The following is a 288,358-nucleotide window of genomic DNA, read 5'->3' as shown; positions in this document are numbered from 1 at the left end:
TTTCCTCAATAATGGTCTCAATTGGTGTAGACAATTTATTCCAATAAATACATACCAATAGAAGAATAATAGGGGGATCCAAATCATCTTTCATAATGATTGCTAAAATGGAATCTGAACTACTAATCTTATCCAAAGAACATTGAAGGGCAGAATTGACCAATATGGCCAGGCCGCCAGAAGGGCGACCTTCACTGCCTCGTTTAGCAGGCTGAATATATGCTGAGTATCCATCTATAAAGAAGGAAGATTGATTCATGGTCTCTTGAATAAAGATAAGATCAGGTCGATTGAACTGATTTAAGTGATACCATTTTTTAAAATTATTTATACCACAAGAATTCCACGAAATAATGTGGAGTCGAAGTGGGCTACGAGTGTTTCATTGCCTTTGGTTGGTGTGCTTGGATGGGGTTAATGGGGTCCCTCCAAGACATCTCCTTTAAAGCAGACATGAATGACATGAATTGTTTCATAGTATTGGCATCAATATTTACGGGAGTACCCTGGATTAGATTATCAGTGACACTTTCGACGCTCAAGGGAGTAGTTTCTAGATAACTTTCTGCATCGTCAAAAGATGAAAAGAAAGATGCAGTTAAACCGATAAATGCCAAATCATCAGAGTGGTCCCATAACATCTTCATAATAAGAGGAGACATAAATTTACAAATCATTCGATTGTTATTAATATCAGCCAATTTCACCCAATCTATGTCGTCAGATCTAATGTTTCGTAGAGCAGGGATATCCTGAAGAACAGTCATCATAAAGGTGCGGTTCAAGCGAGCCTTTCCATAGCGAGCTTCATCACTTTCCCAGCCCATAATTATAGCAGATTTTAGGTCGCCATAATTATGGTTAGTCAGGGATTCCTGATTGTCCGTAGTGGGTTTCAGATTGGTCAATTTGGAGCGCTCATTGGCTTGTGTACATTGCAGACTCATGGTTGATAACTTTGGGCTAGTGTTTAGATGAACTAGGCTCTCCGTTTCATGGATAATTAATTGTTTACGAGAGTCAACATTATTATCTGAGGTTGTTTCATCCGGCTCGCTTGAACTTACACCCTCCAAATTTTTTTTTTGGGATTCAATTGGATGATTAGGACAAGTAGGTATTTTATTTTCACTTTGTCCATTGGCTTTACCCAAAATCACTTTCGCAGTTTTTTTGATTTTCAACATTGGATAAAATTTGGAGAGGTCAGTTTGAACACAGTGTGGGGGTCCATCGATTTGGTTAGCCACCACCCCGAGGTCAATATGTCCTTTCTCCCCTTTATCCTTTCCTTTATTTACATTAGATCGTGATTTGTTAGATTCTTGCCAAGCTGGTTCATTAATTAAGTCCTCATTTTCTTTAATTTTTTTGTTTTTTAGTGGAGATTTGCAGGGGACTTTGGTAGTTACAGTATTCAAGTCTGGCTCTGGAAGATTCAACAGGGCCTTAGATTCCTCGCTCAGCTGATTTAAGTCGATGATATTATCTCCCGCTGAAAGATTACAGATATCTTTAATATGTGTATTATGAGTATCGTTTTTATCACGTGATTGGTTCTTTGTTTTTTTTTCCTGTTTTCCCTTTTGTAGTTTGGCAAGAAGATTTCTCTTTTGAGCTCGTGCCAAGGCCCTTCTTTGTTTTCTAGTAAGGGCAATGGGAGGGGTTTGATATTGCTCCTCATCAGTAACATGTATTTCTATTGCTTCCTGAGGGATATGATCTATTTCAGTGAGATCAATAATATCAGTTAAAGCTGAAGGACTGTCTGGAGGAACTCTTTCTTCTGCACGTGGAATCATCAGCGGATCCTTGTTAATTGACTTGGAAAGTATGGCAAAATTATTTGCCATTTCCTTTACAAGGGTAGTCAAGACAGCAAGGTTAGGTTCACTGGTGTTTTCCAAATTCATCAGCTTTGGGTTCACAACCTTACTGTTTTCTAATTTAATGGATGGTTCTTCTGTCACTACTTCAGAAAACAATTTCGTTTGAGTGCCTATAGTTTGAACATGGGCCATCGAATCTTTTTTGTCTATGATGGAAGAAAACATATGGCAGGCAAATAACAAGCCCTCTATTTTGCCAAGAGAACTCGTGAGGTCAGATATTTGTATCTGTAGGAATTTTATTGCCTCATGAGTCTGCTCGTGGCCTTTATCAAGTAAATTAAGAATTCTGGTCATAACCGGAAAAGATTTGATGGAGTGCTGCAGTTCGGCATTCCATTTTTCTTGTTCAGCGGTAGGACAGTTAGGCAGTGTATGAGTCTTACAATGAGTAGACTCGTTGGAATCAAGACTGGGTGCTCTATTTCCTTCATGTCTATAAGGATATTGGCAAGTAGGGATCGTTGGTTGTTCCAGGATCGGGGAGCTATTTACCATCACGGGGGGTCCTCCTATGTTGTTATTGCTTGGAGTATTAATTCCACCAAGGATACGTGCTTCCTTCTGTGCACTAAAGTGTGAAGGTACAGAGTAGGCGTATGCTTGGGGATTATTAAATAGGAATACATTCTCAATCCCATACTTACTTCTATTAACTGGAGTTGAGGGTTCGTTGGATAGACGAATCCGTTTGCCTAATTCTATCTCAATTGCCGGGGCTAATATAGAGACATCTGTAGTGTACATATCAAATTGCTCAATTCCCTTTATTTTTTTTGTTTCATCTCTGTCAAGACTCTGATTAAAATTACAATCAACGATTTCCCAATCCTTTGGGGAACATTCGTTCACTTCTTTGACCGACATGTATACTGGTTTAATTTTGGAATCCATGTTTTTTCCGGCCAAAGTAGTTTTGGGAGTCACACTGTCGATGTGCACCGACCATTTTTCCAAGGGAATTTGTTCCTCATGGACTTCAGGGGTGACAACGACAGGGGCATCCTTATTAGAATTCTGTAAATCATCACATTGGAAATTCTCTATCATGTATTTCGTTGGGACAGAAGCAGATTTCTTAGCATCCGATCTATTTTTCCATTCCTGATTTGTGTTATATTCAAAAGAGGCAGGAGTGAGAATAGCTTTGTTCTCAGCATTGCTTTCTGATTTTAGAGCCATTATAGGATTTTCGAACGGCAATGTACTGCTATAATTGGAGTCAAGTAGAGGTTTATATTCTTCGTCCATCTCTTTTTCAGGCAGAATTGAAGGCATTGCAGCAGACAATTTTACTACATTAAAGTCCTCCTCTGTTTTTTTAGGATTAGTTTGGGACTCTTTTCTTTTTATGCTGCGAAGCCCCTCTGCCATGACCAAAACAGCACTAATTTCAATTGTAGGCTGGGAGATAAAGGGCAATGCAAAACACCCCGCTTTTGCTCACTTTAACCCCCTCCCGGCGATTATTTGATATTCTGTATGAGGGCCACAAAGAGTAATACTACCACCAAGCCACCTTACCGCCTAACAGCCCAACAGCCGCACTTCACAAGCACTTCCGGATGCGCGCGCCGGATGCGCGGGTCCGAGTGCAGATAAGGAAGTGATCGGCGAGTTTGTGGGCGGGCAAGCGGGCGGGTTCAAGGGGGGCGTGGCTAAAGGGGGAAAGAGAAAAGAGAGACATCAACGGGTTGCCCAGCTTACAAAACCCGCGGGAAACCCGCGGACACTAAAGTAATGGGTGCAGAGTCCACAGCAAATACCCAATATCAATGTCCACTTCAATCCGATCAGGTGCGCGTTACGCGCAAAATTCCAGTCGAGTCCTTCCTCTTGCCGACGGCACTGCGGCAAAAGAATCCAGGGGCAACGAAGCAGCGAACCCAGCCCAACAGCCGCACTTCACAAGCACTTCCGGATGCGCGCGCCGGATGCGCGGGTCCGAGTGCAGATAAGGAAGTGAATTCATGTTTGCATTACGAATACAAGATCGATGTTCACCCCACCTTAACTTGGCTGTACGGGTTGACTGTCCCACATAAAATTTCCCACATGGGCATTTAATGCCATAAATGATATTACTGCTGTCACATGTGGCAAAAGTCTTAAGCATAATTTTCTGTCCCGTCCTTGGATGGTTAATGGAGTTTCCTTTCATAACAAAATTACAGATGACACACTGCAAACAAGGAAATGTCCCAGTTCGCTGCGTCATAGGTTCCCTGGCTGTAGGTTTCGTCTGCACCAGTTCATCCCTTAGGTTCCTACTGCGTTGGTATGCAAAGATTGGTTTTTCACTAAAGATATCTTGAACTCGAATGTCATTCTTGAAAATCTCCCAATATTTCATAATAGTTTTCTTGATTTTGTTGCTTTGCGTAGAGAACTTGGATACAAATACCGGTGACTTCAATTCTCTCTTACTTTTGGGATTCTGTTCTGATAATAGAGTTTCTCGTGAGATGGCATCGACTCTGTCAGATGCTAGATCGAGTTCACCCTGTTTATATCCCCGAGCCAGACATTTTTCTTTCATTTCAATCTGTTGCATTTTATAGTCTTCAGGATCACTCACTATTTTCTTGCCCCTAAGTAACTGACTGTATGGTAGATTCCTCAGTAGGCTCGGCTGAGTCGGTGCAGGAGATTATTCTGATCCGTCACTTTCCGAAACAATGAAGTGCTATAGCTATTGAGTTGCTTTCTGACCTGTACATCAAGGAATGTTATGATTTCATACGAGATCTCTCTAGTAAACTGTACCCTCTGGTCGATGCTGTTAAGGTACACAAAAAATGTTTCAAAAGACTCTCTAGTTCCTTTCCAAATTCCAAAGATATCGTCTATATATCTCGTCCAGATCCGGATGTCCTTATTCCATTCCTGTTTATTCAATACATGGTCTGTTTCAAATTTATGCATGAAACTGTTGGAGTATGAGGGTGCCATGGTGGCTCCCATTGAAGTCCCTGCAGTTTGTAGAATGAATTGGTTGCCATATTGAAAATAGGAGTTCTCAGCAATGAATTGTAACAATGCCAGTATGAATTCCTTCTGAGCACGTATCTCAGGTGCTTTCAGTAACAGCCATTCAACAGCCTCTATCCCCAGGGTATGGGGTATGGAGGTGTATAAACTTTTCACGTCTATAGTAAACATCAGATCTTCAGGCAAAGGTGTTAATGAGCTAAGTTTTTGTAGGAAGTGGGTGGTATCCCTTGTGTAGGTGTTGGTCCCTTGTATTAATGGCTGTAGGAAGAAATCTATGCAGATCCCTAAAGGTTGGTTGATGCTATCTATCCCTGCAACAATTGGTCTACCTGGTGGTTTGATGGCATCTTTATGGATCTTTGGTAGCGTATAGAAATTAGGTATTCTAGGATGGACCACAAATTAGGTATTTTGATCTCATTTAAGTCTATTGACCAGTTCTTGGACACAGGTCGCGGCTCGTGTTCATGGAGCCGTGATCACGTGTCTTACACAACTGAGTTGCTCGGCTACGCACCGATGCAAAGAAGACATTTTGCTTTCAATCACGTGTCTTATAAAACTAGGTTGCTCGGCAACGCGCCGATGCAACGAAGACAGTCTGCTTTGAGCAGACGTAGAGAGAACTTCTCCGCTTCGTTCTCTACATATGGTGAGTTACAATTCACGTTTGTTCATTTCTATTAGTGATTAGCTAAACTTTGGATAGGTCCTTCATATAAATTCACTTTACCATTCACAGCACCTGCTCGCCGTACACGGTGGAGCAGCCTGATCTCTGAAACATAGATTTCGCCATTACTCACCTACATCAGGTAATGGACCCGATTCCCTCCATTTTGTTATAGGAGATCTTTACTTACATTTGTACTGATTTGTTTCTTATTTTATATCTTTTTGACCTGCCTTCTGATCCAGCTCATTACATTGTCGGGTATGTGTTTACCTTCATATTTTTTCAAATATTTGGATGATGACTGTTTATATTGATATTTGTATACTTATGTTGTTTTAAATATGGGAATTATTCTGTATTTATATTGGAATGTTATGTGTTTATTGTTTTAGACTTGCCCTGATGAAGGAATTTAATGTATTCCGAAATGCATTGGCACAATATAAGTCTACGGATAGAGTGATTTATGGCAATCTCTTCCTCGCGAAGAACACTATTAGTGGCTACTTGTCACTTTTTTCTATATAATAATCTTCTACTTGATAGATAAACCAACATTGAAAAATCACTTTATATTTGACTTTTTGTATTTTTTCCAAGAGTTGGATCTAAGAACTATACATAGCGAAAATACAACTAATACAGAACCCAACATGGGATTCCAGAGAGCGGCTGTATGATTGGGTTGTTACCTAATCTTTGTTTTTTACAGGAAGAAATGAAAACAATTAGAAATGAAGGCGCACTTACTGAAGGCAATTATTGCCAGGGGATGATTGCTCCGAAACTGCCCTTGTGGAAGGAACTAAAAAGCTACAGAGTGTAGGAAAACGACTTCTGACAGCCGCCAACAATCCAGGAAACGTTCCGAGTCGTAACAGCGTGTAGAGCCAAAGTCAACTGGGCAATCTGTAAGCAGTCCGAGTGGAAGGCAAAGTCAAAAACCAGGGAAAATACGTTGGAAGGTTTGAAGAAGGAAATTAGCTCGGGGGCTAAACACGTAAGGGTATGTGTAGACTACAATTAGCAGCACCGAGCCCCGAGAGGAACCGGGTTAAGAAGGCAAGGGGCAGAGCATCGGTGTACGCGTTGTGCATAATGCGCGTGTCAGATGACACGGCCGATACCGATGCCGGCGTCCATACAGTCTCCATGGAAACCGATAACGCTGCCACACCGATGTCTTTCCCCGGACTGTGTGAGCCGGTATAAATGCCGAGGGAGACTGGCGAGAGCAGCGCTGCCAGAGCATAACACGGACTCTGGACCAAGTTGGAACATCCGATTACTGCTTGTCCTAATGGCCATCAGGTCCACGCCGTTTTCTGCAACCAAAATGTCTCTGAGCTCAGGACTTGACGGAAAATGGTGCTACCTCAGCATCTGCTCTACTGAACTCAAGAGCAGACCCTGATTAATGCATCCACAACCCATGAGCACATTTACAATGAAAATTTACAGAAACACCTTCAGCACGCTTTTGCTTATGCTCAGTGCAATTTAGAAAAGGTCGGCAGAGCGAATGAAAGCCGACTATGACTTAAAAACTACCAAGAAGAAGTGTGAAGTAGGAGACAGGGTCTACCTGTACAATTTCCAAAGGAACCAGACCAAGGAGCGGAAGTTCCTCCCCTCTTGGTACGGTGCCTTTGAAATTGTCGATAAAATCGGACCTGTCGCCTATAAAATCTGCATCCCTAGAGGAGAACATACGAAAGAGAAATGGGTCCATATCAATCAGTTGAAGAACTGTCAACCCAGACAGACTTTATGACTGATTGAAGAACCCAGTGAGGGTACAGCCCAGGAACCCTCTGAAAAAGAAAAGGAAAGAAGGGAAACCCGGATTGAGAATATCACATATTTACAGGGAGTAAAACAATTAATACTTATAAGGAATGTACCAAAATTAGAGAAAGATAATGTTGTTGAATTGTGTATGTCAAGTGAAATCAATGTTAACATTTGGTTATAATGTATAAACTGGGAAAAGAAGTACTCCTAACTTCACAGGGGGAGGCTGGAGTTACCGGAAAGGGAGGGGTCCAGGACCGAAATCCCCAAATCCGAAAAGAGTGGAGTGCAGACCAGAGCGCCTCTCCCTCAGGACAGGGAAAAGAGTGGACGTGCTCCGACGAGGAAATTCATGGAATGAACCAAAGGCAAAAGGAAGCAAAAACCCAACTGTCTCCATGCTCTTTTCTCTGAGTCACCTGAATCAAAGATCCAGGGGGTGGGGTTTGTGGGATAAAAAGACAGACCCAGAGCGACAGAGATGGAGAGGCCATGCTAGGCCCCATTGTGAGAGTGAAGGTGGCTCAGTGTGGAGTTCCTTTGAAATATAAAAACCAGTACAAAACAGTGATTTCAACATGAGGCCTACTGAATGAGCGATAATGGGCCTCCCTCCATTTTTGTTAAAATGTACAGGTACTCAGCGGAAGAAAGTGCAACTTAGAACTGGAATATTGTTAACTGCGTCGAATGGGTTCCAAAAGACATGAGGCACTTCCGATGATGACTTTATGTAAATGCCCACTTTGACAGATTCAAAACTGCAACAGTGCACATGGAAAGAAAAAGTACAGTTGAAATAGTGTGCATTTGGAAGCTAAAAGGGAGGAAGGATGCCTTACATTTGAAAAGTAAAGTCGAATGACAAATTGCCTTCATGAGGAATAGAGACTTCATTTCAGCACATTAAATGGCAACATTGATAAGGAAAGGCCTATTTAGTTTTTGCATAAATGAACACTGGCTTCTTATGTAACTGTGGCATATTTTGTGAAGAGGATCAAGAGTGAACTTATTTCTGTTTATACAGTATATAAAGAAAGATTATATTGTGAACAACAGGCCTTGGCGCAGTATTGAAAGTTACATGTACACGGTGGGTAAATACAATATGGAAGCCTTTCAGAATTGTGAACTTCAACTTGTTTTTCTCTCTGAGCGGAAACTTTGACCCCAAGACCTTTGGGGCTGGGCCCACCAAGGAAACAGGTCTGGCTGTCAATTTAAATGCTAAGATATACAAAGATGTAGATTGAAATGATGGGATTTACAGATAACATGAGCAACAGAAATGATCTTTAAGGTCAGGTTTCATATAAAATGTGCATTAGCTCTGGACAAAGACCCTTTGAGGCTCAACAGAGGAGGATGGAATCAACATTGGGCCAAGCAGATGGCTGGTCACGAGCTTCGGGAGAAATTTAAACTTGGAGGAGAAATTAAACTACCTCTCATAGCCTGCAGTGCCATTGATTAAACATTTAACACATTTTCCAAAATTAAAAGAGCATTGTGTTTCCTATCAGGCCCACACCGGGTTCATTTTAAAGTGGATAAAAAAGCCAGTTGGGACCCGGTAAAAACGCAATTTCTGTCATAAACATAACTTAAGTTATGATCAAAATTATTTTTCTGGCATTTTCATAAATCTGAGGAATTGGAGATATTGATAGACTAATAGACGGTGAAATTAATGTTGGAAGTACGTAGTGTCAGAGTTGTAACTATTTTGGCACAGCAGCAAAATTTGTAAACGGTGGCTCCGCCCAGGAAGGGCAGGATGAAATAAAATGAGTATTGTCCGACTCACCATTAAATATAGAACTCAAAAATGTATATATTCATGTGTTTATCTGAAAGATTAAGGTTTTGCCACATTGTGAGATTTTTCAGAATACAAAATGTAAAACCCACATGCCACTTTGAGAGGACGAATAATTTTCCTCCCTCACCCTACATCATACGTATCTTGCAACTTTTGGAGTGTCATCAGCCCTATAAGAGGACATGTTTGCATCAGAAAAAGGTTTTTTTCACTTTATTCCTGGACATAGCCTGCTGACGGACTCTTGCGAGCAACAACTAGCAGAGAGGCCTCATTCCTTGCATTGGAGACAGTGACAGGGAAACCTAGAAGCTAGCTGGGACCCCATCAGCAGAGCAAAGGGAGTCTGGGTGCAGGAGAAAATCCTTGAATGAAAGCTCTTTACCAGATCTGCGCTGTCCTCCAAGGAGCCCTGCTGTTTTACCTGACCAAAGACTCCCATGTAAGTCGACCAATCCAAAAGCCATCAATTGTGTGGGGAGATACCTGACTTATCCCTTTCCATTAGTGGGTAGGGGGGTGAAACTGGGTAGGCCCTTGGATAGGCCTATAAAATCCAATTCAAATGAATTTCATTATAGAAAATCACCCTATCCATTTAAATTGCATTGTGTTGGGAACAGCGCACCTTAATCCTTTCCATTAAATTGTGGGGAGGGGGATAGCTGTGTAGATCCTTAGCGCATTGAATTGAAGTTAAATCAATGAATTCCCATATAGCAAATCACGGGATGAATGTTGTTAGAATTTGAAACTAGCAAAGTTCATGCCCAGTGTGTTAGAGCCGGTATAGACCATAAAGACTTGGGTGACTGTCCTTTTGGAACCCCTGACTCCTGTCCCAAAGGGGGGTGTCCAACATCAGTAATCCTAAATGCTACCTTTCAAGTGAATGTAGAGGGTACAAAACAAAATTTCCCATTTATTCCCCTGTATCCCAAACCAGAATTACCAAGCATTTCTTCTCATTTGAATGCGCGTTGAAAAACGATTTCCCTTTGAGTTCCTTTTCCCAACCTTGCCTTTTAAATGAACGTTGAAAAACAATTTCCCTGTTTGAGTTCCTTTCATCCACTGTGCCTTTCAAATGAAAGCCTAAAAACAAAATTTCTCATTGATTCCTTTGCCTTCCAAACCAGAATCCCAAAACACTGCCTGTCCTTTGATTGTGTGTTGCAAAACAATTTTTCCATTGTATTGGCTACCCGAGTGGCATCAACATTGTCGACCGCCGGGTCAGCATCAATGCAAAAGGCTGCATCGACATCCTCTATGAAGGAACTGTCAAAGTCGAAGGGTCGTCGACCTCTAAGTAGACGTCAAGCTACAAACCACAAAGACTGAATTCTTCAAATCTTTCGGTTCCCTTTTTGAAGAGGATGAAGAAGAGGAAGACACAGATCCCTTAGGGTATAAGCTTTTTGGGACTCCGAATGTCCCCGAAGAATTTATTTCAGAGGACTCACGGATGGAAGACCTAGTCTTCTGCCTAGAAGATGCCAGTGGACTCTGTTGGGATGAACGTACAGCTTCCCAGCAAGACAAAAGACTTCAGCTTGAGGAAAACCTCTTAGAATGCAACATCGGAGGAGCTGAGTGAGGTTTGCGTCACATACAGTGCATATGTTGTTTTAATTAGGTTTGAAACATATTACATACACACATATAGCAACACAGAAAGAGCAACAAATGTGTTAATGTTGTGGTTGCAGAGGTCACGGATAGGGCAGCATTATAGGTCGGGTGTTTAGTTAATGCAACTGTAGTGACGTAGCTGCCTTAAAACACCATTTGCTGTATAGGCGCTTTATAAATACCCAATAAATAAACAGCATAATGTGTGGGAAGGATTGAACTAAGTGAAGATGGAGTCAGCAAGGCAGCATGCTAGAAGCAAGTTTGGTGTGTTAACCTGGCAGAAGTGTTGCCACTTTGATGTTAAGGCCTAGCCCACAATGAACACAAGAGAATGCAGGCCTTGTAGAGCTGTGGCTCTGGTAGTTCCGCTCTAAAAACAAATCCCCTTTTTTCCGTTCCCCAAGAGAGAAGCCAAGGTCGGAGGCACACATGGTGTGCAGATAAGCACTAACTGTATGCAGCTGCAGGTCCTGAACATGGTGGAAGTGGAAGGTTAGTTGGTAAAGGAGCAGGAAGGGATGCACACTTTGAAGGACAAATTCATGAGAATAAGGCACAAGGCGTTGTGATGCCAATGAGCCAGGCAAAGATTTTGAACACTAGAGCCCTGCGCTTCGGGCAGACACCCCATATGAATTACACCTAGACACACAACTTAAGCAAACAAATCATTGAAATTGAGACTCGAGAGTGGTGCCATGGTCTCGTCATCCCTGAGCACCTGGGGTTGGGACAGGAGGAGTGGAGGTGATGCCAATACATTTAGTACAAGGTTGGGGTGCAGCTTCTGTGCGCCATGGTGTCTGGGTTAATGAGGAAGCCCATTGTCTTATCAATGCAGAGTTGGCCTCACCAAGTTACTTTGATCGCATCTGCAACAGGAGGGTGCACATCACGTGATGGTCCCAAATTTACTGAAGCCCAGAATAAAAGTTGTTTTTTTTTGCTTAAGGACACCATCATTCATTTAAACTCCCCTTTGTTTGAGAATAAATATTGAGGGGTGTTTTTTTCCAGAGGGCATCATATGTGATGCTTGTGACTCAAAAGCGATTTTGCTGATGATAGATGGAAAATCATTCAAACATCTGGCCCAAAGCCAAGCAGAGCATAAAAACAAAGTCTGGTACAAAAAATAAATCATGTAAACTCACTTTTTTACACAAAAACTCACAATTTTTCACTTTTATCAGTGGAAATAAATATTTGCAGTACATTCATCCATTTGACAATTTTTACAAAAAAGGTCTTGTTTAAAATGCTAGGCTTTAGGCCTGAGAAACAAAAAATATTTCATGAATATCTGTTTTATTCACTCATTTATAGGAGATTAAAATTGTACAGTTAATTTCGGCATCACGTATGATGCACTCTTTATAATGAGAGCTGAGAATGTCTACAATACTATATATTTCTGTGATTGTTGCTGAGGAATATTTTGCACAACTTAAATACTCACATTTGAAGGAACGTCGAGCTCAAAAAATTATCCAGATAGCATGTAAACTCAATGAATTATACCGCAGTTCCATTTCCTATTTAATTTCTCGCACTGCTCCTAGGCGATTTTCTCAAATTGTTTGACCTTGACTCAATGTTTTAAGATACTCTATTTATTTGAACCGAACTTTCATTGGAAAAAAAATTGGTGGGTGTATTTTTTTCAGAGAGCATCATATGTGCTACTTGCGCCCCCAGAGTTGGCTTTGTCGGGCCTGCAACTTGACCTCGGGGAATTACCTGACCCGGTAATGCCCCGCTCATCAGTGTTTCTTGCTTAAATATATGTAGCATCTGCGAATTTATGAAGGAGATTTGACAACCAAGGTAGCTTATTCAAAATAGTGACTTCCTGGCAATTGGGTTATACGTGGCACATTTGCCAAGATGTCACTAATTCTCATGTCAAGGCTAAATATAGTGTTTGTGTTTCTGATGGTGTTGTATATCAAAGAATCCAATTGCACATGCCTGACAACCAAGCACAAATTGGCTCACTCCATTCTTCTCCCCACACCCACCACCAGCCCCATTGGCTGCTCATTACACACATCGGTAGGCAGGGCTTCCCCGTGCGCATGCGCACAAGGGAACCCAGTCGTCACTATCAATACGCAGTATACTACTCCTCTGCACATGCGCACGGACTCCCAGTCTGTCAATCAGCACCCGCATGCGCACAGGATATAATCCTGCCATCCACAAGAGAAACGCCATGACCAGGAGCATATGCGCCGACCAGACACCAGGTAAGAGCCAGCCCCCCACCAGGCTGCTGAGCCCACTCCTGGCCCAGGACCTGCCCCCCACCCCCTTCTCCATAGATCTGCCGGCACACCCATTTGGGCTACAGATGGGCTCCCACCATCGCGCACAACAGCGCTTTTATTAATTCACTTCCCACCCGGTTTCGTATTAGACGCATTGCCGCCGGCAGCCACAATGCTCCAATCCGGTGCATCAGGCACATTACAATCGAAATACTAGAGGCAGCCAGGCGGCCCACCACCGCACCCAATGGCGCACACCAATTACTTCCCAATAGGTCTCCATAGGAAACGCCCTGCACCTGCAGCACTCTGGCAACTCCATGCCCACTAGGCACCTCCATTCTCCCCTACACAGGGCCGACCAGCACATGGCCCACTGGCCACTAGCCAGAGCTGGTCACACAAATTCTCCCACCGCACCAGTGCTTTATCCAGATTCTGTATGCCAGACCGATGCAAAGACACCCCTACCAGGGACAGACCCCAACTCGCCAGTCCCGACGGGGGCCCCACCTCTCCCAGGGCACAATCACCTTTCTATTCAGGTTTACCCAGATCCAAACCTTCTCAACCTTCCCTTGCAGGGCCCAACAGGAGCCACTGTATCCACAGGACACCCACAACAATGTACCAGGACCCCACAGGGGGCACCAAACCTGAAACCAATAGGTAAGGGGCCACATTCCTCACACTTGACTTACTTGGAACAAACCAAACCAATTGCTAAACCTTTTCTCTCTTCCTTCCTTCTCCCTCTGCTAATATTGGCTGCCATTGCATTGAAATTTGTGCCATAATCAACATGTATCTCTTAACCTTTTAACTTTTTTAATTTAACCACCTCACTCCAAAAGACCACTCACTGTACACTAATGGAACACTGTATGTCACATTCATGTCACAAATTGCTCACCTCACATGGTTATGAATACGCATCAGCCTTGATAAAGACCCACCGGTCGAAACATGTGTCGGCTGACAACAAGGGGATGTAAGAGCCCCAGATGTACTACATGTATACCTATAAATTGAAGAGAAAACTACCACTTGCACAAATAAAAGCGAGATTGTATCGCAACAACCAGTGTGGAAGAACAATTTCTTTAAATTACAAAAGCAAGATAGCCAGGAGAACACCCCTCTTCCTCTACTCAACAATTTGGGTTTTGGCTAAACCTCAACCGCTCCTGTGATCTTGCAACTCATGAATTCTACCCCAATGCACAAGGAATAATAGAGCTCAGCAAGGTCAATTCCAAATGTAGAGCTAACCACGTTTCTACCACTAACACTAGGGAGACGACCACTGCTCAAGGTCTTGGGAATATACCACTGTCTTGATATGGGCAAAATCTTCCTCGGGGCCAGCCCTTTGAGAGCAAAAATACCCAATTCAGCCCAAAATACAGGTTCTATTGTGCTGAGCAGTGATCTCATGCTAGTGACAAATGACACCCTCAAAGTTTTAGCATATTTATTCTAAGCAGTGAATTTCATATACATTTGGGATTCAAGTTAAAGAATATTACAAAGCATAAACTTAGAACAATGCAAAATATAGTGAAACATGGAACTTAGATAAACATAGAGAAACATAGAGAAATATAGAGAAACATAGAGAAACACAGTCTTACGTCCCTTTAATCAGCACTGGGAGACCTTGGCTTTTCATAAGCTAGCTGTAAAAACAAGCCCCGCTCAGAAAAACAATGCTGGAGGACACCGTGAGAGCCAATTCCGGGCACTTGACCGTGCATGAATCAAGTCCACAGGACGATCTCCCACCGAGTCATGTGTGCATGGATATTTTATAATCTCGTGCTGTCAGTCACCATGACGCATAGTTCCAGAACTTTCCCTGTGCAAAGTATAGGCTGGTTCATGGAAAAAACCCAGCTCTGTTAATTTCCACTGCTCCGTCTGAGCCCCTCCCTGGCCCCATCTGCGAACACTGGAATGTCTTATCAGTGCCTTCCCAGAGAAAAGGAAGATTAGCTTGGAGCCAGTGCTACCGTTAGTGAGGCTGAATATTCTAAGGGAAGCAGGGATGTATTAACCCCATCTGCAAGCTCTAAAAGGCATGCACTCATAGCTTAGTGTTTATAGTGCTTAAGACTGGCTATCTAAGCGCTATATAGGTGCCATGATGTTCCAAACACTCCAAAAACCTATTAGCTACAGAGCTAGGGACCCTCTCCCTGCCTGTCTATCAACAATGCATAATGTGACCTATTTCATACTAGGCCTGCATATTCCTTGTAGCTCACTACTGCATAATGGAAGTGCTACAACAGACTACTGTCAGCATTTTTAGCACATACTTTGAATACACTATTGGCTTTCAGCGGCTAATGCTGTCATCTAAAGCCCTGATTGGCAAGGTTGCAATTTCGTGTATCACTACATTCCACCCCTATTCAACGTGTGTGCGACAAATGCGGACTAATACCTATCAATATAGTATTTAGTGCAGTGATAAAGACCTTGGGGCTTTGCAAGAGGTTTAAGCAAACTATCTTCTAGCGGTTAGTTAGCGTGGCATGCAAGGTAAAACACTACCTAAACAAAAATGTACACAAAGTGAACAGTGACATATACCCTTGCCAAAACCTGGCCTACACAAAAATACCTACACAAAGTGAACATGGACATTTACTCTAGCCAAAACCTGGCCTACACAAAAATACCTAAATCAATTTTGTATAACTGATTGTCAGTTAAAAAGCAGCATGCAGTTAAAATGTCAAGGCAATCCAGTGTAGTCTAATCTACAATGCACTATTGCATTTATTTATGGTTACCAATTCTAAAACCTGGCAGCCTTTTCACTCTAAGGGCCTACCTCCCCCTGATCCCAGGGCATTCAAGCGTGACTATGGGCTGTGTGACTAGACACTTCCCCCATGTATGTGGAACCCAACCAGAAACCACCTAATTTCGTGAACAAGGTGAACCCATGGGCACCAGGTTATCTAAATAAAAACAATTCTACTAATTTACATCAAAGCATGGCATGTGTTATTCATGCAATCAAAAGCAAGCAATTCAATCCATATGTATGCTGGTAACTGTAGCTCTGCGTGCCAGTGTGTGGAGGATGGTCGCCCCCACCCAGTAAAAAGCCAACACCTGCTGATCAAACAATGTTTGCCATACAATGCATCGTGTGTATTTAGCAGTCTTGTTGACCTGCCCTATGGCAGAAAAAATGTCTTCATACCTAAAATTCTGCATCTTCAGAGGTTGCCAATACTTGTAGCAGTGTTGGGCGTATCAATGGGCCCCACTAGGCTAGAAGTTCTATAGCAGAGCTGGCATCAGAACCCATAGTGGCTAGCTTATTGTGCACAGTTTCTATGTCACAAGCATATAAAGCACCTGCAATTAATGAATCTAGCTCCCTAGCTACGCGCACTCTAGTGATGGGCCATAGAAATGGACTCCATTTGTAGCAGCTTGGTAGTACTAAGGAAACATTGCCTCATGATAAATCTATGTCTAAGTGTATCACTGTAATTATGAAGGTGTGCATTACCAGCCTACAATTTACATGTTGCCTTACTACTGGAAAATCTAACATGCAGTGTCTACCTATGGTGACTTGGAGAATACTCTTCTTCAAGTGGGATATCTACCATATACAATATTAACTTTAGCCACAAACACCATACTACTATCCGGCAGTGGCTGTTTCATCACATTAAACAAATTCATTTAGTCAAGTTATAGTCCATAAAATCTTGGCGAGAACACTCGCTGCAGTTCTTGGTCAGAAAAACATCACATTAGACAAATTAAACAAATGGTATCCATTCAGTGATAAAAGATGCCTGACAATGTGCCTGGCCAGTACACTAGCAATTCCATGTGGATACTCATTTGTAGCGCTTTTCCAAAGAATTATTCCAAATGTCTACAATCAAAAGGTGACTCTGCATTAGTGTGCTGGAGACAGCTGTCCCCACAAAAACATGAAACTGGTTGGTTTAACAAAAACCGTGTCACACTCTGTGTCATAAAATCAAACATCAAGTCAGTCATGGTTTCATTTACCTGCCTTAAGCTGGCTGTAAAAGTATCCAGTGTTTCAAAGATTACCATTTCAAATTATAGCTCACACACTTGGCAGCATTACTTCAATTAAGAATCTTAACCTACGCACAGGTGACTTTGATGTGCGCATTCATCTTATCTCAAAATAAATTACGCTCCTGCTTGCATAATCCTGCTGCCCCAACAATTCATAAATCATTTTCCTGCCTACGTGCAATGTAGAATATTTTTTTTTCAAAAAACAAAACATCTCTGGTTAAAGCAATTCAGTTGGAAGAGTAAAACCATTTCGTTTTTTCAGATTCATCTCAACAGTGCATTAAAAACCATTTTTCAATGTGTTAGCATTCAATTGCTGTGTCACACATCTGTTTGTGGTGCCTGATGTTACAGTCCACAACTCATTGTCCATAATCCTTTAAACAAGAAAGGGCAAACCATGTCATTTAAGTTATTTCCAGCAACTGAGTCATTTGAATGTGTAGCATCAAATACTTGGTAATTAGCCAAGTCTGCATCGTGCCAGTTCAGCAAGAGTTATTACTCTGTTGGACACTTTTCGCAGGTTGCAGCAGCGTTGAGTGCGGTGCAGGGCACGTTAAAGTTGACTCGCATATCAGTAACTCGCATACTCTATGAGATCAGTGTCACCCACAAACTGCACACATCTATTTCTGATATTGTGAAATGCCTTGTCTTTTTTGCCTAGGCAAAATACAAACAGAAATGTTAGGATTTCATCAAAAGTTCAATATCATTATTCTTCATGTTAGGATGTCATCAAAACTTCAATATCAGCGTTATCCACCCCTTCCCATAATACCACCCCCATCTTTAAAAAGTCTCATCAGGTAACTACACACTTTATCATTGCTACTGCAATTATTTATCACCCTGCTGCATGTTTCTGGGGGCTTATTTACACTCAACCATACGGGGTGTAACTGCCTAATCACAAACTCATTTGTGCAATGCAATCATAGTTGGTCAATGGTACCTCAGACTGATCTGTGCTTTTACAAAAGCCATATAATAAGTACCCAGGTCGCACAATGCTTTTCTTTTTCACCAAAGCGATCACAAATGCCAGGCGCCAACTTGCTTCCAGTGTCTCATGATCTTGATTTAGTTTGCACTGCTGGCATCACTCCATTTTTCAAAGGTAAAGTCTTTCAGTCCAATACCGCTTACAGTTGCACAAGCAGCTGTTTATTTTTCTTTTCCATACAGGCAGTGTCTTTCAAGCCTCTGGTTTTTTCACTTGTCATTTTTTCAAAGGGGGTTTGCTGTTTCTTGGACTACCCCTTTGAGTGCAACAGTCTAAGTCAGTTTCTTTTGTTGCTTCAACAAATCATTCATTCTTGCACTAAGCCGTGTGGCTTCTGGATCATGGCTAATGTGCAGTGTTCATGTTGTCCTTCAAAGCCCCGCTCTGCATGTTGTCTCTTGCAAAACGGCTAAGCACTTTTGTCAGTTTTGCTTCCATCTGGAATGCCATAATGTCTCTGTCAGTTACTCCATCCCCTGGCAATGTAGCTTGCAGTTTGCCAGATGTGTATTTTCTCTTCTCAAAGCGCCTAGAGGTCTCTTCTCCAGTGCACAGCGCTTTACTTCAGTTCACATCACATGGAGCACTGGAATGCAGCTTGCACAGCAATAGCGTTTCACTTCACATCACATCACATGGGAATGCGGTTTGCACAGTAATGTCTGTTGGAATGGGCAGCTGTCTTTTCTTGGCCCATTCACAGATGCATAGGTAAATGTTCAGATGTGATGTGCCCGTCTGCCATCCTGCATGAAGCCTTTGTTTCCCTACCACAGTTTACTGGGCAAATTCTTTACTTCTGAACAGCTCTCTGTCTTTGCTCCCCCTTCCTCAGGAATGCAGGCATGTTTATCTTTCGTGTGCACCTGGGAGCGCCATGAGCACGCAGCATGCTTATCTCTTTTGACTATAACTCTTACACTGTGGCGGCTTCAATGGGAAGCACTCGTTTTAGACAGTTCATCCAGATTAACTCTTTCTTGTACTGTTTCTGCTTTTGTTTGCCTTCACGCACCTCGCCCAAGACAGCTTCAAGGCACAAGCTCTGCACACACAGCAAGACTCTTATTTTCAAAAGAGGCACTTTTCTTGTCATCAGATTCTACTCCATGTAATTTTGCAAAATGTTAAAGCGTCTTTTTGCCTGTTTTAACCTGATTAATGTCCCATTTAAAAGCATACGTTTTCTTTTCTTGTAATGTGCGATCTTTCAAGAGAACTCACAACCCACTAAATCTTTGTGCTATCTTATCACACACAGATGTTTCATTCTGTTGTACCATTGCCAAACTATAACCACTCATTTCAGTGCATTTAAAAAATAAAAAATGCCAATGTTTAGTGCAGCTCCCTGCACGTTTTCCTGCAAGAACAACCCACACTCTATATTACTTGTGGGCTGTTTAATGTGTCAACAACATTTTTTTCACCATGTATCACAGTCAACAGGTTACTATTTCTAAATCATACATCACTTATAAGGCAACAGCACAAATCCATGGCATAGCATGGGAACAAAAATACTCCAGGGGCAATTTAGAAAAATATAAATTGTTTTTTCCCCAAACCATTGCAAACTGATTCTGCAAATTCAAATCAATACACAAAAATCGAAAGTCCAAATAACATTCACTCACTTTCTTTTTAAGTGAGTCTCTCACCCATTAAAAGCATGGCACAGCTTAAAATGCAATATAATCATTTTAGTGTGTTTCCTTTAAAACAGAATTCGCCACCACCAGCACATGGAATTTTACAGTTGCCAAAAGAAAAAAAAAACTCTTTAGGCTCTCAGCACAGATGTTACTCATTCTCCTAAGCATGGCTCCTCATTATTCAGGAATGCCAACATTCAAAAGCATACATCAAAAAAGCGAACCTTCGCCTCCGAACATTACAGCCCCCACTCGCTAGCACACTGGGGCTGAGTCAATGGTTAAATCACTATTCACAATTTGCATGTCAAATCCTTGCAATTATTTTTCCCTGCCCTCATGACAGAATAGAGATGAGAACTCCGTCTCACTATGCATTCCAAATTACAACTTTAAACTGGGGAAACCGCATGATAAAATTCTTTTCTAATTGAGCATACATCTTTCTTGACCATTCATCGGAGTGCTTTAAACAAAGCCATTTCCCGCTCGTTTATCGCCTTGTACTCCCTGGCACCAGTCCCATGCAATAAGTCAGTCACGACTGATTTACTGAAGGGAGTCTTAACCACACAAGCTATCGGCCACGGCAAGCCGACACAACATTGCTGCCTTTTGAAGTCTCAGAGCTGCAGTGAGACCATCAAGGAAATGTGACAGCCTGCTCCCCACTCTACACTGTGTTCTCTCACACACTTTGTCATGTCATAGCATGGCACTGCTCTTCACAAATCCCACAAAGCTGCCACCAAATGTCTTGATATGGGCAAAATCTTCCTCGGGGCCAGCCCTTTGAGAGCAAAAATACCCAATTCAGCCCAAAATACAGGTTCTATTGTGCTGAGCAGTGATCTCATGCTAGTGACAAATGACACCCTCAAAGTTTTAGCATATTTATTCTAAGCAGTGAATTTCATATACATTTGGGATTCAAGTTAAAGAATATTACAAAGCATAAACTTAGAACAATGCAAAATATAGTGAAACATGGAACTTAGATAAACATAGAGAAACATAGAGAAATATAGAGAAACATAGAGAAACACAGTCTTACGTCCCTTTAATCAGCACTGGGAGACCTTGGCTTTTCATAAGCTAGCTGTAAAAACAAGCCCCGCTCAGAAAAACAATGCTGGAGGACACCGTGAGAGCCAATTCCGGGCACTTGACCGTGCATGAATCAAGTCCACAGGACGATCTCCCACCGAGTCATGTGTGCATGGATATTTTATAATCTCGTGCTGTCAGTCACCATGACGCATAGTTCCAGAACTTTCCCTGTGCAAAGTATAGGCTGGTTCATGGAAAAAACCCAGCTCTGTTAATTTCCACTGCTCCGTCTGAGCCCCTCCCTGGCCCCATCTGCGAACACTGGAATGTCTTATCAGTGCCTTCCCAGAGAAAAGGAAGATTAGCTTGGAGCCAGTGCTACCGTTAGTGAGGCTGAATATTCTAAGGGAAGCAGGGATGTATTAACCCCATCTGCAAGCTCTAAAAGGCATGCACTCATAGCTTAGTGTTTATAGTGCTTAAGACTGGCTATCTAAGCGCTATATAGGTGCCATGATGTTCCAAACACTCCAAAAACCTATTAGCTACAGAGCTAGGGACCCTCTCCCTGCCTGTCTATCAACAATGCATAATGTGACCTATTTCATACTAGGCCTGCATATTCCTTGTAGCTCACTACTGCATAATGGAAGTGCTACAACAGACTACTGTCAGCATTTTTAGCACATACTTTGAATACACTATTGGCTTTCAGCGGCTAATGCTGTCATCTAAAGCCCTGATTGGCAAGGTTGCAATTTCGTGTATCACTACATTCCACCCCTATTCAACGTGTGTGCGACAAATGCGGACTAATACCTATCAATATAGTATTTAGTGCAGTGATAAAGACCTTGGGGCTTTGCAAGAGGTTTAAGCAAACTATCTTCTAGCGGTTAGTTAGCGTGGCATGCAAGGTAAAACACTACCTAAACAAAAATGTACACAAAGTGAACAGTGACATATACCCTTGCCAAAACCTGGCCTACACAAAAATACCTACACAAAGTGAACATGGACATTTACTCTAGCCAAAACCTGGCCTACACAAAAATACCTAAATCAATTTTGTATAACTGATTGTCAGTTAAAAAGCAGCATGCAGTTAAAATGTCAAGGCAATCCAGTGTAGTCTAATCTACAATGCACTATTGCATTTATTTATGGTTACCAATTCTAAAACCTGGCAGCCTTTTCACTCTAAGGGCCTACCTCCCCCTGATCCCAGGGCATTCAAGCGTGACTATGGGCTGTGTGACTAGACACTTCCCCCATGTATGTGGAACCCAACCAGAAACCACCTAATTTCGTGAACAAGGTGAACCCATGGGCACCAGGTTATCTAAATAAAAACAATTCTACTAATTTACATCAAAGCATGGCATGTGTTATTCATGCAATCAAAAGCAAGCAATTCAATCCATATGTATGCTGGTAACTGTAGCTCTGCGTGCCAGTGTGTGGAGGATGGTCGCCCCCACCCAGTAAAAAGCCAACACCTGCTGATCAAACAATGTTTGCCATACAATGCATCGTGTGTATTTAGCAGTCTTGTTGACCTGCCCTATGGCAGAAAAAATGTCTTCATACCTAAAATTCTGCATCTTCAGAGGTTGCCAATACTTGTAGCAGTGTTGGGCGTATCAATGGGCCCCACTAGGCTAGAAGTTCTATAGCAGAGCTGGCATCAGAACCCATAGTGGCTAGCTTATTGTGCACAGTTTCTATGTCACAAGCATATAAAGCACCTGCAATTAATGAATCTAGCTCCCTAGCTACGCGCACTCTAGTGATGGGCCATAGAAATGGACTCCATTTGTAGCAGCTTGGTAGTACTAAGGAAACATTGCCTCATGATAAATCTATGTCTAAGTGTATCACTGTAATTATGAAGGTGTGCATTACCAGCCTACAATTTACATGTTGCCTTACTACTGGAAAATCTAACATGCAGTGTCTACCTATGGTGACTTGGAGAATACTCTTCTTCAAGTGGGATATCTACCATATACAATATTAACTTTAGCCACAAACACCATACTACTATCCGGCAGTGGCTGTTTCATCACATTAAACAAATTCATTTAGTCAAGTTATAGTCCATAAAATCTTGGCGAGAACACTCGCTGCAGTTCTTGGTCAGAAAAACATCACATTAGACAAATTAAACAAATGGTATCCATTCAGTGATAAAAGATGCCTGACAATGTGCCTGGCCAGTACACTAGCAATTCCATGTGGATACTCATTTGTAGCGCTTTTCCAAAGAATTATTCCAAATGTCTACAATCAAAAGGTGACTCTTTGCATTAGTGTGCTGGAGACAGCTGTCCCCACAAAAACATGAAACTGGTTGGTTTAACAAAAACCGTGTCACACTCTGTGTCATAAAATCAAACATCAAGTCAGTCATGGTTTCATTTACCTGCCTTAAGCTGGCTGTAAAAGTATCCAGTGTTTCGAAGATTACCATTTCAAATTATAGCTCACACACTTGGCAGCATTACTTCAATTAAGAATCTTAACCTACGCACAGGTGACTTTGATGTGCGCATTCATCTTATCTCAAAATAAATTACGCTCCTGCTTGCATAATCCTGCTGCCCCAACAATTCATAAATCATTTTCCTGCCTACGTGCAATGTAGAATATTTTTTTTTCAAAAAACAAAACATCTCTGGTTAAAGCAATTCAGTTGGAAGAGTAAAACCATTTCGTTTTTTCAGATTCATCTCAACAGTGCATTAAAAACCATTTTTCAATGTGTTAGCATTCAATTGCTGTGTCACACATCTGTTTGTGGTGCCTGATGTTACAGTCCACAACTCATTGTCCATAATCCTTTAAACAAGAAAGGGCAAACCATGTCATTTAAGTTATTTCCAGCAACTGAGTCATTTGAATGTGTAGCATCAAATACTTGGTAATTAGCCAAGTCTGCATCGTGCCAGTTCAGCAAGAGTTATTACTCTGTTGGACACTTTTCGCAGGTTGCAGCAGCGTTGAGTGCGGTGCAGGGCACGTTAAAGTTGACTCGCATATCAGTAACTCGCATACTCTATGAGATCAGTGTCTCCCACAAACTGCACACATCTATTTCTGATATTGTGAAATGCCTTGTCTTTTTTGCCTAGGCAAAATACAAACAGAAATGTTAGGATTTCATCAAAAGTTCAATATCATTATTCTTCATGTTAGGATGTCATCAAAACTTCAATATCAGCGTTATCCACCCCTTCCCATAATACCACCCCCATCTTTAAAAAGTCTCATCAGGTAACTACACACTTTATCATTGCTACTGCAATTATTTATCACCCTGCTGCATGTTTCTGGGGGCTTATTTACACTCAACCATACGGGGTGTAACTGCCTAATCACAAACTCATTTGTGCAATGCAATCATAGTTGGTCAATGGTACCTCAGACTGATCTGTGCTTTTACAAAAGCCATATAATAAGTACCCAGGTCGCACAATGCTTTTCTTTTTCACCAAAGCGATCACAAATGCCAGGCGCCAACTTGCTTCCAGTGTCTCATGATCTTGATTTAGTTTGCACTGCTGGCATCACTCCATTTTTCAAAGGTAAAGTCTTTCAGTCCAATACCGCTTACAGTTGCACAAGCAGCTGTTTATTTTTCTTTTCCATACAGGCAGTGTCTTTCAAGCCTCTGGTTTTTTCACTTGTCATTTTTTCAAAGGGGGTTTGCTGTTTCTTGGACTACCCCTTTGAGTGCAACAGTCTAAGTCAGTTTCTTTTGTTGCTTCAACAAATCATTCATTCTTGCACTAAGCCGTGTGGCTTCTGGATCATGGCTAATGTGCAGTGTTCATGTTGTCCTTCAAAGCCCCGCTCTGCATGTTGTCTCTTGCAAAACGGCTAAGCACTTTTGTCAGTTTTGCTTCCATCTGGAATGCCATAATGTCTCTGTCAGTTACTCCATCCCCTGGCAATGTAGCTTGCAGTTTGCCAGATGTGTATTTTCTCTTCTCAAAGCGCCTAGAGGTCTCTTCTCCAGTGCACAGCGCTTTACTTCAGTTCACATCACATGGAGCACTGGAATGCAGCTTGCACAGCAATAGCGTTTCACTTCACATCACATCACATGGGAATGCGGTTTGCACAGTAATGTCTGTTGGAATGGGCAGCTGTCTTTTCTTGGCCCATTCACAGATGCATAGGTAAATGTTCAGATGTGATGTGCCCGTCTGCCATCCTGCATGAAGCCTTTGTTTCCCTACCACAGTTTACTGGGCAAATTCTTTACTTCTGAACAGCTCTCTGTCTTTGCTCCCCCTTCCTCAGGAATGCAGGCATGTTTATCTTTCGTGTGCACCTGGGAGCGCCATGAGCACGCAGCATGCTTATCTCTTTTGACTATAACTCTTACACTGTGGCGGCTTCAATGGGAAGCACTCGTTTTAGACAGTTCATCCAGATTAACTCTTTCTTGTACTGTTTCTGCTTTTGTTTGCCTTCACGCACCTCGCCCAAGACAGCTTCAAGGCACAAGCTCTGCACACACAGCAAGACTCTTATTTTCAAAAGAGGCACTTTTCTTGTCATCAGATTCTACTCCATGTAATTTTGCAAAATGTTAAAGCGTCTTTTTGCCTGTTTTAACCTGATTAATGTCCCATTTAAAAGCATACGTTTTCTTTTCTTGTAATGTGCGATCTTTCAAGAGAACTCACAACCCACTAAATCTTTGTGCTATCTTATCACACACAGATGTTTCATTCTGTTGTACCATTGCCAAACTATAACCACTCATTTCAGTGCATTTAAAAAATAAAAAATGCCAATGTTTAGTGCAGCTCCCTGCACGTTTTCCTGCAAGAACAACCCACACTCTATATTACTTGTGGGCTGTTTAATGTGTCAACAACATTTTTTTCACCATGTATCACAGTCAACAGGTTACTATTTCTAAATCATACATCACTTATAAGGCAACAGCACAAATCCATGGCATAGCATGGGAACAAAAATACTCCAGGGGCAATTTAGAAAAATATAAATTGTTTTTTCCCCAAACCATTGCAAACTGATTCTGCAAATTCAAATCAATACACAAAAATCGAAAGTCCAAATAACATTCACTCACTTTCTTTTTAAGTGAGTCTCTCACCCATTAAAAGCATGGCACAGCTTAAAATGCAATATAATCATTTTAGTGTGTTTCCTTTAAAACAGAATTCGCCACCACCAGCACATGGAATTTTACAGTTGCCAAAAGAAAAAAAAAACTCTTTAGGCTCTCAGCACAGATGTTACTCATTCTCCTAAGCATGGCTCCTCATTATTCAGGAATGCCAACATTCAAAAGCATACATCAAAAAAGCGAACCTTCGCCTCCGAACATTACAGCCCCCACTCGCTAGCACACTGGGGCTGAGTCAATGGTTAAATCACTATTCACAATTTGCATGTCAAATCCTTGCAATTATTTTTCCCTGCCCTCATGACAGAATAGAGATGAGAACTCCGTCTCACTATGCATTCCAAATTACAACTTTAAACTGGGGAAACCGCATGATAAAATTCTTTTCTAATTGAGCATACATCTTTCTTGACCATTCATCGGAGTGCTTTAAACAAAGCCATTTCCCGCTCGTTTATCGCCTTGTACTCCCTGGCACCAGTCCCATGCAATAAGTCAGTCACGACTGATTTACTGAAGGGAGTCTTAACCACACAAGCTATCGGCCACGGCAAGCCGACACAACATTGCTGCCTTTTGAAGTCTCAGAGCTGCAGTGAGACCATCAAGGAAATGTGACAGCCTGCTCCCCACTCTACACTGTGTTCTCTCACACACTTTGTCATGTCATAGCATGGCACTGCTCTTCACAAATCCCACAAAGCTGCCACCAAATGTCTTGATATGGGCAAAATCTTCCTCGGGGCCAGCCCTTTGAGAGCAAAAATACCCAATTCAGCCCAAAATACAGGTTCTATTGTGCTGAGCAGTGATCTCATGCTAGTGACAAATGACACCCTCAAAGTTTTAGCATATTTATTCTAAGCAGTGAATTTCATATACATTTGGGATTCAAGTTAAAGAATATTACAAAGCATAAACTTAGAACAATGCAAAATATAGTGAAACATGGAACTTAGATAAACATAGAGAAACATAGAGAAATATAGAGAAACATAGAGAAACACAGTCTTACGTCCCTTTAATCAGCACTGGGAGACCTTGGCTTTTCATAAGCTAGCTGTAAAAACAAGCCCCGCTCAGAAAAACAATGCTGGAGGACACCGTGAGAGCCAATTCCGGGCACTTGACCGTGCATGAATCAAGTCCACAGGACGATCTCCCACCGAGTCATGTGTGCATGGATATTTTATAATCTCGTGCTGTCAGTCACCATGACGCATAGTTCCAGAACTTTCCCTGTGCAAAGTATAGGCTGGTTCATGGAAAAAACCCAGCTCTGTTAATTTCCACTGCTCCGTCTGAGCCCCTCCCTGGCCCCATCTGCGAACACTGGAATGTCTTATCAGTGCCTTCCCAGAGAAAAGGAAGATTAGCTTGGAGCCAGTGTTACCGTTAGTGAGGCTGAATATTCTAAGGGAAGCAGGGATGTATTAACCCCATCTGCAAGCTCTAAAAGGCATGCACTCATAGCTTAGTGTTTATAGCGCTTAAGACTGGCTATCTAAGCGCTATATAGGTGCCATGATGTTCCAAACACTCCAAAAACCTATTAGCTACAGAGCTAGGGACCCTCTCCCTGCCTGTCTATCAACAATGCATAATGTGACCTATTTCATACTAGGCCTGCATATTCCTTGTAGCTCACTACTGCATAATGGAAGTGCTACAACAGACTACTGTCAGCATTTTTAGCACATACTTTGAATACACTATTGGCTTTCAGCGGCTAATGCTGTCATCTAAAGCCCTGATTGGCAAGGTTGCAATTTCGTGTATCACTACATTCCACCCCTATTCAACGTGTGTGCGACAAATGCGGACTAATACCTATCAATATAGTATTTAGTGCAGTGATAAAGACCTTGGGGCTTTGCAAGAGGTTTAAGCAAACTATCTTCTAGCGGTTAGTTAGCGTGGCATGCAAGGTAAAACACTACCTAAACAAAAATGTACACAAAGTGAACAGTGACATATACCCTTGCCAAAACCTGGCCTACACAAAAATACCTACACAAAGTGAACATGGACATTTACTCTAGCCAAAACCTGGCCTACACAAAAATACCTAAATCAATTTTGTATAACTGATTGTCAGTTAAAAAGCAGCATGCAGTTAAAATGTCAAGGCAATCCAGTGTAGTCTAATCTACAATGCACTATTGCATTTATTTATGGTTACCAATTCTAAAACCTGGCAGCCTTTTCACTCTAAGGGCCTACTTCCCCCTGATCCCAGGGCATTCAAGCGTGACTATGGGCTGTGTGACTAGACACTTCCCCCATGTATGTGGAACCCAACCAGAAACCACCTAATTTCGTGAACAAGGTGAACCCATGGGCACCAGGTTATCTAAATAAAAACAATTCTACTAATTTACATCAAAGCATGGCATGTGTTATTCATGCAATCAAAAGCAAGCAATTCAATCCATATGTATGCTGGTAACTGTAGCTCTGCGTGCCAGTGTGTGGAGGATGGTCGCCCCCACCCAGTAAAAAGCCAACACCTGCTGATCAAACAATGTTTGCCATACAATGCATCGTGTGTATTTAGCAGTCTTGTTGACCTGCCCTATGGCAGAAAAAATGTCTTCATACCTAAAATTCTGCATCTTCAGAGGTTGCCAATACTTGTAGCAGTGTTGGGCGTATCAATGGGCCCCACTAGGCTAGAAGTTCTATAGCAGAGCTGGCATCAGAACCCATAGTGGCTAGCTTATTGTGCACAGTTTCTATGTCACAAGCATATAAAGCACCTGCAATTAATGAATCTAGCTCCCTAGCTACGCGCACTCTAGTGATGGGCCATAGAAATGGACTCCATTTGTAGCAGCTTGGTAGTACTAAGGAAACATTGCCTCATGATAAATCTATGTCTAAGTGTATCACTGTAATTATGAAGGTGTGCATTACCAGCCTACAATTTACATGTTGCCTTACTACTGGAAAATCTAACATGCAGTGTCTACCTATGGTGACTTGGAGAATACTCTTCTTCAAGTGGGATATCTACCATATACAATATTAACTTTAGCCACAAACACCATACTACTATCCGGCAGTGGCTGTTTCATCACATTAAACAAATTCATTTAGTCAAGTTATAGTCCATAAAATCTTGGCGAGAACACTCGCTGCAGTTCTTGGTCAGAAAAACATCACATTAGACAAATTAAACAAATGGTATCCATTCAGTGATAAAAGATGCCTGACAATGTGCCTGGCCAGTACACTAGCAATTCCATGTGGATACTCATTTGTAGCGCTTTTCCAAAGAATTATTCCAAATGTCTACAATCAAAAGGTGACTCTTTGCATTAGTGTGCTGGAGACAGCTGTCCCCACAAAAACATGAAACTGGTTGGTTTAACAAAAACCGTGTCACACTCTGTGTCATAAAATCAAACATCAAGTCAGTCATGGTTTCATTTACCTGCCTTAAGCTGGCTGTAAAAGTATCCAGTGTTTCGAAGATTACCATTTCAAATTATAGCTCACACACTTGGCAGCATTACTTCAATTAAGAATCTTAACCTACGCACAGGTGACTTTGATGTGCGCATTCATCTTATCTCAAAATAAATTACGCTCCTGCTTGCATAATCCTGCTGCCCCAACAATTCATAAATCATTTTCCTGCCTACGTGCAATGTAGAATATTTTTTTTTCAAAAAACAAAACATCTCTGGTTAAAGCAATTCAGTTGGAAGAGTAAAACCATTTCGTTTTTTCAGATTCATCTCAACAGTGCATTAAAAACCATTTTTCAATGTGTTAGCATTCAATTGCTGTGTCACACATCTGTTTGTGGTGCCTGATGTTACAGTCCACAACTCATTGTCCATAATCCTTTAAACAAGAAAGGGCAAACCATGTCATTTAAGTTATTTCCAGCAACTGAGTCATTTGAATGTGTAGCATCAAATACTTGGTAATTAGCCAAGTCTGCATCGTGCCAGTTCAGCAAGAGTTATTACTCTGTTGGACACTTTTCGCAGGTTGCAGCAGCGTTGAGTGCGGTGCAGGGCACGTTAAAGTTGACTCGCATATCAGTAACTCGCATACTCTATGAGATCAGTGTCACCCACAAACTGCACACATCTATTTCTGATATTGTGAAATGCCTTGTCTTTTTTGCCTAGGCAAAATACAAACAGAAATGTTAGGATTTCATCAAAAGTTCAATATCATTATTCTTCATGTTAGGATGTCATCAAAACTTCAATATCAGCGTTATCCACCCCTTCCCATAATACCACCCCCATCTTTAAAAAGTCTCATCAGGTAACTACACACTTTATCATTGCTACTGCAATTATTTATCACCCTGCTGCATGTTTCTGGGGGCTTATTTACACTCAACCATACGGGGTGTAACTGCCTAATCACAAACTCATTTGTGCAATGCAATCATAGTTGGTCAATGGTACCTCAGACTGATCTGTGCTTTTACAAAAGCCATATAATAAGTACCCAGGTCGCACAATGCTTTTCTTTTTCACCAAAGCGATCACAAATGCCAGGCGCCAACTTGCTTCCAGTGTCTCATGATCTTGATTTAGTTTGCACTGCTGGCATCACTCCATTTTTCAAAGGTAAAGTCTTTCAGTCCAATACCGCTTACAGTTGCACAAGCAGCTGTTTATTTTTCTTTTCCATACAGGCAGTGTCTTTCAAGCCTCTGGTTTTTTCACTTGTCATTTTTTCAAAGGGGGTTTGCTGTTTCTTGGACTACCCCTTTGAGTGCAACAGTCTAAGTCAGTTTCTTTTGTTGCTTCAACAAATCATTCATTCTTGCACTAAGCCGTGTGGCTTCTGGATCATGGCTAATGTGCAGTGTTCATGTTGTCCTTCAAAGCCCCGCTCTGCATGTTGTCTCTTGCAAAACGGCTAAGCACTTTTGTCAGTTTTGCTTCCATCTGGAATGCCATAATGTCTCTGTCAGTTACTCCATCCCCTGGCAATGTAGCTTGCAGTTTGCCAGATGTGTATTTTCTCTTCTCAAAGCGCCTAGAGGTCTCTTCTCCAGTGCACAGCGCTTTACTTCAGTTCACATCACATGGAGCACTGGAATGCAGCTTGCACAGCAATAGCGTTTCACTTCACATCACATCACATGGGAATGCGGTTTGCACAGTAATGTCTGTTGGAATGGGCAGCTGTCTTTTCTTGGCCCATTCACAGATGCATAGGTAAATGTTCAGATGTGATGTGCCCGTCTGCCATCCTGCATGAAGCCTTTGTTTCCCTACCACAGTTTACTGGGCAAATTCTTTACTTCTGAACAGCTCTCTGTCTTTGCTCCCCCTTCCTCAGGAATGCAGGCATGTTTATCTTTCGTGTGCACCTGGGAGCGCCATGAGCACGCAGCATGCTTATCTCTTTTGACTATAACTCTTACACTGTGGCGGCTTCAATGGGAAGCACTCGTTTTAGACAGTTCATCCAGATTAACTCTTTCTTGTACTGTTTCTGCTTTTGTTTGCCTTCACGCACCTCGCCCAAGACAGCTTCAAGGCACAAGCTCTGCACACACAGCAAGACTCTTATTTTCAAAAGAGGCACTTTTCTTGTCATCAGATTCTACTCCATGTAATTTTGCAAAATGTTAAAGCGTCTTTTTGCCTGTTTTAACCTGATTAATGTCCCATTTAAAAGCATACGTTTTCTTTTCTTGTAATGTGCGATCTTTCAAGAGAACTCACAACCCACTAAATCTTTGTGCTATCTTATCACACACAGATGTTTCATTCTGTTGTACCATTGCCAAACTATAACCACTCATTTCAGTGCATTTAAAAAATAAAAAATGCCAATGTTTAGTGCAGCTCCCTGCACGTTTTCCTGCAAGAACAACCCACACTCTATATTACTTGTGGGCTGTTTAATGTGTCAACAACATTTTTTTCACCATGTATCACAGTCAACAGGTTACTATTTCTAAATCATACATCACTTATAAGGCAACAGCACAAATCCATGGCATAGCATGGGAACAAAAATACTCCAGGGGCAATTTAGAAAAATATAAATTGTTTTTTCCCCAAACCATTGCAAACTGATTCTGCAAATTCAAATCAATACACAAAAATCGAAAGTCCAAATAACATTCACTCACTTTCTTTTTAAGTGAGTCTCTCACCCATTAAAAGCATGGCACAGCTTAAAATGCAATATAATCATTTTAGTGTGTTTCCTTTAAAACAGAATTCGCCACCACCAGCACATGGAATTTTACAGTTGCCAAAAGAAAAAAAAAACTCTTTAGGCTCTCAGCACAGATGTTACTCATTCTCCTAAGCATGGCTCCTCATTATTCAGGAATGCCAACATTCAAAAGCATACATCAAAAAAGCGAACCTTCGCCTCCGAACATTACAGCCCCCACTCGCTAGCACACTGGGGCTGAGTCAATGGTTAAATCACTATTCACAATTTGCATGTCAAATCCTTGCAATTATTTTTCCCTGCCCTCATGACAGAATAGAGATGAGAACTCCGTCTCACTATGCATTCCAAATTACAACTTTAAACTGGGGAAACCGCATGATAAAATTCTTTTCTAATTGAGCATACATCTTTCTTGACCATTCATCGGAGTGCTTTAAACAAAGCCATTTCCCGCTCGTTTATCGCCTTGTACTCCCTGGCACCAGTCCCATGCAATAAGTCAGTCACGACTGATTTACTGAAGGGAGTCTTAACCACACAAGCTATCGGCCACGGCAAGCCGACACAACATTGCTGCCTTTTGAAGTCTCAGAGCTGCAGTGAGACCATCAAGGAAATGTGACAGCCTGCTCCCCACTCTACACTGTGTTCTCTCACACACTTTGTCATGTCATAGCATGGCACTGCTCTTCACAAATCCCACAAAGCTGCCACCAAATGTCTTGATATGGGCAAAATCTTCCTCGGGGCCAGCCCTTTGAGAGCAAAAATACCCAATTCAGCCCAAAATACAGGTTCTATTGTGCTGAGCAGTGATCTCATGCTAGTGACAAATGACACCCTCAAAGTTTTAGCATATTTATTCTAAGCAGTGAATTTCATATACATTTGGGATTCAAGTTAAAGAATATTACAAAGCATAAACTTAGAACAATGCAAAATATAGTGAAACATGGAACTTAGATAAACATAGAGAAACATAGAGAAATATAGAGAAACATAGAGAAACACAGTCTTACGTCCCTTTAATCAGCACTGGGAGACCTTGGCTTTTCATAAGCTAGCTGTAAAAACAAGCCCCGCTCAGAAAAACAATGCTGGAGGACACCGTGAGAGCCAATTCCGGGCACTTGACCGTGCATGAATCAAGTCCACAGGACGATCTCCCACCGAGTCATGTGTGCATGGATATTTTATAATCTCGTGCTGTCAGTCACCATGACGCATAGTTCCAGAACTTTCCCTGTGCAAAGTATAGGCTGGTTCATGGAAAAAACCCAGCTCTGTTAATTTCCACTGCTCCGTCTGAGCCCCTCCCTGGCCCCATCTGCGAACACTGGAATGTCTTATCAGTGCCTTCCCAGAGAAAAGGAAGATTAGCTTGGAGCCAGTGTTACCGTTAGTGAGGCTGAATATTCTAAGGGAAGCAGGGATGTATTAACCCCATCTGCAAGCTCTAAAAGGCATGCACTCATAGCTTAGTGTTTATAGCGCTTAAGACTGGCTATCTAAGCGCTATATAGGTGCCATGATGTTCCAAACACTCCAAAAACCTATTAGCTACAGAGCTAGGGACCCTCTCCCTGCCTGTCTATCAACAATGCATAATGTGACCTATTTCATACTAGGCCTGCATATTCCTTGTAGCTCACTACTGCATAATGGAAGTGCTACAACAGACTACTGTCAGCATTTTTAGCACATACTTTGAATACACTATTGGCTTTCAGCGGCTAATGCTGTCATCTAAAGCCCTGATTGGCAAGGTTGCAATTTCGTGTATCACTACAACCACTGAACGGAACAATTTAGAAACAGAATGGCGGAATATATGATGTCAAGGAATGAAGACATCAGAGCACTGTTTGCCCCAAGAGGATCCACAGACAATGCCTTTAGGGATTCTAACCCACAAGAAGACCTCAAACAAAAGTCCATGAGACTAGAAAAAATATCTAGAAAAGAAATAAACACATTTTGGGAAAAAAAAACACAATGCAAGAATATGCAGAACAAAAGAAAATACCAAGAGGCCTGAGAATACTTATCTTCCCTGACTTTGATGATCCGCAAGACTCTAATCTAGCCGATGAATGGGAACAGAACCTCGTACAAGGTTCAACAACAAACATGCAAGAGTTGTTATTCTCATTGAAGAATTAAAGAAAGAAATAGAAGACTATGATGCCCCGAAATCTACCAAAGAGAAAAACTTCAAAGCAATGTACAGAATTCTCAAAACCTAGCAGGCTGAAGTAAAAATTAGGAAACTACATAAATTCTTCAGAGATGACAAAGACTACAGAGAAGATAGAGTATTTACCTACCAAACAAAATATGACCAAGACAAACCGAAGTCGAAAGAAAGCACACCCAACAACTCACCTGCCAGCTCTGAAGTAGACAGTGAACAAGATGAAACAACGGAACCCAATGAACACGCAACAGATAAACAACCAACTAAACTATCCTTTTAGAGCAAATAAAATGACACAAGAAAGCAAGCCGTCTCAAACCGCAAACAAAGAAAACTGTGTCCTTCGCATTGCCACTAACAAATACAAGAACCCAACAAGAAGAGAGAGAGAAGGAAGACCAGACAAAAGACGCAAGAGATTTGGAGGAAGAAATAGAGCAAAGACAAACAAGGTCACACTCCCAGAAAACAATGGGACAAAAGAACGACAAAATGTAATTTTGAACTTGTCATGCAAGGAACTAACATCTGTAGAGATGGAAGTACTCAACAAAGCACTATCCTATTCACCATCAAGCAACAACAACTTCGTAGACATTCAATCGATCTTTTCAAATTCACACAATGTCTCAAGTTGACCAAATTCTTTGCTACAAAAGCAACAGTATACAAACCCAGAGAAGAGACACCAGAACCCAGTGCAATCACTATACATGATCTAGAGGACATCCATCTCCTCAGCACACTAGAAGAAGACCTCAGAAGCAAAAAGGATTGCATGCAAGAACTTGGGATCCATAATGTAGCCATGAGTATCCCAGAGCTCAGAAGCAAATCCAAATTCACTCCTCAACTTTTCGCAGAGAATTACATAGATACATTCCAACAAGCTGTCACCAACGACCTACATAGATTGGAGGATCAACGGAATCAGAAGAAAAACAACAAAGACAATCTCTCGAAATAAGAACAAACCGTACTTAAGAACTTACGGGAAGAAAGGAATATTATAATAAAAGAGGCTGACAAAGAGGGCAACACTGTAATAATGGACAAAGCTGATTACTTAAAGATGGCAGAAAACCACCTCAAAATACCGGGCAACTATGAAAAACCGGATACCAATCCACAAGCAATAATCCTGCAAGAACACCAAGAACTACTCAAACACTACCAAGCAGAAGGACTCATAACAGATGATGAACATGATTACCTCACAACAGATCACCCGATCATGCCAACCCTCTACATCCTGCCAAAAATCCATAAAACCTTTGACAAAATTCCAGAAGGTAGACCGATCATGAGTGGAATGGGAGGAATTACTGAAACACTAGCAAGATACATCGACAATGTGATACAATCGCTAGTCACCAAGATACCAACATATCTCAGAGATACCATGTACACCTTGGCAATGCTCTCACAGATTGATTGGGAACCCAACTTTATAATGGCCATACTAGACGTTAAGGCCTTGTACACATCCATCAACCATGAACTGGCCATAATCAGTCTGGGTTACCTTCTGAAATATGAATCAGCATCACACCTGGAACAAGTGGAGATGACAAAAGAATTTCTCAAATTCTCATTGACTAACAATACATTCATCTTCAATGGAGAATACTATAAAGAAACAAAGGGGATTGCTATGGGAGCCAGCTATGCTCCAGCACTAGCTAACGGCTTCATGCATTCATTTGAACAAAAACGTGCTATGCGAGAAACAAAATTCACCACCCTTATTGTCAACTGGGCACGCTATATAGACAATGTGATCCTCACATGGAGAGGAACACAAGAAGAACTGAACCTATATGTGGACTACCTTAACCAAAACAGCTATAGTATTGAGCTAACCAGCCACATCAGTACAGAACACATAGATTTTCTGGACCTAAGGATTTCAATCAAAGACAACTAAATAATAACCAAAACCTTCCGCAAACCGACGGAAGTAAATTCAGTGCTACATGCAAAAAGCTGTCACAAGAGAAGCGTCATCCAGAACATCCCACAAGGAGAATACATTCGAGCCAAGAGAAATTGCAACACCTAGAAACACTTCTCAGATGAATGTGATCTTCTGGACCAAAGATTCAAATGCTGAGGGCTACTCTGACAAAAACCTCACGGAAGCTAGGAAGCAAGCCACTACCATCAAAAGGGAAACATTACTTACACCCAAACCAAAGAAGATGGACACAGAATCTACAATCAGATTTGTAACCAGATACAATATGGACAGTCATGAAATCCAAAACATTTTAGTCAAACACTAGGACCTTCTACTAATGGATGAACACATTAGACCTAGTCTAAAAACATACCCAAGCAGGTCATTCAGCAGAACGCCCACACTCAGAAGCTTACTAAACCCATCTTTTCTATCTGAGAAGAACATCTCGGCTAAAGACTGGCTAAGCAGTCAAACACCAATTGGTTTCCCCAAATGTGGAACCTGCTCAATGTGCAAATACGCCACCCAAAACCAAATGTGCAAAATGTACAGGCTGCCCACCATTCAAAATCATGGAACACTTAAATTGTAAAACTAAATATGTAATCTATGCACTTATTGTGATATAATCCTGCCATCCACAAGAGAAACGCCATGACCAGGAACGAATGCCCCAACCAGACACCAGGTAAGAGCCAGCCCCCCACCAGGCTGCTGAGCCCACTCCTAGCCCAGACCTTGGCCCCCAGCCCCCTTCTCCATGGATCTGTTGGCACACCCATTTGGGCCACGGCTGGGCTCCCACCACCGCGCACAACAGCGCTTTTATTAATTCATTTCCCACCCGGTTTCGTATTAGACGCATTGCTGCCGGCAGCCACAATAATCCAATCTGGTGCATCAGGCACATTACAATCGAAATACTAGAGGCAGCCAAGCGGCCCACCACCGCGTCCAACGGCGCACACCAATTACTTCCCACTACGTCTCCATAGGAGACGCCCTGCACCTGCAGCACTGCGTCAACTCCATGCCCACTAGGCACCTCCATTCTCCCCTACACAGGGCCGACCAGCACATGGCCTACTGGCCACTAGCCAGAGCTGGTCACACAAATTCTCCCACCGCACCAGTGCTTTATCCAGATTCTGCACGCCAGACTGATCCAAAGACACCCCTACCAGGGACAGACCCCCAACTCGCCAGTCCCTACGGGGCTGCCCCACCTCTCCCAGAGCCCAACAGGAGCCACTGTATCCACAGGACACCCACAACAATGTACCAGGACCCCACTGGGGGCACCAGACCTGAAACCAATAGGTAAGAGGCCACATTCCTCACACTTGACTTACTTGGAACAAACCAATCCTTCCTAGCCAACCATACGATGAGAGTGTTCTCCCCCTCAGCATCAGCAGACCCAATTCAAATCACTTGTGGTGTCCCACAAGGTTCATGTGTCTTTCCCACTATGTACAACATCTTCACTAAGCCACTCTTCGACAAACTTGACAGACTGGGGATAACCTATACCAATTATGCGGATGACACGCAGATCCTCATACCACTTTCTGGCAACTTTGTCGAAGACTCAGCTCTAGTAAACAAGATCTACCTCCTCAATCAGGCATGGATGGCCTCCCACGGCCTCTTCCTGAATGACGACAAAACAGAGATACTGATCCTGGGCTCCAACTCCAACCTCAAAAAATGTAATCCTAACTACCGTGCCTTCAACATAGATGGCAACATAATTAAAGTAGCAACTGAGGTAAAAACACTAGGTTTCTACCTCGATTCTACTCTATCCCTTGAAAAACAAGCTAATGCCCTTGCCTCCTCCACAGCTTACACCTGTAAATGAATTAGATCCTGCAGACCCTACCTCTCCTCAACTAATTGTATCACACTAGCCAATGCCCTAGTAATGTCCAAATTGGACTACTGCAGCGCCCTCTATGCGGGTGCCAGCAAAACAGTCGTAAACAAATTGCAAATACTCCAGAAGAATGCTCTGAGAGGAGCCCTGGGCATACCCCGCAGAGCCCATATTTCTAACATCAGGAAAGACTACCACTGGTTAAAAATTAGCGACAGAGTCCTCCTCAAGACGATATCCCTCACCTACAAAGGCCTGAACAACACTGCACCCCCCTACATCGCGGCCAGATGGACTAGAAAATCCTCTACTTACCATACCAGAGCTCCCTGTTAAAGCTGCCCATGCCTGGAACGCACTGCCCTCTGCACTGAGAGCCAATCTATCTTACACCAGATTTAGGCACAATGTGAAAAGTGGGCTCTGGTCTAATGATGACTCACACTCAGCGCTGAGGCGCTAGGCCCGCTGCTACTACCACCTCAACTGCCTTGATACTCGATAACAGTCTTTCTCATACATGGGACTTGTACTCTTTTTGTATTTTTGTATCCTGTATCCATAATTTGTACACCCTGCATACTTGTATCGCTGTGCACGTTCTGTATGTATCCTATGCATGTAACTTAAGCTTAAGCATTCTTGTATCTGCTGCGCCCGGCTACCCCTGGGTTTGGAGCGCATTATCAAATAATAAACTAAACTAAACCAAACCTATTGCTAAACCTTTTCTCTCTTCCTTCTCCCTCTGCTAATATTGGCTGCCATTGCATTGAATTCTGTGCCATAATCAACATGTATCTCTTAACCTTTTAACTTTTTAATTTAACACACCACCTCACTCCAAAAGACCACTCACTGTACACTAATGGAACACTGTATGTCACATTCATGTCACAAATTGCTCACCTCACATGGTTTTGAATACATATCAGCCTTGATAAAGACCCACGGGTCGAAACACGTGTCGGCTGACGACAAGGGGATGTAAGAGCCCTAGATGTACTGAGACCCACACTGCGTGCCCACACTGAGACCCAGCCCTTACTCCTCTACAATACTTCAGAAACAAGAAGCAAAAGAGCCATTGTACCTCATTTGAGTGGCTGATGTTGCAGCCATTTTATACTTGTTTCCAAAAACGTAAGCTGTCAAAATGAGCATGTATAGTTCATGGTTCCTAACATTTTAATGTTAGGTGGAGTGTTGTGAACCGTGATGTGAGCACCAAGCCATACATCAGTTATGAATTTAGAGATTCACACATACAATCCTTTAATCACAGACTTGTCTATCAAATGTAGTGATCTCTGATCACTAGTATAGTCCTGAAATGCTCTGTGATTTAATGCAAAGCATACAGGAATCCTCGCTGGTGCTATTTGTCCCCTTTCCCACTCTCAGGGAGGTATTTTGAAAGAGTACAGTAAGAGTGTACCAGATTGTCCATCTTGGAATGTAACCTTCTATCATATGGTTAGTCTATTGCCCTTTGCAAAATACAAGTGAGGTGGTACGAACAGAACATCTGCAACACAGGGCCAGGCCAGTGGGCCCTCAGACCCGGATAGGCTGTTCACACCACAGTGTGCCAGTACAGACAGTTTGAAACTGCATACAGACAAGGCCTTCCCTAAGAGCAGGTAACAGGAAAAACATTTACTTGGGCAGCAACCGCTATATTTTCACATTAGCATTCTTCTGTAAAGTACTTGAATTACAATGTAATGAAACCCGCTTAATTTATATAGCAATTATTTATTCATATTGAGGAGGGGTTTTGTCACACGACAGAGGTGTTATTTGGGAGTGGCGTGTGCCATTCGGGTCTATTTTTCATGAATCCCCAAAAAGTCCCGGCATCTGTACTTAGGCCGACAGGGGCCGGGCCTTTGTGGGGCCTCAGACTTCCTTAAGAGTCTATTCATGAAGACAAAGGAAAAAGCACACACCTTATTTTGCTGCAATGACCATCATCACAGCAAAAGAAGGTGTGCACTTTTTTCTTTTGTCTTCATAAACAGGCTCTTAATGGAGCCTGAGGCCCCACAAAGGCCCGGCCCCTGTCGCACTAAGCATGTGTGGCTGTCGATCAGGCTGGTGCTTGTTGATGAAGCAACAGCCTGATCCTTTTGTAATGTATCTTGTTGGTTTTTTTTCTTTTCAGGCTGTGGGTGTGTAACCCCTGGGCATGAGTCTGCGGCCCACCAGTGGGGCACGGCCCACCAGTGGGGAACGCCCCACAGTTTGAATACTGCTGCTCTAGGGCATCTCCTGAGGTAAGCACACATCAGCTGTTCCCTCGCAAATCGGACTACTATCAAAAGTCCCTTACCTCAAAATTCTCAGAGATCGCAGGAGACAAGTATGCACATCTCCCATCTCATAAACTGGTTGAGCCTTTCACATCCGAAGATCACAATAAACAACTTATTCTCACAGCAACCAAAGACACATCTGTAAGAAGAGTATCTCACAAGCCTAAATTAGCTTCCTCACAACCTGCCAAAGAAAAACCTCCAGATTTGGAAAGCTCTCATCAACCATGACAAACGTTGCAGAAAGCTGCTTATTGGAATACTAGAGGCTTTTCCCATCTTCCCAACAATGATAATCTGTTCTCAGGAGCCTTTCAAATTATCTGCCTACATGAAACTTGGCTCCTATCTAAGCCGTTGCACGACAGACAGACGTTGATATTGAATCCGGCCTATATAGGACTATTGAGCCGTCCAGCAGCCGGACTGCTGACGCTGATCAAAAATGCTAATATCATTGACACCTTTGACAGTTCAAATCATTTCCTACAGGCTACAGGAATAACATTCAATCACATACAAATGATCAGCCTCAACGCTACCTGGTTCTGAATGCCTACTGTTACCCTGCGGCAATATCAAACGGCAAATTTATCTCCGCTCTAACAACAGCGATTGATGAAGAACTGCAATTTCTCAATCCTCATTTCATTATCGTTGGGGGTGATTTCAACTGCCCATGTATTAACACAGATTCTCGAATCCAGAATTCCAAACAGGCTAAGTGAGCTGCCGACCTGATAGAAATTTTGACAGCCCAAGACCTACATATGATGAACGGCTACCCAAATGGAGACCGCCCCTATAAACCAACTTGGTCCAGCGCTACCTCCAATAGGGTACTTGACTACATCTTTATTTCCAGTGGTCTTTTTCCCAATGTCAAAACATTTGAAGTCATACAGAAAACAGTAAGTGACCATGATCCTCTACAACTTACTTGGCGTGGCAAACTGTCTGAAACTTCTCAACATTGGCCAGTGTCCATCGAACTCAATCAGACATGTAATCGCCTATGGCTCTACAGCAGTGATATCAAGTTTTGAGGGAGAACTTTATCCACCACTTTCAAACCGGTGGTGACGGTAACTATATTCCACTATTGCTGCTGTTTCAATTCTACCCTCATGATATTAATCATATTAAGTCAACCCACAAACAGGCCGCAGACAAGAATGTCACCGAAGCAAAGAAAGCCCTTAACAAAGATTTGAAATTGCTCAAATACCTACATGACGATCCGAAAGGGCTGAAGGAAAGCAAAAGAGACAACAATATAAGAACTGGCTTAAGAGATAAAGAGCTGTGCTGATCCAAAATGACACCGAACTGATGTTTCACTTGATCGAGAATAAGGATTCAAGAACTACCTGGCAATGACTTAATGGTGCCGGAGCCCTCCAGAACTCACATTTAGCAAATACAATTTCTGGTGAAACCTGGGCCGAATATTATCGGAACTTCTTCGATACTAAGAGTGAAACAATCCCTTACCAACCCTTCATTTGATGACGGGTTGGCAACTGCAGATCGACATTGATGATATAGTATTACTTATCAAGAAAGCAAACAACTCAAGAGCACCGGGGCCAGGCGGCTTGACGAATTCAATGATCAAGGCGCACCTGATGCATGGGCACCCTTGATTCTCAACCTATTTACTCACATCTTGGCGACCAAATCGATCCCTACCTCCTGGACGTCTGCTATTATCATACCAATCTACAAGAAAGGACACACAGAGAATCAAGCAAACTACAGCCCCATTGCTCTGTTGGACGCCCTAGGTAAACATTTTGCTTAATTCTTTCTACAACACCTCCCATCTTGGATCTCAAAAAATGACCGGGAAGACCCACGTCTGTCTGGTTTTACCATAGGAGTTGATACAGAGTTAAACATATTTTTTATAAATATACCCAAGCTGAAAGACACATCACAGGAACAGAAAAAAATATTTGGCCTTCATCAATATCAAGAAGGCATTTGATAGTGTGAATCCTCAATAGCTATGGGCTAAGACCGAGGCATAGAACTGCCCCACTGACTTACTCACCGCCATTTGAGCCTTGTATGATAACACCCATCGGAGTTGGTCGGCAAGTTGGGCTACAGTCTGCACAGAGACTGCACAGAGCGGAGAGTCTTTCCACCCTGCTTACTATTGAAGAAGGAGGAGCCCTTATTTAACCTCTTTCTCCCGCGGAGCTTGCTGCAGAGTTGGTCGGCGAGTTGATCTGCAGTCTGCATAGTACACGCAGGAAGTAAAGGAAACAGAAGGTACTTTGTTTGAGGGCTTAATATTGTCTTAAGCTCTTTTGTGTCCACCACATTAGGCTCATTCCCTTCATCATTTTTTAAATGAACAGCAGGATTGCTTTTGCCTACTCGCTACTGTTTCCCGGTGTCTATACTGACTGAAGGCTCTTGGGGCTGGAAAAGTGAATTAAAGTGTACGAGACTGACTGCAGGCACACCCTCCCCGCCCTTTCTTTGAGCTCCCTTAAGTCTTATCCGCCCGCTGCTGTCTGGCCAACCAGAATTTCTACAGAGTATCAGCGGACCAATCTCTGAATCCCTCCCGTATCTCAGCTCTGCGTATGCGGTCTTCTGAGATCTCTGCGGAGAGAAAACAGGGAGACAGCCTCTGCAGCCCGTATAAGACTGGGCGGGCTTTGGGCATGGCCCTTTTTCTCCCTGAAAGGAGAACTGAATGTCACTTTGGCAAGGAGCCAAGGTGCTTAGCAGTAGACCACTGTGGACGCCTGCTTACTTGACAGAAGTGTGGAATATTGTTACCAGCGATCCAAAGCCCCCGTCAGCTGCTAGCCACCACGAAGCACCCATAGAGGGAGGTGACTGCGGGCCCTCGAGCCTTTGAACCCTCTCATTAACAGAAGAAGAAAAGGACGTCTGGAACTGAACTCGATCTGCGCCCAGCCATATATCACCTTTGGCAAATATGGGAGGTGAATGCAGGCCTCAGTGCCTTTGTGCCTCCATAGTCCAGATAATCCTCCCTCCCCCCTTTGCCTTCCCCTCTCCTTCCTCCCAAAGAGTGGCGGTTGAGTGGTGAATCGTGGTTGACCGGGGTTGGTCTTGGTGTTCCGTGGCTCATTCTCTTCACAAGCAACAAGTTGCGGTGAGTAAAAACGCAGAACAGTCTAACAGCTTGTAAGAGGGGGACATTTCCCTGCTGTAATGAAACCCATATTGCACAGTGCGATAACACATGTGGGGAAACGTGACCGCAGCCTCCCCTTAGGCCCAATTACCTATTATAACTCTAGATGTTGTAAAAACAATAGCAAATGGACCGCCCCACTCTGAAAACCCAGTGAACTCCTCGGATCTAAATACGGTTATGCTTATACAGCCCATTTTAACACCAGGTGCAACGACTACCCGATCAGCGGAGGAAGACCAGGCACTATCACCCAGTATTGATAATAATCACTCTTTACTGAATGTATGCAAGGACTTTAGAAGGAACTCATTGGAACAAGAAAGGAAAATCGCACATTTTTCAATGCTCCTAAATGATACTGCTGAATCTGAACTGTCTAATACGCCGGATTTCAAACACATTTTGTTCTATTCAAGTTCGAATGGGTCGCTGTTTAGCGAAGAGTCAGAACAAGACACAGATAGCGAAACCACCACATCTGGCTTCTCTACGAAACGGAGCACTATGAAGGAGGTAAATCCCCTTCCTAGGCCTACATTGAATGCTGTACTCTCCTCTTTGGAGGCGCTCTTCGTGCTTTGTACCAACATGGCAACCGAGCAGCTGGAACTCAAACATAGCATGAGAAAAGTTGAGGATGCGGTCGTACTTGTATATGAGGGTCAGCAGAGTTCAATAACGAGACCTGAAATAGAAGCTACAGTCAAGCTGCCTAATGCTGAGGTGAACCGGGCTTTATCCAATATGCCATCTACGATTGATCTGGTATCACAGCCTGTTATCGATCTGGTATCACAGCCCATGTACACAAACCAAGAGATTACTAACTCAGCGAACTCTGGAGAAATTAGCTCAACTGCCTCACAAAACCTATCATTTGCCATTGCTAATAATATGGTCTTAAAGACGGGTCATAATGACAATGCAAATCTGCCACGGTAAATAATTAGAAGACAAAAGAGCGGACTAAAACAGAAAATGCTTGCCAAAAAGAAGCTGCGCCCTAACACAAAGAAATTACTTTCACCATCTAACAACGTAAAGTTGACTCCAAATAAGCCACTTGAAGTTGCTTCTACCATTCAATCAGAAGCTGTCCGAATTGGTAACACCACATTATCAAGCGACTTGACCAACAATGCCCAGTGTACAGTAAAAACTCACACTGGTGTCCCTCCTGTTCACGAAGCAGACCATCAGAGAGTAGACCAATCACTCGGTCCCCTTGGCAGATGGCTGCAAGTACATGACCCTAAAAAAAAAACTTCACAGCATTAACTAAAGCACTGAGAGAGAAAACAAGTATTATCAGGAATCAGCTGCACACAAGAAGATGGATCGCTGAGAGAAGTGAACCTACGTGGCCCTCTTGCTAGGCGGCTGGAAATGAATGGCCCTGCAAAAACAAGTACATTGGAAACCCATTCGCCCAGCTCCGACGGGTCTGCAAAATATGTTACACTTTCTCATGGCCCGTTTGTAAACACAGGTGTAACCCCAACACCCCTGGAATTAAATGTCCTAGTGGCCCAGAGGGTCTGAACCCCATAAAATAATCACAATAGACAAATATATTTATCCCTTTGGCCGAAATAATCAATTGCCCTTCCATGAACATCAAACGACGCAAAGGCATACTACTCATGGGAACTCAATAACCGATTGGGATATCAATACACAGATAGGAGTTCAAGAGGAGAGATCTACATTGAATTGAAATGCTTATGCAACTCTCCCATTAGGGACATGAATAAACATAGAAGACCTGTGTTCTAGTGCACAGAGCCCTTTTATGAACCGTGGCTTTGTCATGAATTTACTTCATACCATCCTGGAACTTATAAACATTGAAAGAGAGGACATTGTGCAGCTGGAACTCCCTAAAATGGATACCCCAATGAATTGGGCTATCATTGAAAGAGAGGACATTGTGCACCTGGAACTCCCTAAAATTGATACCCCAATGAATTGGGCTATCATTGAATTTGTTGCGTCAGCTGGGATAACCCTATTGAGCACCCATCGCTCAGCCATCCAAAGAATTGGATTCCAGCTCACTGTGTGCAGGGAACAGACTACATATGTAGATAATGAGGAGTGAGGAGTTAAAATCGACCCGCCATGGTGGTAACCAACTGAACAAATTTAAGTCTAATCCATCAAATGAAAGGTCCAGTTTACTGGCCACAATGTCGACGAGAAGCCTAAGATTACCTCTTGTAGAGCCATAGATAAATGGATTCATGAAACATTGCTGTGACCTGTTACTAAGGGTACCTCTCAAAGTACCAAATGGGTGTTGTGGAACACCCGTGGCTTTAACTCTTTTTTGCCTAATCCGGCTTTTGTCACGCAACGTTTTCTTGTTACAAGAGACCCGGCTACATGATGGTTTTGTCATTCACAGTTACAGTGTTCTGTGTATGCCTGCTACTAGTGGATTGAGGGGCGGCCAAAGGGAGGTTTAGCAATTGGAGCAAGATCAGCGTTTGTGTTGACTCCTTTCCTTACAGGTATCACTTGTAGCTACATACAGCCAATCAGTATACATATCCCTGTATGTGAGAGTATAAGAATATGCATTATAAACGTATACGATCCCCTTGGGAATGAGAGCACACAGACACTGAGGAGGAAAATAGACACCATTTTACATCAGTCTTTCGAACTATACCCGATGGCCAAATTATTGTGGCTGGGGATCTAAATAAAAGTATTGATTGCAAAATAGATCACGAGGGACAGATTGCCCATGAACTACATACAAACTAAAATCCATGAAACAGCGGGCTGGGGTAGAAGAAAGTGAGAGGTGGTGCACCCTTATCTCCTACCTGGTCAAACGGGAAAACGTAATCTTGCTTGGATTATGTGTATTATGAGTTATGATCTCTGGCACTCATGTAGTGTCGTCTCTTATGTCTCCAATACACCTAGCGACCATAGTTTATTGAGCTGGTTTTATAACCTAGAAACTGGTAACCCTAGGAAAATTCTTGTATGCCAGGGTATTTGCGTTAACCGCCAAGGTCATAGACTCTTATGGTCCAATGCAAACATGGATAGATTGGAGTCATGTGTGTTACTGGGCTACGAATGGATGGTACATTTACTGGCATACTATGATTGGGACATGAACAGAGTCATGACACTCGTGCTGGCCTCAGAGAAGTCACGGTGTAGGACGATGCCGAGGAATCACCCTACAAGAGGCCCTTTTGATGTGGCCATTTATGATGAGAAAAAAACAATTAGATAGAGATCGGACCACTATAAAGAGAAACTCAAATCTGTTGAATATTGAACAGAGAGTTGCCTTAACTCTGCTCATGACCAAGTATAAAAATTGGATGCGCCAGCATAAGACTAGCATACATGGTGCAAATTGGAAAAACATGTTTAAATTACTGCATGCTAATGATAATGGTACATTTTGGATGCATTACCATAGAGGTATGGATGATCGGGGGATGAAATAACTAAATCCCATTACTGAAATGACATGGCTAATATATATCAAATCCCTCTTCTATGATGATCATTTGCAGGTAGAGCCGCTGATCAAACCGTTGGATGGTACACTGAAATTGACATTTGATACTCTGGACATAAAGCTCGTCATTAAGCGTATGCAATCATCCAGAGCCCACGGTCCTGACGGCGTTCCCACCACTGTATATAAAACCAACCTGGATTATTGGTCCCAAGTCTTGGATGCGTTGTCAAAGAAATTATACTCACCTGAACCTTCCCCAAAAGCTGGACAAAGTCTGTATTGATACCTCTCCACAAAAAAGGTGATCGGCTTGAACCCTCTAATTCCAGGTGGCTAGCGATGCTAGATTCCTGCTCAAAGATATCCACCTCACTATTATTGAGGAGACTACAGTCTTGGGCAGATCACAGAATGAACACGTTTCAGACAGGATTTAGGAAATCCCATAGCACAGTACTAAGTGCGTGCGTTCTGCAATACTTTGCATCCAAAATGACCGTGACGAAGAGGAATTTGTATCTGTGCTATGTGGATTTCTCTAGAGCCTTTGACACGATTACTCGGCCCTTGCTCTGGGAAAATCTCAGAAAATGGGGCCTTGATCCATCTGTGTTATGGTTTATCATGGCACTATACCATGACACTAGTGCGTCTATTCGGTAAATCAAGAGGGGGACACCTCAGACGAATTAAAAGTAAATATTTTGGTTTAAACAAGGCTGCAGACTAGCGCCAATATTATACAATCTCTACGTGTCTGATCTGGATGAAGCCCTTAGAGCGATTTGCAATTTCCCACCGAGAATCGGAAGCTTGACGGTTCTGTGGCTGGTGTATGCGGACGATATAGTCCCCGTGGATAAAAATGCAAATTGGGCTTCAATGACTCATCGTTGCCAACCACCTCGCCATGAATGCCGGCAAGACCAAAGTAGTGGTATGGGGAGAAGAATTATGAGGAAATTGCCTTTCGTATGGAAATTGGGTGACACTTAACTTGAGGTAGTGGACAAATACATATATTTGGGTTTCCCATATACATAGCTCGCACCCAAATGGCTTATAGGGAACATATTAGCGGGAAAGTCTTGAAGAAATGGGGGGGGGCATTAAAAGATACCTAGCCATATATGGAGGGAATAACATTAAAGTGCTACTTACCATTTATACCACCTGTATAATAGCAGGCTTTCTATATGGGCTGGAACTCCGTGCAGGACATCATATAGGATGGCTGGAGAAATTGGAAGGTAAAATACTTAGACCAATATTGGGAGTACCCAGGTCGGTTCCAGTGGAGGCACTTCGCCTAGAACAGGGAGTGCAGTCATTAAGAGCAAATTGGTATGTAAAATGTTATAGACTATCCTTAACCCTGATCACCGCCCCCAATACTGGCCTCACCCTGCAAGCCGGCCTTTTTGATGGAGGTTTACAATCTTCAAATCCAAATTTTTTCTAGGTGCTTTAAGGAAAACGGTATATAGTCATCTTGATAACATCAATCTAGAGATTGAGGCCAGCATAGACTCACCCTCAAACAAAATTGGCCTGGACATATACATTAAACTAAAAACCAAAAAACAAGTTTGGGACCGGGCCAACTCGATCGCTCAGCTCAGTAGTAAAAATAGATATTCTGAGTATACTAGGCAGGGTTTTTTACACAATAAACCCTGTACGTATGTTGTTAAGCTTTGTAACAAAGAATTACGCAGATTTGTGAGTTACCTTCGCTTAAACATACTACCCACACATGAATATACAGGGGCTTGGCGGGGAATTCCTAGAGACATGAGGTTATGCCGATTGTGCAAGATAAAGCAAGAATCTGCCAGACACATCCTAGAGCAGTGTACTCAGCTCTCTGAGCAATACCATGAAGGATATAATTTAGAAGACCAATTTTGGAGCTTACTTGTGGGAGCTAGGTCTTTGGTAATGTCCAATGCAGCCTCAGTGTGTGGAAAAAGGCACGGAACAAGATAGAGATTTTTTTTTTTAAATGTTTGAATTATGTATTATTTAAATGATTCCTTATTATGAAAAGCCTGTATCAATTGGACAAACTTAATAATTAGAGATCAGCGTATTGTTATAGCTGTTTCCCAATTTTAATGTTTTCCTTTCTTTTTCTTTTAAATTATGAATGGTGATTTTATTAAGGATAAAGTGATTGGTTATTGTAACGTAACTTTTGATAGTGCTTAAGGTGGTAATTGATTAACCAAATGCACAATAAAAAAAAAGATAACACACATAGCAGATTACGCCTCCATGCCCAAGGTCTCCTGTCCACCAAAATCAACACTGACAATGGCCTAATGCAAGGCTGTCCGCTCGCAGCAACTTTATTCAGTCTTTTTCTGACCGATATGAAGGATCAAATGAGCAAGACTCGTTCTTTTCCGCCGAACATTGGTGCCCGTCACCTCCCGTGCATGCTGTATGCAGATGATCTTGTATTGATCGACAATACGCCTATCGGTCGGCAACGAGCTCGGAATCGTCTACAGGAATATATGTCTGAAACGGTCTGGAAATGAATCCAACACACACTAATATCATGATCCTCGGTCCACGTGACTGCCGGCGTGGCCCCGCAATCAAATTCTACCTCCGCAACCAACCTCTCACTATCATTAGTGAGGTTTGTTATCTAGGAGTTCTGATTACCAATAGCAGAGTAAATCGGGGCCGGCTGACAAACCTAAAAGAAAAACTGAGGCCTCAACTTACGCAAGGGCGAATTATACACAGAAGGTTTGGTACATTTTCTCTACGCCCTATTCTCACTTTGTATACAGCGAAAGTCTCCCCAGTTCTTCTGCGCGGGTCAGAAGGTTGTATATCTGCGCCCCGGGAACTTTGGTCAACTCTGGAAGACACCCTTTTGGAGGAAACTCCTCAGACTTCCAAATATGATACGAACGGTGGTCATATGTTACGAACTTGGATTAACCTTGCTACTCGACAGGTCACTTTGGAAATCCTTGTCCCTCTACCGTAAGTGCATCCTTTCGTCTGGAGCCAAGTCCTATCGTATCCTAAACTTAACCCTGAAAAATGACACCAGGTTTTTGCTAAGTGGTTGTTTTAAAAGATGCCACGCTCTACTGTCGCAACTGGATTGCGATCCAGACGAATTAGTTTATAATCCGGTAAAAGTCAGGTAGAAACTGTGCACAGACGATTGGATCAAAACCCAAGCAGAGAAGGGTGCGTTCAAGCTACCGACTGCGGTAAAAAGAAGCGAACAAACCCAGAAATCAGTTGCCAAGATACCTCATTCAATTTCCCAAACCTTGGTACAGGAATTACTTCTTGCGTTTCAGGCGGAACCTCTCACCAACCAATCAACTGCTCAACATCTATAAACAGTCAACCGCTTCTGATGCCGCTTTTGCAAGAACGCAGTAGAACCTGAAACCCTGAAACAAAATCTATTTTGCTGGGCTGATTCACAGACATTTTACTTTGGATAATGGATCACTGCAGCTTACAGGCCGGATGCAGAATTAATTTGGGCCTCATACGGGGAAATCATTTTTCGATCATCTTTTGCCTAATTCAATTCCTAACTAAGGCCTTCAGTGATCCGGAAAAGTCTCCTGCACAAAACTGAATCTTGATACATATTCATGTCATGTTTTTTCGCTAATTGCTCACCTGAGAATGTTTTTGTTGTTGTAACAAAGGTTTGTAATAAACCATACGTTTCAATACAACATTTTTAAAAAATCATTACAATTAAATTTAGAAAGTCTGTGTGCATGAAAGGAAAGACTTTTGACTATACAACAGCCACAGCTATTGGCCTGGCCAATGCCTGCTGTTTTTTAGGTAGCCGAGTCGCCTCTGGGCCTCACTGTGGTCTGTGTCTGCCCTGGTGGAGTCCTGCGAATTTCGCAATGGCGTGCAGTGTCGTGTTGTGACACGTTTTTCTGTGAAGACGTTTTCTTGTAGGAAACAAAGGCTAATTGTATCAGTTACAATTATTTCTATAAAAGGGATTATTCAATAGATATATTGCACTATTGCTCCCTCTGGTGGTTCAACGTGGAATGTGAGCTTCTTGGTTATTTCTGAGCTGGATGTGTGAAGTTTATTTTTGGAAAGGGATGTGATTATAGTTCTCTTTGTCAAGCTAAGAGGTGTTTTACTTTACAAGCTTTTAGGATAGTCTAGGACTCTTATTCTCGCGATTCTACGTGTACACAATATGTGAATTCTAATAGCTATTTCTCCGTAAAATAGAGTACACGTGTGCGATACAGAACTTTTGTTCCTGGGTTCTTGCAGTGTGTGACAGCCTCCGCACTCAACAAGAAGGAGGCTACCTGTTCCTGTGGTGGCTTGGGTGTTTGTTTCTGGAGGGCAAATGTTGAGTCTTTTGGTGAGAACCGGTTTCTGGTAATGTTTTGCCACTATATAAAAGGTTTCTTTTTGTTTTGTTTGATTAATTTAAAATGTTTGCAATTTTTTTTACTGTAGACCCCCAAAGAAAAGACGCACACGTCCTCCATACTCCATCCAAGTTTGTTTTGGTGGATGAGGTCACAGGCTTCCTTTGAGAGCAGAGAAAACCACCGGCGTTGGAAGATCGTTTAAAAACAAGGCGTTGTCCTCATAGCCTTATCAATTGAGTATCATGCTATTTGAACCGCCGTCGCCTGAGGAAGATGGCACAGCTGAGCTGTATCTCCCTCTGCATCCATAGGCGCACCTGTGCCACCACAGCCAGCTACTATGAGCTGGGCAAGGTCTTTTCTCAACAGGGCCCTGGCCACAGAGTGGGAGGTCCAAGGAGCGCCAACCACACGTGGCCCCAGGAGGAACAGGTGGAGTGTAAGGAGATGGGCGAGGTGGCAAAGAGGTCCATGCGGATCTCCTCCTCTGGTCTCTCCCACCACCTCTTTGCAGATGGCACACACATCTTCTACTATTGCCCAGTCACGCTCCCGGCCTACCAACACACCTCTATTGTCTTATGCTCAACTCATTTGACACCAGAGTGTTTTACCTTCTGGGTCACTGCACTCCCATCTCTTTTCCAGCTGACTTACTGCTCCCAAAGGCAGGCGACATCAGAAAGATGGCCTGGATTGTGTAACAAGCGGGGCCTGGAGCTAATGCAGCAGGGTCAAGCCTAAGGGGAGCCCGCAGAGGGAAGGGACTTGTTCTGCCCCCGGCCGAATGCACACTAGTGACCGACCGTAGCCCAATCAAGGAGAATTCTTTAAATTATGGGTTAAAATGGTGCAATTTGCAGTACACTTTCTTTGATAAATGAGGCAAAAAGCCACACAGTTTACAATTGGTTTTGTAGGGTAGGGCATGAAAAAAGCCCACTAGAGGCCAAGCCACCAACAATGCACAGGAGCACTTTCATAATGCCTGTGCCGACTATATGCCCGTACTCTGCAAGTGTAAAAGCATGTTCATACTGATTGTGCCCACACATGTCCATTCTGGTGCACCTACATATGCCACTATGCCCACATAAGAAAATACTCATGTTTGCTGTGTCCATAATGCCAGTAAGGATACTATAAGAAAGCATGTTTGTGCTGGCCAATATATGCCGTATCCCCACATAAGAACCTGCTCGTGTTGGCCTTGCCTTAATGCTAGTAAAAAAAAGCTATGCTACAGTAAGAAAACATGCTCTTGTTGTCTTCACAAATTCCTCGCCTATAAAATCACTCAACATGTTGTAATTGCCCCCTAATGTCTGTAAAAAATGCCACAGTAAGAAATAATTGCCTTCAGGCTGCATAAATGCAAACCTCATATAAGAACATTTATTATGTTGCCTTTGACCTTACCAACAGTAAAACAAAGCCATCTCCTCCTGCATATAACAACACTCATGTTGGCTTTGCTCTTAATGTGAGTACAAAATGTCATGCCGCAGTAGTACCCAGCCAGTCCCATTGTAATACCCACCCTCCACCCAAAACCCTCTTTCACATAATAACACTTAAGTTGGCTTTGCTTTGCCCAAACACACTAGTTAAATATCCAATGTCCCGGTGCTAAACTGTTCATACTCCAATGCCCCTCCCAGAGCCTAAGCCTTGCATGCACAGTTACAAAGGAGTGTGGGAGCCACTCTACTGAGAACGGGCATGGGTCAAATACCCTGTTCTATGGAATGTCTACCACTCAGACGGGCCTACAACCACGTTTAAGCTCCCTGCATCCTTAACAGAGGAGAAATATCAATTTGCTTATCAGTCTTTGTTCCACCCACAAGAGCAATCCAGCACTGAAATGCCAGGCAAATCTCCTCTGAACAAGAGTCCCATCAGCAACCAGAGACACGTGTTTCGGCCTAGTCGAGCCTCATCAGTGAGGTGAAGCTGAGCCTCTCTAAGTTCTTCCGGATCTTCTTTTGCAATTATGCAGATGATTTTCAATTGGTTCTTGACATCACTGGTAATCATGATACTGACCAAAATCTGGTGGACATGGTGTATCAACTAATAGAAAAGCGGATGTCCACTAATTGGCTCTGCCTAAATGCATCTAAGACTGAGCTTATGCTTTTTGGACCCCGCCAAGCACTAACTAAACTGGACCAAGCGGACTCAGGTTTTAGAATTGATGGCAGTGACATAAAAGTTGTGCAGAAAGTTAAAACGCTAGGTACGTACATGGAGAGTAGTTTAGATTGTGATGCCCACGTTACAGCTATCTCAAAGAGCACCAACTACCATCTCAAAGTGCTCAGACAGATTGCCCCACTTGTTTCCATCGAAAATCGTACCAAACTTGTGAGAGCTGTTATTTTACCATGTGTGGATTATTGTAATGCACTCCTATGTGGGGCAAGTAAAGTTGATCTCCATGAACTCCAGAAAGTACAAAATAAAGCCATCCGCATCATCTTTCAGATGAAAAGTTCTGAACCGATTACTGCTGCCAGGAAAAAACTACACTGGCTTCCTGTTGAGGCTCGCATTCGGTTTAAATGACTTACCATTTGACATAAATGTATTTATGGGACTGCACCAAGCTATCTGAAAGATGTTGTAAATGTCTACTAACCCTCAAGAAGACTTAGATCAGCGGAAGATCTCTTACTAGCCCATCACCGTGTGAAACGAACCCGCGGGCTTGGCAGAGCATTTCATATCCAAGGCGCCAAGGCCTGAAATGCCTTGCCAGCTACCCTGCGCAAACCGGGGACTTACTTATGTTTCGGAAACTCTTGAAGACTTACCTCTTCTATTAGTATACTCCTCCTTACTGGTAGCCGCCGCTCTCTGTCTCTCAGCGCCTGGATGCCTACGGGCTTTGGCGCGGTATAAGAAAAATAACATAACATAACAGTGAGCAAGGGGTCCACGTCTGTTTTACCCTGGGTTACTTAGGGTGAAACCCCACATTTTACCAAGTTACAAAGGAGTGTTGGAGCCCCTCTACTGAGAACTTAGGTCATACACGTACAGACACTCACACACAGATACACAGAGATACACATACACCGAGATATATACACATTGATACTCATGTACACCGAGATGCACAGATTTGCAGGCACACAGTTACACATATACACAGAGAGATACACACAGGTGATATACACACAGAGATAAGGACATAGATGCACACAGATACATACACAGATATATAGAAATGTATACACACACACACACACACAGCTATGACACACACACAGATAAACACACATGCATACACAGAGACATACAGAGAGATACACATACACCTATATATATATATATACACGCACACACAGATATACACATATATACACACATACACACACACACAGATACACACACACATATTTACACATGCAGAGAAACATACTCAGAGATACACACACAGAGATACACATGCACACATCCATGCACATTCACCCACCAGTCATGCACCCATACCCACCAGTTATGCACCCATACACCTTCTCTGTCATTCATACGAGCACCCAGAACATTCACACAGCATTGAAATTCGCGCTCATACCCATGTACACCATTCGCGCTGCATTCAATTATATGCATGCACTTACAGACACACACTAGCATACACACACGCACTTAAACACACCCATGCGCGCATGCAGACAATCGTCGCACACACCACACAAGCATACACAAAGAAAAATGCTTTTCCCCTTTACCTGCTGTTTCCCTCCAGACTCGCTGCCGCCTCATCAGCTGCTCCATAGGGCTCCAGCTAACGTGCTCCATACAGACAGGAAGCAGGGGAAGCCTCGAGGTTCCTGACATGCACTGAGGACGGAATCCGGGGAGCGACCCCTGCCGCTCAATCTGCAGGGTGAAATCTGTATATGCCCACACAGTGCTGCATGCTGAGTTGGCATTTACAGATGTTGGGTGGGTCTGGGCTACCTACCCTATCTACACTTCTGCACAACTAAAGGATACTATTTGCGGCCACAACCTCCATCGTTTAATCACTGCCACCTCTGCGGAGGCCTGGGTTAACCTTCTCAACGTCAGCACATTCTTCTAAAAATGCTGCTAAAGCCCATACACTAGGACTTGGTTGCCACGACTAATGTGTCAGCTTCCTCCTGGGTCTCCTCCTCTACACCTTCTCACCCCTCAACAAAGTCCTAAACTCCCCCTCACCTATCCCACCTCCAAACACTGCATCCTGTCTGGCTGGGATTTCCATGACATATCTATATAGAGCTATAATGAAGACCAATAGTCCAAAACAGAGCTAGACACACGTTCATTTAGGTCACAGAAAATATGTAATCTCTTTTTTATTCAGTTAATATAACGCTACAGCAATTCATAATGTTAATATCCAAAACCTACAAATACAGACACCTCTCTTTATTCTAATGAATACATGCATACCAAACGATTCATACACATTCATTCACTATCACACAGGAAAAGGAAACATCAAATCTAATACCTCACCCGGTCAACATGCCGGGGATACAGACTAACAACATAGATACAATACTCAGAGACACCTAAAACAAATAACAATAGGTGTCTATTTCTTCAACTAGCCATCGACACGTGTTTCAGCCGGTTCTTGTTAACCATTCAATGGGGCTAAATACTGCTCCGGCCTTCATCAGGACAGGAATGGAATATAAATGGTACACCACTCCTACTAAAATGTTCTATTCATGGGTGTCTACAATAGAAACAAATTACTCGGGGTTACAAGCTCTGTCTGTACTTAGTTATTTCTAATGGCTAAATCATATTAAACAATTTCACTCTGAATAAATGAAAGCACACTAGAGCGTACCTCTATTTGTCGTACTACCTTCCTTTGTTTCTCCTCTACCGGCCCTCTGAAGGTGCCTGACCTTCTTTGATATGTGCTCTCCTATATGTGCACGATACAGGGGAAGAACTATCAGCACCTGTGGATGGCCCCTATCACCTGCCTTACCTGTAGCCCATATGCTGGCGTGTGCAGCCTCTTCTTGATAGTTGCAATGGGCATTCGATGCACTTTCTACCTCACTCTTTGCAAGATGTCAAACTTTCAGCCCCACCTCTGATTCCGATACACAATGGGGCCAAGGTATACCACTTAACATGTCTGCTGGCCACATATATGCCTCTACTTGTCTACATCTCCTCATGTACTTACTTGCTCACATTGGGAATCCTTTCAACCGTCCGATTCCACCACTCTGGGCTGCGGGTGAGGTGCCGCTGATCACCTTTTTCTCTACAGCCACAGTAGCTTCTGTGGCCATCCGGACCTGAAGAAATCTACAAGAGACAAGAGGCACCCATCATAATGGCCTTTCCTACCTGGTGTAAAAGACTGATCTACAGAGGTGGTCCTGGGCAAGACTAGTCACTTAGCCACATGGCCACCCCTCCAAGTGCGGTGGACTGCACGGACATTGCCCAAGACTAGCACACATATAGCACATGCTCCCTGTCACCTCTCGAGTGTGAGCCCTATCCTGCTGGCCCTATTATAAGAGGCCATAAGACTCTACATAATTAGACCATACGAGGGATAACTGTTTGTCTCCCCCTCGTCTATAACGCCACTCACTCGGGTGAATTCACATGCCCACCCCTGATGATCCACCATCATTAAACATCCCCATATGTATGCAGGCTACATCTGGCCAGAGCAATTTACTCCCAATCTCAGAGACAGATACACAGCGCTTGCTGCCATTTCAACTTAACTACAAGCCCAATTAATTGCACCTGTGGGTCAACCTGGGAGCATTGTTTACTTATCACACATACTCCCCATTTCAGCACTGGTGTCATTATGCCTACACATCATCATATCCAAGTAACAGACTTACCTGTGTATGGCAAACGCTTTCCCGCTAAATGACTGCTCCATGGAAAACGGGTCCTGCACTGGTCCGCCCCTTTCTACCTGCTCTATTCATAGACAGCAACAATAGACTGCAGCTACTTCTAATCTACAGGGGACTCAAAGACATACTTCCGCTTGGCCTCAAGTGCCTGATGGCCGGGAGAAAGAATACATATGGCTTCACCCCCTGGTGTGGAATAACGCATACCCCCATAAAGACTATATAATAGAGAGGGGGGCAAAACTAAAGGTGCAGCAAAGCCTCATTATAGTGAGCGCCACTACAATTGCAGCTGCTCACTATGTTCACTAAGGAATAGTCAATATCCTCTAAGTGCCAAATTGTCACCAGATGCCCAGACACCCTGTCTCACCATGTCACCGAGACCAAGGGCAAAGGAAAGATATTTATAAGAGAGCTCAGAACAAAACCACATGTGGGCCATTAGTTGCTATGGCAGATAAGGCCATAGGGTACCTTTGTCCCTGATGGTGACCCATCGCTCATCTACTGCCCAACCACCACAGGAAATATCCCTGTTGGGGCTCAGATCGCAAGTAGAGGCAAACATGTGGCCGGCAGACATGTTCAGGGGTGTGTTTTGGTCCCATTGTTGATCGGAATCAGACATGGGGTTGAATTTTTGATATCCTGCTTCCGAGCCTCATTACGACATCTGGAGATGTTGTAATGTTATTTAGTCTTGTTCTGTATCACTGGCCAGGAGTGCATGTTGATGGAATGTTGGTGTATGTATGATAGACAGCTCAGGGGAATGTTGAGTGAGTGTTGTGTGTGAGTGTTCCATGAATGTCAGTTGGGGGCCTGAGCTGGAAGTGAGGGGATGGCCAGTGGTTCTGCTGTGGTTCGTCCCTTATATGTGTACTGATACTGATGTCTACCTGTTGCTCTTATCTACATACCTGCAAATAACTGGAGTTGCACATATGTGACTATGTATAATTGGAGGTGTAGTCTACTAGGCAGATGATGAAGACTCTATAGTTTCCCAAGGTCACAAATTGGCCAGTGATGTCCATTGCAGGTTTGCACCACACCTTGTCGGGAATTTCTATAGGTATTAAAGGTGAGGTGCATGTTTTCTTTGACTTATCACTATTTTCACATGGTTGACATGTTTTTACATTTTCCTCTGCTTCTCTCACCATACTCGGCCACCAGTACTTCTCCATTAGATGCCTTTTCGTTAACTCTCTCCCTAGATGTCCTTCATGTGCTAGTTGCAGTATTCTCCCACGGAGACACTGAGGAGGAGTCAGGCGCTCGCCTCTATATGGATATCCTTGTTCAATACATATTTCAGCATTCAATTGAGAGTATCCTTGAAGTGTATCTCTGTTATCTTTCCATCCTTCACGGACCATGCATTTTAACCATTTCATTTCCTCATCTTCATTTACCGCTGTTTCCCATTCTTCTTTGGAAATTGCTCCTTGGATGTTTGCTATGACGCATTCTTCTTCTCATTCTCCATATCCTTTGTCTGGGTCATCCCAGGGTAAACTGGAAAGGCAATCTGCTACCACGTTTTCGTGTCCTGGTATATACGTCACTTTGATGTTATTTTGCATTATGTCTACTAACTATCTGTTTATCTTCGGCGATACTGAGAGGGACTTAGATGATGATATAATGTGAACAAGGGGCCTATGATCTGTTTTGATCATCACTGGTAAGCCCCATAATAATGTCCTGAAGTGTCGAAGTGCCCAATGTATTCCTAGGGCTTCTCTCTCTATCGCGGAATAGTTCCTTTCTGTTTGCGTTAAGACATGCGAGGCAAATGCTATTGTTACATCATCTCCATCTTGGATTCGTTTTAGCATACATCCCAAGCCAATTCCACTCACATCGACCGTTAGTATGTTGGTGGCCGACAGTGAGAACATTTTTAAAGTAGGAGCTTCTCTTACTCTCTCTTCAATTTCAGAAAATTAACTCTGGCACTTTTCAGTCCATTCAAATGCAACATTTTTTTTCATAAGTGTTCTCATATTTTCTGCCTTGTCAGCAAAACCTGGGACAAATTTCGGATAGTATTCAGCCATCCCTAAAAATGAACGTAGTTGATCTTTGTTTGTTGGTGGGGAAATTTTTTATATGGTTTCGACTAGTTTGTTCTTTGGTTTTATCCCGTCTTGAGTGATGACGTGCCCCAAGTACGTCACTTCCTCCACTTTGATTTACCATTTTTCTCAACTTGACTGTTAGACAGATGTTTTGTAGTACTCCCAACAGTTTTGCATCATGCTTTTCTTTGGTGGTTTCCACTATTAATATATTGTCTTGGAAATAGTACACTCTTTCCAGTCCTCCGAACAACTGTTGCATCAGTCTCTGAAACACAGCAGCGGCTGACACCAAACCAAAAGGCATGCGTTTGAATCTGAATACTCCTAGAGGGGTCACAAAAGAGGTGAGATGTCATAAACCTTCCTACCAATCTGATGGTATGCTGACGATAAATCATGAGTTGTAAATATCTTAGCCGGTTTCATGGTCAGCATCATTTCATTAATGTTGGGAAGTGGATGTCGGTCAATCCATATACTGGAGTTGAGCGCCCTCAAATCTACGCACATTCTGATACTATTATCCGGCTTCCTCACTATGACAATAGGGGCCAACCATTCTGAGCATTCGATGGGTTCGGTGATCTGTTCCTTGCACAACCTCTTTAACTCTTCTCGCAAGGCATCCTTTGTGCCAATTGGAATGTTGCACACTTTGTGCACACTCGGTTTGGCCTCCCACTTCAACACTATGCAATGTTGAAATCCTTTGAGTTCACCAATGGTATTGGTGAATATTTTTGGAAACAATTCCACTAGGTTTTCTTTGGTGAGTGTAACTTGTTAATTGGCGTTCATTATAGTTTGGGACTCTGCCCGGGTGTATTTTCATTCGTAGGGTCGATTGTTCATCCCACCCAACGATGGAGGATCCATTCCTTGCTACATGTAATTTACAATGGCCCTCATTACGACCCTGGCGGAAAGGGGTTTACGCCGGCGTAAACCATGGCGTACCTTTCCGCCCGACTACGAGTTCCCGTAGCGCCATGGTGATTTTTACGCCTGCTTTTTGCAGGCGGAAAAATCCATGGCGCTACGGGACTTGTCGTTAATTACGCCACCGTAATTTACGGTGGCGTAATTAACGCCTTCCCCACTCCCATTATACCCTATGGGGCAAAAATGGGAATGGGGAAGGGTAAATGGGCATTGGGGACTTACCGCCCCGCCAAGGTCGGAATGGGGCGGTAAGTCCGCCAACCCCCATGGCGGAGTTGGCAGCTTTGCGCCATGGACCATGGTGCAAATTGCACCATGGTTCTCTGCCAGGGTCGTAATGAGGCCCAATATGTTCTTGAACTTGAGGTGAATCCATTTGTATCCCAGCACACATATGGGGTTTTTGCGATATCCCACTGCTCTGATGGTTACATCCTTTAACTCTTTTAACTCTCCACCCAGTTTATTTGCATATACTTCACAGTCTATCATGGTATAGGGGGAGCCTGTGTCAATCATCATTTGTAACGTATGACCATTTATCATTAATTGTTCCCATGATCCTTTCTTTGTGTTGCTGTTGATTGAGAGTATGATTGTGGGCATCTCACCTTCGTCTACTATGATGAGGAAACTACTCGGTCAGCCTATTTCTTCTAAGGCTCTGATTTTGCTCCTTTTCGTGTTTCTTCCATGTGGTTTTCTACAGGCTCTTCCATGGTGCTCTATTAAGCCGCATTTGAAACACTCTGCAGTGGTGGCCGGCCATTCTTTTGTGCCATTTGCATGTCTAAAACAGCCACAGCGATAACATCTGGAGTTTGGATAGTTTACTGTCCTGTTGCCATTTTAAGACCAGTTGTTTCTTGTTTTACTGGCATTTGTTCCCCTTTTTATCATGGTCTCTTCAGTATTCTCGTTTTCTTGCTCTTCTGTCACCAGTTGTATTTCTTCTGTGGTTGTTACTTTTCTCTGTTGAATTGCTTTTATGCATTTGTTTCCCAGTTCTATTGTCCTTGCAATTTCTATTGTTTGTTCCAGGGTGTGGTCTTTGCTTGCCACAAACAATGTTTGGTGTGTAGGTCTTATGTGCGTAGTACCAATTGGTCCCTGATATATTTGTCAGCCACTCCTGTGAACGTACATGTTGCTATTAATCCTCTGAGAGCTGCTATATAATTATCTACTGTCTCCCCTTTGTTTTATTTTCTTGAGACGTAGTAATAGTGTTCTAGGGCCACATTTGTTTTTTTGCTGAAGTGTCGCTCCAATTTTGCCATTGCTGAGTTATACTTCTTGGATGAGGTGTCTCCCCCGCCTTCACATGGTGTTATGTCTGGTGGAGTGCGATAGATGCGCAGTCCTGCACTTCCCAGCCAATTGAGTAGTGAGGCTTCTTTGAGGTCATCATTGAATTTTGCCACACCAATTGCTCTTAGGTACACATGGAATGAGTCAGTCCATTGTTCCCAGGATATCGGGGGCTCTCCCGGGGTGGCAAGGGACGAACAAGGTGGTGTGACGTTCTGCGTGGTGTGTGCTGGTGTTTTCTTTATTTTATTTTATTTATTTGTTTTGTGGGTTTTCTTTTCCTGTTGTTTTCACTTTGTGTGTGCTGTATGTTTCTTCTCCTGTTTTGTTTCCTTTATTTCCTGCTTTTAAAGTGTTTCTGTTTTATTTATTTGTTGTGCAATGTTGTACACTGGGAATCTGTTCCCTCCTTAATAGGCTTGTCATTGTCCTTATTGCTCCTAGCTGCGTATGGGGGATGTGTTACTGGGAAACGCTTTTGTATACATTGGAACGTGGGTGTGTCTATTTTCTGCCGGTATCAGAGAGCGTATAGGTATTGTGTGCGCACACAACTCTTCTTGGCTAGTTGCAAGGAAGTCACGCGCGTGGTGGCTGGTGGGTAGGGTGGAGATCCTTTTCTTTTTTTGTGGTTGTTGTAGCTTGTGAGGGTAGGGACTGCTAGGTGGGGGCGCGGCAGTTGCTGCAGAAGGTCTCTCCTACCTTGCAGTCGTACCGTTACTCTCCACTGATCCGCATCATTTTCACCGCGGTCCCCATCCCATCCTTGTTGCCAATGTCGTAATGAGACTCGGAAGCAGGATATCAAGTGAAGATACGTTTATTAATGGGGACCGCGGTGGAGCTCCTCGGAGAATGCTCCCTCCTTCAGTTCCCAACCGTCTGACGTTCCATGAGCTCTGGAGTCTCCTGCTGTAAAAACTCTACAGTTCTCAGGACTGACAGGACGGCATACGTTTATAACATAACCATAACAATATGGTCAATTAATACTTAATGAAATGCAGGATTGTTTCGCCTTTCAAGGAAATAGACCGCTGTAACCAGTTTGCAATCTCCCTCCACCTTAACACTGAGGGGGTGGCCATCACTCTTGATATACGCCAGAAAATATGGTCTAAATGGTTGCAGAGACCTGATGTTCTTACCCTCATGCACACCTCCTCTCACACGTGTGATGCCCTCTGCAGATAGAAATAATTGTAAATGAATGGCTCCCACCACAGTGTCAGATGCATCACCCTGAACTATAATTGCTCAATGAAGCAAGGGGCTTTTGAGACAGAAGCTGCTTATAAAGCACGTTTGCCAACTTGAGATGCCCTCTGGCAGACAACAATCTAATGATCCACAACCTTGGATTCTTTCCTTCAAGTCAACTGGTTGGAGAGTTTGATCTTGACTAAACACATAGTACCCAGGGTGGCGCTGTTGAGCAGCCCAAGATGGCTGCTTAGTTCCCGAGCTCCGTGTGGCTCCGGCTGAAATCCGCCATCAACTGCGGTTCCCTTTGCCTTACAACATATTTTTTTGGTGGAGCTGTTTTCACATCCCTCCTGACTGCTTCGCTGCAGTCCCGGCCCGAATCGGCCTCGGGAAGCCCACGAACGGGACTCTTGGGCCGGCTGTCTGTTGGCATCCCGGGCCCCAGCGGGCGCCCGGCTCCCGCCTCCTCCTTCCTTCCCTCTTTCATCTGCGGCGGGCGGAGACCACGGTGCACTGTGTCTGTGTGCCTGCCCCCCCCTAAGGGGCCCCCGCTACACGGCCGCGTCTGCCCATCTGAAGCGGGTCTCTGTCTTCAAACCTGTGCTGGTGCGCGCCCCCATTTCTTCTCCTGCTAACAGCGCCGGAGCGCTCAACCCAGCACGGCGGCTGGGCTGGAGCCTGGCCGCCACGACAACACGCGGCCCAGGTTCCTGGGCTGCAGGGAGACTGCTGCGGGGGCCTGCACTGGAGCACTCCCCCACTCCTCCGCCTGCAAACAGCACCGGAGCGCTCACCTCGGCACGGCAGCTGGGCTGGAACCTGGCTGCCCTGACAACACGCGGACCACGTTCCTGGGCTGAGGGGAGGCCACCTCTTCCCCTGCAACAGCGTCGGAGCACTCCTCTCAGCACGGTGGCTAGGCTGGAGCCTGGCTGCCCTGACAACACGCGGCCCATGTTTCTGGGCTGAAGACTTTATTACCGAGGTGAGGAGCGGGGGGGTGGCCTGTGCTGCGGCGCTCGTGGTGCACCGGGCTGGCCCTCATCTCCCTGTCTGGCTTCTCTTGGGAGGCCTGAACCTCTCACTCTACTCTGCAGTGGGGCACCACACCTTGACTGCCTGCCCCTTTGAGGACCCTGGGCCCCTAGGCACTGATTGCTGCGCCACCTCTCATTACTGGAACCCCGGACCGCAGTGGGTTCCCCCCACATTACGCTGGCGGCCCGAGGCTGTCACTAGTGGGGTATTAGCCTTGAACCTTCCCCCCCACTCTACTGGGGGCACCTGGCAAACTGAATCTGCTCAGAATTCTCTGATCTAACTGGAAGGGAACCTCTACACAACAACAGCTCGAGTTTTTTGTCAGGAAACCACTTGCTCCCTGGGGCTGGATACCTCCCCCTAATGGCTCCTGCATGGTCCCATGCTCCCTAGTTTGGCTGCAGCCTGGCCGACTCCACTGCCACCATAATCTGCCCATACCACCACCACGGGTGCAGTGCTCGACGTCTGCCATCGCTTTGATCCTTTTGACCATTCACCTTCTTCTAATTGCTGCATCTATGCGCCCTACCACACGGAATCTGTTCTTCGGGCAGCCACTGGTGCGGCCCCCGTGGTTATCTGACATTTGAGTCCCTTGACTGCTCATTCTCCGTTGTCTGCCCTGGTGGCCCTCCGCCATCTCTGAGTCTCTACCCGCAGTGCCAAATAGATCCAAGGGGGCATCTGGGAGGGGAGCCATGGATAAATTTACCAAATCTGTCCCGAGAGTGGAGATGGGGCACACTTCGTCCTTGCAGGAGGACCCGGATAGTGATACACCCTCTGGAGCGAGAACCCCTGATCTGACTACACTCATGGAGTCCATGGCCAAGAATTTTGCCTCCTTCCACGAGAAATTAGACAACATTAACGCTAATGTTGCTTCCCTTAAAACTCGAGTGGACCAGGCAGGCACCAGAATTACTGAAGCCGAAGGTAGGATATCCACGAATGAAGATGAGATCCATGTGCTGCAGAGTACCGTTGCCTCCTTGTCGCGTGACATGAAGAGTGTGAGAGCTAAGTGCGATGACCTCGATTCGCGCTCTCGTAGAAATAACCTACGCATAATTGGGGTCCCTGAGAATGCTCTTAAGGGACGCATGGAGGACGCCGTTTGAGGCTGTACTCAAGGATCTACTAGATAATGCCACTCTCTCACCGTACTTTACCATTGAACGTGCACACAAGGCCCTGTCTCCGCGCCCCAAGCCGGGGGATATCCCAAGGCCCATCATCGCCAGGATTCTTAACTACCGGGACTGAGACCTTATCCTCCGCCTGACCCGAGAAAAGGGAGACCTACTCCTTGAGTCCCACACCGTTAGGATCTTCCCAGACCTTTCAGTAGCGGTACAACAGGAACTGCGCCAATTCCTTGGGGTTAAGAAACTGCTCAGAGAACGCAATGTCCCATACGCCATACTGTTTCCGGCACGTCTCAAAATTACTCACAACAACAAACTGTACTTCTTCACGGTCCCGGACGAAGCAGTAAAATTCATCGAAGCACACATACCACTTCATAATCCGGCACCTGATCACGCCAATGTTGACTAACAGCCTGTCATGGCTCCACCTGGTTGGTAATCCTCCATTACACATGGGACAATGGCAATACTCTTTCATTAACCATGCGGACTAGGCCCCCTCAACATGCTTCCGGACCGCGGTCCGGTTCAGGCGCTGGGGTCATTGCTCTCCTTCCCCCCCTTGTGGAGTGAAGCTGGTCTCTGGCGTTGGATACCTCTTCAGTCACACCTTGGTTCTGATAGCTTACTGGGTTTGAGGCCCTACAAAGACTCCGTACTATGCAGAAACCTGTTTCCGACAGCCCTTGCTGTCCTACATAATGTTCAAGTAGCCGTCCACACGGCAACAGCGCACCTCACTGCAATTGCAATGCTTATGTTCTGTTGGATGTTACTGTTTGTTGGCCCCAGTTGGGCCCTGGTTGGGGCATATCCCCGTTGGATTTTGCCCTCCGACCTCTACTTCCTATTGAGGGTCGGGTTAGTTGCTGGTACATGCGTCCGGGGGGCTGAGTTCCACTGCAAGTTGGGGGTGGGCAATGAGGGTGGGGGGTGGTATGGTTGGGGTAACAGTATTGTAAATGACAGGGGCAGTCTGGCAAAATGCACGACAGTGGGGCACCCCCATGGGGGCTTTCTTCATTCATCATGTAAGTTTCAACAACGATTGTGGCATGTACCCTAATCTGCTGAAATGTCCACAACAGTGATATCCTGGAATATCCGGGGTTTAAGTAACTACACCAATGCGCGCAAAATCATGGCCTACGCCAATAGGCAAGGCTGTAAGATATTGCTTTTGCAGGAAACACACTCTAAGGGCCGGCTGACTAGGTGCATGGCACCATCATGGGGTCCCCATAGATATTCCACTGTTTACTCGACCCGCGCCAGAGGGGTATTGACAATGATCCATAGGTCACTCAAGTTTGTACTCCATAAGAGCTACATTGACCCAGAGAGAAGGTATGTTATCCTACATTGCGCAATAGCTAACAGGGACTATTTACTCGTTAATACCTATGGCCCTAGTGTGGACTCTCCCGACTTTGTTGACCAGGTAGCATCCATATTGCTGGGATACGTGGGGGTGCAGATCACTTGGGGGGGGGCATGAACTTCATATTAGACGTCACACTGGACAGAATGGGCACAGCCCCCAGACTGCTCTGCAATGCGGCGCGCAGGCTCTTAGCACATAGTGCTACCCTTGACATTCGAGACGCATGGCGGGTAATGCACCCACAGGCGCGTGAATATACTCATTATTTATCTGTGCATGACAGCTCCTCCAGAATTGACATGTTCTTTCTCTCTGGTACTTTGCTGGGGAGGGTGGTGGAAATTCAAATATTGGCACGTACCCTGTCAGACCATTCACCGATCCACTTGTCCCTAGAATTAGGTGTGCCCGTCCCTACAATTAACACATGGCGTTTCAAGTCCTTGGCCTTACAGGACATAGTATTCAAGGCTGATATTTTGTCCGACATCCAGTCCTATTTTGAGCTTAATACACCCCAGTCCACTTCTTTCGGGGTACGGTGGAAGGCTTTCAAAGTCTTCATCAGGGGAATGTCCATATCTAGGGAGGCGGGAGTCCTCAAAGCCATAAGAGCTGCCCTTGCCCGCTCTGAGGCCAAATTACGCAAACTTGAGAGTGCTCATCCTACATCCATTGACCCTGCCACCCTCTCCCGGATCATTGAGGAACTCCAATTCTTTAATGAACAGGCCACCAGGGAAGTTCAGCACTTCAGTCGTCCACAGGTGGCTCGTAAATACGGGAAGAGGGACAGGCCCGGCAGGATGCTGGCGGCATTGGCTAGGGGTGAGTGGGGCCAAGCGCAGATCACTAGCGTCAGGGACAGCCTGGGGGCGGAAGGGTGGTCTGACCAACAAATTTTGGAAGTCTTCACATACTTCTACCCAGAGCTGTACTCCCAAACCCCCGAGCACAGTGAGTCCCAAATGCGCGACCTCCTCGAGCAGATCCCAACGACCATCGTCTCCCCCGCAACCAGAGACCAATTGGATTCCCCCATCCTGCTGGATGAAATAGTCGAGGCTATATCCAAATTCCCCAAAGGAAAAGCACCTGGTCCTGACGAGCTGACAGCTGAGTTCTATCAGGAGCATGTGGCCATTCTGGCCCCCAAACTGCTGGAAGTTTGGAACAAGTCACTCCGACAGAGCACCCTTCCCCCAACACTGCGTGAAGCCGTCATCACAGTCTTGCTTAAATCTGGTAAACCCACTGATGAGTGCGGATCTTATAGGCCCCTCTCACTAATGAATTTGGACACCAAAATCTTTTCCAAAGTGATTGCTAGCTGCTTCCTCCCGGTCATGTCGTATATGGTGCACGACGATCAATCAGGCTTTGTACCTGGGAGATCAACGTCCCACAACATTAGAAGGCTGCTTAATGTCATGTCGCGCATTGACCAAGGTGCGAGTGCGGTTGCGGTCACGCTGGATGCCCAGAAGGCGTTTGACATGGTGTCTTGGAAATATATTTGGTTGGTTTTGGAAACTATGGGCATAGGGCCTAATATGATAGCATATATTAAGTTGCTGTACACTTTCCCGGTGGCCAGGGTTTGCGTTAACTCCCAGACGTCCGGTCTGTTCCCCCTCTTTAGAGGTACTCGGCAAGGATGCCCTTTTTCCCTGATATTGTTCACCTTGGCAATAGAGCCAATGGCCGACTACGTCAGGGAGCGGCACGCGCGCAAAGGGGTACGGCTGAAAGACTCCCCTGAGATTATCTCACTCTATGCAGACGATGTATTACTCTTCATAAGAGACCCAGCTGTTCATCTGGACCCAATCTTACGCGACATCACCCGCATAGGTACATACTTCGGGTTCACTATAAATTACACTAAATCGGAGATCTTCCCCCTTACTTGCTCCATGATACAACCCACCACCGAGTACCCGCTCCGTTGGTCCCCGAATGGGATCAAGTATTTGGGAGTCCAGGTGTCCCTGTCCAAAGGTTCGCTACTAGCAGACAACTACCGGGCTGCTGCAGAGCAGACAGAGGCCAAAATTACGCGCTGGCGTACACTTCCACTATCATTAGCCAGAAGACTCTCGCTGGTAAAAATGATCTTACTCCCCAAGATGCTGTACATTTTCGGTAATGTCCCCGTCTGGCCGGGTAGGAGATACTTCACGAACCTGCACAAATTGTTCGCTCAATTCCTATGGCACTCTGGCGCGGTGTGTAAAAGGTGGTCGGACATGTCACTACGCTATGATAGAGGGGGCTTCACATCCCCGGACTTGCTGCAATATTGGACTGCATCACAGGCATAGTTCGCATCTTACTTGTACCCTGGGCCCCCACCCCGTCCCCACATCAAACTGGAGGCTCTGGCTGCGGCAGACACTAATGTAATGTCCATGATTCTAAACTGGCAGTATGAACCAGACTCGCCCATTGACCCGGTCCAGACCACGGTGCAGGCTTGGGGCCAGATGTTCAAAACTTGTGACGAACAATACCTGTACTACAAATGGCTCCCTGCCTGGAACTTTCCCGGGCTGGAACCCACACATGACACCGCACTGGTGCAACACTGGGAGGCCCTGGGATACCGTGCCCTCACTGATTACTATCCAGAGGGGCAGTTCATAACACCGCAGATGTGGAGACCGGGGCACTCGGGTTCCATTCTGGAACTTCTGCAGTACTACAGACTCTGCGCTGCCTTTCAAAATGCATGGCCTGCCTTCCCCGATGAACCCCAGGACTCTCCTGGGATTGCCTACATCGCCAATTCGGGTGGCGCCCGTGGGGTGGTTTCTTTGTTATATAAACTCCTCTTGACTGCTGCTTCTCCTCTTCCGTCCAGGGCTCGTGATGATTGGGCCTCCGAGCTGGAGCTGGAACTCACTGATCAACAGTGGGAGAAAATGTGTTCTCATACTAGTAGGGTGTCCCTAAACTTCCGCTACCCACCATACAATACAAATTGCTCAACAGGCTGTATTACACTCCATGTAGAATCTCGAGGTTTGCTTGTTCTGATCCTCGGCTCTGCACCCGCTGCGGCGCGGAAGGTGCTGATCATCTGCACATGTTTTGGAACTGCCCGGAACTGGCCACATTCTCGAGTAAAGTCATAGAGACATTGTCTGCGATCACTGACACTGTTGTGGACCCCGATCCAATGGGGGTTCTGTTTGGGGTTTGGCAGCTGGGGGGGGGGGCTAAGGACATTGTTAAGTTCCTGAATGTGAGCTGTGTAGTAGCCAAGAAATGTGTCTTACAAAGCTGGAAGAGCCCTACTCCCCCTACATTCCAGAAATGGTTAAATGTACTCACGTGGTCCCGAAACTGCGAGGAGGAATTCCTGGCTATGCTCCCAGTACGTTCTCGTCCTCAAAACATATGGTCTGCCTTCAACAGCTACTTAAATAGCCTAAATGACACTTCTTCGGTAGATGAGTCCTCCTAGCTTCTCCATTAACTTTTTGGTAACTTGGTGCTCTGTGACATGTTGTTACTCAGCTGCTGTTGTTCTACTCCTGCCTATATGCTCTGGTGTTTATCTGCACATGTACCAAATTTGTGTTTAATGCTCTGATGTATGTGTATGCTGTATGCCTCTGTCAGCAAAAATAAAAGTAAAAAAAAAACATGTAGTACCCAATAGCATCCTAGCAGGCCGTGACCAGTGGACCTGCATGTAGGTCTGGAGAAAATGAATCACCTCTCTGCCTTAAGTCCTGTCCATGGAAGGTTGCACCTCCCTATCATCTCTCCGCCTATCTCCTGCCCATGGTAGCTTACACCTCCCTACCATCTTTCCGCCCAACTCATGGCCATGGAAGGTTACACCTCCCTACCATCTCTCTGCCTAACTCATGGCCATGGTAGGTTACAGCCCCTATCATCACGCCACCTAACTCCTGCCCATGGTTGCTTAAGCAAAGATGATATGGATGCACTACTAGGTAATTAATTGTTGTAAGATCGTTACATACGCTTTTTTAGTTTACGGTGCTCTGGGTAAATCCCGGGTTATGGGGTTATTGTGCAACTAGAGAGATGCTCTTCGAACAACGATGAGAAACCCAGGCACTCACAAGGGAATGTCCCAAATAATGATTTGTGTTCACAAATATACTGTAATAAGATACTAATAATTAGTGTGTAGTTTATTCCACTAAATCATCAAAAGAATGCAAATATTAATGCAACAAATACTTATACACACATAAATCTTGATCATATGAAATAGGGTTTCCGACAAAAAAATAGTACCCACCTAGTGTGTGTTTTTCACATCGACAAATTAATGGCAAGCTGTTGTTATAGGTTGTCACAATCATCTAAACAGTCTACTTTCCCCTGTGAATGCCTGGGTTTCTCAGCGTTGTTCGATGAGCACCTTTCTAGTTGCACAATAATCCCTTAGCTCAGGATTTACCCAGAACACCGTAAATTTAAATAACTTTATGTAACTATCTTACAACAATTAATTAACTAGTAGTGCATCTTGACCTTCTTTGTTTAGATTACTTTTGGGCTAAAACCTTTAGGGCCACACAGAGTATTACATTTTTTAGAAATGTAATTTTCAAAGATGGACTCACATACCACAAATAGAGCAGACACTCTAGGGTTTTCCAAAGAAGAAGCTTCTCAAATTCTTAATTTAATTAAAGTTACTGAGCGCGAAAACCTAGGAATTGGAAAAACCTTAAGAGTTGATTAATCAATTGGAGAAACTTATTAGGAGAGAGTTCAACCAGAAACTGCAGGCTACAACCCTAGCACAATTCTACAAGGCTCAGGGCATGCCTAGGGGCTTGCAGGTTAATCTGTAACCAACGTTATGTAAAGGGAACCCAACATCTATGAAATGTTGGAGACAGATCTTGAACAAGTGTTCCTGAGTTCTCATACTATTGACATATAGTTATCAAAATCTTTAAGTTCGATGGAAGCAGAGATAGTTAAAATCTTCATTAACTTAATTTCTAACAGGCGAACAAATTCAAGAAACTTTAGATGACATCAAGGCTATATTGGATGATTAGCGTAAAGCGATGGAGTCTATAAACTTGACATTGGGCATCATTACGAGTCTGACGTTACAAATATGGTGTTACTGTGATGGTGGTTCTACCGTGTCTGCCACCGTGTGGTGCAGGAAACAAGGTTGGATTACGGCTTGTTGGCTGCGCGCATCCCTTATCCACAGAACCGGTGACACCGTCATAATGGTAACACTGGTGTAGACGGGTGTACCGTCACCAATGTTGGCGGTGCATCCGCCTCCGACGCGTGCATGCCGGACATAGCGGCACTGCATATGTGGACCCGGAAACACCGGAATCGGAAATAACATGATCACCGGAAATGGAAAGAGGCCGATGGCTATTACAAAAATCACAATCCACTGCAATCTCCCTGTACCAGAAGCCATCCAGCCTAGTGAGTGGCCCAACACATACAGGGGCATGAAACAGCAAGGATTCCCCCAAACCCACCAACGGAAGCCACGCTTCAGTAAGGCAGAGCTCACCATTCTGGTGGAGAACATAGTGGCCAATGCAGGGGGCATTTTCTCTGCAGACCAGTGGCGCATGTAATGCTCACCTGGTATCCAAGGGGAAGTCACTCAGCCTGTTCTGACCTCTTATGACCTCAAACCCTTGCCTGGAGTCTACTCGACTGGAGACTGGGCCTGAAACACAGGATTGGTAGAGTTTAACTCTCTATTGTCTCTGTGTGCTTGAACCCCTTCTTCCCCGGGGTCCAACCCCTCCCTTTGATCCACAGCTCACCTTGATTTCTTGGAAAGTATGCTCTCCAGCCTGCTTTCAGCGCAGGGGTACGTTGATTGATGCAGGCTCGTTGCTGCCTAGTTACTTCACTGGCAAGAGTCTGACAGGTAAGTATAATGAGTCTTTTGAACAGTTCTCTAACTTCGTTCCTTTCCTTCCTTAGATGATGGCCGGCGTCCGGGGATGGCGACGTGCTGCTGAGATGAGTAGCGCTGAAGGTGAGTGAGAGCGCGATGCGACCCTTTCGTATTTGTATTGAAGTGAGTTTTTTTTCTGTGTCTTTTAGGTGCCGCAACGTTTTCAGCGTGGATGCCGGTTATGAAGAAGAAATTCGGTGAGTAAGCGCGGTATGCAGCGCCTCTAGATGTTTCCACGCTAACCTGGAGTGTATTTTCCCTCTTGCAGATGGATGAGAAGTTCCGGAGACAGAGTTCCCCCAGAGCGGCTGGGAGTCAGGTAAGCGTTTGAAGCTCGTACTGTCTTTAAAAAATAAACGAAGATTTGCTGAATGCTTACTAATGCCTTTTTTCTGTTCTTTTCCCTTTTCCTTAGGAAGCGGCGTGCCGGGATGGGAATGACACCGCCGAAGATGCCTGAAGAACAGAAGAAGCGATGAATGATGGGCAGAAGCGCCGCAAGGTAAGGCTGTTCCTAACAGTGTTCTTGTTCTTGCAGGAGCTGAGCGCAGAAGAAAGATGCAGGCCTACTAGAGACCGATCCAAACACGGTGAGTGTCACGCTGCAGGTGCAGAAAACACAAAGCATGTTTCTCAGTCTGGGCGTGGCTTAAATAGTCTCTGGGTATCCCAGGTGTCTCTGGGCTGAACCACACCCAAAAGACTAGACTGCACATGCAGTTCTGGTAACCGAAATATGTGGGGGCATCCATCTTGTTCCCATCAATGCACTACAAGTCCAATCCCCAATGTTATCCTATGGTAGTGAGTGAGTCTGGTGCCACAAGTGCCAAGTCTGACTCCAAGTGGGTCTTTGGAAGGATGGAGAGGCCGTTGAGAGCCATGTAGGTGATCGTGACCTGGCTTCAGCCTGACATCTTGGAGGGCTGGGGACATGAGGGGCAGGAATCATGACAGCACTCCCCCCCAAGGCCCCTCTCAAAGTGGCTCTTCTGTCTGGTCCTGGTTTATTTGGATGGTTTTGATGAAATCGTCTAAGCAAGCGAGGTGCATGGATGTACTCACAGGGCTCCCATTGTGGAAACAGAAAAATAATATGAGGCCGGGAAGCCCAAAAGGAAACACACCAACACAGGTTACAAAGAACATGCAAGTGCTTTATTCAAAAGCTACAACAGTTACCAAAGTCAATTGACAAACGGATAGCTATTCGGCTCTCAGAGTAACATAACGAACTTCAACGAGTGTTCAATGCGTTAGTGAGAGAGACCGTACATTGGAATACTTCGGTCTCTTATACTGTTTGTCCAGCCCTTGGCCAACCCTCTCGCGGGTTAACCATTCTACGAGCCGGGCCTATGGGTTCCTTGCCAGGTCAATCCTTTAATATATGCATTTCGATTAGTTTCACTGATATAGTTGTACATTTACATATAGGTCAACGGTAGGACAAGGTCTCAGTTCGCGACCCCGACAAGTAGCCTGCAGGCATATTAATTATTCATGTGTACGGAGGTCACAACGGCCAGAATCTCACTCAGAATGTCATTCGGCCTCCATTTTGATGTTCAGGGTGACTTCCATATAACAAGAGAACCTAAAATGGCGGCTAAATCCAAGATGGCGACTTACATTACTTTTCTCTAAGGTCAAGACCTTGCCGTGGAGTTTGTTCGCATATGATGTTTAGACAACTTGGCGTAGGCCAATACACATACAATTGTTGCGATAGGAGGCATAATATTGTTTCAATTCCGACACCATGTCCTGTCTTGTGGACCGTACCACTTCCAGTCTACTAGGTAGTATAATTTGGATCTGACGTACTTTGAATCCAGGATGTCCTTGACTTTGAATTCTGGCTCCCCGGCGACTACTACTGGCTGCGGTGGCGTTGCTACCCGGGTCCCAGGTTGAACAGGTTTAAGGAGAGACACATGGAACACAGGATGAATCTGCATGTTTGACGGCAAAGCTAGTCTGACCGCCACAGGATTTATCACAGAGGTGACGGTGAATGGACCCAGGCATCTTGGACGGAAAGTTCGGGTTCCTTTAATGGACACGTGTTTAGACGCCAGCCAGACTTTGTCTCCCACTTGGTAGTTGGGGGCCTTTGCTCGGTGTTGATCAGCTAACTTTTTTGGGCAATTCTTAGCTTGAAGTAGGTGTTCAGCTGCCCTTTTAAAGGTTTGAGAAATGGTCGTGTGCAAGGTTTTGACTGGTGGCATTTCCAGGGTTGTAGGAACGTGCAACTCTGAAGTAGGTGGGTGCCTGCCATTCATTGTATAAAAGGGTGTCTGCCCAGTGCTGGTGTGTAGGGAATTATTATAAACATATTCAGCTAGCCATAATAGGTTGAACCAGCTTCCTTCAGCTTGGTGTAACATGCAACTCAGATACTGCTCGAGCGTCTGATTTGTCCTCTCAGTTTGACCATCCGTTTGGGGATGGTGACTGGTGGATAGCCGGATGTCGATCTGGGCCATAGAGCAGCATTTTCTCCAGAAGTTAGATACGAATTGAGTACCTCGGTCTGAGACCAAAACTGAAGGAAACCCATGGAGCCGTACGATGCCTTCAAGAAATACCTTCGACAGAGTGGAAGCATTTGGGAGCCCCTTAAGAGGAATGAAATGTGTCATTTTTGAAAATAGGTCCACAACCACAAGAATAGTGTTAAACTCTTGACTGGGTGGTAAGTCAGTAATAAAATCGAGGGACAACGTGTGCCAGGGTGCTGGTGGGATTTCCAACGGTTGTAATAGCCCAGTCGGTTTCTGCTTGGATGACTTGTTTTGAGCACACACTCCACAAGATAGGATGAATTGGATAATGTCTTTACGCCACGTGGACCATCAATAATTTCATTTTACCTTGGCTAGGGTTTTAGCGATACCGGGGTGGCCCTCGATCAAGGAATCATCATAACCGGACATGACTTGTTCTCGTAGTTTTTGGTTTGGTAAGAATAAACGATTCCTGAAGTAGGGCAACTGATCATTTATCATGTAATGTTCTCCTTGTGCACTCCACGCTTGTAATTGCTCCAGCCTCATCAGGTTTTGGATTTCTTCATGTAATTCTTTCTGAGTTATGGTTGCTGTGATTCCTAGGAGCTTGTCACTCGGGATGATTGCTATTGGGTCAGGGGTCTGATACACTTGCTCTTCCACCCCCATACGGGAAAGGGCATCGGCCTTCCCATTTTTCACCCCTGGTCGAAATGTAATCACAGTCATATTCAGCAAAAATAAGAGCCCAACGTAGTTGTTGTGAGGATTGGGCCTTTGCCGTTTTTAGGTACTAGAGGTTCCGGTGGTCAGTTATTACGGTGATTGTGTGTCTGGTGCCCAAGAGGTAGTGCCGCCATGCCTTAAAGGCTGACTTAATGGCCAGGAGTTCTTTGTCTGTGATAGCGTAATTGAGTTCAGGGGGTGTGAATTTACGCGACCAGAAGGCAACAGGGTGTAACTGGCCCGTTTCGGGGTCTTTTTGTGAGAGGAACGCTCCCATAGCCATGCTTGAGGCGTCCGTTTCCACCAGGTATGGGAGATCAGGGCGAGGGTGGCGTAAGATTGGGGCAGATGTGAATCTTGCTTTGAGTTCCTGGAAAGCTTCCTCGGCTTCTGTTGTCCACTGGAACTTTTTGCTGCTTTTCCTTAGCAATGACATGATGGGATGCACGATTTGCGAAAATCCTGATATGAACCGGCGGTAGAAGTTTGCAAAACCCAGCATACTTTGAACCCCCTTGAATGAATTTGGGGATGGCCATTTCAGGATAGCATCTACCTTGTGTACATCCATTCGGATTCCATTCGGGCTGAGTATAAAGCCCAGGAATTCCACCTCGGAGACGTGGAATGAGCACTTTTAAAGCTTGGGGTAGAGCTGGTGTTGACAGAGTTTCTCCACTACGGATCAGACGTGTTTAACGTGGTCCTGCTTTGATGCGGAATATACTAGAATATCGTCGATGTACACTAGAGCACAGACATCAATCAATTCCCGTAGGACATCGTTCATGAAGTATTGAAATGCTGCAGGCGCGTTGCAAAGGCCAAAGGGCATTACTTGATATTCGTACAAGCTGTATTTGGTGCGAAAAGCAGTTTTCCATTTGTCCCCCTGTTTTACGCAAACAAGATGATATGCCCCCCTCAGGTATAGTTTTGTGTAGATTTGGGCATCTTTTATCTTGATCAAGCAATTCAGGGATCAGTGGCAGGGGGTAGCGTTTTTTTTACGGTAATCTGGTTCAGTGCGCGATAGTCGATGCTCGTTCTCAAGTCCCCCTCCTTTTTCGGTATGAAGAATAGAGGACTGGCTGCTGGAGACTTTGAGGGACGGATGAACCCGTTGGCCAGGTATTGATCAAGATAGGCCTTCAGGTGCTGGTTTTCTGGTTCCGTGAGTGCGTAAATTCGCCCACAAGGGATTTGTGCGCCGGGTATCAGGTCTATTTGGCAATCGTATGGTCTATGCGGTGGTAGGGTATTAGCCTGTTCTTTCTGAAAGACATCTTGAAAGTCCTGGTATTCATTTGGTAGGGTGCCAATTGCCACAGTCACAAGCATGGAGGTTCTGGTGTCTATTGGTTGTTTCTCTTGGCGATAACATGTGTGGGCGCAAGTCTCGGGAAAGGCCAATTCTTTTGCTCGCCAATCGATTCGAGGATTGTGAGCTACCAACCATAGCATTCCCAAAATCAACCGGAACTGTGGTGCCTTAATGAGGTCGAAAACTATCGATTCTTGGTGTCCATCCTGGCACAGAAGGGTTAAAGCTGCAGTGCATTGGGATACCGGACCAGAAGCTATTTCCGTGCCATCGACAGTGGTAACAGTGTCGGTGGTTGATTTAGTACGTAACGGAAGCCCCATCTTTGCTGCAAGATCCTGGTCGATGTAATTCCCAATAGCGCCACTGTCAATGTACGCTCCTACTGCATGCATCCGAGATGGTTGTTGGTGATTGATCAAGACCACAGATAGTGCAAAATGGGAGGTCTGTAGTTCACTTTCTTCGCTCGGCAAGCGGACCCCTACACTTGCTGGGCTGGGGAGTTTTCCGATTCCTTGATGGTATCTTCCTTGTCCGTGGCCCCTACCGTCCTCCTCGGTGGCTTCACAGGGCACTCTTAAAGGAAATGACCTGACCTTCCACAGTACAGACATAACTGCTGCTGTCTCCTTTTATTCCTTTCCGCTTTAGCAAGGGGGATCTGACCCCCCCCCCCGATTTGCATTGGTTCTCCTGAATCTTCCGTTGTGCGGGCAATATTGTCCTTTGAACGCACGTACATAGGGCGAGGGTCCGGTCTGGTTTGATCTGCTCTTTAGTCCAGTCCTGCAACCTATGATCCAGTTGAACAACAAGGTCAATGAATTCTGAGCAGTCTTTCTGGGGGTTCACTACTTGTGCGAGAACATCCTTGAGCTCCCCCCGCAACCCCCAATGAAATAACGTGGTTCTCTTCTCCACTGGCCATTCTGCTTCGACTACGAGTCTATTGAACGTGGCTATGTATGTTAATAGGTCTTGATTCCCTTGGCGTAGGGACAGATGTTCGTTGTCTAATGCCTGCCCAAGAGTACGACGGGCGAACAGCTTTTCCATCTCCTGCTGAAAGCCCCTGAAGTCATGCAGCAAAGGATCGTCTTGGGCCACCAAGGGTACAGACCAGTCCGTGGCGCTACCACTCAGGTAGGATAGCACAAAAGCGACCCGTGATTGGTAATTCGGAAAAGCCCCTGGTCTACAAAGGAAGTGCGGGCGGCCCTGGTTCATGAATGTTGCAAACCTCTTGGGATCCCCCGTAAATCGTTCGGGCGGGGCCAAGGGAACTGCCCCAGGAAGGGTTATCTGAATGGGATTGGCTGATGGTGCGGGCATCGAAGGCACGCTTCCCGGCAATGGTGCATGCCCTGCTTGTGACTGGAGAAGTTGTCGGCTTAAATCATCAGTGCATTCTTTGACTACTATCAGCTCTCTCCTCAGGGTGTTGGTCTACTGCCTGGCTGCATGTACTTTTTTTTTTTTTTTTTTTTTTTATTATTGAATATAGTTGTATTACAACAACTTTTTCAATTTTATACATGTTACAAAAATCCATTCTTGCTTAAGTAAAAACATTAAATCAATAAAACAAACGTTTACAATTACAACCATCTTCCACATCAAGTTTTCACAATTTAAAAGTGTTGGTTAACATGGTGTATATCAATCATTCCAGGTTTAGAGATTTTAAAAAATTGATAGTAGCAATCCTTATACCCATACATTCAGTTGCAGCCAGAGCGACCCATCTATTACTTGGGTCTATTTGTGAAAAATACACAAAATATTTAGCAAAGTGCATATTTCTTAAACTCAGAAGTTTAGGGGCTGTGCACTCCAATAGTAAATGTTGCAAGGTTTCAACAATTGTTGTGTTTCGACAAAACCTGCACCAATTAAAGTCTGATGTGATTTGTCTCCTTCTTACTTTGACTTCCCTAGTGGGCCAGATGTTAAACCGCAGCCTCAGGATCTCAGATCTAATAGCAGAAGAAGGCGACAGGCACAGGTACGAGGCAATGTCTTTATAAGATTTAGGACCAAATATTGCAGGATCAAAGTCTCTATAGGTTAAACACTTTACTCGGGTTTCAATCCAGTCCATCATGTGGACTTTCTTCTTTGCTCTCTCTGGATGATCTAATAAAAGGCTCAAAGAAATATCGGCCTTTACCATAATAGAGAGAACATTTGAAGACCACTGTTTCGGGAATTTTTCTGCTGAGTTTAGTATGTAACTGGAGATGGCCGACAAGGCAGAATTGTCCTGTGTTGAAAGCAAACATTTACGCAATAAAGCGCATAGGCGCCAATTATGATGGGCACTTAATGAGGTTAAGCCCAATTCATAACGCATCATTGCCCCAGGAATACATTGCGGTAGATGCAAGATGGCTCTCCAAAATTTGGATTCTAAGCGGTTAAGAAATGCAGTTGGTAAAATTTGCGTTTCCATGCCATAAAGAATAGTTGGGACAACATTTTGATTCCAAAACAGAAGAGCTGCTTTGAGTGTATATTTGCCATACTTAGATACAATTATTTGGGTCTGACAAATTGCCATGGTTAGCTTTTGTTTAATTTTATTCAACTGTGAGTCTGCAATGGGACAACCATCAAAAATAACACCCAAATAGACATAATTTGGAACTATCTTTATGGGGGTTGTCTCAATTTGCCACTCTAATAGATGCTTGCGTAAACCTTTAGGGATAAACGTAACAATCTGAGTTTTAGCAGTATTTACAAATAATTCATTTTCTTTGAAATAGCTGCAAAGTGCTGACAGAAGATTACGTAGACCACTGGGTGTTTTTGACACAAGAACAAGGTCATCTGCATACCATAATGCACTAATTTTAACACCATTCAGTATTGGAGCGTCAGCCGCTATTTTAGTAAAGATCCAGCGAACATCGTTAATAAAAAAGTTGAACAAGGCTGACGCTAAGCTGCATCCTTGTTTTAACCCTCTGTACGTATAAACAGGCGATGACAGGAGACCTTCAGCATTTAATCTTACAAAGATCTTGGTTTTTGAATGTAATGCAAAAATGATGTCTATAAGAGTGGGGGGACATTCCGCTTTGATTAACTTGTTGATAAGTTTAGGTCTTGAAACCGAATCAAAAGCGGAGTGTAAGTCCACAAATGCAAAATATCTAGGCTGTCTCTTACACTGAGCTTGTTGTCGGATAGCATTTAAAGTTAGTAAATTAACACTAGTGCCCAGACCAGCCACAAAACCAGTTTGTGCTGGATCACGTTGACCAGTTGCCGATGCCCAAAGAACAAAATCTCTTAATACTAACTTGGTAAACAGCTTCCCCGGGGCATCCAATAATGCTATCGGACGATAGCTTTTAGCGTCCATGCGATCACCCTTCTTATAAATAGGGATAATCACGGACGAGCGCCAAGAATCTGGTAAACATTTGGTGTGTAAGATGTGCTGAAATGCATTGTTGAGGATTAGAGCCCATTCATTTATGTTTTGTTTAAACATCCAGTTAGTAAGACCGTCAAGGCCTGCTGCTCTTGACGAAGACGCTGTTTTAATAAGGGACTGGATGATATTTTCAGTACATTGCAGCTCCCAACATCTTGCATGTACTTCGGAACGTAGCTGCCCCAACATGTGGGCTAACTGGTCGGTTTCTGATGTTTCCATGATGCCCAGGTGGATTTTGATGTGAGGCTTTGCGTTCTGTAACGCTCACCTGGTATCCACGGGGACGTCACTCAGCCTGTTTTGAGCTCTTACGACCTCGAACCCTTCCCTGGAGTCTACTCGACTGGGCCTGAAACACATGATTGGTAGAGTTGAACTCCCCATTGTCTCTGTGTGCTTGAACCCCTTTTTCCCCGGGGTCCAACCCCTCCCTTTGATCCACAGCTCACCTTGTTTTCTTGGAAAGTATGCACTCCATCCTGCTTTCAGCGCAGGGGTACGTTGATTGATGCAGGCTCGTTGCTGCCTAGTTACTTCACTGGCAAGAGTCCGACAGGTAAGTATAATGAGTCTTTTGAACAGTTCTCTAACTTCGTTCCTTTCCTTCCTTAGATGATGGCCGGCGTCCGGGGATGGCGACGCGCTGCTGAGATGAGTAGCACTGAAGGTGGGTGAGAGCGTGGTGCGCGATGCGACCCTTTAGTGTTTGTATTGAAGTGAGTTCTTTTTCTGTGTCTTTTAGGTGCCACAACGTTTTCAGCATGGATGCCGGTTATGAAGAAGAAATGCGGTGAGTAAGCTCAGTATGCGGCGCCTCTAGATGTTTCCACGCTAACCTGGAGTGTCTTTTCCCTCTTGCAGATGGATGAAAGTTCCGCAGACAGAGTTCCCCTAGAGCGGCTGGGAGTCAGGTAAGCGTTTGAAGCTTGTACAGTCTTTAAAAAATAAGCGAAGATTTGCTGAATGCTTACTAATGCCTTTTTTCTGTTCTTTTCCCTTTTCCTTAGGAAGCGGCTTGCCGGGGTGGGAATGACACCGCCGAAGATGCCCGCAGAACAGAAGGAGCGATGAATGATGGGCAGAAGCGCCGCAAGGTAAGGCTGTTCCTAACGGTGTTCTTGTTCTTGCAGGAGCTGAGCGCAGAAGAAAGATGCAGGCCTACTGGAGACCGATCCGAACACGGTGAGTGTCACGCTGCAGGTGTAGAAAACACAAAGCATGTTTCTCAGCCTGGGCGTGGCTTAAATAGTCTCTGGGTATCCCAGGTGTCTCTGGGCTGAACCACACCCAAAAGACTAGACTGCACATGCAGTTCTGGGAACCTAAATATGTGGAGGCATCCATCTTGTCTCCATCAACGCACTACAAATCCAATCCCCAATGTTATCCTATGGGAGTGAGTGAGTCTGGTGCCACAAGCACCAAGTCTGATTCCAAGTGGGTCTTTGGAGGGATGGAGAGGTCCTTGAGGGCCATGTAGGTGATCGTGGCCTGGCTCCAGCCTGACATCTTGGAGGGCTGGGAACATGAGGGACAGGAATCATGACAGCGCAGCACGCAGCTCCGGCGCAAGGCTATATGGTCAGAAACAGCCCAGAAGGTGACAGTTGCGAATGCCACAAGTGGTGGGATGACCTCCGGTAATGGGTGCGGACCCTTCTGGCTGCACACCGACACAAATGCACATCCACAGGTGGCGGGCCACCCTCACCCCTGAAGCTGCTGCCATGGGAAGACAAGTGCATCAGTGTACTGCATCTGGAGGGCATCAAGGGAGTCAGTGCAGCAGAGGCAGGAGCTGGGACACCTGCCGAGGCTGGTGAGTAAAGAAAGTGCACAAATATAAAGCTCACTCAAGCAAATCCTGCCCCCCTGCCATCAATGCACATGAATGCCCATAGCACTGTCCACATCACCCCGACCACACCCAGTACTCCCATGCCCCCTCACTGAATACAGTGCAAAGCAAGTTACATGCCCTGCCCCAAGTATGACCCATACACAACCACATGACAATGCATCACACATGACTGTGTGTGAACTGATACTAAGTAGTATTGTGTAAGTAGACCGCCACACATGTGATATGTCCAGCAAACACATCAGGATGGCTCATTACAGTGGCTGCCAGGGCTGCAGCGGCCAACATGCCTTACTGTGGTGGGTGCTGTGGTCCTGGCATGCTGAGTTCCCATGTAGTCACTGCACATGCCTACCCACGTGAATGGGACTGTGTGAGACTCAATGAGAATATGAATCAAGAACATCCTGCCACCTGACTTCCTGGTCCCTGGACTTATATCATCCCAGTTGCACTGTTAAGTCAGCATATGTACATTGGTAATGGCTCCAATATGGCCAACACAGAACCCAACACAGGACCCATGATGCGACACAGTGGCACAGTGTCACCTACAACACATCCCAAATATATGCACATGGGCAGACAGGCATGGCACTACCCACAGCCCAATGTGGGTGTACACGTGAGCATACCCTGCACAGTGCCTGCAGCTCATTCAATGGAACCCATGCATGAGATAAATATACCATGCATCAATGCCTGCACACACAATGTAACATAGCTCGATGACCATGTTCCATGTAATTGTACAACACTCATCCAGTCAGTCCCCTGACAGCATGCCTTTCATTCACCCACAGAAACATCATCTGACACGGATGGCGGTCAAGCACGAACATCAAGGGGCAGCAGACGTGCAAGGCCCACAGCAGACCGTCCCTCAACCTCTGCTGCAAGCACCTCAGCCATCTGAGCAGTTACAACTTCAATGGTACACCATGCAGAGCCAGCCAACAACCCTGCTGCCCCAGTGACCCAGGCAGCCCCTCTGGCTGTCCCACCTGCTGCCCCTGTGACCCGGGCAGCCCCTCTGGCTGTCCCACTTGCGTCTCCCATGACCCAGGCAGCCCCTGTGGCTGTCCCACCTGCTGGCCCTGTGACACACGCAGCCACATGTGCATTCCCACTGGAACGTGCAGCACCACCACCCCACCAGGCCGAGTCTCATGGCACAGACAGCAGTGCTGAGGATGTGGTTGTTGAGGCAGGCGGAAACAGCGGCCAGGACACTGAGCATACCCCAGATGTACTGGGCACTTTCAGCCCAATGAGCCCCAGAAGTCCCATACGCCCGCCCAACCCATCGCTCCAGGAGCTCAATGCACGTTTCCAACGGACGGAGGAGCGCCAGGACACACTGACCACACTTGTGCAGCAGCACCTCGAGAAGTCAAGGCTTCAGAGGGAGAGCAACCAGACTATTGGGCGCCAGGTTGCTCGTGCCATTGGGCGTTTGGCCTATGCCACTGTACTCATGTCACGGAGTGTCCGTGAGGGCAATGTGTCCAATCTAATATTTCCGAAACTATGGCACAGGCCCTACAGGCCATCAGGTCACGCCCACCGCCTCAAAACACCCTAATGCCCTCCACCAGCACCACCCCTACTAGCACCCAGGCAGGCAGCCCCAGGAGAAGGTCAATGGGCTTGTCTGGCGCAAGCTCAGAGGGACAAACCAGCCGCCAAGCGTGGCAGGAAGTAGTGAAGATTCATTGACACTAGTTCAACATGTTGCTATTTTGGGCCTGGGAGGTGGGAGGGTACGTTTGGGAGGGGTTGGGGGAGCCATAGTTGGGATAGGTAGTTGGGGCCTGGGAGGTGGGAGGCTACATTTGGGAGGGGGTGAGGGAGCCATAGTTGGGATAGATAGTTGGGGCCTTGGAGATGGGAGGGTATGTTTGGGAGGATTTTGTTATTGCACCTGTTTTCTTTTGTCTTGATCATAATACACTGGGTTGTGCATCAGAATGACGAGTGGACATTCTTATTCTGTGTGTGTATTAATTATTTGATGAAAGTGTTACAAATTACGTGTGTGTAAATGGGGTCCATATGCTTGTGAGTATTGATAAAAGAAAATTGTGAATCAGTGCTTCCTGTACATGTGTCCAAAATACCTTCAGCTATCCCTCCGCAAATACCTCCCCTCTCGAGCTCTTCGCTCCTCTACCTCTAACTCCCTCAAGGTCTGTCGTTTTTCAAAGAAACAAGCTGGGGGTAGATCTCTGTCTTCGGCTGGGGCCTCCCCCTGGAACAGCCTCCCTGCCACTCTAAAACTTGAAGAGAACCATCTCTGGTTCCGGAAGCACCTCAATACCTTCCTCTTTTCTTCTGCCTTCGCTCCCCCGCTGCCCTGCTGATCTGTTCTCTCTTGGCACCGTGCACCTGGCCACCCTCTGTCCTCCGGACCCAGGTACCTGCTCACCCCGCCACCCTCCCGCACTGCATCCGGGCCACCCCTTGCACTGGGGTCTGTATCTGTACCCATACAGCTCCCCCCTTTTCTTCCTGCACTTATCAGACCTACCCTGTCTGCTGCCTTTAACCTAGCACTTGCAAATTGGTGGCTGCACTACCACCGTTTGTTGCCTTTATTATTTATTATTTATCTGTTTCTCCTCTGCTTCGCACTTTCCACTTCTCCCCCCTTCCATGCACTTTTCCCCTCCCCCTCTCCCATGCACTTGCGCGTTCTCAATGTCACTGGGCCTAGTAAGATCACTGTTTTATTCTCCCCTGTTCCCCTCCCTTGCCTTGTCGTGCTCTGAAACACTTGTGTACGAGCGCGATAGAAATAAAATGTCAATATCAATGTTGTCCATCCATGGCAACCCGCCCTGGTCGCACTCCCATCCCACCATCGTCATCATACCCATCCTCCTCATCTGCTGGGTTCATGTCCGGGGCAGTGCAATGTTCCTTCTAATACACATATTGTGCAGTATGGCACATGCCAGGACAATTTTTCCAACCTTTATGGGGCTATACATTAGTGCTCTGCCGGATCTGCTGAGACAGCGGAACCTGACCTTGAGCAGTCTAAAAGTCTGTTCTATAATGCCCCGTGTACGGATGTGTGCCCAGTTGTAGGCCTCCTCATGCCTGTTCCATGGTCGTCTAACGGGTGTCATCAGCCATGGTGTGAGGGGGTAACCAGTGTCACCTGTATGGGAGGGACAGACAGGTGATTAGATGTTTGTGGTGGAAATTCATTGTGGTTGATGATAGCATGTACACATTCTCAGCATTGTGTTATCACACAACATAGTACATGCCATAGATGACCCAGAGCATTTTGCTAAATTTGATTGTCACTCCTTTTCTATGTTCAAAAGTGTGGTCACTCATTCCTACTGAGACTGTTTGGCCTGCTCAATGTCTGCAGTTATGATATGACCTTCAATGCTACTACATGTCTTATTCCTTTCAATGTACACAATGGTGTGTGTCTGCCTACTAGGATACTCGTGTCTTGTATGGTGCTAACAATCTGTGTTATGCGCCCGCAGCACACAAGAGTGAAGACACTGCTGTGCGCAGTGGGACCGATAGGCATTGTGCACATGGGAGCACCTGCTACTTTCCCACCAGTGGTAATCCTCCCATGTGCATGTCAGCATTGCATAGAGTGCCACTCCATGGTTAGGGCTTATTTCCATTAGCCAGTACTTGGATTCGTATGACATGGAAAACTGACATGGACCTCATGCAGCGGTAAGCTTGGTGTCTGTGGTCAGTGCCTATCCCCCCCACTACACAGGGCTCAAGCTTTGGTCATTCTACTCACCCAACAGCCAGGTGCACTCTCTGATATGATGGTACCCTGGTAACGTGGATTTCCGCAAGACCATTGAGTCGAGTGTGGATCCCGGAAAACGTGCACAGCAATGGGTGATGAGGTGTTCAGCATCACAGACTAGAATTGTTTGCGATTTCTATAAACTGCCTCAATGGCATGTCCGGCAACAAACTCCACATGGGTGCAATCTAATGCACCAATGCAATTGGGCATGCCTGCAAGGGCATGGAAGGCCACTTTGGTGGCATTGACCTGGGCAGGGTTTCGGGGTAGGGCAATGTGGTCTGCCACATGGTGCAGCAGTGCATCCAGTACCTGGAACAAGACCCTAGAAAAAAGGGTTGTGACAGCTCACGCAGCTCACTCACGATGTGCTGGTATGTTCCGGTTGCAAGGAAGTGCAGTACCAACACTACATTGCAGTCCGTATGTTTATCATGCTGCAGATGTCATTGATGAGGGTGACTATTGATATTATGGTGTCCCTGTCAAGGCAGTACAAGGTGTGGATTTGGCTTGGGGTCAGGTTCCAGGGTGAGGCCCTGATGCAGGGTATTGGAGGCTGCCGGTGGGGTGCTACCTGCTGCACATTGATGTTAGGCATGGCCAACAGGTTCCTGATTCGCCTCCTGCACCTACGCCACCTCCTCTGCCTCTCTGCTGCTTCATCCTCAATAGCTCCTTGCAGGTTCCCCGGCCCAATTGCTGCTACAGTAACTGCCAGCATGGTTGTTTTGGGAGGTGAGTTGGGTGTGGGTGTGGTCCTTTTATACATTCTCAGTGGGAAATGGTGTGCAGCTGAGCTAATTTACTATACCTGGGGCCTGGAACTGCTAGCCTGGTACTGCTAACCTGGTACTGTTTAACGCCTGGTCCGCAGTGCAGGTATTACAGGCGCAGTGGTCACGGTGCCACTGCTATTTTTATGGCAGTGTTTCCATGTAGGCCGGAACTCTGAATGTGCTCGTACTACCACCATGCGGGTAATTCAGGGACGTCTGGCGAATCGTTCTGCTGTTTACGGTCATGGTGCTATGGGGGCACTCTGTGGTGACAGTATTTCTGCACTTGTGACTCGGAATGTGCCAGTCTGGAAATCGGTGCCGGTGCGGTCCTAGCAGGACCGCTATTTCCAGACCGACATACTTGTAATGAGGCTCATTGTCTATAGATGGCAGGAATACTACCAGTTAAATGACCATTAAACATTCCAAAGAACCACGCCGACACCTAGAAAAAATCCTTCTTCTGACACAACATCATCAGATGTTTCCAGTGGTGAAAGTGAGGATAGAGGTTATGATAACAAAACTGTTAGTTAGGGACTTGACACTGATGTTGTAGAACAGGGTTCATCCTCCTCCAATAGACAAGATTCCTTTTAAGAAAGAACAAAACAAGACGAGGGCAGAAGAAAACATACACAGAAAGTAACATTTCCGACATGGAAGACTTAGTCATAAACATCTTGAAATACCATTTGACTGCCTTTGAACAGAGAACATTACAAAATATATCTCCTTTGTGTCCCAGTATAGTAGTATGCTATTTAAAGAAAACATTGATTTGTACAGATTGACTCGTTAAATGAAACTTCAACTATTCTTTGAAACCATAGAAAAAGTAAAGTTACCGGATAAGAGTGAATATTTTGAGATTAGACCCAAAAGATTTTGTTTCAAAACTCTATTTTAGATGTTTTTCAAAAGCAGGTTCTGGATGATCTCCAACACATTTTTTTTAAAAAGAAATCTTGGGGCAATTTTTCACATTGCAAACAACAAGTTATTTCATGGTTGTGGAACATGGTTGTCTCGGGAGGATAGCTCAGGGGCAACGTGCTTGTCTTGGAAGAAAGATGACACAGAGGTTCGAATCCCGGGTCCGTGCTTAGAAACCTCTGGGTATGACGCGCGTTATAAATAACTCATTGAATGTAATTGTATATCATTCTAGAACCCGCAGATAAGGGTGGCATCCTGGTAATTATGGACAGAGACCATTATTGTCAAGAAATTGAATGACAACTAGCGGATGGTGACACACATATGGAAATATACAATGATCCTACTGATGAAGTCCGCACAATAATTTAAGAAGTTATGGATACAGCTGCAAGTAATGGATATATATTTTATGACACCAAAGCTTTTTAAACCAATTTACATCCAATTATGCCAGTCATATACATTCTACCTAAGTTCCACACAAATCTCCAACACCGACCAGGTCGGAAAATGATAGTGGCTACTAATAGCTTACGAACCTTTAGCGAAAAGAATTGATAAGGTCACTCAACCATTGGTACAGACTTTCAATACATACATTTAAGATACCTGACACTTCCTAACGAAATTACAAGAGATTGCATATGTTGAACATCAAGACATCTTATTTACAATAGATGTGGCTAGCTTGTAAACTATTAGTTCTCATCAAGCTAGTTTAGAGGTGATGTAGTGGTTACTCTGGTCTGCTGAACATTTTTGTTCAGATAAAGTTTTCGTTTTAGGTTTGTTGAAATTGTATAATCGAACATTGTTTTACAAATTTGAGGATAGATATTTTTGTCCAAATACAGGTACATCTATGGGAGTCACAATGGCCCCCAGTTATGCGAACATACACATGTCTTATCTGGATAATAAAAAGTGCTGAACAACATAATATGGACACGGTACTTGAAATGCTACTACAGATATATCGACGATATATTTGGCATTTAGAGTGGTCTGTTTGAAGACCTCCTTAATTTCTTTGAATTTATGAATGATTTGGAACCTTCATTTAAATTCACTAGCAAATTCAGTCATGCTGCAGTTGAGTTCCTTGATGTTGATATTTATAACAAGTGTGGTCAGCTACACACATCGGTTTTCTTAAAACCTACCGACAGGGATAGCATATTGATGGCTTCCAGCTTTCACACCAAAAGCATGATTGAGTCTATTCCATTCAGTCATTTTTTATGGTACAGAAGAATTATCTCTGATAATCAGAAATATATGAGAAAGGCTGGTGAATTGCAAGAGAAATTTTTGAAGAGAGGTTACTCGTCCGAAAAAGTTAAAGAAGTGTCAAACAAGTCCCGTGAGGTAGCGCTTTGCCTTAAAGTCCAAAGACGTTCTTCTAGATTGGTCTATGTAACCACTTACTCCGCACAGAGTAAAAAGATTAAGAATACTTTGAAACGTCATTGGACTTACTTAAATGGGATTGCTATACTAGTAAAGATATTCCTAGACCTACCTGTGTTTGTTTTTCGTAAGAGTAGATCGTTAAGAGATCATCTAATGAAGGCAGACTTTGTATCCTCACAGAAACCATCAGCTACTTATTTAGGAACACGTCCATGCAACAATTGGCAACATTGTCATGGCAATATTAAGCTAAATTTTGTTACTCATCCATATGCAGGCAAACATATTCCTTTGAAACACTTAGCGACATGCAACACTATGAATATCATATATGGGATTAAATGACCCTGTGGCTTATTTTATGTTGGTTTTACAACAAGGAAAGGGAAAATGCCTAAATTACATTAGCTTTAGGTATATTAATGCGAGATTGCAGTTATCATACAGTGTATTAAAGCAATCTTTGGTTGATATAGTAATTGTCTAATAATATCATGCAATAGTTTGCCTAGCACACATTGACAAATTAAGAATAATACAATAATTGCATGAACTCATTATGTTTTTTATTCTAAAAAACGAAGTAATGTTCCCACCTTTGCTTTTATTTTTCCTCTAGAATTCTTTTGTCACAATCGTGGAGGGGGTGGAACATCAAAGACATTGGGCCTCATTACGACCCAGGCGGTCCGGAAATAACGGTGGCGGTAAACCCGCTGCCACCGTTGTTTCCGGACCGCCTGAGTCCGACCCCTGCAGGCGGGAGGTGATGTTCCCGCCAGGTCTGACCTGGCGGGTTTAACACCGCCCGCCTGCAGGCGGACGAGGAAACACCGGCAGCATTACGAGATGCTGCCGGTGTTTCCATGATCCCCATTCCCATCGAGTCCCATAGGACTCAATGGGAATGGGGATTAACACCATTCCGCCTCCGTGATTCCCGGAAAACCGGGGTTGTAATGCCCCGGTAATTCCGGGAATCACGGAGGCGGAATGGTAATACGAGTCCGGCGGTAACCAGGCGGTTTTACCGCCGCGGTTACCGCCGGACTCGTAATGAGGCCCATTGTCTTCTCATCACTGGAAGTGATATCTGAAAAGGGTTGGCCTCAAGGAGGGGTCAGACTAAGTTGTTCAGTTTTTCAAACTTGAGGCCCTAGCATGTTAATAAACAATGACTTATATCCTGGCCAATCAGCTGGTGAAACTCCAAACATATAGACTTTGAAAAGATCAGGAGTCAGATTAAATCACAGAGACTGAAAAGTAGGCCACAGGTTCAAAGAGCAACATGGGGAATAGCTACTCTAACTACCCGCATGCGATGCCCATTTCACACAGGACCTGTAGCTAAGCATGAAAGAACAATGGCATTTCAGGACTGCTTCTTTGCCATGTGTGATGTTTTCTAAAGGAGCACACAATACCTCTTAGGACTGTATCTAGCCTAAACCTATTTGTTATATACTAGAGTCTAGACAAGTGTTGCTGTCACAGAACTGTGATCCTGGGGGAGATGTTCTATTTGTGGCTGCGTGACGGGGCCACTTTCACTGCAGGTTCCACCTTCCGGCACCACAGTCGCTCACTTTCGCGCCACTTTCGCAACGAATTGCTGGATGTCCCGGGCGAGGAGCTCCGGCTCCTCAAAGGCCGCAAAGTGCCCACCGCGTGGCATGTATGTGTAGCTGACAATGTTCCTGTACCTCCCCTGTGCCCAGAGTCGAGGGGTGTGCATGAGCTCGTTGGGGAACGCAGCCAATCCTGTAGGCACGTAGATTCCGACCCTAGCAACAAAAAAAGACTCAATGAGCACCTCAGCAAGGGTCACGTGAGATCCACAGATGAGAAGTCAAAAGCATTTACACATTAACTGTAAAAAAACACTCTACGTTGGAAGCAGCAGAATTGGGTACTTTCCAAGGTGTGGCGAATAAACAGCTTAGTCTGGCAGCCACAGTGGCCAACTACCATCAGCTGCCCACCTCCCACCACCGCGACAGCCAATCATGGACTCTCGGCACCAAACCCGCCAGCAGATGTCTCTTTAATATAGGTTTAGAGGTGGTGTGTGAAATGCCATGATTTGCCTGCTTACACCTGGACCTATATATCAATGGAAGTCTGCAACACATGCACTGCCATAGCAGCCTCACTCCTGCTTGGAATTAAATAGCTTGCATCAGCTTTAAGATTTGGTAGAGAGGTGAGGGTTGGGTGATGGATTCCCTATGAAGTTAACATAAATCTGAGGGGAGAGGACGGGCCCTTGGCTCTTTGTATATGAGCACTTGGCTCCCTGTACTCAACTGCCTGTAAACCCCTTTTTAATGTGTGGGTGTGGGGGTGTGCGCGCGCATACTAGGCCTTGAATTCCACCCAGCACAGTTTCCTGCTTGCCTCAATAGGACATCAATCCTATTTTACCAAGTAAAGACAAAGCCAAAGGTCTGTCCTTATTTAATGCCATTTGTAGTCTCATGGCCCAGCCAGCATAATTCCAGGGGTAGCATCACTCACCCAAGTGCTGTCATCATATGCAATGTGCAGCTTCTTATAGCTGGTAAGATAGCTCAGCGGGTTAAGCACTCGCTGCTGCGATCTGAGCGTGATCTGCAGGTCGCAGGTTTGAATCCCGGCAAGGCCAACTCAGCCTTTCATCCTTTCCGAGGTCGATAAATGAGTACCAATTTCGGTTGGGTGATATTGTATGTAAATATGTGCTCTGTAAAGCGCTTTTGATAAAGGCTCTATATGTTATGTTATGTTAGCGTTAGGTGCACCGTCACCAACGGAATTGGTCCCCAGGCGCTCTGGCGGGTCTGTACACAGGAAGTGTGGGTAGGGTTAATCAGGAAGAGGGGAGAAGGCGAGTGGGAGAAGTGGTGTGCTGCTGGCAACTTCAGCTCGGTATACACCGAGTGCTGGGCTTTGGTGCTAGTATCGTATCGGGCGAGGCCTCGAGTGCTGTGGGTGAAGTTTATGTGTTGTTGATGCAGTGTGGTAAAGTGCGTGCGGATTGCTGGGAGAGAGATGGTTGTGTGGTTTAAGTATGCAGAAGATTGAGGGTTGGGTTAGCGGGATCTGTATCCTGGTTCAGTTACTTATGATTCCGTTAGAGTTGTATACCTGTGGGTTCGGATGTTGCTGGTTCCTCGTGGGCCTACTCGATTTGGTGGTGTTGCGTTGATCCAACTGTATCCTATTGAGTATAGTTTAGATTGGTGGGTGCGTCTGAACCTAATCTTCAGGTGTGGGACTGGGTGGGTGATATCTATTCTCAGGTGATCTAGTGTGAGTGACCCTGGTCGGTTAAGGCTTTGAATGGTTCAGAGTCGGGGTCGTGTTGATGTGTTGTCCTAGTGGATCCATCTTGGTGAGCCTGTGTATTCAGACGTTCGTATCCTTCTGTCCTGACTGGTTCTTTGGTTTCCGTGGGGTGAACATCTTTGGGACTGTTGTTTAATTGTAGTTTTGTGTGGTGGGGCATTGTGCTTCCTGCTTTGTATTGGTGGACACTGTGTAGTGATGAAACATTCTGTTTCTCACCCATTGCATTGGGGCCCGTGGTGCAGTGCTTCCTTTCCTTCTCTATGTTTTGTCCTTAGGGCTGTTGGGGATGGTAATAGTTAAGGTCATGGTCCTCTTGATGATTCGTTCTAGTCTTTCTGTCTTAGTTTGCTATGTTTACTGTCTTTGGTCGTATTGCGACTGTCTCCCGTTTGGTCCTTTAGTATCTTGTGGGATATTTACCTCAGCTTTTCCCATTGATTGATCGGTGTGTATCGTGGTCGCTCTACGTTCATTGATGTTTTTAGTTATGTCGGTGCCCCTGTGGCCAGTCTTTCTAGTTATGACGTGAAGAGCCAGGTTTTGAGCAATTTCCTGAATAATAGGTGGTTTTTTGTGTTACGTATGTACTTTGGAAGGTCGTTCCAGGTTTTTGGGGCTTGGTGAGAGAAGGAGGATCCTCCAAGTTTTCTTCTGTTGTAGGGCTTCGGTTCCAGGCGGATGTCCATGCTTGAGCTGTGCGTTCTTGTTGGTTGATGTAGGTGCAGTTTGTCTCTTAGGAACTCAGCGCCTTCGTTGTGTACTGCTCTGTGCGTAATGCACATTGTTTTGAATTTTATTCGTTGTTTTATTGGGTGCCAATGTAGTGTTTTCAGCGCTGGTGCGGTGTGTTCTCTTCGGGGTAGTTTCAGAAGTAGTCTGGCTGCCGCGTTTTGAATGCGTTGTAGTTTTTTTAGGAGTCGTTCAGGCATACCTAGGTATAGGCTATTGGCGTAGTCTACTTTGGACATGACTAGGGTGATGATGGTGGTTGTTTTGTTGGTGAACAATAGGAACCGTAAGATTCTCTTTGCTGCTCGCAGGAGGAAGAAGCATTTCTTGAGGAGAGTGTTTACTTGTGGCTCTAGCGTGAGATTATTGTCCATCAGAACCCCCAGGTTTTTTACAATCGGTGAGGGTGCTAGGGTTGTCCCGAGTTCCCTTGGCCAAGGGATGAATTGGTTGTGACAATCATTATTTCTGTTTTTCCTGGGTTGGTTTTGAGGCAGTTGGAGTTCATCCAGTACATCCATACATCGCAGAGGCAGTTTTCTAGCGTTAAGTTACTTTCCAGGTTGTCTTGTATTTTGAAGATTATTTGTGTATCGTCAGCGTAGCTGTAGCAGGTGAGGCCGTCGCTTTTGATGATTCTGATAAGTAGGTACAGGTAGATGTTGAATAGTAGCGGGGAGAAGGATGATCCTTGTGGTACTCCACAAGTGGAATCTCTCGGGCTGGATTTGAAGGGTTTCATCCATACGGTTTCCTTTCTGTTTGTTAGGAAAGATTTCATCCATAGTAGGGCGGTGTCTGTTATTCCAAGTCCTTCTAATCTCGTTATGAGGGTGTCATGGTCGACTTTGTCAAATGCTGCCGATAGGTCTAGGAGTATCAAGGCAGTCCTGTTGTCCGAGTCTGCGTTGATTTTTAGATCGTCCCATATTGAGAGTAGAGCTGATTCCGTTCCTCTCAGTGGTCTGAAGACAACTTGTGCCTGGTCTAGTAGGACGTGCTCTTCTATAAACTCTTGGGTTGTTTTGTATATGTACGTTTCGAGCAGATTGGCTGTATACGGGATATTGGAGATGGGTTTGTAGTTGGAGAGGTCCTCTACATTTCCCGCTGTATGTTTCAGTAGTGGTCTGATGTATGCAGTTTTGAAGGCTTGTGGCACCTTCCAAGTTGCGATGGAATGGTTGAGGACGTTCCTGTGATATTCCATGGGCGTTACTTGTTTAAGAATTGATTTGTATATGTCTGGTGGGCATGGGTCTTCGGGGGACCCTGAGTTATTGCTTTCATTCACTGGTTTGACGAATGTCTCCACTGATATTTCTGGAAAGCTTTGTAGTTTGTTCGGGTGTTGCTCCTGAGTGTAGGTGGGGGTCGTAGTCAGATCAGGTGGTCTGCTTTGTATGGTTTGTTGGATGTTGGTGATTTTGTTTTTGAAGTGGTCTGCAAGGTCGTTGCAGAGGTTCGCGGACGGAGTTGGTGTGTTGTTACATCCCAGAGGGTTTTTGATTTTGTTTATGATTTTGAAGAGCTCTTTTTGAGTGTTTGGTGCTTCGAAGATTTGGTTGTCATAGTATTTCCTCTTTGCTTTTTGTATTTCCTTATTGTAAGCCTGGTGGTGTTGTAGGAATTTCAGTTTGTTCGCCGCGTCGTTTTGTTTTCTCCAATCAAGTTCTAGTCATTCGTTTTTTTCTTTTTATGGTGCTAAGTAGTGGGGTGAACCATTTTGCCATTGACCGTTTATTAGAAGAGGCGAAGAGTTTTTCTTTGGCGATGTTGTCTATAGTAGTTATAATCCAGGAATGCAACAGGGTTACCTTTTTGTCCAGGTCATCTAATGCAGAGGAAATGCCATCATAAGCAAAGTGCAGCCTCTAATGCGGAGCTACTGCCATCATATGCAATGTACAGCCTCTAAAGTGGAGGCACTGCCATCATATGCAATGTGCAGCACCTAATGCAGAGGTACTGCCATCATATGCAATGTGCAGCCTCTAATGCAGAGGAACTGCCATCATTTGCAATGTGCAGCCTCTAATGCAGAGGAACTGCCATCATTTGCAATGTGTAGTCGCTAATGCAGAAGAACTGCCATCACATGCAATGTGCAGCCTCTAATCACACAGGTACTGACATCACATGCAATGTGCAGCCTCTTATGCAGAGATTCTGCCATTATATCCAATGTGCAGCCTCTAATGCAGAGGTACAGTCATCATATGTAATGTGCAGCCTCTAATGCTGAGGCACTACCATCATATGTAATGTGAATCCTCTTATGTGAAGGTACTGCCATTGTATGCAATGTGCAGCCGCTAACGCACAGCTACTGCCATCATATGCAATGTGGAGCCTCTACTGCAGAGCAGTTGCCATCATATGCAATGTGCAGCCTCTTATGCAGAGGTACAGTCATCATATGCAATATGCAGCCTCTTATTCAGAGGTACTGTCATCATATGCAATGTGCAGCCTCATATGCAAAGTTACTACCATCATATGCAGTGTGCAGCCTCCTATGCAAAGGTACTGTCCTCATATGAAATGTGCAGCCTCAAATGCCCAGGTTCTGCCATCATATGCAATGTGCAGCCTCTAATGCAGTGGTACTGCCATCATATGCAATGTGCAGCCTCATATGCAAAGGTACGGCCATCATATGCAATATGCAGCCTTTTATGCGTAGGTACTACCATTATATGCAATGTACAGACTCTAATGCAGAGGAACTGCCATCATATGCAATGTGCAGCCTCGTATGCAGAGATTCCGCCAATATATGCAATGTGCAGCCTCTTATGCGAAGGTACTGCCATCATATGCAATGTGCAGTCTCAAATGCGAAGGTACAGTCATAATAAGCAATATGCAGTCTCTTATGTGGCGGTACAGTCATATGCAATGTGCAGCCTCTAATGTGGAGCTACTGCCATCATATGCAATGTGCAGCCTCTTATGCAGAGGAACTACCATCATATGCAATGTGCAGCCTCATATGCAAAGGTACTGCCATCATATGCAATGTGCAGTCTCGAATGTAGAGGAACTGCCATCAAATGCAATGTGCAGACTCGAATGCAGAGGAACTGCCATCATATGCAATGTGCAGCCTCTAATGCACAGGTTCTGACATCATATGCAATGTGCAGCCTCTTATGCAAAGGCACTGCCAACATATGCAATGTGCAGCCTCATATGTGGAGGTACTGCCATCATATGCAATGTGCAGTCTCAAATGCGATGGTACAGTCATAATATGCAATGTGCAGCCTCTTATGTGTAGGTACAGTCATCATATGCAATATGCAGCCTCTTATGCGGTGGTACAGTCATATTCAATGTGCAGCCTCTAATGTGGAGCTACTGCCATCATATGCAATGTGCAGCCTCTTATGCAGAGGAACTACCATCATATGCAATGTGCAGCATCATATGCACAGGTACTGCCATCATATGCAATGTGCAGACTCGAATGCAGAGGAACTGCCATCATATGCAATGTGCAGACTCGAATGCAGAGGAACTGCCATCATATGCAATGTGCAGCCTGTAATGCATAGGTTCTGACATCATATGCAATGTGCAGCCTCTTATGCACAGGAACTAACATCATATGCAATGTGCAGCCTCATATGCACAGGTACTGCCATCATATGCAATGTGCAGACTTGAATGCAGAGGAACTGCCATCATATGCAATGTGCAGCCTGTAATGCACAGGTTCTGACATCATATGCAATGTGCAGCCTGTAATGCACAGGTTCTGACATCATATGCATTGTGCAGCCTCTTATGCAAAGGTATTGCCATCATATGCAATGTGCAGCCTCATATGCAAAGGTACTGCCATCATATGCAATGTGCAGCCTGTAATGAACAGGTTCTGACATCATATGCATTGTGCAGCCTCTTATGCAAAGGTATTGCCATCATATGCAATGTGCAGCCTCATATGCAAAGGTACTGCCATCATATGCAATGTGCAGACTCGAATGCAGAGGAACTGCCATCATATGCAATGTGCAGATTCGAATGCAGAGGAACTGCCATCATATGCAATGTGCAGCCTATAATGCATAGGTTCTGACATCATATGCAATGTGCAGCCTCTTATGCACAGGAACTACCATCATATGCAATGTGCAGCCTCATATGCGCAGGTACTGCCATCATATGCAATGTGCAGACTTGAATGCAGAGGAACTGCCATCATATGCAATGTGCAGCCTGTAATGCAAAGGTTCTGACATTATGTGCAATGTGCAGCCGCTTATGCAAAGGTATTGTCATCATATGCAATGTGCAGCCTCTAATGCGGAGCTACTGCCATCATAAGCAATGTGCAGCCTCTAATGCAGAGGAACTGCCATCATATGCAATGTGCAGCCTCCAATGCAGAGGAAGTGCCATGATATGCAATGTGCAGCCTCTAATGCAGAGGAACTGCCATCATAAGCAATGTGCAGCCTCTAATGCAGTGGAACTGCCATCATATGCAATGTGCAGCCTCTAATGCAGAGGAACTGCCATCATAAGCAATGTGCAGACTCTAATGCAGAGGAACTGCCATCATAAGCAATGTGCAGCCTCTAATGCAGAGGAACTGCCATCATATGCAATGTGCAGCCTCTAATGCAGAGAAACTGCCATCATATGCGATGTGCAGCCTCCTATGCAAATGTACTGCCCTCATATGCAATCTGCAGCCTCACATACAAAGGTACGGCCATCATATGCAATGTGCAGCCTCTAATGCAGAGGTACTGCCATCATATGCAATGTGCAGCCTCGTATGCAGAGATTCTGCCAATATATGCAATGTGCAGCCTCTTATGCAAAGGTACTGCGCTCATATGCAATCTGCAGCCTCATATACAAAGGTACATTCATCATATGCAACGTGCAGCCTCTAATGCAGAGGAACTGCCATCATAAGCAATGTGCAGCCTCTAATGGAGAGGAACTGCCATCATAAGCAATGTGCAGCCTCTAATGCAGCGGAACTGGCATCATATGCAATGTGCAGCCTCTAATGCAGAGGAACTGCCATCATATGCAATGTGCAGCCTCTTATGCAAAGGTACTGCCATCATATGCAACGTGTAGCCTCTAATGCACAGGTACTGCCATCATATGCAACGTGCAGCCTCTAATGCAGAGGTTCTGCCATTATATGCAATGTGCAGCCTCTAATGCAGAGGTACTGCCATCATATGCAATGTGCAGCCTCGTATGCAGAAATTCTGCCAATATATGCAATGTGCAGCCTCTTATGCAAAGGTACTGCCCTCATATGCAATCTGCAGCCTTTTATACAAAGGTACATTCATCATATGCAATGTGCAGCCTCTAATGCAGAGGAACTGCCATCAAAAGCAATGTGCAGCCTCTAATGCAGAGGAACTGCCATCATAAGCAATGTGCAGCCTCTAATGCAGCGGAACTGGCATCATATGCAATGTGCAGCCTCTAATGCAAAGGTACTGCCATCATATGCAATGTGTAGCCTCTAATGCACAGGTACTGCCTTCATATGCAACGTGCAGCCTCTAATGCAGAGGTTCTGCCATTATATGCAATGTGCAGCCTCTAATGCGGAGGTTCTGCAATTATATGCAACGTGCAGCCTCTAATGTAGAGGTTCTGCCATTATATGCAATGCGCAGCCTCTACTGCTGAGGTACTGCCATCATATGCAATGTGCAGCCTCTAATGAGGAGGTGTGGTCATCATATGCAATGTGCAGCCTCTTATGCAGAGGTACTGCCATCATATGTATGTAATGTGCAGTCTCTTATGCAGAGGTACAGTCATATGCAATATCCAGCTTCTTATGCAGAGGTACAATAGTATGCAATGTGCAGCCTCTTATGTGGAGGTACTGCCATCATATGCAATGTGGAGCCTCTTATGCAGAGGTACAGTCATCATATGCAATGTGCAGCCTATCATGCGGAGGTACTGTCACCATATGCAATGGGCAGCCTCTTATGTGGAGGTACAGTCATTATATGCAATGTGCAGCCTCTTATGTGGAGGTACTGCCATCATATGTAATGTGCAGCCTCTTATGCAGAGGTACAGTCATGATATGCAATATCCAGCCTCTTATGCAGAGGTACAGTCATCATATGCAATGTGCGGCCTATCATGCGGTGGTACTGTCACCATATGCAATGGGCAGCCTCTTATGTGGAGGTACAATCATTGTATGAAATGTGCAGCCTCTTATGCGAAGGTACTGCCATCATATGCAATGTGCAGTCTCTAATGTTGAGGTACTGCCATCATATGCAATGTTTAGCCTCTAATGCACATGTTTTGCCATCATATGTAATGTGCAGCCTCTTATGCAAAGATACAGTCATCAACTGCAATCTGCAGCCTCATATGTGGAGGTACTGCCATCATATGCAATGTGCAGACTCGAATGCAGAGGAACTGCCATCATATGCAATGTGCAGCCTGTAATGCACAGGTTCTGACATCATATGCAATGTGCAGCCTGTAATGCACAGGTTCTGACATCATATGCATTGTGCAGCCTCTTATGCAAAGGTATTGCCATCATATGCAATGTGCAGCCTCATATGCAAAGGTACTGCCATCATATGCAATGTGCAGCCTGTAATGCACAGGTTCTGACATCATATGCATTGTGCAGCCTCTTATGCAAAGGTATTGCCATCATATGCAATGTGCAGCCTCATATGCAAAGGTACTGCCATCATATGCAATGTGCAGACTCGAATGCAGAGGAACTGCCATCATATGCAATGTGCAGACTCAAATGCAGAGGAACTGCCATCATACGCAATGTGCAGCCTGTAATGCATAGGTTCTGACATCATATGCAATGTGCAGCCTCTTATGCACAGGAACTACCATCATATGCAATGTGCAGCCTCATATGCACAGGTACTGCCATCATATGCAATGTGCAGACTCGAATGCAGAGGAACTGCCATCATATGCAATGTGCAGCCTGTAATGCACAGGTTCTGACACCATATGCAATGTGCAGCCTCTTATGCACAGGTACTGCCATCATATGCAATGTGCAGACTCGAATGCAGAGGTACACCATCATATGCAATGTGCAGCCTCTAATGCGGAGCTACTGCCATCATAAGCAATGTGCAGCCTCTAATGCAGAGGAACTGCCATCATATGCAATGTGCAGCCTCTAATGCAGAGGAACTGCCATCATATGCAATGTGCAGCCTCCAATGCAGAGGAAGTGCCATGATAAGCAATGTGCAGCCTCTAATGCAGAGGAACTGCCATCATAAGCAATGTGCAGCCTCTAATGCAGAGGAACTGCCATCAAAAGCAATGTGCAGCCTCTAATGCAGAGGAACCGCCATCATAAGCAATGTGCAGCCTCTAATGCAGCGGAACTGCCATCATATGCAATGTGCAGCCTCTAATGCAGAGGAACTGCCATCATATGCGATGTGCAGCCTCCTATGCAAATGTACTGCCCTCATATGCAATCTGCAGCCTCACATACAAAGGTACGGCCATCATATGCAATGTGCAGCCTCTAATGAAGAGGTGCTGCCATCATATGCAATGTGCAGCCTCGTATGCAGAGATTCTGCAAATATATGCAATGTGCAGCCTCTTATGCAAAGGTACTGCCCTCATATGCAATCTGCAGCCTCTTATACAAAGGTACTGCCCTCATATGCAATCTGCAGCCTCATATACAAAGGTACATTCATCATATGCAATTTGCAGCCTCTAATGCAGAGGTACTGCCATCATATGCAATTTGCAGCCTTGTATGCAGAGATTCTGCCAATATATGCAATGTGCAGCCTCTTATGCAAAGGTACTGCCCTCATATGCAATCTGCAGCCTCATATACAAAGGTACTGCCCTCATATGCAATCTGCAGCCTCATATACAAAGGTACATTCAATATATGCAATGTGCAGCCTCTAATGCAGAGGAACTGCCATCAAAAGCAATGTGCAGCCTCTAATGCAGAGGAACTGCCATCATAAGCAATGTGCAGCCTCTAATGCAGCGGAACTGGCATCATATGCAATGTGCAGCCTCTAATGCAAAGGTACTGCCATCATATGCAATGTGTAGCCTCTAATGCACAGGTACTGCCTTCATATGCAACGTGCAGCCTCTAATGCAGAGGTTCTGCCATTATATGCAATGTGCAGCCTCTAATGCGGAGGTTCTGCAATTATATGCAACGTGCAGCCTCTAATGTAGAGGTTCTGCCATTATATGCAATGCGCAGCCTCTACTGCTGAGGTACTGCCATCATATGCAATGTGCAGCCTCTAATGAGGAGGTGTGGTCATCATATGCAATGTGCAGCCTCTTATGCAGAGGTACTGCCATCATATGTATGTAATGTGCAGTCTCTTATGCAGAGGTACAGTCATATGCAATATCCAGCTTCTTATGCAGAGGTACAATAGTATGCAATGTGCAGCCTCTTATGTGGAGGTACTGCCATCATATGCAATGTGGAGCCTCTTATGCAGAGGTACAGTCATCATATGCAATGTGCAGCCTATCATGCGGAGGTACTGTCACCATATGCAATGGGCAGCCTCTTATGTGGAGGTACAGTCATTATATGCAATGTGCAGCCTCTTATGTGGAGGTACTGCCATCATATGTAATGTGCAGCCTCTTATGCAGAGGTACAGTCATGATATGCAATATCCAGCCTCTTATGCAGAGGTACAGTCATCATATGCAATGTGCGGCCTATCATGCGGTGGTACTGTCACCATATGCAATGGGCAGCCTCTTATGTGGAGGTACAATCATTGTATGAAATGTGCAGCCTCTTATGCGAAGGTACTGCCATCATATGCAATGTGCAGTCTCTAATGTTGAGGTACTGCCATCATATGCAATGTTTAGCCTCTAATGCACATGTTTTGCCATCATATGTAATGTGCAGCCTCTTATGCAAAGATACAGTCATCAACTGCAATCTGCAGCCTCATATGTGGAGGTACTGCCATCATATGCAATGTGCAGACTCGAATGCAGAGGAACTGCCATCATATGCAATGTGCAGCCTGTAATGCACAGGTTCTGACATCATATGCAATGTGCAGCCTGTAATGCACAGGTTCTGACATCATATGCATTGTGCAGCCTCTTATGCAAAGGTATTGCCATCATATGCAATGTGCAGCCTCATATGCAAAGGTACTGCCATCATATGCAATGTGCAGCCTGTAATGCACAGGTTCTGACATCATATGCATTGTGCAGCCTCTTATGCAAAGGTATTGCCATCATATGCAATGTGCAGCCTCATATGCAAAGGTACTGCCATCATATGCAATGTGCAGACTCGAATGCAGAGGAACTGCCATCATATGCAATGTGCAGACTCAAATGCAGAGGAACTGCCATCATACGCAATGTGCAGCCTGTAATGCATAGGTTCTGACATCATATGCAATGTGCAGCCTCTTATGCACAGGAACTACCATCATATGCAATGTGCAGCCTCATATGCACAGGTACTGCCATCATATGCAATGTGCAGACTCGAATGCAGAGGAACTGCCATCATATGCAATGTGCAGCCTGTAATGCACAGGTTCTGACACCATATGCAATGTGCAGCCTCTTATGCACAGGTACTGCCATCATATGCAATGTGCAGACTCGAATGCAGAGGTACACCATCATATGCAATGTGCAGCCTCTAATGCGGAGCTACTGCCATCATAAGCAATGTGCAGCCTCTAATGCAGAGGAACTGCCATCATATGCAATGTGCAGCCTCTAATGCAGAGGAACTGCCATCATATGCAATGTGCAGCCTCCAATGCAGAGGAAGTGCCATGATAAGCAATGTGCAGCCTCTAATGCAGAGGAACTGCCATCATAAGCAATGTGCAGCCTCTAATGCAGAGGAACTGCCATCAAAAGCAATGTGCAGCCTCTAATGCAGAGGAACCGCCATCATAAGCAATGTGCAGCCTCTAATGCAGCGGAACTGCCATCATATGCAATGTGCAGCCTCTAATGCAGAGGAACTGCCATCATATGCGATGTGCAGCCTCCTATGCAAATGTACTGCCCTCATATGCAATCTGCAGCCTCACATACAAAGGTACGGCCATCATATGCAATGTGCAGCCTCTAATGAAGAGGTGCTGCCATCATATGCAATGTGCAGCCTCGTATGCAGAGATTCTGCAAATATATGCAATGTGCAGCCTCTTATGCAAAGGTACTGCCCTCATATGCAATCTGCAGCCTCTTATACAAAGGTACTGCCCTCATATGCAATCTGCAGCCTCATATACAAAGGTACATTCATCATATGCAATTTGCAGCCTCTAATGCAGAGGTACTGCCATCATATGCAATTTGCAGCCTTGTATGCAGAGATTCTGCCAATATATGCAATGTGCAGCCTCTTATGCAAAGGTACTGCCCTCATATGCAATCTGCAGCCTCATATACAAAGGTACTGCCCTCATATGCAATCTGCAGCCTCATATACAAAGGTACATTCAATATATGCAATGTGCAGCCTCTAATGCTGAGGTACTGCCATCATATGCTATGTGCAGCCTCTAATGCTGAGGTACTGCCATCATAGGCAATGTGCAGCCTCTAATGCTGAGGTACTGCCATCATAGGCAATGTGCAGCCTCTTATGCAAAGGTACTGCTCTCATATGCAATGTGCAGCCTCAGATGCAGAGGTACTGACATCATATGCAATGTGCAGCTTCTAATGCAGATGCTCTGCCATCATATGCAATGTGCAGCCTCTTATGCAAAGGTACTGCCATCATATGCAACGTACAGCCTCTAATGCACAGGTACTGCCATCATATGCAATGTGTAGCCTCTAATGCACAGGTACTGCCATCATATGCAACATGCAGCCTCTACTGCGGAGGTTCTGCCATTATATGCAATGTGCAGCCTCTAATGCAGAGGTTCTGCCATTATATGCAACGTGCAGCCTCTAATGTAGAGGTTCTGCCATTATATGCAATGCGCAGCCTCTACTGCTGAGGTACTGCCATCATATGCAATGTGCAGCCTCTTATGCGTAGGTACAGTCTTAATATGAAATGTGCTGCCTCTTATGCAGAGGTACTGCCATCATATGTATGTAATGTGCAGCCTCTTATGCAGAGGTACAGTCATCATATGCAATATCCAGCTTCTTATGCAGAGGTACAATAGTATGCAATGTGCAGCCTCTTATGCAGAGTTACAGTCATGATATGCAATATCCAGCCTCTTATGCAGAGGTACAGTCATCATATGCAATGTGCGGCCTATCATGCGGAGGTACTGTCACCATATGCAATGGGCAGCCTCTTATGTGGAGGTACAATCATTATATGCAATGTGCAGCCTCTTATGCAAAGGTACTGCCATCATATGCAATGTGCAGTCTCTAATGTTGAGGTACTGCCATCATATGCAATGTTTAGCCTCTAATGCACATGTTTTGCCATCATATGTAATGTGCAGCCTCTTATGCAAAGATACAGTCATCAACTGCAATCTGCAGCCTCATATGTGGAGGTACTGCCATCATATGCAATGCGCAGCCGCTTTGCGGAGGTACTGCCATCATATGCAATGAGCAGCCTGTTAGGCGAAGGTACAGTCATTGTATGCAATGTGTAGCCTTTTATGCGGAGGTACTGGCATCATATTGATATTGATATTTTATTTCTATCGTGCTCGTACACAAGTGTTTCAGAGTGCGACAAGGCAAGGGAGGGGAACAGGGGAGAACAAAACTGGGATCTTACTAGGACCAGTAACATTGAGAGCGCGCAAGTGCATGGGAGAGGGGGAGGGGAAAAGTGCACGGAAGGGGGGAGAGGTGGAAAGTGCGAAGCAGAGGAGAAACAGATAAATAACAATAAATAAATAATAAAGGCAACAAACAGTGGTAGTGCAGCCAGCAATTTGCAAGTGCTAGGTTTAAGGCAGCAGACAGGGTCAGTCTGATAAGTGCAGGAAGAAAAAGGGGGGGGCTGTATGGGTGCAGATACAGACCCCAGTACAAGGGGTGGCCCGGAGGCAGTGCGGGAGGGTGGCAGGATGAGCAGGTACCTGGGCCCGGAGGACATATGGTGGCCAGGTGCACGGTGCCAAGAGAGAACAGATCAGCAGGGGAGAGGGGGAGCAAAGGCAGAAGAAAAGAGGAAGGTCTTGAGGTGCTTCCGGAACCGGAGAAAGTTCTCCTCAAGTTTTAAAGTGGCAGGGAGGCTGTTCCAGGGGGAGGCCCCAGCCGAAGACAGAGATCTACCCACAGCTCATTTCTTTAGAAAACGGCTGACCCTGAGGGAGTTGGAGGTAGAGGAGCGAAGAGCTCGAGAGGGGAGGTATTTACAGAGCGATAGCTGAAGGTATTTTGGACCCAGGCCCCAGAAAGCCTTGTGGACAATGCAGAGGGTTTTGAATGTAATCCTTGCAGCCACGGGAGCCAGTGAAGAGTTTTCAGAGATACAATTCCTGGGCTTGAGGCAAGGATAAGTCTTGCTGTCCTGCTCTGGATAGGTTGTAAAGGTCGAAGAGTAGAGGCAGGAAGATTTAGAAATAGGCGGTTGCAATAGTCCAGTCTAGAGAAAAACAGGGCTCTGGAGACAGTAATCTTCTGGGGGAAAGTGAGGAAAGGCAGAATACCTCTGAGGAAGTGCAGCTGGTAGTGTGACTTCTTAGAGGCATCAGAGATGTGAGGAGAGAAGGAGAGTGTGGAGTCGAAGATGACACCAAGGTTCTAAGCCTCACAGGAACTCGCGCAGTTCAGGCGGTTCCATGTCTTTACATCGAAAACATTTTTTTTTTTCGAAGACATGTTTTACTGAATAGCTTTCACTGAATTTACATACATAAAGTGAAAAGAGTTTATATAAATTGAAACACTTTTACCGAAAACAGTTTTGACATATAAACACTCATGGGCGTAATTGTAGGGGGGGCAGGGGTGTTTGTCCCACCCAACTTTCATGGCACACTATTTTTTCCCCATTCATTTGGCTGGGGCACCTTTTCTTCAGATGTCATGTCCCACCCAACATTTTCAGCAAAGTTACTCCACTGTAAACACTTTTCATTTTCTGAATGTAAAATCGGTAACTGCATTTTATGTAAAAAAAAAAAAAGAATCAGCAAAACATGCATAAAGTCATAGGGAGCTGTCCAGTGCTGAAGTAGATAGTAACAATCTAGTTCAGCACTGGACAGCTCCCTCTAACTTGTGTAGTGTCAGCGAGTAATTTCAGAACTGGAGACTTGTATTTTATTTTTGTATTGGGGGCGGGTCCCCACCAAACCCCCAATAAAATAAGTCTCCAATTCTGAAATGACTCGCTGACACTACACAAGTCAGAGGGAGCAGTGCTGAAAAGATACATACAGTAACAATCTAATTCAGCACTGCACAGCTCCCTCTAACTTGTGCAGTGTCAGCGAGTATTTTCATTCGAGAGCTTTTTGCTCTAAAAATATTTACGTCATCGGAAAATTCAGTGAAACATTTTTTCGATGTAAAATTCTTTCAGTAAATATGTTTAGATGAAAAATCTCGATTAAAATGATTTCGATGAAAAGACTGTATACCAGTTCAGACGCTTCCCCACCACTGTAGCCCCCTCTCTCTGGAAGTGCCCACAAGATCACCTTTCCAAAAAGGCCCTCGATGTGCACCAGAATGTATTTTGCATCACTGTGTACCCGGAAATATGCACTCTACCTAAATTCAAAGCCCTCCCCAAAAGGACTACGTGTCCCACAATGCACTTTGACCCACTCAGTACGTACACAGGTTCATACTGGAACTGCACATTAGGATGCAGTCAGAATGCCCCCATGCCTTCGTATAGAGGAGCCCCCCCCCCCAACCCCCAATGTGATTGTATATCCCAGGATGTAGTCTGTCCATCAGTGTGGAGGTCCCCATACATACGCACATGCTCCGGAATAAGCCCTGCCTCAGTTCACAAGATCACCATTGACATTACAGGGCAAACATATTTGCAACATTCTCTTCCTTTCTCCTGTTCTTCTCATATCTGCCTAAAATACCCAACTACTCTCCTTGACGTTCTATCCCGATGTCCCTGAGAGGGGGCGAGGGTTTGGGGTGATGGGGGTGAGGGTTTGGCGTGTGTGTCTGGGCAGGGGTGGTGGTGGACAGGTGTGTGTCTGGGGAGTGCGGGTGTGTGTGTCTGGGGAGTGCGGGTGTGTGTGTCTGGGGGGGGCAGGTGTGTGTGTGTGTCTGGGGGTGGGGTGGGGGTGGGTGTCTGGGGGGGTGGGTGTGGGTGTCTGGGGGGGTGGGTGTGGGTGTCTGGGGGGCGAGTGTATGTGTTTTGGGAGGGATTGTGTGTGTGTGTGGGGGGAGGGGCGGGGGGGTGTGTATGCGGGCTGGGTTTGAGGAGGACATTGGTGTGTGTGGGGGTTTGTGGAGGGAGGAAGGGTGTGTGTGGGGAGGGAGGGTGTGTATGTCTAGTGTGTGTTTGTGTGCAGTGTGTGCATGTCTGGGTGGGTGTTTTGTTGTGCGTGTGGTTGGGTGTATGCGTTATGGAGAGGGAGGGTGTGTGGAGTGGGAGGTGTATGCCTGGGGTGGGGGTGTGCACAACAGCCCAGTTTCCTATGTATTTACTCTCTAAGAGCGGCAGGCTCTGCACAACAGCCCACTTTCCTGAGTCATTGCTCCCTAGAGGTGACAGGCTCTGCACAACAGCCCACTTTCCTGAGTCATTGCTCCCTAGAGGTGACAGACTCTGCACTGCAGCCCAGTTTCCTGAGTCATTACTGCCTAGAGGTGACGGGCTCTGCACAACAGCCCACTTTCCTGAGTCATTGCTCCCTAGAGGTGAGAGGTGCTGCACTGCAGCCCACTTTCCTTAGTCATTGCTCTCTAGAGGGTGACAGGCCCTGCACAGCAGCCCACTTTCCTGAGTCATTGCTCTCTAGAGGGTGACAGGCCCTGCACAGCAGCCCACTTTCCTGAGTCATTGCTCCCTAGAGGTGAGAGGTGCTGCACTGCAGCCCACTTTTCTGAGTCATTGCTCCCTAGAGTGACAGACTCTGCACTGCAGCCCAGTTTCCTGAGTCATTACTGCCTAGAGGTGACAGGCTCTGCACAACAGCCCACTTTCCTGAGTCATTGCTCCCTAGAGGTGAGAGGTGCTGCACTGCAGCCCACTTTCCTGAGTCATTGCTCCCTAGAGGTGAGAGGTACTGCACTGCAGCCCACTTTCCTGAGGCATTGCTCCCTAGAGGGTGACAGGCCCTTCACTGCAGCCCACTTTCCTGAGGCACTGCTCCCTAGAGGGGAGAGGCTCTGCAGAGCAGCCCACATTCCTGAGTCATTACTCCCTAGAGGTAAGAGGCTCTGGACAGTAGTCCACTCTCCTGAGTCATTGCTCCCTAGAGGGTGACAGGCTCTGCAGAGCAGCCCACATTCCTGAGTCATTACTCCCTAGAGGTGAGAGGCTCTGGACAGTAGTCCATTTTCCTGAGTCATTACTCCCTAGAGGTGACAGGCCCTGCACAGCAGCACACTTTCCTGAGTCATTGCACCCTAGAGGGTGACAGGCCCTGCAGAGCAGCCCACTTTCCTGAGTCATAACTCCCTAGAGGTGACAGGCTCTGCATAGCAGCCCACTTTCCTGAGTCATTTCTCCCTAGGGGGTGACAGGCTCTTCACAGCAGCCCACTTTCCTGAGTCATTGCTCCCTAGAGGTGACAGGCCCTGTACAGCAGCACATTTTCCTGAGTCATTGCTCCCTAGAGGTGACAGGCCCTTCACATCAGCCCACTTTCCTGAGTCATTGCTCCCTAGAGGTGACAGGCCCTGCGTAGCAGCCCTCTTTCCTGAGTCATTGCTCCATAGAGGTGACAGGCTCTGCATAGCAGCCCATTCTCCTGAGGCATTACTCCCTGTGGGTGACAGGCTCTGCACAGCAGCCCATTTTCCTGAGGCATTACTCCCTACAGGGTCACAGGCTCTGCACAGCAGCCCACTTTCCTGAGTCATTACTCCTTACGGGTGACAGGCTCTGCATAGTGTCAGTCCAGAAAAACGAAGACCAACCGCCTCATTTACAGTGTAAGAATATATATTCATTAGTCATTAGTTATAACGTAGCTATTAGTTTAACTAGAGTGAAGCCATTTTAAGATGACCAGAATCGCCATTTTGTTTTTTCTCTCTGCTCTCTCTAATGTTGCTACTTTGCCTCATGTAAAACTGCTTTGCTGTAGATATTATTTCGCTTCAATGGTCCAAGGCTAAGAAACATGTTGAAACATTACACCGGAGAGCCAGACAGGAATGCCCGATTCCCTCCCTCACGTATCATTGAAGACAGGGAGCAAGGCATTTAATCAGTACATGAATGCCAGCGAGTCTCCTGAAAGAATAGCAATGTACGAAACTAGCATTTAAAGAGTTGAATTATGTTCTTCTTTACGGCCCCCCTTTCTGAGCACAGTGAGGCCCCGGAGAGCGGGCTGACTTCTAGAGCGAGAATCGAAACTTAGAGATAGTGAGGCCTGGTATGTGCCAGTCTCCTACGCGCAGCTTGCCCATGAAAAACAGAAATGCTGTGTTCTCGCAAACAAAGAATGGTGTCTGTAAAACTGGAGACTGCAAACTGTTACTAAATATGGTGGTCTAAGGTCTCATTTGTCACACTGGTCAATCATCGCCTCTAATCCAAAGGGAAATGAATTGGGGGCGGCATCAAATGTGTCATTACTTATTGTAAGATTCTCCGTTTGTATATATGTAACTGATGTACGTCTCGCACCTCTCTTGCGTCCCCCGAGGTCTGTTAGACACACGTCGCGGGGCGTGGGACCACTTGGCCAACTGGGACTATTTTGTATTGCAATAAACCCTAGATTTTGGGAACAGAACCTCGTGTCTGGCGTATCTATTCGTGTGTGGTGACTGTGCCTTGTTTTCACATCCGAGGGTCCCTCCGGGGCCCCTTCAAGATGGTGCCTGAATAGGGACCCTCCCCCACTTGTTCCATCGTGTACGTTGCAAAATAAGGAAGGCGGTAAGAACGGCGAGGACGGGAGCGATCAAGCCGGGATCAAGAGGTGTTCGGGGCGCCCTGCGTAAGTGATGAGATTCCTTGCTGCAGATCTGCACACAGCTGATCCTTGATCGACGTCCCTGGCCAGTGAACAAGGAGGCAAGGGTCTCGAAAGGAGGCAGAGCCGAGATACGCAGAGACGACGTCATTGGTTGCGTCAGTGTATGGACGAATTGTGTCTTAAAAAGACAAATTGATTAATCGGGTGAGTCGTGCCCCGATTCGTAAGTGATCCTGATATTGGTTGAGAGTTGATTTTGCAAAACCAAACACCCAGAGTAATTTTGATTAGCCAAGGGTAAGGTTAAAACATGCCTGGGGTATTGTCCACCTTAGCAGGATTTTTCCGCTGCGGTGAACAATCTTTGGAAACTGGCCAGGAAGCACCTCCGGGAGGAACGCCGGCTTATGATATGTACATAAAGTATGGTATGGGAGCGATAATGTTTTGTGAAACTTGGCATAAGCAAACCAGAAAATAGGAACATTTTCAGAGGCAGAGGGATGGGAGTTTTGAGATGGAACGTATAGATAATCTGGAAAAGGTGTTGATAAGTAAGAGAGCACACCCTGGGGCACTTGATATCCTTAGGGACTGGAGGAGGGAAGCAATGCTCCGATTTATAAGTAGAGAGAAACATGCGCGCAGGCATAAGTCAAAGACGGAGAAAGCTGAGGAGAAGGAGGAGGAGGAGTGGAGTAATAGCTTGAGAAAGACAAGGCGGCGCAATGAATTAAACATAGAAACAATATATCCACAAAGAGAGCTACACTCATCGGACAAATTAATAAACAGAATCTTAAGTGAAACAAAACAGGGCCCGAGGAGTGAAACTAAAAAGACTATGGCAGTAGCCGCCGCTCAACCCCCTCCCGTTGCTCAGCCCCTCCCAACACCAGCACAGCCACAGGCTACATCAGACACTGCACTGCCCACGAGCCAGCCAGCCCCGAGTGTTTCGCAATTACCACGGCCCCAGCAGACGGATCCCACTCTCACTGCCCCCTCTGCACCTCCTGATCAAGGGGGTGCCAATGTCCCGACTGCCCCTCCCATGAGTGGAATTGAACAGAATGAATGTACGAGAGTAACTCGCAGCGCAATCAGTAAGGAGAGAAAGCGTGAGCTGCAAGAACAGGCAGAAATGTATATAGACGATAATGATGAGGCATCCACGCTAGCGTCCCAATATCACTTCAGAAGAAACAACGAAAGACAGGTATTGTTGGAATGCATGGGGGAATATTTGTCGGGACAATGGAAAAAGTTAATTGGGAAGTTACCACCGCAATGATTGTTGGATTTGAATGCATTAGCCCGTTGTGGAGGGAGAGATGAAGAAATAGAAGAGCATGTGAAGCGACTGTTTGAAATGAAGAATGAATTGGATGAAGAGTATTCTGAAGTACTCGCCACACTGGGGAATAAGAGAAAGAAAATTGAGAGGGGTAGAAAGCAGCGATTTGCGTCACCAGCAGTGCATGGTTAAATATTTGATAAACAAAGATATAAGCGAGGAGAAGGTGAGCCTCCTGAATTGTTGGCGGTATATAAGAGAGCGATGGAACGGGGAACAGGAGAGACAGCCTTATCCCTCGACTTGGGAATATTGTTGCATATGAGAGACGGGGGAGGAATAGTGAGTGTGGCTTTCCCCATGAGGGAAGTGCCCCCTACCTTTGTACCGAAGGTAGAGACTCCTGCAGTAGGCAGTGTGCCACCTGTGGTAATCCCAGCACATTACACAGCCCAATATGTGCACGTTCCCTTCTCTAGACAGGAAGTGAATAATATAAAACAGACCATCCCTTACATACGAAAAAATCCATCAGGTTTTTATAAAGAAGTGGAGTCTTTATTGCAGTCTTCAGTGTTCACGATGGGTGATATAGATCTAATATTCCCCGTAATTTTGCCAGCGGACAATGATTAAGAAAGGTATATGATGAGATGGCCTATGGCGCCACGTGGGAAAATGCAATACTGGAAGATAAAAATAAAGCAGTGGGTGCACAGCCAGGGGCGAATATGTTAGCATTACCAGCACGAATAGTACAGAAGTTAAAAGAATTGGTCCCAGAGAAAAGAATTCAATGGGACAAGATGACGGCGTGTGTTCAAGGTAAAAACGAGTTGTCCACAGATTATTTCAACAGATTCAAAGAGATATTTACAGATTTCAGTGGACAGGATGTGAGTACGGAAGCAGGGAAAAGGCTATTTGTGGATAAATATGTGAGGGGATTAATACTTCCGATTCAAAATTTGATAATGACTTCAGAAAGTGCATGGCAAGCAGAAACGCTAGGAGAAGTATTACATATGGCCCAATATTATGAGAACCGGGTAAATACCGAGAAGGAAAGAGAAGCAAAGGATAGAACAAACTTGAAAACACGGGTGTTACTCCAGCAAATTTCAGGACACCACAGGGGAAGGGGAAATGCACAGAGTAGGGGAAATTTGAATATGCATGGAGGCCTTTGGGATTAAATCAATGTGCATACTGCAGAGAAGAAGGACCCTGGCGGGCACAATGTCCGCATTTGCAAAATAGAGGCAGATATAGTCAGAGAAGGCCTCACAGAGGGCACATGGGAACAAATGGTCACAACAGAAATCATATGCAGCAGCATCAGAATAATCAAGGGAATGGTGCACAGAATCAAGGCCAGGCTCCGCATCAAACTATTCAGAGTCAAAATCAGCAAGGTGCACAAATGGGAAATAGAGGGAGAGGGGGGAACATTTTTGATAACCAGACAGGTGCATACTATAATAACAGTGGTGACTACACATCGGATGAGATGTTGTCACCCCAATAGGACAGCCCAGGACATGGGTCGGAACCAGTGTCAATTTCCATGAACCAGAAAGGACCCTACGTAGAGATAAAAATCGGGAATGATGAGCATAGATTCCTCGTAGATACGGGGGCACAAAATTGCTCGATAGATCATCACTTGGTTCCAGACATACCTCTGTCAGGGCGACAAAATATCTCAGTAGGGTTCGCAGGTACCCCAGTAATAAACCCCGAGTCCAAATCAGTGGCAGTGACAATAGGGCCTTTTACTGAACATTGTCCATTTCTTTTAACAGAGCATTGTGGGGAGAATCTTTTAGGATTGAATCTATTGAAAAAACTAAGCGCAGTTATCCATTGTACACCAGATGGGGTATATCTGACTATTTCTCCCCAGACTATGCCGATTTCTGAATTTATGGCGGAACCCTTAACAGGGCAATTGAGTACAGTGCCAACTTGCATTTGGGCCGTGAATGACAATGATGTGGGATGTTTGAAAATAGAGCCAGAAAAAATTACATTGAAAGAAGGAATAACGCTACCGTATATTTTGGTGAAATTGGGAGTGATTGAAGAGATTACAGGTAGTGTACATAACAGCCCCATTCTTCCCGTGTACAAGAAAGGGCGTAACGAGGTACCGTATCGTTTCATAATTGATCTCCGTGCACTGAACAAAGTGGTAGATCCCAAATTCCCCTTAGTGCCAGACGTCTCTACGATCTTGACAATGATCCCTGCTTCGGCAGAATACTTTAGTGTTGTTGATTTGAAAAACGCTTTCTTCAGCATTCCAGTACACAAAGAAAGCAGATATTTATTTGCCTTCACTCTATGAGGACGATCATTCACATTCACACGCATTCCACAAGGCTATACTGAAAGTCTGAGCATATACAGTAGAGCGTTGAAAGAGCAGTTGGACATGTTAGATTTACCAGCAGATTGTGTATTGTTACAATACATTGACGATTTACTAATCGCTGCTGATACGGAGGAGATATGTAAAGAAGGTACTGTTCTATAATTGACTCATCTAGCCACGCATGGCCATAAAGCAAGCCTAAAGAAATTCCAGTACTGTCAGAAAGAAGTAGCTTATTTGGGTTACCTACTCTCAAAGGAAGGGAGAAGATTAACACTGGAGAGAATAAAGAGTATTTCTGGTATGCCTATTCCAACAACACAGAAAGGTGTGAGAGCGATAATAGGGATGGCTTCTTATTGTCGTCAATGGGTTATAAACTTCGATTTGATTGTGAAACCAATGGTGGAATTAACAAAAAAGGATGCTGTGATGCTTTTGCAGTGGAATGAATAATGTCAAAAAGCATTTGATTCGCTAAAAACTATTTTGAGTTCTGCTCCAGTTTTGGGCACACCGAATTATGAAAAGGTTTTTAGGCTATTTGTGCATGAGAATGAAGGATGCGCGTTGTCTGTCTTAACACAGGAACAAGGTGGAAGAAATAGGCCGTGCCGCTATTTTTCTTCTGCGCTGGACCCTGTAATGCACGCACTACCACAATGTTTGCGAGCTGTTGCAGCGGCTGCTGCGTCAGTGAAATAAACAGAAGGGATGGTTTTGGGGCACACCTTAATTTTGATGGTGCCACATGCCATAGATGTTCTACTCAATAGAACACAGACGCAACACCTCACCTCTGATAGATTGACTAGATATGAAATTGTATTGTTCGCACCCAACATCCAAATTATGAGGTGTAGCGCTTTGAATCCAGCAGAATTAATGCCAATGCCCGGAGAAAACAGTGGTGGGACTGAATTGCCTCCCCATGATTGCCTAATGGTTACTGAGGAAGAAACAAAAGGGAGAATTGATTTGAGTGACATACCACTAAAAGAACCAGATGGGGAACTGTTTTGTGACGGCTCCTGTTTTAAACTACCTGATGGCACATCAACTGCCACATATGCTGTTACGACATTAAAAAGTGTTGTGGAGAGTAAAAGAATTCCTTAACTCCACCCAAGCAGCAGAGATAATTGTTTTAACAAGAGCTTGTGAAATTTCGGAGAACGTGAGCATAAATATCTATACTGATAGCCAGTATGCCTTTGGCGTAGTTCATGATTTTGGACGATTTTGGGGCGAGAGAGGTTTCTTAACATCCCATGGGGCTGGAATTCAACATGGCCCTCTGATTGTGCGATTACTGTCTGCACTTACGTGTCCAAAACACCTGGCAATAGTGAAATGAGAGGCGCATAAAAAAGTAACATGTAAAGTGGGAGAAGGAAACGCATTTGCAGACAAGATTGTGAAACAGACTGCTACTGATTTGAGTACAAAAATGTTGACAGTACAATCGGAGGAAGTGCCCTGCATGACAGAAAATGGAATTGTGACTGTTAAAGAAATGCAGGCGGAAGCTACCGCCGAGAGAAATACAGGGATGGGCCAAGGGCTCTGCAGAACTGGATTTGGAGGGTTGCTGGGTGGAGAAAAACAATGGGAATTGGATGTTGTCAAATGCGTATGTGGGAAATGGAACAGTGACTCCAACAGGAAGTTTTGGACCTCCCTCTATGCCATTCGAAGTGATTCACTTTGACTTCATAGAGATGGAGAGATGCCAAAATCTGAAATACGTTCTGGTGATCATATGTGTATTCAGCAAATGGGTAGAAGCATATCCCTTAAAAGATTGCACAGCCATGAGCACGGCAAAGGTAATGCTAAAAGAGTATTTCTCTCGCTTTGGTCTGCCCCGTGTCATATGGTCGGACAATGGTCCGCACTTTGTAGGTGCAGTGATAATGCAGATTTGTGCAGGATTGCAGATCGATAAGCGATTCCATTGTTTGAGACATCCGAGTTCAGCCGGTTTTATAGAACGCCATAATGGAATTTTGAAATCCAAAATCAGTAAGATCTGCGCAGGTAGCAAATTAATCCTGGTAGATGCATTACCAATAGCGTTACTGTGCATGCGAATGTCAGTGCAGGCAAGAACTGGCCTCTCCCCCTATGAGATTATAATGGGGAGACTGGCAAATGTGTGGTGCGCACCTCAGCCTAAGAAAACGTGTGAGGCAGAATACCCTGTACTCAGCATTTATTGTAATTTGTTAGTAAAAAAAACTGCGTTTGATTCATCAGCAGGTGCAGGAGGCATTATCGGTGCGGTATACTGGCCCAGAACATGCATTGGAGCCAGGAAAATGGGTGCTCATCAGAAACTATGAGCGGAAAACATCGCTGGCACCCAGGTGGCATGGACCCTACCAGGTACTTTTAACCACGCAGACAGCATTACGCGTGATGGACGCAAGGCGTGGATTCATGCCACGCACGCCAAGAAAGTCCCATCGCCATTCGACACGTCAACTGATTGGGACAAAGACCAGAAAGAGATAGCAGTAGTTCCAGAAACGAAAAATGCCATTGCCAGTCCCTTGCCACAGAAACTGCCTGATCCTGAAACAAAGCCTGATGAGATTGCCATAAAAACGGAAGAGCAAAGAGTGCCTCAACGTTGTCCAGCAGATTCTGCATCTCTGCTGGCCGACATCAAGCGCATACCTCTGTGGCGCCCACCATCTTCTGTTGCGCCACAGCCTGCATTGTCCCCTGGGCACCCATCATCATCTGCCATTGTGCCCCAGGCTGACTCCAAGCTCCGGACCGGAAGTGCACCCACACTGTTTGTTGATCACACGGTACCAGGAGCAAATCGGTACAACCTGCGGAGCAGAAAGAAGGAGTGATCTCATTTTTCATCTCTTGGTCAATTTCTTGCCTCTGTTTCCTATTTTCGGATGAAGTGGGAACCGGAGGCCTATAGGAGGGTGGTGTAAGAGTTGTGCAAATCAGACAGCTCACGAAACGCAACTCCTCTGTGCTAAATCCATGTGTCAGGAACCCGAGTGAACAAGCGGGGCGGGGCGCACGTGGTACAAAGGAAGCTGCTCTGAAATTGTAGAGCGATGTGCAAAATACACAGAGGCCTTGCCAGAGGAATAGGCAATCCAGGCAGACATAAAACTGGCATAAAAAGATTGTAGACATTGATTGAACTATTTCAACATCCGGAGAAGCACAAGAGCAAACAATATTACAAACGAGCACAGCGGAAGTAGAAGTACGAGAGAAGAATGTCGGAACCAGCAAATGCCTCCTCTTGCACCAATGCTGATAGCGAGTTAAACGTAGTACATAATAAGGTGAAAAAAGCACATGGTAAAAAGAATTGTATGCTGGGTCTAACCATAGTAATGTGCATAATGAGTATATTAGCCCCAGTGTTGACCACAACAGTGTTATGGTACCTAGAGGAAATGCACCCTCTTGAAGTACTTTTGCCCATGATGAACATTTCCACAACGGAAAGCCCAGTCCATGTGATTTCCTATACCTTGTCCCCAATGGAAGAGAAACATAGGGAAGGATATGGGAACAACACATTCCTGTTAATAATGAATATGACACACTCAATCCTAAGAAAAAATAATTGTTGGGTTTGTGCCAACCTGCCGCAGCATGGTGGTCAGGGAATAGGATGGTATGTACAGCCCCTGCCCTTAACTTCTGCATGTTATGCTTCTCTGAGTGCCCTATATTATAGGAAATGGAACAAAAGTGAAACCGGTCAACTAGATAAAACAAATATGAATTAATTTGAGGAAGTGATTATGAAACTGGTGGGTTGCTCCATGTTCCAAAAAAGACGATTAATTACACCAGCAATAATGCCACAGGATAGATTGTCTGTATCTTATAAAACTTCTGTGATCACGTTCCACATGAACCCACATGGGAATAAGGATGTGGAACCCCCTTCATATACAGTGAATTATAACCCTCATTCTGTCCCATTCTGTCTAAAGAAAAAGGGTTCTTTCCAGGTAGGAACATTTACCAGATGCAGGAATATAGCATTCCTTGATAAAGAAGTGGAACCAATATATGTGGGAGATCCTGTGTACTTTATATGTGGAGAAAAAGCATATCCTTGGTTACCTAGGAACTGGGGAGGTGCGTGTTATTTGGGATTTCTGTTCCCTGGGGTGTTTCTTTTAAAAACATCAGACATAACCAAATTGACGAGGTCACGACCTCGCCGTAATATTGAAGACGGGTTGATTATAGAGGACATAGCAAAATCATTCATACCATTTTGGGGCCAGGCGATAAACTCTTATAACATAAAACGACTGTCTAGGATATTAGAAGAAACAATAAATGGAACCACTGATTTATTGTATAATATGACTCTTGAAGAAAAAGGAATTAGATTAATGTCACTACAAAATAGAATGGCCCTTGATATAATTTTAGTTGATTGCGGCAGTGTTTGCAAAATCGTGGGATCAGCGTGCTGCGTATTTGTAAGTGACTCATCCCCCACGATTTTTGAGGCGATAAGAAAATTGCATGTGTTAAGTTCTGATCTTCACCCCCCTGAAGGCGGTTGGGAATTGAACATAAGCTCCTGGTTCGGGGAAGTGTTTCGATCCTTGGGATGGAAACTATTTGCAATCCTAGTAGCAATCCTAGGAATATTAGTGACATGTTGTTGTTGCATACATTGTCTCCCCATAATATGTACTGAAATTAGCGAAGAGTGTGTACAAATGATGAAACGAAAAAACATTACTAAACCAAGCACTCGCCATAGTAACGAATCTGAAACCATTAAAGAATTCATGGCAATTGATATTGATAATAATAACGAGGAGACAACAAGTGTACATGAGTCCGAATTTGAATCAGATTCCGTATCTAATCCAAATACTTGGTTGCAGGGGGATGCAATGTATGGATGAGACGTTTGGTTTACAGCCAAGAGGAGGGTTTGTCAGTCCAGAAAAACTAAGCACCCCTTGAGGGTCCAGAAATGAATGATAATTGGTTGGCTGAAGACCAACCGCCTCATTTACAGTGTAAGAATATATATTCATTAGTCATTAGTTATAACGTAGCTATTAGTTTAACTAGAGTGAAGCCATTTTAAGATGACCAGAATCGCCATTTTGTTTTCTCTCTCTGCTCTCTCTAACGTTGCTCCTTTGCCTCATGTAAAACTGCTTTGCTGTAGATATTATTTCTCTTCAATGGTCCAAGGCTAAGAAACATGTCGAAACATTACACCGGAGAGCCAGACAGGAATTCCCGATTCCCTCCCTCACGTATCCTTGAAGACAGGGAGCAAGGCAGTTAATCAGTATACGAATGCCAGCGAGTCTCCTGAAAGAATAGCAATGTACGAAACTAGCATTTAAAGAGTTGAATTATGTTCTTCTTTACGGCCCCCCTTCCTGAGCTCAGTGAGGCCCTGGAGAGCGGGCTGAATTCTAGAGCGAGAATCGAAACTTGTGCCAGTCTCCTACGCGCAGCTTGCCCATGAAAACAGAAACGCTGTGTTCTCGCAAACAAAGAATGGTGTCTGTAAAAATGGAGATTGCAAACTGTTACTAAATATGGTGGTCTAAGGTGTCATATTTGTCACACTGGTCAATCATCGGCTCTAATTCAAAGGGAGATGAATTGGGGGCGGCAAGAAATGTGTCATTACTGATTGTAAGATGCTCCGTTTGTATATATGTAACTGTGTACGTCTCGCACCTCTCTTGCGTCCCCCGAGGTCTGTTAGACACACGTCGCGGGCGTGGGACCACTTGGCCAACTGGGACTATTTTGTATTGCAATAAACCCTAAATTTTGGGAACAGAACCTCGTGTCTGGCGTATCTATTTGTGTGTGTGGTGACTGTGCCTTGTTTCCACATCCGAGGGTCCCTCAGGGGCCCCTTCAATAGCAGCCCACTTTCCTGAGTCATAACTCCCTAGAGGGTGACAGGCTCTGCACAGCAGCCCACTTTCCTGAGTCATTACTCCTTACGGGTGAGAGGCTCTGCATAGCAGCCCACTTTCCTGAGTCATAACTCCCCAGAGGTGGCAGGCTCTGCAGAGCAGCCCACTTTCCTGAGTCATTTCTCCCTACAGGGTGACAGGCTCTTCACAGCAGCCCACTTTCCTGAGTCATTGCTCCCTAGAGGTGACAGGCCCTGCACAGCAGCCCATTTTCCTAAGTCATTGCTCCCTAGAGGTGACAGGCCCTGCACAGCAGCCCATTTTCCTAAGTCATAGCTCCCTAGAGGTGACAGGCTCTGCATAGCAGCCCACTTTCCTGAGTCATAACTCCCTAGAGGTGACAGGCTCTGCATAGCAGCCCATTTTCCTGAGGCATTACTCCCTGCGGGAGACAGGCCCTGCACAGCAGCCCATTTTCCTGAGGCATTACTCCCTACAGGGTCACAGGCTCTGCATAGCAGCTCAATTTCCTGAGTCATTACTCCCTACAGGGTCACAGGCTCTGCACAGCAACCCACTTTCCTGAGTCATTACTCCTTATGGGTGACAGGCTCTGCATAGCAGCCCACTTTCCTGAGTCATTACTCCTTACGGGTGACAGGCTCTGCATAGCAGCTCACTCTCCTGAGTCATAACTCCCTAGAGGGTGACAGGCTCTGCACAGCAGCCCACTTTCCTGAGTCATTGCTCCTTATGGGTGAGAGGCTCTGCACAGCAGCCCACTTTCCTGAGTCATTGCTCCCTAGAGGATGACAGGCTCTACACAGCAGCCCACTTTCCTGAGGCATTGCTCCCTAGAGGGTGAGAGGCTCTGCACTGCAGCCCACTTTCCTGAGTCATTATTCCCTAGAAGTGACAGACTCCGCACAGCAGCCCACTTTCCTGGGTCATTGCTCCCTAGAGGGTGACAGCCCCTGCACAGCAGCCCACTTTCCTGAATCATTACTCCCTAGAGGTGAGAGGCTCTGCACTGCAGCCCACTTTCCTGAGGCATTGCTCCCTAGAGGGTGACAGGCTCTGCACAGCAGCCCACTTTCCTGGGTCATTACTCCCTAGAGGGTGACAGACCCTGCACAGCAGCCCACTTTCCTGAATCATTACTCCCTAGAGGTGAGAGGCTCTGCACTGCAGCCCACTTTCCTGAGGCATTGCTCCCTAGAGGGTGACAGGCTCTGCACAGCAGCCCACTTTCCTGAGGCATTGCTCCCTAGAGGGTGACAGGCTCTGCACAGCAGCCGACTTTCCTGAGTTATTAGTCCCTACGGGTGACAGGCCCTGCACAGCAGCCCACTTTCCTGAATCATTACTCCCTAGAGGTGAGAGGCTCTGCACTGCAGCCCACTTTCCTGAGGCATTGCTCCCTAGATGGTGGCAGGCTCTGCACAGCAGCCCACTTTCCTGAGGCATTGCTCCCTAGAGGGTGACAGGCTCTGCACAGCAGCCCACTTTCCTGAGGCATTGCTCCCTAGAGGGTGACAGGCTCTGCACAGCAGCCCACTTTCCTGAGTTATTAGTCCCTACAGGTGACAGGCCCTGCACAGCAGCCCACTTTCCTGAATCATTACTCCCTAGAGGTGAGAGGCTCTGCACTGCAGCCCACTTTCCTGAGGCATTGCTCCCTAGATGTTGGCAGGCTCTGCACAGCAGCCCACTTTCCTGAGGCATTACTCCCTAGAGGGTGACAGGCTCTGCACAGCAGCCCGCTTTCCTGAATCATTACTCCCTAGAGGTGAGAGGCTCTGCACTGCAGCCCACTTTCCTGAGTAATTTCTCCCTAGAGGTGAGAGGCTCTGCGTCATGTGGTTTCATACCTGAAATCCGGGGTCTTGTTGTACTCGCGGGTGATGTTCTCCTTGTAGAACCTCATGGATGACACAATGGACCCCGTCGCCCAGTAGATCATCACGTTGGTGAGAAGATCGTCCAGAGGGATTTTCCTGTTGGTTTAAAATATGAGCGTGTTAGATGTGTGTGCAAGCATGGAATGTACTAGTGTGGAAGGGGGGGCATCCCAAGGCTTCCATAAAGGAGAGCTGACGGGACCTCAAGCACGATGATCAAGAAAGACCCACACTCATGGGCAATTCTAATGAGCAAAATCATGAGACTTATGAATAACCTCAATCAGACACCATCGTCATGGAAAACAGCAACAATGGTGCCTATCCACAAACAAGGCCCAAGAGACGACCCTACAAATTTCCATCCCATTGCACTTATAGATCCCCTGGGGAAACTTTTCGCATCCATCCTTTTGAAAAAACTCAAAAAATGGGCAACCGAAACACACCGATTCACAACCAGACAAACTGGCTTCACTCCGAATGTGAGTAGAAACATCAATCTACTTCTGCTGAATCTGACTAAACATGAAGCTATACAGAATACGACAACAATATACGCAGCCTTTATAGACCTACATATGGCCTTCGACGGTATCTCCAGACAAAAGCTATGGAACAAACTTGAAGCATGGAACTGCCCAAATAACTCTAAATTCTAAACAAATGGAAAGACAACCTAGAACGACTGATGATAATCGAAGAAATCTCCCATGAAATGCTCACACTACGTCCTCAACACGCAAAACTAAAGCTGATGAGAAATGATTGGATAAAAACCAACAAAGAAAAAACAAAATACAGGCTGAACATACACTACAAAACAGACATACGAGCAATCAATGAACTTCCAGCGTATCTGACCATTTTTCCCGATAATAAAATTTGTACAACGTACCTTAAAATCCGGATGAACATCATACCAACCAGATTTTACCTGGCCAAAACAAGACAAATCCCTGCAACAGAGCATTTCTGCCGATTCTGTTCAAACACACAGAAATCAGAAACACTATACCACCTCCTCATGGAATGCGACACTCTATCTGAACAAAGAACCAGATTCGGAGCCTACTACAAAATCGCAGAACAAACAATGGAAGCAGAAGAAAGATGGGCAAACTCATCCTTATGACATGGCGCTTTCTACAAGAAATACTAAAACTAGACAAACGAAAAGGAAACTTGCCACATTGAGACAAACGAAAAGTTTAACACTAAACTATAGCATTTAAAAAAATAATAAATAAATAAAGGAGAGCTTCACGTGATTCGACAGACGGCTCTCTCTACTCTTAGGTTCCATGCACCCTCATTCACCTGGACTGCAGTCACGCTCTGGGGTCATCACCCCCATCTTCCCGGGCTCTCAGACTCCCCCTGTTCCCATTGGTGCTTTGCTCATTCCATGCACGAGGCTGTCAGGCTCTCTGTGTCGCAGTTAAAGGGTTCCCTCATCCGGCACACCCGGCCCCTTTTGCCACCCCTTCCCGCAACACCAGCAGGCCCTGACCCTGCAGCTCACCTGTCCAGCCCCCCGTCATCCAAGTGGCGCCATTCAGCGTCTGTCCAGGTGGAGAACTTCTCCAGGATGTAGGCCGCCAGCCCCGCGGGGGAGTCGTTCAAGCCGCAGCCTGTGGGGGGATGAAGCACGGTGTTCAGCCTTCAGAGCCCTGCGTGTGTGCTCCAGCCTCCCAGGAGCACCCCAACTGGCACAGGCTCCCATATGATTACTCCCAGGTGGCACAGCTCCCCCTAGGCCCACCCACCTGCCCCTTGAAGCAGCGCCCTAGCCCAAACACGATGGGTACTGGCCCAGGAGCACCCCAACCAGCACAAGCTCCCACTCCCAGGTGGCATAGTACCCCTGAGTCCACCCACCTGCCAGTTGAAGCAACGCCCCAGTCCAAACACCATGGGCACTGGCCCAGGATCACCCCAACCAGCACAGGCCCCCCGGGATGACTCCGAGGTGGCACAGTAGCCCTGAGTCCACCCATCTGACACTTGCAGCAGCGCCCCAGTCCAAGCACCATGGGCACTGGGCACCCTCCGCCAGCTTGGCAGAGCACTGGCATGGCTTAACAAGCACCGCACCACTGTCTGCTGTGCAGCCGAGGAGAGGCGGATGAGAGAGTTTGATGCGGCGTGTCTTCCATTTCTTCTTGAAGGTCTGGTATTTGGTGCATTGTGGTGCTTTACACCCTGAAACCCTGGGCAGTGAACCACCGACAACCTTTAAAGTTGCAGCACATTCTGCGGGCGGGAAATATGTTTTGGTTATCAGAGGGCGTGCACACAGGTGGGGTTCGGTTGTATTTGTCCTGTGTAGATACCTAGGCTCCTTTCTGTGGTTGCCCCTGCGGTCTCTGTGGGTGATGCATTGGCGACTGGGCCCTGAAGCCAAAAGAGCGCCCATGGGGGCAGAGTAAATAAATGGAGCGCTGGCGAGAGATGCAGCCAGCCTGACTGCAGCACGAGGCATGACACGTGGGCAGGATGATTGGCAGCTCCGCTGCTGTCCAGTGTAAGAGCTTGTGCAGGTCAGTGCATGGCAGTTCCTACTACTGTGGATGTTGCGTCTATGCAGTGAGATCCACAGGACCCAGCGTCAGGAGAGATGGCAGAAGGAGTGAGCAGGGCTGTCCATAGGACCATAGCTGGGCCAAGAGCGATCCTTAGGATTCCGCGTCTGCAGGGATGGACCGTCCTCGGGAGCGTGGTTTAATGAGCAGGGATGGACTGTCCTCGGGAGCGTGGTTTAATGAGCAGGGATGGACTGTCCTCGGGAGCGTGGTTTAATGAGCAGGGATGGACTGTCCTCGGGAGCGTGGTTTAATGAGCAGAGATGGACCGTCCTCGGGAGCGTAGTTTAATGAGCAGGGATGGACCGTCCTCGGGAGCGTGGTTTAATGAGCAGGGATGGACCGTCCTCGGGAGCGTAGTTTAATGAGCAGGGATGGACCGTCCTCGGATGGGGGGTTTAATGAGCAGGGATGGACCGTCCTTGGGAGCGTGGTTTAATGAGCAGGGATGGACCGTCCTCGGGAGCATGGTTTAATGAGCAGGGATGGACCGTCCTCGGGAGCGTGGTTTAATGAGCAGGGATGGACCGTCCTCGGATGGGTGGTTTAATGAGTAGGGATGGACCGTCCTCGGATGGGTGGTTTAATGAGTAGGGATGGACCGTCCTCGGGAGCGTAGTTCAATGAGCGGGGATGGACCGTCCTCGGGAGCGTAGTTCAATGAGCGGGGATGGACCGTCCTCGGATGGGTGGTTTAATGAGCAAGGATGGACCGTCCTCGGATGGGGGGTTTAATGAGCAGGGATGGACCGTCCTCGGATGGGGGGTTTAATGAGCAGGGATGGACCGTCCTCGGATGGGGGGTTTAATGAGCAGGGATGGACCGTCCTCGGGAGCGTGGTTTAATGAGCAGGGATGGACCGTCCTCGGATGGGTGGTTTAATGAGCAGGGATGGACCGTCCTCGGGAGCGTAGTTCAATGAGCGGGGATGGACCGTCCTCGGATGGGGGGTTTAATGAGCAGGGATGGACCGTTCTCGGGAGCGTAGTTCAATGAGCGGGGATGGACCGTCCTCGGATGGGTGGTTTAATGAGCAGGGATGGACCGTCCTCGGGAGCGTGGTTTAATGAGCGGGGATGGACCTTCCTCGGATGGGGGGTTTAATGAGCAGGGATGGACCGTCCTCGGGAGCGTAGTTTAATGAGCAGGGATGGACCGTCCTCGGATGGGGGGGTTTAATGAGCAGGGATGGACCGTCCTCGGGAGCGTGGTTTAATGAGCAGGGATGGACCGTCCTCGGATGCGTGGTTTAATGAGCAGGGATGGACCGTCCTCGAATGCGTGGTTTAATGAGCATGGATGGACTGTTCTAGGATGTTTAGATGGTGGAATGTCCTAGGACTGGAGTTGAACGGCCATAGTGGGATGTCCTATGATGGGAGGTTGTATGAGGGTGGCGAAATGTCCTATGATGGGATGTTGAATGAGGGTGGTGGACTGTCCTAGGATGGGAGTTTGTATGAGGGTGGTGAAATGTCCTATGATGGGATGTTGAATGAGGGTGGTGGACTGTCCTAGGATGGGAGGTTGTATGAGGGTGGTGAAATGTCCTATGATGGGATGTTGAATGAGGGTGGTGGACTGTCCTAGGATGGGAGGTTGTATGAGGGTGGTGAAATGTCCTATGATGGGATGTTGAATGAGGGTGGTGGACTGTCCTAGGATGGGAGGTTGTATGAGGGTGGTGAAATGTCCTATGATGGGATGTTGAATGAGGGTGGTGGACTGTCCTAGGATGGGAGGTTGAATGAGGGTGGTGGACTGGTCTAGGATGGGCAGTTGCATGAGGGACGTGAAATGTCCCATGATGGTATGTTGAATGAGGATGGTGGACTGGTCTAGGATGTGAGGTTGAATGACGGTGGTGGGCTGTCCTAGGATGCACGCCTGGTTGGATATGGGTGGTGGACTATCCTAGGATGGCATTGAATGAAGGTGGAGAACTGCCCAGGATGGGGGATTGAATGAGCATGGTGGGCTGTCCTATGATGTTTTAGGATGGGATTGAATTAAGGTGGTGGACTGTCCTAGAATTGGGGGAGATAAGCATGGTGGTCTGTCCTAGGATGAGAGTGTTGTATGAGGGTGGTGGAATGTCCTTGGCTCAGAGGTTGAATGAGGGTGGTGGACTGTCCTAGGCTTGGATGTTGAATGAGGGAGCTGGGCCTTCCTAGGATGCACAGCTGGTTGAATATGGGTGGTGGACCATCCTATGATGGGATTGAATAAAGGTGGTGGACTGTCCTAGGATAAGAGTGTTGAATGATGGTGGTGGACTGTTCTAGGCTTGGAGGTTGAATGAGGGTGTTGGACTGTCCATGGTTGGTTAAATATGGGTGGTGGACCATCCTAGGATGGGATTGAATGAGGTTGGTGGGCTGTCCTAGGAAGGGGGATTGAATGAGCATGATGGACTGTCCTAGGGTGGGAGTGTTGAATGATGGTGGTGGACTGTTCTATGCTCAGAGGTTGAATGACGGTGGTGGACTGTCCTAGGCTCGGTGGTTAAATGAGGGTGGTGGACTGTCCTAGGCTTGGAGGTTAAATGGGGGTGGTGGACTGTCCTAAGCTCTGTGGTTGAATGAGCATGGTGGACTGTCCTGGGATGGGAGTGTTGAATGATGGTGGTGGACTGATCTATATTCAGAGGTTGAATGAGGGTGGTGGATTGTCCTAGGCTCTGAGGTTAAATGAGGGTGGTGGACTGTCCTAGGCTTGGAGGTTGAATGAGGGTGGTGGACTGTCCTAGGCTTTGCGGTTGAATGAGCATGGTGGACTGTCCTGGAATAGGAGTGTTGAATGATGGTGGTGGGCTGTTCTAGGCTTGGAGTTTTAATGAGGGTGTTGGACTGTCCTGGGATGCATGGCTGGTTGGATATGGGTGGTGGACCATCATAGGATGGGACTGAATGAGGGAGGTGGGCTGTCCTGGGAAGGGGGATTGAATGAGCATGGTAGACTTTCCTAGGCTCGGAGGTTGAATGATGGTGGTGGACTGTCCTAGGCTCGGAGGTTGAATGATGGTGGTGGACTGTCCTAGGCTCGGAGGTTGAATGATGGTGGTCGACTGTCCTAGGCTCAGAGGTTGAATGATGGTGGTGGACTGTTCTATGCTCGAAGGTTGAATGATGGTGGTGGAATGTCCTAGGTTCGGAGGTTGAATGATGGTGGTGGACTGTCCTAGGCTCGAAGGTTGAATGATGGTGGTGGACTGTCCTAGGCTCGGAGGTTGAATGATGGTGGTGGACTGTTCTATGCTCGAAGGTTGAATGATGGTGGTGGACTGTTCTATGCTCGAAGGTTGAATGATGGTGGTGGACTGTCCTAGGGTCGGAGGTTGAATGATGGTGGTGGACTGTCCTAGGCTCGGAGGTTGAATGATGGTGGTGGACTGTTCTATGCTCGAAGGTTGAATGATGGTGGTGGACTGTCCTAGGCTCGGAGTTTGAATGATGGTGGTGGACTGTCCTAGGCTCGGAGGTTGAATGATGGTGGTGGACTGTCCTAGGCTCGGAGGTTGAATGATGGTGGTGGACTGTCCTAGGCTCGGAGGTTGAATGATGGTGGTGGACTGTTCTATGCTCGAAGGTTGAATGATGGTGGTGGACTTTCCTAGGCTCGGAGGTTGAATGATGGTGGTGGACTGTCCTAGGCTCGGAGGTTGAATGATGGTGGTGGACTGTCCTAGGCTCGGAGGTTGAATGATGGTGGTGGACTGTCCTAGGCCCGGAGGTTGAATGACGGTGGTGGACTGGCTGTTTTAGATGCTTTGAGTTTGTGCAAGCTCCTGACCTCCCAGAGCAGCGATTGGTGGTCGTATTGTTCACTGTTGGTGGTGCATACATCATGAGCATAGGCATGGTGTTATAGAAGGTCTTTGATCACTAATGTACCTGAGGAGGGGCAGTTGATAAACTGTTTCCTTCAAGCAATGGACTCACCTGCAGTGTCAGGCTTGGTGGAGCATCACACACCGGTCTGGAGGTATTGAGAGTTGCCTTCAACTAATGGACTCACCTGCAGTGTAAGGCTTGGCGGAGCATCACACACCGGTGTGAAGGTATGGAGAAATTCTTTCAAGCAATGGGCTCACCTGTAATGTCAGGCTTGGCGGAGCATCACAATCCGGTCTGGAGGTATCGAGAATTGCCTTCAAGCAATGGACTCACCTGCAGTGTCAGGCTTGGCGGAGCATCACACACCGGTCTGGATGTATCGAGAATAGCCTTCAAGCAATGGACTCACCTGCAGTGTCAGGCTTGGTGGAGCATCACACACCAGTCTGGAGGTAGGGAGAATTTCCTTCAAGAAATGGACTCACCTGCAGTGTCAGGCTTGGTGGAGCATCACACACCGGTCTGGAGGTAGGGAGAATTTCCTTCAAGAAATGGACTCACCTGCAGTGTCAGGCTTGGTGGAGCATCACACACCGGTCTGGAGGTATTGAGAATTTCCTTCAAGAAATGGACTCACCTGCAGTGTCAGGCTTGGCGGAGCATCACATACCAGTCTGGAAGTATGGAGAATTTATTTCAAGCAATGGATTTACCTGCAGTGTCAGGCTTGATGGAGCATTGCACTCTGGTCTGGAGGTATTGAGAATTGCCTTCAAGCAATGGACTCACCTGCAGTATCAGGCTTAGCAGAGCATCTCACACCGGTCTGGAGGTATCAAGAATTGCCTTCAAGTAATGGACTCACCTGCAGTGTCAGGCTTGACAGAGCATCGCACTCCTGTCTGGAGGTATTGAGAGTTGCCTTCAACTAATGGACTCACCTGCAGTGTAAGGCTTGGCGGAGCATCACACACTGGTCTGGAGGTATCGAGAATTGCCTTCAAGCAATGGACACACCTGAAGTGTCAGGCTTGGTGGAGCATCACACGCTGGTGTGAAGGTATGGAAAAATGCAATCAAGCAATGGGCTCACCTGCAGTGTCAGGCTTGGCGGAGCATCACACGCTGGTGTGAAGGTACGGAAAAATGCCTTCAAGCAATGGGCTCACCTGCAGTGTCAGGCTTGGCGGAGCATCACACGCCGGTCTGGATGTATCAAGAATAGCATTCAAGCAATGGGCTCACCTGCAGTGTCAGGCTTGGCGGAGCATCACACGCTGGTGTGAAGGTATGGAAAAATGCCTTCAAGCAATGGGCTCACCTGCAGTGTCAGGCTTGGCGGAGCATCACACGCCGGTGTGAAGGTATGGAGAAATGCTTTCAAGCAATGGGCTCACCTGTAATGTCAGGCTTGGCGGAGCATCACAATCCGGTCTGGAGGTATCGAGAATTGCCTTCAAGCAATGGACTCACCTGCAGTGTCAGGCTTGGCGGAGCATCACACGCCGGTCTGGATGTATCGAGAATAGCCTTCAAGCAATGGACTCACCTGCAGTGTCAGGCTTGGCGGAGCATCACACGCCGGTCTGGATGTATCGAGAATAGCCTTCAAGCAATGGACTCACCTGCAGTGTCAGGCTTGGCGGAGCATCACACGCCCGTCTGGATGTATCGAGAATAGCCTTCAAGCAATGGACTCACCTGCAGTGTCAGGCTTGGTGGCCTGGATGTGTAAATATCCAGTTTCTCGCAGGATGCTGTATACGTTCTTCTCAAAGTATGGAAAGACGCGTCGCGCGTCTTCTCTGGTAAGACCTACAAGCCATGGGACGTAGGCTCCCAGGAGCAAAGAGAGTAGAACTCGCAGGCCACCTTTGGCAGGTGGGAAGAAATTCAAGTGCAGTCCCCTCACAGACCTACAAACAAGGAGGAAAACATCATGTTCTCATTCAAGGCCACTGGACTACAGAGCAAAGCAGCGCAGACATGTAGGAAGGTGACAGCAGGAGACAAAGTCCTCATGCACAAAGCATTAAGAGTTGAAAGTGCAGAGGGGAGGAGGAACGAGTGGGGAAAAAAGAAGAGGCACTCCATGACAGCGAATAAGATAAGATGCCATGGAAAAAGCTTACGAGAACACAAGAATTCAGGAGACCTGAGAGTAGGGCAGTTTAAGAGATCTAGAATGCAAAGGGAGGGAAGCACTAAGGGCAAGACACCAGGAGAGTCATGGCAGAGACATGCAAATGATCCCAACAATGATAGGGTTTCTGGAAAAAGAGATGAGGAGAGACCCAGAAAATATGAAACAGATCACACGCAGAAGATGTGGCGGTAAATAAAGTTGTTCTGAAAGGGAGAAGGGATGGAGAGTTCTAATTTAAGAAGTGAAGGCAGATGCACAGAATCTGAACAATCAAAATGAAGTGACAGGGAGGGAAGGAACCAGACAAGAAGAAGACATAGAAATGTACAGATTCAGGTCACCTGCACCCATGAAAGGGCCAATCTGAGAGGCACATGGAGATCAGAGTGAATAAAGAGCCGCGGAATAAGGTAAGGAGGCAATGAAGAGACAAATAAATGCAAGAGTGGAAAGGAATGAAAAAATGGATTCAGGAAATCAACGCAAGAAGAGAAAAGCGAGGAAAGAACAACCTGAAGATGAGAGGAAAGGACCAGAGGGTGAGAAAAAAAGAAGCAACATGAGAAAAGAAAGGAAAAGACCAAGGGTGAGGCAAACAGAAGCACAATGAGGAAAGAGAGGAAAGGACCAAAAAGCGAGACAAACAGAAGCAAAATTAGAAAAGAGAGGACAAGACCAAAGGGCAAGCCAAACAGAAGCAAAATGAGAAAAGAGAGGAAAAGACCAAATGGCGGGACAAAGAGAATCGAAATGGGAAAAGAGTGGAAAAGACCAAGAGTGAGACAACCTGAAGATGACCAGAAAACACCAATGAGTGAGACAAACAGAAGCAAAATTAGAAAAGAGAGGAAAAGACCAAAGGGCGAGACAAAGAGAATCGAAATGGGAAAAGAGAGGAAAAGATCAATGGTGAGACAACTAGAAGATGACCAGAAAACACCAACAAGTGAGACAAACAGAAGCAAAAGGAGGAAAGAGAGGAAAGGACCAACAGGTGATACAAACAGAAGCAAAATAAGAAAAGAGAGGAATAGACCAAAGGGGGAGACAAACAGATGTAACATGAGAAAACAGAGGAACATGTCAAAGGGCGAGACAAACGGAAGCAAAAAGAGGAAAGGCCAAGGGTGAGACAACCTGAAGATGAACAGAAAAGGGCTGGCCAAGGATGAAATGAGACCAAAAGAGATAACAACAGGGCAGAATGGGAGAGATGGGTAGAGGGTGACGGAGGAGGGCAGAATGGCAGAGATGGGTAGAGGGTGACGGAGGAGGGCAGAATGGCAGAGATGGGTAGAGGGTGACAGAGGAGGACAGCATGGGAGAGATGGGTAGAGGGTGACGGAGGAGGGCAGAATGGCAGAGATGGGTAGAGGGTGACAGAGGAGGACAGAATGGGAGAGATGGGTAGAGGGTGACGGAGGAGGGCAGAATGGCAGATATGGGTAGAGGGTGACGGAGGAGGGCAGAATGGCAGAAATGGGTAGAGGGTGACAGAGGTGGACAGAATGGGAGAGATGGGTAGAGGGTAACAGGAGGGCAAAATGGGAGAGATGGGTAGAGGGTGACGGAGGAGGGCAGAATGGCAGAGATGGTAGAGTGTGACAGAGGAGGGCAGAATGGGAGAGATGGGTAGAGTGTGATGGAGGAGGGCAGAATGGCAGAGATGGGTAGAGGGTGACGGAGGAGGGCAGAATGGGAGAGATGGGTAGAGGGTGATGGAGGAGGGCAGATTGGGAGAGATGGGTAGAAGGTGATGGAGGAGGGCAGAATGGGAGAGATGGGTAGAAGGTAACAGGAGGGCAGAATGGCAGAGATGGGTAGAGGGTGACGGAGGAGGGCAGAATGGGAGAGATGGGTAGAGGGTGACGGAGGAGGGCAGAATGGCAGATATGGGTAGAGGGTGGCAGAGGAGGGCAGAATGGGAGAGATGGGTAGAGGGTAACAGGAGGGCAGAATGGGAGAGATGGGTAGAGGGTGACGGAGGAGGACAGAATGGGAGAGATAGGTAGAGGGTGACGAGGAGGGCAAAATGGCAGAGATGGGTAGAGGGTGACGGAGGAGGACAGAATGGGAGAGATGGGTAGAGGGTGACGGAGGAGGGCAGAATGGCAGAGATGGGTAGAGGGTGACGGAGGAGGGCAGAATGGGAGAGATGGGTAGAGGGTGACAGAGGAGGGCAGAATGGCAGAGATGGGTAGAGGGTGACGGAGGAGGGCAGAATGGGAGATATGCGTAGAGGGTGACAGAGGAGGGCAGAATGGCAGAGATGGGTAGAGGGTGACAGAGGAGGGCAGAATGGGAGAGATGGGTAGAGGGTGACGGAGGAGGGCAGAATGGGAGAGATGGGTAGAGGGTAACAGGAGGGCAGAATGGGAGAGATGGGTAGATGGTGACGTAGGAGGGCAGAATGGAAGAGAAGGGTAGAGGGTGACAGAGGAGGGCAGAATGGGATAGAAGGGGAATGAGTCCTCTAGTGGGAGGAGGATCGCCTGACATGTGATGTGAGGGAAGGGTCTATGGCAAGTGCTGAGGGGAAGGAAGCAGAAGAGGATGCAAGTATTCCATAGTGTGGGCCCCTTCCCTCAGCCCCCCACTCACTCAGGCTTCATCTGGGAGATGAGAGTGCTGATCCGGTGGCCCCAGTCTCCTCCTTGTAGGTAGAATTCCTGAAAGCCCAACCTCTGCATGAGCTTGTAGCATATCCTGGCCGCTGCCAGAGTGTTGAATCCTGCGGGGTGTGAAGGGAGAATTGATTGACCTCTCTGTCGCACAGTAAGGACTTCTGCAGCGGTACAACTCTGGAGATATGTAATGTGCAAAGAAAGATGGTCAGGTGTTCATGTGTCTGGCACACCTTCCAAAATGGCCCTCACCAAAGCAGGAGTGTGGTTACCCACCCTGTCCCGCGATCACTCCTTTCCATGGTGGATGCACACCAGGTCCCAACGCCCTACCTACATTTCCAGTACATGGTGTCAACAGCTCAGGCTGATTGAGATGTGGGGTCTCGGGAACCCCTCTCTTGGGCAACTTAATCAGTTCATTGCTTCCTGATATTCATCTCTGCGTTGATCCGCCTCACAGGTGGTAGTGAGTGGGATGTGGCTGTGAAGGGCTCCGTGAACTGTTGCATGTCCAACATTAACTTATCTTCTTCCCACAGGAGGGCCATCCCCATCACATCCATGTGTGTTGTTTGCTGAAACCATCATAAGGTAGGGGGGGACATGGAACCAGAGTGCATTGATTAATATCTGACACTGTTATCCAATGCAATGCTGACTCCATGGAGCCTCCAACTCCCAAGGAAAACTCTCTGGCAATAGAACAGGACCCACAGGACAGCGGGACCAACAGGACCAACAGGACCAACAGGACCAACAGGACAGCAGGACCAAAGGACAGCAGGACCAACAGCACAACAGGACCAACAGCACAACAGGACCAACAAGACCAACCGGACCAACTGGACCAACAGGACCAACAGGACCAACAGGACAACAGCACCAACAAGACCAACCGGACCAACCGGACCAACAGGGACTAGAGGGACTACAGGGACTACAGGGACTACAGGGACTACAGGGACTACAGGACCAACATGACCAACATGAGAGCAGGACCAAAGGACAGCGGGACCAATAGGACAACAGGACCAACAGGACCAACAGGACCAACAGGACAGCGGGACCAACAGGACAACGGGACCAACAGCACAACAGGACCAACAGGACAACATGACAGCAGGACCAAAGGACAGCAGGGCCAACAGGACCAACAAGACCAACCGGACCAACAGGGACAACAGGACCACAAGACCAACAGGACAACAGGACCAACAGGACAACATGACAGCAGGACCAAAGGACAGCAGGGCCAACAGGACCAACAGCACAACAGGACCAACAAGACCAACCGGACCAATAGGAACAACAGGACCAACAGGACCAACAGGACCAACAGGACAACATGACAACATGACAGCAGAATCAAAGGACAGCGGGACCAACAGGACAACTGGACCAACAGGACCAACATGACATCAGGACCAAAGGACAGCGGGACCAACAGGACAACAGGACCAACAGCACAACAGGACCAACAAGACCAACCGGACCAACAGGGACAACAGGGACAACAGGGACAACAGGACCAACAGGGACAACAGGACCAACAGGACCAACAGGACCAACAGGACAACATGACAACATGACAGCAGGATCAAAGGACAGCGGGACCAACAGGACCAACAGGACAACATGACATCAGGACCAAAGGACAGTGGGACCAACAGGACAACAGGACCAACAGCACAACAGGACCAACAGGACAACATGACAGCAGGACCAAAGGACAGCAGGACCAACAAGACCAACCGGACCAACAGGGACAACAGGACCACAAGACCAACAGGGACAACAGGACCAACAGGACCAACAGGACAACAGGACAACAGGACCAATAGCACAACAGGACCAACAAGACCAACCGGACCAACAGGACAGCAGGACCAAAGGACAGCAGGGCCAACAGGACAGCAGGACCAACAGGACAGCAGGACCAACAGGACAACAGGACCAACAGGACCAACAGGACAACATGACAGCAGGACCAAAGGACAGCAGGGCCAACAGGACCAACAGGACAACAGGACCAACAAGACCAACAGGGACAACAGGACCACAAGACCTACAGGACCAACTGGACCAACAGGGACAACAGGACCAACAGGACAACATGACAGCAGGACCAAAGGACAGCAGGGCCAACAGAACAGCGGGACCAACAGGACAACAGGACCAACAGGACAACATGACAGCAGGACCAAAGGACAGCGGGACCAACAGGACCAACAGGACAACAGGACCAACAGGACAACAGGACCAACAGGCCCACATGCCTGCCTTGGTTCCCTTCACATGAGAGCATGCAGCCTCTTCCAGGAGGGATAGCCCTCTCCCGTTCTGCAGTAGGAACTGGCGGTCTTCCCTCATACTGAACTCTCCTCTCAGTTTCTCAATCTCTGGGCCAATGCCGCCTCACCGGATCTTGAGACTGTTTCTTCAGTCTTTGTTACGCTGGCTGATCAGCTGCACCTCTTAAACTTCGTACTCCCAGGGCCTGTACTTCGGAACCCTGATTCAATGACTCCCTGCGGTCACTTCGGCTAGTGTGCAGACAAGCAGAGCGCAAATTACACATGTGCTACTGCCCTGAGACTAAAATCATTTTGCAGCATTCGTCCCTTGCCTATCATTCGGCATTGACGCACGCCAAATGTGCCTACTTCTCTAATTTGGTGGAGGCATCATTGACTAAACCCAGGGAACTCTTTAGAGTCATTCACTCTTTGAGCCTCATTAGAAGTATGGCAGAGCGGGAAAGAATTGGTGGTAAGGGAATTACTGCCACTTTTCCCACTCCGCCATATTACAGATATGGGCCTCCAGCACGATACTGGCGGTAAATCCTCCAACTCTCAGCCGAAAAAAATCGGCAAAATCTGTGGACAAAAATAAATGGGAATTTACTCCGCCACTTGAGTTACCGCTGGACCAAGTGGCGGTTAACACTAATTCAGTTTGGTGGTAGTTGGGTGGAATTACCGCCCAGATACAACCAAACTCATAATGCAGCCCTTTGTCCTCTAGCTCCACCAAATCTGTCATCCCTTCTCAGTCCTTATGTGACTCTCTTGCTACATTCTTCATTGAGAAAATCAATAGGATTTGTGACCACATTGCTACAGCCAGAGAGGAGCCCAGACCTTTGATTCCTTCATTCTCTACTCTCTGTTCCTCTCACCAGTGGTCATCCTTCCCCCTAGTTTCACAGGATGACGTTGCCTCAGCAATTTCCAGACTTAAATCAGCTTCTCCTTCTGATCCACTTCCGTTGACTCTGATCAAAGAAATGTCCCCTTCCATTTTGCCTGCGCTCACTCATGTGGTTAATGTCTCTCTCACTGCTGGGTCTATCCCATCTTCTCTGAAACATGCACTTGTGGTGCCCCTTTTGAAAAAGCCTTCCTTGCCCCCCCCTATCCCTGCTAACTTGTAGCCTAGTTCCCTTCTCCCTTTCCTGATAAAACTCTTAGAATCTCTGGGGGGCCCCCTTCCTATCTCTTTCCTTGAACAATCTTCTTTTTTTGACTTTTCGACTCCTCACAGTTTGGCTTCTGCCTTGGGCGGGTTCTGAGAGCGTGTTTGTCTCCATGTTGGATGACCTTATGTCGGGACGGTGTGGGAGCTCTCATCTTGCTGGACCTCTCTGCCATGGTGGGCCACATGATTCTTCTTGACCGCCTTGCCGGGGCTGGTGCATCAGGAGTCGTTCTCTCTTGGTTTCGGTCTTTCCTTTAAGACCGTCCTCAGACTCTTTCTCTAAATCCTTTTCGATATTCACATTCTCCTTTGCCTTGATCTTTCCTCCTCCGAAACTGCACCTAGGCTCAGATCTTGTCTTCAGTCTGTTGGGGGAGGGATGAGCCTGAACTAGTTGAAACTCAACAGAGACAAAACAGAGGTTCTCGTCACGGGCTCCTCTGAGGAGACTTTGCTTTACACTCCCATATCCTGGCCCCCTTCCCTTGGCCCTTTTCCCTCTGTGCGCCGAGTGGTAAGGGATCTGTAAGTTAAGATCTCATCTTCTCTCTTGATGGAACCCCAAATCAAGGCTGTCTGTCAGAAGGGTCATCTTCAGTTGAAAATCCTACGCAAAGTCCTACCCTTCGTGCCTTCTCAATTCCACGCCCCTGTGGTCGCCTCCCACGCTCTTTCTTCCCTTGATTACTGCAATTCCCTTCACCTTGGCCAACCTCTGTACCATGTTAACTGACTCCAGGTTCTCCAGAATGCGGCATCAAGACTGGCAACTGCTTCTCCTAGAATGGTGCATATCTCTCCGGTTCTGTGGCACTTGCATTGGCTTCCCATTGCTAAACGTACACACTGTAAGTCCCTGTGTTCTACTCTGTGCAGGTGCCGAATACCTGCGGAAGAAATTCTGCTGGTATATTCCCTCTCGGCCCCTTTGTTCGGCTGAAGCCAGGCTTGTGTTTGTACCACGTTTTAGATATACGCGTAGAGGCGTGACCATCTTCTCCGTGGTGGCAAGCCAACTCCTCCCTGCCTTTCACTCTTCATGCCATGGATAACTATCTCAATTTTAGGCACGCACTCAAAACCCACCCGCACTCAAAACCCACCTGGTCCGAGTCTCCCCCCCCTCCCCCCGGCTGCTGCTTCTCTTGATCAGCGGCAAGTTGCCTTCGGGTGTTGGGGCGCTTTATACATTTTCATAACATAACAAGTGTTGATCCACAAAGTTATTTATATCTAGAGTTTATGATTCTCTGTTTTAAAGATCTCATGCCATTACGGCTCCTTCAAGGCGCTAGGCAGGAGTAGGGAAGCAGAGGGAGAGAGTTCGAGTTAGGAGAAGGAGCGGACTAGAAGACCGTTCAGAGGTTATTGGCAACCTCTTTTTATACACTACCCCGGGGATATGAGACAGGGACCTGTTGCGACACTTTGGATGGCCATCGCAGGTTGCTTCATATCACCTGGTGTACTGGGAACTGGGAGAGTACAGCAGTGTGCTATAGTGTCTCCACCCACCTTTACAGAGGGACAAAGCTGGGAAAAGTGGATAAAACATCGGCCTGGATGGTACACTGTGTTGGCTTGCTTCTCTGTTATCAGACTTCTCTGTGGCTGCAGGCATCTTAGTGGAATCCTGTGAGGGCGTCTTTATGTGGTCTAACAGGAGGTTGTGCATACATAATGCAGGAGTGGGGACAGATGCTGGTCTGTGTATGGCCACCACAGTCACCTCAACCTGCACCCCAGCTGAGTACAAGGTTTCCCTTTACCTGCTATTTCTGTGTAGAGGAGCAGATGTCTCCCCCCTGGGGCTCAGGCAAACCTGACTGTAGCGCTTCGGGCTAGGTTGCGGAGTCTGCATCCGATACGCTGGATGACCCACTTCTGTAAGGCTCACCCATATCCACCATGGCAGAGCAATGCTGAGCACTTACTCTCTTCCAGTTTCTCCCAGCACTGATGCCTGGCCCTCTGCCATGATCTGAGCTATGCTTTTACTGTGTGATCTGACTTGCCGGTACATGCAGTTTTTCACTCATGCCCTAGTGGTCTCAGCTTTTACCAGGGCAAGACCATGCAGTTTTCCCCTCGTGCCCTAGGGGTCTCTGAGCCTTTACCAGCGCAAGACCTTATCGTTTTCCCCTCGTGCCTGAGGGGCCTCTGGGCTTTTACCAGGGCAAGACCTTGCAGTTTTCCCCTCGTGCCCTAGGGGTCTCTGCGCTTTTACCAGGGCAAGACCATGCAGTTTTCCCCTCGTGCCCTAGGGGTCTCTGAGCTTTTACCAGTGCACGACCTTGCAGTTTTCCCCTCGTGCCCTAGGGGTCTCTGAGCTTTTACCAGCGCAAGACCTTGCAGTTTTCCCCTCGTGCCCTAGGGGTCTCTGAGCTTTTACTAGCTCAAGACCTTATCGTTTTCCCCTCGTGCCCTAGGGGTCTCTGAGCTTTTACTAGCGCAAGACCTTATCGTTTTCCCCTCGTGCCCTAGGGGTCTCTGCGCTTTTACCAGCGCAAGACCTTTCAGTTTTCCCCTCGTGCCCTAGGGGTCTCTGCGCTTTTACCAGCGCAAGACCTTCCAGCCTTTACCAGGACAAGACCTTATCCTTTCCCCTTGTGCCCTAGGGGTCGCTGAGCTTTTACCAGTGCAAGACCTAGTCATTTTCCTCTCGTGCCCTAGGGGTCTCTGAGCTTTTACCAGAGCAAGACCTTGCAGTTTTCCCCTCATGCCCTAGGGGTTTCTGAGCTTTTACCAGAGCAAGACCTTGCAGTTTTCCCCTCCTGCCCTAGGGGTCGCTGAGCCTTTACCAGCGCAAGACCTTGCAGTTTTCCCCTCATGCCCTAGGGGTCTCTGATCTTTTATCAGGGCAAGACCTTGCAGTTTTCCCCACGTGCCCTAGGGGTCTCTGCACTTTTATCAGGGCAAGACCTTGCAGTTTTCCCCTCATGCCCTAGAGGTCTCTGAGCTATTACCAGCGCAAGACCTTGCAGTTTTCCCCACGTGCCCTAGGGGTCTCTGAGCTTTTACCAGCGTAAGACCTTGCAGTTTTCCCCTCGTGCCCTAGGGGTCTCTGCGCGTTTACCAGGGCAAGACCATGCAGTTTTCCCTTCATGCCCTAGGGGTCTCTGAGCTTTTACCAGCGCAAGACCTTATCGTTTTCCCCTCGTGTCCTAGGGGTCTCTGAGCTTTTACCAGGGCAAGACCATGCAGTTTTCCCCTCGTGCCCTAGGGGTCTCTGCGCTTTTACCAGCGCAAGACCATGCAGTTTTCCCTTCATGCCCTAGGGGTCGTTGAGCCTTTATCAGGACAAGACCTTGTCCTTTCCCCTTGTGCCCTAGGGGTCGCTGAGCTTTTACCAGCGCAAGACCTTGTTGTTTTCCTCTCGTGCCCTAGGGGTCGCTGAGCCTTTAAAAGCGCAAGACCTTATCATTTTCCCCTCCTGCCCTAGGGGTCGCTGAGCCTTTACCAGTGCAAGACCTTGCAGTTTTCCCCTTATGCACTAGGGGTCTCTGAGCTTTTACCAGAGCAAGACCTTGCAGTTTTCCCCTCATGCCCTAGGGGTCTCTGAGCTTTTACTAGCGCAAGACCTTGCAGTTTTCCCTTCGTGTCCTAGGGGTCGCTGAGCCTTTACCAGCGCAAGACCTTGCAGTTTTCCACTCATGCCCTAGAGGTCTCTGAGCTTTTATCAGGGCAAGACCTTGCAGTTTTCCCTTCGTGTCCTAGGGGTCGCTGAGCCTTTACCAGCGCAAGACCTTGCAGTTTTCCACTCATGCCCTAGAGGTCTCTGAGCTTTTATCAGGGCAAGACCTTGCAGTTTTCCCCTCATGCCCTAGGGGTCGCTGAGCCTTTATCAGGGCAAGACCTTGCAGTTTTCCCCACGTGCCCTAGGGGTCTCTGAGCTTTTCCCAGGGCAAGACCTTGCAGTTTTCCCCTCGTGCCCTAGGGGTTTCTGAGCTTTTAGCAGCGCAAGACCATGCAGTTTTCCCCTCATGCCCTAGGGGTCTCTGGGGTTTTACCAGGGCAAGACCTTGCTGTTTTCCCCTCATGCCCTAGGGGTCTCTGTGCTTTTACCAGTGCAAGACCTTGCAGTTTTCCCCTCGTGCTCTAGGGGTTTTCTTGAGTAGGGCATTCCCCTCCCCTACATCTAAGTCTTTACAGGCTTCACTAATTATAACCTCCCAGCTCTGGTGGTTTCATATCAACCAACAGGATGTGTATAAGGGCCCATCAGGCTACTTTCTTGCTTCGCCTCTTCAGTATTTCTTGGCTCTTGCCAGCTGTTGGGAAAGAGCCGCCAGCAAGCCCTTCTTCTCTCCTGCAAGTCTCAACTCTCTCACAACGTGTCCCCCTCATGCCCTTTCCCTCTGCTTCTCTAGTCCTCTCACTGCTACAACACCTACTCTCTGGGAGGACTTCCTGACTCGGCCACAGCCGAGCAGCTCTGACCTTTAGTTGTGTCGATGCATTTGCACCAATTGTTCTATTAAGAGCTCTGATTGGTGGCTCTGTTTCCCCATCAGTCCAGGAAAATGTTTCCACCTCCTCCCAACGTGTCCACTTCTCCCACCTATAATGGGTCTCTTCTGATAAATCACTTTGTATCAGACACCTGCTCAAGAACTCAAATAGGATGTCCGCCATTTTGGAGTCAGGCATTATGGCCACCACAAGGTCCTGCATTTCGGCTGCCATTACCTTCACGATTTGCACTGGTTTCTTAATATCGAATTTGCGCAGTGCACTTGTGTCCTCTTTGTGTAGCTTTACTCACAGGCATTTGCTGTGTTTCAGGCTTCGATCCGCAATCCACTCTGGGACTTCTGCACTCAACGTGTGCTTGATGAGAAAACCCACTCGAACAGACTCACGGATTGAGCCTGAAGCAAGTTGTTGACTTCCAGCCTAGAAAGGTATGGTTGGGAAAACTTTCCTGGGTTCATCTTCTGAGCGTCCCACCCCCCTACCCCCAAACCTACTCCCCTAATTGTGGTAGAATGGTGCACTTTGCCTCACAAAACAGAAGAGTGATGGCTGGAAGGTCTAGAATGAGCGGACTGCAAGGTCACATCCCATCTGCACCCGTCCCCAAGGAACCTCAAACATGTGTCAGCCGCAAATGGGTATTGTCAGTGAGGTGCAGTTTGGGTCTCTGGCGATGGAAAGCTCGGGATCCACGTCTGGGCATACCCGTCCCTCTCTGGGTGACTTTAGCAAAACAGAAGAGTGATGGATGGAGTGTTTTGAATAAATCAGAATTTCTGGTATCGCTCGGGGCAAACCCCCAGACCATCATTTATAGCCTACCAAGCCATTAGAGAAGGGGAAAGACCATATGCAAATGAGGCTTGGTCCCACCCCCAAAAGGGGCCGTCCATCCCCAACTGCTAGGTCATATCCTTTCTGTGTGAGACCGCAAGTATAAAATACCATTAAAAATAGGGAGTAATAACACCTGTTATTAAAGCACTTAGAAGTGGGATGAATCCAGCATGAAGCACTAAATAAAAAAAACAGAAAAGGTTTTCCTGCTCAGTGTCCTTCGCCACCACACAGCGGGCGACCATTCTAGCGCTCACCCTGCTTGTGAGGTGCCTCGGAGTACCCATATCCTGGAATCGATGGGCAGATGACCTCGAACACAATGTCGTCACTCAAGCCATGAGCGGCCGGGTCCGTCAGCAGCGGCAGGATCTTGTAGAACTCGTAGAAGGATCCCGGCCAGCCATGGATCATCATGAGGGGCTTGGCTTCCTGGCCCGAGCGGAGATGGGTGGGCTTCACGTGGATGAAATGCACGTCGATCCCTGAAAAACAACCAACACTGGTTACAGGCGGAGCAGTGATATGGCCCAAGGGTTCCACACCTGCCTTTGAAAAAGAGACCACATTCTGCCACAAGCCCTGTCTGTACAGGTTCACCCCTACATGATCCAGGTATAAACGGATTATTTGGTCAGAATACATTGTGCAGACTGGGGTCTCTCCTGAAGAAGTGTGGCTAGCATTTTAGTTCAGAATTTGCATTTTCAAACAGGAAGAATCTTATCACATGATATCTTTAACAGGGTGAAAAAAGTCAAGTTGCAAGCTACTAGCCAGCCATAAAAAAGTCCCTCGCCACCTCAATTTTATTTATACACTCAGGGCACCATTTCTTACTTTTGAAACAAAATGGTAACGTTCCGCCACATATATTTACTTCAATTTGCATTTTAATTTTCTGCAAAGATTATCTCATTCGACATGCTGAATATCAAAAACAGTGTATACTCATGATTAGCCGAGGTAAAATGCAAATTGAAGTAAATATATGTGGCGGGACGCCACCATTTTGTTTCAAAGGTTTGTAGCTCTAAAGTCCTACCACTTCTCCTGAGCAGTCCCTTCTGTTACCTACCATTTCTTACTTGCAAAGAGTCAAATATCACAAGCCAATGGCTAGTGGCGAGTGGACATTGTGCGCCCTGTCCCTGATATTGAGCGAGCGGTTGAGTAGTAATAAGGATAGCGCCCTGAAGCTGCTCGCAATCCTCTGTCTTGATTGGCTGGGCGGCACAGAACTTTCGGCCCAGGATGCTAATGCACGTGCACGAGTTCCACATCAATAACACTAACAAAACTTTATATGAAGCAAGCGACTGGAGATGTAACAATGCAGACTTTTTTGATATGATATGGCATATATAACGCGCCTATACACAAGTGTTTCAAGGCGCGACGAGGCAAGGGAGGGAGAACAGAGGGAAGACAGAGAAAACGATCCTACTAGGCCAGGTGTCATTGAGATCGCGCTAGTGCAAGGGAAGGGAAAGGGGGAAAGTGCGGGGGGAGACAGTGCAGTACATGGGATCGACAGTAGGAAAAAATAAATGCTATAAATAAATAAAAGCAATAAGTAAAAAATGCAGCCAGCTGGTGGCAAGTGCAAGGGTAAGTGCAGACAGCAGGTGTCAAGTGCAAGGGTAAGAGCAGACAGCAGGTGTCAAGTGCAAGGGTAAGAGCAGACAGCAGGTGTCAAGTGCAAGGGTAAGAGCAGACAGCTGGTGGCAAGTGCAAGGGTAAGTGCAGACAGCAGGTGTCAAGTGCAAGGGTAAGAGCAGACAGCAGGTGTCAAGTGCAAGGGTAAGAGCAGACAGCAGGTGTCAAGTGCAAGGGTAAGAGCAGACAGCAGGTGTCAAGTGCAAGGGTAAGAGCAGACAGCAGGTGTCAAGTGCAAGGGTAAGAGCAGACAGCAGGTGTCAAGTGCAAGGGTAAGTGCAGACAGCAGGTGGCAAGTGCAAGGGTAAGAGCAGGCAGCAGGTGTCAAGTGCTGGTAGAGGACTGTACGGATACCGAAAACAGTCCCCAAGTGCGGGGGTTGCCAGGGAGGCAGTGCAGGTGTGCAACTGTCGAGGGAGGTGACCTGGGCCAGGTAATCAGTGCAGTTTCAGCCAGGAGTTCAGCAGGGGAGAGGACGAGAGAAAGCAGAAGCAAAGAGGAAGGTTTTGAGGTACTTCCGAACCGGAGGTGGTTCTCCTCATGTTTCAGAGAGGCAGGGAGGCTGTTCCAGAGGGAGGCCCCTGCTGAAGAGAGAGCTCGACCACCAACTCGTGGCTTGGTGAAGCGACTGACCCTGAGGGAGTTGGAGGCGGATGAGCAAAGAGCTCGAGAAGGAAGATATTTGGGACGAGAGAGTTGAAGGTATTGAGGCCCCAGGCCCCAATACTGTAGGAAGCAGACACACCATGATTTGGCGAGTTCTGGGCATAGCTTGCAAAACCTAAAGATGACAATATAGCTTTATAGACCTGCAGCCCGGGCCGTACCGGGCGTTATGGGCCCTGAAGGCTAAGTTAAATGAGGTATGAGGGACCATAACGCCCGGTACGGCCCAGCCTGTGTGTCTACAAAGCTATTAGAACATCCTTCGTATTTAATTAAATTAGAAAAAAGGACAAATGACACCTAAATGCTGCAGAAATTAAATATTTATTGGGAAAAGGGTTAGAGATTGAAGTAGAAAGTACAAGGTACTTCCCTACTGGTGTTTTCCTGGTTGTGGCTCTTTTTTATGTGGTTGTGGTAGGTAATTAGTAGTGGGTGTTTTTAATTGGGGTAAATGCAGGTGTGAGTTTTTTTTTCCTCTAGGCTTTTTTTTTAAAATATGCAAATGCAGGGCACAAGAAGTCACAAATTAGTTAAAAACAAATGATCAATGCTGCTTTTTAACAAGATTTAGCGTGTGCGCATTGCTTTTCTTAACAGCTGTCTTCCACTTACTTTTTGATGTGTTTGCAGCGTTGTGGTGAAGCAGAAAGTGTTTCTTTTCTTTCTCTGAAGGGGGAGGGGCCACATTATGCTGGTTTCAGAGCAGGTAGAGCATGATTTATGAGGCATTCGATCTGTGCCAAGTGGCATTTCTGCAGTATAAACTTGTGCCAGTGGGCACACGTTATGTGGGGACGGACATTGGTATGAGTGAAAATGAAAGTACATAGGAAGTTTACTTCCTTGAGGGGGCGGGGCCAGGCCAGACACGCTTTGACTGCAACACGGAACTTTACTTTAACTGTTTCAGTTCCATGTGCCCTGTTCAGTTGCAGTTAATGCAGGGAGTGTTTTTTATGGGCGGCGGTGGCAGCGAAGGTAAGCATGCTCAATTAATTTCCGGCTATATTCAATCTGCATGCTATACCAGTTCATATAGCCTGCAGATTGACCAATCAGGTTAATGGAATTCTCAATGGAAACTGAAAAACACAGAAAATTGTGAATTTTAAAAGATAAAGAATTGCGATGGATTGGCAATAGGGCTAACCAAGGATAACAGAATTATGCCTCACTGCCTGAATTGAGCTGCTACCCACCCTCCGCTTCCTCCTCCCACCATCAGGCCAGAAAGATAGTGTGTATACACACACACACACACACACATGCAATGCAGTGGAGAGGAGGCAGGGAGAGCGAGATGGTGAATGAAGATAGACAAGAGAGATAGAGGGTAGGTGTTTCAAGGACAGGGTCCCCAGATTGCTCAGTAGAACAGAGAGACCAGATTCTAGTCAAGTCACTGCTATCAAGGGATTGAGTCCCATTTCGGCAATTCAACTGACCCAAGAAGATCGCCGCTTGCATGCACTTTCTGCTAAAAGAAAAGCCATGTCTGGAAAGAAGCTTGATTTATCAGATTGAGGACCAAAAAGAATCATGTTTGATTGTATGCGATACCCTCCTCTCAACCCCCAGACGCACCTTCCCACATGCACCTTGTAAAGTCAGAAGGGACCAGGGTGGATGAATAGAGTTGGGAATGGGGATAGGGACCAGGAGAGGGAACCCATGAAATGGCCATCTAATGCCACTGCCTTCTCCTAATTACTCTGCATAAAACAGTTCTTAAGTAACATTCTTCTCGTTTTGGAGGACTTGGCAGAGCTTTCCATTGCTGCCTCCGTGCCAGACTGTTGTTATAAAATAGCATCCCATTATCTGTGCACTTTCTCAAATCGATTAAGTGCAACACAATATCCTAGGCCCGGTTCTTTAAGAGCCTGTCAGTGTACACCAAAAATAAAACATCCCAATTCAGTGTTTCCTTAACAGTAGAAGTTATAATCACCTGTTTCTAGGGCTGCCCTGGGAAACTATGCCCCCCTCCCCTCCCTGTTGTGAAGTTCTCTGCTGCTCTCAAGGTAGATGTGTGCTATTAACAATGAAAATGTAAACCAATTATGGTAAAATGTTGTGAGAAAAAGGGTCCTCTAAGATGGCCACCATAAAATGGAAGGCAGCGGTCATGGTGAGCCCCTAACTCCCTTTCCATGCCAGGTTCTGTCGGCCGTGGTCGGGGAAAGGGAGAGGTAAGTCGGGCCAGGGTGTTGTCAGGATGGAGGGAGCAGTGGGGCGAGGGCAGCAGGACGAGGCAGGGTGGATAGCCTAGTCAGGAATGAGGACGGACGTGACCAGCGTGCAGCTTGCCAAGGCGGCTAGATAGATATAATGCTAAAACCAGAAACCCTATTTATAATGAATTGAATTGTCAATTTTATGGGACACACACACACACATTTTGCCCAAAGTTACATTTTAGTGGAATTGTGAGGGTCCTAATATTAGTAGAAATTTGGGCAGGGCAGCGGCATTCGGGGTGACTCGAAAGAATTGATTCCCCGTAGCTGCCCGATAGTGGAGCTAAAAGACCATTTTCGATTTTATTTGTATTTTATAAAGTGTGAACACACACAGCGCTTTCCATGAGTTAGAGAGAACAAGCGGAGAACATTTACAAGACATTCCCGGAGAAGTAGATCCTAAGTGACGCCTACTTGGTGACATCATTTGCTCGGGTGCAGAGATCAGCCCATGGTTACTTGCCCCTCTCCTGGGACATTAAACGATGTGACAGATCCAGTGCCACCTGCTTGGCCAATCACAGAGGTGGACATGACAGGTTTGAGTTTGTCACCGGCACCCAGTAACCATGTAGTTTCACATTGCTGGGCTTCTGTCTTAACTGTGCCTTGGAAGACCTTGGTGGCTGTCATGTGCCAGAAGGATTACTCAGTCATCCAATGTTTCAACCAGTGCCATCCTGGAGACTGTTAGCAGTAGCCCTTGCTCTGATTAAAATAGGTCTTTTCTAGTAGTCATGATGGCTGGCATGAAGAGGCCAGGTTAGGCCTTACTGTGAAATACATTGGTCCAATGGGAAAATACACACTGGGATATACTTGCCAGCCCAAACCTTAACACAGCGAAAGGACCGGGTGAGTAAAAATATGTGTCTTGCTGAAAGGACACAATGAACAGTGTATCATGGAAGATGTGTGTCTGGCTGAAAATGACAGTATTATTTTCAATGCAAAAACTGACATTTTAAATAAAAATGTGTGTTGTGAATGACAAAATGAACAGCAGCCCTCACTTAATGTTTGCCACATTAATATAAATAGCTGTGTGCAACGCAAAAGAAAGACTCTGGGTTAGCCAAAATGACATTTCTAACGGACAGTGGGGCTGACTTCAACACAGTGATTCAAAAAGAACTTCCCCCACTCCTGGCTTTGCTCAGGCTTCCCAGGCTGATAAACAATTGCTGTGAACCTTTAAAGCCCAAGCAGAAGATTGTAGCCACTGCCTGACAGGTATTTATTGGTGGGCTGTATAAACAGAGGCTGCAATCAAGTGAAGCTGAACTTTGAAAAATACCCCAAATTGAAGAAATTTTGTGGACTAATTCCTGGCTTCACTGGGGGATGTCATGCCATTCAGAGAAGATACAACCATTGCTGTATCCCTTAGCTCAGCTTTTGGGCACCACAAGCGTGATTGATTATTTTATTGCTGGCCTGAACCAACAGCCTAAGGCACAGGCCTGGATCACATGGTTTCAAGAAAATGGAAACTGAAACTTAGGAAAAGTTAAGATTTGCATACATGTTGAGGATTTCCAGTTAGTTTAAATGCGCTTTCATAACTGGTGATTTTCTCACCAAGTTCCTTCCAGGGACATTTTAAAGCTAATTTCAAGGTGATTGTGTTGCCACAAATATAATCCACATGTGATTTTTGGGACTGAAGTTATAATCAAAAATGTGTTTCTAGCTTCCCTGATAATGTTCTGAATCTGAACGTTGGGGCGCTAATGACTTATTAAAGTAGGTATCTGATTAGGAAGTTTCATACTCGCAACTATGTTAGTTTTCCAATAAAGGGCAAAATGCCATAGCGTGCCTGTGCAATAACATGCCGAAATGAAAGTAAGCTTCACTGATTCATCATGTGTAGGGGAACATTAATATCTATATATTATAACATTTATCAGTAAGTTACTAAAATGTGCCATGTAAGGAATTTTTGAGGAAAAAAGCTGTCATGAAAAGATTGTAAATTATAGAAGGCGTGTACCTCTCCACTTCACTTCAACCAAGGGCCTATCGGCACAGAAGGGTTGGCTCTTGGGAGAAGAGAGGATAATCCTCCAATGAGAAAGTTAGCATCAATAAACTGGCACCTCCTAATTGTAAAGAAGGAAAGAGAGGGAAGGAGAAAAAATAGAGCTTCAAAACATCTCAGAGGACGTGCCCTTAATTCACCTGGGAGTGAATCCTGAGACAGCTGCCAAATACCATCTTGGGTGGAGAGGCCTTAACAATGAGAGGCTTTGAACTTTGCCTGGGAGACAGAAACTGGGATGCCAACAGCTGATTAGGCCCTGATTCGAAAGTAGAGCCATGTGCGGATGGAAAGCTGGTGATGATCTCTGACTGAAGTGATTAGACCTTGTGCTGCCCAAAGAGGAGCCTAGTTATCTTCCCCCAGAGTGCCCCAAAACAGAGGTCCAACGCAAGTATAATGATCCATTTGAACCTAAGTGTGTGGGGGATCCGCCTGCCTTAATATGTTCCCTGAATAGTGGGTGGGGACAAATTGTGTAGACCCTTGGCATATTTGACTGTATATTAATTTCATTAACTCCCACATAGATTGACGCATGGGGAACTTGTAAGAATTTGAAACTTCCACCCTATTTCCTAGCAGGAATAATGTTATAGTCACGCAATTATTTGGTAACTTTAAATTTCTGATCCACCCCAGATTTCTCTAATGAACAGGGATGTCCTCGCCACAAAAAAATGAAATTCCTAACTGACATCCTTACCAAACCTTACCTTTGAAGCAAAAAGGTCCTTGCCCTTAAAACGCTGTTCCCAACTGTCACCACTCCTTACTCATTGTATTTAAAGAAAAAGGTGTTTTACCACAAAATGAAATTCCCCATGGTCACCACTCCTTAGCCTTGTATTAAAACAAAGGGGTGCCCTTGGCCCCAAATGCAGAGAAACAACAAAGTTTTCAAGCACTGTACGTGTCAATGTGTCTCTTGTTAAAATCAAACTGTGCATTGTGTTCAACCTAAATGTTATCAAGTGATATTTGCCTGTTTATAGACAAAAGAAAAAAATGTATGTTATGTTGAAGCTTTGTTTGGTGCCCCAGAGAAGGTGGCATGTATAATCATTAAAGATTAATTGAACATAAATTACAAATAAATATATATTCTGCTTATACCTCTGCCTGGTTCTTGGCTCATTGTTGGCAAAGGAGGAGGGATCTGCGTGGCTCTACATGAGTCAAAGATAGGGCATGTGGAATCCCAACCAACAGTGTGTAGTGGACTCTCTTAATTGGGGGGGTGGAACTCCCTATGTTAAGCGTGATCTCCTAATATATTGTTACATGTGAGAGAGGGCAACCACGACAATCGCCCCCAATAAAATAAACATTCGTACCATGACTTATGAGAGTAGAAAGCAGGCATTAATTTCAATTCATTTGTATTTTATTGTTCATTTGTAATGCTCCTATACACGCGGGTGTCTCAAGGTGCAACAAGCAAAGGGGTGGTGGTTGGGGGAACGATCCTACTAGGCCTTGAACATTCGGATCGTGCAATTGCAGGTATTCATTACGCGCTTAATACCCAAGGTCGAGTTTTCTTTTTTTTTGCGTGGATCCGGGATTCGAACCAGTGTTGCTCAGCATGGTCTTGCTTCCAAGTGTTGCTCAGCATGGTCTTGCTTCCAAGTGTTGCTCAGCATGGTCTTGCTTCCAAGTGTTGCTCAGCATGGTCTTGCTTCCAAGAACTGCACGTTGCCATTGAGCTATCCTCACTTCACAATCATCATCCCAGCTTACAGCCCCATCCTCATGGCATTAGCACACGGGCCAGTTACCACTGGCATATGTGCTGAATGCTTGGGGGGAAAAGAGGCAAATGCCCCCTGTCCTATTTAACAAGAGGGTAGGAACTTCACCTTGCCACACAGAGATGTTTACTATTTTTGGTTTCCTGGCCATTGCGAGTAAGACTTGGCCATTGATGGTGTTGCTGGCAATCAAACACTATTTGGCTTTTATGCTATCTACAGGAACTTCATCCGATGTTGAATTCTTTCAAAGTTGAATGATGATGAGGTGTGGCTAACGAGCTGAGAAGATGGTTGCAATTCCCTGAGGCTTCTTGAATGCTGCCAGTATGCGCAGACAATTACGCTGGCCCGTGGAATGGACTGTGAAAAATCCTTGTGAACACACTCTTGAAGCACAGTTTAACAGAATGCAACAACACTAACGTTTCGCTGCAGCAAGGAGTGAGCGACATGTGCAATCAGGATTACATTTTGTTCCCTAACGTATTTTGACGGCGAGGAGTCATTCCATTTACACTTTGACATAGGTGCCACCCCGCTGCCAAATTTCTGTCATTTGCACTACGAGATGCAAATGTGCAGGGCAAAAGGCGGCGTACACGTGTGTACGCCGCCTTTTGCCCTGCACTTAAGCATGTCAGCCAGCATTTCCTTTTTTAATTGTGGGCACCGTTTGCCATGCTCGCATGGCAGGCAGCACTCACAATTGAAATGAAATGCTGCCTAACATGCAAGCATGTCAGACATCGTTTAATTTGCATTGTGAATAATGTTTACCATGCGTGCATGCGAGCATGGCAGTCTACATTTACAATGGCTCCCTATGGGATCAGCCTGCTTTGTGCTGGTGCCCAAAGCAGGCGGATCCCATAGGGATCTCCGGCATTTGAGCAGGCATGAAAATCCATACTTGATGAAGTGTCAAGCCCGCCCTGGAGGAACCACAAGATGGGGAATGCTAAGGGAAGAAGAAAGACAGACGGGGAGCCGAGCAAGGAGAAAGTTGCTGTCGAGTTGGTCCGGAGTGCAGGGACAGCGTGGTGAGCAGCAGGGAAGATACACAGGGCTTCCCCAAAGGTGAGCAGCCATGGAAGAATGATCCTACGCCAACGAGAGTGAATCAGGTACGGCAGAGCTGCCGACCTCCGGAAAGAAGAGAAGGAAGCACGGGAACCCCACCGCTGATGGGCAGGCACAAAGGACATTCTGAAACATTGTGAACCACAAACCAAGGCACACGGATGAGTGGGGAGGAACCAGGGGCCCTATAAAGTGGCTGAGACAGTCCAAGCGGGGGCAAGTAAGCCCATAGAACAACATGAAGAGGTGAAAAAGGCTACAGGTGGGGGGGGGGTCGCCGCCACCTAGCATTAGCCCTCTAACCTCACCAAGAGACTACAAAGATGAGGGGCATGCCATGCGTGTGGAAAATGCCCCCCAGCTGTGTGTTAACTCTCCATTCACCCTTACCCCCCCCTGGAATGCCCACTACCCCCGACCAAGTTGACGAGGGATCACCATTAGCAATGGGATGCAAATTCAACCTTGTCTTAGCCGAATTAGTGGCTTTAAAGATGCTGCTTTTGCTCATTCTTGAAGATCAAAGAAGAGGAGGAGCCACAGGGGAATGTCAACACAGAATGGGGGACAGTATAAGGGTCCCCAACCCATCAGTGGAGAAAGCCCACAGCATCCTGTTGACCTGCCCAACATCACCAGTGAGGTGATACCAATGCCCTTTTTGAGAAGGGACCCCTGATACCAGTTGACCTAGGCACCGTGCCCAAACACAATACATCTGTTCAACCATTACAGCAAGCTGAATGTGGGCGGGCTGTCCCGCGGTCTAGAGCAAAACATATCAGTGGAGGGGCAGGCTATGCAGAACCCAAAATAGCCCCCGACGACACCAGCGACTGCAGCATGGCTAAGGCGTGCAATATGAAAACATGAGAGGGATCTGGAAGGGGGGGTCTGATATTCTTGCATAGAACACCCAAAGGTTCCTCTGACCACCTAGAATCTAGGGAATCACTCATTAATAAGTGTACCCATTGGTTCCGAGTGGTATGTGGATGTCCATCCTTAATTTGAGATGACATTATAAATTATAAAAGACTACATTATAATGGGGGTGCACCTTTGACTTTATACGTATGGAACTGAGGGAACAAAGAGTGGCCAATGGCATGCTGGGTATTGCAATGAGACGCCGCCCATCACCACGCAGCATGATGGAAATCAGTGCCTATCCCCATTATAACAATGTTCACCCCTGGAAATTAGGCTAAAATACCCACTGCTTTCCGGAGCCAATGCAATTCCACTGGGGAAGCGATCCTGGGGAAATACCAATGGGAAGCAGAGTTTGCTTATTTGGCTAACTGATTAGCATTTAATAGAGCCATGGGCCGTCGATATCAGGAAATGCTCTGGGTCTTTAGACACTGCTTTCTCATTCTTTGGATGGTTGGATGGTAATGTGAGTTATTGTGACTGTTTATGTATTATGATGTACATTGATGGTCCTACAGCCGAATAACGTTTATATTGATTGATTGATAAAGAGAACTGTGAAAGTGATGGACAGTTATGCAGTACTTGGCAGGTGAGTAAACCAAGTCTGTATGCGAACCATAGCCTGGGAGTGCATCCAGGCTGTTCTTCTTCATCGCAGTACCTGGCGGGAGGAAACCAGGACCGCCTACCTGGGTCAGGGACCCACGACAGCTTGGGAGTGCATCCAGGCTGTTCTTCTTTGTCACAGTACCTTGGGGGGGGGGGGGACCAGGACTGCCAACCAGGGTCAGGGACATATTTCAGAAAACACATACAAACTCCTTTTGTCATTGCAACCAGGTGCGGCTCGTCCATTATGGCCGAGGGGGTGTCAACCCACCTGGTCTTGGCCCCCTCTCGCCCATTATGGAGGAGCCAGCCCAGTTGAACACTGAGTGCTCCCTCAGCTGTTTTTTTCAGCAGAGGTATAGCTCTGAACTGTCAAAGGGAAACATTGTTTCCCTTTGACAGTTACAGTTCCCCAGCCGCACAAGCTCAATGAGCCATGCAAGGCTGGGGTGTTTTGCTTCCCCAGCCTTGCATAGCTCATTGGAAATGCTGGCTGGGGAACTGCACATCTGTATGAGCAAGGGGGTGCTCCTGCTCCTCCTCGCACATACAGACAGAGCAGGCTGGGGCGCCTGCTCACCCACGCTCAGGCCCCTGCATGCATGTGCAGGAACCAGAAAGCTTCCTGATTCCTGTTCATGCTAGCAGGGGCTGGAGAGGAAAGACCCACAGCAAAAAGGTATGTTTGTTTATGTACATGTTTTTTGCATTGAAATTATGTGTATGGATGCGAGCATGCTTGTGCTGTTAGGTGAATGTACGATGATGGATGCTGGTGTGAATGAGAGAGTGCTTGCTGTGTGTATGTTGTGTAAATGTGTGTGTTTATATGTTCATTTATCTAATATTTAAATATGTGTATGCTTGTGTTATGAGTGAGTGCATGATGATTTGCGCTTGTGTTGAAAGAGGAGAGTGCTTGCTGTGTGAATGGTGTGTGTGCGTGTGTGTGTGTGGTAGTCCGTGGAGCTGATTTTGGCGAGTGTGGGGAGGAGGATTGTACAACAAATGCCTTTGTTGCACAAGACCCCCCCGCCCCCACCCACCCAAATCACCTCTCCTTCTGTGGTGCTGTGGGGCCCAAGGGACAGGGATGATATTTTTAAATGTCTTTGTTGTACAAACCTCCTCCCTCCACTCACCAAAATCAGCTTCACGGATTAACACAGACACTGGGTCCCAGGGGACAGGCATGGAATTTTGTATGGGTATGCCCAGTAAAGAATGCCAGCCCAGTCCGCTGCGATTCCTAGCGCCTCACATGCAATGGCAGGCCTGACCCGTAACCCCCCCAGTGCTTCGCATGTGCACATCATTATCTGTGCATGTGAAGTGCTGGAGGGCCCAGGGGAAAGGCATGCCATTTATTAATGGGCATCTGATAGATGCCCAGTAAAAAATACCATGACTAGGCCCCACAGGACCTTGCACGCACACAATTAATGTGTCATGTGAGGTCCTTAGGGCCTCAGGAGGCAGCCATGTCCGTTTTTACTGGGCATCTATGCCCAGTAAAAAATGCCATGGCTGTACCGTGGGACCCCAGCTCCTGGCACACATCTGACCCATGACACTCACAGCGCCTCGCAATCACACATAATCACATTCATCATTAATGTGAGTATGTCAGAGTGCAAGGCACTTGTGCACCATGGAGCAGGCATGGCATTTTTTACTGGCCATGGTTGATAAAGCAAGCATGATAAGTGTTATTATGTAGCTTGCCTGCCATTTTAGTGGAGCCAGTTTGAACATGTTTTCATGCATTTCTAATGGTAAACCCAACTGGAGTATGTTCTTACGTGGGGATACTGCCATATATTGGCAGAACAACCATGGACATGTTTTCTTATATCATCATTACTGGCATTATGTGCAAAGCAAACATGAGTACGTTCTCATATGGGAATACTAGCGTATAATGGTCTGCCAATCGGGGTCAGGGCCCAGGGACAGAAGCGAAGCCTGAGAAGGACCAACAAGGGGACAGAGTCATGAACAAGGCCGGGGAAGGGAGATCTTCCCCAATACTTCAAGGTAGGAAGATTTCAGAACTGCCTTTTGTCCGGGGGAAGGGTGTCACTCCCTTTGGGCTAGAACAACCCTCCTTTTCATTTAGTTTAAATTTAGAGTTTGAGGGACAGAGTTAGGAATCTGACATTGGACATTGGGGCTTCTGATTTTGACATTCTGACAGTAGTTATTTCACTTGGGGCAGGGAGTCCCCTCTTAGAGTTGGGGCGAGATAGGGGTTTCCTTTCCTTTTTGTACTTGAATAAAAGTTACAAATAATCACCATGACCCCTCCATGCCAGAGTCTTACTTCTGCCCCCTTCTAATTCCTATGAAACCACAGACTGCATTTACAATGGATCACTTTGGAACCTCAGACGGTCTTTGCAATGGATTCTGAGGGAACTGCAGACAGTATTTGCCATGGATTCCTATGGAACCGCTGACAGTTTTTACAATGGATTCCAAAGGAACATCAGATGGCATTTACAATGGATTCCTATGGAACCACAGATGGCATTTACAATGTTACGGTATGGTATTGTTTATTTGTAAAGCACCTTTACACAAGGCAAGTGTTTCAAAGTGCTCCAGGAGGGAGTGAGCAAGGGGGAAAAAACAACAGTCGTTCAGAGCCCTTGAAATTCTGAAACGATAATAGTCTGCATAGGCAGAGTAAGTACAATTAACACAGAAAAGCAAATAAGTCAGCCGACGATTCTGCAATTTTTCCAAGTGGAATTAAGGTGTCACCATGCAGGGAGTGAAGGCACGGGGGAACAGACAGACGATCTTCAGGCATGGTGAATTTTGATCGCGCAAGTGCACAGACGGTTACAGGTGAGGGGGAGGTGTGGAGGGGGGGACAAGTCTTAGGAGGCAGGGGGGTCCAAGTGCACCCAGTCAGTGGAGACTGGGGTAAGTGTAGAGAGATGCCACTCTCTTGGGTCATTGATCAAGTGCAGTGATGAAGAGGCGAGTGTGAGAGGACTGGCAGGGGTGCCAGGGACATGTGAGACTCTGAGGTACACGTGGCGGCCAGTCAGCAAGCTGTACAGTAAAGGAGGGAGAGAGGGAAAGAGTAGAGGGATAGGTTAGCAGGGTAGAGGGAGAGAGAAGTAAGAGGAGAAGCGGAAAGTCTTGGAGGAGTTTCCGGAATTTACGGAGATTAGGCAGCGGGTGGCAGGGAGGCTATTCCAGAGGGAGGCACCTGCTGAGAATAAAGATCTCCCTCCAAATCTGTGCTTGGAAAACCAGCTCACTTGCAGAAGGTTGGAGGTAGATCAGCGTAGGGCTCAGGATGGGACAGTGTTTAGGAAGGCAATGTTGCAGATAGGTAGCTCCCAGGCCCCAGAAAGCCTTGTGGACAAAGCAGAGGGACTTGAACTTGATCATTGCAGCCACAGGAAGCCAGTGAAGGGATTTCAGCTGCAGAGAGATGCGGTCCCAGGGGGCTTGAGGCCAAGGATAAGTGGTCTCACATTTCTGTTCTGGGTGAGTTGCAGATGGCACAGAGCAAAAGCAGGGAGGTGAGGAGGAGGCTATTGCACTAGTCCAGCCTAGAGAGAAACAGGGCTCTGGAGACAGGGAGCCACTGGGGGAAAGTCAGAAAAGGTAGAGTACCTCTGAGGAGGTGTAGCTGATAGTTAGGCTTTTTCGAGATGTCTGAAATGTGAGAGGAGAAGGGGAGAGTGGAGTCGAAGATGACCCCAAGGTTTCTTGCCTCACAGGTGGGTGCAGGCGCAGGGCCAAGGGAGGCCAGCCAGAGTGAAAATGGGAAAGTGGGAGCAGGGGTCCCAATGTGAACAATGTCAGTCTTACGGGCGTTGAGGCAGAGGTCGTTTGCAGCACACCATGACTGAATTGCGGACAGTCAGATATGAGCAAGGAAGAGGAGGCAGATGAGAGTAGCCTGAAAGATAGTTGTGTGTCATCCACGTAACACTGAAAGTTAGAGGTGAAAGTGGCAATCACACGTGGCAAGGCAGCCATATACACGTTGAAAAACCAGGGTGATAGGTTAGATCCCTGGGGAACACCGCAGGTTGAAAGAGAGATAGTAGAGAGAAAGGCTCTGAGTTCCACCTGGGATGGGCGGTCAGAGAGGAAGGAGGTTAACCACACCAGAGCCTGACCTGTGATTCCCATGGTGTCACAGAGACGTGCAATCAGGATGTTGTGGTTTACCGTGTCAAAGGCAGAGGAGAGGTCAAAGAGAATGAGGATAGAGGGAGTGTTAGTGTCAAGATTTGAGAGCAGGTCTTCACGGGTGTTCAGGAGAGCAGTTTCTGTGACTCTGGATGCTCTGAAGCAAGAATGATGCTTGTGGAGGCAACCAGCAGATTCAGTGTGGAGGGTAAGCTGAGAGAGAGCCAAATTCTCCAGTTGTTTGCTCAAGAAAGGGGTGATAGAGATAGGGTGGTAGTTTGCCGGAATGGAGGGGGTGGCAGAGGGTTTCTTGAGCAGAGGGTGCTAAGGGAGTGCTTAAGAGCAGTTGGGAAAACTCCAGAGGCAAAAGAGAGATTGCAGAGATCAGCCAAGGCTGGAGAGAGGGAGTTAATGTTGTCCTTAATGGTTTGGAGGGGCAGGGGTCCACCTGTTTGGGCGAAGCAACCCTACTCTTGCCCTCGTGTACCAGACCTGTTTACTTCATTCACGGACTGCTTTGCCTGCCGTTTTGGAAAATCTGCTTGCTCGTGTACCAGACCTGTTTTCTTCATTCACGGACTGCTTTGCCTGCCGTTTTGGAATATCTGCTTGCTCGTGTACCAGACCTGTTTTCTTCATTCACGGACTGCTTTGCCTGCCGCTTTGGAACTGTTTGAGATCACAGCATCGGTAAGACCCTTCTTTTCACCACTTGCTACCAAGCATATCTCCTGTACTCATTGTACCTTGCCGCCAAACTATATCACCTGCAACACTCCAACTTAATTGTGTCCTTTGCTGTTACCATCTCTTGCCACAATAAGACTTCAATTGGGCTTTCTTCAGTAGTGCACAGGGACGCTTTGCTGATAGTGCACCAACCCGACACTAGTGCGGCCCTCGTTCCGCCCGGGTTCAGTTTCCCTAACTAACCTACCTATTTGTTATTTTGCCCTTCCGTTGTCAATAACTCTTTGGATATTGCAGATTCAACAGCACATTAGTGGTAAGGGTTTTTTGTGGTTATTCATTTCCTTTGCTAATTGACAACTATAGTCAGGACAGGTTACATTCTCCTCTTTTAATTATAGGTGGTTTCCAGTTGCCTTGAATCAAGGGGAGGGCATAGTTCAGGTACTACTACAAAGAAGTATTGAGGGAAAGGGATCTTTCTGTATTCCCAATTGCTCACCTCTTGTTTTTCCTTTACAGCTGCGTTCGTGGCGGTGTGTTCTCCCCGCTCTTTTAAGCGATCAGTCTCTCTGCCTGGTTCTACCCAGCAGAGAGTCATATTGTTAAAAAGGTCTTGTGCCCTCACAGAGAGGAGGCTAGGTTGGAGGCCCCGACCTAGCTCTTCAATCAATAGTTCAGTCCTGCGCCTTCCGGCCACCGATTTGGTATACTCCCCGTCCGGTGAGTAACAATAACAGAGCTGATCAGAAGCAAGGAATTTGCCCAGTATCAACATTGGAAGAAAAAGAAATGCTGCATGCAGATGACAGGCTGGGCGCATCGCGCATCTCAACATTTGGGGAAACTGTGCAACTGTGAATGGGCTAAGAAAAGACAGCTGCCCATTTCAAGAGACATTGCCGTGCAAGCTGCATCCCCTTGCCCCATGTGATGTGAAGTGAAGAGACATTGCCATGCAAGCTGCATCCCAGTGCCCCATGTGATGTGAACTGAAGTAAAGCACTGTGCACTGGAGAAGAAACCTCTAGGCGCTTTGAGAAGTGAAAATACACAGCCAACAAAATACAAGCTACATTGCCAGGGCTGGAGTAACTGACAAAGACATTATGGCGTTCCAGATGGAAGCAAAACTGACAAAGGTAGCCGTTTTGCAAGAAACAACATGCAGAACTGAGTATACCAAGAACACTGCACATTAGCCATGATCCAGAAGCCTCACGGCTTAGTGCAAGAATGAATGATTTGTTGAAGCAAATAAAGAAACTGACTTAGACTATCGCTCTCAAAGGGGTGGCCCAAGAAATCAGCAGACACCCTTTGGGAAAATGACAAATGGAAATCCAGAGGCTTTAAAGACACTGGCTGTATGGAGAAAAATAAACAAAGCTGCTTGTGCAAGGGCGGCTGTTGAGGCTGGGCTGGGAGGTTTGGCGCAGAATGTGGAGAATGATGGGTGACGCTGAGCTGTTCTCTCAGCAGGCCCCGCTGGTGGCACTATGCGGGAACGACTCACAACTGTTCGAAGCGGTCCGTAGATATTGGGAACCGGTGGGCCTGGCCGCCCTTGGGGACATATGACAGGAAGGGGAGGCATTGGAATTTCAGAGGTTGCAAGAAGAGACAGGGGTGCATAGAGGCCAGTATATAACCTACGCTAGGCTCATGAAATGGGTAAGGGAGAGATGGCCGGAGGCAGTGCTAGCGGATGACCCTGATGCCTCCCTGGAAACGATGTCTGATGTTTCAGAGGGCGGGCACGAGATATCTAGAATATACGAGCTTCTAAGAGCAAAGGTAGGGAAGGAGCTGCTTCAATTGAGGCAGGACTGGGAGGAGGAAGTAGGAGGACCCATGAAAGATGGGCAATGGGAGAGAGCCCAAAGGTTCTATAAAAAGGTATCCCGGAATGCGAGACTCCAACAACTTCAATTGTATGTCACTCACCGGGCTTATTTTGACTCCCGGGAAAATTGCAAGGTTTGGAGGCTCGGCTATGCAGAAATGTCCCAGTTGTGGGGAGGTGGAAGCGGGGCTGCTACACATGTTCTGGACTTGCCCGGAGGTGCACAGATTTTGGGATGAGATTAAAACTAAATTGGCTGGTGGGGAGTGGAGCTGGACGTGGGATCAGCTTGGCCATGCATGCTCCGGATTTTTCCCAGGCCACGGGATTTAAAGCACATAAGCAAAATGAAGGATTTAGCCTACATCCTGGCCAAGCGCAGGATCGCAATGGGTTGGAAGGTGGCCCACAGACCCAAGGTGGAGCTATGGTGGACGGACTACCTCAGATGGGCGGAGGCGGAATCCGTAGTTTGGTTTGAAGCGGTTACTAGGGGGGGAGAGGAGGAAGTAGGGCCCCTGTTGGCCTGGCGGCAATTGGTGACCTCTATGGCAAACCCTCACCAAGACAATAACGAATCAGAGGACTCTTATGAGTGCACAAGCACTGCGATACCTGCTAATGCTCCCATAGATGAAGTGAGTGTGCCGGCTCTAGTTTGTGGGGTGTGAGGGGGGAGGATGGAGAATTATACTGTATAATGTGATGGTTTGATGCTGATTATGTACGTCCTAAACAGTTGTAATGTGTGTTATTTTGTTTGGTTTTATTGAAAATAAAAATAAATTAAAAAAATAAAAATAAAAAGCTGCTGTGCAACTGCAGGCGGTATTGGACTGAAGGACTTTACCTATGAAAAATGGAGTGATGCCAGCAGGGCAACCTAAATCAAGATCATGAAACACTGGAAGAAAGTTGGCACCTGGCATTCGTGATCACTTTGGTGACAAAGAAAAGCATTGATCCATTGAGAAGTGCGACCTGGGTACTTATTATATGGCTTTTGTAAAATCACAGATCAGTCTGAAATACCATTGACCAACTATGATCGCATTGCACAAATGAGTTTGTGATTAGGCAGTTACACCCCGTATGGTTGAGTGTAAATAATCCCCCAGTAACACAAAGAAGGGTGACCAATAATTGTGGTAGCAATGATAAAGTGTGTAGTTACCTGATGAGACTTCTGAAGGCGGGGGAAGTGTTAAGGTAAGGGGTGGATAACACTGATATTGTACTTTTGATGACATCCTAACATTTCTGTTTGTATTTTGCCTAGGCAAAAAACCAAGACAGTGGCGTGCCATGATTGGGGTAGATGTGTGCAATTGCCGGGTGACACTGATCAGTCAAGCAGACGCATTCTCAGTGAAAGCGGGTCACTGCGAGGTGCTATGTGAACTTTGAACCTGTCCTGCACCGCACTCAATGCTGCTAACGTGCGTGACTCGTGAGGACATTTGTTCTGCAACCTGCGAGAAGTGTCCAACAGAGTAATAACTTTTGCTGAACTGGCACGGTGCAGACTTGGCTAGTACTCAAACATTTGATGCTGCACATTCAAATGATTCAGTTGCTGGAAATAACCTGGTTGATATGCTTTGCCCTTCTTGTTTAAAGGACTGTGGACAAAGCACCCGTAATGGGTTGTGGACTGACAACATGTAACCCAAACAGCTGTGTGAAACAGCACTTGAATGCTAACACATTGAAAAATGTTTTTTTGCATCTGTGAAAAACGAAGTGTTTTCATCTTCCAACTGAATTGCTTTAACCAGCGTTTTTGTATGAATGTAGCCAGGAGTATGATTTATGAATTGTTGGGACAGCAGGATTATGCGAGCAGGAGCGTAGTATATTTTTAGATAAAATGATTGCGCACACCAAAGTTAGCTGTGCATAGGTTAAGGTTCTTAATTTGAAGGAATGCTGCCAAGTATATGAACACTAATTTGAGATGGTAACCTTTGATACACGAGGATACTTTTACAGCCAGCCTTAAGGCAGGTAAATGAAACCAAGACACGTCATACTTGATTTTATGACACTGTGTGCACACAGTTTATGTTAAAAAACAACAAGTTTTATGTTTTTATGGGGACAGCTGTCTCCAGCACACTGATGCAAGGAGTCACATTTTCATTGTAGACATTTTGAGTAATTCATTAGAAAAGCGCTACAAATGAGTATTCACATGGAACTGCTAACGTACTGGCCTGGCACATTGTCGGGCATCTTTTGTCACTGACTCATATGACTGGTGCTTATGAAATCCTAGGCCCAAATGTTTCAGTGAATGGATCCAACAATTTCTTTGATGTTTCATGTTTGTTCTGACCAAAGAACTGCAGCGAGTGTTCTCGCCAAGATTTTATGGACTATAACTTGACATAAATGCATTTCATACAATTGTACGATGAAACAGCCACTGCCGGATGGTAGTATGGTGTTTGTATCTAAAACTAATATTGTATATGGAAGGCATCCCACTTGGAGAAGGGTATTCTCCAAGTCACACAAGTCAGAAACTGTGAACATGCTAGATTTTCCAGTAGTAAGGCAACATTTAAATTGTAGGCTGGTAATGCACACCTCTATTATTACAGTGAAACACTTAGACATAGATTTATCACGAGGCAATGTTTCCTTAGTACTACCAGGCTGCTACAAATGGAGTCAATTTCTAGGGAAATTGCTAGCTAGGGAGCTAGATTCATTAATTGCAGGAGCAGCGGGGGGTAACGGGAGCTTTAAAAGATTTTGACATAGAAACTGTGCGCAATAAGCTAGCCACTATGGGTTCTGATGCCAGCTCTGCTACAAAACCTCTGGCCTAGTGGGGCCCATTGATAAGCCCTACCCTGTGCAACACTGCTACAAGTATTGGCCACCACTGCAGATGGCAAAACTTTAGCTATGAAGACATTTTTTCTGCCATAGGGCAGGTCAACAAGACTGCTAAAGACACACGATGCATTTTATGGCAAACATTGTTAAATCAGCAGGTGTTGGCTTTTCGCTCCGAGTGGGGGCGACCATCCTCAACCCACTGGCACACAGAACTACAGCTACCAGCAAACATATGGATTAAACCGCTTGCTTTTGATTGCATGAATAACACATGCCATGCTTTAATGCAAATTAGTAGAATTGTTTTTATTTAGATAACCTGGTGCCCATGGGTTCATCTTGCTCATGAAATTAGATGGTTTTTGGTTGGGTTCCACATACATGGGGGAAGTGTCTAATCACAGAGCCCATAGTCACGTTTGAATGCCCTGGGATCAGGGGGGAGGGTAGGCCCTTAGAGTGGAAGGCTGCCAGGTTTAGAGTTGGTAACCATACATAAATGCAATAGTGTATTGTAGATTAGACTACACCAGATTGCCTTGACATTTTAACCGCATGCTGCTGTTTGACTGACAATCAGTTATATGAGAATTTTTTAGGTATTTTTGTGTAGGCCAGGTTTTGGCTAGAGTAAATGTCCATGTTCACTTTGTGTACATTTTTGTTTAGGTAGTGTTTTTACTAACCTTGCATGCCACGCTGACTAACCGCTAGAAGATAGTTTGCTTAAACCTCTTGCAAAGCCCCAAGGTTTTTTACTACCTCATTTATCACTGCACTACATACTATGTTGATGGGTATTAGCCGGCATTGTATCCCACACTTTGAAAAGGGGTGGAATGTCGTGATATACAAAGTGCCAATTTGCCAATTAGGGCTTTAGATGACAGCATTAGCCGCTGAAAGCCAATAGTTTATTCAAAGTATGTGCTAAATGCTGAAAGTAATGCTGACAGTAATCTGTGGTAGCGCCTCCATTATGCACTAGTGAGCTACAAGGAATATGCAGGCCTAGTAGGGGTGGTAGGTCACATTATGCATTGCAGATAGACAGGCAGGGCGAAGGCCTCAGTTCTGTAGCTAATAGAGACATTATTGGAGGGTTTGGAGCATTATAGCACCTATATAGCACTTAGATCTTTGAATCGCTATGGGCACTAAGCTATGAGTGCATGCCTTTTAGAGTTTGGTTACATGGGGTTAATTCATCTCGGCTTCCCTTAGAATATTCTGCCTTTCTGTAGCTCTGCATGACTATGTAAACAAATCCTCTTTCCCTGAGACGGCCTTGCACTCACACTGATAAGAAGACATTCCTGTGCTTTTGCAGATGAGCTCCAAGCAGGGAGGGGCACAGACAGGAGCACAGTGGAAATTCACTGAGCTGGGTTTTTCCATAAGTAAACTTATTTCTTGTGCGAGGATAGTGCGTCATGGTGACTGACAGCACGAGATTACAAAAATGCATGCCCACATGAATCAGGTGGGAGATCGATCCGTGGACTTGGTTCGAGCACGAGCGAGTGTCCGGAACCTGGTGCTCTGTCGGCACCCTGCAGTGCTGTCATCTAAGCGGGGCTGGCAACAGCTAGCTTATGAGGGCCAGGGTCTCCCAGCGCTGATTGAAGGGGCGTAAGACTGTGTTTCTCTGTATTTCTCTAAGTTCTATGTTTCTCTATATTTTGTGTTTGCTCTAATGAGCTTTGTAATCTTCGCTAATACTTGAATTCCAAAGTGTTGCTAAATTCACTGTTTATGCTTTTTTGTCTAATAAATGCTAAACATTTTGAAGGTGTCATTTTTCACTAGCATGAGTTCACTGCTCAGCACAATAGAACCTGTATTTTGGGCTGAATTGGGTAATCTTTGCTCTCAAGGGCTGGTACTGAGGAAGATTTTCCTCTTTTCAAGACAACCGCCCTGAAGAGACAAGGGTGCAGCCTGAGCTACCAAAAGAGGCGACTGAGGTATAGATGTCGGGCTTTACCTATTTTATTAGAGATAGGGTTAGGATAAACGCAGTTGTGCAGCGCCAGACTATTAAGTAATTGCGGGTGGACAGCAGCTTGAGTGGGTGTAGACATACTGGCCCACAGCCTGTAGCTAGAAATGAGTATGGCGTTACACCCTATTGTCATGCGCAGGTCAAGGCAGGTGATGATTCCACAAAAGGTCTTTCAAACCACTCCATGGTGTTCATCAAATTAATACCATCTAACTCACAAGAGTATCGGTTAACAAACAAGCTATTCTAGCTGATATATCATCCAACTTTATTTACCTCAACCCCTAATTATTATCTATTGTTCGTCACTTCTTTAAATATACAGGCTTTCACAACAACTGGTCCTACTGAGATACTAAAGCCCAGCCTTGATGAGGACCATTTTGGGGCTGAAACACGTGTTGGTGTGTGGGCAAATGTGTTAAAATAATAAACCTAAAACCGAGACGTAGACCTAAGAGCCAAATTATTGGAACAATTGTGGATGTATTTGGACAATGTTTGGGAAACAAATATTGTGAATGTATTTAGATGAAGGCATGTGGGAAAACACGTTAAAACAGTAGCTCTAAGAACCACACTCTTGTCATGATTGTGAATGTATTTGGACAATGATTGGGTAACAAAAGTGTAAGGTGAGCGCTGCACCAGTGGAAGGAGGAGGGAGACTCAGAACCACCAGCTCCACAATATAACATTAGGCAGAAGAAGAGGCAGTGTGTGGTTTGTTCAGGTGAGGTTACAAGAGTAGATGAAGGTGGACCGAGAGAACAGGCAGAGGTTTGGAGCAATGGAGTAGTGGAGAGTTGATGGCAGAGCTTAGTACAGGTGAGGATTTTGTGAGAGTGTGGTATCTGTCTCTGTAGTGTGGGAAGGTGGGACGGGGGTGTATAAAAGGTGAGGGAGAGGAAAGGATTGGGGATAGAGTGGGAGATATGAGTAGGGGAGTGAGGATTGTAGTTAGTGTGAGTGCGTGAGCGTAAAGTATGAAGCTAGAAGAGTAGTAGAGAGGGGTGTAGGAGTGGTGTGTGAGCTGAAGCGTGTAGGAGAGAACTGGGGAGGGAGTAAGACTATTGAGAGTGATTGTAGTGCAAGGATGAGCAGTGCATCATAACCCTTAGTTTGGAAAACAACAGGGGTGTAGTAATAGTAGTATGGAGAGTGGAGATTAGTAGTAGTGCAGGGAGTGGAGAGTAGTAGTAGTGCAGTGAGGGGAGAGTAGTAGTATGGAGAGTGGAGAGTAGTAGTGCAGTGAGGGGAGACTAGTAGTAGTATGGAGAGTGGAGAGTAGTAGTAGTATGGAGAGTGGAGAGTAGTAGTAGTGCAGTGAGGCGAGAGTAGTAGTGTGGAGAGTAGTAGTAGTGCAGTGAGGGGAGAGTAGTAGTATGGAGAGTGGAGAGTAGTAGTAGTGCAGTGAGGCGGGAGTAGTAGTAGTAGTAGTAGTATGGAGAGTAGTGGTAGTGCAGTGAGGGGAGAGTAGTAGGCAGTGAGGGGAGGGAATTGTAGAGAGAGAAAGTGGTAGTTGTGCAGAGATTAGTAGTGTGAAGGAGGGAATAGTAGTGCAGAGGAGAGTTAGGGAGTGGTAATATTGGGGGGGACGTTATTAACATCGGAGGGTGGTGGTAGGTATTAGGAGAGAAAGAAATCAGAAAGACAGAAGAGAGAGATGAAGGAGATGAAGAGATGGGTGGAGTTGGACAGAGGAAAGTAGGGAGAGGAGAAGAGTAGTAAGGAAAAGAGTATGACTTTAGATCAAGTCTTACATCACACCCATACACCACCCTTTAAAACTAACCATTGGTAGTGTAGGGCTAGCTAGGAAATCCCAGAGGGAGATCAGACCGCCTGCTTTCAGGGAGACATCCTTTCCCGACAGCAGCAGTTAGACAGTAGGAGTTAGCATTCAGCGTTATTACCCAAATTGGTCATTTCCAATTGACCGAATGATACATCTGGCCAAATTCGGCCAGTACCATTTCATCATTTGGAAACAATCAATTTGGGTTATTATTACCAAACATGGGGTGCGGGGCTTGTGGGTGTGTTCCCTGCTCCCCATGTTTGGTACTGATGGCCTTTGGGGTAGCGGGGGTGTCCCCCACTTCTAGAGGTTTGGAGGCAGGGGACGGGAATCAAAAGAAAAAAGAAAAGCGGAACCTGCGTAAGAGGGACGGATCTGACGCTGCAGGGTCAGAAGAGGAGCAGATGGCGAAAAGGTAAGTAGGAGGTGGGTGAAAGCTTTTGGTTTCGGCAGGTTTGGCCACAGCAATATTGGCTTTGTGGCCGAATTGACCATGGTCAATTCAGCCACGAACAATTGTGCCACGGCCAAAATGTATGCATCCCATTCAGCAGCACTAACCGTGGTTACGGACGCTTTGGTTAGGGAGATTTATCACAGGAGATGAGAGAGAGAGAGAGAGAGCGAGAGAGGGCCCTACCCACTAAGAGGTAGAACAGTCAATATGGTTTTTCTTTTAAAACCTGTGAAAAGTCATTAAAGCTGTCCGTGCCCAGTATTTGCCACATTTCAGGTTAATACTTGGAAACAGTCCTGTTGGCAACCTCCAGTCCTTTCCAGCATCGTTTGCTCCATATATATCCCACCTTTCAACAGGTTTGTGTTCTCCTCTGTGCTCAGGAGCCCCTAGAACTCATGTGGTCCTTGCTTTTGTGTCACCTTGTCTTACATGGTACCTTCACCCCCTGGTACAAGTGCGCCAGACACGAGCGGTGATGGGTAAAGGCTCGAGCTGTCGCACATCTTGTCCTTAGGTCGCTCAGATATAAGTGATGTCATCGGGAATGTTATGAGACTGAGAAGGTGAGTGTTCCAAACATTCATTTGGGAACACAAACTGTTCATAATGAACACAGAACCTACTAGTCAAGTAAGCTTCATACAACGCCGAGGGGGGCAGCAGGAAATGCCTGAGCTAAAGAAGGTCCTTAATGTGGGGCTGGGGGCTGCATACGGCTATTTGCAGGCCGGCATGTCAGTTAGTGTGCTATCGATTGTTTTTTAAGGGAATTCAGCTTTGAATTCAACAAAGATGGCCATCACGGTCCTGAAAGAGCGAGTCCCTTTTTTGTGTCAATGCAGCTGCAGTGGTGAAGGACGGCCTTCGAGGTACGAGAATAGGAGGCTGGCCGGGACATTAGCACAGTTGTATGGGACGGGGGAGGGGGAGTGTAGCATGTGTCAGATTGAGGGGGCCGAGCAGTGGACAGTGCAGGGGCAGAGAGGGTGATAGAAATTACTGCCGGGGGTAGAGACACCGGTGATTGGCATGGAACATGGCTTCAGCACATTATTCCTGGCCACCTGATTGGCTGGCACCTCATCCCGGGCTGCACAAAAAACTATGTTTCTTGTAAAGGTCAAAATAGGGCGGCTTTTTCACATCATTCGCAAACGTCCACTTAACATTTCAATATCATATTTCATGTTTGAGAGTTGTGGGTACTCTATTTTGAATACCACTGCCAAATGTGGGTGTTACCTGCACTTTCTTTTGGTTTGAGGTACATCACATCTGAAGCAGGAAGACTGGCCTACTGATCTGACATAAGGACTGGCCTAAACATCTAACAGCCATGAAAGCAGATGTTGCAGAGAACCACCAGAGCACAACCAGCCGAGCTAGCTGTGGAATGTCTGCCAGCCAGGCCTCGCAGATGGGCATCACCAGCCCTCCCTTCTGAGAAGTACACGCGCTGAAGCTCGAGCCTCTGGCTGAAGTCCGAATTCCAATAAGAACCTGCTTTGCAAAGGCAATCTGAAATGTACTTGATTCCTCTCTTCGGCGAAATGACCTGTTGTTATGAATGCGGCTAATGGGAGGAGATTAATATGTAGCTTTGCATTGTACATAAGTATGAGCCAGGCCTGGGAGGGGGTAGAGGTCGATGCAGCCCTCCAGAGCCTGGTGTGTGTGTTACCATTACAGCTTTTACACCCAAACCTCTGGCTTTGCGTATTATTTGTGTCCAAGTGCCGAGTGCAAAGTGCAGGGAATGCCTGAGACGGTGTGAGGGAGCTAGATGAGCACTAGTATCGGGGGGAGCAGGACGAATAAATGTAACAGTGGGGTCCTGTCACTGTTTGCCCTGGAACTCAGAGGTAGTATTACACACACTGAGCTCTGGAAGCAAATGCCAGGGAGGCGCCTCTCACCTTCGATGGTGGTTTTGAAGTGCGGGTAGCGGTTCAGCACGTCCACCTGCTGCCTCCAGTCAAAGCGGTCCCTCCAATGCGAAACGACCTTCCGCAGGTAGGTGGAGTTGAAGCCATAGTGGAACCCAGCATCCTCCAGTGGCGGCGTGAAACGGGTGTGGTCAAGACGGCGGTTGAGGTCCTGCAGAGAAAAGACCCAACCAGACATGTCAGCTTGTGCACCAAAACTAGATGCTAATGTCAGGTAAGAACGACCAGCCCCATCCAGCTCGCCCTTTCCCCAGCCGGCGGCTATATCACATCTACTGAGTCTCCAGCTCTGCCATTGCTCCTGCACTGTGGTTACCTTGTACAGATCCTGCCCTGGCGAGAAGGGACAGTACAATACACCCTGGCGCTGGCCCAAAATACCAGAGGAGACCAGCTCCACAATCACAAAACATATCACAGTTAGTTTCATAATACATGGAGGCCTGCAATATCTGCGTAAGAGTGTGCCTACAATACTTACAGTCCTTATAATACATGGAGGCCTGCAATATCTGTATAAGGAGGCCTGCAATATCTGTATAAGAGTGTGCCTACAATACTTGCAATATCTGTATAAGAGTGTGCCTACAATACTTACAGAACATATAATACCATGGAGGCCTGCAATATCTGCATAAGAGTGTGCCTACAATACTTACAGTCCTTATAATACATGGAGGCCTGCAATATCTGCATAAGAGTGTGCCTACAATACTTACAGTCCTTATAATATATGGAGGCCTGTGATATCTGTATAAAGAGGCCTGCAATATCTGTATAAGAGTGTGCCTACAATACTTACAGTCCTTATAATATATGGAGGCCTGCAATATCTGTATAAGGAGGCCTGCAATATCTGTATAAGAGTGTGCCTACAATACTTGCAATATCTGTATAAGAGTGTGCCTACACTACTAACAGTCCGTATAATACATGGAGGCCTGCAATATCTGTATAAGGAGGCCTGCAATATCTGTATAAAAGTGTGCCTACAATACTTACAGTCCTTATAATACATGGAGGCCTGCAATATCTTTATAAGGGTGTGCCTACAATACTTACAGTCCTTATAATACATGGAGGCCTGCAATATCTGTATAAGAGTGTGCCTACAATACTTACAGTCCTTATAATATATGGAAGCCTGCAATCTCTGTATAAGGAGGACTGCAATATCTGCATAAGAGTGTGCCTACAATACTTACAGTCCTTATAATACATGGAGGCCTGCAATATCTTTATAAGGGTGTGCCTACAATACTTACAGTCCTTATATTACATGGAGGCCTGCAATATCTGTATAAGGAGGACTGCAATATCTGTATAAGGGTGTGCCTACAATACTTACAGTCCTTATATTACATGGAGGCCTGCAATATCTGTATAAGGAGGACTGCAATATCTGTATAAGAGTGTGCCTACAATACTTACAGAACATATAATACCATGGAGGCCTGCAATATCTGCATAAGAGTGTGCCTACAATACTTACAGTCCTTATAATACATGGAAGCCTGCAATATCTGCATGAGAGTGTGCCTACAATACTTACAGTCCTTATAGTACATGGAGGCCTGCAATATCTGTATAGGAGTGTGCCTACAATACTTACAGTCCTTATAATACATGGAAGCCTGCAATATCTGCATGAGAGTGTGCCTACAATACTTACAGTCCTTATAATACATGGAGGCCTGCAATATCTGTATAAGAGTGTGCCTGCAATACTTACAGTCCTTATAATATATAGAAGCCTGCAATCTCTGTACAAGAGTGTTCCTACAATACTTACAGTCCTTATATTACATGGGGGCCTGCAATATCTGTATAAGGAGGACTGCAATATCTGTATAAGAGTGTGCCTACAATACTTACAGAACATAGAATACCATGGAGGCCTGCAATATCTGCATAAGAGTGTGCCTGCAATACTTACAGTCCTTATAATACATGGAGGCCTGCAATATCTGTATAAGAGTGTGCCTGCAATACTTACAGTCCTAATAATATATGGCAGCCTGCAATATCTGTATAAGAGTGTGCCACAATACTTACAGTCCTTATAATACATGGAGGCCTGCAATATCTACATAAGAGTGTGCCTACAATACCTACAGTACTTATAATACATGGAGGCCTGCAATATCTGCATGCGAGTGTGCCTACAATACTTACAGTCCTTATAATACATGGAGGCCTGCAATATCTGCATAAGAGTGTGCCTACTATACTTACAATATCTGCATAAGAGTGTGCCTACAATACTTACAGTCCTTATAATACATGGAGGCCTGCAATATCTGCATAATGGAGTGCCTACAATACTTACAGTCCTTATAATACATGGAGGCCTGCAATATCTGCATAATGGTGTGCCTACAATACTTACAGTCCTTATAATACATGGAGGCCTGCAATATCTGTATAAGAGTGTGCCTGCAATACTTACAGTCCTTATAATACATGGAGGCCTGCAATATCTGCATAATGGTGTGCCTACAATACTTACAGTCCTTATAATACATGGAGGCCTGCAATATCTGCATAATGGTGTGCCTACAATACTTACAGTCCTTATAATACATGGAGGCCTGCAATATCTGTATAAGAGTGTGCCTGCAATACTTACAGTCCTAATAATATATGGCAGCCTGCAATATCTGTATAAGAGTGTGCCACAATACTTACAGTCCTTATAATACATGGAGGCCTGCAATATCTGTATAAGAGTGTGCCTACAATACTTACAGTCCTTATAATACATGGAGGCCGGCAATATCTGTATAAGAGTGTGCCTACAATACTTACAGTCCTTATAATACATGGAGGCCTGCAATATCTGCATGAGAGTGTGCCTACAATACTTAGAGTACTTATAATACATGGAGGCCTGCAATATCTGTATAAGAGTGTGCCTACAATACTTACAGTCCTTATAATACATGGAGACCTGCAATATCTGCATGAGAGTGTGCCTACAATACTCACAGTCTTTATAATACATGGAGGCCTGCAATATCTGCATAATAGTGTGCCTACAATACTTACAGTCCTTATAATACATGGAGGCCTGCAATATCTACATAAGAGTGTGCCTACAATACCTACAGTACTTATAATACATGGAGGCCTGCAATATCTGCATGAGAGTGTGCCTACAATACTTACAATATCTGCATAAGAGTGTGCCTACAATACTTACAGTCCGTATAATACATGGAGGCCTGCAATATCTGCATAATGGTGTGCCTACAATACTTACAGTCCTTATAATACATGGAGGCCTGCAATATCTACATAAGGGTGTGCCTACAATATTTAAAGTACTTATAATACATGGAGGCCTGCAATATCTGCATTAGAGTGTGCCAACAATACTTACAGTACTTATAATACATGGAGGCCTGCAATGTCTGTATAAGGAGGCCTGCAATATCTGTATAAGAGTGTTCCTACAATACTTACAGTCCTTATAATACATGGAGGCCTGCAATATCTGCATAAGAGTGTGCCTACTATACTCACAATATATGTATAAGAGTGTGCCTACAATACTTACAGTCCTTATAATACATGGAGGCCTGCAATATCTACATAAGAGTGTGCCTACAATACTTACAGTACTTATAATACATGGAGGCCTGCAATATCTGCATGAGTGTGCATACAATACTTACAGTCCTTATAATACAGGGAGGCCTGCAATATCTGCATTAGAGTGTGCCTACTATACATACAGTACTTATAATACACGGAGGCCTGCAATGTCTGTATAAGGAGGCCTGCAATATCTGTATAAGAGTGTGCCTACAATACTAACAGTCCTTATAATACATGGAGGCCTGCAATATCTGCATAAGAGTGTGCCTACAATACATACAGTACTTATAATACACGGAGGCCTGCAATGTCTGTATAAGGAGGCCTGCAATATCTGTATAAGAGTGTGCGGCACACTCTTTACCTGGATTTCTGGCCCCATGAGACTTCATCCCAATACCCGAGGCCCCCTGGGGTTAAAATTGGGATTTCTGGCTTCTGGGCCCATGAGACTTCAGCCCAATACCCGAGGCCCCCTGGGGTTAAACGCAATACCTGGATTTCTGGCTTCTGGTCCCATGAGACTTCATCCCAATACCCGAGGCCCCCTGGGGTTAAACGCAATACCTGGATTTCTGGCTTCTGGGACCATAAGACTTCATCCCAATACCCGAGGCCCCCTGGGGTTAAACGCAATACCTGGATTTCTGGATTCTGGGCCCATGAGACTTCATCCCAATACCCGAGGCCCCCTGGGGTTAAACGCAATACCTGGATTTCTGGCTTCTGGGCCCATGAGACTTCATCCCAATACCCGAGGCCCCCTGGGGTTAAACGCAATACCTGGATTTCTGGCCCCATGAGACTTCATCCCAATACCCGAGGCCCCCTGGGGTTAAACGCAATACCTGGATTTCTGGCTTCTGGGCCCATGAGACTTCATCCCAATACCCGAGGCCCCCTGGGGATAAACGCAATACCTGGAGTTCTGGCTTCTGGTCCCATGAGACTTCATCCCAATACCCGAGGCCCCCTGGGGTTAAACACAATACCTGGATGTCTGGCTTCTGGGCCCTTGAGACTTCATCCCAATACCCGAGGCCCCCTGGGGTTAAACGTAATACCTGGATTTCTGGCTTCTGGGCCCATGAGACTTCATCCCAATACCCGAGGCCCCCTGGGGTTAAACGCAATACCTGGATTTCTGGCTTCTGGGCCCATGAGACTTAATCCCAATACCCGAGGCCCCCTGGGGTTAAACGCAATACCTGGATTTCTGGCTTCTGGTCCCATGAGATTTTATCCCAATACCCCAGGCCCCCTGGGGTTAAACGCAATACCTGGATTTCTGGCTTCTGGTCCCATGAGACTTTATCCCAATACCCCAGGCCCCCTGGGGTTAAACGCAATACCTGGATTTCTGGCTTCTGGTCCCATGAGACTTTATGCCAATACCCGAGGCCCCCTGGGGTTAAACGCAATACCTGGATTTCTGGCTTCTGGTCCCATGAGACTTTATGCCAATACCCGAGGCCCCCTGGGGTTAAACGCAATACCTGGATTTCTGGCTTCTGGTCCCATGAGACTTCATCCCAATACCCGAGGCCCCCTGGGGTTAAACGCAATACCTGGATTTCTGGCTTCTGGGCCCATGAGACTTCATCCCAATACCCGAGGCCCCCTGGGGTTAAACGCAATACCTGGATTTCTGGCTTCTGGTCCCATGAGACTTTATGCCAATACCCGAGGCCCCCTGGGGTTAAACGCAATACCTGGATTTCTGGCTTCTGGTCCCATGAGACTTTATGCCAATACCCGAGGCCCCCTGGGGTTAAACGCAATACCTGGATTTCTGGCTTCTGGGCCCATGAGACTTTATGCCAATACCCGAGGCCCCCTGGGGTTAAACGCAATACCTGGATTTCTGGCCCCATGAGACTTCATCCCAATACCCGAGGCCCCCTCGGGTTAAACGCAATACCTGGATTTCTGGCTTCTGGTCCCATGAGACTTCATCCCAATACCCCAGGCCCCCTGGGGTTAAACGCAATACCTGGATTTCTGGCTTCTGGGCCCATGAGACTTTATGCCAATACCCGAGGCCCCCTGGGGTTAAACACAATACCTGGATTTCTGGTTTCTGGGCCCATGAGACTTCATCCCAATACCCGAGGCCCCCTGGGGTTAAACGCAATACCTGAATTTCTGGCCCCATGAGACTTCATCCCAATACCCGAGGTCCCCTGGGGTTAAACGCAATACCTGGATTTCTGGCTTCTGGGCCCATGAGACTTCATCCCAATACCCGAGGCCCCCTGGGGTTAAACGCAATACCTGGATTTCTGGCTTCTGGGCCCATGAGACTTAATCCCAATACCCAAGGCCCCCTGGGGTTAAACGCAATACCTGGATTTCTGGCTTCTGGTCCCATGAGATTTTATCCCAATACCCCAGGCCCCCTGGGGTTAAACGCAATACCTGGATTTCTGGCTTCTGGTCCCATGAGACTTTATCCCAATACCCCAGGCCCCCTGGGGTTAAACGCAATACCTGGATTTCTGGCTTCTGGTCCCATGAGACTTTATGCCAATACCCGAGGCCCCCTGGGGTTAAACGCAATACCTGGATTTCTGGCTTCTGGTCCCATGAGACTTTATGCCAATACCCGAGGCCCCCTGGGGTTAAACGCAATACCTGGATTTCTGGCTTCTGGTCCCATGAGACTTCATCCCAATACCCGAGGCCCCCTGGGGTTAAACGCAATACCTGGATTTCTGGCTTCTGGGCCCATGAGACTTCATCCCAATACCCGAGGCCCCCTGGGGTTAAACGCAATACCTGGATTTCTGGCTTCTGGTCCCATGAGACTTTATGCCAATACCCGAGGCCCCCTGGGGTTAAACGCAATACCTGGATTTCTGGCTTCTGGTCCCATGAGACTTTATGCCAATACCCGAGGCCCCCTGGGGTTAAACGCAATACCTGGATTTCTGGCTTCTGGGCCCATGAGACTTTATGCCAATACCCGAGGCCCCCTGGGGTTAAACGCAATACCTGGATTTCTGGCCCCATGAGACTTCATCCCAATACCCGAGGCCCCCTGGGGTTAAACGCAATACCTGGATTTCTGGCTTCTGGTCCCATGAGACTTCATCCCAATACCCCAGGCCCCCTGGGGTTAAACGCAATACCTGGATTTCTGGCTTCTGGGCCCATGAGACTTTATGCCAATACCCGAGGCCCCCTGGGGTTAAACACAATACCTGGATTTCTGGTTTCTGGGCCCATGAGACTTCATCCCAATACCCGAGGCCCCCTGGGGTTAAACGCAATACCTGGATTTCTGGCTTCTGGTCCCATGAGACTTCATCCCAATACCCGAGGCCCCCTGGGGTTAAACGCAATACCTGGATTTCTGGCCCCATGAGACTTCATCCCAATACCCGAGGCCCCCTGGGGTTAAACGCAATACCTGGATTTCTGGCCCCATGAGACTTCATCCCAATACTCGAGGCCCCCTGGGGTTAAACGCAATACCTGGATTTCTGGCTTCTGGTCCCATGAGACTTCATCCCAATACCCGAGGCCCCCTGGGGTTAAACACAATACCTGGAGTTCTGGCCCCATGAGACTTCATCCCAATACCCGAGGCCCCCTGGGGTTAAACGCAATACCTGGATTTCTGGTTTCGGTCCCATGAGACTTCATCCCAATACCCGAGGCCCCCTGGGGTTAAACGCAATACCTGGATTTCTGGCCCCATGAGACTTCATCCCAATACCCGAGGCCCCCTGGGGTTAAACGCAATACCTGGATTTCTGGCTTCTGGTCCCATGAGACTTCATCCCAATACCCGAGGCCCCCTGGGGTTAAACGCAATACCTGGATTTCTGGCCCCATGATACGTCATCCCAATACCCGAGGCCCCCTGGGGTTAAACGCAATACCTGGATTTCTGGCTTCTGGGACCATGAGACTTCATCCCAATACCCGAGGCCCCCCTGGGTTAAACGCAATACCTGGATTTCTGGCTTATGGGACCATGAGACTTCATCCCAAAACCCGAGGCCCCCTGGGGTTAAACGCAATACCTGGATTTCTGGCTTCTGGTCCCATGAGACTTCATCCCAATACCCGAGGCCCCCTGGGGTTAAACGCAATACCTGGATTTCTGGCTTCTGGACCCATGAGACTTCATCCCAATACCTGAGGCCCCCTGGGGTTAAGCGCAATACCTGGATTTCTGGCTTCTGGTCCCATAAGACTTCATCCCAATACCCGAGGCCCCCTGGGGTTAAACGCAATACCTGGATTTCTGGCTTCTGGTCCCATGAGACTTCATCCCAATACCCGAGGCCCCCTGGGGTTAAACGCAATACCTGGATTTCTGGCTTCTGCCTGGTCCCATGAGACTTCATTCCAATACCCGAGGCCCCCTGGGGTTAAACGCAATACCTGGATTTCTGGCTTCTGCCTGGTCCCATGAGACTTCATCCCAATACCCGAGGCCCCCTGGGGTTAAACGCAATACCTGGATTTCTGGCTTCTGGTCCCATGAGACTTCATCCCAATACCCAAGGCCCCCTGGGGTTAAACGCAATACCTGGATTTCTGGCTTCTGCCTGGTCCCATGAGACTTCATCCCAATACCCGAGGCCCCCTGGGGTTAAACGCAATACCTGGATTTCTGGCTTTTGGTCCCATGAGACTTCATCCCAATACCCGAGGCCCCCTGGGGTTAAACGCAATACCTGGATTTCTGGCTTCTGGTCCCATGAGACTTCATCCCAATACCCGAGGCCCCCTGGGGTTAATCACAATACCTGGATTTCTGGCTTCTGGTCCCATGAGACTTCATCCCAATACCCGAGGCCCCCTGGGGTTAAACGCAATACCTGGATTTCTGGCTTCTGGGCCCATGAGACTTCATCCCAATACCCCAGGCCCCTTGGGGTTAAACGCAATACCTGGATTTCTGGCTTCTGGTCCCATGAGACTTCATCCCAATACCCGAGGCCCCCTGGGGTTAAACGCAATACCTGGATTTCTGGCTTCTGGGCCCATGAGACTTCATCCCAATACCCGAGGCCCCCTGGGGTTAAACGCATTACCTGGATTTCTGGCTTCTCGGCCCATGAGACTTCATCCCAATACCCGAGGCCCCCTGGGGTTAAACGCAATACCTGGATTTCTGGCTTCTGGTCCCATGAGACTTCATCCCAATACCCGAGGCCCCCTGGGATTAAACGTAATACCTGGATTTCTGGCTTCTGGGCCCATGAGACTTCATCCCAATACCCGAGGCCCCCTGGGGTTAAACGCAATACCTTGATTTCTGGCTTCTGGGCCCATGAGACTTCATCCCAATACCCGAGGCCCCCTGGGGTTAAACGCAATACCTGGATTTCTGGCTTCTGGGCCCATGAGACTTCATCCCAATACCCGAGGCCCCCTGAGGTGAAACGCAATACCTGGATTTCTGGCTTCTGGGCCCATGAGACTTTATCCCAATACCCCAGGCCCCCTGGGGTTAAACGCAATACCTGGATTTCTGGCTTCTGGTCCCATGAGACTTTATGCCAATACCCGAGGCCCCCTGGGGTTAAACGCAATACCTGGATTTCTGGCTTCTGGGCCCATGAGACTTTATGCCAATACCCGAGGCCCACTGGGGTTAAACGCAATACCTGGATTTCTGGCTTCTGGTCAATACCTGGATTTCTGGCCCCATGAGACTTCATCCCAATACCCGAGGCCCCCTGGGGTTAAACGCAATACCTGGATTTCAGGCTTCTGGTCCCATAAGACTTCATCCCAATACCCGAGGCCCCCTGGGGTTAAACGCAATACCTGGATTTCTGGCTTCTGGGCCCATGAGACTTCATCCCAATACCCGAGGCCCCCTGGGGTTAAACGCAATACCTGGATTTCTGGCTTCTGGTCCCATGAGACTTCATCCCAATACCCGAGGCCCCCTGGGGTTAAACGCAATACCTGGATTTCTGGCTTCTGGGCCAATGAGACTTCATCCCAATACCCGAGGCCCCCTGGGGTTAAACGCAATACCTGGATTTCTGGCTTCTGGTCCCATGAGACTTCATCCCAATACCCGAGGCCCCCTGGGGTTAAACGCAATACCTGGATTTCTGGCTTCTGCCAGGTCCCATGAGACTTCATCCCAATACCCGAGGCCCCCTGGGGTTAAACGCAATACCTGGATTTCTGGCTTCTGCCTGGTCCCATGAGACTTCATCCCAATACCCGAGGCCCCCTGGGGTTAAACGCAATACCTGGATTTCTGGCTTCTGGGCCAATGAGACTTCATCCCAATACCCGAGGCCCCCTGGGGTTAAACGCAATACCTGGATTTCTGGCTTCTGGTCCCATGAGACTTCATCCCAATACCCGAGGCCCCCTGGGGTTAAACGCAATACCTGGATTTCTGGCTTCTGGGCCAATGAGACTTCATCCCAATACCCGAGGCCCCCTGGGGTTAAACGCAATACCTGGATTTCTGGCTTCTGGTCCCATGAGACTTCATCCCAATACCCGAGGCCCCCTGGGGTTAAACGCAATACCTGGATTTCTGGCTTCTGCCAGGTCCCATGAGACTTCATCCCAATACCCGAGGCCCCCTGGGGTTAAACGCAATACCTGGATTTCTGGCTTCTGCCTGGTCCCATGAGACTTCATCCCAATACCCGAGGCCCCCTGGGGTTAAACGCAATACCTGGATTTCTGGCTTCTGGTCCCATGAGACTTCATCCCAATACCCGAGGCCCCCTGGGGTTAAACGCAATACCTGGATTTCTGGCTTCTGGTCCCATGAGACTTCATCCCAATACCCGAGGCCCCCTGGGGTTAAACGCAATACCTGGATTTCTGGCTTCTGGTCCCATGAGACTTCATCCCAATACCCGAGGCCCCCTGGGGTTAAACGCAATACCTGGATTTCTGGCTTCTGCCCGGTCCCATGAGACTTCATTCCAATACCCGAGGCCCCCTGGGGTTAAATGCAATACCTGGATTTCTGGCTTCTGCCCGGTCCCATGAGACTTCATCCCAATACCCGAGGCCCCCTGGGCTTAAACGCAATACCTGGATTTCTGGCTTCTGCCTAGTCCCATGAGACTTCATCCCAATACCCGAGGCCCCCTGGGGTTAAACGCAATACCTGGATTTCTGGCTTCTGCCTAGTCCCATGAGACTTCATCCCAATACCCGAGGCCCCCTGGGGTTAAACGCAATACCTGGATTTCTGGCTTTTGGTCCCATGAGACTTCATCCCAATACCCGAGGCCCCCTGGGGTTAAACGCAATACCTGGATTTCTGGCTTCTGGTCCCATGAGACTTCATCCCAATACCCGAGGCCCCCTGGGGTTAAACGCAATACCTGGATTTCTGGCTTCTGGGCCCATGAGACTTCATCCCAATACCCCAGGCCCCCTGGGGTTAAACGCAATACCTGGATTTCTGGCTTCTGGTCCCATGAGACTTCATCCCAATACCCGAGGCCCCCTGGGGTTAAACGCAATACCTGGATTTCTGGCTTCTGGGCCCATGAGACTTCATCCCAATACCCGAGGCCCCCTGGGGTTAAACGCATTACCTGGATTTCTGGCTTCTGGGCCCATGAGACTTCATCCCAATACCCGAGGCCCCCTGGGGTTAAACGCAATACCTGGATTTCTGGCTTCTGGTCCCATGAGACTTCATCCCAATACCCGAGGCCCCCTGGGGTTAAACGCAATACCTGGATTTCTGGCTTCTGGGCCCATGAGACTTCATCCCAATACCCGAGGCCCCCTGGGGTTAAACGCAATACCTGGATTTCTGGCTTCTGGGCCCATGAGACTTCATCCCAATACCCGAGGCCCCCTGGGGTTAAACGCAATACCTGGATTTCTGGCTTCTGGGCCCATGAGACTTCATCCCAATACCCGAGGCCCCCTGGGGTTAAACGCAATACCTGGATTTCTGGCTTCTGGTCCCATGAGACTTTATCCCAATACCCCAGGCCCCCTGGGGTTAAACGCAATACCTGGATTTCTGGCTTCTGGTCCCATGAGACTTTATGCCAATACCCGAGGCCCCCTGGGGTTGAACGCAATACCTGGATTTCTGGCTTCTGGGCCCATGAGACTTTATGCCAATACCCGAGGCCCCCTGGGGTTAAACGCAATACCTGGATTTCTGGCTTCTGGTCCCATGAGACTTCATCCCAATACCCGAGGCCCCCTGGGGTTAAACGCAATACCTGGATTTCTGGCTTCTGGTCCCATGAGACTTCATCCCAATACCCGAGGCCCCCTGGGGTTAAACGCAATACCTGGATTTCTGGCTTCTGGGCCCATGAGACTTCATCCCAATACCCGAGGCCCCCTGGGGTTAAACGCAATACCTGGATTTCTGGCTTCTGGTCCCATGAGACTTCATCCCAATACCCGAGGCCCCCTGGGGTTAAACGCAATACCTGGATTTCTGGCTTCTGGTCCCATGAGACTTCATCCCAATACCCGAGGCCCCCTGGGGTTAAACGCAATACCTGGATTTCTGGCTTCTGCCTGGTCCCATGAGACTTCATCCCAATACCCGAGGCCCCCTGGGGTTAAACGCAATACCTGGATTTCTGGCTTCTGCCTGGTCCCATGAGACTTCATCCCAATACCCGAGGCCCCCTGGGGTTAAACGCAATACCTGGATTTCTGGCTTCTGGTCCCATGAGACTTCATCCCAATACCCGAGGCCCCCTGGGGTTAAACGCAATACCTGGATTTCTGGCTTCTGGTCCCATGAGACTTCATCCCAATACCCGAGGCCCCCTGGGGCTAAACGCAATACCTGGATTTCTGGCTTCTGGGCCCATGAGACTTCATCCCAATACCCGAGGCCCCCTGGGGTTAAACGCAATACCTGGATTTCTGGCTTCTGGGCCAATGAGACTTAATCCCAATACCCGAGGCCCCCTGGGGTTAAACGCAATACCTGGATTTCTGGCTTCTGGTCCCATGAGACTTCATCCCAATACCCGAGGCCCCCTGGGGTTAAACGCAATACCTGGATTTCTGGCTTCTGCCAGGTCCCATGAGACTTCATCCCAATACCCGAGGCCCCCTGAGGTTAAACGCAATACCTGGATTTCTGGCTTCTGCCTGGTCCCATGAGACTTCATCCCAATACCCGAGGCCCCCTGGGGTTAAACGCAATACCTGGATTTCTGGCTTCTGGTCCCATGAGACTTCATCCCAATACCCGAGGCCCCCTGGGGTTAAACGCAATACCTGGATTTCTGGCTTCTGGTCCCATGAGACTTCATCCCAATACCCGAGGCCCCCTGGGGTTAAACGCAATACCTGGATTTCTGGCTTCTGGTCCCATGAGACTTCATCCCAATACCCCAGGCCCCCTGGGGTTAAACGCAATACCTGGAATTCTGGCCCCATGAGACTTCATCCCAATACCCGAGGCCCCCTGGGGTTAAACGCAATACCTGGATTTCTGGCTTCTGGACCCATGAGACTTCATCCCAATACCCGAGGCCCCCTGGGGTTAAACGCAATACCTGGATTTCTGGCTTCTGCCAGGTCCCATGAGACTTCATCCCAATACCCCAGGCCCCCTGGGGTTAAACGCAATACCTGGAATTCTGGCCCCATGAGACTTCATCCCAATACCCGAGGCCCCCTGGGGTTAAACGCAATACCTGGATTTCTGGCTTCTGGACCCATGAGACTTCATCCCAATACCCCAGGCCCCCTGGGGTTAAACGCAATACCTGGAATTCTGGCCCCATGAGACTTCATCCCAATACCCGAGGCCCCCTGGGGTTAAACGCAATACCTGGATTTCTGGCTTCTGGACCCATGAGACTTCATCCCAATACCCGAGGCCCCCTGGGGATAAACGCAATACCTGGATTTCGGCTTCTGGACCCATGAGACTTCATCCCAATACCCGAGGCCCCCTGGGGTTAAACGCAATACCTGGATTTCTGGCTTCTGGGCCCATGAGACTTCATCCCAATACCCGAGGCCCCCTGGGGTTAAACGCAATACCTGGATTTCTGGCTTCTGGACCCATGAGACTTCATCCCAATACCCCAGGCCCCCTGGAGTTCGCCCAACGCCCTACCTGTATTTCCTCGTCGGACGTCTCTACTCGGAACGGTCGGATGCTCGGATCTTCGGCTCCTGGCAGGGGCCGGGCTCCTGCACCCCACCAGCCATCCCCCATTTCAATAGTCCGGACCTTCTTTCGGGCCACCAGCCAGTACACCAGGACCCCGCCGGCCCCCAGCGCTATGGGGGCCGCGATGGACCGGGCCGGACACTCCTCGTAGGCCGCCCTGCAGAAATAATGCACAAAGAAACTTTCTCTCAGTAGGTTCGATGGGAAAACGTAAACCTAAACGTAAAAAAAGACAGTACATTCTGAAAAAAGGTGATTCTCAGACAATACAATTGCTCTCCGTTACATATAGGAGTACAATAACCTCAGAGATTTACAACTGAACGGTTTAAAATGGTAAAACATACTGTCATGTTATTGCCTCCCACACCCCTACTGGTTCGCCCATACCCTTCCCAGCCCAGCTCTTCTTGCGGGTGGACGACTCGTCTCCTTTCATCCGGCCTCTGCATCTTGATTTAACAATTACTCTTCTTTTTGTCCATTCTGCATTTTGAAATTGAGATTACAGGCCCAATTCTTAAACATTTTTGTTGCATAAGGGTTGAAAAGCGCTGGCTATCACATTCCCTTCACTTGCACAAAACAATGTTGTGGCTTCTCTACAACGGGCATCATGGTTGTGCGCATCCTAGCTGTGCGCTTCATAGCTGTGCGCACGATAGCTGTGCACTGCATAGCTGTGCGCAACATAGCTGTGCGCAACATAGCCGTGCGCAACATAGCCGTGCGCATCCTAGCTGTGCCCTTCATAGCTGTGCGCAACATAGCCGTGCGCAACATAGCCGTGCGCAACATAGCTGTGCGCATCCTAGCTGTGCCCTTCATAGCTGTGCGCACGATAGCTGTGCGCACGATAGCTGTGCACAGCATAGCTGCGCGCGTCATAGCTGTTGTTGGGATGGAAATTAGCCTATACCACCCCCCTAGGCGCTTCCAAATCTGGCAAACCCCCTACAAGGCAATATGACCCACAAGGTGTCCCTGTCCCGCGACTCCATTTTATGTTAGGCCACAAAAAAGGACATTGATGAGCCGTACTAGCTGGGAGGAGAGAGATGGCTGCTAGAGCAGAGAGGGGCTGATGAGAAGTAGTAGCTGGGAGGAGAGATGCCTGCTAGAGCGGAGAGACGCTGATGAGTAGTACTAGCTGGGAGGAGAGAGACGCCTGCTAGAGCGGAGAGACGCTGATGAGCAGTACTAGCTGGGAGGAGAGAGATGCCTGCTAGAGCAGAGAGGGGCTGATGAGAAGTAGTAGCTGGGAGGAGAGATGCCTGCTAGAGCGGAGAGACGCTGATGAGTAGTACTAGCTGGGAGGAGAGAGACGCCTGCTAGAGCGGAGAGACGCTGATGAGCAGTACTAGCTGGGAGGAGAGAGATGCCTGCTAGAGCAGAGAGGGGCTGATGAGTAGTACTAGCTGGGAGGAGAGAGATGCCTGCTAGAGCGGAGAGGGGCTGATGAGAAGTAGTAGCTGGGAGGAGAGATGCCTGCTAGAGCAGAGAGATGCTGATGAGTAGTACTAGCTGGGAGGAGAGAGATGGCTGCTAGAGCAGAGAGGGGCTGATGAGAAGTAGTAGCTGGGAGGAGAGATGCCTGCTAGAGCGGAGAGGGGCTGATGAGAAGTAGTAGCTGGGAGGAGAGATGCCTGCTAGAGCGGAGAGACGCTGATGAGTAGTACTAGCTGGGAGGAGAGATGCCTGCTAGAGCGGAGAGGGGCTGATGAGTAGTACTAGCTAGGAGGAGAGAGATGCCTCCTAGAGCTGAGGGACGCTGATGAGAGTAGTACTAGCTGGGAGGAGAGAGATGCCTGCTAAAGATGAGAGACGCTGATGAGTAGTACTAGCTAGGAGGAGAGAGATGCCTCCTAGAGCAGAGAGGGGCTGATGAGTAGTACTAGCTGGGAGGAGAGAGATGCCTGCTAAAGATGAGAGACGCTGATGAGTAGTACTAGCTGGGAGGAGAGAGATGCCTGCTAGAGCAGAGGGGGGCTGATGAGTAGTACTAGATGGGAGGAGAGAGATGCCTGCTAGAGCGGAGAGGGGCTGATGAGTAGTACTAGCTGGGAGGAGAGATGCCTGCTAGAGCAGAGAGACGCTGATGAGTAGTACTAGCTGGGAGGAGAGAGATGCCTCCTAGAGCTCAGGGACGCTGATGAGAGTAGTACTAGCTGGGAGGAGAGAGATGCCTGCTAGAGCAGAGAGGGGCTGATGAGTAGTACTAGCTGGGAGGAGAGAGATGCCTGCTAAAGATGAGAGACGCTGATGAGAAGTAGTAGCTGGGAGGAGAGAGATGCCTGCTAGAGATGAGAGACGCTGATGAGAAGTAGTAGCTGGGAGGAGAGAGATGCCTGCTAGAGCGGAGAGGGGCTGATGAGTAGTACTAGCTGGGAGGAGTGGGATGCCTGCTAGAGCGAGGAGGGGCTGATGAGCAGTACTAGCTGTGAGGAGAGAGATGCCTGCTAGAGCTGAGAGGGGCTGATGAGTAGTACTAGCTGGGAGGAGAGAGATGCCCGCTAGAGCAGAGAGGGGCTGGTGAGTAGTACTAGCTGGGAGGAGAGAGATGCCTGCTGGAGCAGAGAGGGGCTGATGAGTAGTACTAGCTGGGAGGAGAGAGATGCCTTCTAGAGCTGAGAGAGGCTGATGAGTGGTACTAGCTGGGAAGAGATGCCTGCTAGAGCAGAGAGACGCTGATGAGTAGTACTAGCTGGGAGGAGAGAGATGCCTCCTAGAGCTCAGGGACGCTGATGAGAGTAGTACTAGCTGGGAGGAGAGAGATGCCTGCTAGAGCAGAGAGGGGCTGATGAGTAGTACTAGCTGGGAGGAGAGAGATGCCTGCTAAAGATGAGAGACGCTGATGAGAAGTAGTAGCTGGGAAGAGAGAGATGCCTGCTAGAGATGAGAGACGCTGATGAGAAGTAGTAGCTGGGAGGAGAGAGATGCCTGCTAGAGCGGAGAGGGGCTGATGAGTAGTACTAGCTGGGAGGAGAGAGATGCCTGCTAGAGCGGAGAGGGGCTGATGAGCAGTACTAGCTGTGAGGAGAGAGATGCCTGCTAGAGCTGAGAGGGGCTGATGAGTAGTACTAGCTGTGAGGAGAGAGATGCCCGCTAGAGCAGAGAGGGGCTGATGAGTAGTACTAGCTGGGAGGAGAGAGATGCCTGCTGGAGCAGAGAGGGGCTGATGAGTAGTACTAGCTGGGAGGAGAGAGATGCCTTCTAGAGCTGAGAGAGGCTGATGAGTGGTACTAGCTGGGAAGAGATGCCTGCTAGAGCAGAGAGACGCTGATGAGCAGTACTAGCTGGGAGGGGAGAGAGGCCTGCTAGAGCAGAGAGGGGCGGATGAGCAGTACTAGCTGGGAGGAGAGAGATGCCTACTAGAGCAGAGAGGGGCTGATGAGAAGTACTAGCTGGGAGGAGAGAGATGCCTGCTAAAGCAGAGAGATTCTGATGAGCAGTACTAGCTGGGAGGAGAGAGATGCCTGCTAGAGCGGAGAGGGGCTGATGAGAAGTACTAGCAGAGAGGAGAGAGATGCCTGCTAGAGCAGAGAGGTGCTGATGAGCAGTACTAGCTGGGAGGAGAGAGATGCCTGCTAGTGCAGAGAGGGGCTGATGAGCAGTACTAGCTGGGAGGAGAGAGATGCCGGCTAGAGCAGAGAGGGGCTGATGAGCAGTACTAGCTGGGGGGAGAGAGATGCCGGCTAGAGCAGAGAGGGGCTGATGAGAAGTACTAGCTGCGAGGAGAGAGATGCCTACTAGAGCAGTGAGGGGATGGTGAGTAGTACTAGCTGGGAGGAGATGTCTGCTAGAGCAGAGAGGGGGTGATGAGAAGTCGAGAAGTACTAGCTGGGAGGAGAGAGATGCCTGCTAGAGCTTAGAGACACTGATGAGCAGTACTAGCTGGGAGGAGAGAGATGCCTGCTAGAGCAGAGAGGGGCTGATGAGCAGTACTAGCTAGGAGGAGAGAGATGCCTGCCTGAGCTGAGAGACTCTGATGAGTAGTACTAGCTGGGAGGAGAGAGATGCCTGCTAGAGCTGAGAGAGCCTGATGAGAAGTACTAGCTGGGAGGAGAGATGCCTGCTAGAGCTGAGAGACGCTGATGCGTAGTACTAGCTTGGAGGAGAGATGCCTGCTAGGGATGAGAGACGCTGATGAGTAGTACTAGCTGGGAGGAGAGAGATGCCTGCTAGAGCAGAGAGGGGCTGATGAGCAGTACTAGCTGGGAGGAGAGAGATGCCTGCGAGACGCTGATGAGCAGTACTAGCTGGAAGGAGAGAGATGCCTGCTAGAGCGGAGAGACACTGATGAGCAGTACATGCTGGGAGGAGAGAGATGCCTGCTAGAGCAAAGAGACGCTGATGAGTAGTACACGCTGGGAGGAGAGAGATGCCTGCTAGAGCAGAGAGACGCTGATGAGTAGTACTAGCTGGGAGGAGAGAGATGCCTGCTAGAGATGAGAGACGCTGATGAGTAGTACTAGCTGGAAGGAGAGAGATGCCGGCTAGAGCTGAGAGACGCTGATGAGTAGTACTAGCTGGGAGGAGAGATGCCTGCTAGAGCAGAGAGGGGCTGAAGAGCAGTACTAGCTGGGAGGAGAGAGATGCCTGCTAGAGCAGAGAGACGCTGATGAGTAGTACTAGCTGAGAGGAGAGAGATGCCTGCTAGAGCTTAGAGACTCTGATGAGTAGTACTAGCTGGGAGGAGAGAGATGCCTGCTAGAGCAGAGGGGGGCTGAGTAGTACTAGCTGGGAGGAGAGAGATGCCTGCTAGAGCAGAGAGAGACGCTGATGAGCAGTACTAGCTGGGAGGAGAGAGATGCCTGCTAGAGCAGAGAGACGCTGAAGAGCAGTACTAGCTGGGAGGAGAGAGATGCCAGCTAGAGCAGAGAGACACTGATGAGTAGTACTAGCTGGGAGGAGAGATACCTGCTAGAGCAGAGAGGGGTTGATGAGTAGTACTAGCTGTGAGGAGAGAGATGCTGCTAGAGTGGAGAGACACTGATCAGTATTACTAGCTGGGAAGAGAGAGATGCCTGCTTGAGCTGAGAGACGCTGATGCCCGCTAGAGCTGAGAGACACTGATGAGTAGTACTAGCTGGAAGGAGAGAGATGCCTCCTAGAGCTGAGAGACACTGATGAGTAGTACTAGCTGGGAAGAGATGCCTGCTAGAGCAGAGAGGGGCTGATGAGTAGTAATAGCTGGGAGGGGAGAGATGCCTGCTAGAGCAGAGAGGGGCTGATGAGCAGTACTAGCTGGGAGGAGAGAGATGCCTGCTAGAGCAGAGAGGGGCTGATGAGAAGTACTAGCTGGGAGGAGAGAGATGCCTGCAAGAGCGGAGAGGGGCTGATGAGCTGTACTAGATGGGAGGAGAGAGATGCCTGCTAGAGCAGAGAGATTCTGATGAGCAGTACTAGCTGGGAGGAGAGAGATGCCTGCTAGAGCGGAGAGGGACTGATGAGAAGTACTAGCAGAGAGGAGAGAGATGCCTGCTAGAGCAGAGATGGGCTGATGAGCAGTACTAGCTGGGAGGAGAGAGATGCCCGCTAGAGCAGAGAGGGGCTGATGAGCAGTACTAGCTGGGAGGAGAGAGATGCCGGCTAAAGCAGAGAGGGGCTGATGAGCAGTACTAGCTGGGAGGAGAGAGATGCCCGCTAGAGCAGAGAGGGGCTGAAGAGAAGTACTAGCTAGGAGGAGAGAGATGCCTGCTAGAGCAGAGAGGGGATGGTGAGTAGTACTAGCTGGGAGGAGATGCCTGCTAGAGCAGAGAGGGGGTGATGAGAAGTACTAGCTGGGAGGAGAGATATGCCTGCTAGAGCTGAGAGACACTGATGAGTAGTACGAGCTGGGAGGAGAGAGATGCATGCTAGAGCTGAAAGACACTGATGAGTAGTGCTAGCTGGGAAGAGAGAGATGCCTGCTAGAGCAGAGAGGGGCTGATGAGCAGTACTAGCTGGGAGGAGAGAGATGCCTGCGAGGCGCTGATGAGCAGTACTAGCTGGAAGGAGAGAGATACCTGCTAGAGCATAGAGACACTGATGAGCAGTACTAGCTGGGAGGAGAGAGATGCCTGCTAGAGCATAGAGACGCTGATGAGTAGTACTAGCTGGGAGGAGAGAGATGCCTGCTAGAGCTGATAGACGCTGATGAGTAGTACTAGCTGGGAGGAGAGAGATGCCTGCTAGAGCAGAGAGACGTTGATGAGTAGTACTAGCTGGAAGGAGAGAGATGCCGGGTACAGCTGAGAGACGCTGATGAGTAGTACTAGCTGGGAGGAGAGATGCCTGCTAGAGCAGAGAGGCGCTGATGAGCAGTACTAGCTGGGAGGAGAGAGATGCCTGCTAGAGCAGAGAGGCGCTGATGAGTAGTACTAGCTGGGTGGAGAGAGATGCCTGCTAGAGATGAGAGACGCTGATGAGCAGTACTAGCTGGGAGGAGAGAAATGCCTGCTAGAGCAGAGAGACGCTGATGAGTAGTGCTAGCTGGGAGGAGAGAGATGCCTGCTAGAGCTTAGAGACTCTGATGAGTAGTACTTGCTGGGAGGAGAGCGCTACCTGCTAGAGCAAAGAGACGCTGATGAGCAGTACTAGCTGGGAGGAGAGGGATGCCTGCTAGAGCAGAGAGGGGCTGATGAGTAGTACTAGCTGGGAGGAGAGAGATGCCTGCTAGAGCAGAGAGACGCTGAAGAGCAGTACTAGCTGGGAGGAGAGAGATGCCTCCTAGAGCAGCGAGACACTGATGAGTAGTACTACCTGGGAGGAGAGATACCTGCTATACCTGCTAGAGCAGAGAGGGGTTGATGAGTGGTACTAGCTGTGAGGAGAGAGATGCCTGCTAGAGCGGAGAGACACTGATGAGTATTTCTAGCTGGGAGGAGAGAGATGCCTGCTAGAGCTGAGAGACGCTGATGCTCGCTAGAGCTGAGAGACACTGATGAGTAGTACTAGCTGGAAGGAGAGAGATGCCTCCTAAAGCTGAGAGACGCTGATGATTAGTACTAGCTGGAAGGAGAGCGATGCCTACTAGAGCGGAGAGACACTGATGAGTATTTCTAGCTGGGAGGAGAGAGATGCCTGCTAGAGCTGAGAGACGCTGATGATCGCTAGAGCTGAGAGACACTGATGAGTAGTACTAGCTGGAAGGAGAGAGATGCCTCCTAGAGCAGAGAGGGGCTGATGAGTAGTACTAGCTGGGAGGAAAGATGCCTGCTAGAGCAGAGAGGGGTTGATGAGTAGTACTGCTGGGAGGAGAGTGATGCCTGCTAGAGCAGTGAGAGACGCTGATGAGCAGTACTAGCTGGGAGGAGAGAGATGCCTGCTACAACTGAGAGACGCCGATGAGCAGTACTAGCTGGGAGGAGAGAGATGCCTGCTAGAGCAGAGTGGTGCGGATGAGCAGTACTAGCTGGGAGGAGAGATGCCTGCTAGAGCTGAGAGACGCTGATGAGCAGTACTAGCTGGGAGGAGAGATGCCTGCTAGAGCTGAGAGACGCTGATGAGCAGTACTAGCTGGGAGGAGAGAGATTCCTGCTAGAGCAGAGAGATGCCGATGAGCAGTACTAGCTGGGAGGAGAGAGATTCCTGCTAGAGCTGAGAGACGCTGATGAGCAGTACTAGCTGGGAGGAGAGATGCCTGCTAGAGCTGAGAGATGCTGATGAGCAGTACTAGCTGGGAGGAGAGAGATGCCTGGTAGAGCTGAGAGACGCTGATGAGCAGTACTAGCTGGGAGGAGATATCTATATGGGGGGCACTTATCAGTCCCTATGACTATCATTCTGCTCATCTATTTGGGGGGCACCTATCAGGCCCTATGACTATCAGTCTGCTCATCTATTTGGGGAGGGGGGGCATGTATCAGTCCCTATAGCTATCAGTCCACTCATCTATATGGGGGGCACTTATCAGTTCCTATGGCTATCAGTCCACACATCTATAAGGGGGGCACTTATCAGTCCCTATGGCTATCAGTCTGCTCATCTATATGGGGGGCACTTATCAGTCCCTATGGCTATCAATCCGCTCATCTATAAGGGGGGCACTTATCAGTCCCTATGGCTATCAGTCCGCTCATCTATATGGGGGGGCACTTATCAGTCCCTATGGATATCATTCCAGAGGCAGGGGTGTATTATATCCCTTTTTTCTTTTCCTTTAAGTAAAACCTCAGATACTTGCATGATGTGTCCAAGACGGGCTGGTTGCAAAGGACATTTTCCTAGCACGTTTTTACTTTTCTCGCATGCACTTTTGCATTTTAACACATAATATATAAAATACCATACACTCTAAAATGGCAGTGCCATGAAATTTCCCCCCACCCTTTGGTCATCTTGTCTTTGGGCCTTTTCCCTGTCCCATTAGGTCCAGATATTCCATATATGGCAAGCCCTTCCCCAGGCAAAGCCTTGGCTTTCTGGGGTAAGCAGCAGTATGTGTTTCTGGCCGGATGTGGGGGCTGGGACGGCCTGGTCCCAGTGCACATCCGTGACAGAGTGTGTCTGTTGCAGGGCAGATGTGGTGGCTGGAGGCTGTCCATGACTTCCAGTTGGAATGGTGCAGAGCCTTGATATTGGTGGGATCGGGGGCAATTCCAGCTCGCAACGGGGATAGAAGGAGAGCTCCTACAGTCATTCTTCAGAATGCCATGGGAGCTGACACCCCTCTGAAGAGGAGCATAGAGCTGAAGATCTGTAGAACGTCATCGTAGCCAACAAGCATTGATGGCTACGGTTCTGTGAATGAGGAATTACCGGGTCATTCCAACCTTGGAGGACCCGGTATTTCCTCATTCACAAAACCAATCCCCATTCCCATTCGAGCCCCCATAGGGCTCAATGGGAATAGGGATGAAGCTAATAATGGGCCCGTTATTAGCTCCTTGGTCCCCTTGCAGGGCCCACTAAGGACGTCTGGTCTGACCAGACCTTCTGTGCGGGTCCCGCAAGAGAACCTCGCAATAGGGAGGAATGGGTTTACCGGCACCGGCACCATTACCGGTGCGGGTAAACCCATTCCTCCAACCTCGTAATGAGGCCCTATGTCCTGTTTGTAGAGCCACAGGGGTCAGGTTTATGTAGGGCAACAGTGGAATAATTTGGGGAGTTGAATGAGGAATGGGGGGAATCCCTTTGGCAGGAGAAAAAAACTGTGGGTCCCACACAGGCAATACAGTTTCTCAGCAGAGAGAGCGACACAAGGAGGGGGGTGTGTCGCATCCCAGAGAAGACGGCGGTCCTCCTAGAAACCATCAGGGAGCTGGGGAAAAGTAACAAAGTCACGTTAAGGGATGTTAGGGAAAATTCTCATCTATGGCTAATTTCCCTCACCTAGTGAGTCCCCCAGCAGCTTTGCTGGACTTCTGGAGTTTATTTTTTTTCCACCTGGTAAGAGTGTGAGCTTTTCCCCCACTCTTACCTGTGTTTTGCCATGTGTATTTCATCTGCTTTTGTGATTGTGGACTCTGAAGTACACCACTTCAGTAGCCCCCTTCTTTTTTTGTGTCACACAGCACCTTCAGTGCCATGGCACAGGGTTGTCTTTGAGACTTCCCTCGACTCCATTTCTGAGGCGACTACCGTCCCCCAGAAAAGGGTAAAGTTACCATTAACTTTACTTAGTCAATCTACCACAGATCCAGTACACCCCATCTTCCATGGAGTACTGGAAAGGGTTAACTCGTATCCCTTTTTATCTGTACCTCCTAGAGCATTGTTTTGCTCTTTTAACATTTAGACTTGGCTGGTGGCAGTTGTATCTCCCCTACCTTTTCTACCGCTATTATATTAGATAAACGTGGTACTGTTCTTGGCTATTATATTAGCCTCGAACATAAACCCGTTTGACCAAATCGTCTTTCTTTTGGCTCTGGTTGGGTTTATTCGCCATTTCTTTTTGTTAAAGTCCTTCTTGTGTTTTACTTTGCGCAGCAAACTAGGTTCGCCTTCTTTGTTCACTGTCTTTTGGCGGGCTTCTGCCAAGAAGCCCTCCTCTAGGCGCCTGGGTGTCTAGGTGGGCTGAATGTGAGGGAGGGGTGTAGTCACCCCCTGCACAGGGTATCCTAGGAAACCCAAGTCGCACTTTGTCATGATTGGCCAGAGTGGTTGTCCGGGCTGGACAACCCCCTGCTGGGTGATTGACAGCCAGGCTGTGTGAATGGGGGGTTTTCGCAGAAAAGGCAGGTCTCGGGCTAGAAGTCAGAGAGTCGCCACTGGAAGTACAAGGAACCAAAGAGAAGCGGAGAGAACGACGGCTGCTGGAACTACCCCATCCCGGTGAAGCCCTGCTGCAGTCCTGAGCTATCTTCCCTTCAACGACTCAGAGAAGATCCAGTCCGGAGTCTTCTTCCCTTGAGCTTGATGGGGACAACCAGGTAATCTTCCACAGCTAGAGGATCGTCTTCCTTGGTCGAAATTGCTGCACGCTGCTGTAGTGGTCCGGATAGCCACCAGAAGCCTCTCCTGTTTTTAAGGAGAGCACCTTTTATTCCTTGTCGCTGCTGCAGCTTCATCCCTGTGTGGTGCAGACCCCCTTCAGACGTCCTCATTCACAACGAAGCTCCAGGAATCGAGGGTCTGGGGGAAACCAACAGGAACAACTGCCAGGGCACCACACCATTGGAACAAGGCACTGTGTTCTGCTTGAGGAAACTGGGTGAATCCCTTTTCTTCATTTCCAAGGCTTGCCCTTGTCTTCCCTCCTTCTTATAATTTTTGCTTCCGAACATTGACAACATCGAAGTACTTTTGGCTACGTTGAATCGTGAACTGTCGGACTGTGTGATCTTCGGCAACTGGCCCCAGTGTCTTCTGACCCTGGCTCCGGCCCTTTGACTTTTGAACTCCTGTCTCGGAGTGTTTCTTGATTCTGCCTGCCTAACCAAAATATTGCCTGTGATTTTTGCCTCCAACTCCCTCTGGGTATCTCAGGTGCTAAGTGTGTTTTTGCCCCGAAAGCATTTCATGTCACGGATACGCGTTTATTTAGTAGACCGAACTGTCAAAAAGTGATCGCAGTCGTATTCGCGGTAACGTGTTTTTGTTCGTAACACCGGTTCATTCAAACACAGGGTACTTACCTTGAGACTTACTGTACAAAGTGAATTGGTTAGTTGTAGTATATTTCACGTGTGGTTTTTATTTGACTTTAATAGAAGTGTTGTGTTTATAACGAATGGTTTAAAAATAAATGTACTTATATTTTTTTACCTGAAACCTTGAGTCAGTGTTTGCTTGAGTCACCGTAATTGTGGTCCCTTTGTGTAATCTCTGCTACTGCTCATATACTCTTGAGATAAGCCTGGCTGCTCCGCCACTGCTACCACTCTGACATAGTAGCACAGGCTTGTACCAAAGGTAAAACTTGTATTGCCACCTGTAGTCTTAATTGTGTGTAGTGGTCCCTAAGGGCACTGCACAGGATTCTGCCTAACAAGGGAACTTCAGTCCGTATCAGGAAAGTAAGTCTTCACAGGGAGGGTAATACCCCAGGGGATGGATTTTTAGAGGCGCGTAGTATTGAGAACGAAAGGGGCCAGGCTGAGACATTACAGAGTTAGGTATGGGGAAGGGGTTTTATAAAGGTCATAGCAGTAGGGGTGGAAGTCCTGGGAAACCTCAACGGCTCGGTTATCTGGCTAATGCCTGTCAACCAGCAGGGAAGGAGAGCATTGTTCACCTATGCTGCAGGGGCGTTTCGGATTCGGGGCAATAGTGGGCACAGAATGGTGTGCACTGAAGTGGCCACAAACATGGCATGAATTTGGTTTAGAAACTTCAAAGGCTCGGTTATCTGGCGAACGCCAATCAACCAGGAGGGAAGGAGAGTATCGTTCACCGACGCTGCAGGGGCGTACGGTTTCGGGGCAATATTGGGCACAGAATGGTGTGCACTGGAATGGCCACAAACAGGGCATGGGTTTTGTTGGAGAAACTTCAACGGATCGGTTATCTGGCGAATGCCTATCAACCAGGAGGGAAGGAGAGTATGGTTCACTGACGCTGCAGGGTCGTACGGTTTCGGGGCAATATTGGGCACAGAATAGTGTGCACTGGAGTGGCCACAAACAGGGCATGAGTTTTGTTGGGAGACTCCAGCAGTGCAGTTATCTGATACAAGCCTGTCATCCAAGAGGTAAGGAGAGTATTGTTCACTGACGCTGCAGGAGCGTACGGGTTCAGGGCAAGATTGGGCACAGAATGGTGCACAGTGAAATTGGCCAAAAACACGACATGAAGCTGGCCTTATGTGCTTGGCGTGGTGAACTGAATAAACAAGGAGGTGGCGTTGTGGTCAGACAACATGGCAGTGGTGCAGGTGCAGAATAAAGGAAGCACATCCTGCCCACTGATGCTGGAGCTATTGAGAGCCATTACGCTGGAATCATTGACAAATAATAGATGTCTAAGAGCCAGGCACATTGCCGGTGAGGTAAACGAGGTTGATGACGCCCTGTTTCGTTCACAGTGGGGAAAGGTTTAGGAAGCTGAGACCAGATGCAAAGGAGCGAAAGACGCCCACACCAGGAAAGGCATGGGCACTACTGCTGGAATTGGTAAGGAAAGGCAGATTAGCCAAGGGGCTGGCAGGGCTGGCGGCAAAGGAATGAAGGAGCCAGGACGAGTCATAAGGGACCTCGCCCAGAATGCTTTGGCCCAGAGAACAGGTAAGCAAATGGAAAACACTTGCAAAAGGTAGTAGGGGAAACCAAAACCAAAAAATCTTAAGCGCTAGGCCAGCACTGTACAGGGCTGCATTTGCAACAGCTTAGTATGGGCCCCTTTTCAATAGGGGAGCAGGTGGCCCAGAACGCAGCAGCAGGGGATGGGCGGGCACTAAGCGACAACAGCACATGTGTGGCCACATCAGCATGGGCGTGGGGCCTGGGAGCAAAAAGAATTGGGCGTTGTAAGTCGAACTGTTTCAAAAGATAGGTAAGAGAGGAACTAATATACCCCTCCCCCCCTGTAGATACAGGCCCTTACATATAAGCTTGGATCGTGGGTCATTTCATTTGTGACACGAGCAGGCCGGTGGATCATGGAGGTAAAGCAGGGGCTCCACCCCAGACGATCACGTTATGGTGGGGCCTGCCGGGCATGCAGTGGGAGGACATACACAACAGGCTATCAGACTTGATGGGATTCAGAGACCCACCGGAATATGTGGTGATACACCTGGGGGGCAACGATTTGGCCAGCACAAGCAGGGGATGGCCGCAAAGGGACATTTGCGAGCCCCTGCACAACATATCGCACTACTGGAGGGGGACTGAGAATTTTTATGTCCGAGATGATAGCACGTAGATTTGGTATGGAGTGCATCGCAGACAGGCGGTCGAAACAGAACCCAGAACAACCCCGACATGTTCCACCAGGATGGGGCTCACCTGTCCAACAAAGGTATAGGGGTTTTTACTGACAACATATTTAGGGCCCCAGAAGAACGGGGGTGTAGATAGGAGTACTTTTGGGAGAACCAGAGGGGCCGGGGCACCACCCACTCAGGTGTGGCGGCACGTGTCCAGGAGCCGATGCCAAAGGGACCTATAGACTTGCCAAGCGAAGCAAGGCATCAGCCACCCTAAACACGGCGTGCCCAAAAGTGCACCTGTTTTTTTATACGTTTGGTTTTGTGTATATGCCAAGAATAAGAAATAAATGCCCAAGGCCAATATTTTGTCCACAACAAAACTATGTCTTTATTCCAAGATAAGAGGTACGAACCAAGAGCCTGGGGGGGAGGGGCCACACTACTCAGCCTATGGGTGAGCGGATGCAAGAGTGCATAAGGTCCCCGGCCACTGTGGCCTCATTGCAAGTCTGGTGTTAATTCGCCGGTAAACCCACCGAATTACCGCCACATGTGATGAGCATTACTGCCAAGTGGTCCCGTGGGTTGACCAGGGGATTACAAGTGGTTCCTCCCCTCCATGCCGTGCCACCTGCTCTGTGTGGATAGGACACCGGGCCCTGCCTCCCCTCCATGCCGTGCCACCTGCTCTGTGTGGATAGGACACCGGGCCCTGCCTCCCCTCCATGCCGTGCCAACTGCTCTGCGTGGATAGGACACCAGGCCCTGCCTCCCCTCCATGCCGTGCCACCTGCTCTGCGTGGATAGGACACAGGGCCCTGCCTCCCCTCCATGCCGTGCCACCTGCTCTGCGTGGATAGGACACAGGGCCCTGCCTCCCCTCCATGCCGTGCCACCTGCTCTGCATGGATAGGACACTGGGTCCTGCCTCCACTCCATGCCGTGCCACCTGCTCTGCACGGATAGGACACCGGGCCCTGCCTCCCCTCCATGCCGTGCCACCTGCTCTGCACGGATAGGACACCGGGCCCTGCCTCCCCTCCATGCCGTGCCACCTGCTCTGCAAGGATAGGACACCGGGCCCTGCCTCCCCTCCATGCCGTGCCACCTGCTCTGCGTGGATAGGACACCAGGCCCTGCCTCCCCTCCATGCCATGCCACCTGCTCTGCGTGGATAGTACACCGGGCCCTGCCCCTCCATGCCGTGCCACCTGCTCTGCGTGGATAGGTCACCGGGCCCTGCCTCCCCTCTCTGACGTGCCAGTCACAATTGACGCATGCGCAAGCCTCGTTCTGGCTACGCGCATGCGCGTTGGAATAAATCACACCCGTGCTGGCAGTTGCTGCCGGGGCGCGGAACGGAACACATCGCGTCCTGTGTCTTCTTGTGTGCATGACTGCGTGCAAGTGTGAGTGCGGTACGACCCGAGGCACGGGTGTACACATAACATCTGGCGACGAAGCGGGATGCAAGCGGAGCGTTTGTTGACACGCCGCCGCGTGTCAATCATCATAACGCTACACCGCTGAGCGTTACGAACCCGGCACAAACAAAGCGGAGGTGTTTTCACGCACGGCAGGAGGCAGTAGCGGCCTGAAAAGGTGCTTGTGCACTGCTTGTACCTGAAAATACATCTGAACAATTTTTGGAAACTTGGCAGTCCTCACCATCCAAGAGGACTGCACCTGGACTAGTTGTCACTACACAAAGGGCAACTGAAGGGGAAGGCCCTCGTCAACTCGAACATTCCATGATGACGCAGTGACCCAAGGGACGTCCACGGTTCACCCAAGTCAGGTTTGCGGCCTCTGAATCACCACGAGGTGCCTGTGTTACCTGTGAACATGGCGAAAAGGGACGGCGAGGCAGAAATAGCGAGAGGGGCGGTAAGGAGACAGCAGGGGGCTTTGTTACCCATGCAAGAATTTTACACGTCCGGTCCCCCCTCCAAATTGGACCCAAGATGGTTGTTGTGGATAAAAAAATTGGACATGTACTTTACGGCAACTGGGGAAACTGATGACGACGCTAAGAAAGCCACTCTCCTATACTCAGCGGGCATGGACGTTCTGCGCATTTATGAGTCCCTCAACCTGCAGGTAACCACCTATGATGCTGTTAAAACTGCTCTAAAAAACTACTTCATTCCGTTATCCAACGTGGACTATGAGAGATTTCTGTTTAGTGGTGAAAAACAGCGGGATGAGGAGTTACTTGACCAATTCTGCACTCGCCTGCTACAAATGGCCACAGCTTGTCGATGGGACAATGAAGAGTCCATGATCAGGCATCAGGTCCTCCAAGGCTGTAGCTCAGGCAAGCTACGTAGGCAAGTGCTGAGGGAGCCTGTATGGTCTCTGCAACAGATTTTGGACAGCGGAAGAACATATGAACTGGCAGAAGTGAGGGGTGCCAAAATGGACGCGGCGGTGCGTCCGGGAAAGTTGGAAGAAACGTTTGCCGTTGGAAGGCAGTTGGTGTCGAAAGCCAAGTGGGGCCAGAAGCGCCAGGAAGCAGGCCCGATGCAAGGGACGATGTCTATTTGACAATATTGCGGATATGACCTGCCGCACTCTGAGGAGTGTCCTGCCAAATCGAGAACATGTGGCAGATGCAATGGACCTGGACACTATGCCCAGATGTGTCGCGCTCCCGCCCTAATAACTGTACAGAGGGGCCCGGCCAGGGCACTTGGCAGGAGTTCGAGGGGGCAGAGGAGCATCCAGCGTTGGAAGAGGAAATGCAGAAGCTCAACATGGCCGAGGAAGAGGAGGACGAGGAGGATGAAGTGTTCTTCATTTCGAGCATTGCAAAAGGGGCGAAAAAAAGAAGAGACAACCCAAGTGTGTCGTGGACATTCAAGGAGTACCGACACAAGTGCTGGTCGACACGGGGGCCTCAGTATGTGGCTGGCGTCCGATCACTACCAGTCTATCCCGGGACCACCGGCGCTAGATGTTTCGACAGCGAAAATGTTCACGTTTGGCAGAGACACGCCACTCCCAATCAAGGGCGTTTTCGTTGAGCCCGTGTCCAAAGGTGGCAAGACCATAAAAGCCCGATTTTTCGTCACAGACGTGAGCCCTCACTCTTTACTCAGCTGTGCGGCATCGGAGGCCCTGGACCTAGTGCATTTTGCATGGGAGGTATACCAAGTGGACATTGAGCAGCTACTGGGCAAGTTCTCAGGAATTTTCAAGGGTGTGGGGAAGTTAAAGGCTCCCCCGGTACGTCTACACATCGACGACATCATCAGACCTACGGCTCTCAAGCATCGCAGGATCCCGTTTCACCTCCGAGAGAAGGTAGAGGAGGAGCTCCGCTCGCTCATGCAGATGGACATTATCGAGAGGGTGGAAGGCCCAACACCCTGGGTCTCGCCCATCGTGGTGGCCCCCAAGCCAAAACAGCCCGGAGCGGTGCGCATATGTGTAGATATGCGTCTCCCCAATGCCGCCATCAAGAGGGAGAGACACATTACGCCCACTCTTAATGATATTATTGGAGAACTGCAGGGCGCTAGAGTTTTCTCGAAGTTAGATCTACGTGCGGGCTATCATCAGCTCGAGCTCCACCCAGACCCTAGATTTATCACGACCTTCACAACACATGAGGGTCTCTATCAGTTTAAGCACCTGAGCTTCGGCATTTCATCTGCCGCCGAGGTCTTTCAGAATACCATCAGGGGGGCGCTGGCTGGCCTCAAAGGTGTTTTGAATATGAGTGATGACATTTTAGTGTTTGCGGAATCGGAGACAGAACACTTGAAAAGGCTGGAGTGCACACTGAAGAGGCTGGATGATTTGGGTCTTACTCTCCACCGTGAGAAATGCAAATTTTTCAAAGACAGGATTGGGTTTTTTGGTTTTATTTTTCACGCCAGTGGTGTATCATCCGATCCGGCTAAGATCAAAGACATTCGAGAGGCCGCAGCACCCCAGTCCCCCACCAAGGTGAGGAGCTTTCTGGGGATGGTGAATTACTGCGGGGGCTTCATCAAAGGTTTGGCCTCTTTGTCAGAGCCCCTCAGGGCGTTGACCAGGAATGACGCCGTATGGACGTGGGAAAGGAAGGAGCAGGAGGCTTTTCAGCTCCTCAAGAATGCCTTGTCTGACGGAGACACCATGGCATACTTTAACCTGTCGGTGGAATCCGAGATTGTTGTTGATGCCAGTCCTGTGGGTGTTGGAGCGGTGCTGCTGCAGCCAGACAAAAGAGGGGACATGAGACCAATCGCTTATGCGAGCAAAGCGCTTTCGGACACGGAGAAGCGTTACTCGCAGATCGAAAGAGAAGCTTTGGCCATCCTATGGGGCTGTTGTCATTTTCGTCTCTACATTCTGGGAAAGCTTGTTGTGGTGGTGACAGACCACAAGCCGTTGCTGCCCATCCTAACGGGGTTAGACTTGTGTACAGGCCAGGGACCAATAATCCGGCGGACTACCTGTCGCGTCACCCCAGCACTGGGAGCATGGAGAAGAACGACGAGGTGGCTGACTGTCAAGGGCTACTCTGTCACGTGGTGGAAGGTGCGTTACCGGTGGCGCTATCGAGACTTGCCATAGCGGCGGAGTCATCCAAGGATGAGGTGTTCCACATCATCAAGGCTGCTGTGAGAAGTGGAGACTGGAGAGAGGTACTAAGAAACAACTCCAGCCGGCAGGCTAACACCCAAAAAGACCTTCAGGCACTCTGGAAGGTCAGAGATGAGCTGTCCATTTCGGATGACGGATTGCTGCTGAGGGGGAGACAAATCGTGATCCCACAGGTCCTGGAGTTAGCACACATTGGCCATCAAGGGGTCGTGAAGACCAAGGCGAGGCTCCGGCCCAAGGTGTGGTTCCCGGATCCTGAAGGGATGGTTGAGCGCTTTGTGAAAAGGTGTTTGCCATGTCAAGCAGCGGCTCCAGGGGACAAGGCCCCACCGATCAGCTCCATGGAACGGAGCGAAAAGCCCTGGGGAACGGTCCACATGGATTTTGGGTCGACAGGTTGGGGCATGTATTTCTTAGTGGCCGTAGACCAATGGTCAAGGTATCCTGAGGTGGAGGTAGTGGAATCCACTGCAACGGAGTACACCATCAGGGCCTTGGATAAAATGTTTGCGACCCATGGGTTCCCAGAAATAATATGCTTGGACAATGGGCCCCCTTTTACCGGCAGTCTGTTCGCCCAATACCTCAAGGACAGAGGCATCCATCACCGCAGAGTATCGCCTCTGTGGCCTCGTGCCAATGGAGAAGCCGAGAGGCTAATGCGTACTTTGAACAAAGTGCTAAGGATATCCGCTCATGGGGGGGATGACCTTCCGAAGAAGCTGGTGGAATTCCTAAGAGAGTACCGGACCACCCCTCACCAGTCAACCGGGGTGGCTCCCGCGGAAGCACTGTTTGGACGCTGCCCCCGTGGCATGATACCGGAAATGGATGGCCAAGGGCCAGGTGTCATTGACAACGAGAAAGTAAGAGAGGGGTGCCAGGCACGCAATCAGAGGGAAAGTGAAAGGAGAGGTCTACAAGACAAAGAAGTGCGTGTCGGTGATTCACTGCTAGTCCGGAACCGTCACCCAGAGGGCAAACTGTCTTTGCCGTATGAGCCTCACCCGTGGAAGGTCACGCACGTGAAAGGGACCATGGTGACGGCGGCCTGTGAACGTGGCACGGTCACCCGCAACAGGTCTTTCTTCAAGAAGGTGGACACTTCGTCAGAAACCTTTGACCATGGAGAGAGCCCTGACTCTGACGCGATCCCAAATGGTCCAGCTGAAGATGGCCCGAGGGCTGCAGTCCCATGTGGAGACAGTCCCAGCGAGACCATGGCAAGTGCCTCGAGGTATCCAGTGCGGAGAGACCGCAGACCGCCTGCTCACCTCAAGGACTACGTCCTGGACTCGGGAGACTGAGCCGAGGTCATGGGAGATTTCCAATCAGCGGATAAAATGTTTATGTGTTTGAAGTTTGCACTGTTGCTGTAATATGATGTTGTATTGTGTTTTTCGTTAAAGAAAAAAAGGGATGTGACGTGCCAGTCACGATTGACGCATGCGCAAGCCTCGTTCTGGCTACGCGCATGCGCGTTGGAATAAATCACGCCTGTGCGGGCAGTTGCCGCCGGGACGCGGAACGGAACACATTGCGTCCCATGTCTTCTTGTGTGCATGACTGCGTGCAAGTGTGAGTGCGGTACGACCCGAGGCACGGGCGTACACATAACACCCTCCATGCCGTGCCACCTGCTCTGTGTGGATAGGACACAGGGCCCTGCCTCCCCTCCATGCCGTGCCACCTGCTCTGTGTGGATAGGACACAGGGCCCTCGGCCCGCATTAGTTTCCTGCTGTTCTTTTGTCTGGCAAGCACTGCATGGGGAACGGGGGGGGGGGGGCGGTGGCAGCAATTACTGGCAAATGCTTGCGATGACGAGGACATCTTCAGTGACCCATTTATATGTTAATTGCCAAGTCTTCCTGGAAAGCACTAATTGTCAGTGTCATGAGCCTTCTGAATTGTTAAAATAAATTCTGCATTACAAAGGGTCAATTAAATAACTGAAAACCTTCACGGGGAGGTCTGCCTGTTTTTAAATGAAAAAACGGGTTTACTTAATTTGTGGAACTGAGTACCTCGTTCACATGGTGTGCAATGTTTCAAACAAAGATAAAAGCACCTGTTATTTTTCCAGCTCTGAGCAGTTCACAGAAATCCCAAGGTGTCCCCTGACACCAGGCCCTGCCTCCCCTCCCCTCCATGTCGTGCCCCCTGCGCTGTGTGGGTAGGACACCAGGCCCTGCCTCCCCTCCCCTCCATGTCGTGCCCCCTGCGCTGTGTGCGTAGGACACCCGGCCCTGCCTCCCCTCCATGCTGCACCCCCTGCTCAGTGTGGATAGGACACCGGGCAATGCCTCTCCTCCATGCCGTGCCCCTGCTCTGTGTGGATAGGACACCGGGCAATGCCTCTCCTCCATTCCGTGCCCCTGCTCTGTGTGGATAGGACACCGGGCCCTGCCTCCCCTCCATGCCGTGCCACCTGCTCTGCGTGGATAGGACACCGGGCCCTGCCTCCCCTCCATGCCGTGCCCCCTGCTCAGTGTGGATAAGACACCGGGCCCTGCCTCCCCTCAATGCCGTGCCCCCTGCTCTGCGTGGAGAGGACACTAGGCCCTGCCTCCACTCCATGCCGCCTGGCCTGGGCTGCGTGGATAGGACACCGGGCCCTGCCTTCCCTCCATGCCGCCTGGCCTGGGCTGCGTGGATAGGACACCGTGCCCTGCCTCCCCTCCATGCCGTGCCCCCTGCTCTGTGTGGATCGGACACCGGGCCCTGCCTCCCCTCCATGCCGCCCCCCTGCTCTGCGTGGAGAGGACACTAGGCCCTGCCTCCACTCCATGCCGCCTGGCCTGGGCTGCGTGGATAGGACACCGGGCCCTGCCTTCCCGCCATGCCGCCTGGCCTGGGCTGCGTGGATAGGACACCGGGCCCTGCCTCCCCTCCATGCCGCCTGGCCTGGGCTGCGTGGATAGGACACCGGGCCTGCCTCCCCTCCATGCCGTGCCCTGCTCAGTGTGGATAAGACACCGGGCCCTGCCTCTCCTCCATGCCGTGCCCTGCTCAGTGTGGATAGGACACCGGGCCCTGCCTCCCCTCCATGCCGCCTGGCTTGCGTGGACAGGCCACTGGGCCCCGTCTCCCCACCATGCCGCCTGGCCTGGGCTGTGGTAAGAAAGGAGCTACCAAGTAGCCGGATCTTGCTTTTAAACCAATTGCATTTTGCATGTGGAGATGTGTGGTGCCAACCTTACAGGGAAAGCAAAACTACAAGTCCCAGAATTACCCCTTGTGATTACCACAGAGGGTAATTCTACGGCGGTGGTGCTGGCAGTTTCTAGAGGTGAAGCAGAGGAGTTCCCCCCGCTCCCCAGCAGCATGCTGAGGTAAATTCTCTACACCACCTCCAGACAGGGAGTTCTGCGGTGGTAATACCAGTACTGGCATTTACCGTCATTTTTTCCCCATACCGCCAAACTTGTAATAAGGCCCATAGTCCTGCATACTGTTTTCATTATGATGAAAGCACATGTAATGTCTTCAGGCCTGGCACAGGCTTCGCACCGCAGTCACATTTGACATGTGGCATTTAGCAATCCGACATGGTACAGACGGGGTTTCAATTCCTTTCACCCTGCTTCCTTCTGATCCAGCCCACGTGTCTCCTTTGGCCCTATCCAAGCCACTTCTAAGCCAGTAATTTCAATAGGGGGGGGGTTATCTGCCCCTCTTTTTGGCCCTGTAGAATACCCCTCCCCACCCTTTTTGAGCATTGGGCACTAGCCTACCTATCCTGTCTGTGCACTTTGGCACCTGTGCTGGTGTAGTGCTCTCACCTTCCAGCAATGGCTGCCAGGGGACCTGTGGACTTGGGCCGGGCCATTTGACTCTGGTCCCTAATCATTAACCCTCGAGGCCATCTCTCCACCAGGCTCAGAGGTATGTTTACCAAGCCACCATGCCTGCCAACTGGCCCCAGATCATAGGCGTCACCTCCATACAGTGCAGGCTTATATGCTCGAGCACTTTACATGCTGGGACGTGTAGTTCTGCCTTTTACATTATAACATGGACCTTAAGGTCCCCTCCGTCAAAATGATGTTTAGCTAAAATGCCTGGACTGGATGAAGCAGACAGGTGGGATGGGAACAATTAGCGGAAAATCCCCCTCTACATCCAACAGGCATAGGGGGAGGTGTGAATGTGAGATTTCCCAGCAAGCAATGGGGCGCACCCAACTGAAGAGGATAGCGCGGCAAGTCTGGTACCCTCTTAAATTGAACAATGACTATATCCTACTACGATTGCTACGCCTTCATATCTTCCATTATATTACTCTACGTCGGCAGGAGGGATCTGTCACAAGTATTCATGCTGCAAACAGTTTGCGGGAAAGGCAAAACACTCACATTTCAGGTGGTTTGAGGTTCCTGGAACTTCAAGACGATTTCAGCAATTTAAGTTCAAAGAAATCCAAGGTTTCAAAGGAGACAAGGGCCCTCCAGAGCCCAGGCTGCTACCCCTTCCAGGACCTGATTTTATTACATTCCAGACTTTAGAAATAGAAGACATATTTTTCTCATCTATAGCAAGAGCAGGGACCCCCCCTCACACTGGAAAAATAATAAAACAAAATGATTTATTTTTCCAGCGCAAACATCCCCTCATGTTAGAATTTCTAGAGCAAGCAGCTTGCTGGTAGAATAAAAAAAAGTTTCTTTAGCTAGCACCCGCCCATGCTGGGTATAGAAAAGATGTTTCATGTCTAACACCCGCCCATGCTGGATATACAAAAGATGTTTCTATGTCTAGCGTCCACCCATGCTGGATATAGAAAAGATGTTTCATGTCTAACACCCGCCCATGCTGGATATACAAAAGATGTTTCTATGTCTAGCATCCACCCATGCTGGATATAGAAAAGATGTTTCTATGTCTAGCACCTGCCCATGCTGGATATAGAAAAGATGTTTCTATGACTAACACCCGCCCATGCTGGATATAGACAAGATGTTTCATGTCTAACACCCGCCCATGCTGGGTATAGAAAAGATGTTTCTATGTCTAGCGTCCACCCATGCTGGATATACAAAAGATGTTTCTATGTCTAACACCCGCCCATGCTGGATATAGAAAACATGTTTTCATGTGTAGTACCCGCCCCTGCTGGATATAGAAAAGATGTTTCTATGTCTAGCATCCACCCATGCTGGATATAGAAAAGATGTTTCTATGTCTAGCACCCGCCCATACTGGATATACAAAAGATGTTTCTATGTCTAGCACCCGCCCATGCTGGATATAGAAAAGATGTTTCTATGTCTAACACCCGCCCATGCTGGATATACAAAAGATGTTTCTATGTCTAGCGTCCACCCATGCTGTATATAGAAACACGTTTTGTATATACGGCATGGACGGGCACTAGTCATAGAAACATCTTTTGTATGTCTAGCACCCGCCCATGCTAGATATAGAAAAGATGTTTCTATGTCCAGCACCCGCCCATGCTGGATAAAGAAAAGATGTTTCTATGTCTAGCATCCACCCATGCTGGATAAAGAAAAGATGTTTCTATATCTAGCGCCCACCCATGCTGGATATAGGAAAGATGTTTCTATGTCTAGTGCCCGCCCATGCTGGATATCGAAAATATGTTTTTATGTGTAGTACCCGCCCCTGCTGGATATACAAAAGATGTTTCTATGTCTAGCACCCACCCATGCTGTATATAGAAACACGTTTTGTATAAACGGCATGGACGGGCACTAGGCATAGAAACATCTTTTGTATGTCTAGCACCTGCCCATGCTGGATATAGAAAAGATGTTTCTATGTCCAGCACCCGACCATGCTGGATGTAGAAAAGATGTTTCTATGTCTAGCGTCCACAAATGCTGGATATAGAAAAGATGTTTCTATGTCTAGCGCCCACCAATGCTGGATATAGAAAAGATGTTTCTATGTCTAGCACCCACCCATGCTGTATATAGAAACATGTTTTATGTGTAGTACCCGCCCATGCTGGATATACAAAAGATGTTTCTATATCTAACACCCGCCCATGCTGGATATAAAAAAGATGTTTCTATGTCTAGCGTCCACCCATGCTGGATAAAGAAAAGATGTTTCTATATCTAGCGCCCACCCATGCTGGATATAGAAACACGTTTTGTATATACGGCATGGACGGGCACTAGGCATAGAAACATCTTTTGTATGTCTAGCACCCACCCATGCTGGATATAGAAAAGATGTTTCTATGTCTAGCATCCGCCCATGCTGTATATACAAAAGATGTTTCTATTCCTAGTGCCCGCCCATGCGAGACATAGAAAAGATGGTTTTGTTTTCTATTTTGATCGATGGTGCACATTGACGTTAAAAGTAGCATTTTTCGGTTTGTGACCCGTAGTCAGAACACGCACCACCTTGCTGGACAAAAGAATAAGGAGGGAGAATGGAAGGGTGTTTGGGATGGTTCGCTCACACTATGAGTGGCCCACAGATGCTGGTGGGTTACCAAATTTGGAAAAGGGTGAACTGTGGGTCACTTGTTGGGCGGTTCTAACACCCCTAGCCATAATCGTATCCTCTCATTCTCCTAAACAAAATTCAGCCTGTTGTATGCACTAGATAAACAGTCAATATTGTCAATTATGGAGAAACACTGTACTGTGCATGAGTGAGTCGCTTTCTAGAATGCACAATACAATCACTTCTGCGTTACCTAATGCTGGCAGCTAAGGGAAACAGGACAGAGCGCTCTGAAGTAATTTGCCCAGGATCACATCATTTGTTCAAGTGAGTATGCCGGAATTTGAGGCCACGTTCGTTGGTTCTACAATTTTCAATTTAAGCGGTAGCCTATTTCTCATTCCATACCATCTTTACTTGTGTACCAACATATACTGCTGTGTAGTTGTCGGTCGAAAGTTTTTCAATAAAGCTCCATTGACAATATTAAGCACATGGCAAACAGACACAACAATATATAAGAATTCTTAACTCAAAGCAAGTATCATTCAGTCCAAAAGTGCAACAAACACAACAGAGTGTGTCTCTACAAAGGTATCCCTAGGATACCCAGCAAAGTGTTTTAAAAAGAACCTAGTTTGTTCCCTACAATATAATTTCAAGACCAAGTGAGGGAAACAACTCTGTATGTTGAAATGTGTGAGCTCCACTAATTTACAGGGACTAAACTTTAAGAGGTTGACAAACTTGGTGAAAAAAAAGCATACTCTTAAAATTAATTTAGTGATCGATTAGTGTGGTTTGTTTAGATGTACAGTATATAGGTATATACCCCAACATGCAGGATAATGATGGTAACATAGCTCAGTGGGTTGAACACCAGCTGCAGAGATGTGTGTGATCTCTATGTCACAATCTGGGTGGCCAACATGGTGCTTTATTTTTTATTGTCCAAAGTAAATACAGTGATTACCATTGTGACAGGTGATACCATTGCGTGTTAAGGACATGTAGATAGAAAGAATTGCAGCCTGTTTATAAGGGGTAAAGGGCATTTTGTCACTGCACATCTGCAAAAGGTGCACTTTCCCTAACCTGACAGCTACTGGATCAAATCCCTTGTACTCATGGAGAATGGAAGTGCAGATTGTGGTCTACTGGGTTATGAAGTACTGCCAGGGACATATTTTAGCCAAGGGTGTAAATTATATTACCAACTAGTAACGTGTGACTGCGAAACACCTTAATTTGATTGGCCACAGAATGTGATCTGCATGCGAAGTAACTGCTCCGCAAGAACATTTTGTAATGGTCAATTTCGCCAGTGATGTTGACGAACTATTGCACAGTGTGATGAATTGACTGAATTCACCATAATAGCCTATGCAGGCTCTGCAACCTGTGGCACTGTAGAGATTTGGACTACAACTCACATGATCCCTCCCTATTGCCACTAGGGACGATCTCCAGCCGAAATCCACAAGAGGCTCCTCAGGCAACACCAATCAGGAAGAACTCGTCTCATCCCAGCAACATAAGGGACAATATCAGAGAGGCCAAGCACTGATGGACTAGGTGATCAGGTGACAAGAGCGTGTACCATTCCTTCTGAACTCCCTAGGGGAGTCCCAGTTAAGGGCAGAACAGTGATGGGTGAAGACCAGCCATTGCCCAGCCTCTTTGTCTCTTCGCCCATGAGCCTTTGCCTTTCTCCCTGTTGCACCTGTGAGCACCCCAAGCGCCCTAATTAGTGTATTGTCTCTCCACACTGCTACGCGCCTATAATGCATTCACTCCTGCTCCTCCTCCTACTCACCTCTCCCTATGCTTTCTCCAATCACACCACAACTTCCTCCTTTCCTATCCCTATTATAAAACTACCAACTCCAACCTCCCACTACTCCATCTCTCTTCCACCTCCTTACAACAAACAAAGCAGACAAGCTAACCATAATTCCTCTAACACCTATCTACCTCCACTCGCTTCCTCTGAGACCCCACTTCTCTACTCTTCCTTACCTCATCCACCGCACATTACACTCTTGAATGCTCAGTCTGTAGGCAACAAGACTTCCTTCATCACAAACTACTTTCACTCCGGCTCTCCTCCTCCAGGCATTCCTGCTATCACTGAAACCTGTATTTCTCCATCTGATACTACCACTTTGGCAGCCCTGCTTGACTCCAAACTATCCTTCATTCACTCACTTCGTCTGGCTGGCAGAGGTGGAGGAATCAGGCACCTACTCTCTCACTGCCTCAATGCCTCACAAGCCTCCAATGCCAGGTCCTTGACTACCTCTTTTGAATTCACCATCTCTACCATTCCTCTGCCACACTCAGTTCACATCATCTCCATCTATCGCCCTCCTGGTCCCACTGGACGCTTCTTTGATGATCTTGGGCAACTCCTTGATTCTCTTTCCACTGAACACCACCGCAATCTCTTGGGTGACTTTAACCTTCCCTCTCCAACCACGTCTCAGAAATCTGTACTTCAGTCTTTTCTTAGTGACCAGGCTCCCCATTCCATCTATACCGTAGCGACCCACAAAGGGGTAACTCTTCAGATCTCTTATTTATCTCCACCTCTCTCTCAGCCACTAATACTACTGTCAAACCATCCATATCTGATCACTTGATTGTTTCCACCACCATCTCCTTTCCACCCTCTGACCTTTCCTCACCACTTGCTTCACCCATTACTAAACAGAGATGTAAACCTTCTGCCACTCGCCCCTTTATCTCCGACCTACATTTCTCACTCTCCTCCTTTACACCGATGCCTCTTCCACCAACACTGCCTTCTCCAGCTTCCCATCTCTACTATATGACTCACTCTCCTCTCACTTCCCACTGCTTCCTTTCACCCCTAAATCTCAGCATCCTACGCCATGGGTCTCCCTCTCTCTGCACACCCATTGATTGGCTGCTGCGCAAATGGAGGTGGACCCACCCGCATGAGGACCTGCCACTCTACTTCTCCACCGTGAACTCGCTCAATTCCACTCTTGACAGAGTGAAAAGGGAATTCTACCTAACCCTAATTGACTCTCACTACAACCATCCTCGTTGGCTACAGGGCACCCTGAACTCACTCCTCACTCCTGCGAGTCTATGGCTGTCAACTCCACCCTCGCAGCTAATGACTTAGCTGAATACTTTGATGCAAAAAGTACCAACATTTGAGACTCTCTCCTGACCTTCCTCGCACTCCCTCCTCCCACATTTTACAATCCGCTCACACTACCATCCTTCTCTGACTTCATCCCTCACTTTAGTCACACTAACACTGATGAAGTGCTCTCTCTGCTGATGAGGGCAAACCCCTCTTGTGCCCCATCAGACCCTCTAGGTCTTCAGCTAGTCAAGCCTATTGCCCCTATAGTGGACTCTCACCTCGCTGAACCCTTTAACCAGTCCTTAGACTCTACTTACTTTCCCTCCATTCCCAAAACAGCCACAGTCATCCCTCTCCTAATAAAGCAAGGGGCTGACCCGAACCTAGCGGCTAACTTTCATCCTGTGTCCCTCCTTCCATACTATTCTAAAGTGCTCGAAAGGGTTGTATTCAACCGTCTTACCAAGTTCTTAGACATCCACAACCTTTGAGACCCACTACAAGCAGGTTTCCACTCCTGTCACTCCACGGAAACTGCGCTTATGAATGTGTCCAACTTCATCGCCTCTGCTAAGCACTCAACTTATCCTCTATCTTAATTCTCCTTGACCTGTCTGTTGCCTTTGACACTGTCGATCACTCTGATCTCCTTAATACTCTCCTTCTTCTTATGATTCGTGATCAAACCCTTGCCGGGATTGAATCCTACCTTGCACCTCACTAATTCTCTGTCTCCTGGAACAACAACACCTCTCAACTCACTCCTCTAATGGCCAGTGTTCCACAAGGCTCTATCTTGGGTCCTTTCCTCTTAACACTCTACACCTTGCTCTTGGGGCACTAATCTCCTTTGGGTTCTCCTACCAACTCACAGACACCCAAATCTTCTTCTCTTTTCCTGAGCTCTACTCTGATCTTTCTATCAAAATGTCAAATTGTCTCTCTCATCTCTCCCTCTGCCTATCCAGTGCCCACCTGACACTATCCCCTACTCTTCTTCAGCTAGAAACATCGGCATCCTCCATGACCCTTCTCACACCTTCTCTACTTTCATCTCCAAAACTGGAACAGCAGCTTGCCTCAATCTCCTAAAAGAAATCAGGGACCTCCTTATTTACAAAACTGCCAAGCATCTCTTAACCACTCTTGTCTTCTCTAAACTGGACTACTCTGTCAGCATCCTCTTTGGTCTCCCCAATTATGCTTTCTGCCCTCTCGACAAGATCAATAGTTTTGCTACAAGGACTCTCTTTCAACTCCCTCACTTCACAGCTACTTCCTCATACCGTCACCAGGCTGGATGGCTGATGATGCAAAACAGGGCCAGATTGAAATTTCTTCTCCTGGTTCACAAATCTATACAAGGTAAGGCACCACTGTATCAATCCTCCTCTATCCAACTCTACACGCCTTCTCGTAATCTCTGCTCTGCCTCCTCGACTACCCTTGTGGCTCCTCGGCCTCCCAGTGCCTCCTCTCGCTTCCACTCTTTCTTCTTGCTCCACTTGCATAGAATTCACTTCCCCAGGACATCTCGGAAACTGTCCACACGGATTTGTTCAAAACTAAACTAAAAGCCTACGTCCTCGCCCCTGAGTTACCCTCTTAACCTACCACTCATCTGCTTGATCGCTAATATTTTACCCTAGCCTCTAACCTGCCTCTGTCCCTCACTTCCTCTTGCTCCACTCTAGCAATTCACCCATCATGGTCACGTCCCGAGCACAGCTGGCCGTACCGCCTACCTCTATGTATTTCCACATATGTATTGTCCCCGGTGACTGTTCCATTTACTCCCCTCCACAACCTGGTCAGAATGTACTGCAAACTCACCCCATTGTAAGAAGCTCACTGATTTGCTTCAAATCTGATTTCTTATCTATTGTGCGTTCTTTTGTGATCAAAAACTCCTGTATATAAATATAAAGTATTAAACATCTGGAAGGCCAAATGTTACAGACCCCCTGACCTTTGGGGGCAATTAGTTATTAGGGACTAAAGTAGTGCCAGACGGAGAATGGAGAGGGTCTCCCGGCCTTACACCCTCTTAAGAGAAATGATGCCCAGTTAGTTCTTGGAGTCCATGCAACTAAATTCAGCTTCTCCAATGGTCTACATCGAACAGGAGCGCCATGGCCAGGGAGAGAAGGTGTGCAGACTTTGAACATACGGCACACGATTGTGTGCACTGTGAGAAACCGGAGGCGTTTCTCCCAAGTTATTCCCAGGGATCCTCGGGAAACGTTGTTGGGGGAAACCCAGGCGAGACAAGATCGTTTTCTCCTCTTAGAGAAACAAATCCAGCAAGGCCAAATGCCTTTGTGGGGTATTCTAAATTCAAATCCCAAGAGGACCCCAAACTTACATTCAAGGGAAAGGAAGAGAAGAAGGCATAAAAAGTCTAGAAATACTAATAGGAGGACCCTGTATCCCAATTTACATATGAACCCGTCTTCCTTGCCCTCAGATCCTCACAGATGCTGTAAAACTCACTTATTTCATTTTCCACCATCCTCACCTAAGAGTGTCACCAAGGGAAAAAGAATACTGTCAACAACATATCATTACTCCCCTCGACCTTTTAAAAAACCAAAAAGAAATGTATCATTTTCATTACAATATTACAACTCCCAATATCCTCACCCTTCCGATTCTACCAACCCTACTGTGACGAGGAAGAACAAACACAGAGGTATGAAGATTCCCTATAGGAGTAGCCAAACCATAGCTCCCTCAGGGAGTCCGCCATTTTGTCACACTAACAGGAACAGGCAGGATCAGGCACTACACCCAATCACCTACACCTGATCCCAATTGACTTCCCCAGGGTGGATAAAAGTTGAGCACCAGGGCACAGGGTGAGCGAGGCTGGGCTGAGAAGACCGTCTCTTTTCTGAGCTGCTGCAGGTTGGACGGTGTGAAGCAAGAGGCCAGAAAGTTCTGTTGTGAGAAAGAAACCAGGCCAAGGAACTTCCCTTTCCAAAAGCTGCTGTGAAACCGAAGCCAGTGTTATCCTTGTTATCCTTGTAAGAGACCCTGAAGCGATGGCTCCTCCCCTCCTGGTGAACAACTGAGTTGAGGAGGTTTTCGGTAAAGCAGGAGGCCTGAACTTTGAAGCCGCGAGAGACCGATAAAACGCAGCCGGTGAGTGCCAGCGGGAGAAACAAAAGTCTGGCTGTGGTACTTTTGGTGATCCAGTAGCCAAACGCGGGTTGCGCGTAAACCGGCAACTGTGAAATAAGACTATGCATTGTTATGAAGGAAACAAAGTAACAGGGTGGTCAGGCGATATAAGATTGCCCAGTTTAAAATGAACTGTTTGAAAGTTACGAGATTGAACGAAGGCTTGCACCCGATTGAGGGAAGCCTGAGCCATCCATTTTATCCATTCCATCCGTTTTATCCACTCCATCCGTTGCGTCCACTCTATCCATTCCGTCCACTACATCCGTTCCGTCCATTTCCTCTGATCCATCCACTTCCTCCGATCCGTCCGTTCCATCCGTTCGATACACTCCGTCCGTTCGTTCATTCATTCATTCATTCCATCCACTTCGTCCATCCATCCACTCCGTACATCCATCCCATCCACTAGCGAAATTATCTGAGGAATTCAGAGGTGATGGAAGCAGAAATACCATCCAGGTGGTTCCACAGAGGGGCTGCTTCAGCCACAGCAGTGGGTCTGGGATGTACAGACAGAGGTCAGGAGAGCTGAAATAATACCCAGACTAATGGGGCACAGGGAGAGTTTAACAAAGCAATGGTAATTCACAGATGTAAATTAAACACATTATTTAAAAAGTCCTGCTATTACACAGCCCCCCCCCCAAAGTTCACCTAACATGGGGGCCATACCTCTAAATAACAAGGAATGTAATCAACAACAAAGTACACTTACCTATAGTAGGAATGGAACACAATTTGGTTAGGCCTCCAGCAGAAATAGGAAATACATAGGATGTAATTTGAGGGAAGCTGAGGAGGCGTAAATCCCCTCAGGGTGCAGCAGGGATCAGGCTTGAGTTGGCCCTACGGTGGAGTAGGGTCCCCGCTCACCTGATCCCTTGTTCCACAAAATTGTTTTATCATTAGGTTTTTGTTTGGTTGGTTTTCTTTACACACAGCTCTTTACACAATAAAGCTTGTGGCCAAAGTTTTTCCACCTTATCTGGTTGTCTGTTCTTATGATTATGCTATGTGGGTATGATGTAGTTATTTGCATTACTCCACCAATCCTGTCACTCACCTGCACCCCTTCTCCGCACTAAAACACTTCCAACCTTATAGGGGACCCGCCCCATACTCCCGTTCACCTCTTGCCTGTAAACCCTGCGGCACCTTCCCTCCACTCCTGTTGCTCTTTCTAAATGGGGGTCTGTCCCAACACCAAATCTAGCACTCCCCCACTCAAATCTCCCTAGCCCCTTACAGAATCGCTGCTTCCTTACCTTCTCCCTCCTCCTCCGCACACAATCTCTGTCGCCCCCCCCCCCTCCCCTCCTGGACTCCTACTGCCCCAGAGTGGCTGACACAAACGAAGGACTGCACTTCTTTGTGCTGTTCCGCTGTTCAGCCGATCATGTGGGACCCGGGTTTGACCGTTCTGGATTTCACCAAGAGAAGGTTGATCCATGAGGGTAAAATCCCTGTAGAGGCTGGTGGGAGAGGGCGGGCTGTTCAGACCTTAGAAGCCCTGGAGGAGGGAGGCTAACTACGAGAGCACCGCATCATCTCTCAAAACAGCGGGAGAACTTGAAAGCCAAAGCCTGGGCCTTCTACCCGCAACCTCCTGGTGGAAGATAAGCGGTCCATGGGCCTGACAGAAGGGACAAAGACCTAGTAGAGGCACCTGCTGTGAATGCCGAACCCAAGGCCTATGAGAAAGGCCTACTGCCAGTCCTGTAAACCACGGCATAGGTGAGATGCCTACAGAGCCCAAGGCGTAGGAGGCCTACTATGAATACTGTAACCCAAGGCTTAGGAGAGAGGCCTACTGCCAGTCCTGAACCCAATACCTATGAGAGAGGCATACTACGAGTCCTGAACCCAAGACCTAGGTGAGGGGCCTACTATGAGTCCTAAACCCAGGGCTTAGGAGAGAGGCCTACTACAGTCCTGAACCCAAGGTTTAGGAGATCGGCCTACTGCAAATCCTGTAATCTAAGGCCTAGGTGAGAATCCTACTGTGAACCCAAGGCTTGGGAGAGAGGCCCACTGTGAGTACTGAACCGAATGGTTAGGAGAGAGACCCACTGCGAATACTAAACCCAAGGCTCAGGAGAGAGGCTTACTGCAGGTCCTGTAACCTAAGGCCTGGGAGGAAGGCCTACTACGAGTCCTGCGCCCAAGACCTAAGTGAGAGGCCAACTGTAAATCCTGTAAACTAAGACCTAAGTGAGAGGCCTACTGTGAGTACTGAACACAAGGATTAGGAGAGAGGCCCACTGCGAGAACTAAACCCAAGACTCAGGAGAGAGGCCTACTGTGAGTCTTGAACCAAGGCCTAGGTGAGAGGCTTATTGCGAGTCCTGAACCGAACGCTAAGGAGAGAGGCCCACTGCAAGTACTAAACCCAAGGCCCAGGAGATTGGCCTACAACAAAGCCTGTAACCTAAGGCCTAGGTGAGAGGCCTAGGTGAGAGGCCTACTATAGTCCTGAACCCAAGGCTCAGGAGATTAGCCTACTGCAAAGCCTGTAACCCAAGGCCTAGGTGAGAGGCCTGCTGTGAGTCTTGAACCCAAGGTTTAGGAGAGAGGCCTACTGCAAATCCGTTTACTTGAGGCCTAGGATTAGGCCTATTACCAGTCCTGCGCCAAAGACCTAGGTGAGAGGCCTACTACGAGTCCTAAACCCAGGGCTTAGGAGAGAGGTCTACTACGAGTCCTGAACCCAAGGTTTAGGAGAGAGAGGCCCACTGTGAGTACTAAACCTAAGGCCTAGGAGAGAGGCCTACTACGAGACCTGAACCCTAGGCTCATAAGATGTGCCTACTGCAAAGCCTGTAACGAAGACCTAGGTGAGAATCCTACTGTGAGTCCTGAGCCGAACGCTTAGGAGGGAGGCCCACTGCAAGTACTGAACCTAAGGCTTAGGAGAGAGGCCCACAGCGAGTACTAAACCCAAGGCTCAGGAGAGAGGCTTACTGCAAATCCTGAAACCCAAGGCCTAGGAGAGAGGCCTACTATGAGTCCTGCGCCCAAGACCTACGTGAGAGGCCTACTACGAATCCTAAACCCAAGGCTTAGAAGAGAGGCCTACTGTGAATCTTGAGCCCAATTCCTAGGAGGGAAGCCTACTATGAGTCCTGAACCCAAGGCTAAGGAGAGAGGCCTACTGCAAATCTTGTAACTAAAGGCCTAGGGGAGAGTACTACTGCAAAACATGTAACCTAATGCCGGGAAGAAGGCCTACTACGAGTCCTGAACCCAAGGCTCAGGAGATTGCCTACTGCAAATCCTGTAGTCTAAGGCCTAGGTGAGTCCTGAACCGAATACTTAGGAGAGAGGCCCACTAAGCGTACTGAACCCAAGGCTCAGGAGAGAGACCTACTGCAAATCCTTTAACTTAAGGCCTAGGTAAGAGGCCTACATGCGAGTCCTGATCCCAAGGCCTAGGAGAGAGGCCTACTGCAAAACCTGTAACCTAAGACCTAGGTGAGAGGCCTACTGTGAGTTTTGAACCCAAGGCCTAGGAGGGAAGCCTACTATGAGCCCTAAACCCAAGGCTCCAGAGAGAGGCCTACTGCAAATCCTGTAGTCTAAGGCCTGGTTGAAAGGCCTACTGCAAATCCTGTAATCTAAGACCTAGGTGAGAATCCTGCTGCGAGTCCTGAACCCAAGGCTCAGTAAAGAGGCCTTCTTCAAATCTTGTAACTAAAGGCCTTGGGGAGAGTACTACTGCAAAACCTGTAACCCAACGCCTAGGAGGAAGGCTACTACGAGTCCTGCGCCCAAGACCTAAGTGAGAGGCCTACTGCGAATCCTGTAACCTAAGACTGCGAGTCCTGAACCCAAGGCTTAGGAGAGAGGCCTACTGTGAGTCTTGAACCCAAGGCCTAGGAGGGAGGCCTACTACGAGTCCTGAACCCAAGGCTCATAAGAGAGGCCTACTGCAAATCCTGTAGTCTAAGGCCTAGGTGAGAGGCCTACTGCAAGTCCTGAACCCAAGGCTTAGGAGAGTGGCCTTCTGCAAATCCTGCAATCCAAGGCCTAGGAGGATGGCCTACGACGAGTCCTGCGCCCAAGATCTAGGTGAGAGGTTTACTGCGAGTCTTGAACCCAAGGCTTGGGAGAGAGGCCTACTGCGAGTAATGAACCCAAGGCTTAGGAGAGAGGCCTACTGCAAATCGTGAACCCAAGGCCTAGGAGAGAGGCCTTCTGCAAAACCTGTAACCTAAGGATGGGCAGAAGGGCTACTATGAGTCCTGCGCCTAAGACCTACTGCAAAACCTGTAACCTAAGACCTAGGTGAGAGGCCTACTGCGAGTCCTAGCCCAAGGCTTAGGAGAGAGGCCCACTGTGAGTACTGGACCTAAGGCCTACTAGAGAGGCCTACCACGAGTCCTGAACCCAAGGCTCATAAGAGAGGCCTTCTGCAAATCCTGTAGTCTAAGGCCTAGGTGAGAATCCCACTGCGAGTCCTGAAACGAACGCTTAGGAGAGAGGCCCAATACAAATCTTTTAATCTAAGGCCTAGGTGAGAGGCCTACTGCAAGTCCTGAACCCAAGGTTTAGAAGAGAGGCCTACTGTGAGTCTTGAACCCACTGCCTAGGAGGGAGGCCTACTACGAGTCCTGAACCCAAGGCTCAGGAGAGAGGCCAACTACAAATCCTGTAGTCTAAGGCCTAGTTGAGAGGCCTACTGCAAATACTGTAGTATAAGGCCTAGGTGAGAATCTTACTGTGAGTCCTGAACCGAACGCTTAGGAGAGAGGCCCACTGCGAGTACTGAAGCCAAGGCTCAGGAGAGAGGCCCACTGCGAGTCCTGTAACCTAAGGCCTGGGAGGAAGGCCTACTGCGAGTCCTGTGCCCAAGACCTAAGTGGGAGGCCTACTGCAAAGCCTGTAACCTCCTATTGCGAGTCCTGAACCCAAGGCTTAGGAGAGAGACCTACTACGAGTCCTGAACCCAAGGCTCAGGAGAGAGGCCTACTGCGAATCCTGTAACCTAAGGCCTAGGAGGGAGGCCTATTACGAGTCCTGAACCCAAGGCTTAGGAGAGAGGCTTACTGCAAATCCTGTAGTATACTGTATAAGGCCTAGGTGAGAATCTTACTGTGAGTCCTGAACAGAACGCTTAGGAGAGAGACCCACTGAGAGTACTGAAGCCACGGCTCAAGAGAGAGGCCTACTGCAAAACCTGTAACCAAAGACCTAGGTGAGAGGCCTACTGCGAGTCCTGTAACCTAAGGCCTGGGAGGAAGGCCTATTATGAGTCCTGTGCCCAAGACCTAAGTGGGAGGCCTACTGCAAAGCCTGTAACCTAAGGCCTAGGTAAGAGGCCTATTGCAAGCCCTGTACCCAAGACCTAAGTGAGAGGCCTACTGCAAATCCTGTAGTCTAAGGCCTAGTTGAGAGGCCTACTGCAAATCATGTAGTCTAAGGCCTAGATGAGAATTTTACTGTGAGTCCTGAACCAAACGCTTAGGAGGGTGTCTGGTCAAAAGATCGAATCCAAAGGGTCGAATGGTCAAAGGATCAACACCAAAGGATCGAAAACCAAAGGATCGAATTTTTTTTTTCATTATATTTTTGGGGGGGTTTTCGTTTAGTGAAAAAAAGTGTTTTTTACCACAAAAACAGGGGTTGTGGGGGACTCCCCCCCCCCTAAAAAAAAATGTAACAAAAAAAAAATGAAACATTCGATCCTTTGGTTTTCGGTCCTTTGGTGTCGATCCTTTGACCATTCGACCCTTTGGTTGTCGTTCCTTTGACCTACAACCGCTTAGGAGAGAGGCCCTCTGTGAGTACTGAACCTAAGGCCTAGGAGGGAGGCCTACTACAAGTCCTAAACCCAAGGCTCCGGAAATTGGCCTACAGCAAAGCCTGTGACCTAAGGCCTAGGTGAGAGGCCTACTGTTATTCCTGAACTGAACGCTTAGGAGAGAAGCCAATTAAGAGTCCTGAACCCAAGGCTTAGGAGAGAGGCCCACTGTGAGTACTGAACCTAAGGCCTAGGAGGGAGGCCTACTGGGAGTCCTGAACCCAAGGCACATAAGAGAGGCCTACTAGAGTCCTGTGCACCTAACACACAGTCGACGGAGAAGAAATAACCCTGATACCAGGGTGGTACGCGAGCCCTGTAAATTAAAACTTGGAAAAGATGCCTCTTCTAAATGTTGCAACCCAACCTATGAGAGAGGCCTACTGCGAATGCTCTACCCAAGGGCCTACTGTGAATCCTGTGCTCTTGATAGAAATACCCCTGGCAGACAGAAGGCTCAGGGGGGCCTTGCCATGAATCCGGAAGTCGAAATCCCTAGAGGTCCAGCTGTAAACCCTGAGACCTGAGAAACATTTGCTTCTTCATGCAGTAGAGTCAGGATGGCCTATGAAGGGTGGATGTACGAACTCTTGCTTTGGCAAATCTTTGGAACGCTTGTGTTATCAACAAGAGGGTAGCAGGGGCATCTGCGGAACCCCTTACGCCTAGCCTTGAGACTTTCCTGTTACCAAACCACGCAGGCCTTTCTTCATAGATGAAGGTGTCCCTGGAGGGGAGGGCACCTGTTAGACTCGGTGTTGGACCTTATGTTGGTTCATGAGAGGAACACGGAGGGATCCTTATTGAGTTCAACCCATCCAGACACAGTTTCATGTAGAAGTCCGTCTTTAGTTATAGAGTCTCTCCTAGCACTTGGTAGGCGCTTATCCAACCTGACCCTGGCCATTCTGTTAAATCAAGTGGTGTTGTGCCCTAAGAGCAGTGCTTTAAGTGGGCCGGGGCCCCACGGTCCCACCACTTCACGGTGGGTCATTGTCCCGCAACGGCCGCGACGGGAGATGAGCCCGCCGTCATCAAGTCAAACAGCTGTGACTGACAGAAGCGCACGGCAGTCACAGCTTCGCTCAAAGTAGTTTGCGCGTAGCTGCGGTTGGCTGGCACTAGTGGTAGTCACAACTCAGGAAATGCACAGCGTCCCCAACATTAACGCCCCTTTGTCTCCACTCCCTGTCGTCTTCATATAAGCTTTACTATTTGCTGTAACACTTCTACACCCAAACACTTCAATAGGTCTGAAATATCAAAATATTTGTTTTCTTATTTCACTGAACAAAGACAGTGGCATCAAACAAGCATAAAGGACACCGGGTGGAAAACCATGACCAGGAAAATAACGAAAAAACTAAAACTGCATCCAGAACCACATCGTGATTTAGGAAGACAGTACTTCTGGTTAAAGGACGCATTTTGGGCCCCAACCGAAGCAAAGAAATGAGTGATCCTAGAATCTGCAATTGCCAGTTGCCCTTTAGTTCCAGTCGCCAATCCCGGAAGCTGGTATATAGTGCCTTACCAGCGATTAAAAGTGCATGTCAAAGCGCTTGAAGTTCCCTTACCCCCTTTCACCTGCCCAAATGGTCATGTAAGGGTAGCATTAGCAGTCTGCGATGATGGGACTCTATTCTAGCATAGGGACAGACAAGGAGACAAAGACAAGACAGAAAGACAGTAGTGTTCACAAGACATTTACGAGTACCGGTACAGTTAGAGCAGTTCTTGGCCTAATGATGAAGATGGAGCACCAGGAAGGTTTTTAACTTCTTCAGAAAGGTGAGGTGGTTGGCCTCCAGCCTAAGGCTCAGCGGCAGTTTGTTCCAGTTTACCGCTGCACAGTTAGAGAAAGCTCTTCCCATGTGTTAGGAAAGATTTCGTAATTGTAGGTAATTTTCCTTCCATGCGGCAACCCCTAAACTTTTTGCTGTTGTTTTTCACCTTGTTCTTGACTTTGCCAGAGAAGTGCAGCCTTCTGCCGCACTCCTCTGGGCTTTCGCTCCTTTTCTTATGGGGAAACTGACATGCCCTTAAGACAGTCAGTACCGGGGAACGCTGTTTCCCGTAGTTTCTTTTATCATGTTGCGGCTTTAGTGCAACATGACACAAGAGGGCACTGTAAGCTAAGTTACAGCTCTCTTGGGTCTCTAGCCTTCTACAGGCCCTAGATACTCGTTTAGGATTGTATTTGATTGGTGCAAGTCATTCAGGGACTGGAATGGTGGCAGCGATCGTTTTGTGTATTTTGAGCTCCTTTTGGCGTTCTAAGCGCGTTTTTCGCGCTGAACCAAAAATGGTGGCCTGGCTCCCAATATGGCCAGACCACGAGGCTCCTTTGTCCTGTCCGCTGACCGTCTTGCTCCCTTCACCTTCCCCAGGTCGAGCCGACCCGGGGCCTTCCTTATTTGGGCATGTACTTTCCCGCGAAACACGGATGCTTTCGCGGGCTTCTACATGCCTTTTGTGTGCCTCCAGGGTCTGGGCTGGGATGCCTGGTCCCAATACACATCCTGGGTGCCAGAGAGTCTAGGGTGGTGTGAATGCCTGGGACCACCGTGGTCCGTGATTGGTCCACGAATGGTGTGTGTGTTGATGAGCGGATCTCCCATTGGCTCCCCTCCGTTTTGGCGCGAAGGGAACCGTGGATAAGAGGGGGCTGGAAACACCACTACCATGTCGATCTCCTGAGTTCTCACGAACGAAGGAATACAGGAGCCAAGTATCCTGCAAACAAGAGGCTGGACCGAGAAATCGCTGGTGACCCGCTGAAGGACTTCTGCTCTGCACTGCTGTCGCCTTGTGAAACCCTTTTCACCTTTGATCGAACCAGAAGGCCTGTACTGGTGCTTCGTCCCTTGGAATAGCGGGAACAGCTATTCTCGGCATCTTCATCATCTCCTGCCAGTAAGCCTTCGGAAGCGTCTCTGGGCCATCCAGTTGACTGACCAGCTTACACGGGAGTCTTGCTCTGTAACCGCCGCCAGGTTGTGTTGTATTTCGAGTCCTTGTCACTCTCACACGCTTCGTACACTTGGCGTTCCCAAGTCTGAAGTGAGTAGTGTACATTTGGCTCAGATACACACGGCCGCTCCGTTGCCCTGCTGTGGTGACAAAACTGTGCAGGTTTCTTCGATTGGGACGTCTTTTTACTCAACACGACGACGAGGCGTTCCCTGCTCTTCTGAACCTGCCAGCTGCTGAAACTGACGCGGAGAAGCCTGGGTCTGCTTGCATCGGGGACCGGTGAGTAGTTTAGCTAGGATCTGGTCGCCCTCCTGCAGGAGCCCATTGCTTTTCCCCGCTGTGTAAAACAGCACCCTTTTGCCGTACTCGCGCTCTGCTTCTGCCCACTGTGGAGGCTGCGCTTGAGTCGCGGAACTTGTTCTCCTTCATTTGTGCACTGAACTGAACTGCCTGATTTCCTTAGAAGAGACTCTCCTTTTGCCCGTTGGCACCAGCGTGTGCAGGTACTTTGAGCACAAGGCTCCACTCTTCGCAGGGCTCGGACTTCCATCTAGTTAGGTGCCTCTGAAGGCGAACTGAGTCTAAAGCATTGTATCGCACTGCCTGTTTTCCTTCCCTTGCAGGTGGACTACACATTTCGTGCATATAACGCTTGCGACTGTCGTATTTGTATATATATTGTGTTGATATGGTATGTGTTGGCTTAATATTGTGATATTGTGATTTTCTCGCTACGGTCATTATTTTAAAGGCCTTAAAATAAATGTGTATATATTTTTGATATAACAACTGTTTGGAGTAGTTTGTAAGTGATCTTGCTTTGTGTGCTCATTGCGGGCTTTCAGTCACCCTCACCCCTCTTGAGACCTAGTCTTGACCGCCGCGATCGCTACCTTGATTGGTCTGGCTCATCCAGAGGTTACCCTGTTCCAAGTAATTAGGTTGGCCTTCTGAACTTCTGCGCCACCAGGACAGAGTTCAGAAATCCGTCTTAACAAATTGGTGTACAGCGGTGGGATACGACTGAAGGTATCCAGTGTTGCGCACGAACTAAGGCATTTCAGGTTATTCCAACCAGGACACGTAGTGAATTGTTGTAGTATAACTTTAAAAAGGCCATAGTCCTATCTAACAGTATGGAAACAAATACCTTGTTAACTTTAAATGCTTCCAAATCAGAAACATTGAAGAAGATGTGTGCGGAGAGAGGTGTTTCCTCTCAAGGCACTAAATTGGAAATGATCCAAAGAATCGTGGCGTGGCAAGAAGCGCAGCTTGACGCTATAACTTCTGAGGACAGTGCGGAAGGTGGTGGGGCTGCTCTCACTGGTAGAACCGACGGTTCTGCCGCTGCACTGATCCATCGCGACCACGAGGACAGGGAGGATGTGATGTCTAATGTTTCCTCTGCCAGTGCTGATGGGGAGGCTATGCTTGAATTCAAGAAGCAAGAGCTGCGGTTTAGGCAGCAGGAGCTTGAATTCAGCATAGCCAAACTAAAAATCGAACAGGCAGAAAAACAAAAAGACAGGGATCACCAGTTGGAACTGGCCAAGCTTCAGTTTGCAAATGGGTCCAAGGGTCCTGGGCATGGGTCTGGGGCTTCCTCTCATCCACGGTTTCCGAAAGATCTGCTCAGTGTGTATGAGGAAAGGAATGACATTATGGACTGGCTGAATGCGTTTCAGTATGCATGCGAAGTTCAACAAGTTGACAATGCTGATAAGATTGCCTAGTTACTCAGCAGACTGCCCCATTCTGGCTGCCATTATGGAAATGTCGAAGGCTGAGCGAGCTGATTTCGCAATGTTAAAGCAAACTCTCATTTTAAAGTTTGGGAAGACTCCAGCCCAATATTTGAAACGTTTCAGAGAGTATAAGAAAAAGGAAGGTGGTACTTGGGTATCTTATGTCACTGAATCCTTGAAAAACTTAACTGGCTGGGTCAAAGGTTATAAGGTTTCTACCTTCGAAGGCATGATAAATCTTGTCATGCTGGAACACATTTTTGCTTCTTCTTCCCCGGAGCTTAAGCAGCATTTGGCCGATTCGAAGGAGATAGATCCTAAGAAGCTGGCCATTGCAGCAGACTTATGGGTGTCACATCGAGTGTCCCATAAGGACAAAACTCATCCTGGTAAGCAGGAGGAAGGGAAAAAGTCCAAAGATATGGAGGGTGGAGAATCTGCTAAATCTTCTTCCCATAAGGGCCACAAAAAGAAAAATAAGGGTAAGACACAAGAGAACTCACAGGGTAGTGGAGGTCCGCCTCCGAAACAGAACTCTGGTTACAATAAGCCTCCCTATGTAAACAGACCCAATGGATCTTGTTTTGCTTGTGGAGCAACTGACCACGTGAAGGGGGATCCCCGGTGTAAGGTTAGACCTTTGGGGGTCCACTCCGCTAATCTGGCCTTCTCCTCCTACGAGGAAGAAGAGATTACAGGAGCATCCTTCTCCTCAGACTCATTTCCCAGCGGGATAGAGGCTGAGGTAGTTTTAGTGTCCCTGGGTTCCTGGGAGCCTAAAGTCGCAGAGGCTTATGCTAGGATTCCGGATAATACCAAGCACTACTTTAAAGACAGTGTGCTGATCAATGGAGTGGATACTCCAGCTCTTAGGGATAGTGGGTGCAGTCGCACTGTAGTGGATTCTACCTTGGTAGACTCAGAGGAAGTTGCCAGAGCTACTCTGATGCCCACTAAGTTGGCTGACGGCCCCCTCCGTATGTTTCCCGTAATACCTGTAAATCTTACTTTAAATGGTACAGCAGTCAGGATTCCAGTGAGCATTCAGAGAAACGTCCCGAGAAAGGTCTTGTTAGGTAATGATCTCAGAGCTTTAGGGCTCGTAGGAGACACTGCCGAAAGACCCTACACACGGTCTCAAGCACGGGCAGCATTGGCCAAGTCCAATACGCCGCCCCAGCTGAAGGGGAAACCCAAGGCGAAAGGAGTCGACAAGTCACGACGAGGGAAAGAGAATATTCCCCCGAGCTCGCCTACCACTGCGGTGGAGGAAGTTGGTCAATCGCCCGGGCCTGACGAGGAGGTGGCGATGCCTGAAGTATTCACCCCAACGATCATCCTGAACTAAAAGACTTGTTAGTTGAAGGAGGTCCTGATAGGGACGAATTCAGTAAAGGCCAACGTGAGTGCCCATCTCTGGAAGGCCTAAGGAGACAGGCCTGCGCCCAGCTTGAGGGTGAACCTCCTGGGACGCATAGGATTTATTGGGAAGGTGGACTCCTGTATAGCGAGCCCACAGAGTCTACAGAAGGAGACCATAGGAGGTTGGTGGTTCCCCTTGCTGTTAGGCCCTTCCTCCTGCAGTTGGCGCATGAAGTTCCCCTTGCTGGTCACCTTGGTATGAAGAGGACCAAGCAAAGGTTATCCATGCACTTCTACTGGCCCAAGATGGGGGTGCAAGTAGAAAGTCACTGCAGGAGTTGTACCTCCTGCCAGTTGTCTGGTAAGGTTGGCGCGACAATCCAAGCTCCGTTGGTACCGCTCCCAGTTGTGGGGGTACCATTTGAAAGGGTAGGGATCGACATCGTTGGTCCCCTTGACCCGCAAACATCCTCAGGCAATAGATTTATCCTGGTGCTGGTCGACCATGCAACCAGATATCCTGAGGCCATCCCATTGAAAACTGTAACTGCCAAGTCAGTTGCAAAAGCTTTACTTGGCATATTTACTAGGGTTGGCTTCCCTAAAGAAGTTGTGTCAGATCGTGGCAGCAACTTTATGTCGAAGTATATGCAGGCTATGTGGAAAGAATGTGGGGTCACCTACAAGTTCTCTTCTGCATACCACCCCCAGACCAATGGTCTGGTGGAACGTTTCAACAGAACGTTAAAGAGCATGATTGGGGCTCTGGAGGAACCTCAGAGAAGAAAATGGGATCTTCTTTTACCATGCTTACTGTTTGCCTACCGAGAGGTACCACAGGAGGGTGTTGGCTTCAGCCCCTTCGAACTTCTGTTCGGTCATCCCGTACGGGGACCCTTAGCCATCGTCAAAGAGGGATGGGAGATGCCCACTCCCCCTGTTACTACCAACGTAGTTGATTATGTGCTAGGGCTCAGAAAACAGATGGTACTTCTGATGGGCTTGGCTAGTGATAAATTGAAGGCAGGACAAGCGCTGGTGAAACATTGGTACGACCAGAAAGCTTCCCTCATCAACTTTACACCTGGTCAGCAAGTCCTGATCATGAATCCCATAAGGCCTCGAGCTTTACAGGACAAATGGTCAGGCCCTTACACAGTGGTGGAGCCCCTGGGTGAGGTTAACTATTTAGTGGACCTTGGAAGGCCTGGACAGGCTCCAAAAGTGTTTCACGTGAATAGGCTGAAGGCTTTCGTCCCAAGAGTCGAAATCGCAGCACTGCTACTGGCTTCAGATGTTGAGGAAGAGGAGTCTGAACCTCTCCCCGACCTGTTCCAAAGCGGTCCTTCAGATAGCTCCTTTGAGGGTGTCCGAGTGGCCCCTCACCTGACTTCTGATCAGCAGGCTGAGGTGAAAAGTTTGCTTAGGCAGTTTTCCCCCCTGTTTTCACAGTCGCCTGGTTTGACACCTTGGTGCAAACATAACATTGACACAGGAGACAGTGTACCTACCAAAAGTAGGGGATACAGGATGTCAGACAAAGTACGGTCTTATATTAAGACCGAGGTCAACAAGATGTTAAACCTTGGGGTGATTGAACCCTCTAGTAGTCGTTGGTCCAGCCCTGTGGTTTTGGTTCCAAAGGCAGGCACTTCTGAATTGAGGTTCTGCGTGGATTACAGGGCTCTGAATGCTGTCACCAAGACAGATGCACACCCCTTGCCTCGAACAGATGAGCTGGTGGATACTTTGGGTGCCTCCAAGTACCTCAGCACGTTTGACCTCACTGCTGGCTATTGGCAAATAGCTTTAGCAGAGCATGCCAAGGAGAAGACAGCATTTTCTACTCCAGACGGCCTTTACCAATTCCGGGTAATGCCGTTCGGGTTTGAAGAATGCACCTGCTCTTTCCAGAGGCTTGTGAATCATGTGTTGAATGGGTTGGACGAATTCTGTCTTGCATATCTGGACGATATAGCAGTTTTCAGTGCCACCTGGGAAGACCATGTGAAACACCTCGGGATTGTGCTCCAGGCTCTTCAGAAAGCCCACTTGACCATAAAGGCTAGTAAATGCCAGATTGGACAAGGCTCGGTGGTTTACCTTGGACATGAAGTAGGTGGAGGGAGGATACAGCCTCTACCCAGTAAAGTACAAGCAGTACAAGACTGGCCTACCCCCACTACGCAAACCCAAGTGAGAGCCTTCTTAGGACTCACGGGGTATTACCGCAATTTTGTGGCAGACTATGGCACCATAGCTGCTCCTCTGACTGCCCTCACAACTCCGAACAAACCCAAGAAGGTAACTTGGACCGACGAGTGTGAGAAGGCCTTCAATGGCTTAAAAGACTCCTTGTGCCAGGCCCCTGTCCTCAGGGCCCCTGATTATCAAAGACCTTTTATCGTGCAGACGGACGCCTCTGACACTGGCATAGGAGCTGTACTATCACAAGTAGATGAGAAGGGTAAGGAACACCCTATCGGTTTTATTAGTCGCCAGCTTAAGGACAGAGAGCTCAGATGGTCCACGGTAGAGAAAGAATGTTTCTCTGTTGTGTGGGTCCTAAGGAAGCTGAGGCCCTACCTCTATGGGACCCACTTCACTGTGCAAACTGACCATAAGCCGTTAAAGTGGCTAATGAACATGAAGGGGGAGAATCCAAAGTTGCTTAGGTGGTCCATAAGTCTACAAGGCTTCGACTTCACTATTGAGCATAGGCCAGGTGTCCAACATAGCAATGCTGATGGGTTGTCCAGAATGTTTAACCGACCTGAACAAGAGACTCATCCAGGGGTGGATTAGTTCCCCCTGTCCATAGTCTGGGAGGGGCGAGTGTTAGGAAAGATTTCGTAATTGTAGGTAATTTTCCTTCCATGTGGCAACCCCTAAACTTTTTGCTGTTGTTTTTCACCTTGTTCTTGACTTTGCCAGAGAAGTGCAGCCTTCTGCCGCACTCCTCTGGGCTTTCGCTCCTTTTCTTATGGGGAAACTGACATGCCCTTAAGACAGTCAGTACCGGGGAACGCTGTTTCCCGTAGTTTCTTTTATCATGTTGCGGCTTTAGTGCAACATGACACAAGAGGGCACTGTAAGCTAAGTTACAGCTCTCTTGGGTCTCTAGCCTTCTACAGGACCTAGATACTCGTTTAGGATTGTATTTGATCGGTGCAAGTCATTCAGGGACTGGAATGGTGGCAGCGATCGTTTTGTGTATTTTGAGCTCCTTTTGGCATTCTAAGCGCGTTTTTCGCGCTGAACCCAAAATGGTGGCCTGGCTCCCAATATGGCCAGACCACGAGGCTCCTTTGTCCTGTCCGCTGACCGTCTTGCTCCCTTCACCTTCCCCAGGTCGAGCCGACCCGGGGCCTTCCTTATTTGGGCATGTACTTTCCCGCGAAACACGGATGCTTTCGCGGGCTTCTACATGCCTTTTGTGTGCCTCCAGGGTGTGGGCTGGGATGCCTGGTCCCAATACACATCCTGGGTGCCAGAGAATCTAGGGTGGTGTGAATGCCTGGGACCACCGTGGTCCGTGATTGGTCCACGAATGGTGTGTGTTGATGAGCGGATCTCCCATTGGCTCCCCTCCGTTTTGGCGCGAAGGGAACCGTGGATAAGAGGGGGCTGGAAACACCACTACCATGTCGATCTCCTGAGTTCTCACGAATGAAGGAATACAGGAGCCAAGTATCCTGCAAACAAGAGGCTGGACCGAGAAATCGCTGGTGACCCGCTGAAGGACTTCTGCTCTGCACTGCTGTCGCCTTGTGAAACCCTTTTCACCTTTGATCGAACCAGAAGGCCTGTACTGGTGCTTCGTCCCTTGGAATAGCGGGAGCAGCTATTCTCGGCATCTTCATCATCTCCTGCCAGTAAGCCTTCGGAAGCGTCTCTGGGCCATCCAGTTGACTGACCAGCTTACACGGGAGTCTTGCTCTGTAACCGCCGCCAGGTTGTGTTGTATTTCGAGTCCTTGTCACTCTCACACGCTTCGTACACTTGGCGTTCCCAAGTCTGAAGTGAGTAGTGTACATTTGGCTCAGATACACACGGCCGCTCCGTTGCCCTGCTGTGGTGACAAAACTGTGCAGGTTTCTTCGATTGGGACGTCTTTTTACTCAACACGACGACGAGGCGTTCCCTGCTCTTCTGAACCTGCCAGCTGCTGAAACTGACGCGGAGAAGCCTGGGTCTGCTTGCATCGGGGACCGGTGAGTAGTTTAGCTAGGATCTGGTCGCCCTCCTGCAGGAGCCCATTGCTTTTCCCCGCTGTGTAAAACAGCACCCTTTTGCCGTACTCGCGCTCTGCTTCTGCCCACTGTGGAGGCTGCGCTTGAGTCGCGGAACTTGTTCTCCTTCATTTGTGCACTGAACTGAACTGCCTGATTTCCTTAGAAGAGACTCTCCTTTTGCCCGTTGGCACCAGCGTGTGCAGGTACTTTGAGCACAAGGCTCCACTCTTCGCAGGGCTCGGACTTCCATCTAGTTAGGTGCCTCTGAAGGCGAACTGAGTCTAAAGCATTGTATCGCACTGCCTGTTTTCCTTCCCTTGCAGGTGGACTACACATTTCGTGCATATAACGCTTGCGACTGTCGTATTTGTATATATATTGTGTTGATATGGTATGTGTTGGCTTAATATTGTGATTTTCTCGCTACGGTCATTATTTTAAAGGCCTTAAAATAAATGTGTATATATTTTTGATATAACAACTGTTTGGAGTAGTTTGTAAGTGATCTTGCTTTGTGTGCTCATTGCGGGCTTTCAGTCACCCTCACCCCTCTTGAGACCTAGTCTTGACCGCCGCGATCGCTACCTTGATTGGTCTGGCTCGTCCAGAGGTTACCCTGTTCCAAGTAATTAGGTTGGCCTTCTGAACTTCTGCGCCACCAGGACAGAGTTCAGAAATCCGTCTTAACACCATGCCGCATTCTTTCTTGTAAATCATTCCTTTTATAAGGCCCTGGGCTCCTGATCTTAAAGCTCGGGTGGGGTTATAGAAGGTGATTTTAGATTTCAGATACAGGCACTTGTGTGTTAGGGTCAATGATTTAAAGTGTATACGGTCCTGGATTTTCAACCAGTGAAGATCACGTCTGGCTTCACTAATATGTTTTGTTCTTGTTTTTTGTTTGATGGTCCTGATCGTATTGTTTTAGATCAGTTGAAATTTGTGCATACTTTGTTCACTGGCTCGTACAAGGAGTGCATTTCCGTAGTCCAGGCGTGATAAAATAGTAGCTCTGGCTATTGTAGTGCAGTTTTTCTCACTTAGAAATGGTTTAATTGCTTTGAGCAATCTGATGTAGTAGACGCAGATTTTACTTACGTACATTGCTTGGGCATCTGCATTCAGAGATCCTTCTAATATCATGCCTAACGTTTTACCTTTACCCGAGACTTCAATGCCGGATTCTTTAATTTTAAAGGATTGGTAGTCTGGGGTGAGTTTGGCTCGCGCCTGGTTGGAGCCAAAGACCATTAACTCGGTCTTATTGCTATTTGAACACACCCAGTTAGTATCCATCCAATCTTCTATGCTATTGCAGAGGTCGTTAATTTTAGTACTGTCCTTATCATAATTCCCACTCAGTTCCATGACCAGCTGACTGTCATCAGTGTAGTTGGTGAAAAACACCTGGATATGATCTAACAGTTCGCATAGCATTCGTATGTACAAGTTGAATAAAAGTGGAGAGAGGCTGGCACCCTGAGGGACACCGCAAAAGATGTTGGATTCAGATGAGTCATGCTGTTCCCATCTTCATCTTGTATCCTGGTTTGCAACATTATGTGTTACTACTGACTTCTGCAATTGTATTCGCTCTCCACTCTTGCTTCTCCACTCTTTTTGACTGCTTACTCTCTTTTCTCTCCTCCTTTCCGTTCTCCCTTTTCATATCTCCTCCCCTTACTTTCTTCTATGCACTTACTCTATCAGAATTGTCCCTGGACCTAATATGATAGCAACCTCATCTGTTTCCTCCACCCTCCCATTACTGTATTTTTCCTCCCCACCACCTCTCCAGCACTGTCATGATCTCTGCTTCCAAAAGGTCAGGGTTTTCCCAACTCCCTTAGAAGCAGATCCATAACCCAGGTTCCGAGTGCCAACCAGTCCCAATTGGGACCTTTTGGACCCAGTCCTGGCGCCAGTGGCACCAGGCTCATAAATATGCCCAGTCCCAGCGCTGGAAGCGCCGGGCTCATAATGCTTGGGTGGACTTACCTTCAGCAGACCATGCTGCTTACTTGCCTGCCAGTTGAGCCTCTGATCCTCTTCTGTTTGGAACTACTTTTCCTGTTGGGTGGGGCTGGAGCCACTCCCTAGATTCAGAACACTGGAACTCTTCTGGAAGGCAGGAACTCTTTTCTTACCAGGAACTCTTTTCTTACTTGGGCGTGGCTGTGGAAGGAGACACCTAAGCACTACAGGAGGCTATTTAAACCACACCCGGTGGATGAATCTTGCTTTGCGTTATTCTGCAACCTCTGCAGCAGAACGCTCATCGTGTCTTCTGCATCTGGTCCTGGGCCTAAGGAAAAAGGCTTACCATCCTGAATCCAGTCTTCAGCAACACCTATAAAGACAAGAAAGAACAGGTTAGCATTCCGGCATCTGAAAGGCAAAGGCTTACCATCCTGAATCCAGTCTTCAGCAACACCTATAAAGACAAGAAAGAACAGGTTAGCATTCCGGCATCTGAAAGGCAAAGGCTTACCTACTCTTCGTGCGCTCCGGAGGCCTTCGGCGCTGCATCCCGCATCTGAAAGATAAAACAAGGTGCGTTTAAAGACATTGGGGAACTTTAATACTCACGTGCCATTACTCCTTTCCACATCTAATCCAGTGGGTATTCCGGCACCCTTCAGCCGCTCCGAACTCGTACCTGCAAAATAAAAAGACAGTTAGAGCGCATAGTGAAGCAGGCAACAAGCGCTTACTTACGTGCTTCCAGGCGCTTCTATTCATCACACGGGCTCCATCTTCAACTCACTTCAGCCCGTCATCCGCCATCGCCGGAACCCTGCAAAACAAGAGACATCATTACTAAAGACTTTAAAGACATTTGAATGACTCGAAACTTACCGTTCGTGCAGTAAACGACGGACAGCAGTCCTCTGAAGTCAAGAGGCCTGCGCTACCTATCCAGTGAAGAAACTGGTTACAGCACCCTGCCCTGAGGCAGATGGAGAGCTCGGCATTCACTTACCTAAGGTGAGAGCGTTAACCTTTGGGGGTGTACAGGAGAGGAGAAGAGGAAAGAGATAGGGACACCCCAATAACCCCAGTTCATTAACCCCATATTTTCTATCTGCAGACATCTTACTCTACACGTCAGGCATACAGTGCACAGAGGTCCAGCCCAGAGAGCCAACCGGGTGCTACACATCACCTTTGAAGATACGGTAGTCGCCCAGTCAAGACCGGCGCCTCTGCGAGAATCAGGTGAGCGTTACAGAACGCAAAGACTACCGCAAAACTCTCGCCCAGGCGCTATGGAAACCTCGGATACTGACCCCCTAGCCCGGTTACTTGGGGAACTAAGGGCAGAAGTGCATGCAGCTCGTCAGGAAACGAATGCTCTAAGAAGGGAACTAATTATTTCCAAGGAGAGAACAGACAATCTTGCTAGACAAGTGCTACAGTCACAAGCCGGACAGACCCCGTTACCCGCATCAGGGGCAAATCTTCCTTCAACATCCTCTATGAATCCAGTGCAGATCAACCTACCTGGGAATGTACCTCTGGCTCCGCCCGAACGATTTTCTGGTGACCCAAAGAGGTTTGCAGTATTTATCAATCAGTGCCGGTTGCACTTCTTATGCCGGCCAGCAGCCTTTCCAACTGATCAAGCAAAAGTAGCTTTTGTACTTTCGTACCTTAGTGGCAATGCGGCAGACTGGTCGATCCCTCTAGTTAATCAAGATGATCCGGTTCTCCATGATTTTCAAGCCTTTCAGCTTAGTATGAAAAAACTGTTCGCAAGACATTCACAGGGGCAGGCCTTGGACAATGAGCTTCTTTCGTTGCGACAGGGTAATCAAGACCTTTTGGCTTATATTGCATCTTTCAATAGACTAATAGTGGAAACTCAATGGCCTGAGGACAAAAGGATTACGCTGTTTTATAGAGGTCTACGTGGAGAGCTCAAAGACGTTTTAGCCCAAGTAGTGAATCCCCCACAAGACTGTTCGGATTATATAGACTTGGTCGTTCAAATAGATCACAGGCTGCAGAACAGGAAGGCCGATCGTTCCAAGTTTGATGCTCAAGTATTTTCCAAACCGCCAACTCCTTCCAAAGGAGTAGACTCCGGGGAACCCATGCAAATAGGGGGTCTGAAAGGTCCTCTAACACAAAGGGAGCGGGAAAGGAGGAAACAGTTGCAATTATGCCTATATTGCGGAAACTCAGGGCACTTTCTTCGAGACTGTCCGGTGAAACCTGCCACGAAGGCAGTAGGAGCTGCAGTTACCAAAGTTACAAACTCTGAGCAGGGAAACGACCTCGCCCGACAAGAATAGAGGTCCTCTTGCCGAGCGTGAAAACCAGTTCCGTGACCTCGCATTTCGTGATACCTATGGTCCTCATTAGCCCTGATAATCCGGATCGATTACATGCAATTGAAGCTTACGTCGACAGCGGTGCCATCGGCAATTATGTGGATCATGAAATGGTTTTGAGGATGAATCTACCTCTTTGTCCCAAGGCTGTAAAGGACGTCATTACTACGGTGGATGGTACGGAGATAGCCTCCGGGCCAGTAACGCATACCACTCAAGAGGTGACGCTAGTAAGTCAAGATGGACACCATGAGAAGATCGTGTTCGATGTGATCAAGGCCCCTCAGTTTCAGATTATTCTAGGAATACCTTGGTTAGAGAAACACAATCCTCTGATCGATTGGCGAGCAAGAACGGTCCAGTTTCCAGAATGTGTCTCTACTTGTCACCCTCCACCTGGTGTTGCACTGGCAGCAATTTCTTCAGAGACTCCCCAGTTACCTCCCGAATACCTAGAATACCAAGAATACCAAGATGTTTTCCGGAAGGATCAGGCTAACTCTCTACCTCCTCATAGGTCTTATGACTGCCAGATAGACCTGATACCTGGATCTACTCCTCCTTGTAGTAGAATTTATGCCCTCACCGAGCCTGAGAACCTTCACCTTCGACAATACCTGGATCAATACCTGGCAAATGGGTTTATTCGTCCTTCCAAGTCCCCTGCTTCTTCAGCTTTGTTCTTCGTTCCAAAAAAGGAAGGAGACCTTAGAACTTGTATCGATTATCGCTCCCTGAACCAGATCACCGTTAAGAATAGATATCCGTTACCTTTGATCCCTGAACTCCTGGACCAAGTCAGAAAAGCATGCATATATACAAAGCTGGATCTTAGAGGAGCTTACCACTTGGTACGAGTAAAAGAGGGCGATGAATGGAAGACGGCCTTCCGCACCAAGTATGGGCTATTTGAATATCAGGTCATGCCCTTCGGACTTTGCAATGCCCCGGCCGCCTTTCAATATTTTATGAACGATGTCCTCAGAGAGCTCATAGATGTATGTGTTGTTGTTTACATTGACGACATCCTCGTTTATTCTTCATCGGAATCTGAACATCGGAAACATGTGAAAATGGTCCTCGAAAGATTGCGTCAACACAAACTTTTCGCTAAGTTGGAAAAATGTGTTTTCAACGTGACTGAAGTTGAATTCTTGGGATTCATATTATCACCTGGCGGAGTGCGTATGGATTCAAAGAAGGTCGATGCAGTTCTCAAATGGCCATCACCATCCTCCGTAAAAGGTGTGCAAAGCATGTTAGGCTTCGCTAACTTTTACCGCAGGTTTATCCCCGAATTCTCTCGAATAGTCCATCCCATCACTGCCTTGTTAAAGAAAAACAAACGTTTTGAATGGTCTACCGAGGCGGAACAAGCTTTCCAGGATTTGAAGACTAAATTTATCTCTGCACCAATCTTAAAACACCCTCGCCCCGAACTCCCCTACATCGTGGAAACTGATGCTTCAAGCCTTGCCATGGGGGCAGTTCTATCATAAAAGGACCCGGTAACCAATCAGTTGCATCCCGTGGCATTTTGGTCCCGCAAATTCTCGCCTCCTGAAATCAATTACACGATTACTGACAAGGAACTTCTGGCTATCAAGTCTGCCTTTAAGGCTTGGCGGCATTATCTGCTGGGGGCCCGACACACCGTTACTGTGATTACGGATCACCGAAACCTGCAATATTTGAAGACCGCAAAAGCCCAATCCTCTAGACAACTCCGTTGGGCATTATTCTTTGCCGAGTTTGACTTCATAATTACCTATCGACCTGGTACAAAGAACGGTAAAGCCGATGCCCTTTCTCGGATGGGAGTGGAAGAACACTTGGTCAACCCTAAACCTGTACCAATCATTCCCGAACAAAGAATTCTGGGTGTAATCGCCACAGAATCCATAGAGGAAGTTAAGGATAAAGCCAGGCAACTTGTAACTCCAGCAGACATACAGAATTGGCATCTGCAGGGAAAGGACTTTGCAGTAAAGGACAACTTATTGTATTTCCAAGAACGATTATACCTACCCAGCACAGATTTACAGAAAAAAGTAATCTCTTGTTATCACGACTCTTTAATGGAAGGTCATCCCGGTATAGCCAAGACCTCAGAAAAGATCAAGCGCTACTTCTGGTGGCCGTCTTGGAAAAAAGATATCAGAGACTTTATAATGTCCTGTGGAGTATGCGCCCAAAACAAGAGTCAAAAGGAAAGACCAGCAGGCCTCTTAGGCCCTATTGACATCCCACCTCGCCCTTGGCATACGCTTTCTATGGACTTCATCACCGATCTACCTCCATGCTCCGGATACAATACGATTCTAGTAATCGTGGACTTATTCTCCAAGATGGCGCATTTCATTCCGCTCAAAGGCTTGCCAACAGCAGCAACTCTGGCCCGAGAATTTCTCGAAAACATCGTCCGACTGCACGGTTTTCCTTCGGTTCTGATTTCGGATCGAGGTAGTCAATTTATTTCTCATTTTTGGCGAAGTTGCTGTCGGTCGGCTCAAATTGATGTGAGACTATCGACCAGTCACCACCCTCAGACCGACGGACAAACCGAGAGGACCAATCAAACTCTGGAACAGTATTTACGCTGCATGCTGCAACAAACTGAAAAAACTTGGAAAGATATCCTTTGGATAGCCGAGTATGCCTACAATAACTCTGTCCATTCGGGAACTGGGAAAACCCCGTTTTTTCTTTTGTACGGCAGTCACCTTCGAACCTCGGAGTTGGATCCCCTCCAAGATCTTGAAACACCAGCAGTAGACTACCTGCATTCTACAATCACCCAAGCATTTAAGGAAGCTGTTTCTCACCTTCAAAGGGCTAAAGAACAATACAAGAAAGGAGCAGATCAACATCGGAAGGAAGCCCCTCACTATCAAGTAGGGGATCAAGTCTGGTTATCCACCAAATATCTATCTCTAAAAGGGCCACGCACATTCAACCCAAGATACCTTGGTCCCTATTCCATCACTATCATAGTAAACCCAGTAGCGGTCAAGTTGGACTTGCCCCCGCACATGAAGATACATCCGGTCTTCCACGTCTCTCTATTAAAACCCGTGCAACCTCAAACCCGACTAACCAAATCTCCAAAACCTATCCTAGTGGATGGAGAACTCGAGTTTGAAGTCAAAAGCATTCTGGACTCCAAGATCTCCAAATCTAAACTATTCTACCTAATTGACTGGAAAGGCTACGGCCCCCAAGAGAGATCCTGGGAACCTGCTGAATATGTCCACGCTCCTCGCCTAATCAAAAGATTTCACCGAACATTTCCTGACAAGCCAAAACCCCTGGAGAAGCCCGGTTTGGGAGGGGCCTTGAGGGGGGGTACTGTCATGATCTCTGCTTCCAAAAGGTCAGGGTTTTCCCAACTCCCTTGGAAGCAGATCCATAACCCAGGTTCCGAGTGCCAACCAGTCCCAATTGGGACCTTTTGGACCCAGTCCTGGCGCCAGTGGCACCAGGCTCATAAATATGCCCAGTCCCAGCGCTGGAAGCGCCGGGCTCATAATGCTTGGGTGGACTTACCTTCAGCAGACCATGCTGCTTACTTGCCTGCCAGTTGAGCCTCTGATCCTCTTCTGTTTGGAACTACTTTTCCTGTTGGGTGGGGCTGGAGCCACTCCCTAGATTCAGAACACTGGAACTCTTCTGGAAGGCAGGAACTCTTTTCTTACCAGGAACTCTTTTCTTACTTGGGCGTGGCTGTGGAAGGAGACACCTAAGCACTACAGGAGGCTATTTAAACCACACCCGGTGGATGAATCTTGCTTTGCGTTATTCTGCAACCTCTGCAGCAGAACGCTCATCGTGTCTTCTGCATCCGGTCCTGGGCCTAAGGAAAAAGGCTTACCATCCTGAATCCAGTCTTCAGCAACACCTATAAAGACAAGAAAGAACAGGTTAGCATTCCGGCATCTGAAAGGCAAAGGCTTACCATCCTGAATCCAGTCTTCAGCAACACCTATAAAGACAAGAAAGAACAGGTTAGCATTCCGGCATCTGAAAGGCAAAGGCTTACCTACTCTTCGTGCGCTCCGGAGGTCTTCGGCGCTGCATCCCGCATCTGAAAGACAAAACAAGGTGCGTTTAAAGACATTGGGGAACTTTAATACTCACGTGCCATTACTCCTTTCCACATCTAATCCAGTGGGTATTCCGGCACCCTTCAGCCGCTCCGAACTCGTACCTGCAAAATAAAAAGACAGTTAGAGCGCATAGTGAAGCAGGCAACAAGCGCTTACTTACGTGCTTCCAGGCGCTTCTATTCATCACACGGGCTCCATCTTCAACTCACTTCAGCCCGTCATCCGCCATCGCCGGAACCCTGCAAAACAAGAGACATCATTACTAAAGACTTTAAAGACATTTGAATGACTCGAAACTTACCGTTCGTGCAGTAAACGACGGACAGCAGTCCTCTGAAGTCAAGAGGCCTGCGCTATCTATCCAGTGAAGAAACTGGTTACAGCACCCTGCCCTGAGGCAGATGGAGAGCTCGGCATTCACTTACCTAAGGTGAGAGCGTTAACCTTTGGGGGTGTACAGGAGAGGAGAAGAGGAAAGAGATAGGGACACCCCAATAACCCCAGTTCATTAACCCCATATTTTCTATCTGCAGACATCTTACTCTACACGTCAGGCATACAGTGCACAGAGGTCCAGCCCAAAGAGCCAACCGGGTGCTACACATCACCTTTGAAGATACGGTAGTCGCCCAGTCAAGACCGGCGCCTCTGCGAGAATCAGGTGAGCGTTACAAGCACTATCTGAAATGTCATCAGGCCTAGTATGATAGTCGCTTGTTTTGTTCCTCACCTCCCTTTCTACACCCCTCTCCCTCACCTTTTGTTTTTCTCCGGCTCTTCCAGAAATGTCGTCAGGCCTAGTACGGTAGTCGCCTGTCTGTTTCAATTTCCTTCCGACCCTCCCCCTCCCTTCCTTATCTATGTCTTAGCTCTTGCACTATCTGAAATGTCGTGAGGCCGAGTACGATAGTTAATTTTACATCCTTACTGTTCATGGCCTGTAAGAATGTGGTTGTATTTTCCCTTGTTCCTTCCCTTGCCTTGAAGCGCTTTGAAACACATTGTGTATAGGCACTATATAAATAAACAGTCATATCATATAATATCATGAGAATTTGTCTCCCCAGTGTACTCGGGAAATTCTGTCCACAAGGAAGGAGGACAGCCATCCTATTGCTTCCTTACAGCAGTTAGCTACTTTTTCTAAGGCATGTTGGAGTAGCTGATGGTCCAGCAGGTCAAATGCTGCGCTAACATCAAGTAGGATCAGTAGGCCAGCCTTGCCCTTGTCCATGATCCCAAACATTTTAATATGTAGATCAAGCATTGCTGTCTCAGTGCTATGGGCAGCCCGAAAACCCGATTGTTGAGGGTGCAGGATCTCGTTACTTTCAACGGGCATCACTAAATATTATCCCCACCAAAAATACTGCTGTATATATGGTCGCCTGTAATGGCCATAGGCAATATTTTTGGGGGGGATCATTTTTGGAGTTTTTAGGAGTTATGGTTGCAGAGGCGTCCCCCGATCATTTATAAGTAAAGCAGGGGTAACGGTGGTCTCCCCCGCAGGTTCCATGCATCAATATCGCCACAAAACTATGGTGATATTTTTGCGGGGATATTGATACAGGGAACTCTTTCAACGTATGCCTGGAGTTGTGCAGTTGCGATCTTGTTCATAACTTTCAGAGTGAAATTACAGTTCATGATAGGTCTCAAGTTGTTGGGGTCACGTTGGTCTAAGTTGGGCTTTTTTACCAAGGGAGTTTTAGGGGGATGTTTGTTCTCTGCGCAGGAGGACAGTTTCATAGATGCCAAGGTTCTCAGCATATCTTCACTGGAGATTTGCTGGAAGTGGAATTTCTCCTGGCAATCAATAGCCATTGTTGCTACAGGTTGATTAGGTTTGGACTTATTCGTTTGGGCGAGGGCTATTCGTTCTCTGGCTTTGGTAATTTTATTAGTGAAGGCTGCCTGCGTAATTTCACATTCAGTTTGGGATGGTGTAAAGGCAGGTGCTAATGCCTGAGGTTTGTCTATTGATTTGAGGATCTCGAAGAGTGTACCTGCTGAGTTAGAAGAAGCTTCGATTTGACTGTCAAGGAGGTTCTTCTTTGCCTCGTTGATATTTTTCTTGTAAGATTTTTCTAACTTCTTCCAGCTAATCTTATTGCAAACAGTTGGATTCTTTAGCCATGGTGTTTCCCTGCTCCTTTTTTCCTTTTTTGGATTGCTAATTCAGTGCTAAACCATTCCTGATGATTAGGATTGGGTCTAACAGTTTTATTTCGCGGAGGGGCTTTCTGATTTATAAGAGTAAGCATCTGCTGGTCGTATCTAGCAATGATGATGGCACACGAGTCATCTTCCTTAATATCGGCTACGTCACCGTTTATACAGTGCTCTAAATCAGATCTTCCAATTTTCTTGAAATTCCAGAAAAGGACTTTCTTTGCTTCATTCGCACGTTTTATTTGGAGGCATTGGTATCGTTAATGCAAAGGACACTTTAAAGTGGTCTGTCCAAATACAAGGGGTAGTCACGTAGCTATTTGTCTCTAGGTTGCTGGTTATAACCCAATCCAGTTGATGTCCATTTGGCACGGTAGGGTCAGAGTTCATCACGTCAAAATGTATTTTGCGCAAAGTTTTTTCTAGAGTGATGGCTTCTTTGTCATTTGGGTCCCCACGCCATCGGTTGAAGTCTCCGAGGATCATCGTGGATTTATTTTGTCCTTTGAAAGAGTTTGCTAGGTGAAAGAGTTTGTCATTGAACTCAGAGACTATAGATTAGTACTAGGTTAATGCAATAGTTATTTGTGGGACCGTATTTCAGATATAGCGCCTCGCATCCCAAACATAGGGATGTGGATGGAAATATTGGTAGGAACTGTCCTGTGTTATCATGGCTACCCCACCCCTTTTCCTGCTGACTCTATTGGTGTAATAGATAGTGAACCCCGGTGGAACTGCAGAGGAGCAATTTGGTCCAATGGGGTCTTGCAACCATGTCTCTGTAATATACATGATGTCAATGTCCTCTGTCAGTATAAGGTTGTGAATGCGTAGGGCATGTTGGTTTAGGGAACGCATATTCAGTAAGCATATTTTTAAGGCTTTGGTGATGGGGGCAGCTAGGATTTCGTCTTTAAACTTTGTTTTTGTGGGAAGGACGTTAGTCTTATATTTAGATGGTAAGGAATGCACCTCGTGTGCTGCTGTCAGTGCACATGGAGGCTCTAGTTTGGATCCTGATTGAGGAGCTAGACATACCGACACACTGTGGGCTCTGTCCAAAGCCTCCAGCCCATGAGCCTGAATGGCGTCCGTCTGTTGTAAATCAGAGATTGGACAGAAGATTCGTCAGTTTTTTAATACCCAGTCTTAACCTAATTTTGGCGTGCCTAGGCTGTGGGGGGTGAGAAACAGGGTTTCTGGCTGAGGGCGACGTGGACGGCGGGGACCGGCGCAAAACCGACTCGACACTCGAAGCGCTTTTGTGCTGATGCACCTGACGTTTCAATTTCAAGAGTGCCGGGGCTTCAGGGAGATGCAGTCCCCGGTGGGACCTTTCAACAACTCTGAAGGGTCGAATCCATGAGGAAGGTTAATGTCGCCGGCATGGACAAGCCCCAGAGATGTGGAGCAGTTGGAAAGGTGTACGTGCTATAGAGGTTGGGGATTAAAAGCTATGAGCAAACAGCTATCAAAAACGCAACCGGTCCCATTTCAGCTATGAAATGATGTGCCACTACTGGATTCTATGATTCCTGAACTTTGCATTCTAGTACTCGTAATTTCTGCATTCACTGGAGGGGACTCACAAAATTATCTCACATGAAGGAGGCGCTTCTGTACGCTGTGGGGCTACACTGCTGTATACTGTAGCATTATATCGCACTCTGTCACTATTTACTACACCAGGGCTTTGAGTGCTGCAGATAAGACACAGTGCAATTAAAGGATTTGCCCAGGACCACACGTTGTTAGGGAGAATTCTCATTTATTGCTAATTTCCCTTTCCTAGTGAGTTCATCAGCAGCTTTGCTGGATTTCTGGGGTTTATTTTTTCCACCGGGTAAGAGTTAATGTTAATGTTAAAGGTCATTTGTACCGTGCACTATCACCACCAGAGTGGTCCCCTGGCGATCTGGCGGCTCTGAAAGAGGGAGGGAGGGTGGGTGGGTTAGTGGGTGGAGGCTGGAAAAGTGCAAGATTGCAGTGATATGCTGTTGGCAGCCTCAGCCCAGTGGTTCCGTCAGCTGGGCCTGGGGTGTATGCGGCCGGCAGTCGTCGTGTGCTGATGTGCGAGTCTATGTGTGTTTTTGTTTTGTTGTTGCAGTGTAGTGAAGTTCGTGAGGTTTGCTGCGCTAGAGGTTTGTGGTTGTGTTTGGTTTGGAGTTTGAGAGGTGTATGCAGAGAAGGAAAGTGTAAGTGGTATTGGTTAGTTTGTATCTCTATCCTGGACTGAACCGGTTGGGCTCGTGTAATCTTACACGACGGGATGCTTGTACACCCTGAGCCTCAGGAGGTACGTGCCCATTTTTGCATTCGAGGCCGTTTGAGGATTTAGCTGTCCCCTCCGCCCGCTCCCTTAATAACCTTGCATGCTCCTCACCCCCTCCACATGACTAGCGCAGCTGCTAGTGTCCATACTTCCGATTGTGTGGTGATTGGTGGTATCTTGTCCGTTCCACAGCCCCGTGGTACCTAGTTATGGCTGTACGGGCGGTGGGGGATGGTAAGGGTTGGCTGGAGTAGTTGCCTCCATTTCTCTGGGTCTCGCGGGTGGACCTCTGTGTCCAGCGTCAGCCCTACTGGTGTTCAGGGTACTTCTGCCGGATTCTAGGGGTTTGTCAATGTCCTTTTTTGATGAGTCGTTTGTCTTATTGTTGTTTTGGTTTTAGTCTCTGGTGTTGAAGAGGCAGGTTTTTAGTAATTTTCTGAATTTAAGGTGATCTTTGGCGTTCCTTATTACTTTTGGGATGTTGTTCCAGGTTTTCGCGGCTAAGTGGTAGAAAGCGGTGCCTCCGAGTTTCTTCTTGATGTAAGGTTTTTGTTCCAGTTGGATTTCGTTGGTTGACCTGAGTGGTCTCGTTGGCTTGTAGATTGTTATTTTTTTTTGTAGGAATTCTGCTCCTTGTCCGCTGATTGCCCTGTGCGTTATGCACATTGCTTTGAAGATGATACGCTGTTTTACTGGGAGCCAGTGTAGTGTTTTTAGGGCCGGGGTGATGTGGTCTCTTCTGGATAGTTTGAGGAGTAGTCTGGCTGCTGTATTTTGGATCCGTTGTAGCTTCTTCAGTAGGTATTCCGGTATACCGAGGTGGAGGCTGTTTGCATAGTCGATACTTGACATGATGAGGCCGACGATAGTGAGTGTTTTGTGTGTCAAGGAGAGGAAAGGAAGTATTTTTCTTGCCGTGTGGAGGAGGAAGAAGCATTTCTTGACTGTTGCGTTTATTTGCGGTTCTAAGGTTAGGGTGTTGTCCATCAGGACTCCCAGATTTTTTACTACCTTAGATGGTGATGGTGTAGATCCCATGTGAACCTTTTTCCCCACTCTTATATATGTGTTTTGCCATGTGTATTTCTACTTTTTGTGTGATCTTGGGCTCTGGAGCCACACCACTCCATGAGCCCAACTTTTTGTGAGTGTTAAACAGCACCTTCAGTGCAGTGACACAGGGTTGTCTCTGAGACTTCGCACAGACTCCATTTTTCTGGGGCTGACTACTGTTCCCCAGAAACAGGTAAAGTTACCATTAACTTTATGTAGTCACTTAAACTACAGACCCAGTACACCCCATCTTACATGGAGTATTGGAAAGGGTTAATTCCTATCCCTTTTTGTCTGTACATCCTGGAGCCTTATTTCGCTCCCATAACACTAAGGCTTGGCTGGTGGCAGTGGTATCTACCCTAACTTTTCTACCGCGATTATAATATATAAATCTGGTACTCTTTTAGGCTATTGTATTAGCCTCGAACATAAACCCGCTTGACCAAATACATTTTCTTTTGGCTCCGGTCGGGTTTAGTCGCCATTTCTTTTTGTTAGTATCATTCTTGTGTTTTACTTTTCGCGCCAAACCAGGTTTGCCTTCTTCGTTCGCCGTCGTTTGGCAGGCTTCTGCGAAGAAGCCCTCCTTTGGCGTCTGGGTGTCTAGGTGGGCTGAATGTGAGGGAGGGTGTTTAGTAACCCCATACACAGGGTCTCCTTGGAGACCCAAGTCGCTCTTTGTGTCCATTGGCTGAGGTGGTTGTCCGGGCTGGACAACCCCCCGTGCTGTGTGATTGACAGCCAGGCTGTGTGAATGGGGGATTTTGGCATAAAAGGCAGGACTCTTGGGCTGGAAGGGAGAGTCGCCACTGGAACTGCAAGAACCGAAGAGAAGCGGAGAAGAAGACGGCTGCTGCAACTCCCGAGTCCCGGTGAAGCCCTGCTGCAGTCCTGAGCTATCTACCCTTCAACAACAGAGAAGATCCAGTCCGGAGTCTTCTTCCCTTGAGCCTGGTGGGATCAACCAGCTCACCTTCTACAGCCAGAGAATCCTCTTCTGGGTCGAAATCGCTGCACGAAGCTGTAGTGGTCCGGATAGCCATCAGAAGAGCCCTCTCCTGTTTTAAAGGAGCACACCTTTTATTCACTGTTGCTTTGCTGCTGCTGACCTCATCCCTGGGTAGTGCAGAACGCTCCAGGCGTCCTCCTTTTTGTTCCCACGACTGAAGCTCCAGGAACTACCAGGAACAACTGCCGTAGCACCAGCTTTCTTCATCTGAATAAGGTACTGTGTCCATTTGGTCGTTCTCTCCGTCTGACCTTGAGGAATCGGGGTGAACCCTTTTCCTTTCCCAAGGCTTGTCCTTTCTTCCTACCCTCTTATAACTTTTGCCTCCCTTTGACAATATCCAAGTACTGCTGGCAATGTTAATCTCAAACTGTTCTAATCGTGGGATCCTCGACAACAGATCCTTGCTCCATTTGACAGTGGCGCAGGCCTATTGACTTTATCTGTCTCTTAGAACACGTCCTCTGATTCTATTGCCTTGACAAAAGTATTGCCTATGATTTTTATCCCCTATTCCCTGGTTTTAATTCAATGTGCTAAGTGTGTTGACTACGGTAACATTTCTTCCCGCGGGTACGCTTTTCTTTCGTAAGACCGAACTGTCATTACTGTCAAAAAGTGAGCGCTTCTTAACCCCCGGTATCGTCTTTTGTTTCACAACACCGGTCTGTCAAATCCTAATGTACTTAACTTGAATTGACCTGAACCAAAGGAATTGGTTGTGTGTGATATATTTAGAGTGTGGTTTTGTTTAATAGAAGTGAAGTGTTTTATGAAAAGAAGGCTTAAAAATAAATGTACTCATATTTTTTACCTGAAACCTTGAGTCAGTGTTTGCTTGAGTCACAGTAATTGTGGTCCCTTTGTGTAATCTCTGCTACTGCTCATATACTCTTGAGATAAGCCTGGCTGCTCCGCCACTGCTACCTCTCTGACATAGTAGCACAGGCTTGTACCAAAGGTGAAATTGTACTACCACTTGTAGTCTTAATTGTGTGTAGTGTTCCCTAAGGGCACTGCACAGGATTCTGCCTAACACACGTTTTGGTTGTACTTGCAGTGTTGCAGTATGCGCTTAGTCATGTAGATGAGGCCACCCCTGTTCATTTTAACATGCTCTTATTTAGGCCACACACATCAGACAAGCCACGCCCCAAATGAGCCCCCCCCCCTCAATTTCTTACCCACCTTAAAGCACTGCCTAAGAGGGACGTGCACGTTGCCTCGAGTTCCCCTGCACCGCTTCTGACAGCTAACACAACTCCTCCTTTATAACCTATATCTCAGAAATAGGGAAAAGGAGCTCCCGTGTAGCGTCCGTGTAGGGCCAGGGAGGTTCTGCTAGTCTTGCCATTAGGCTTTCTTATACAGCACCGAAGTTCAGTTTTCCCATAAAAGTGCAGCCCTCCAAGGAAGCGATTTGCCGAGTTATGTGGTTGTTGGTGCCAGAACTGGCAGGGTAACCCCGCACTCCCCATGGGACAGCCTGAAGATCCACAGAGAGGGGACCCCGACTCCAGCAAGGATGTTAACACTGCCAAGTGGTCCCGTGTAAACTCCATGAAGCCCAGCTATTCAGGCAACGTCACCTGGCATGCTGGGACTTGTAGTTTTGCTTTCCCTGTAAGGTTGGCCCCACAAATCTCCAAATGCAATGGGCGACTGGCTTAAAAGCAAGATCCGGCTACTTGACAGCGCCTGTCTTACCACAATCCAGGCCAGACGGCATGGAGGGGAGGCAGGGGCCTGCGTCCTATCCACGCAGAGCAGGGGGCATGGCATGGAGGGGAGGCAGGGGCCAGTGTCCTATCCACGCAGCCCAGGCCAGACGGCATGGAGAGGAGGCAGGGGCCTGTGTCCTATCCGCGCAGCCCAGGCCAGACGGCAGTGTCCTATCCGCGCAGCCCAGGCCAGACTGCATGGAGGGGAGGCAGGGGCCTGTGTCAGACGGCATGGAGAGGAGGCAGGGGCCTGTGTCCTATCCATGCAGCCCAGGCCAGACAGCATGGAGAGGAGGCAGGGGCCAGTGTCCTATCCACGCAGAGCAGGGGGCATGGCATGGAGGGGAGGCAGGGGCCAGTGTCCTATCCACGCAGCCCAGGCCAGACAGCATGGAGGGGAGGCAGGGGCCTGTGTCCTATCCACGCAGCCCAGGCCAGACGGCATGGAGAGGAGGCAGGGGCCTGTGTCCTATCCGCGCAGCCCAGGCCAGACGGCAGTGTCCTATCCGCGCAGCCCAGGCCAGACTGCATGGAGGGGAGGCAGGGGCCTGTGTCAGACGGCATGGAGAGGAGGCAGGGGCCTGTGTCCTATCCATGCAGCCCAGGCCAGACAGCATGGAGAGGAGGCAGGGGCCAGTGTCCTATCCACGCAGCCCAGGCCAGACAGCATGGAGAGGAGGCAGGGGCCTGTGTCCTATCCACGCAGCCCAGGCCAGACAGCATGGAGAGGAGGCAGGGGCCTGTGTCAGACGGCATGGAGAGGAGGCAGGGGCCTGTGTCCTATCCGCGCAGCCCAGGCCAGACGGCATGGAGGGGAGGCAGGGGCCTGTGTCAGACGGCATGGAGAGGAGGCAGGGGCCTGTGTGCTATCCACGCAGCCCAGGCCAGACGGCATGGAGGGGAGGCAGGGGCCTGTGTCCTATCCACGCAGCCCAGGCCAGACGGCATGGAGAGGAGGCAGGGGCCTGTGTCCTATCCACGCAGCCCAGGCCAGGTGGCATGGAGGGGAGGCAGGGCCCTGTGTCCTATCCGCGCAGCCCAGGCCAGACAGCATGGAGAGGAGGTGGGGCCTGTGTCCTATCCATGCAGAGCAGGGGGCATGGCATGGAGGGGAGGCAGGGGCCAGTGTCCTATCCACGCAGCCCAGGCCAGACAGCATGGAGGGGAGGCAGGGGCCTGTGTCCTATCCACGCAGCCCAGGCCAGACGGCATGGAGAGGAGGCAGGGGCCTGTGTCCTATCCGCGCAGCCCAGGCCAGACGGCAGTGTCCTATCCGCGCAGCCCAGGCCAGACTGCATGGAGGGGAGGCAGGGGCCTGTGTCAGACGGCATGGAGAGGAGGCAGGGGCCTGTGTCCTATCCATGCAGCCCAGGCCAGACAGCATGGAGAGGAGGCAGGGGCCAGTGTCCTATCCACGCAGAGCAGGGGGCATGGCATGGAGGGGAGGCAGGGGCCAGTGTCCTATCCACGCAGCCCAGGCCAGACAGCATGGAGGGGAGGCAGGGGCCTGTGTCCTATCCACGCAGCCCAGGCCAGACGGCATGGAGAGGAGGCAGGGGCCTGTGTCCTATCCGCGCAGCCCAGGCCAGACGGCAGTGTCCTATCCGCGCAGCCCAGGCCAGACTGCATGGAGGGGAGGCAGGGGCCTGTGTCAGACGGCATGGAGAGGAGGCAGGGGCCTGTGTCCTATCCATGCAGCCCAGGCCAGACAGCATGGAGAGGAGGCAGGGGCCAGTGTCCTATCCACGCAGCCCAGGCCAGACAGCATGGAGAGGAGGCAGGGGCCTGTGTCCTATCCACGCAGCCCAGGCCAGACAGCATGGAGAGGAGGCAGGGGCCTGTGTCAGACGGCATGGAGAGGAGGCAGGGGCCTGTGTCCTATCCGCGCAGCCCAGGCCAGACGGCATGGAGGGGAGGCAGGGGCCTGTGTCAGACGGCATGGAGAGGAGGCAGGGGCCTGTGTGCTATCCACGCAGCCCAGGCCAGACGGCATGGAGGGGAGGCAGGGGCCTGTGTCCTATCCACGCAGCCCAGGCCAGACGGCATGGAGAGGAGGCAGGGGCCTGTGTCCTATCCACGCAGCCCAGGCCAGGTGGCATGGAGGGGAGGCAGGGCCCTGTGTCCTATCCGCGCAGCCCAGGCCAGACAGCATGGAGAGGAGGTGGGGCCTGTGTCCTATCCATGCAGAGCAGGGGGCATGGCATGGAGGGGAGGCAGGGGCCTGTGTCCTATCCACGCAGCCCAGGCCAGACAGCATGGTGGGGAGGCAGGGGCCTGTGTCAGACGGCATGGAGAGGAGGCAGGGGCCTGTGTCCTATCCGCGCAGCCCAGGCCAGACGGCATGGAGAGGAGGCAGGGGCCTGTGTCCTATCCATGCAGCCCAGGCCAGACAGCATGGAGAGGAGGCAGGGGCCAGTGTCCTATCCACGCAGCCCAGGCCAGACAGCATGGAGAGGAGGCAGGGGCCTGTGTCCTATCCACGCAGCCCAGGCCAGACAGCATGGAGAGGAGGCAGGGGCCTGTGTCAGACGGCATGGAGAGGAGGCAGGGGCCTGTGTCCTATCCGCGCAGCCCAGGCCAGACGGCATGGAGGGGAGGCAGGGGCCTGTGTCAGACGGCATGGAGAGGAGGCAGGGGCCTGTGTGCTATCCACGCAGCCCAGGCCAGACGGCATGGAGGGGAGGCAGGGGCCTGTGTCCTATCCACGCAGCCCAGGCCAGACGGCATGGAGAGGAGGCAGGGGCCTGTGTCCTATCCACGCAGCCCAAGCCAGGTGGCATGGAGGGGAGGCAGGGCCCTGTGTCCTATCCGCGCAGCCCAGGCCAGACAGCATGGAGAGGAGGTGGGGCCTGTGTCCTATCCATGCAGAGCAGGGGGCATGGCATGGAGGGGAGGCAGGGGCCTGTGTCCTATCCACGCAGCCCAGGCCAGACAGCATGGTGGGGAGGCAGGGGCCTGTGTCAGACGGCATGGAGAGGAGGCAGGGGCCTGTGTCCTATCCGCGCAGCCCAGGCCAGACGGCATGGAGAGGAGGCAGGGGCCTGTGTCCTATCCACGCAGCCCAGGCCAGGTGGCATGGAGGGGAGGCAGGGGCCTGTGTCATATCCGCGCAGGCCAGACAGCATGGAGAGGAGGTGGGGCCTGTGTCCTATCCACGCAGCCCAGGCGGCATGGAGGGGAGGCAGGGGCCTGTGTCCTATCCGCGCAGCCCAGGCCAGACGGCATGGAGGGGAGGCAGGGGCCTGCGTCAGACGGCATGGAGAGGAGGCAGGGGCCTGTGTCCTATCCACGCAGCCCAGGCCAGACGGCATGGAGGGGAGGCAGGGCCCTGCGTCCTATCCACGCAGCCCAGGCCAGGTGGCATGGAGGGGAGGCAGGGCCCTGTGTCCTATCCACGCAGCCCAGGCCAGACAGCATGGAGAGGAGGTGGGGCCTGTGTCCTATCCACGCAGCCCAGGCCAGACGGCATGGAGGGGAGGCAGGGGCCTGTGTCCTATCCACGCAGCCCAGGCCAGACGGCATGCAGGGGAGGCAGGGCCCTGCGTCCTATCCACGCAGCCCAGGCCAGGTGGCATGGAGGGGAGGCAGGGCCCTGTGTCCTATCCACGCAGCCCAGGCCAGACAGCATGGAGAGGAGGTGGGGCCTGTGTCCTATCCACGCAGAGCAGGGGGCATGGCATGGAGGGGAGGCAGGGGCCTGTGTCCTATCCACGCAGCCCAGGCCAGACAGCATGGAGGGGAGGCAGGGGCCTGTGTCAGACGGCATGGAGAGGAGGCAGGGGCCTGTGTCCTATCCGCGCAGCCCAGGCCAGACGGCATGGAGGGGAGGCAGGGGCCTGTGTCAGATGGCATGGAGAGGAGGCAGGGGCCTGTGTCCTATCCACGCAGCCCAGGCCAGACAGCATGGAGAGGAGGCAGGGGCCAGTGTCCTATCCACGCAGCCCAGGCCAGACAGCATGGAGGGGAGGCAGGGGCCTGTGTCCTATCCACGCAGCCCAGGCCAGACAGCATGGAGGGGAGGCAGGGGCCTGTGTCCTATCCACGCAGCCCAGGCCAGACAGCATGGAGAGGAGGCAGGGGCCTGTGTCAGACGGCATGGAGAGGAGGCAGGGACCTGTGTCCTATCCGCGCAGCCCAGGCCAGACGGCATGGAGGGGAGGCAGGGGCCTGTGTCAGACGGCATGGAGAGGAGGCAGGGGCCTGTGTCCTATCCACGCAGCCCAGGCCAGACGGCATGGAGGGGAGGCAGGGGCCTGTGTCCTATCCACGCAGCCCAAGCCAGACGGCATGGACGGGAGGCAGGGCCCTGCGTCCTATCCACGCAGCCCAGGCCAGGTGGCATGGAGGGGAGGCAGGGCCCTGTGTCCTATCCATGCAGCCCAGGCCAGACAGCATGGAGAGGAGGTGGGGCCTGTGTCCTATCCACGCAGAGCAGGGGGCATGGCATGGAGGGGAGGCAGGGGCCTGTGTCCTATCCACGCAGCCCAGGCCAGACAGCATGGAGGGGAGGCAGGGGCCTGTGTCAGACGGCATGGAGGGGAGGCAGGGGCCTGTGTCCTATCCGCGCAGCCCAGGCCAGACGGCATGGAGAGGAGGCAGGGGCCTGTGTCCTATCCACGCAGCCCAGGCCAGGTGGCATGGAGGGGAGGCAGGGGCCTGTGTCCTATCCGCGCAGCCCAGGCCAGACAGCATGGAGAGGAGGTGGGGCCTGTGTCCTATCCACGCAGAGCAGGGGGCATGGCATGGAGGGGAGGCAGGGGCCTGTGTCCTATCCACGCAGCCCAGGCCAGACGGCATGGAGGGGAGGCAGGGCCCTGCGTCCTATCCACGCAGCCCAGGCCAGGTGGCATGGAGGGGAGGCAGAGCCCTGTGTCCTATCCACGCAGCCCAGGCCAGACAGCATGGAGAGGAGGTGGGGCCTGTGTCCTATCCACGCAGAGCAGGGGGCATGGCATGGAGGGGAGGCAGGGGCCTGTGTCCTATCAACGCAGCCCAGGCCAGACAGCATGGAGGGTAGGCAGGGGCCTGTGTCAGACGGCATGGAGAGGAGGCAGGGGCCTGTGTCCTATCCGCGCAGCCCAGGCCAGACGGCATGGAGGGGAGGCAGGGCCCTGTGTCCTATCCACGCAGCCCAGGCCAGACAGCATGGAGAGGAGGTGGGGCCTGTGTCCTATCCACGCAGAGCAGGGGGCATGGCATGGAGGGGAGGCATGGGCCTGTGTCCTATCCACGCAGCCCAGGCCAGCCGGCATGGAGGGGAGGCAGGGCCCAGTGTCCTATCCACACAGAGCAGGGGGCATGGCATGGAGGGGAGGCAGGGGCCTGTGTCCTACCCACGCAGCCCAGGCCAGATGGCATGGAGAGGAGGCAGGGGCCTGTGTCCTATCCACGCAGCCCAGGCCAGGTGGCATGGAGGGGAGGCAGGGGCCTGTGTCCTATCCGCGCAGCCCAGGCCAGACAGCATGGAGAGGAGGTGGGGCCTGTGTCCTATCCACGCAGAGCAGGGGGCATGGCATGGAGGGGAGGCAGGGCCCAGGGTCCTATCCACACAGAGCAGGGGCACGGCATGGAGAGGAGGCAGGGGCCAGTGTCCTATCCACGCAGCCCAGGCCAGACGGCATGGAGAGGAGGCAGGGGCCTGTGTCCTATCCACGCAGCCCAGACGGTATGGAGGGGAGGCAGGGGCTAGTGTCCTATCCACGCAGAGCAGGGGGCATGGCATGGAGGGGAGGCAGGGGCCTGTGTCCTACCCACGCAGCCCAGGCCAGACAGCATGGAGGGGAAGCAGGGCCCTGCGTCCTATCCACGCAGCCCAGGCCAGGTGGCATGGAGGGGAGGCAGGGCCCTGTGTCCTATCCATGCAGCCCAGGCCAGACGGCATGGAGGGGAGGCAGGGACCTGTGTCCTATCCACACAGAGCAAGGGGCATGGAATGGAGGGGAGGCAGGGGCCTGTGTCCTATCCACGCAGCCCAGGCCAGACGGCATGGAGGGGAGGCAGGGGCCTGTGTCCTATCCACGCAGCCCAAGCCAGACGGCATGGAGGGGAGGCAGGGCCCTGCGTCCTATCCACGCAGCCCAGGCCAGGTGGCATGGAGGGGAGGCAGGGCCCTGTGTCCTATCCACGCAGCCCAGGCCAGACAGCATGGAGGGGAGGCAGGGGCCTGTGTCAGACGGCATGGAGGGGAGGCAGGGGCCTGTGTCCTATCCGCGCAGCCCAGGCCAGACGGCATGGAGAGGAGGCAGGGGCCTGTGTCCTATCCACGCAGCCCAGGCCAGGTGGCATGGAGGGGAGGCAGGGGCCTGTGTCCTATCCGCGCAGCCCAGGCCAGACAGCATGGAGAGGAGGTGGGGCCTGTGTCCTATCCACGCAGAGCAGAGGGCATGGCATGGAGGGGAGGCAGGGGCCTGTGTCCTATCCACGCAGCCCAGGCCAGACAGCATGGAGGGGAGGCAGGGGCCTGTGTCAGACGGCATGGAGGGGAGGCAGGGGCCTGTGTCCTATCCGCGCAGCCCAGGCCAGACGGCATGGAGAGGAGGCAGGGGCCTGTGTCCTATCCACGCAGCCCAGGCCAGGTGGCATGGAGGGGAGGCAGGGGCCTGTGTCCTATCCGCGCAGCCCAGGCCAGACAGCATGGAGAGGAGGTGGGGCCTGTGTCCTATCCACGCAGAGCAGGGGGCATGGCATGGAGGGGAGGCAGGGGCCTGTGTCCTATCCACGCAGCCCAGGCCAGACGGCATGGAGGGGAGGCAGGGCCCTGCGTCCTATCCACGCAGCCCAGGCCAGGTGGCATGGAGGGGAGGCAGGGCCCTGTGTCCTATCCACGCAGCCCAGGCCAGACAGCATGGAGAGGTGGGGCCTGTGTCCTATCCACGCAGAGCAGGGGGCATGGCATGGAGGGGAGGCAGGGGCCTGTGTCCTATCCACGTAGCCCAGGCCAGACAGCATGGAGGGGAGGCAGGGGCCTGTGTCAGACGGCATGGAGAGGAGGCAGGGGCCTGTGTCCTATCCGCGCAGCCCAGGCCAGACGGCATGGAGAGGAGGCAGGGGCCTGTGTCCTATCCACGCAGCCCAGGCCAGGTGGCATGGAGGGGAGGCAGGGGCCTGTGTCCTATCCGCGCAGCCCAGGCCAGACAGCATGGAGAGGAGGTGGGGCCTGTGTCCTATCCACGCAGAGCAGGGGGCATGGCATGGAGGGGAGGCATGGGCCTGTGTCCTATCCACGCAACCCAGGCCAGACGGCATGGAGGGGAGGCAGGGCCCAGTGTCCTATCCACACAGAGCAGGGGGCATGGCATGGAGGGGAGGCAGGGGCCTGTGTCCTATCCACGCAGCCCAGGCCAGACGGCATGGAGGGGAGGCAGGGCCCTGCGTCCTATCCACGCAGCCCAGGCCAGACAGCATGGAGAGGAGGTGGGGCCTGTGTCCTATCCACGCAGAGCAGGGGGCATGGCATGGAGGGGAGGCATGGGCCTGTGTCCTATCCACGCAGCCCAGGCCAGACGGCATGGAGGGGAGGCAGGGCCCAGTGTCCTATCCACACAGAGCAGGGGGCATGGCATGGAGGGGAGGCAGGGGCCTGTGTCCTACCCACGCAGCCCAGGCCAGACGGCATGGAGAGGAGGCCGGGGCCTGTGTCCTATCCACGCAGCCCAGGCCAGGTGGCATGGAGGGGAGGCAGGGGCCTGTGTCCTATCCGCGCAGCCCAGGCCAGACAGCATGGAGAGGAGGTGGGGCCTGTGTCCTATCCACGCAGAGCAGGGGGCATGGCATGGAGGGGAGGCATGGGCCTGTGTCCTATCCACGCAGCCCAGGCCAGACAGCATGGAGGGGAGGCAGGGCCCAGTGTCCTATCCACACAGATCAGGGGCACGGCATGGAGAGGAGGCAGGGGCCAGTGTCCTATCCACGCAGCCCAGGCCAGACGGCATGGAGAGGAGGCAGGGGCCTGTGTCCTATCCACGCAGCCCAGACGGTATGGAGGGGAGGCAGGGCCAGTGTCCTATCCACGCAGAGCAGGGGGCATGGCATGGAGGGGAGGCAGGGGCCTGTGTCCGACCCACGCAGCCCAGGCCAGACAGCATGGAGGGGAAGCAGGGCCCTGCGTCCTATCCACGCAGCCCAGGCCAGGTGGCATGGAGGGGAGGCAGGGCCCTGTGTCCTATCCACGCAGCCCAGGCCAGACGGCATGGAGGGAAGGCAGGGACCTGTGTCCTATCCACACAGAGCAAGGGACATGGAATGGAGGGGAGGCAGGGGCCTGTGTCCTATCCACGCAGCCCAGGCCAGACGGCATGGAGGGGAGGCAGGGGCCGGCGTCCTACCCACGCAGCCCAGGCCAGACGGCATGGAGGGGAGTCAGGGCCTGGTGTCCTGTCCAGGCACAGCAGGGGGCATGGTATGGAGGGGAGGCAGAGCCCGGTGTCCTATCCACACAGGCCAGGCCAGGCGGCATGGAGGGGAGGCAGGGCCTGGTGTCCTGTTCAGGCACAGCAGGGGGCATGGCATGGTGGGGAGGCGGGGCCCGGTGTCCTATCCACACACAGCAGGGGGCATGGCAAGGAGGGGAGGCAGGGCCAGGCGTCAGGGGGGCACCTTGGGATTTCAGTGAACTGCTCAGAGCTGGAAGAATCCCTTACATTTAATCTCTGTTTGAAACATTGCCCACTTCTTGAATAAGGTGCTCAGTACTTCCACAAATGAAGTAAAACTGTTTAATTTACAAACAAGCGAGCATCTGTGTAGGGTGCTCAGTTATGGACCCTTTGTAAAGCAGAACTGCGGAATTTTGATTTAGAAATTCAGAAGGCTCGTGACACTGACAATTAGTCATTTCCAGGAAGACTTGGCAATTAATGTGCACATGGGGTCGCTGAAGATGACCTGTCATCGCAGGCATTTGCCATTAATTGCTGCCCCTCCCCCCATGCAGCGCTTGCCAGACAAGAGAACATAAGCCTGAAAGTGTTGGGGAAGGGGAAAAGGGGGTGGGGGAGGGGGGCAGGGTGTGCGGCGTAACACACATAACTACTGCATGCGCACAATTAGGTAAAATGGAAAAACGCTGGACACAAGCTTTATTGTATAAAGAGCTATGTATAAAGAAAACCAACCAAACAAAAACTTAATGATAAAAACAAAACAATGTTGAGGAACAAGGGATCAGGTGAGCGGGGACCCTACCCCACCGTAGGGCCACCTCGAGGCTGATCCCTGCCGCCCATCATACAGAAGCTCGTGACATTCTCTGGACCAGCGTGTGAGCTGTGTCCGGTTTCTCTCAAATTCAATCTTTAGTTATGTGATGACTCCATTGCTTCAAAGTTTCTTTCAATTTCTCGTCCTGGGGAGGCATGTGCCTTTTTCGTTTCCTTGAGGTGTTGGACACCTTTTTGGTGATGGCCTTGTTAGCCTTTCTTCGGCTCTATCGTCCCTTTTTGGGATTGACCCCTTGAGGGGCGTCATTATTTTTCCATTCATCCTGGAGAGGCATTTTGCCTTTCCCCTGGTTTTGAGGCATATATCCGAAATCTAATCCAATTTTAGGATTGGCCCCTTGAGAGGCGTTCCAGTTTTTGGATATTTCCAGTTTCTTGGTCTGTTTCCTTCATTTTCTTGATGTTTTTCTTTGAATTTGCCTCTTGCGAGGCGTTAGTAGCTAGTTGATATTTTACCGACTGGCTTCCTCACGCTGCACAGTTTAACTTGTCTCAACATTTTGTGTCTTGTGAGGCGTTTGCCTTTTTGGTTATTTATGCCTTTTCCTCCTTAGTGGTGGATTACTGGCCTTCAGCTTTCATCAAACTTTCCCTCAAGTTTGGCAACCTGCCCACCTGGTTTGATTATTTAAGCTGGCTGCACATGGACCTCGATGGCTTTACTTGGCATGAAGGCAGCACCTGGGCATGTGATCACAGTATCTGGATACATGAGGCTATCCCTTGGCATAAACTGGCTGCACATGGACCTCGATGGCTTTACTTGGCATGACGGCAGCACCTGGGCATGTGATCACAGTATCTGGATACACGAGGCTATACCTTGCCATAAGCTGGCTGCATATGGATCTCGATGGCTTTACTTGGCATGACGGCAGCACTTGGGCATGTGATCACAATATCTGGATACACAAGGCTATCACTTGTCATAAACTGGCTGCACATGGACCTCAATGGCTTTACTTGGCATGACGGCAGCACTTGGGCATGTGATCACAGTATCTGGATACACGAGGCTATCACTTGGCATAAGCTGGCTGCACATGGACATTGATGGCTTTACTTGGCATGACGGCAGCACCTGGGCATGTGATCACAGTATCTGGATACACGAGGCTATACCTTGCCATAAGCTGGCTGCACATGGACCTCAATGGCTTTACCTGGCATGACGTGGCAGTACCCGGGAATGAGATCACAGTATCTGGATATACGAGGCTATACCTTGGCATAAGCTGGCTGCACATGGACCTCGATGACTTTACCTGGCATGACAGCAGCACCTGGGCATGTGATCACAGTATCTGGATACACAAGGCTATGCCTTGGCATAAGCTGGCTGTATATGGACCTCGATGGCTTTACCCGGCATGACGGCAGCACCTAGGCATGTGATCACAGTATCTGGATACACGAGGCTATCCCTTGGCATAAACTGGCTGCACATGGACCTTGATGGCTTTACTTGGCATGACAGCAGCACCTGGGCATGTGATCACAGTATCTGGATACACAAGGCTATCACTTGGCATAAGCTGGCTGCACATGGACTTCAATGGCTTTACTTGGCATGGCGGCAGCACCTGGGCATGTGATCACAGTATCTGGACACACGAGGCTATCCCTTGACATAAGCTGGCTGTATATGGACCTCGATGGCTTTACTTGGCATGATGGCAGCACCTGGGCATGTGATCACAGTATCTGGATACACAAGGCTATCCCTTGGCATAAGCTGGCTACACCTCGATGGCTATACCTGGCATGACGGCAGCACCTGGGCATGTGATCACAGTATCTGGATACACAAGGCTATCACTTGGCATAAGCTGGCTGTATATGGACCTCGATGGCTTTACCTGGCATGACGGCAGCACCTAGGCATGTGATTACAGTATCTGGATACACGAGGCTATCCCTTGGCATAAGCTGGCTGTATATGGACCTTGATGGCTTTACTTGGCATGATGGCAGGACCTGGGCAGTTGATCACAGTATCTGGATACACGAGGCTATACCTTGCCATAAGCTGGCTGCACATGGACCTCAATGGCTTTACTTGGCATGATGGCAGCACCTGGGCATGTGATCACAGTATCTGGATATACAAGGCTATACCTTACCATAAGCTGGCTGCACATGGACCTCGGTGGCTTTACCTGGCATGACGTGGCAGCACCCGGGCATGTGATCACAGTATCTGGATACACGAGGCTATCCCTTGGCATAAACTGGCTGTATATGGACCTTGATGGCTTTACTTGGCATGATGGCAGCACCCGGGAATGTGATCACAGTATCTGGATACACGAGGCTATCCCTTGGCATAAGCTGGCTACACCTCGATGGCTATACCTGGCATGATGGCCGCACCTAGGCATGTATGGCTGCATCTGGCATGTGGTGGCAGGTAAGGCTGTCCCGTGGCACTGCATGAAGGCAGTCAGACCCATGTGCTTGCTCACAATGTTTCACTAAACGTATCGATCTTGCGCAGGTGGACGCCCTGGGCGGGGTCTGATCCTGCCTAGAGCCGGAGGGGCCACCGAGATAAAAGCCGCGAGTTCTGACCTCTGCTGAACCCACTGAGCAGTGTGACCGGCCGGGCAACCCGACATACAAAGAACCGGGGCGTCCATGGTGAGTCACAAAGCGAAAGCCTGCCCTGCTGTAGCGCGGCCGGAAGTGCGCGAGATGTGCTCTGCCTGCGGATGGGCGAGATGTCCACAGCGAGGCGGGCGGGAGATGAAATAAATACAGGGAGGTGGTGGGGGTCTGCCAATGGGAATTTCCCCCATCCTCACCAACTTCGACAACGGAGAGCTGGGATTGCATTCGAGGAGTATCACCCTGATGAGTGCTTAAAATTGGCGTTTGGGGAGGAGGGGAGCGGCACTCTGCAATCGAGGCTTTAAGTGGGTAGGGGCTCAGCCCCTACAGTGTTCAGAAACTGTTCTTATACCGGGACTCGCTTTCCATATACATGTCTCCATGTGTGTCCCTTTCTATTGGTTCCCACCCCTCCTCCCCCCCAAACACTCCATTCGTTTTCTCATCCCTTCTGGAACTCTGCGCATGTCCCCTCTCTCCTGAAACTGCAGCTTGGGGGAATGCGGAACTAAACCCCCCAGTTAGAGATTCCAAGCAATATCTCATTGCAATGCTTCCCTCTTAAGCCATTAACTGTAAATTCCATGGTGCCAGTCAGTGTCAAGCTCTCAAAGACACCCCTCAATCCCAGATTTATTTTGCCCCGTTTTCGCGCAAGGAGATTGATGCACAAAAGCTGTGGTGCGTTGGGAACACCCCATTATTTTCGGATAAGGCACAGCGAGATTAATTGGATGGCACCCGAGGTCATCGGCGATGCTGGGATGTTAACCCTCTGCGCAATTTAGGTCCTTGACTACACACCACCTGAGCTCTACTTGGGACACATTTCGATTCTGCTTCTCAAGAACGCAATCGTGTATCATCTACTGCCAAAGTACACGAATCACGTAGTAATACAACTCAACAATGTATACATCTGTAGAATGTTAAGTGCAAAGAACACCATAGCAGCTTTGCTTTCACACATCCTAAATGGACAACTACAAGTCCCAGAATTAATGCAAAGTAATACACCACTGTGAAATGTCTTGCATCGCCTTACTTTCAACGCTTAAGTACACCCAATAAAAGGCGTATTTGTGGTACAGTCACCTGCTTTAAGCATTTGACACACAGCCATCCAGCTTGCTATGGTGTCAAACATATTTGAATAGCCATATTCTAAACTAGCAGACATCATAGCTATAAACTAAGCTTCACACCGAGTTACATGTTTTGTTCACTTTCTGGGTCTAGTAGGAAGGGCCCTCTTTGGTAGGTACCTGGGCTTTTAGTTCAAAATGTCCCATTACAGTTCCAATCGCCTAAATACCTAAAACGCCTAAAGTTTGTCAATTACAAATACATTGCCAGGCCCTTCTTGGGGTGCAGCCTGCGCAGGGTGTCCCGGATACGGCCATCAGCCTGCCCTCTGCATGACTGCTGTGGAGGGGCCATACGGAGCAGGTAAAGCCCAGCGAGCGGGGCGCCGTGTGCCTGGTAAGCACGCCAGCGGCCCTGGAGGGCACGTCTGCTTTGCCTGCTACTCTGCAGGGTGGCCCTCGAAGGAGGCATGATAGGGAGGGGTGGATGGGAGCGGGCACTGCTTCGCATCCCAGTGCAGCGCTTCCCTCTTCACCCAGCCCTGTGGTCCAGCAGCAGCGCTCTCCTGCAATAGTGCAGGCACTTCACATTGCCAAATAAGAGAAGTGCGGGTACACAGGGCCGGTTACTTACCACCAGTCCATTTTAGTACCTTGCAGAAAACAAGCCCAGCTGAAGGTGAGAGGAGTGATGCCTGGGGTCGGTTTCAGTTTATGCCAAGAGGCTGGACTATGCCATGATGCCACTGGCCACACGTGCTGTGCCATCTGGAGATTTCCCGGTAGGCCTCTGCACCCTGGGCAGGGGTGGACTGGCCTATAGGGAACCCTGGATATTTCCTGGTAGGCCTCTGCACCCTGGGCCGGGGTGGATTAGCCTATAGGGAACTCTGGAGATTTCCTGGTAGGCCTCTGCACCCTGGGCAGCGGTTGGCTGGCCTATAGGGAACTCTGGAGATTTCCCCCAGTAGGCCTCTGCACCCTGGGCAGGGGTGGACTGGCCTATAGGGAACTCTGGAGATTTCCTGGTAGGCCTCTGCACCCTGGGCAGCGGTGGGGTGGCCTATATGGAACTCTGGAGATTTCCCCCAGTAGGCCTCTGCACCCTGGGCAGGGGTGGACTGGCCTATAGGGAACTCTGGAGATTTCCTGGTAGGCCTCTGCACCCTGGGCAGGGATGGACTGGCCTATAAGGAACTCTGGAGATTTCCTGGTAGGCCTCTGCACCCTGGGCAGCGGTGGGCTGGCCTATAGGGAACTCTGGAGATTTCCCCCAGTAGGCCTCTGCACCCTGGGCAGGGGTGGACTGGCCTATAGGGAACTCTGGAGATTTCCTGGTAGGCCTCTGCACCCTGGGCAGGGGTGGACTAGCCTATAGGGAACTCTGGAGATTTCCTGGTAGGCCTCTGCACCCTGGGCAGCGGTGGGCTGGCCTGGCCTATAAGGAACTCTGGAGATTTCCCGGTAGGCCTCTGCACCCCGGGCAGCGGTGGGCTGGCCTATAGGGAACTCTGGAGATTTCCCGGTAGGTCGCTGCACCCTGGGCAGCGGTGGACTGGCCTATAGGGAACTCTGGAGATTCCCCGGTAGGCCTCTGCACCCTGGACAGGGGTGGACTGGCCTATAGGGAACTCTGGAGATTTCCCAGTAGGCCTGTGCACCCTGGGCAGGGGTGGACTGGCCTATAGGGAACTCTGGAGATTTTCTGGTATCTCCGTAGGCCTCTGCACCCTGGGCAGGGATGGACTGGCCTATAGGGAACTCTATGGGGCCAGACTAGGAGTGTTCCATCATTAGCAGACATGACACCATACACCTTCACGTGCCAGAAGGTGGTAGACATTCACTCAAGAGTCATGCAGACACCCCCCCCCCAGTTACTCCCCACCTGGGGGTCCTCTAGGACATCACTTATTAAGGCCCAGGGGCTATTGCATGCAGTGCGGCTTTTAGGTGGAAGGCATTTCTCCATGAAAGCAGGCAGCAGGATGGAACATGGGTTTCTTGAGCCACAGTGGTGCGGCGCGGTACCACATGTGGTATTCAGAAATACCGCGAGTCCTACCGTTATTCTCGTAAACAGGCCCACAGTCATCAGAGCAATGAAGAAGAGTGCAAAAAGACAGAAAAGGTCACCCATTAAGAACAACTAAATGAAGCCGATTTACAAAGATTTGCACTCGAGGAAAATCGGGAGATGCCCAGCTGCTCAGACTTCAGGGAGATGGCCAGCTGCTCAGACTTCAGGGAGATGCCCAGCTGCTCAGATTTCAGGGAGATGCCCAGCTGCTCAGACTTCAGGGAGGTGTTCAGCTGCTCAGATTTCAGGGAGGTGCCCAGCTGCTCAGATTTCAGGGAGATGCCCAGCTGCTCAGACTTCAGGGAGATGCCCAGCTGCTCAGACTTCAGGGAGGTGTTCAGCTGCTCAGATTTAAGGGAGATGCCCAGCTGCTCAGATTTCAGGGAGACGCCCAGCTGCTCAGATTTCAGGGAGATGCCCAGCTGCTCAGATTTCAGGGAGACGCCCAGCTGCTCTGATTTCAGGGAGACGCCCAGCTGCTCAGATTTCAGCGAGACGCCCAGATGCTCTGATTTCAGGGAGACGCCCAGCTGCTCAGATTTCAGGGAGAAGCCCAGCTGCTCAGATTTCAGGGAGACGCCCAGCTGCTCAGATTTCAGGGAGACGCCCAGCTGTTCAGATTTCAGGGAGACGCCCAGCTGCTCAGATTTCAGGGAGACGCCCAGCTGCTCAGATTTCAGGGAGACGCCCAGCTGCTCGGATTTCAGGGAGATGCCCAGCTGCTCGGAGTTCAGGGAGACGCCCAGCCGCTCGGATTTCAGGGAGACGCCAAGCTGCTCAGATTTCAGGGAGACACCCAGCTGCTCAGATTTCAGGGAGATGCCCAGCCGCTTGGATTTCAGGGAGGTGCCCAGCTGCTCAGATTTCAGGGAGGTGCCCAGCTGCTCAGATTTCAGGGAGGTGCCCAGCTGCTCAGATTTCAGGGAGGTGCCAAGCTGCTCAGAGTTCACCCCGCTTCCTCACGAAACATGGAATAAATGCGGCAATTCTGTGAGATGTAAGATAAAGCGCCTAGATGACTGGGCTTGATGCGCTATACAAATGACTAAATAAATAAATTGAATGTGCAAACGCAATCCGCAAAGATGTGCTTGTGGGCGTGCGGGAGCTGCCCCAGGCCCCCCAGAAGCGCCCTCATCGGAGGCGTTGTGGGTCAGGTAGAAGGGAGCCCCTTCACATAGAATCAGAGAGGTTGGCAGGCAGGCAGTGCGTGCCCTCTTCAGACACACAGCCTGGTCTCGAGAAAGGGGCTCACTGAACAGTGTACTCTTGAAAATGCAACGGGGGAGGGGCGGGGTGTAGTAGAGGGGTGCGCTGTCGGACGCAGCGCAGCTCCTGTCTTGGTACTGGGGAGGCTGGCAGTATGAGGGTGTCCTGCATTGCCCGACTTCCCACAGACTGGCGGTTTGTGTGGGTCCCCTCTGAGAGTCTATGTCTGCCCTTCGGTCTGAACTGGCAGGGGGGTGTGTGAGCTACAAGTCCGGTCCGCACCCATGTCACCTCCAAACTTGGAAGCCTGCCTGGCACTTTGTGTGCGCCCTGCACTACCCCACCCATATAACCTCAAGTCTTGGCAGCCTGGCAGTGTGTCAGTAGGAACCGACAACTAGTGGAGGGGGCTGAGGGAGCCTGTGTGCTAGACAGTCTGCCTTTCTGCAGGAGTGTTGCTAGGTCTGGAAAAGACCCGGGGCTAGGCTGTCAGAACTATTGCGACTGGGTGCTAGCTATAGCCTTTTGGCTGTAGCTCCTGAGATTCTATCCGGGGCTACAACCAAAAGATCAGGGGCTATAGCCCCCTTAGAGCCCCCACCCCCACTTAGCAACGCCTCTGCGTTTCCGGACCCAACTCACCTGCAGCCCTCCACGGCTTGCTGCCACATGTCTGCTTCCGTGCTGCTGTCGCCGCTCTCTGGCTGCAGTGCACACTGGACTCCCGGCCACCCCGCAGCGCGTGTGTGACTTGTGCTCTCTGGCTGCAGTGCACCCTGGACTCCCCACAGCGCGTGTACCCGCAGCGCGTGTGTGACTTGTGCTCTCTGGCTGCAGTGCACCCTGTACTCCCCACAGCGCGTGTGCGGCTTGTGCTCCCTGGCTGCAGTGCACCCTGGACTCCCCACAGCGCGTGTGCGGCTTGTGCTCTCTGGCTGCAGTGCACCCTGGACTCCTGGCCACCCCACAGAGCATGTGTGATTTGGAATCACAGCACCGGCGGACCCCCGCCCCCCTCCCCCCACACACACATGCTACTGCTCTGCTCTGCTTCCCTCTGGTGGAGGCAGGCGAGCTCTACAAGAGCGGACCCTACTCGTCCCGCTGGTTGGGCCTGAAAGCCTGGACCTCAATTAAACACATATTCCTTTATCTGACTAAATAATCTGGAAGGGAAATCACCAACCTGAGAATTCAGCGAGTACGAGTAGGGTAAAACCCAGGAGAAGAAAAGCACTTTTCCACCCTACGTTTGCCGCTCACGTTATTGACACCTGCACTAGCATGTCCTGCGCAAGGCACCTACAGGCTACACAACCCCAGCCGAGTTACGCAAGGCACCTACAGGCTACACAACCCCAGCCAAGCTCCGCAAGGCACCTACAGGCTACACAACCCCAGCCAAGCTCCGCAAGGCACCCACAGGCTACACAACCCCAGCCAAGCTCTGCAAGGCACCTCTAGGCTAGACTACACTAGCCGAGCTACCCAAGGCAGCTCCAGGCTACACTACCCTAGCTGAGCTACCCAAGGCACTGACAGGTGACACTACTCTAGCCGAGCCACAAAAGGCACTGACAGGCTACACTACCCTAGCCGAGCCACAAAAGGCACCGACAGGCTACACTACCCTAGCCGAGCCACAAAAGGCACCGGCAGGCTACACTAACCTAGCCGAGCTCTGCAAGGCACCTACAGACTACACAATCCGCGCCAAGCTCCGCAAGGCACCCACAGGCTACACAACCCCAGCCAAGCTCCGCAAGGCACCTCCAGGCTACACTAGCCAAGCTACCCAAGGCCCCTACAGGCTACACTACCCTAGCCGAGCTACCCAAGGCACCTACAGGTTACACTACCCTAGCCAAGCTACCGAAGGCACCTACAGGATACACTACCCTAGCCGAGCTACCTAAGGCACTTACAGGCTACACTACCCTAGCCGAGCTACCCAAGGCACCTACAGTCTACACTACCCTAGCCAAGCTACCCAAGGCACTTACAGGCTACACTACCCTAGCCGAGCTCCACAAGGCACCTACAGACTACAAAACCCTAGCTGAACCACAAAAGGCACCTAGAGGCTACATTAACCTAGCCAAGCTACCCAAGGCACCTACAGGCTACACTACCCAAGCTACGCAAGGCACATACAGGCTACAATACCTTAGCCGAGCTACCCAATGCACCTACAGGCTACACTACCCTAGCCAAGCTACGCAAGGCACCTACAGGCTACACTAGCCAAGTTACACAAGGCACCTACAGGCTACACTACCCCAGCCGAGTTACGCAAGGCACCTACAGGCTACACAACCCCAGCCAAGCTCCGCAAGGCACCTACAGGCTACACAACCCCAGCCAAGCTCCGCAAGGCACCCACAGGCTACACAACCCCAGCCAAGCTCCGCAAGGCACCTCCAGGCTACACTACACTAGCCGAGCTACTCAAGGCACCTACAGGCTACACTACCCTAGCCGAGCTACCCAAGGCACTTACAGGCTACACTACCCTAGCCGAGCTACCCAAGGCTCCTACAGGCTACACTACCCTAGCCGAGCTACCCAAGGCACTTACAGGCTACACTACCCGAGCTCCACAAGGCACCTACAGACTACAAAACCCTAGCCGAACCACGAAAGGCACCTACAGGGTACACTACCCTAGCCAAGCTACCCAAGGCACCTACAGGCTACACTAACCTAGCTACGCAAGGCACCTACAGGCTACACTACCTTAGCTGAGCTATGCAAGGCATCTACAGGCTACACTACCCTAGCCGAGTTCCACAAGGCACCTACAGACTACACTACCCTAGCCGAGTCACAAAAGGCACTGACAGGCTACACACCCTAGCCGAGCCACAAAAGGCACTGACAGGATACACTACCCTAGCCACAAAAGGCACCAACAGGCTACACTACCCTAGTCGAGCCACAAAAGGCACCGACAGGCTACACTAACGTAGCCGAGCTCTACAAGGCACCACCAGGCTACACAACCCCAGCCAAGCTCCGCAAGGCACCCACAGGCTACACTACACTAGCCGAGCTACCCAAGGCACCTACAGGCTACACTACCCTAGCCGAGATACCCAAGGCACCTCCAGGCTACACTACACTAGCCAAGCTACTCAAGGCACCTACAGGCTACACTACACTAGCCAAGCTACTCAAGGCACCTACAGGCTACACTACCCTAGCCGAGCTACCCAAGGCACTTACAGGCTACACTACCCTAGCCGAGCTATCCAAGGCTCCTACAGGCTACACTACCCTAGCCAAGCTACCCAAGGCACTTACAGGCTACACTACCCTAGCCAAGCTCCACAAGGCACCTACAGACTACAAAACCCTAGCCGAACCACGAAAGGCACCTACAGGCTACACTACCCTAGCCAAGCTACCCAAGGCACCTACAGGCTACACTACCCTAGCTACGCAAGGCACCTACAGGCTACACTACCCTAGCTGAGCTACACAAGGCACCTACAGGCTACACTACCCTAGTCAAGTTACACAAGGCACCTACAGGCTACACTACCCTAGCCGAGTTCCACAAGGCACCTACCGACTACACTACCCTAGCCGAGTCACAAAAGGCACTGACAGGCTACACACCCTAGCCGAGCCACAAAAGGCACTGACAGGATACACTACCCTAGCCGAGCCACAAAAGGCACCAACAGGCTACACTACCCTAGCCGAGCGGAGCCACAAAATGCACCGACAGGCTACACTAACCTAGCCAAGCTCTACAAGGCACCACCAGGCTACACAACCCCAGCCAAGCTCCGCAAGGCACCCACAGGCTACACTAGCCGAGCTACCCAAGGCACCTACAGGCTACACTACCCTAGCCGAGATACCCAAGGCACCTACAGGCTACACTATCCTAGCCGAGATACCCAAGGCACCTACAGGCACCACTACCCTAGCCGAGCTACCCAAGGTACCTACAGTCTACACAACCCTAGCCGAGCTACACAAGGCACTTAAAGGCTACACTACCCTAGCCGAGCTCCACAAGGCACCTACAGACTACAAAATCCTAGCCGAACCATGAAAGGCACCTACAGGCTACACTACCCTAGCCAAGCTACCCAAGGCACCTACAGGCTACACTACCCTAGCTACACAAGGCACCTACAGGCTACACTACCCTAGCCGAGCTACTCAATGTACCAACAGGCTACACTACCCTAGCCAAGCTACGCAAGGCACCTACAGGCTACACTACCCTAGCCAAGTTACACAAGGCACCTACAGGCTACACTACCCTAGTTGAGTTCCACAAGGCACCTACAGACTACACTACCCTAGCCGAGCCACAAAAGGCACTGACAGGCTACACTACCCTAGCCGAGCCACAAAAGGCACCGACAGGCTACACTAACCTAGCCGAGCTCTGCAAGGCACCTACAAGCAGGCTACACTACCCTAGCCAAGCTACTCAAGGCACCTACTCACAGGCTACACTACCCTAGCTGAGCTCCACAGGGCACCTACAGGCTACACAACCCCAGCCAAGCTCTGCAAGGCACCCACAGGCTACACAACCCCAGCCGAGCTACCCAAGGCACCTACAGGCTACACTACCCTAGCCGAGCTACCCAAGGCACTTACAGGCTACGCTACCCTAGCCGAGCTCCACAAGGCACCTACAGACTACAAAACCCTAGCCGAAACACGAAAGGCACCTACAGGCTACACTACCCTAGCCAAGCTACCCAAGCCACCTACAGGCTACACTACCCTAGCTACGCAAGGCACCTATAGGCTACACTACCCTAGCCGAGCTACCCAAGGCACCTACAGGCTACACTACCCTAGCCAAGCTACGCAAGGCACCTACAGGCTACACTACCCTAGCCAAGTTGCACAAGGCACCTACAGGCTACACTACCCTAGCTGAGTTCCACAAGGCACCTACAGACAACACTACCCTAGCCGAGCCACAAAAGGCACTGACAGGCTACACTAGCCGAGCCACAAAAGGCACTGACAGGCTACACTACCCTAGCCGTGCTCCGTAAGGCATCTAAAGTCTACACTAACCTAGCCGAGCTCTGCAAGGCACCTACAAGCAGGCTAAACTACCCTAGCTAAGCTACTCAAGGCACCTACTCACAGGCTACACTACCGTAGCCGAGCTCCACAAGGCCCCTACAGGCTACACTACCCCCAGCCGAGCTCTGCAAGGCACCGACAGGCTACACAACCCTAGCCGAGCTCCACAAGGCACCCAAGCCGAGCTCCACAAGGCCCCTACAGGCTACACTACCCCAGCCGAGCTCTGCAAGGCACCGACAGGCTACACAACCCTAGCCGAGCTCCACAAGGCACCTACAGGCTACACTACCCTAGCCGAGCTCCGCAAGGCACAGACAGGCTACACAACCCTAACCGAACTACGCAAGGCCCCTACAAGCAGGATACACTACCCTATCCGAGCTATGCAAGGCACCAACAGGCTACACTACCCTAGCTGAGCGCCACCAAGGCACCTACAGGCAGGCTACACTACCCCAGCCGAGCTATGCCAAGGCACCTACAGGCTACACTACCCTAGCCAAGCTACGCAAGGCACTAACAGGCTACACTATACTAGCTGAGCTATGCAAGGCACCTAGAGGCTACACTACCCTAGCCACACAAGGCACCGACTCACAAGCTACACTACCCTAGCCACACTACACAAGGCACGCAGTCTACACAACCCTATCCAAGCTACGCATCGCACCTACTCGCAGGCTACACTACCCTAACCAAGCTATGCAAGGCACCTACTCGCTGGCTGCACTACCCTAGCCGAGCCGCGTTACGCGAGGCACCTACTCGCTGGCTGCACTACCATAGCCAAGCTACACATGGTACCTTCTCACAGGCTCCACTACCCTAGTCGAGCTACGCAAAGCACCTATTCACAGGCTACACTACCCTAACCAAGCTACGCAAGGCACCTACTCGCTGGCTGCACTACCCTAGCCGAGCCGCGTTACGCGAGGCACCTACTCGCTGGCTGCACTACCATAGCCAAGCTACACATGGTACCTTCTCACAGGCTCCACTACCCTAGTCGAGCTACGCAAAGCACCTATTCACAGGCTACACTACCCTAACCAAGCTACGCAAGGCACCTACTCACAGGCTACACTACCCTAGCCGAGCTACACAAAGCACCTACAGGCGACCCTAGACGAGCTACACAAGGCACCTACTCACATGCACAGGCTACACTAGCCAAGCCACACAAGGGACCCATTACCAGGTCTGGGGGGAAAGGAATCTTTGGGATAGTCCATATATGAGGGTGTAGCAGTGGTGCTTCCGTCATGTGGTGGAGGAAAATGCAGAGGGCCATTCCAACTCCAGATGGACCCTGTACCACTTACTGTGATGAACCCCTAAATGTAGTCACTTCTCCCCTACGGGAGCCCCTTCTTTTTTTTTTTTTTTTTAATTATTTATTGTTTGGCTGTATGGAACAACCTTTCAACAATTACAAAATGAATAAAAACATATCATAAACATATTACAATTCAATTCATCAATATATAACACATTTCAAAATTTTACATCTGTCACCCAATATATAAAGGACCTTAGTAGCAGCAGCATTCTTTTTCTTCCTTTTTCTCTCTTTTTTTTTCCTTTCTTTCCTTCCTTTCTATCACCGTTCCCTCATGACAGCATTTACAATTACTTTGGGTATCATTCATTTAAAAAGCCTGTTGTAGCTAATCTAATTGACACTCTCTTTGTACCAAAAATCAATAGCCATAATTCTTCCATATCAGTTACAATTTGCGCTGTAAAACAATGGAGATAGTATTTACAACATATAGCATATAATGCAGGACAGTAGACAATGACATGTTTCAGCGTTTCTGCGATTGCAGGATCCTTACAAAAACGACAGATGTTCTCACTGGCATCAATTAGTTTTCGCCTAAATAAGATATCCTTTGTATGCCACAGGTTTAGACGAAAACGAATATAGTCATCTCTAAATTTTGGAGATGGATATTTTAAAATATATGGTTCCGCAACTCTAAATTTTTTATGGCCAAACTGGGCACTGTTCCAGTCTTTAGAATGGGAACATTTTTCCAAGGTATATATCCAATCTTGCCGATATAGTTTAATTTTAGCTTGCGTTGGATTATGAATTAAAGTATCTACGGAGATGTCCGCATCTGAAAGGATATTTATAGCTGTATTTAACCAGCATTTTGGGTATTGATGATCTGAATATAGTAAATATTTACCCAAGATACAGGATATATCTAGACATTGAAATGACAGGTTGCATTTTCTCATCAAAGCTATCAATTTCCATGCAATAGTACTGTATAACGATAGCAGCCCTAATTCAAAACGAATCATTGCAATGGGGACACAGGTAGGCAAATTAAGAATTGAGCGCCAGTATTTACCTTCTAATCGATCCCACACTAAACGGGGCAGCATCGATACAGCTTCAGAGCCATACGAGATAATGGGTTTTACTTTCATGGAATAAAATGATATTATATGATTGCATGTAAACTTTCCAAACTTATATAGAATAGCCCTAGATTGGGAAATTAAGGTTTGCAGTTTCAATTCAAGTTCTTTTTGAAACACTTTATCATTGTTACCCTGGCTGATCATAATACCCAAGTATTTATATGTTGAAGTTAAAAGAATCTGCTCCTTTTTTATATACCAATTGAATTGAAAGTGTTTTGTCATTTTACGATTTTGGCACATCATAATTTGAGTTTTCATTAAGTTTATAGTCATAGCATTTTCTACAGTATACTCCGATAACCCATTAATCAAACGTTGCAAACCCGCCGGAGTTTTTGACAATAGAACAAGATCGTCTGCATAAAGGATCCATGGTATCTGTTCTTGGTCTAGTTTAGGAGCATCAGAGTTAACATTCTGAAATTTTTCACCCATATCAAGGATGAATAAGTTGAATAGTGTAGCTGCCAAGATGCATCCCTGTTTCAGTCCTCGATATGTTAAAATGGGACGGGTTAGTATCCCATCACGAGTAAGACGAATATGAACTGATGTATTTTCATGAAAGATAGAAATTAACTTGACCAATGAATAGGGGCAGCCCAATAGCAGCAATTTATGCAGCATTAGATTGCGGTCTATAGAGTCGAATGCTTCCTTGAAGTCTACAAAGGCAATGAATAACGATTGCTTTTGCTGACAGCAGAGTGCCTTGATTGCAGTCAAGGAGACAATATTTATAGCCGTTCCCTTACCAGCTACAAATCCTGTTTGAAACCTATCTCTCATGTTCGATGAATTGATCCATTGTTGGAGATCTCTTAGAATTAGTGAAGCAAAGATTTTCCCAGGAACATCTAAAAGGGCAATTGGCCTATAGTTTGCGGGGTTTTGTCTATCGCCTTTTTTATAAATGGGTACGATCAATGAAGTACACCACGATTTAGGGATCTTTTGGGTAATTACAACTTGGGAGAAGATTTCAAACAGGATGGGGGCCCATAAATCCGGAAATTCTTTTAGCATGGCATTAGAAAGCCCATCAGGGCCTGGAGCACGGGATCTACTTGCTTTATGGATAAGATAAAGAATATCATCCATTGTAAAATCTATTGAGAAGGATCCCTCAAGTTTTACAGGAGATACGCAATTGATAGAAGGGAGAAGAGCATAAAGACCAGTAAAATGGGAGATCCATATGGTAGAAGCAACATCATTAGTCTGCATTTGACATTGAGTGGTGTTATATGTGTCTGATATTAATGACCAACATCCTGCAGCGTTTTTAGTCAACATTTTAACCAACATTGCCTCACCATCTTTCTGGTATAATAAAGAACGATAAGTTCTTCTCCAATTCCTATGTTTAGTTTTAATTGCTTTAAGAGCAACTAAGCGCTGGTCTACTGATAGAGATTGAATCGCTTTCTTATTTTTTCGAAATAAAGCTTTCGCTTTCTGCATATCTTGATTGTAAGAATGTGCTGTGAAAGCAAGCGTCCCCAAACAGCACGATCCTCCCCGCAATGAGAGACAATGAAGGACTCTCCCAAGATGGGAATAAGGCCAAGACAGAGTGCGGGTGAGCGTAAATGGGAGTTTATCAATCAGAATAGGGCATGCAAAGGACTCTGCAAACTCCGAGAGCGCTCTGTCTGACAATAGCAAAGACAGGCGTATATATTTACAAAAAACGTCATAAGAACCTACACACTATAGGGGGCACAAGTTCAATGGGATTGGGTAGCGACGACTAACTATAGGTGCTGCTGCGATGTGGTTGGCTTTGGCTGGAAGACGTCACTGGTCAGCCTCGTGGGTTGGGCTGGGCCTGGCAGGGTGGCAGAGTTCATCCGGACGGTGTTGTGGGGCCATCGCGGCCAGTGGCAGAGATGAATGTCTTTTCCTGACTTATTAGCCCTAGGCCATGCACACCGCAGTCATTCAGGCATTTCGATATTATCTTCTTTAGTAAATCTTTCAATAGGTTATACCACAGGTTAATGCAACACAGGAGGAATGCACCTTGTGAGGGGTCTGGAGGTAATACGTCAGGACATGGTTACCAGTGTCCTGTTGACCGGGGCCATAGGTCGAGGGGCTAAGCTTCAGGGCCTGGGACGGGTGGTACAGGTCTGTCTGCCTTGTAAGACGTTGTTATGGATGTTCCGCTGTGTGTTGTCAAAGTGTTGGGTGTCATGATTGTACAAGGCCATAAGTCTGAGATGGTCCGGTGGGTTGCGAGGTTTACGAGGGGGCGCGTGTGTTCAGGCAGAGGTTTACTGCTGTGCTGTAAATAATGCAGGTGGCGGGTGGCGGCCTTGGGTGCTACAGAGGGGGTTACAAGTCTTTGAAGCGGCTCCAGTCTGGTTGGGGGAGGTGAAGCAGCGCGGCGCGGTCTCTGCTCTCATGCCTTGGCAGCCTTCGCAGGGTGGGAGGGGGAATGGCCTTGCACGTATTTCACAAAGGTATCTCCCTCGTGTGTTGCCGATTTAGGTAAAAACATCACGAACATTTGAACACTCTATAATACTTATTCTAAGCAATACAAAACATGCATTTAAGCTTTGCTGGATGTGTCTCGATTATACCCAGTCTGAGCACCTTATTCATACATTATATTTTAGCACGTACAGTATTTTAGTTATATGCATATATATATATATTTGCAATAAGTGAGGTAGAATTAGGATTGGTGGAGAACATAGAAAGTAACCCGCCACTGTTCGTGACGGTGGTGGCACATATGGGGCCTGGACATGCACACATGACATGCGCCTTCTCGTGCATCCTTCACATGGGCCCTCTGTATGGTTACATTCGTCTTTCTTGTGTCCTCTAGCAGCATAAGTTCAGTTAAGGCGTGAGCCCATGGGGTGTAAGTTTCTCTGTGATACACGTAACAAATAGATTCCTGGTGCGTTCCTTTATTATTAGCACCCAACTGCAATGGTGTGGGCTCGCCATTGCTTATATCAAGGAAGCATGCTTTCTTAAATGTATACATTTTACAGGCTTTTGTAATATAAGGGATTTGGTGGAAGAAAGCATACTTTGCGAGTAGTCTTGACATTAGTATATAAAGATTGTCTGCCATCTGATGACCATTTTACTGTTCTTTTCATTGCCCAGGCCTGCTGGCCGGGTCATGCTGGGAGCGATGATACACTGCGGGAGGTGAACTGTTACAATGTTAGTGTATTACGCTAGCTCATGTCCGTCTTGTTCGTGGGAACGTGCTCGCAGCGGATCTGCCAGGGTGCTGCGGCAACAAGGATGACTGAAACCCTCCAAGGGTGGGGGCCGTGCTACAGTGCGCTGAGCTCGCACCATCTTTACCAGACAAAATGGTTTCTGGGCCTAGCTAAATTTTACTACATATGGGCAATTAATACGTGCGGGCAATGTCTCCAGTGGGTGAACCCTCCACCACCTGGGCCCGGGTGGCATGAGGGGACGCCCAAAAGAGCCATAGCCCTCACCTGGGGAGAAAGCGCAGGTGAGGGGGGGGTCTCCTGGACCAGTCCTCCCCTACATTTCCCCCCTTTCGTTACTAACGTAACGAATTCTTTAAATCTTCTATCCTCCTACATTCTGCCTCGTCCATCACCGCCTCATCCCATGCAGGAGTTCCTTTAATGGGCATCCATGCTCTGCACACCCCCCTTAAGCTCTCACCTCTCCGGGCGTATTCATCTGGGGTACACATTAGATATATGCATCCACCATCTCCTTCCAAATCTACCCAAACTTCCTCATACCATTCTAGTATACGGGGCTCTTTGATGGTGGTGTGCCACAACTTATTTACAATATCCTTATCGTGGTACATAGGCACCAGTTGGTACCTGGGTGTGTTGTCTATCCCTGTTTGTACTTGTGCTTCTTGCATCGTTTTTATTGTACCATGTGAGTTGCCCATTGTCACCATCATCATTGCACCATTTGGTACTGCGTTAGCACAAACTCGAAGACCCACCTGGCACAGGCAAAAAAGTAAAAGGAGGAACACAACAGCTGGTATCAAAAATTTCACAGTCATTCCAAGCCATGAGGGAACCCAGGAGAAGATGTTGTCGAACCATGTACTGTCTTCTGCTCCACCTTCCATTTTCATTTTTTCTCCTAGGTTGTGGACTGCTTCGATCACATGGGACAGGGAGCCGTTCTCTGCGTCTTCAGAAGGTACGAAAGTGCAGCAGGCACTTCCTATCTTTCGGCAAACACCGCCGTCCATCGCCGTCAACAGGTCCAGGACATACCTGTTTTGCATGGTCATTAGTCGTAAAGCTCTTAGTTCCACCTTTATTATATTGAATCCTTCTTCAGTGTCGTTTGCCAGCTGAATCAATTCCCAGCGGGTTATCTGGAGCCATTTTGCGTTTGCCCTTGATTGGACACTTGAGACGAGCGAAGCAAAAAATGTTTCCGCTGAGCTGAATAATCGATATTTGTCTGGGATCTGAGCCAATAGTTCTGATGATGCCTTTGATATGTAATTTGATGCTCGTCTGTTACGGGTCAGCACTTCTCCCTTGCTTCCGGAAGACAGGACATATATTTGCGACTCTGCAGTTGGTTGAGCCCCATTTTGTTGCACGCGTTCCTGTGTCCTTTTGTTCCCATCGATGTGGCTTTCTGGTATTACCATTAGGGCTGAGTGCAGAGTGGCCATTGAGCAGCTGCCACTCCCTGACTGGGGGAGGTGTAGGTATGCCTGGTTGCCGCATACCCAGTACGTGTCCATGAGGGCTGCAGTACCTTTTCTTAGATCTGGGATGGTGAGGGTCTTGTTACAGTTCTTGTTTGTTCCCATGGGGGTTTTCCCTTCTCCTTTAAAACACAGTCCATAGTCCATTTCACTCTGTAGTTTGAACGGCTTTTCAATGGCAGTTACCCAAGTTAGTTTTGAAATGTGTTCTCTCCATACTGGTGTACATGTTTCCTCTATCCACTGCAATTTATCCGGTGCCACACCTCTTCGTGCTTCCGCTTTGCACAGTACTTCTTCATCCTTCCGCTTGTTGTCAGAAAAAAGTGTCCCTTCTATTACAAAAAATGGTTCTTTCAAACATACCACCCCTGCCGTTTTTGGGTAACACGTTTTCTCGTTCTGCAGCATTTGAAAAGTCACTTCGTGTGCCTGGAAGGTGTTCTTAATCCTGCACAACGTGAGATGAAGGAGACACTGGGCAGCTATAATTGGCAACTCTTTGGGTAGTAATACTTTGGGTGTACCTGATGCGTGAGGGATGAGGGAACAGACATAGCAGCTCTCGTTTGTTGTCTGTTTAGCTGTGGCGCTCATGTCTGCATACCACTTATTTGTTTGATGGGGGTGTCGTGGGTCTTCCATCTTATCTAGACCTAGCCCATAGTATTCATCATACTTCCTCCTCCCTGCTTCCCTCTTCCGTCTGTTGTTCTTGTTCCTAATGTACTTCCCAACTCCCTGGGCAATGGATAAGCTGGACCCCCCTTTCTCATTCCCGCCCCCCTTAGCCCATTCATCATATAATATTTTGTGCATTTCTAGTAGCTTTTCGTCTTCTTTCCTGACGTTAGCTGGCAGGTTGTTTTTTAGTATGGGGGCAGGCTGGCTGGTGAAGGTGTTGTACAACCATGATATGGCAGACGGATTTCGGTCATTTAGACTGTGGGCATTGTAATTAGATACCCCTGGCGGGGACACTGTGTTGTTCTGCATTCCACCTTGTGGCTTTTTTTCTTTGTAAGGTGACAACACTGGATGGTGTGGTATGATACCCCCATACAAGTTTAGTTCCGTCCCATATCAAAAAATCACCTTCCTTAGTATTGACACTTGTAGATGCATTAGGTCCGGTAGTGCTGTTAATTTGCCCAGTAGTGCTGTTACTCCCTCCCCCCTCGTTCATCTCGATAGAGATGAACGCTATAAACCAATACGTAACCAGGCCAAACATTATCATAAAAAACAATGCGATGCATACAGATAATCCACACTCATACGAATATCTGCATCTCTCAATTACTAATTCTCTCATTCTACTAATTCTATCCGTTGCAGGCTGCCCGTTAGATGCCATGGAAGCTCCTGTTTGAGATATAAAAGTGCATTAAGTGCATGTGTGTAAACATGTTGCTAGCACCATCGGTGCCATTATATATTTGACGGGGAATGGGAGCGGGTGGGGATGCGGGGAGGGGTATTCACAGACAAGGGTTTATACAGGCTATAATTTTGTTATTTCATTAATTACATACCATTCAACAAGATGAAAACAAAACACACACATTTTTTTTTTTTTGTTGAAATGTCCTTATCAGTTATTCTCCCACTCTAGTCCAGTGCTGACACACACACACAAGTTTAATTTAGACATTCTACTCATTTTCATCGTTTGCTGTTGTCTGTGCCTCCTCATCTATCTCCTCTTGCACATTGCTGTATGCCTTCCGTACGTCGGTCAAGTGCACCCAGTACCTCAAGCCCTTCACCTTTACTGCCGTGGGCGTGCAAAATATTACCTCGTATGGGCCATGGAATCGTGGTGCATTCCACCGACGCACAAAACTTCTGACATAAATTGAGTCGCCTGGCATCAGCTGTAGCTGTTGCTCTGGCTCCATGTCAGACCCTGTTACGTTTCCCTCTTCTCTAGTGAAGGGTGGGGAGAGTTGCTTTGAAATGGCGCGCGCTGCTCTTGTCAATTTTCGTAAATAGTCTGTAAACTCATCTCCCAATATTGCGGCGCTTCTGTGAGCATCTGAGTGTTCGCGCAGTGGAGAGTGTGCTGTATTCATTCGTCTCCCGGTCACGATCTCGTGCGGGGACAAATGATGGTCTTTGCTTGGCTGATTTCTCAATTCAAATAGCGCCAGGGGTAGATAGTAAATCCAATTTTTCTTCAATGAGAAGCATAGTTTTGATAACCTGCCCTTCAACAGTCCGTTCATCTTTTCCACTACGCCATTACTTTGGGGATGATAAATCGAACACAATTTATGTTTTATACCCAATAAGGTGGTAACTTCGTTGAAGAGTTCATTCACAAAGTGAGAGCCGTTGTCTGAGCGAATCACGTCACAAATTCCCCAGCGTGGGAACACTTCCCTTACTAGGAATTTGGCGGCGCTTTTTGCATCAGGTCGCGCACAGGGTCCTGCTTCCACCCACCTTGAAAATGGGCACACAACCACGATCATGTACCGTGCGCCATTGCACCTTTCCCCCATGTCTGCGTAATCTATATGTAGTTCTCTGAATGGGCCAATGGGTTTGGGAATCGTTCCCCGGAGTGTGCGTAATGTCATTCCTGAGTTGTATATTTGGCATGTTGTACATTCCATTGCTAATCGAGACACATGCTCCTGGAGACAGGGCACGAACCATTCTTCCTGTATTTCCGCTGCGATGTGCTGTTTAGTATTATGTGCAGGGAAGTGTAGCTGTTGAAATGCAACTTCTAGTAACTGTAGTGGCATTACCACTTTCCCTGAGTTATTTTGCCGCCATAGTAGGTCTGTTCCCGATTGGCTGCATCCCCGTTTGGTCCACGTCAATTTTTCTTCTGCACTAGCTCCTTCCTGCAATTCTAGTATTTGTGATACGGACATCATGTTGTACCCTTCTGGGAGTTCTTCGGTTGTTTTGTTTTTAATCATGAACTCACCTGTGTCATATTTCTGAAAATAGGAAGCCTCCTTGGCGGCAGCGTCCGCTGCCGCGTTCCCTAAAGACACAACGTCTGTGTTGGATGTATGGGCCTGGCACTTCACTATTGCTACTGCAGTAGGGTTTTGTAGGGCCTCAATTAACTCTTTTAACAATTCTGCATGCTGTACTGGTGTTCCGTCTGAATCCCCTACGCCCCCATCTTGCTAGACCTCCATGTACTGTCGTCGTCATGTAAGCTGAGTCTGTGTATATTGTCACTGCACAACCCTTTGCTGCATGTAGTGCTTCTATGAGCGCAATCAGTTCTGCTGCCTGTGCAGAGTAATGTGACGGGAGGCGGTATTGTACTAGTGTTTCATACTCACTGTCTTCTAGCCTCACTACTGCCATGCCAACGTGTTTTTCTCCCGTGTCCACATCAATTGATGCAGACCCATCCACAAAGTACACTTCCCCTTCACTTAGAGCGTTCTCACACACCGCTGTGTCCTCCCCTCCTTCTCCTGTGTAGGTTGCGCAATCGTGGTTCTGCATATCCTCTAATGTGCATGCTTCTGTAATGAATGTGGCGGGGTTCACTGTCTTACATCTCACTATATGGATGTTGGCGCTGGACAATATAATCTCGTAGGCTGTTGCCCGCTGTGTGGTCAGTGTGCTTTTTGATCTCTCAAGTATTGCAAATAATGAGTGTTCCACAAACAATGTCACAGGGCAACCCATTACTATTGTGGCACTTTTCTCAATCGCGAATGCGGCTGCGGCGAGTGATTGTTCGCACGCGAAATGACCCTGCATCACAGCATCCAAAGTACCACTATAGTAAGCCAATGGCTTGTGTCCTAAGGACATTTTTTGTGTCAGTACCGCTGTCATAAGTGTTCCTTTGCAATGTGAAAATAGGTAAAATTCGCGTCCATAATCAGGGTTTGCTAGTACTGGAGCGCTTGAAATTAGCTCTTTCAGTGATTGAAATGATATGCTCATTTCTTCTGACCATTTTATTTTTTCATTCTCCTGTTGTGCTTCTTTGAGTGCTTGTAGGAGGGGCCTCGTGTATGCTGCATAATCTAGTATCCATGCTCGGCAATAGTTGCACATCCCCAAAAATTTCTGCATATCTTTCACTGTCGTGGGTTCTCCTACTGATCTTATTGCCTCTACTCTGTCAGGGATTATTCTTTTTCCATCTTTGGATATGAGCTGTCCCAGGTATAGGACCTCAGTCAGGCAGTACTGTAACTTCTCCTTGTCTACCTTGTATCCCTTGTTGGCTAGTAAAGTCAGGAGCGTTGTTGAATCTTTTCTACATGTTTCCTCGTCTTGTGCACACACTAATAAATCATCTACGTACTGAATAATTGTACTCTCAACTGATAGGTTTCCCAAGTCTTCATGCAATATGCGGTTGAATATGCTCGGACTCTCACAGTATCCCTGAGGTAATCTGCAGTGTTCATATCTCTTACCCCCCAGTGTGAAAGCTGTAAGGTATCTACTCTCTTCAGCCAGGGGTATTGAGAAAAATGCATTTTTCAAGTCCACTACTGTGAAATGTGATGCCGCTTTTGGGATGCTGCATAGTATTGATGCAGGGTTCGGGACTAGAGGGAACTCTTTTTGAATTACGTCATTGAGGGGGCGTAAGTCCTGTATCATCCTCCAAGATCCTCCTTTCGCTTTTTTGATTGGGTAAATACATGTGTTACATGGGGAGTTTGAAGGCACTATTATCCCTTGTGCTAGTAGTGCATTTATTGTTTCTTTTATCCCTTCTTCAGCTTCACGGGACAATGGATACTGTTTGACTCGGGGTAAGATAGCTCCTTGTTTTAGTTTTATTATCACAGGTTGTACTCCGTGCAACAGCCCTACATCATGGGGGCCTGTTGTCCATAAATTGTTTGGTACGAGCCTCATGTCGTCATCAAAAAATGACGGTGGTGTTCCTACCACTGCCATCAATTGGACGGGGATTTCCCTGGCTTGGATCAAAATGTCACAGGGCATCGCTATTTCCATTACTATCTCACCATCTGCTTCTGTGTCTGAAAAGAGATCTTCATCTGTTACCTCGCGTAGGGCGAGGTTGGCGTTTGTACACAGCACTGTGCGCCACTCACATCCTTCCCTGTCCACTCCAATCACAGCGATCCTTTTCGTTGATACCTGCACAGCGTGCAAATCCAACGATACCACTGATCCTGGTGCTGTGTTTGGACACACTATGGGGCGGAAGAGGAACTCTGCTGGAATCCTCCAATCCATTCTTCTTAGCTCTGGAATTATGAGGGCCAAAGTCTTTAGCCCTTCAATAAACATTTCCTCATTTTGTGGCAGCCCTCGTATTTCCTGTGTGGTTGTGTAGGCTTGTACTACCAACATTGCACGCAAGGGGCATATCCCGGGTGTTGAACACACTATTCCTCCTTCATTAAATGATATGGTCATGTTAAGTTTACTCATAAGATCCCTCCCCAACAAATTTATTGGGGACTGTTCGTAATACAGTAAGGGTGCCTTCACAGTCTTGCCCCCCACTGTTACATCCAAAACTTCTGTGTAAGGAACTTCAATTACAGCCCCAGAGAACCCCTGCGTCTCTAACTTCCTGTTAGATAACGGGAACCGGCCCTCTCTGACACATGATTTCTCCGCTCCCGAATCAACCATGAATATAAACTGCTTGTCTCCTATCTGCGCCCCTACCAATGGTTCCTCTGCTGCACTGTAGGTGGTAGATAGAACTGGACACGCAAGTATTCTCGGTGGGCTGTCCTATGCGGGGTGTCTCATCGTCCCCCCCTCATTAAATACATTTCCTGAGACCACTGACATGCCGTTGTAAGGTGCTGGTGCGGGAGCCCCGTTTGCTGTTGTCGCGAAAGGGTTACCTGGCGTATATTGCATACTGTCGCTGTTTTGTGGGTGGTTCTGTGTTCTATACTGAGGTCCCGGTTGCTGGCCGACATTACCTTGGCCTTGGTTTCTTAGTTGTTGTTGTCCTATTGGGAGGCCATATGGGCTTCCTGGGTGGGGATGGCCATATTGTTCTACCTCTTGGAACCCGTTATTGGGTCTGCTTCTGCACTCTCTAGAATAGTGCCCCCATCGCCCGCAGTTCCAGCAACTTCCTTGTGCACCTCTAGGACCCTGCCATCCATTTCCTCCCGTTCCCCCGTATCCCGTTCCACCTCCTCTTCGGCCCCTGTACCCACCTCGTCCCCCTCGAGGGGTCCACTCTTGCCACTGCGGACCTCCGCCTTGCTCCTTCTCGTTCCACTGCCGCTGTCCTGTTCCCGCCCAATTAGTTGCCATCCTTCCTTGTATTGCTATCAGCCCCTCCTCCTCATCCTCTCCCTCCCTGCTGTGTGGGAGCGCAGCTACTGCTGCTGCGACCTTCACCAATTTTGTCTGTACTAACTTCGCTTCGTCTGCCAACCTTTTCTGCGCCACCTCCTTCTCCCTTTCCTTTATTCGTTTACAATGGTGTACTATTATGCTCTGAATTTCTAGCCATCCCTTTGCTTCAATACCTGCTATCTTGTCGAGCGCTTTCTGCACTTCCTTTGGGAGCCCTCTTTTTATAATGAAGTAAAATAAAGATGTCGATTGATACCAGGGCGTGCCCGTCTCCGCTCTCCACATCTCTTGGACTCGAAAAATGTAATCCATAGCCTCCTCCCCGTCATTCATTGTACATTGCATCACTGACTGTAAGTCCGGTGTATCTGGGAATGTTTCGCGTAAGGCGTCCCACACCCTAGCCCGCACTGTGTTAAAGGAGGCCCCATCATGGCGGTCACAATCTAACGTTACTCCCGGGAAACCTGCTTTAACCCATACTCTTTCAGCCTGATCGCCCACCGCTGATACGAGCAGACTTTTCACATCTCCTATAGCTAGGGGTACCCCAGCAGTATGTTTCTCAAAGGCATATATCCACTTACTTGCCCCTCCTGATAAAGGGGGCAATAGCTTTAATAAATTGGCTTTATCCATTTGTGCCCATGGGATATAGTTAGGCCTCCCTCCTCCTCTGTGTATCAGCGGGAGCTGTAGCTTTCCTTTCGTTAGGGCATCCGGACCAGATTTGGATGCTGATGTTTCCAGTGATGCCATTTTCCCCACTCTGTTCCTTAGTCGTCCCGTCCACTCATCGTCCAGTGTTCTCACTGAACATGTGCCATCCCCCCCTTCGCTTCCCCCTCCCATAGCCATGCTCAATCTGTCACTTTCTTCTAATTCGTCCCTTATGTCGCATAGTAATTCCTCTCGATCCCCCATAGGCCTTTCATCATTGTCAGTATCTCCCTCTCGTGTCTCTATTTCAATTATTCGTGTTGGTTCTTCTTCAATTCTGAACAGTATCTCACCTTTCTTCCACCCCTCTTCAGGTTTTCTATTCTCGCCTGGCGCTCTAGACGTGCGCCCTGATCTAGCCGCATTAAGTGCTGTCTGTCCGCACATGTCTTTTATCCTCGAGAGCTCATCTTTTGCTATTGAGAGTCTTGACTGTAAATCGTCTGTGAGTTTCTCTATGTCCACCCTTTGTGTACTCGCCTGGCCTCGCTCCCTTGTATTTTCATATGGTGGGGGTGCAGTGGGCCGGTGGGGTGTAGTGGTTGTCGGGGGAGGCACATACATCGGATCACTGTATCCTTCTGCGGGTACAGGTTTTTTTAATATTGGGTACAAACTTATTACCTCTACTGGTGGCGCTACACTGGACGATCCTTTGACATCTTTCTGTATCATTAGTGGATTGTCGGTGGTGGATGGGAGATCAGGATTTAATGCTGGTGCTTTAGGCGGTGGTATCTCTTTAAATAACCTCCAAAGATCTAATATTTCCCTCCTATTTTGCAACTGCTTTCCTTTGTACTTCAAGAAAATGCATGTGACCACCATATCCAGAACACTTTTATCAAATGACCCTCCCTCTGGCCATATCTGGGGTAACCCCTCTCCCTTCAACTCAGTTACCCATTGGTCGTGATATTTTTTAATCCGCTCCGCGTACCCTGGAAGACTCTTACAAATATGTGATAAGGGTGTTTCAGCCCCCATCTCTGTACTCTCCTAGGGCTTGTGTGTCTCTGTGCGTCTGCAACTACAAGGTAAATGGATTATCAATATATATATATATTTTTGTGCTATTTCACATTCAATGTTGGGCTCGTTTGGGCTCTCCCCCCTTCCCTTGATTGCACGATACAAAACTAGCTATACACAGCGTCTACTCTGTTTTCTTGGAGGGGCACATACAAGGGCAACCCATCATTTATTTTGACAGTATCAATCTGGAGATCAAAACATGCACATCACGCTTATCATGACCATTTAACTATTATACATTTATAACCGTTATGCACATTCACAACCTCAAATCGTCCCCTGACACATACGAGGTGCACACACCTCTTGGTAACACTCAATGCACCATTCAAGCTGCCCTCCCTTTCCTCCCTAGCCGGCTGTCCCTGTCCGTCTTACTTAGATAAATGGATGCGCATATGCATATATTTATATGTTTTAACCTGCTCTCCCCCCTTCTAGTAGGACCCGTTTTTCTCTTACTTTCTTCCCAGTTTCGTGCTAAACTTGTTTTTTCTTCTCCCCCTACCCCTAAAGAAAAAGAACAGAAAGAAATGATAGCGATCACTAATATATTCTCAGTGCCCCCTTTTGCTGAACACTTTTGTATTTCACTTCGTCATATATTCCCAGTACTAGTCAATATAGCACTATGCGGCGCCGCCTTCCACCCCCTTTCGGAGCTAGGTTCCCGTCACTTTTATCTCTTATTCACCTCTTGATCCTAATGGCCATATGCAAAGAAAAAGAAAGGAAATTTTTAGAATGATCTTTAATATATCTTCGTACCCCCTTCTCGTTCCCTGTCCTACACTTCTCTCCCCGTTCCCTTTACAATCGCTCACACTCAGTACTCACGTGCCCGTCTTGAACCGATAGTCTCCGAAACTGGGTCCGTCCAGGCAGTGTCGCCGTCAGCTCAACAGTCAGTCCCGGCTCCGGCGAGCGGTACTCAAAGGGGATTTTTCAACCGGGATCCCGTACCCTTTCTCTATTGAGTGCGCACTTCTTAGTGTACCGGTCACCGTTGGCGGGCAGCCTCCCGGAGCCGGCTCACCGTGCGTATCCCTTTTCGACCGGAGATTCTCGTGCCAAAAAGGGGACGGTTATAATGAGTTAGGAAGAAGTAAAAATCACGCTATCGGGGTCACCACTGAAAGCAAGCGTCCCCAAACAGCACGATCCTCGCCGCAATGAGAGACAATGAAGGACTCTCCCAAAATGGGAATAAGGCCAAGACAGAGTGCGGGTGAGCGTAAATGGGAGTCTATCAATCAGAATAGGGCATGCAAAGGACTCTGCAAACTCCGAGAGCGCTCTGTCTGACAATAGCAAAGACAGGCGTATATATTTACAAAAAACGTCATAAGAACCTACACACTATAGGGGGCACAAGTTCAATGGGATTGGGTAGCGACGACTAACTATAGGTGCTGCTGCGATGTGGTTGGCTTTGGCTGGAAGACGTCACTGGTCAGCCTCGTGGGTTGGGCTGGGCCTGGCAGGGTGGCAGAGTTCATCCGGGCGGTGTTGTGGGGCCATCGCGGCCAGTGGCAGAGATTAATGTCTTTTCCTGACTTATTAGCCCTAGGCCATGCACACCGCAGTCATTCAGGCATTTCGATATTATCTTCTTTAGTAAATCTTTCAATAGGTTATACCACAGGTTAATGCAACACAGGAGGAATGCACCTTGTGAGGGGTCTGGAGGTAATACGTCAGGACATGGTTACCAGTGTCCTGTTGACCGGGGCCATAGGTCGAGGGGCTAAGCTTCAGGGCCTGGGACGGGTGGTACAGGTCTGTCTGCCTTGTAAGAAGTTGTTATGGATGTTCCGCTGTGTGTTGTCAAAGTGTTGGGTGTCATGATTGTACAGGGCCATAAGTCTGAGATGGTCCGGTGGGTTGCGAGGTTTACGAGGGGGCGCGTGTGTTCAGGCAGAGGTTTACTGCTGTGCTGTAAATAATGCAGGTGGCGGGTGGCGGCCTTGGGTGCTACAGAGGGGGTTACAAGTCTTTGAAGCGGCTCCAGTCTGGTTGGGGGAGGTGAAGCAGCGCGGCGCGGTCTCTGCTCTCATGCCTTGGCAGCCTTCGCAGGGTGGGAGGGGGAATGGCCTTGCACGTATTTCACAAAGGTATCTCCCTCGTGTGTTGCCGATTTAGGTAAAAACATCACAAACATTTGAACACTCTATAATACTTATTCTAAGCAATACAAAACATGCATTTAAGCTTTGCTGGATGTGTCTCGATTATACCCAGTCTGAGCACCTTATTCATACATTATGTTTTAGCACGTACAGTATTTTAGTTATATGCATATATATATTTGCAATAAGTGAGGTAGAATTAGGATTGGTGGAGAACATAGAAAGTAACCCGCCACTGTTCGTGACGGTGGTGGCACATATGGGGCCTGGACATGCACACATGACATGCGCCTTCTCGTGCATCCTTCACATGGGCCCTCTGTATGGTTACATTCGTCTTTCTTGTGTCCTCTAGCAGCATTAGTTCAGTTAAGGCGCGAGCCCATGGGGTGTAAGTTTCCCAGTGATACACGTAACAAATGGATTCCTGGTGCGTTCCTTTATTATTAGCACCCAACTGCAATGGTGTGGGCTCGCCATTGCTTATATCAAGGAAGCATGCTTTCTTAAATGTATACATTTTACAGGCTTTTGTAATATAAGGGATTTGGTGGAAGAAAGCATACTTTGCGAGTAGTCTTGACATTAGTATATAAAGATTGTCTGCCATCTGATGACCATTTTACTGTTCTTTTCATTGCCCAGGCCTGCTGGCCGGGTCATGCTGGGAGCGATGATACACTGCGGGAGGTGAACTGTTACAATGTTAGTGTATTACGCTAGCTCATGTCCGTCTTGTTCGTGGGAACGTGCTCGCAGCGGATCTGCCAGGGTGCTGCGGCAACAAGGATGACTGAAACCCTCCATACTACATATGGGCAATTAATACGTGCGGGCAATGTCTCCAGTGGGTGAACCCTCCACCACCTGGGCCCGGGTGGCATGAGGGGACGCCCAAAAGAGCCATAGCCCTCACCTGGGGAGAAAGCGCAGGCGAGGGGGGTCTCCTGGACCAGTCCTCCCCTACAGCTGCAACCGAAGATCTTGTTATCTTAGTAGAACCGGCAAATTGATACATTAGTTTTGTGTAATCAATATCACAATTCCAATGATTTAGCGGGGTTTTACTTGATGTTTTAAGACAATCTGTAAAATGCAATAGTTTAGTACTGGTCCATCGTAAGCGGTTTCGACCAAGATTCACATCAATAGTTCCTTCCATTTTTATAGGAGTCACAGGTGGAGCAATTCTTTGATCAGTAGAGTTCAGTGGCCAGCGGAGATGTAACATATTATGATCACTAGCCGAAGATGGCAGAACCTGAAACCCTTTTAGGAGATAGAACAAGGAGCGGCTAAGATAAATGAAATCAATAGTAGCCACAGAACTACCCCTTTTCCATGTCGGATGGGGAGGAGAGTCCTCAGGAAATGATCCATTTACCATGAACATGTCTTTCGATTGTATAAACGCATTCCAGCTTCGTACTCGATCGTCAGATAATACTTTACTATTATTTAAACAATGGAGATTTAAATCTCCCGCTAAAATTATGTGCATTTGTTTCTTGTATTGATATATTTTTTCCCATAAGCGTTCAAGAGAGCGCAAATAGGAGTCAGTAGAGAGAGCAACTGGATTCCAGTATGTATTAATCAGAGAGTACTGACAATCGTCAATAGATAGTTGAGCTAACTGGAAATACGGAGTCAAGAATTCATGTGAGATAACACTCATGGATGGAGTTGTTTTCAGCATCATTAACAGACCAGACATTGGTCGACCTTTAATAGCAGAAATAGCAGGATTTAGGATGGGATAATAACCATCCCACGACGGGCAGTTAGTTAGCCATGTTTCCTGTAATAATATAAAATTGTACTCTCTTAGTTTAATGGCAGCATCAGAGAAAAGATGTTTGAAGCCTCTAGTATTCCAGCTTAACAATGAAAGATGCTTACTAGGGGAGACGCTAAGCTTGAGAGGTAGAACACCGACATTCACACTGTTGTTTACATTGTGAACCACTCGAATCCGCTTTAGTAGAGGCAACCAATGTTATTTGTGCATCTTTATATGGGACTGAAATAGCAGAGCTTCCTTGATGGTCAATAGCAAGCTCAAAACCCAGATCCCACAAGGCTGCGCGAGCGGCCCAAAGAGTATTTAAAACCACTCTTGAGCGGAGCCAGATTCGCACTAAAGACAGGTCGTTATTATTTAAGAATTCAACTTGTTCAATATCACCAGAATTAATATCCTCCAATGCATATATATCACCAAAAATAGCTAAAAGGCTAGCACGATTCAAATCATATGAGTGATACGGCAAAGGTCTACATTTAATAATTAATGAATGGAGATTTTTTTTTACATCGGGTTTTTTCTGTCTATTTAGAATACTTTCCGAATTCGAGGTGAGTATCGCATGGGAGCTTACCTGTTCAGTAAGGGCGAATGGAATTTGCTTTGAAGTAGAGGCAGCAAATACAGTTTGGTTTAGATTCGAAGTAGCAATAGATGAAGGTAATTTCTGCCCTCCTTCGTCACATGTACCAACGCTATTATCAGAAGTCTGATGATATTTTAGCATGTATTGTTCAATGGCTGAAGCTATGATACGATCTAAGGTTGGAGGCATGGAAGATAAATTACATTGATCCATTTTATTCGCATCTGCCAAGGAGGGAAGAGAAGGCAGCTGTGGTACTGATTTTATTGTAGAGGGTAATCTAAGTTGAGATAACTTATTGGCTCCAATTTGAGGAAGAGCACTATCTTTAATTTTAGATCCATCACTAATATTAGATTCAGCTGGGGGAAGTTTAAAACTTTTAGCTTCTAAATAAAGGTCTATTTCTTTGCGCAGCTCTGAGCGTTTTAGACACAACTCAGTATCCAATAGATCCTTCACTCTTGGAGCAGTGATTGATGTTGGGTGATTATCAATTATAGCAGATTCATTGTCAATCAAGGCCACAATATTATTTAGGGGCGAGTGTTCAGCTGAAGGTTGTACATTTACAAGCTCTTTTAGGCTTTTCTCGGCAGCGATTTTTGCATATTTTTCTCGTACTGCTTTAGCAGCTATAGTCATTTTATTTTTGGCAGGTGGTTTTAGCCCTTTCAAGAATGATTTGGCGATCGAGGAGAGAATATGCTGCTTTGGTTGATTTTTTGTTTTCTTTCTTAAGGGGCTTGTATGAGTCTGTTTAGCCGGGACAGCACCCGAGAAAATTGTGAATAGTTCTTTAGAAGGTTGTAATACATTCACTGATGGTGAGGGCAACACAGTATTAGTTAATGGACATACAGGAGCACACTTCTCAATAGGGGAATGAAGTTCTCGAATAATATGTGGAAATGTGGGAAGGGTAAATTGGACAGATGTAGCCGTATTTTCCATGGTCAATTTTGGTTTCTCCAATGGATTAAGTGGAGAATCATTGGTTGCTTTCTGCTGTAATAATTTAGCAGAAGATAACTTTGATTTTTTAGGAGAAATGGGGGCAATATCATTTAATGATTTCAACTGTTGTAAACGTTGCTGTGATTGCCATCTAATTAATTTAATAAGTTGCTTATCCTGGATTTTAAGTTTTTCATCCAAGGTCTCACATAGTTTAAACAATGATGATATAGCCAGATTCATAGCGTGCAAGGTGGTTTCAATTAGTATTGTAGAAGACAAACATGCAGTAGATGGAGGGGGTAAAGAAGGCAAGGGCATGGAAGGAGAAAGAATGGGTTTC

General features: G+C 48.1%; 1 protein-coding gene across 1 annotated transcript; it reads right to left on the bottom strand.

Moving 5' to 3' along the window:
• Positions 1-88,471: 88,471 nt before the first annotated feature.
• LOC138468326 (epoxide hydrolase 1-like) lies at positions 88,472-263,206 on the bottom strand. The gene is made up of 9 exons (XM_069608835.1): positions 262,886-263,206; positions 182,557-182,770; positions 168,855-169,035; positions 142,383-142,610; positions 133,307-133,436; positions 130,261-130,475; positions 123,663-123,771; positions 122,108-122,233; positions 88,472-91,279 (listed from the first exon to the last, which is right to left on the bottom strand). The coding sequence occupies exons 1-9, from the start codon at positions 262,912-262,914 to the stop codon at positions 91,078-91,080; spliced, it is 1,434 nt and encodes a 477-aa protein (XP_069464936.1). The 5' UTR covers positions 262,915-263,206; the 3' UTR covers positions 88,472-91,077.
• Between the last annotated feature and the right edge of the window lie 25,152 nt (positions 263,207-288,358).

Source organism: Ambystoma mexicanum, chromosome 4q (genome assembly GCF_040938575.1).
Source record: "Ambystoma mexicanum isolate Mex_15411 chromosome 4q, UKY_AmexF1_1, whole genome shotgun sequence".
Classification (NCBI taxonomy): Eukaryota; Metazoa; Chordata; class Amphibia; order Caudata; family Ambystomatidae; genus Ambystoma; species Ambystoma mexicanum.
The sequence above is the reverse complement of the archived record's forward strand: the minus strand, read 5'-3'. Positions and strand labels throughout refer to the sequence as shown.

Bases quoted from the DNA above. Each gene is read 5' to 3' on its own strand.
- LOC138468326 (XM_069608835.1), bottom strand. From the start codon at position 262,914: ATGTGGCAGCAAGCCGTGGAGGGCTGCAG. The intron at 169,036-182,556 runs GTAGGGCGTTGG...TTTTCTCTGCAG, and splicing joins CGTCCGACGAGGAAATACAG to GACCTCAACCGCCGTCTTGA. The intron at 130,476-133,306 runs GTGAGTGGGGGG...CCTTGTTTGTAG, and splicing joins ATCTCCCAGATGAAGCCTGA to GTCTGTGAGGGGACTGCACT.